This window comes from Anguilla anguilla, chromosome 3 (assembly GCF_013347855.1).
Source record: "Anguilla anguilla isolate fAngAng1 chromosome 3, fAngAng1.pri, whole genome shotgun sequence".
Taxonomy (NCBI): Eukaryota; Metazoa; Chordata; class Actinopteri; order Anguilliformes; family Anguillidae; genus Anguilla; species Anguilla anguilla.
In genome coordinates this window covers 29,321,099-29,609,456 of record NC_049203.1, presented here as the reverse complement: position 1 = coordinate 29,609,456, position 288,358 = coordinate 29,321,099, and the positions used below count along the sequence as shown (strand labels likewise).

Here is a 288,358-nt window from a genome sequence, read left to right as displayed (position 1 = left end):
TTGGTGATAACATTCGTATTTGTAAGTAAGCCCCCTCTAATATTGGGCTGGTATTAGCATAGCCGCCATTCAGATATTTATCCAGTAACTCTCGTCTTACTATAACCGTTGGCAATGTAAAACCCGTGTAAGACCCTAACGGGGAATTCGAACCCTTTTGATGATTTTTCAAAACATTTTGACTTTTTTTTCACCGTCATAAATGCTACACAAATAACATGTAATTAGCTTACTTGTCAGAAAATAACTGCTGTTTTCTTTAATATGATCTAAATAAATTGGCAGCTTCCCTCTTCCTGTGTTCTGCCTGCAATGTAATCATGGGTGTTCCACACACGAACATAAAATAAAATGGTTATCTGGGCCCATTTAACAGGTAATTTAACCTCTTAGCGCAAAGCCCCTAGTGGTCGGCACGCCGGCATGCTGAGATTACTGAACTCAGACATTCGGTGCTACTGCAACCAAAGTATGAGTTAAAAATAGAAACGCGTTTTAGTTTCATTAGTAGACGATACACGAGAACCATGCCGAATACGGAGTTTCGCAGCGCCACCATTGTCGCTCTGGTCGTTCATTTAACACGCACCCCCTCCCTGCAGTCTCATCTACAACTACACCCCCCACCCATGGCATAATGGACAATATTGTCTATCTTGGCATTCATAAAAATATTCTTTCACCACTGAAAAATCATATTCCGTCATAGCAACAAGATATGCCAATACAGCAGTGAAAACGCTGCTCACTGAATAACAAAATAAAGTTTTTAAAAATGATACCGTCATTCTACAGTCTCTGATTATTGAATAAATATACAACCTTACCATTGGTTTGCGCATCGACGTGTTCCATTTGAGACTGAGTGGTCATTGTCTTGGAAAATCCGTTTGGGAAATGCATGCGCATTTGTGATGCCTGGGTACCTTCCAAAATAGCTGTGCGTAATACCACACGTGGTGTTTACAGAGTTGTCTCCCTTTTTTGTACAGTCTGGCTTGATTGACAATTGATTTATTCAGTAGGTGAGAGTATAAGCTTTCTAACGATGTATAACAGGTCTAATTTTGCTTTTCGAATAGCATTTTATAGGTCAGCGTAACGGAAAATTTGCATTCACTCTGTCAGCAGTAAAAGACGCTGCACCTAACGAAACGTGGTCAACGCTATTTCGTAATTTCTTGGAAAATACTTATTATTGAGGACTTCTGGGCATAGCTAAGCCATATGTTTGCTGATAGACCTAGCTGACATCGTTTTCTGGAGCAAGACAGAAGTGAATAGAACAGTATCATTGATTTACGGTCTCTGTCCATCTACTGAACATAGTTAAAAATTAATCATTGCTATGCAAGTATTACTGCTCAAAATATTTCTGTTCTACTTTTTTATACTTTTATTTTTGAAATTGAGTGTCTTTAAAATGGTTTGTGGTATTATATAATGTGGATATTTCACACTAATGTAAGCGTTAGTAGTGTAATGGGTTTTGTGAAGCATGCAACAGTGATGACGTGAGAGCTGGAACATTGCCAAAACGTGGTGGACGGTTAAATTGTTTTCATGTCGTCCCATCCCCATACAAGAAAACATACGAGAGTACAGAGTATAGAAATACACACGAGTTAATTATTACACATTTAGGTACTGTACTGCATTGTGACAATATTTTTGCATTATTTTTTTAATCTGATGTTTCATCTTAAACCTTCAAGGGGCTCATTTATGCTTTATAATGGACAAAAAGCATTTTATTCAATTTAGGAGAGATTTTGGATATGTTTCTGGACCCCTAGATATTTTAGACCACTGTACTGATTGAAAGCTTGTAATTTCCACTTTAAAATGATGCAGCAGTGATTGGGCTGAGTCAAAACAGTTGATTTGTAGTGAAATACGTGAATATTTTGTGATTTACAGCAATGCATAATTTAGACATTTTGGATAGATTTGGAGATGCTGGGTACACTGCTTAGTTTTTGCTTAATACATCTATAGTAGTTCTACATATCCACCCTTATATTTTATGGTCAAGAAGTTTTTGATCCAGCACATGTATAGTTTAACCTGCTGTATATATGCAATCTCTCATATTTCATTGCAAACTAAAGTGCGAACTCATTTTTGATTTTTTTTTCGTCTAGACAATTGCATTTGTGGCACTTTATTTCTTCCAAAATTATGAATATTAACTAATCTGCGTTAGTATTGTAAATTGTACAAATGTCTTGCTTCATTTAAGGCATTTTTCAAGTCTCTGGTGTTCACATCTGGAGTTATAAAGCTTTAAATATGGTACCCCTTAATTGGACAAGGATTGGCAAGATTTGGCTTGTGCGCCAAGGGGTTAACAAGGAAATGTATAAAATTAGAGTAGATGAAGCTATTAGCACTGACAGTTCAAGGATGTAACTGTTTTACTTTAGAAGTCAGAAATTTCTGCAGATGTCATGTGGTCTCTTCAGTTATTCAAAGTCTCAATTTCAGTGGAAAAACGTCTCTGACATTCAGTTATCTTCGGAGTTCTAAACTTGTAATTTCTGTAACTACAATGTCTACTATTGTTCACCCCAGCCTAAACTTTTCAGCTTCATCACATGATTGTAATGAATGAATTTTGTGTGATTTATGTTTCAGTGAAACTGCACAAATGTCTATCGTACAGTTAAAAGCCTATTTATATAACTACAATGCCCAAAATCCCCACAACAGTTCAACATCATGGCATGATTGCAATCAATGAATTGAGTAATTATATGCACAAAATTATATTAATGTTAATGGGTGCAAGAAGGTCTTTGGTTTGAATCCCAGCCTGGGCCTTTCAGTGTGGAGTTTGCATGTCTGCGTGGGTTTCCTCCTGGGTACTCTGGTTTCCACCCACAGTTCAAAGACAATGGTAGGCTAATTGGAGACAAATTGCTTGTTGGTATGAGTGTGTGAGTGAATGGTGTTTGTGCCCTGCGATAGATTGGCGAACTGTCCAAGGTGCATTCCTGCCTCTCTCCTAGTGCATGCTGGAATAGGCTCCCGCACCCCACATGACGCTGATGCATGGTGGATGGATAGTTTTGATGGTGCTCGATCAGGCACTTCAAAGCATGCCATTCAGTTTCTAAATAGCGTGCCAGAGGGCAACACATTTGCATTGACGCCTACTGCCTATTGTCTGGCAGGTGTTTTGTAAAGAAAATGGCACAAACTACCTGTGTGTTTTACGGTCTTATTTTTATTTTTTTATTTAAGCCCGCATATTTGGGAAAACTTGTGGAAGGAGAGAGTACTGTATGTACGGTTTTGGAGTAGTCTGGTGTTGACACTTTTAATGTCTCCGGCTAACTCGCAATGAGCTATGTTTCAGAAGCTGCCTTTTTATGTCAAGGCCCCGTCCGTCGTCCATCAACAATTTGGTTTCCGCTCATTTAACAGAACGCCTTTGTCGATCAGGCTGATTTTTTGGTGGTGAATTGGACTTGACCACACGAAGGCTGGTTTCGATCGGTGATGCCACCGCTCATCCAATATGGCTGTCTTCATGTGGTTGACTATGTACAGTCGGGCATATGCCATACTTTGCGCTTTCAAGTTCAGGTTGACGTTACAAGATGCAAGTAGTTCATTGCCTCGTGATTTATCAGTGAACAATGCACTATGTTTTACAGCATATGTTTACTTTGTCATTTTGATGTGAAAATAAGATATTACACACTGATGCGTCTCCAAGAGAGGAGGAGATTCACCTCATCAACTTGCGAGCCCCGTTTCCAATGTCAGTTTGAAGTTGGGCGTCACCAAGGGACAACAACTCTCCTCTATTAGTGAAGATTTACCCCTGTGGCTACTGCGTGAACTGCAATGCCTGGTTGCAAAAAGAACTTGAAACCCCGCCCACCCAATGTTAAGTCGATGGGGAAACCCTGAAGAGTCCAATTTTCTCTGAGGAAATATAAAGTCAATACATTTTTTACACTAGAAATTATGGTTTAACTAATTAATCCCATCCCTTGTAATGTCTCCCTTGGGTCAGATTTATTTATTTTTTAAATTCTGATAAAATTCCCAAATCTGGATTAATTTCAGTGCATGCAATGTGGCTTGTCCTACTACCGTATGACCATATAAGGATTTCCCCATCCTCACAGCCAGGCAGAGTGCTTCAGCGGCAGGTGTGATGCTGTCGTTTTATTCCGATTAGCTAGCTACATTCGATCTCACCATTTTAAGTCCAAGGTCCAAAAATGTTGTGTGCTGCATTCAACTGTACTAACTGCTATTCTAAGGATTCTTCTCTCCAGTTCTTTAGGTTAATACATTTGAGACATTTTCAGATAAACAAGGTTCTATGTCAAAACGCGATTTCTGACCATTCGGGGTTTCAGTTGGTTCTCAAAGTCTCGTCTTTTATAATTTGTATATGTTGTTGGTGAAATCAGATTTGTAAGCAGACAAGCTTACAAATTCTTTAAGAAGACAAGCTAGGGGAATTTACTTAGCTGGGGGAGCAAACTTACTGTCTTGCTATCAATTTGTCTATCTAGCTAACTTGCTAGCTAGTTCTTGTGATATCTGTCTAGCTATCTTGAGTTCTGTTATCTGTCTATATAACTAGCTAGCTAGTGATCTATTATCTATTGTTCTATGTTAATATCTTAATTGTGCAAGATGCGATTAGTGTTAACTTTTTTGAAATGTTATGACCGTACGGTTCTGTGGTTGCAAGGCCACGCTTGTTGTCCAAACGTGGGCGTGTGTAATTACCATGTAAGGTAATCGGGGTGGAATTTCCTGTAGTCGTGGACTCCACTCTTTCGTTCCACTGCGCTTGCGTTGGTTGCAACCCTAGTTTGGGCTTCATGCGCCAGTGAACACTAACCATAGCAAATCAGTAGGTGATGTCATGAAGCACTTCGTCCATATTTTTGTACGGTCTATGGGCGTCTCATGGTCGAGAACAAGAGAGATAAAGATGATATTACTCCTCCAAGGTGTTGCCCATGTAATATAGGGGGGCTGGCATTAGAGGGCTTGTGATCTGATTAAAATGCATGTCATGGTTTGAGTGTGGGGTTAAAAATTTTTTGGTGATTTGTAGTGCAACAATTCAGTTTGGAACCAAAAATAAACACTAACACTGAACTTTTCTGAATGCTTAAAATAACTCTAGAGGACCCTATGGTCGGGGGCATATGCCGCGCTCTTATTGCACTGTTTATGGATGTTAATACAATGCGCATGAATGACATGTAGGTATTAATGACGTTGTTATTGGAATTTTGTCTGTTTACATTGCTGTTGCTTTGAAACTGCTATTACTCTCCAATTTGTACACACTTCAAATATCAAGGCGGGAAGGGGGAAACTTGTCTAATGCCTGCAATGTAGCTGAACCTCCACAAGGAATAGTCTAGTAAGGAGCTTGCATAGAGGTAAACACATTTTCACAACGATTTCAAGGTTTATAAATTTCAACACTGGCGTGGATCTCAGCGTTCACATAATTTACAATAATTTAATAATTTAATCAAATCTGTGCGTACGACCATTATGCATGAGGCCCCAGGTCTTGTAACTTGAAGGTTGCAGATGCAAATCCCAGGTAGGGCACTGCTGTTGCAGCCTTGAGTACAGTGCTTAACTTCCATTGCTTCAGTATATATCCCACTGTATAAATGGATATAATGTAAATGCTATGCAAAAAGATGTGCAAGTCACTCTGGTTAAGAGAATCTACTAAATGCCTGTAAGGTAATTTGTATTTTTTTTTTTTTTTTTTTTTTTTGCGCAAGATGTGTGGTGGGGTAGAGTGGGTGGTTGGTGTGATAAGGTTCAAGAAACAGCACAGTCCCAAGTGAATTTGCTTGGCCCATGATTAAAGCATTAAATTTAGTTCAATCATATGTTTCAGAAGTTTTGATTGCACAATGTTTTCTTGTAGGCCTTTTTGGTGGAGCGGGCGTGGGCAAGACTGTACTCATCATGGAGCTGATCAACAATGTAGCCAAGGCTCATGGTGGTTACTCGGTGTTTGCTGGAGTGGGAGAGCGAACCCGTGAGGGAAATGACCTGTACCATGAAATGATCGAGTCTGGTGTTATCAATTTGAAGGATACCACCTCTAAGGTGAATGTCATTATTGTGCTGGCTTTTTTGGCTTTGATTAAATTTTTAATGTCCTTTTCAATGAGTTTCCCCTAACTTTACTTTTACAATATACAGTATTGCCCTTATCGTAGTGCAAATGCAATGTTATATTTGGTTGCTTGCCCCCTCTATCCATAAAGCTCAGATGTCAAGTAATCCATCTTCCTATTCAGCTTAATTACACTGGTTTCCCATTATGCATCTATTTTTCACTTGCCCATAACACTTTACCATACTTTGTCTGGGGAAAAATGAGTGGAAGTGAAATCAAGTGGATCATTCTGCCTTGTGTAAAAATTAACAATTCTATCAAAAGTTTTTTTACAGGAGTAAAAAGGTAGCCAGCGATGTGCCGCAGTAAGGTCACAAGAACTATCCTTAGTCACTCTCTCACACACGGCCACAAGGAAGAACCAGCTCCTCAAATTGCGGTTATAAACAAATTTCTGGGTGGGGTAAATGGATAGTCTTAGTGCACAATTTCTCAAAAGTAGGCGGGCGGGCGGGCGGGCTTGAAGCTGTGGCTACAGAGTGCAGTCTGAAAATCCCAGGTGGACAGGTGTTTTTGAGATTCTGAAACCACCATGTCTCACACCAATCATAGTTGTCAATTTTGCAATATTTAAATAGTCAATTAATTTTTCTATCGAACTTTGGCTGCCATATTTATTGTGTATCAAATGTCTGCTCTGAGAAATACAGTTGAAGTATAAAAAAGAAATGTTAATATAATGGATAAGCAACGTGTAAAGGAGAAGTATTTATGCTTTGCTTTTTAAATGTTACACAGCTCTAAGTGGGAAAAATTAAGCTTACTCATCCCACATGTGAGATGCACACCTATAACAAGATTTTCACAGAAATGACCGTAGTTCTAGAAAACAAGTTGGAAAGACCCCTCTGAGAAACTGTGTTTAAACGGCAGCTTCACCAGGCATCGCGTTACAGTAACTTTACTCGTGTGTGTTTTACCCTCAATGTACGCAAATGTTTTGTGTATTTTGCAGGTTGCACTGGTGTATGGTCAAATGAATGAACCCCCAGGCGCCCGTGCCAGAGTTGCATTGACTGGTCTTACTGTTGCGGAATACTTCCGTGATCAAGAGGGACAGGATGTACTGCTCTTTATTGACAACATCTTCAGGTTCACCCAGGCAGGCTCAGAGGTAAACAGTGCAACTTTTCTGCAATTAAATTGAAGCCCCTACAGGAGTAGATTTTCTCTTGCATTTCTACCATTAGGCAGGTTTATTTAACACCTTTGAAACACCATTGCAATTAAGTGCTTTACACAAGCATAAAATACAATACAATTTCAGTGAACACAATGATTACGTTAAGAGAAAGGAATGAAAGATTGAAAATTTTGAATTGCTACATCAATTCAAATTGAGGATCATTTGTTTTGAAATGTGACCAGACAAATCTGCAATTTTTCAACAACAAATCCGCAATTTGCCTGCAATACATATTTAATTTATCGATCTATGAAGTATCCATGCAAGTGCTGTTCAGGATGCCGCTAGAGTTATATTTAGACCACCAATGAAAATTATTCTACAGGCCACAGAATCAGAATAATACAATTCTACTGACCAACAAGCTAATACCAAGCACTAGTGGGCACTGAGCTAACCAGCTGTTGTAGGTCATAATTCAGACAAACGAGAATTGCGTCGTCAGCTGTCGCACATCAAAAACGGACCCAGATTAACCATAAAATCACAGTAAAATGGAATAAAAGAACAATGAATGTCAGAAGTACAAGTAAAATAAGAGTAATAAAATAGGATAGCATAAAAAAAGAGTTCATTGCTACAGTGCAGAAGTGATTGGCCCCAAATTTGCTTATGGGTAGGGGTGTGTGGTGTGGATGTTAACCCATAGCTATCAGTGACATGTAATGTCACTAAGACAGTATGGTACATGCATTGATTATGGTCATTCCAGTATTTCAGAGCTTGCCAGAATCTTATTTCATTACCTGACATGCCTGTTTAGGTGTCTGCATTACTGGGTCGTATACCCTCTGCTGTGGGTTACCAACCCACTCTGGCCACTGACATGGGTACCATGCAGGAGCGAATTACTACCACCAAGAAAGGATCCATCACCTCTGTACAGGTGAGGTTTGAGTACAGAATATTGGGACTTGGTGCTTTTTTTGTTCTGTGTGCATGGGGATGACACACTCTTCTTTCAAAGGCCATTTATGTGCCTGCTGATGACTTGACTGACCCTGCTCCTGCCACCACCTTCGCCCACTTGGATGCCACCACTGTGCTGTCTCGTGCCATTGCTGAGCTGGGCATCTACCCTGCTGTGGACCCTCTTGATTCCACCTCCCGTATCATGGACCCTAACATTGTTGGAGCAGAGCACTATGATGTTGCCCGTGGAGTGCAGAAGATCCTGCAGGTACAAGGCATTTTTATTTTCATTTTAAAATGTTGTTGTACAGGACTTTCATCTTGAGAGAAGTCAGATAATGGCATCGCAGCATTTTAAAGCTGGGAGCAATGAGCACTGTAGACTATTTGAAATTATCCTTTTTCTTTCAGGACTACAAGTCACTCCAGGACATTATTGCTATCTTGGGTATGGATGAGTTGTCCGAGGAAGACAAGCTGACTGTGGCTCGTGCCCGCAAGATACAGCGTTTCCTCTCCCAACCGTTTCAGGTGGCTGAAGTCTTCACTGGTCATATGGGAAAACTGGTACCCCTCAAGGATACCATCAAAGGATTCCAGAGCATTTTGGCAGGTATGGATCTTGTTTAACTGCATTGCATGATTTGAAATGCTGGGAGAATCTGCACTTAGCCTTGGTATGTATATACATGTGGTTGATCTTTGTCATTTCTGAAACAAAACAATTCTGAATATTTCAGGTGAGTATGATCCCTTGCCTGAACAGGCGTTCTATATGGTGGGTCCCATTGAAGAAGTTGTCCAGAAGGCTGAGAGACTGGCTGAAGAACATTCTTAGTTGATTTGTGGCAATGTGAGATGTTCCTATGTTCTGAGAGGAGCGCTTGGTTTGAAAATGATCATCCAAAACTTGTCCTGTCATCCTAAAGTTCTATTTAATGTTCCATTCTAAAGAGGAAGGTGAAATAAAAAAATTTTAAATGTTGGTTTCTTGTCATTGTATTTTTATTCCCACTTTTTCTGAGAAATTAAACCAGACCGGTGAGTTTTGCAATTTTATGTTAATTGCATGTTATTGGCATGCTGTTTAAAGAAGTTTTTTTTTTTTGTGGTAAAGGTTCATATGTTGTAGTATCAGTTTTGGACACCGTATGCAACTAGTGATTTAGCACTTGATGCATTCAAAGGCAATTTTTTAAAATGGAAAAGGTTGATCATGTCTAAGGTTATTATTTAAAACAACTTGTATGCTTCTTTCCCTTATGGAGGAGTGGGAGACCAACATTAGCCATCAATTTTAGATTGAATGTTTTGGTACGTAATATGCTGTCCCAGCACGAATGCTTAGCATTTTATAAAACGAACACTAAAGCAAGAAAAGAACAGAAGAGCACACGTTATAATTCCAAGAAGTTGGCAGGCTATAACCAAAACTAGGCTACTGCGCCGCATAACATAAGCCGCGATTCCACCGCAGGAACTTTACCCCGGAACTAGGAACCTTTTGAGGATCTCAGTGCGTTTCCACCGCAGGAACTAGGGTCTAAATTTAGTTCCTGGGGCTTTATTTTACCCCCCAAAAAGTTCCTGCTCGGGGGGGTAGTACTTTCCAAAAGTACAGGATCCTTTTGGGTGGAGCTTGCAGCGCTGAACATTTCTGATTGGTCGAGTACTCGCAGCATTTTTTTGTGTTCATTTTCAACCGCCATGTTTGAAAATATGCAGCCGCAAACCAATTTATTTTCATAATAACTTCAAATGAAACTTGTATGTTATGCGCAGTAGCCTACTTTTGGTTATAGCCTGTCAACGTCTTGGAATTATAACGTGTGCTCTTCTGTTCTTTTCTTGCTTTAGTATTCGTTTTATAAAATGCTAAGCATTCGTGCTGGGACAGCATATTACGTAGGCTACCAAAACATTCAAACGGATTAATTAGGTTGCTGAATATTTTCTTCCGGATTTTCTTTGTTAGCCCGTTGTAATTGACTCAAAACGTTTGATACAGTTATGTGAGGTATGCGGTAGTTCTGCGTAATTCACATTGGTGATACAGTAAAAGCAAACTGGAAATCACCTTCCGAACTTTTTGTCAGGGTAAAATAACAGGTTAATTCTAGTAATCGTCCCTTTAGCTTTTTCAGACTGCCGTAATTTTACTCAATTTTACTGCCATTCTTCAATTCCACGAAAAGACCAGGAAGACTATGGACTAATTTATGGTGCATGGTTCGCATCTGGAGGGCACACTTCGCTGCTCGGCTAGCAGTAACTTCGAAGGAAAGCAAACGGTGGCTGTACCACTACTAAATTTTCACGCAAGTCCGAGTTTTCGTTCTATTCTTGTCATTTTGCGATTAGCCTATATGGAATTGACGATGAGAAAGTAATCAAACAGCAAATTGTTTACAACGTGTGCATGTTTTCTGCTGTTGTTGCCAGTTATATTGGAAATGTGAATGCATTCTGTTGCTTCGGATGTCAAGACATGAAAGCGAATGTTCGCATAAAAACATAATGAATGTGTTTGAGAGGATATATAAAATAGTTACAATCTGACTATTGGCCTGTTATATACTATTTGTTGCGTAACAACGGTCCAAGTTCAACTACCAACGACATTTTTGCTTGACAACGGTAAATTATGCCCAAACGGCTGCAGAAGAATATTTCAATTCCGGGTGATTAAATCGATAAAAATCAATAAATACAAAAGTAACCATATAGCCTACAGTCATTGTTGGTAGCCCGTTGTATTTAAGTGGAATAAACCCCTCCGGGCTGTCCCGGTTATTAGAAAATAATGTAGGCTACTTCGGTGGTAGTATGGGGTGACAGAAGAAATCATAGGACAGATGGACCAACGACAACGTCACTTTTTCATACATCAGTGGGCTAATTTGCCTAATCTTCGCGGGACTTTAGACCGCGGTGGAAACGCAGACAACCATGGGCTGAAGGAACCTTTTAGTTCCTTGAGAAGTAGTTCCTGGGACTAAAAGTTCCGGGTAATTTTGGTGGAAACGCGGCTATACAGTTTGATTTTAAGTTATTATGAAAATAAATCGGTTTGCGGCTGGAGATTTTTAAACATGGCGGCTGAAAGTAAAAAAAATAACACTGCAAGTAGTCGACCAATCAGAAATTTACAGTGCTTGCGCCCCACCCCAAAGGTTCCTGTACTTTTGGAAAGTACTACCCCCCGAGCAGGAACCTTTTTGGGGGTAAAATAAAGCCCCCGGAACCCTAGTTCCTGCGGTGGAAATGCGGCTTTAAATAGACACGACGCAGACGAGACACAGGAGGGCACAATGAACAATCAGGCCACAGAGAGGGAAGGGAACACGAGACAATAAGCAACCAATCATAGGGTGATTGAAAACAATAAAACAATTAAACAAGACACAAAGCAGAGGTGCCGCCATCTGGCGGCCCAACCAGGAATAACGGGGGGAAGACACAGAACCCTGACACCCGTCTATTTAAGTTCTTTGTCCCCTTGACTCGGGTGCTGGTTCCTTGTGTTTGTTTCTGACTTCATGTACCTGCCCGCTTTTGTCTGCTTCCGTTTTGTGTGTGTGGTTCTACCCGTGTACTCTGCCTGCCTGTGTTGTGCCCTGCCCGTGTTTTGAGTTCCTCTTGTTTTCTGTTCTTAGATATTTTGGAGTTTGTGTTTTTGCCCATCGTGGCCTTTTCTGTTCCCTGTTTGTGTTTGCCTTTTTTGTAAGTAAAGTCTTTGTTTATTTTCCCTTTTTGAGTTTGTCTTTACTCTGCGTTTGGGTCCTCCCTACCTGTTATGTGACAGAAATCTACATTTTTGGAGTAACTCACAAAAGCTGAAATTCTAAATAATTTTCACTTGATGTTGCCTATTCATAGATCGGAGCCTGCATGTCCCAGAGGAAGTTGTGACTATTCAGAAGGTTAATGTTTTGGCATAGAGCTAATTAGATCCGCCCCCAGTAACTGAATTTAATTCCAATAAGTAACCAGTATCATGTTCAATTTCTCACGTTTATAAAAAAATTTTTTTAATGAAAATCGGTTTAGAATTAAGCAAGTTACAGTCGATTTTGTAGAGAAGTCTGAATTTCTCAATACACTGGGGCTGCGTCCGAATAGTCAAAAAATAACGTCCTATGTCTTTTCCTAACCACTTTTCCTTGACCTCGATGAAAAACATCCTGAGGTCAAGGAAAGATGTGAAGGAGAATTCATAAGGACTTAGCACCGCGGTTGTCTTTTCCTAAGAGAATCCGACTGCACTTACACTAGGCTACGTAATTATGTGAGGGCGGATGTTATTGACGTGGGTCTGCCGTGGTGAAACTACAATATTTCGAAGATGGACTACTAAAAGCGCATCTTTGATGCTTCGCCCCATGCGTTCTTACCGTGTTGTTTCATGCAGGCTATATAAACGTGGACAACCCGGTGAAAAATATTACTTCATTACCAAGGTTGGAATTGAAATAAGAAAGGAATATAGGCTACCAGTCACAAAAGTTAAACAAAATGTTTGTCACATTGAGAATGGTTGCTCACGCTCACCCTCCTGTCCATTCATATTTATCGACATGAATCCCAATTAGTATGATTGTATGAAAATAGTTGTTACATTTATGCAAGATAGGCATAACACGTTAGGCCTACAAATCTACTACTGTACATATCATCATTCTTAAGTTTCAAACATGTTTAATTAAAAACATCATCTGGCTAAAAAACGTCTCATCCCTTTTTCTTGAAAGACAGACTTCTGTGTTATGGTTAATGTGCTGATTATGATCTGATGATAAGCCTATGCATATAATAGTTAAAGAACCACCACACAACTCAGTCATGTTGATCGTTTGTTTTCGTGAACGGCCGAATGGTGCGTCGCTTTAAATGTTGCTGCCGCAACAAATTGTGGTACGGCATTATCTCCTTTCCTTTCGTAAAGGACGGTCCAGTGTGCTTGACCACAAAAATTGGGCTATATTAGCTACCTGATTTTGTGTGTGGGTGTAATGAAGAGACACGATTCAAGTTAATGACAGGTTTAATATCAGGCTGGATATGCTGAATCCATCAAACTCTTAAAAGAACACCAGCACAGAAAATAGAGAACAAGGAACAGAGAAACAGAAATATATAAACATCGAGAGGGGGATTAGTAACAGTTTTAAACTGACAAAACGCCGTTAGATTTAAAAACCGGAATAGTTTCAAGGACATTTTAAGCTATTAAACAAACTACATTGTTATAGCATTACGTGGAATAGCTTAATTATAATTACATTTTTAGTAGAATTTCGTGACGTTGTCGCCTCAAATCGGTTGGTAATAGATCCCCTTATGCTAGCTAGCTAGCTAAAGTTGGCTATTGTTTAAAGTTGGTGTCGTGTCTAGGAACCGACAGACTTCAAAGGCCAATCGCCAATCTGTAGAAAACAATTCCACGAGGGAAAAGACACAACAGCAGTAAGCTCTTCAGAAAGGTTAGACTTTATTTGCACAGGTGCATAAAGCCGGATCAATTCAGCCGAATTGAACCTCGATTGTCAGTTTCACCTACATTTTATACACAAATGTACCCCACAACTCCCCTTAACACATTTCTAAAAATACCAGCCATCTGGTCTTCTTGGCACCACAATGATTTTAATTTCCTGCTCTTGGGTCAACCTGACCTTCTTGGCACCACAAAGATTTTTTGTTCTTAGGTGATAACGTCATTGTGGAAAGTTGCCCCAACTTTCCCTTAGAAAAATATCAGTCTTTACTCTGTAATTTTCCATTATGCATACAAGTCACAGCCTTCTGTAATTTTCTACTGTATTCAGGTTACACAGGGGTCACTGTAAAATATTAGTCTTCTAGTACTTCTATTTGGCAATAATTTTCTGCTGAGTAAGTATGGTTTTTTTTAAGCCTTCTGCGTTTGCTTTTTTTCTACAGTAGATACTGTGGTTTCTTGCGTTTCCATAAGCTTAGCTGCAACTACTGATATAGGTTTATTGGATTACATATTGATTATATTAGTATATAGTTATACATGTGATATATGTTTATCATGCAGCATCGAGAGTTTGGAGGAAACAGTCTGATCAACATTGATGGGAATACCTTAACTTTAACATGTGACGTCATCTCAATCATGGGGAGTCTCAAAATTTTCCTACATTGGCATTTATTACTTTCTAGCCAGCTTGCAAGGTTAAAATTAACTGTGGCAATTTCTTATGACAATTAATTATTTTCCACCACGTAAATAATTCAGTTAATGTAAACCTAACGTTGACACACACTCCTCTCTTGAGCGTCTAGCAGCGATTATAGCCTAACTATCGAGATTCTACGTAACTGGAGATAAAACTATTTTTGTACTCCACGTAGACCATAAACCCTTGAATATAAAAACGACTCATTGAAATCGGTTGAGAAATGTAAACGTTATAGTGCTTTTTATCCAGAAAAACCGCAGCTCCCTCGTTTACTTGTATGCGGCGTCTGTGGCTGCGTCCGAATAGTCTTTTTTGCTTAGGAAGGTTCCTAACTGAGTGAAATGACCCGGAAGTGTCTAAGTGGCAGCCATGATAAGAGCTGTTCGAATTCTCTAAATGCTAAGGAAAGGTGCTTCAATGCTTCCTATCTTATCTCCTTCAGCATAGGGCACACTGGACCGTCCTTTACGAAAGGAAAGGAGATAATTCCGTACCACAATTCCTTGCGGCAGCATTAAATTTAATGAATTATTTTCATACAACCATACTGATTGGGATTCATGTAGATACATATGAGTGGACAGGAGGGTGAGCGTGAGCAACCATTCTCAATGTGACAACCATTTCGTTTCACTTTTGTAACTGGTAGCCTATATTCCTTTTTTATTTCAATTCCACCCTTGGTAAAGAAATATTTTTCACCGGGTTGTCCACGTTTATATAGCCTGCATGAAACAACACGGTAAGAACGCACGGGGCGACGTATCTAAGATGCGCTTTTAGTAGTCCATCTTCGAAACATTGTAGTTTCACCACGGCAGACCCACGACAATAACATCCGCCCTCACATAATTACGTGGCCTAGTGTAAGTGCAGTCGGATTCTCTCAGCACCGCGGTTGTCTTTCCCTAAGTCCTTTTGAATTCTCCTTCACATCTTTCCTTAACCTCATGACGCTTTTCATCGAGGTCAAGGAAAAGTGGTTAGGAAAAGACATAGGACGTAATTTTTTTGACTATTCGGACACAGCCCTTGTATTTGTTTACTAGTGGATCTTGACCGCTCCAATATGGCGGACGCGCAGACGCATAGCGGCGACCTACAGCAGCGGCCAATGAGGTATCTACGTTTCTACATCTATGGGCGTGCCTATTTATCTAGGTAAAAATGCATTTCTATGGTTATACGCCGCGCGGTATAAGCACGTTGATTTGTGGGACAAGGGCTTGCTAACCCAACGTGCCGGTTTGCTGTTCAAAAAGAAGTGGAAAAATCGCTGTAGGTAAACCCTTTGTTTGTGGATGTTATAGTTGCTCTGTGTTCCCACTTAATTTTGACAACTTATGATTGTTTATGGTTTGCTTTGGTATTTATTTATCTCCTTTCAGTGTTTAGCTAGCTGTGGTGAGTGAACTATCGTCACCTACTTATGGCAATTTGCTCTCCATAATCACGTTGTTTTATAATTGCTTAAACGTGGATTATAAGTAACAACAAATACCCGTTTAGATGTCCCGATCTGCAAGTTCATAGACGTTGGTCAAATGTATAGCTAACATTATTGCTAGTAGTGTCCACTGCGAAAGTAACGAAACGGACACGTGGGTCACGTTATCCCTGCCTCATGGTACGGAGGAAATTTTCGGTGACTCGGTGTCTGGATGTAGCCGTTTGGCTGAAACGATGTAGTCTGTGTACCTTGAGATGGACACGATTACTTCGTTTTTACATAATAAACCTAGCTGTGTGTATTGCATGAGAAACTGCCCAGAATCGCACATTTTGCCATGTGAATTACGACGCTGCAGTTGGCTGCCGTTTCGAAAATTCCGGTCCACCTCAAATCGGTTACGGTATATGATTGGATGGTTTCGCTATTCTTCCCTATGTGTTTGCAAAGGTTATAATTTGCATCTAAAAGTGAGATACGACACAAGAGAGAAATTGAACAATGGTGCCAATGTGAAATTATTATTTTTTAATTATAGTGTGAAGTTCACTTCACATGTCTTCTTAAGGCTTTAATATGGAAGGATCAGATACCCAAGTGTCACATTTTGTTTTCCCCTCAAAATATAATAGTCTCAACATTGCATCACTTGGGTATGACAGAACAGGATCTAATGTACCTCTGAAATGGTGTGGATGAAATATCACTGCACTGTATATAAAAAAACTCCCAACTGTGTATATAAATGCAGTAATACATTCCTTTTGGAAAGTGAACATATTGGATGGCAATTTCACCTCAAAATTTAAAGGTATCAAGCTTTTGACACTTGGGGTCCTGGTCTACATACCACCCCATTTTCGTTAAATTTAACCGTGTCTTTTTTTAATAATCCCACTTCAAACCTATGTAATCCAATAGAGGCCAATTGAAAAAAATGAAAATTTGGATTGGAATAAATCCTGAAAATTTAAAGGCATCCTGAACTATGTCCTACCCAGTTTCTGCAAAGATTTACTGTAGCTTTTTAGAGTAAGCTCACTTCAAACCTTCAATGTAAGCCAATGCAAGCCAATTGATAAAAGTGAAAATTTGGATTGAAATATCTCCTGAAATTTGAAGGGTCTCAAACTTCTGACACTTGTTCATGATAGAAGGGGTCCTGGTCTACATCCTACCCTATTTCTGTGGAATTTTACTGTAGCGTTATTTAATAATCCCACTTCAAACTTTCTACGTAAAGACTAATCGAAAAAAGTGAAAATTTGGATTGAAAAATCTCTCCAAAATTAAAAGGTCTCAAACTTCTGACACTTGTTCATGGCAGATGGGGTCCTGTTCTGTGTCCTACCCCATTTCAGTGAAATTTTACTGTAATGTTTTGGAATAATATCGCTTCAAATGTTCTAGGTAATCCAATCCAAGATGATATAAAAAAGTAACATTTTGGAAAGGAATGTCTTAAAAGGTCTCAAACTTCTGACACTTGTTCATGATAGAAGGGGTCCTGGTCTACATCCTACCCTATTTCTGTGGAATTTTACTGTAGCGTTTTTGAATAATCCCACTTCAAACCTTCTATGTAATCAAATAGAGGCCAGTTGAAAAATATGAAAAATTGGATAGGAATTTCATCCCAAATGTAAAAGGCCTCAAAGTTTTGACACTTGTTCATGGCAAATGAGGTCCTGTTCTATGTCCTCCCCCATTTCGGTGGAATTTCACTGTAGCGTTTGTGAATAATCCCATTTAAAACCTTCCATATAATTCAATATAAACTAATATAAATAAGTGAAATTTTGGATTGCAATATCTCTCCAGAATGAAAAGGTCTTAAAGTTTTGACACTTGTTCATGATAGAAGGGGTCCTGTTCTATGTCCTACCTAGTTTCTGTGAAGATTTACTGTAGCATTTTCAAATAATCCCACTTCAAACAATGTAATCCAAAGCAGGGGCAAGAGAAGGGGTCCTGATCTACATCCTAGCCTAATTGTGTGGAGTTTTACTTTTAGCATTTTCAAATAATCCCACTACAGATTGTCTGTGCATATCAATACAGCCATATTGAAGAAAGTGATTTGGATTACAATTTCTTCTGAAAAATAGTGTCTCAATTTTGACGCTTGTTTATCCCAGATGATGTCCTGCTGTATGTCTGCCCCCAACTGTGATACTATTACTATACTGTTTTCAAATAATCCCACTCCAAACATTCTATGTAATCAATACATGCTGTTGACCCATTATTTGAAAATGCTACAGTAAAACCCCACACAGTGGGGCTAGGATGTAGATCAGGACCCCTTCTCTCATGAACAAGGATCAAAAGTTTGAGTTTAAAAGCTTATAAATTTATGGAGAAATTCCAAACCAAATTTTCACATTTCTCATTTAGCCTTTACTGAATTACATAGAAGATTTGAAGTGGGATTATTCAAAAATGCTGCTGTAAAATTCCACAGAAATGAGGTAGGATGTAGACCAGAACCCCTTCTGCCAGGAACAAGTGACAGAAGTTTGAGACCTTTTAAATTTCAGCAGATATTCCAATCCAAAATGCTACTTGTTCATATTATCTTGTATTGGATTACATAGAACATTTGAAGCGATATTATTCCAAAACATTACAGTAAAATTTCACAGAAATGGGGTAGGATGTAGACCAGGACCCCTTCTGCCAGGACCAATTGTCAGAAGTTTGAGACCTTTTAAATTTCAGGAGATATTCCAATCCATGTTGCTTTTTTCACACAGCCTGCATTGGATTACATATTTTGGGTGGGATTATTTGAAAACACTTCTGGAGTATTTCTCCCAGATCAGGTCAGTACTACTTCAGGACCCCTTCTGTCATAATTAAATGTCAAATTTTGAGACCTTTAAATTTTGAGGAGAAACGGCCATCTAATGTCAATTTTTCAATAGGATTGTATTACTGTATTTGTTTATATAGACCGTTTGGAGTTTTATTTGCATATGGTGCAGTGATATTTCATCCACACAATTTCAGATGTACATTATTTCCTGTTCTCTCATACACACGTGATGCAATGTTAAGACTATTAGATTTTGAGGAGAAACCCAAGTGTCATGCATTTTGTTATCTGATCCTTCCATATTACAGTCTTAAAAGACATGTGAAGTGAACGTAACATAATAAAAAAAAAAATAAAAGAATTTCACATTACCACCTTTGTTCAATTTCTCTCTAGGGCTGTATCTCACTTTTAGAAGCATATTATAGCCTCGGCAATCACGTCAACCATCCAATCATATAATGCAACCGATTTAAGGTGGACTGAAATTTTCGAATCGGGAGCTACGAATCAGGAGCCAACTTCAGCAAAAGCTGAAGCTTTTGTTATAACTGAACAATAAGTAGTTTACAAGAATGATCGTGATATCTATTTCCTATTTTCGTCAACTTGCTAGAAGGTTCAGTCAATATAGAAATACGCGCGAACCCTGCTAATTAGCACAAATGCTTGGTATATGTCGTTAGCTAACACATTGTGGACATTGAAGACTGCATTGTAAATTCTCTTTTTCCCCTTGAGACATCAAAATGGCAGAAATGCAGGAAGCTAGTCCCCTTGAAAAGAAGGTGGCTGAACAAATTGAGGTAAATATTATCTGTCATACGTAGCAGGAGTAGTGTTACAAAGTGGTGAATTGCAAAATCGCTGACCAGTATTCATACATTTTCTTCTTTGAATGAAATGTTTAGCGTGTTCACTAATGGAAATTATCTGGTATTGTGGAAAACAAACATTTTATTTATAAATTAAGAACAAATGTTGATTCACTTTTGGATCCTGTCTTGTGTAGTATTACTTTGGAGACCACAATCTTCCAAGAGACAAGTTCCTGAAGGAGCAGATCCAGTTGGATGATGGATGGGTGACACTTGAAACCATGATTAAATTTAACAGGTACATAAGGTGAAGGACAAGTGCTCTGTGGTCCTTGGTGGACTGCAAGAAGCTTTGTAAATGGCATGCAGCTTAGTGCAGTATCAGAAATAGGAGCATAATAAATAATCGTAACTACAGAGCTAATGAAAAGACTGTCACCTAATGGATATGAAGCAACTCGTGTGAGACTGATTCAATAACCAATAAACTTTCCACTGCCTCTGTTTTAGGCTGAAGTGCTTGACAACAGATTTTAACATCATCATCAACTCACTGAGAAAATCTAAAACTGGCCTTTTGGAAATCAATGAGGACAAGACAAAAATTCGGAGATGTCCTGAAAAGCCCCTCCCAGAACTGAATGAGGAATATAAAGATGCTGTCAAACACAAGTCGGTCTACATTGTAAGTCTCCAAAAATGTAGTCTCTGCACAATCGCTCTGTCTGCTCTGTGTCTACTCAACTTTTGTAGAGTAAAGGGTTGTTGAAGTTCTGTGTGGTGAATGTTGATGGGTTAAAAATGAAATCAGTGCCCGGTTAAAGCACCAATCAGTTATCTTAATATTCTCAAAACTTTGTCAGTAATTGGAAAAAAAACGTTGTGATTTAACAAAAAACCAACCTTCTCCACCTATAATTCAAGATGATAGAATGTGTAAGGGAGTTTATATTGATAGAAAATTGCACAGAAAAATCCAGAATTTGCTAAATTGGTGCATTATTCTTTAGTCTGTGGTGTTACCTGCAAATAACTTGAAACCAATTTGCATAATGGCTGTCTCGGGTTATGCAATGTGCATTACTCAACATATAGCTTTCCAGCTGGCAATTGCATTAAGAGCTTTCATTTGTTTTTGAAATATAAATAGCATGGATTGTAACATGAAATACACAGACCCTGGGTTTTTCCTGGCTGAGATGGGCTTAGGTGGTGTCTGTGTGACAGTGACTGTGGTTGGTCTGGCTTTACTGCCAACATCAACTTGATGTGTCATCTGCCTATATTTGGCTAGATTTAGTATATAAAATTCTGATCTTCAAAATACTACCACAATGCATTTGGATGTTGGCTATAGAAAATGAGCCGTGTGATTTAAAAAAAAAAAAAAAAAAAAAAAAAAAATTGGAACAATATTTATTGAAGAGTTGCACATTGTAATTTTACTTCAGATAATGTTGACATGGCAGTAGTCGGCTGTTTCTGTTATGTTCATAACTTAATCGCGTTGGATACAATTAAAACCAACATACACGCAGTCCAATGTTGCATTCATACCACCTGTTCGGTATGATTGTAAGAGGTGCAGAATAATTCTAACAGTAAATGAAAATTCCCCATGCTCATTTCCAATAGTGATGTGGGACCAGCGACATCCTCAGATTATGTAGCATGGGGCATAAGCATTGGCGCCCAAGCAACTTGGTAACTTTAAACGTGAAGTGAGTTGTGGTAACATCCAAACCGGTGTGGAAAGCTGTTTTTGTTTGTTTCTTAACACCCAGGAAAGCTTTTGAAAAGCGAATGGTGTGCCATGCAGACCAATCTGGTGTGTGCGTATTATAAATGCCTGCACCCAGGTGGCTGTTTGTTTTCCATTAACCACTTGGAGCATCCAGAAGATGAGGCTATGTCAACATGGCAAGCAAATTGATTGAACACGTTTAACATTAAACAGTGAACTAACTTTAGTCAAACACAATGATGAGTAAAAGTACATTTTTAATGAATTAAATTAGACACCATTTAAATGCCTAAGGTCTCCCAAAAAGGACTTTACATGTAGATGGTTTTTGAGACAATGTGTTGTCCCTAATCTCCAAATCTGAAACCCTCTCCATGACCTCCCTGGATACCAACCCTCTTGTTTTTTTTAGATGGCGTTCTGTAAACATAAAACAAAAAAGCACATTATTTGTTATAGTGACTCAGAGACAGCATAACTGTAACAGCTGTTGCATTTGTACAGATGGGGACATGTTTTTTGGTCAACTAGCATCCTGTTCCTGCTGGAATAGACTTTTAAAACCACTTTGACAGCAGATGGCTGAGTGGCATGCATCATTGGCACAGATTTTTATTCGCTACTCAATTTTGCATTCCCCAAAAGTTTGACTTGATCCTCCATTATTGGTGATGGAGAAACGACTCGAAAACTATGACATTCTTTTCCAGACTGTCCTGACTACCTTACTACCTGGAATACCTTACTACCCGTATGCAGTTTGTAAATGGGCAAACTAATCTACTCTTGATATCATAAACATAAAACCCGTTATGTGGCATTTATCAATGGATTTTCATGAAGACAACATACTTCTAGGGATGTCATAAAATATCGATATATCGATTATTGATCGGCACGTTATTTTATCGATATGTTTTTGAGGCATCGATGTATTGAAATTAGTCGACATTTAAATTAGACGCCTAATGTGTGTGCTTTCCCATTCATTCAGTTGGCCTTGTGTTTAATGTAGTCTGGAATAATAGCTTTCGGAGACCACAAGGGGGTGATATAAAATCTATAGGCCTTATATAGTTATCACTAAGTTACCTTGCTCACCTCTCTCACCCCTACTTTTGTGCTGCTGGTGTATGTTTTGGCGTAGGCTATGTAAACTAGGCTAAGCTAATGTTACGGCGGAAAAAAATATTGGAGAGTTCTGGGGAAAGGGCAAATGAAGCAACGTTTGGGCTCACTTCAGATTCTGGGTTGATGGAGCTGGCCAATACCTGGATAAAACAAAAACTGTGCAAAAGGTGCAAGGCAGAATTGCCATTCTCCGGGAACACAACCAATCTAATATCACATGAACAAATATCATAGCGAAAGGCAGTACACTAGTACAAACTACAATTGTGGAAAACTTGATCACCAGGAAGAAGTTACCAGTAGATTCGCCACAGGCCAAAAAGCTAACAAATTGTGTAGCGAAATTTATAGTCGGAGATATGCAGCCACTTAACGTGGTAGAGAGTCCCTTTTTCCTAAACCTGCTGGAGGAAATGAAACCGGAGTTTAAGGTACCCTGTCTCTCACACTTCATCAACTTTGTGTTGAGAGATATGTATGAGGATACAAAGACTATGGTGCCTACGCAGCTTAAGAAAGCAGAGGGCATCGCTCTTACTACCGACTCCTGGACCTCACGAGCTGCTGACGACTACTTAACAGTTACTGCACATGTAATTGATTCAGCATTTGAGATGAACTCTTTTGTCCTGCAAACTTCTCCCCTCGGATGCAGTCACACAGCACAAAACATGTGTGAAAGCCTTGCAAACATGGAGTGTAAGTGGGAAATTCTACTGCGTGACCCACAGCCTGTGTATGTTACTGACCATGCTCGGAATATTACAAATGCCCTGCAGCTTCTCAGGCAACAACACATTGGCTGCATGGCCCACATGCTGAACCTTGCCGTGAAAAGGGGAATAGTGGTCCGAACAGTGAGTACAGTTTTGAGAGTGCAGGTGCATTGTTGGACATTTTAAACGCAGTGTCAGCATCCATCCCTCACTGACAAACAGGTCCATCTATAGCTCCCACAGCGCTGACTGGTGCAAGACATTGAAACCAGATGGAATTCTGCTTGCGATATGATGACCTGTATTGTTGAGCAGGAACCCGCTATTTGTGCAGTTCTCATCGGTTCTGGAACGGCTGATGACCGAGATCTCATCCTCACGGAAATCGAGCTCGCTCAGATTAAAGACCTACTGCCTGTTCTCGAACCCTTCAAAGATGCCACCGAGATACTGAGCTTGGAGACAAAGGTCACCTCTTCTCTATTTCTACCAATGCTGCAGAAGTTGCGAGCAGCATCAGCACCATGTGCTGGTGATTCGCCTATCCAGAGAGACTGTAAAGCTGAAATAAACTGGGTCCTCAGCACACGCTACCAAACAGAGGCTGTCTTTCAGTTTATGGAAATTGCCGCTGCCCTTGACCCACGTTTTAAAACACTCATTTTTTCACATGGACAATAAAGAAAATGTCTTTGAGAAACTCGAGGCCAAGCTCGTGGATTTAGCGACTGAGGCGGGGGCGGAAGTGGGCGAAACAAGCTCCGACCCACCACCAGCCAAAGTGATGGCAACAGATCACCGCGATTGACTGACTGAGACTAGGTCTACAGTTTCTTTGACATTTGTGAGAATAGTAGAGCAGACTGGCCGTTACCACGAGACGTGCGATGTGAGCTGTCACTCTACAAGGAGGAAACCCATCTCTATGACCGAATGTCTGTTGGATTGGTGGAGATGTCATGCTGCCATATATCCAGCTCTGTCCAGGCTAGCGAAACGCTACCTCAATGTGCCTGCTATTAGTGTCCCCAGCGAGAGGGTGTTCTCTGCGGCTGGCAACATTGTCACTTCCCAGCGTTCACGTTTGGATCCAAACAATGTGGACATGCTCATATTCCTCAGTATAAATACTGTTCATTAGGCTAGGCTTTGCATTAGCCATTGCATTGTTTATGTTGGCCTATTTTCATAACGTAAGCATATTGTTCTATCTAGGCTACACAAAATACCTCTCTTGGGAGTGTGTACGTAATAGATTCTTATTTTCATTCAATGTGCCTGCGTTTATGATTTGCTGAAATTATTAGCCTGTGGAAGCATCTAGTGGTGCTTCCTTATGACACTGAACACCGATAAACCTTCGCAACTTAGATAAAAGGGTTTGTCTATTTATTTACGCCTATTTATTTCTGTCTGAAAAATGCCGAGATATATCGATAATCATCGGGAAAATTTTCTGATTATCAATGCATGAAAAAGGCATCGAAGCCTACATACTTCCTAGTAAACTTTCCGACTCCTCTATTCATGGCCTGTAGAGTGCATAGCTGTGTCTTTTTGCACCATGACAAACAATGCTAGTTTTGTGGCTTACCAGACTGATCACAACAACTTGCATTGAGCGGGGGAATTTCCCTTTGCTCGAAAATTGCTCAGTTCTTATCAGGGCCTTAGGGTTTTGGTGAGGATTCGAATTTATGGACAGACTGGTTAACTGAACAAGCTATTAACCTGTAATAGTAGAAGTAAAGTCGTAAATGTAATTGCATTACTTTTCTATTACTTTGCATTACTTTTTTGTGATGGTCAACAAAGCGATTTGTAATCCTACACTGCGAACAACCAATAGGTGTGTTCAGGATGGCGGGATTGCAGGACAGATTTGCTGGACAACGTCAGCAATGTACCTATTTTTATCATTGCACGTCAGTGATTTCAATGGGCAATCCACACAGGAAAAAGCCGTTCCCTTCATTACTCTCCTAAATTACTGAGGGGGCATGTCTGTCTGGCTGTTCCTGGGGGGGTAGGCCTGTTATTTATATATTTATTTTGACATTTTTTGACAGACAGAGACAGACAGAGACAACATATTAAAGGAAAAACCTGAATAAATGTATGGAGAACCATGTACCCAAAATAGTTGTAATTTGCATCAAATATTGACACATTGATCCTAACTAAAATAATTATCAGAGGACTTTGCAGAAAAATGCAGAGACTCTTGCAGGAGTTTGCAGAAAAACAGTAGGTTTTTTTCAGCTGGAATTATTTGTGTGCCTGGTAATAGTCGTTCTGGGCGTGAATTACACTGGCAAAAATGACAGCATCTGACCTCCCCTAGTGAAGCTAATCCTGTTCAGACAGGGCTTTTGTCTGACATCTGTACAAGTAGTGAGTTTCCGACGGGAAAACTCACTACTTTTTTTTTAAATCTCCAAAATAATCCTGTTGGAATCTTGTGTGAAGCTGCATGATTACCAGTATTTTCAGAATCTTAAGAGGTGACTAAAAACCCATGATTTAGGACAGTGTGAGTGTCAGGCTTTACTGTGCATGTCCACTGCAGCGTCATACATCGCGTGTCGGCGCGTTGCTTCACGTCGCCTGGCTGCTTGGGGGCGTGTAAAAAAATAAATAAAATAAATGTGGTGGGTGTTACAAAGTCGTGCTGAAAATATGTTCTCGTTCATGCAAAGTGTATAAATATAGGAGCATCACAATATACTTTGTCTAATAATCTTGCAAGGGAGTGGAATAACCAGAATGAAATTAACATTACTCTCTAAATATAACTGACTTAATTTGTTTAAATTAAGTTTTTGGGTTCGGGCTAGCGAAGTTAGTGCCAAGGGAACAAGCTAGCTATCTATCGTATATCAAACCGGATAATTCGCAGCTGATTTTAAGTCCAGATAACATCACATATCAAATCGCGCTGCTTTTGACGCTGCAGTGGACATGCACTGTTAGTTGATTAGAAGTATATAACTGCATTTATATAGCGCTTTTATCCAAAGCGCTTTACAGTTGATGCCTCTGGTGAGCGCTTTGCATAAAAGTGCTATATAAATGCAGTCCATTTACCATTCCATTTAGTTGATTAGAAGTTGTCTAATGTATTTGGAGGCAAGTTGAGCTGGGTAGTCAGAAGCCGCCACCTACTTGCTGGTATACTGCTACTCTTCTTTCAGTGTTCCCTCACTGATCCCATGTCTTATGATGTGGTTCAAAGCAGGCTAGAGATGATTCTTTCCATCTGTCCCATTTGTCCTACCTAGCATTTTGTGCAATGGCTTTTAGTCACTGAATCATCAACAAGCATACATTCTTTATGACATTTCAACTTATGCTGGTTTTACCCCTGATAATATTTTAAGCGATTTCACAGTCGTGAAACCTTGCCAGTCTCAACTTAGTCAGTGTGCGCCCCTGTCATGACTCTCGACTAAATGAGATCAGTTTTCTTTGTATAGTGCATTTTTATAGAACACTGTCAGAAAAATGCTTTCCGAAGTGATAGAGAAGGGCAAAACGGAACAAGAGCAAAAACAGAGGAAGAACCAAGCAAAAACCAGGCCTGAACCCCAAAATAGCAAGCATATGAGGTTTAAAAAATAAAAACTCTCAGTGGGGAGAAAAACATTCAAATGGAGACAAGAAAAAAAACTCCCTGTTGGGAAGAAATCTCGGGAGGAACCTGGCTATAGAGGGTGGGAGCCCATCCTTAGCTGGCCAGCCTGGTGTAAAGCGGTAGAATGGGTGTAACAAATGTAGTAATGTTTGGGAGGCATTAGTGTTTTATTTTTTACAATGTAAGACAGATGGTAGGCTTTATTTTCCCCAAATTGTTGTCAGTGATAGGCAGGGTATTCTAGTACAGTCACGTGCCTAAACTACATCACGCCTACTGGAAAAAAATATAAGCTATTGCTCAAAAAGCCAACACAGGAAAAACTGGTTTTTACTGAGATCATACTTAAGTTTTAATTATTATTGATGGTAAATTTAAAATAAGATATTGAGCCACAAAACGTAAGCAGTATGTAATATATTTTTAAAAATTTATTTATACAGCACCTTTTAAGCAAAGAGTACAAAGTGCTTTCCAAAGCAGATAAAAAAAATAATGTTTAAAATTACCACAGGGGGTACAATAAAAGCAGCATGAAAGGGAAGAACGAACAGCAAACAAAGAACAATATAGAATACAGAATAATAAAGGGCAATATTAAAACACAATGAATAAAACCAAGAACTAAGCACAGTAAAACATAAAGGAAATGATAAAATGACCCAACAACCCAAACAAATATTAAGACCCAACAATTAAAAAGGAAAAAGTACAGCAGCTAGCTCTTTCATTACAGAAGGTGGTTTTGTATAAGAAGATTTTTAGGCTTGTTTTAAAAGCAGCGACTGTATCAGCTGACCTAATATTATATGGAAGGCTGTTCCAGAGCCAAGGGGCCATTACAGCTAAGGCTCGATCACCTCTTGATTTTAATCTAGACTGTGGAACAACCAAAAGCCCAAGGCTGGCAGATCTGAGAGGCCTCTGGGGACAATAAGGAGTTAAAAGTTCACAAATATAATTGGGTGCCAAACCATGTAAGGCCTTGTAAGTAATTAATAAAACTTTAAAATAGATTTTAAAAGAAACAGGCAACCAGTGCAGAGAAGACAGAATTGGGGTACTATGGGGAAAAGGCTTACTCCTGGTCAATAGCCTAGCGGGGGAATTCTGTACACTTGAGCTATAGCATGACGGTGAAGGCATGAGAACAAAGCATGTATGATTCTTTCGGCTGTGCTAAAAGAAAGTTTTTTTAATATGTTGTTCAAAAATTCAGATTACAATCGAATATCAGACCTAAGTTCTTAGATGCAGTGTTGATGTTTGGAGCTAGGGGACCAAGGAATGGATATAACTGTTTAGATAACAAAAATAAGGACTTCTGTCTTGTCAGAGTTTAGTTGTAGTTCTGAGACATCCAGTCTTTAACCTCAGCTAAGCAGTGATGTAAAGCAGCCAACGTATTTATATCATTTGGGTTTACAGAGGCACAACTGTGTCATCTGCATAGCCGTGATCGGAGATATTATGATGATGGATAATATGACCTAGGGGTAGGATATATAGAGAACAATACTGGTCCAAGAACTGAGCCCTGAGGTACACCACACATGATCACTGAAGTTGATGACGTAAGGTCACCAGTTGACACAAAGAATTGCCTATTTGACAAATCGGAAGAGAACCAGTTTAGCGCAGTCCCAGAGATACCAACTGTCTTAGTCTACTGATTAGAATAGCATGATCAATGGTGTCAAAGGCTGCACTAAGGTAAAGGAGCACCAGAACAAAAATGCTTCCTGCATCAGCAGCCATCAATAAATCATAACCCTAAGAAGAGCGATTTCAGTACTGTGCAGCTGGCGAAAACCAGATTGACATTTTTCAAAATTATTGTTGCTATTTAGTACCTCTAAGAGTTCTAAAACAACTTTTTGCAGAATTTTATAAATAAAAGATGACTTAGAAATAGGTCTAAAATTTCCTAAAACAGATGGATCAAAGCCAGCTCTTTTCAGAGGCTGAACACAAGGCATTTTAAAATAATTTGGGACACATCCAGAAGACAGAGCTGGGAAAAAACGAGAGCAAACTGGGGCCAATCACCTCCATAACTTCTCTACAAAGTTTTGTGGGAATAACATCAAGGGGAATGGAGGAGGGTCTCATCTGACACAATCTCTATTAGAGCTTGCAGAAAGATTGGCCTAAAGTGAGTAAAGGAATTGGAACAAGTGCACGGAAGGTTTACAGCAGAGACAGGAGGAGTAATGTTAGCTCTGATGTGGTCAATCTTATAGTGGGTATGCACATGACGTCACAGTAGGTGGAAGTCACTGCGGTTACACCCACTGAGTGGCAGAAAGACTACTGAGTGATAGCGTTAGCGTTCAGCTTGAATGCCGTGAAAACACAAAAAACACATCTAAAATGGGAAAGAGCTGTTGTGCGATTGACTCCACAAATAGATTCAACCAGAAATCATACCTTAAGTTATGTAGGCTACTGTATTGACTACTCATCAATTAAATATTTAGTATCTTTCATTTATATTCTGTGTAACTAAAGATTTTGTCAGCATTTATTAAAAAACATCCATGATTATGAGCCTACAAACAAAGGGGGGATGGTTAGATAGTATTAGGTAGCCAAGCATACAAATTATTAAGGTATGATTTTACCCAAAAATCCAACATACCTGACACAAAATAACAACCGCAAATCCACGTTTCGGTGCCTGGATTCCAGTTGTTTCTGCGAATTGCAGCGATGCATTGCTTCTCTTTTCTTTAGCTTTCGGCAGTCTGTAAAAAGATGGCTCCGATTTCTTGTTGAATGTCCATGGACCACTGGTTCTTTGGTAAGTTGTAAGGATCACTGTCGAGTCCAACTTCCTTTAATTTAAACAGATAATCGTTTGTTTTACTCCCGGTTTTGCAGTTTCCTAGGCTAAAGGCAGCCATGTGGCAGCATGTTTTGCCACTCAGTCCCGACTGAGGGGGCGTATTCCGGTGGGAAAGTGACGTCAATGCATACCCTCTATTAACAAAGAAGGATAAAAACTTTTCACTTGGCTACAGATGAAGCAGAAGCAATAGGGGTAGCAGGGTTTATGAGGCGATCAGTGGTTTTAAACAAAAATCTGGGATTTTGCGGGTTAGCAGAGATTAACTGGGAAAAGTATCAGTCTCTTGTTGCTTTTACTTTATAATTGTAGGATGCAAGTAATTCCTTCATCTGTATGTAATTGACTTGGAGTTTACTGGATTTCCGTTTGTGCTCAATCTTCCTACATGCTCTTTTATTGCTATAAATATCATTAATTCAAGGGGGTGCTTTAACCTCCCTAATGGTCAGCACGCCAGCATGCCTAGATTGCTCAACTCAGAAATTCATTGCTCCTGCAACCAAAGTATGAGTTGAAAACAGAAACTGTTCTAGTTTCATTAGAATACGATACACGGCAACTATCTCAAATACGGAGTTTCGCAGCGCCACCATTGTCGCGCTGGCCATTCAGTTAACAAGCGCACCCTCCCTGCAGTCTCTATCTGGGCATACATGAAAACATTTTTACCACTGAACATTTGTATTCCATCGTAGCAACAAGATAAAACCAACAATAGCTGAAGGTATGACAGTACAACTGTGAAAAACGCTGCTCACTGATCACTGAAATAAACAAAGAGGAATTTAAAAAAAATTATACCATGTCATTCTACTGTCAATATCTGCGACTAAATATGGAATAAATATACAACCTTACCATTGGTTTTTCACGTGAAGATGTCCTTTTCAAGGAGTGGGCATATATTGTCTTGGACAATCGTTTGTGAAATATACGCTCATTTGTGACGCCTAGGTACCTTCCAAAATAGCTGTGCGTAATGTTGTTTATGGTCTTGTCGCTCTTCTTAGTACAGTCTGGCTTGATCGACAATAAATCGATCCAATAGGTGACATAGTAAGCTTTCTAACTACATATAACATGTCTAAGTTTGCTTTTGGAATAGTGTTTTATAGCTCAGCGTAACCCTGGTGCTCACATTGGGAATTATAAAACTTTAAATAGGATACCCCCTAAATGGGCAAGGATTGGCCAGATTTGGCATGTGCGCTAAGGGGTTAATAGTTGACTTAAACTGGGTTTTAAAAGGAGCAGCAGTATCTAAAAGAGAAGAGCATAGCTGATATTTAAAGGTCATTAGTGTCTGAATAACTTATGTTGTCACTGGCTTTAGTAAAGGGAGGACAATTTTTGGACAGTGTGTTCATTAAGAACGCAACAATGCATAGATAGTTTGAGGTTTTATAGCACCTTGGAACACGGCATCAAACATGACACACTAGAATGTAAGCTTGAATAATATTTAGACAATTTTGACTTCACTTTCAGTTATGACCATTTCTGAAAGGCCCACTGTTCCTGGAGTGATTTTATCTCAGGTTCTTGTACATTTTTTTTTCTGAATACTGACAGAGACTTACAGACACAGCATGGTCGAAATACTAAAGAAAACAGAATTTTAGAATTGCATATTCAGATATTGCCTTCATTGTTCCTGTCATACCAAATAATATGTATTTTCAACAGAAAGGATTTCCAACAGAAACAACCCTTGATGAAATTCAAGAATGGCTACATGGCAAAGGGAAAATTGAAAGTATTCAGATGAGAAGAAATCTACAGAAAAATTTCAAAGTGAGTCTGCGGGTCAAGGGGCTGCTTACATTTCCAGGTGTTTATAGGTGACCATTTCTTACTTGTTTTATCTTTGCAGGGTTCCATATTCCTCATTTTGGACTCTGAAGAATCTGCAAAGCAGTTTGTCGCACGACCTGATTTGCAATCATTCAAAGACAATGAAATGAGCGTCCTTTTAAAGTAGGAGTACTTAGAATGCTGATATCAATATAGTTTTGCCTACTGCTTGAAACTGGGTTAGCACATATATTTAGAAATATTAACGCTCTTTGTGTTTTCAGAGAAGCTTATGTTGCAAAGAAAATAGAAGAACGGAAACGGCTCAGAGCAGAGGCAAAGGCCAAAGCCAAACAGTGAGTATTCGGTTTCATTGGCTGGATTAACACTGCTGAGAACTGCTAATGCAAGATTGTAGGCATTGCAGTTGACTGCACAATACAATTTTCTTCCCATTAGTATGATCATTCTTGCTAAAGTGGTGTGTTTTCTCACTTAATTAAAAATGTGAAATTGTATCATGGGCATTGCCATCTTATGGCTAAATTACCTGAATGAGTGTGCACCACCAACAATATCAAACAGTTTTCTAGTGCTTCAGCCACTGACTGGACTTTTTTTGCTTTTGTTGCTGAGGTTGCAGAAACCAATATGGAATCCTGTGCACCACACCTCTCAATTTTCCTCTAGGCTATAATGGATATACTCATGCATTTTTCTGCCAAATGAATGGGTTTAGTCATTTTCAACCCAGTTATACTCATAATACATACAAGAATGGAAATCAATGCATGATTTTACTTGACACAATAACAAAGTTATAGTTGAGTTGTTTTACTTATCGAAGAGTCAACACTAGGCTCTGGTTGGTTGTATTGAACATGATGTGATGATGACTAGCTGATGGATGAACTACATGAAGAGGTTGAATGAAATATAATTACAATACCATGTGAAGTAGTTGTAGTGAGCAGTGATTCTCTTCTTGTGTGTCTGTCAGTCAATCCAACCTTTTCAGTTCAATGTTTTTTTTTTTTTTGTGAGGCTGCCAAAATTATTTATAAATATCAATTTTGATGGTAATGTATTGTTTGAAATAATGTCCACATGTGTTTCACGTGTTTGTCTGTGGGCTTTGAATGAGGTAGCTAATGAAACGGTAGTAACTCAAATTCAAAATCTGAAAAAAAAACTCATTATTAGCTAATGCTAGGTAGTTGGCTATATTTTTCATATTAGCACACGGGTTTTTCTGAAAATATAACATCAGCATCACCAGAAGGTATACTTATAGTTCTGTGAATGTTATGCCATCCGATACTGCACTAAATACTTCTTCATGGTGATCAAGCATCATGGACTCAATGTCTATAGGCTGGCAAGTTACTGTGCAAGCTCTTCGCAAAATTGGTTTATTTCAATTTTACTAAAGTCGAGTCCTGAGCTTACAAGACAGGGTAGCTACATGAAAACTCAGAATGTACTTGGTGTAACTGCATCTCTGCCTAATTAGCTAATGTTAGCAGCAATGCATGAATCCCTGTGGTTTGCGCTAACTAACTATGTAGTTATATATAAAACAAATCTGAGCTAGGAAAATATAGCTCCCAGACAGTGGCAATCAAAACTACAATGTAAAGTTTATGAATAAACATTAGTGTGGTTGCTTCTGCAGTTGTTTAGCTGTTACCTGGTTAAGAAGTTGGAGAGCTGTAGCATCTTAAAACCTTACCAGCTACAAATCTAGATAGTGTAATTGTGTTTCACCATACATGAAACAGCAATATGGTAATTTGCTGATAATAACAAGCATTAAAATAGAATTGTTAGAAGACATGTGGCCTCACATTAATTTTAAAATATACTAAATACTAATCACATGAAGGGAGGCTGCCTACAAATGGGTAGAACATGCACTGGAGACCTACACGGTGAAATAGAAAAAAATGGTTAAATATGCTGATGAAAAACGTTTTTATCCAGAAAACATCCTGGTTGCAACACGTTATATAGTGAAACATTTTTGTGGTTAGAGGTGCTATTCAGTAGTTATATAGGCTAGATTACAATGACACAATTAGCTGGCTTCAATGCCAGTCGCTAAATGCGGTTTTCATGCGACAGCATGCCAATTTGTAATTTAAAATCTGATTTTATAAATGTATGAGTATTTGGTTATGAATAGCCTTGGTGGCTTGCTTCACAGGTGCAAAATGTCATTTTCAATTTTCTCTGTGTCCTATTGGCTGAAATAGAGCCATAGCACGTGATGCTATTTGTTGCCATTTACTTTTCATTCCCCATTCATTCTCAATATGAATATTTTCCCAAAAAACTTTAAATATTCTAAGAACTATTTGGAATTTCAAAAAGCTTTGAACAAGCACACTGCTTTGAACCAAGCTGAATATTATGAAGTTGGAATGGCATGTCTAGCTTAAAAGCTATAGGGGATTAGCGTGCAGAAATTTAGGCACAAAAAAAATAAGTATACAAGAGAACAGGCAGTGGGTTGCTGAAGCAACAACACTAATTGCAAGCACAATGTCATAGCCGCTAGCTAGCTAGCCATCTGTATCTGAGAATTGATTTGCTACAAGATCTTTTTTTCAGTCAAATCGAATATATAACATTAACACACTATAATGAGCTAACCTGCTACATAAGCTATTTAATGGAACAGTAACATTTGTATAGTAGTCCACTCATTCCAGAGGGTTCATATCAGGGTCTCCACTGTCAAGGGAATTGGTTATGTTAACTAGCTGCGAGAGTGTCTGGGATGTACTCATCAACACTGACTAGTGGATGCTTGGTCCATGCAGTTCTGTGATTCATGTGTTGTTCAGTAACCATGGATGTTTAAACTACTTTCATGACTACGGTCATGCTGTAACCTTTTCATTGATCTTACACTTTCCACAAATTAGTAACATGTTGAGTCTTGTGTTGATGCATTTTGCTACTCTGTAAAGTGTCTGTGACAATTCTCTGTAAAAAGCGCTATACAAATAAAATTGAATTGAAATTGAATTGACGAACAATGACCAAAACAACTATAACTTAATCAAATCATATCAAGTAAAATAAGGCATTGATTCTTATTCATAAATGCATTTTGTCTACAACACCTCATTGAAAAGACTTGTATTTAAAAACACATTTAAAAACATGCCAAACACTTTCATAACTAGCAGTAGTTGAGTGAAAAAAGTGTGTTCATGCACAAGCTCTTAATTGCATTTGAGATGCTCTCTAAACGTCACAGGATATGATTTTGGCAGGTGCAGTCCATTTTATATATGGTTCAATGAGGAAACGCATCTCGGTCACTTTATAGAATAGTTTGTAGTCATGTCAAACCTAACCTATATGCCCGTTGTGCAGTTTGCATTTTTACACCTAGGTCAGCTGAGCTACTCATCACAAATTGAGATAAAATTGGCCCCCCCAAAATCTGTCTGCCCCCCAATCACAGCGATCTGGAACTGGCTACAAAGTATGTAGGTTTGCATGTATGTATGTGTTATGCATACCTCTCATAATCTACATTTACACTGAACAAAAATATAAATGCAACACTTATCAATTTAGAAGATTTTATTGAGTTCAAGGGTAATAAATGTAAATCAGTCAACTGAAATAGATTCATTAAGCACACTTATCTATTGATTTCATGTGATTGGGGATACAGATATGCATTTGTTAGTCACAGATTCCCCAAAAAAGAAGGTGCCATGAAATGAACAGAATACCAATCAGTATCTTGTGAGACCACCATTTGCCTCATGCAACGCAACACATCTCCTTTGCATTGAATTGATCAAATTGTTGATTGTAGCCTGTGGAATATCGTCCCACCCCTCTTCAATAGTTGTACGAAGTTGTTGGATATTGGTGGTAACTGGAACAAGCTGTCGTATGCGCCGGTCCAGAGCATCCCAAACATGCTCAATGCAATGGGTGACATGTCTGGTGAGTATGCAGGCCATAGAAGAACTGGGACATTTTCAGCTTCAAGGAATTGTGTACAGATCCTTGCAACATGTGGCCATGCATTGTCATGCTGAAACATGAGGTGATGACAGTGGATGAATGGCACAGCAATGGGCCTCAGGATCTCATCACGATATCTCTGTGCATTCAAATTGCCATGGATAAAATGCACTTGAGTTCTCTGCCCATAGGATATGCATGCCCATACCAACACCCCACCACCACCATGGGCCACTCTGTACACAACGTTGACATCACCAAACCGCTCACACACCCGACACCGTACATGCTGCCTGCCATCTGCCCTGTACAGCTGAAACCGCGATTCATCAGTGAAGAGGACCGTTCTCCAGTGTGCCAGTGGCCATCGAAGGTGAGCTCTTGCCCACTCACCTCGATTGTGAGACGGAACTGCAGACAAATCAAGACCTCGGTACGGACGTCAAGCACTGACTGTTTGTGCAGAAATTCTACGGTTGTGTAAACCAACTGTTTCATTAGCTGTCCATGTGGCTGGCCTCAGACAGGTGAAGTTGTTGAATGTGGAGGTCCTGGGCTGGCGTGTTTACACGTGGTCTACGGTTGTGAGGCCTGTTGGACGAACTTCCAAAATCTCTGAAACGACGCTGGAGGCAGCTTATGGTGGAGAAATGAACACCCATTACTCTGGCAACAGCTCTACAGGACATTCCTGCTGTCAGCATGCCAACTGAATGATCTCTTAACTCTTGAGGTATCTGTGACATGGTGTTGAACAACAAAAAACTCAACATTTTAGGGTGGCCTTTTATTAACCCCATCATAAGGATCTGCATCTTGATATGCCAGACCTGTGCAGGAGATGGATTATCTTGACAAAGGAGAAATGCTAGCTAACAGTGATAAACAAATTTGTGGGAAAAATATGAGAAAAAAACATCATTGTGCAAATAGAACAAATCTTTGAGGTATTATTTAAACGCATTAAAAATGGCTACAAAATAAAAGTTGCGTTTATATTTTTGTTCAGTGTGTATTTGTCACTATTATCAGTTTCTCATAAACGCAACGACTGCGCTACCAACGAACGCTTACGTTAGTGTGAAATATCCTCATACCACTAACCTACTCAATTTCAAAAATAACGTATATAACTGAAATATTTTGAGCGGTAATACTTGCATATCGATGATCAAATCTTACCTGTGTTCAGTAGATGGAGACAGCGACAGAATCAATGCTGTCGTTCTCCTCTTCTGACTTAGTCCAGAAAACAGTATCAGCTAGGGCTATCAGCAAACATATGCGTTAGCCATGCTCAGAAGTTGTAAAGAATATTTTCCAAAACATTATGAGCTATAAAAATGGTGATAACATCGTAAAATGCATGCGTGGCATTACGCACAGCTGTTTTGGAAGGTACCCAGGTGTCATAAACAAGCGTATATTTCACAAACTGATTGTCCAAGACAAAATATGACCACTCAGTCTTGAAAGGGACATCTTTGCACATAAAACTAATGGTAAGCTTGTAAATTTATTCCATAGTCCCAGATATTGACAGTAGAATGACATGTATAATTTTTGAAAAATCTTTTAGTTTATTTCGTTATTCAGTGAGCTGCGTTTTCACTGCTGTATTGGCATATCTTAGGGCTATGGTTGGGTTTATCTTGTTGCCGGAATACAAATTTTTTATTGGTGAATTTTTTTTTTTTTTTTTTTTGAATGTCCAAATAGACACTATTGTCCAGTGTGTCATGAGTGGGGGGTGTAGTTGCAGATGAGACTGCAGGGAGGGGGGTGCTTGGTAAATGGATGACCGGAGAGACAATGGTGGCACTTTTATAACTCCATACTTAGCATTGTTGTAGTGTATTGTGTACTGATAAAACCAAAGCAGAATTTGTTGTTTCCACTCATACTTTAAGTGCAGGTGCAATGAATGTCTGATTTGAGAAATCTGGGGACACCGGCGTGCCAGCTACTAGGGGGCTTGCGTGAAGGGGTTAATAGACATTCAAAATGCATTATACTCTAACAATTAGGCTAATCTCAGTAATTGAGCCCTTCCTGACATTTTTGATTAGATAATATTAAAGAGTATATTGTTTAGGATGGTGGGAAACTGTTATTGAACATGAGTGGAGACTGATCTGAATGCAGACATGGAGTGAACACTAATGAAATGAGTGTATAATTAATCACATTAATAAAATTAAATACTTGTATTCAAAGCCCTGTCTGCCACTATTTTTGGGAAAATATTTCAGTTAGAATACACCAGCAAAAAGAAACGCATTAGCAAAAAAAAAAAAAAACATACAATTTATTTAAAAGAATCAATCCCTGTTCTTTCATATAGTTGCTGTGAAGCTTCCACATTAGCCCCTTGCAGAAGGGCAGTCTTCTCATAAGCATGTCATCCAAACCTGAAATGGGTACATTTTGCATTAATATATTAGTAGTCTCTGTAATGTCATCGCATAAACTGTTGTTGAATACTTGTTTTTATAGATGAGACTAATTTCTTTCACTGTTCACTTTGTTCTTTTAGCAACTCAAACGTGGCCAAACTAGACACACCTATGCAACTGTATATGTGGAGACATCATCCTGTGCCACCCAGTGGAACTGGATATATCTTGCGAAACCTGGTTAGCGCAGAGTAAATAGATATGCGCTGTCTAGTTTGCGCTGGCTTTTGAACTGTTTGGCTCTCCATACATTTGCTTTTATACCCTTTTTATTTGAACAGTTTGTCTGTAACAGATGTGCTAGTATTTGTACTTTTATTTGGATTAGTTTTAAATGCAGCCTTCTTTTTTCCAGTGAAAAAGAGGAAAAACAGAAACGGGCCGAAGATGAGGAAATGGTAAGATCTTTACACTAACTTGTGTGGATTATATCTGACATTGTAGAACTCAACTCCTAGTTTCTGTTCTGCAGAAGTCTTTGGATGAGCAGATGGGCTGCCTGCTGAAATTTTCGGGTGATCTTGAACAGACTTCAAGAGAGGACTTTCATGACTTGTTTTCCGGGCATGGTCAAATTAAGTGGATTGATTTTGTTAGGGGTGCCAAGGAGGTAAGACGAAACTATTCATCTGCTGTATATGGGTTAAGTGTAATTTTAAACACCATATTTTAAAGTATATTATCTATTTTACAAATATTTTGTTGCTCAATGCTGGTCCCCAAGGGTTGATAATACATTGTATCATTCCTTTTAAAATTAAGCACCCTAATCAAATCTAATAAAATAGTTTACACAACTTCTTGGGTCTTCAATAGCAACTAAAGACTACATTGATTTTTTATTTTTTATATATGAGAATTTTACTATATTATCATTTACTACATTATTTATGATACCATAACCATTGGAGGGAGTTGCTGCAAGGCACAGTGCCAAAATGAGCTACATTACTTTGGCTTTCTAAATATCCATTAATAACTTCGGCATCAGCATCTCAATATTTTTCAGTAGCAGTTATGCTAGATCAGAGCCAAAATTTTCATAAATCTAAAACAGACAACTACATGAACCTGTATCCCATATAGGCATTCATAGTTCATAAGAAATAGCAGGCCCAGTTTTGTGGATTTTTTTCATGATGTGACAGTTCTCTTAATTAGTGGATTATATAAATTTAAGTCACCCATTTAGTGGGTTGGAGGTAGATGAAATCAATGGGAAGCAATACTTTAGCAGACTTTTTTCTTTTAAATGCTTCATTAATTCTATTTCATAAATCTACAGGGAACAATTCTTTTCAAATCAAATGCTAAGGAAGCGCTCAATAAGGCCAAAGAGGCCAGTGGAGGAGACCTGAAAATAAATGGCAAAGACGTGAAATGGGAAGTTCTGGGTGGCGATGTGGAAAAAGAGACCCTGAAGAAGATGATTGAAAACCAACAGGAGTCCCTCAACAAAAGAAAAGGCAATATTAATCACCTCTGTCAGTGGATGAACGTCCATTCGTCCATCCTTTTTATTTTTTCACACTTTGTTGTGTCCCCTCCTCTAATAAGGTGCAATAACCATAACACAAAATTTTTTTGTAGGGGGCTGGAAACATGGAGGTCGAGGAAGAGGTGGCAGAAGAGAACAAGGTGGCAGATCTCAGGGCAAAGTACAGTACCAGGGCAAGAAGACCACATTTGACAGTGATGATGATGCTGGTGAAGGTAAGACTGCTGTAAAGTGACTGCTGCTCACTAAGATGAATGCCATTTGGCTTTCCCATTGCCTAGGTCAGCACAACATATGACTATAGCCGCGTTTCCACCGCAGGAACTTTACCCCGGAACTAGGAACCTTTTGAGGAACTCAGTGCGTTTCCACCGCAGAAACTAGGGTCTAAATTTAGTTCCGGGGGCTTTATTTTACCCCCCAAAAAGTTCCTGCTCGGGGGGTAGTACTTTCCGAAAGTACAGGAACCTTTTGGGTGGAACTTGCAGCGCTGAACTTGCATTTTTTTGTGTTTATTTTCAGCCGCCATGTTTAAAAATATGCAGGCGCAAACCAATTTATTTTCATAATAACTTCAAATCAAACTTGTATGTTATGCGGCGCAGTAGCCTACTTTTGGTTATAGCCTGCCAACGTCTTGGAATTATAACGTGTGCTCTTCTGTTCTTTTCTTGCTTTAGTATTCGTTTTATAAAATGCTAAGCATTCGTGCTGGGACAGCATATTACGTACCAAAACATTCAAACGGATTAATTCGGTTGCTGAATATTTTCTTCCGGATTTTCTTTGTTAGTCCGTTGTAATTGACTCAAAACGTTTGATACAGTTATCTGAGGTATGCGGTAGTTCTGCGTAATTCACATTGGTGATACAGTAAAAGCAAACTGGAAATCACCTTCTGCACTTTTTGTCAGGGTAAAATAACAGGTTAATTCTAGTAATCGTGCCTTTAGCTTTTTCAGACTGCCGTAATTTTACTCTGCCATTCTTCAATTCCACAAAAAGACCAGGAAGACTATGGACTAATTTATGGTGCATGGTTCGCATCTGGAGGGCACACTTCGCTGCTCGGCTAGCAGTAACTTCGAAGGAAAGCAAACGGTGGCTGTACCACTACTAATTTACATTTTCACGCAAGTCCGAGTTTTCGTTCTATTCTTGTCATTTTGCGATTAGCCTATATAAAATTGACGATGAGAAAGTAATCAGTTCAACAGCAAATTGTTTACGACCTGTGCATGTTTTCTGCTGTTGTTGCCACTTATATTGGAAATGTGAATGCATTCTGTCGCTTCGGATGTCAAGACATGAAAGCGAATGTTCGCATAAAAACATAATGAATGTGTTTGTAACTGTTTTATATATCCTCTCAATCTGACTATTGGCCTGTAATATCCTATTTGTTGCATAACAACGGTCCAAGTTCAACTACCAACGACAGTTTTGCTTGACAACGGTAAAATATGCCCAAACGGCTGCAGAAGAATATTTCAATTCCAGGTGATTCAATCGATAAAAATCAATGAATACAAAAGTAACCATATATAGTCATTGTTGGTAACCCGTTGTATATAAGTGGAATAAACCCCTCCGGGCTGTCCCGGTTATTAGAAAATAATGTAGACTACTTCGGCGGTAGTATGGAGTTACAGAAGAAATCATATGACAGATGGACCGACGACAACGTCGCTTTTTCATACGTCAGTGGGCTAATTTGCCTAATCTTCGCGGGACTTTAGACCGCGGTGGAAACGCAGACAACCATGGGCTGAAGGAACCTTTTAGTTCCTTGAGAAGTAGTTCCTGGGACTAAAAGTTCCGGGTACTTTTGGTGGAAACGCGGCTTATGTTCATTGACACTAGAAAGGCCAGGTTTTTTTTTAAGTATTACCTTCAAGCCTGATGCTCAGTGGAATCAGCTTTGTCCAGCATTACAGCATTGATTTCTGCACCTACAGTGACCTAATTTCACGAAGATTACAAAACCATATGTTGCAAAACTATTTACTTGAAATAAAGGCCACAACTGAATCAATTTCTACATTTTTATTTCTAAATTATAGCGATTTTGTTATATGGGCTAAGTGAAAAATGTATCAAGGCATATTACAGGCACACAGAGAAAAGCGCTAAAATGTGCAAGACAAAACACAAAATAGAAAAAGTAGTTTAAAAAATACAATGTTCAATTTCTTACGCAGTTTTGGTTTGTGTGAGCAGGGACCACACACACACGCAAATTGAATGCGCTTCACAGTTGTCTCTAGCCTTATTCTGACTGCATCCCCACCCTAAAGTCTTATTCAAATTCATCACACAATTGCAATGCATTTTGAGTGATTGTGTGAAATTAGTTTTTATAGTGCTTGATATGTATCAAAGTGTCAGTCATTCAGTTGCTGAATAGCTTGCCAGAGTAGAGAGCAACATATTTGCACATGGGTACAAACACCTGCTGCCTATTGTCTGATGGAGGGTTTTTGTGAAGAAAATGACACACTGTCTGTGTTGCCTTACCAATTTGACTGATTTAAATAATAATAATAATAAATTAAGCCCAAATGTTAAGGAAAAGTTGTGGAAGGAGATGGATATTTAACGTTGGAGTAATTTAAGTTTTAATGTCTAAACACCCTATGGCGTGGCCTTTGGCCTTTCTAGTGTTAACCAGCTTATCCCTTTGCTTGTCTTGAATGTATGAATCAAACGTTTGAGGTTGTTTCCTCAAGCAGATTTCAGCTGTAAAGAATTGGTTTCCATTAAACAAGTAATTTTAAAGCATGAACTGTAATGCAGCATACAGCTGTCAATGGAATTAATACCATTTACTTTCTACAGCAGCAAATGTGAGCCCAAAGAAAAGGGTGCTGGAAGAAGGAAATGGGAAAGATTCTGGAGAACCAGCTGCAAAACAAGTGAAAACTGAAAATGGGTCTGAAAAATGAAGTCTCGCCATATCAATGTTTTTTAACTTTTATTTGCAGTGGGTACATTACAAAATCAGCTTGAATGCATTCCTGCTGTGGCTTCATGAAATGGAGAATCGCATGAAGTCCACTTCAATGTCGACCTAGTTTGAATGTAAAGATAGAATGGTTACTTCTCCATTTCTACTTGCTGTGCACATTTAAATCCAAAAGGGTAAATATTCAACAATAAACATGAATACATTGACGGGATCATAGGTATCTAAAAACAGCAGTACCACTACTTCTGTGATTATGAACACATCCTCTCTGGGTGTATATACTTTTTGCTGGGGAAAAAATAAATGCTTGTATAACCCTTAATTTTAGCCCATTAAATTTGTCGTACATTTTGTTATTGTGTGATCTTCCAAAAAAGCTGTAATTTCCTTGTGTACAAATGATTATGGTTTTGTTCTAAAATGCATTGTGTGTAATAAACTTTGATCTTCAAGACAGTTCTTACAAGGTCAAATATTGTATTGTGAATATTAACATGTCACAATACAATATTAACATTGTCATACAGAAAACATTCCTTACTGATTTCTTCTTATGGAACTTGTATGATGCTGGCAAGTCGTATCTCAGCTCTGCTAAAAAAATTAAAAAATTAAAATGAAAGTACACAGTGATATATATACAAGTTAAACACGTGTACGTTTTCGCACAACTACTTGCCTGCTACTACTTCCATTTTCACTTTCCAGTCACTGGCCTTCTTTTGTATGTGCTGCACAAGAATGAGATTTACTGCTATGAGAATTAATATATTTTTTTAAATATAATTGTGTACAAGGAACTGAACTCCACCAGTGACTTACCTCTCGTGTTGCTGTTTTGTGAAGAGAGTAAACTGATGTCCTTGCCATATTTAGTGCAGTCTTAAGGAACAGCATATCCATACCTTAACAGAAAAATATTTTTACGCAGCCGTTTTTTATTTAATTCCCCCAAAAGAGTACCAAGAACATGTTTTTTTTCCCCCTATTACAAACTCCAATCCAAGCCATGTTTGCATACCTTTGTTGTGTTTCGTTCCAAAGGGAGGATTCATTATGACCGTGTCAAATCTCTTTGTCAATGCAGCTGGCTCCAAGTTACACACATCACATTGTATGATGTCAGTGTTTGTAAGTTCTAATTCTTCTGTGTTCATTTTGAATGTAGCCAATGCATCGTCATCAATGTCAAACCCAACACATAATCTGCAAACATTTCAAGACAGTTTTTAGAATTAATGCTCCTGAGGACAACATTTGTACATCAAACACTTTGTTCAATTTGTCAAAGCTCTTACCCAGCATCTAGCATTGCAGCCCCAATGCTCAGAACCCCACATCCACAGCCCAGGTCTGCCACCAATTTATTCTCAATGTCATCAAATGTATTGTGAATCGTATAAATCATACATGCTATAAAAGAAAAAAAAAAAGAAGTTACCATGGTCAGCATGTAATCGAAGGTTAACATATGCAATAAAACCTTTCGTACCTGCCATGACACAAATATTTAGTATGTCGCATGAATTCACCAGTAGGAGTTCAAATTAATGCAACGTATCTCACCTGCAATATGAGGGCTGGTTGGATACTGTTCGAGGAAAAGCTTTGGTTCCTCAAAAGCGTCCACTTGTTGAAGGCAGCTTTCCAGTTCCTTTAGTTTCATGTTTAACAAGGTAATGTTTTTGCGTGTTCGCAGAGCTTATGTTTCAGTCTAGTTTGGTCTTTCAAGACACGGACTCAAAATGGCGTACAAAGGTAAAACCTGTACTTGTTAGTACCGATTTAGATTACCTCTGTATATGTCCATTCGATTCCTGTTATTGCATATAGTTTCCGATCTGAACTCCGAAGTACATACCAAATAAGAACATGCCAAAAAAATATTAAATGAACATACAGTGGCCAACTGACCAGTGCTCGTAGTCAATGTAGTTTTTCTAACACGGAAAACAGTTCTATTCACAATCTCGTGGAAGTTCACGTACTTCCTCGCAATCGGAAAAAAATGTGTTAGAAATAAAAGTACTACTATCAAATAGTAAACTACAGATAATTCTGTTAACTACCTACGTGGTTATGATCCAATTTCCGCTACCGCCGTCGACCGAACAGAGCGTACCACTCACTGAACGGGTGGTGACCGAGTAATATTCTGCCCTATGCTGTGGTGCTAACCGTGAACTAACTGCCTTAGCTAGCTAATTTATTATAAATTAGGCGCTTATTATAAAAACAACCTGGCGGTCTGCAGCAAGGTGTGGAATCATCATCATCATCATCATCTTCTTCTTCTTCTTCTTCTTCTTGTCAGTTTTCGGCAGTGTAGACGCAACTAGGCGTATTACTGCCCTCCACAGGATAGAAATTTAACAATTGCAGCTCATACTCTCATATACAGCCCTGACTCATGCAGGAACTGTAAAACTGTATTGGTGATCAGCTGGTGGTTCTCGCTTTGGCCAAAAAAAGATTTAATGGAGAATGCAACTACTCCTAGGTCTGACAATCTCTTATAGAGCGTTTCCCTCTCTGCTTTATACTTGCCACACTCCAGGAGAGCATGCTTGACTGTTTCTGGGTTTTCACACTCACATAGTCCTGTTGGATGTTTTCCTACAATGTGCAAGTAATGATTTAACCCACAGTGTCCAAGCCTCAGTCTGCTAATTTTAACTGAATCTCTTCGGGTTCCAGACCAACAACTGGGTTTTTTAATCTGAGGATGAAAATAAAAATAGTGTCTTCCTTTAGTCTCCTTTTCCCATAATCCCTGCCATTCTCTTTCAACACCCTCCTTGATTTTTCCTCTAAGTTCCACCCTTCCCAGGGATATATTTACATCTATGTCTCCTTTCTTAAGACTTGCCTTTGCTATAGCGTCAGCTATTTCATTTCCCTCAACTCCAGTATGCCCAGGAACCCAGCAGAACTTCTCTTCGCAACCAGATTTCCCAATTCTGAACAAAACAGATAAAATCTCATTAATAAGGTCAGGCCGAGCTTTTGATTTAAGTCCTCTTATAGCCATCAGAGCAGCTGCTGAGTCAGAACAAATGAGGACTTTCTTTGGTTTTACGTCCTCTGTCCACCACAAAGCCCAAAGAATTGCCAGTAGTTCTGTTGTGAAGACAGAACTTCCATCAGTGACACGCCGCTCAATCCTAAAACCAAACTGAGCCAAATACAGTCCAAATCCTGCTTTCCCACTCTCTGGGTCCCTAGAACCATCTGTAAAAACTTTCAAATAAGATTCCATCTCTCTGTTGAGGTAATGTTCTATTTTTGAAACTATCACACTACTGTCCTTTTCTTGTAAAAAAAAGTGAGGTCAACGTCCAGCTCTTGCATTACCCAAAAAGGTACAGGTAACCAGCCTGCTCCATTCTCAATTTACTGGCCCACTGATTTACACCGTCAAAAAATGGTTTCCTTTTAATCTTGCCACCCGGATCCCATGACCCTTGTAAAAGGCACCTGGCTGGGAGTGTTTGATTAGCTCCTCTTAGTTTTACCCAGTACTGCAGCCCCAACTTAATACGCCTTAAGTATAAGGGCATTTCTCCCATTTCAATAAGCAGTGCAGGAATTGGGGAAGTTTTAAAAGCCCCACAGCAGAGTCTCAATGCCTTGCTCTGTAGAATGTCTAATTTCCCGAGCACCGACTTGGCAGCTGAGCCATAAACAAAACACCCATAGTCAAGCACAGATCTTATCATTGCCTGGTATATTAAATGCATAGTCTCTCTCTCTGCCCCCCAGTCACATCCAGCCAGACTTCTCATGACATTTAACACTTTTTCCCCTTTTGCTAGTGCTCTTGCTGTATGAACAGCCCAAGTCATTCGCTCTTCAAACCAAATTCCCAGAAATTTGAAGTCTTTCACTCTCTCCAGTGAAGATCCATACATGTGCAGTCCTAGGTTAGGTAACTTTCTTCTAAAACCAAATATCACAAATTTAGACTTTGCAGCTGAGATTTTAAAGCCCCATTTGTCTGCCCATTCTTCTACAGAAACTAGAGCCTTTTGGACTTGTTTTAAAATAAACTCTGCATTTCTTCCTCTTCTCCAAATGGCACCATCATCTGCAAATAAAGACTGTCCAAACCCTCTTCCAATGTTACTAAATATATCATTTATCATTATATTAAATAGGACTGGGCTAATTACACTTCCTTGTGGGGTACCATTTCCTATTTCAACGATTTTTGAGCTTTTCCCACCCACTTGTACTTGTATTGTTCTTTTCATTAGAAAATCTTTGATCCAATTGAACGTTCTACCTCTAACTCCTAAATCATATATTTTAATCATTAGTCCCTCCTTCCACAAGGAATCATAAGCTTTCTCAATATCCAAAAATACACTTACCACTATTTCTTTACTATCAAATGCCTTTTTAATATCTTGGTCTAAAACTGTGACTGACTCCATTGTTGACCTACCATTTCTGAAGCCATTTTGGAAATTGGCAAAAAGTCCCTTACTTTCTAAAAAATAAACAAGCCTATTGGTAATCATCCTTTCCATGATTTTACAAAGCACTGATGTTAATGCTATAGGCCGATATGAACTGGGGTCAGATGCATCTTTACCTGGTTTCAAGATAGGGGCTACGACTGCATGTTTCCATTCCTTAGGTAGACAACCCTCTGCCCACACCGAATTAAACAAAGCTAGAATTTCTTCAAGAACTAACTCATCCAAATGTTTGAATAATTCATAAAACAGCCCGTCTCTCCCAGGAGTAGTGTTTGCACCAGAATAAATGGCATCCCTCACTTCTTTCATAGTAAAAAACAAATTTATTGGATTGTCATTTTCTGAACTCCTATCCAGCTTCCACTGATCAAGCTAACATCAGATTGCTCCTCTTCATACCTCTCTCAACTCCCAAATTCCCAGATTTATGCACTGCTTGAAAGACATCAACAAACATGTCAGCTTTTCCTTTGTCGGATACTGCTTCCACCTTCTGTAAAACCGGAATTGGTTTTCTTTTATACAATCCTGACATTCTGTGTACCGCTGCCCACAGGTGCCTTACAGGAGTCTCAGGGCCTAGTGTTCCACAATATCTTCTCCATCTATTTCTTTTTGCATTTTTAATTACTCTTCTTGTTACTGCCCTTAATCTCTTATATTCCACTGCATAACACAGCATTGGATGTTTCCTTAATTTCCTATATGCCCTATTTCTGTTTCTTACAGCTGTGTCACACTCTTTGTTCCACCAAGGAACCAATGCACGAGATCTGGGATTCTTCTTGATAGGAATAGTGCCACAGGCTGCCTTATGGATCATCTTACTGAGAGACGCATTCCAATTGTCTACAGAGCCCTCACTATCTATCTCTTCTACTAAACTTTGAGCTCTCTCCTGAAATTCATCCCATTTAGCCTGAGAAAAATTGTATCTGGGAACTCTCTCTTCCACTTCTATTCTCAGATTTCTACCGAAACTGCATACAATTGGATAATGATCACTGCCCAATAGATGTCCATCCATAACATCCCACTTCCCTATTCTGGCTAAGTTTGAAGAAGCAATAGTTAAGTCTATGTGACTGCAAGTATTCCTTAAAATATGATACCTGGTCGGCCTTCCATCATTTATCGCTACCAAATCATATTTATCCATGAACTCTTCTACAACTATTCCATTGATGTCCTTGCTATCACTGCCCCATAGAGGGTTATGAGCATTAAAGTCCCCAACCCATATAATAGGACATCTTACACGCTCCATAATCTCATCAAACTCTGACAATGCCAAACGCTTACAAGGGTTATAAAAATTAATAATAGTTATAGACCTATGGCTACTCCAAACTTCCACCGCCAAACACTCAAGATTAGGGCGTATTTCAAGCCTCCTATACTGGACTCCTAACTTAATAAAAGTTGCACACCCCCCGCCTGTTCTATCAGACCTATCCATTCTCAAGCATACATATCCCGGAATTACAAAATCCAGGCAGGGCTTTAACCACGTCTCTTGGATACATATCAGTTCAGGTTTCTCTTTAAATGCGTCGACAAATCTCTTTAATTCCTGGCCGTTTGCTATAAGACTCCGGGCATTCCATTGAAGAATATCAAACATTAATTCCCCAGTATCGTCGTCCACGTACAACTCCTCCATATTGTCAGTTGTCAGCTGTGAGTTACCTATATGTTGTTTCTTCGTCATGTACTCGTAATTTTTCCGGTAAAAACTGTTTCGAACCAAGAAACCTTTCAGCTGCATCAACCACAATTTTAATAATGTCCGATTTCTTGCTTGTTATTTTTGCAACACATCAACAATGAAAGCTAGCAAAGATTCTCTGCTCAATATCAACATGTCAGGGGGAAACTGTGGTAAAGTTGGACAAGCGGGCTGGCTCCCCAACACTGCACTGTTTGTCGTTAAGTTCCCAAGTCCCCTCTCTCTATCCACTCTTTTAACTGCCTCTGCATACGAAACTTTGTGCTGCTCTTTCACATTCTGGACTCGCCTGGCTTGGACAAAGTGCTCACATCCACGGAACACTGCCGCATGATCCTCTACAGTTACAACATTTGGGGGCCTCTGCCTTACATTCTTGGATTACATGATCTTCCCCACACATCGCACATCTACGCTTGCCCCGACAAGAGCTAGCATTGTGCCCAAACCTCTGACAGTTATAACATCGCAACGGTGGTCTTACGTATTCCTTTACACGATACGCCATGCTTCCAATATACACTCTTTCTGGCAGCACACTGTCTGCAAACGTTAGCAGGACTGGCGGGTTCCCTTTGCCTCCCTCCTTACTTTTGAATCTAAAGATTTCGGTCACTCGGCCACCCTTAATGTTGTCTAAGATTTCCTTCTCAGACAGGCCGGTGTACACACCATAAATTACTCCTTTGAGTCCCCGTCTCTCTCTGGGAACCACGCTCTCAACCTTCACTACCAACTTCCCCACCTCCTTAGCGCTATCATATTGTTTTTTATCTTTGCAACACACTCTCAACAGCCCATTTGACAATATCTTGGCCTGGAATCCCTTACCGATCTGAATTTCCAAAGCGGTTGTAACTCTTAAGGGATCCTCCATCTCCCTGTTTCTGGTCTTTGACTTTAAACAACATAACATATTCTTCAGAATTACTAATTTTTCTCATTTTATTTTCCCCAGATACTTCTGATACCTCAGGTCTTTCACTCGATGCTACCCTCTTCTGGCTTCCCTTACCCGCCATCTTCCACGCACCTCCCTCAACCCCAGCACCCTTTCCCGTAGCCATCGGCTACCAAAGTAGTACACCTTTCCTTATACTTTTTAATACTAGCCAAACAAAAAAAAAAAAAAAACAAAAAAAAAAAACGAACACCAACCACCAGCAAAATCACAGAACTGCGCAGGGGCTTGAACTTGGCGCTTTCCCTATTTTAAACCTTTTACAGTTTTTCTCAATTGTTTAAACACGTTTTCTGAAACTATAGCTCAATTTCTCAAAACTCTACACACAAAGCACAGCAACAGTTAAGCTTTTGCCAAAACTACAAAAATCTCTTGCAAAATGCATTCATGCATTCAAAACCATGTTCTCTCTTCTCAAAACGGACTTTTTCCATCAAAATGATTCACACAGGCCTCATATGAATAGGTCTTATTGAGCATTGATTTCACACTGGTGCGATAAATTTAAAAACACAACCATCAAAATACTGTATATATGTTTTGGCCTCATGAGGTCATGTTACATATTCAAGTTATAAAATTGTGTAAAAATTGCTGATTTGTTCTCCTTTTTTGAAGTTTTAGTTTTCTTTTCGAGGGGTCCCAAAATAGGCTGCAATTTTACAGTAAATATAAAGACTGCCATGATACAATACAGTAAATATATCATCATATAAATAGTGCATTTGCTAGGTAAACCTAATTCTAATTCAGTACAGTACAGCAAAGTGTGTGAACTGTTATCACTTTGATTGTTGTTGTTATTGTATATGATACAATGCACATTTACTGTATTGTCCTGCCAATGAGGTCCAGTTGGGCTGCACTCACAACCCAGGTTCCATCATGAGTCATACTGAACATTGTTAGAAGTGTTTTTTTCATTTTCCTTATCAGTGCAATTATGAGTTTTGCCAAAATAGATAACATTTGTGTCTTCTCAAAACTAGAACATGCTTAGACTGGTCAATGGATGTAATGATCTGTTATCATATATGAAATCAATGAACAAATTCAAAAAGGTAAAAAAGCAAATCTTTATTTGTTACTGTAAAATAAATTTGTTCAGCAGACTGCAAAATAAAAATCGTAGTTTGTAGGCCTGCTGTAAAAAAAACAAAAAACAAATACGTGATCAACCAAAGTTGCACGTATTTCATTTGAAATATTAGTCTCCCTCTTCTTCGTCCACCTCGTACATGTCCACCTCCTCCTCTACCTCTACCTCTCTGTGCTGCGTGTTGCTCCATTGTTTTCCAACACAATAGAGGTCACCTGAGGTCTCTTTTATGCTCTGACAGATAATTGAAAAGTTTAGCCAATTGAGTTTGAGCAGGTGTGGCATGAGTGAGACCAATTGGTACATAGAGTTTGGCATTTGAAGGCCAGTGTTCTCCATGTGAACAAACAAGGCTTGATTAGTAAAATTGTGCTAAATTATGAGATTTTGTGTGTAGAGTTGTGCAAAAATGTGATATAGAATTGCTATTTGAGTGAAAACAAAGGATTTGTGCTTAGGGTTTTGCAGAAATATTCTTTGTTGTTGACACATGAGCTTCAAGCTTTCACCATCGTGTGCATAGTTCCAGTTTTAGTGTGTAAACATTTGAGAAAAACTGTAAAGGTCTTTCTACACGGCTAACCCCGGCCGGAAACCCCAAGCCGGGATGCGCTCGTGCTTCTCTAAATCCTAATCCTTTCAGAAGTGTCCACACCTAACAGTCAAAAGAAAAAACAAAACAAAAGCCATAAACTGTTTGAACTTCGCTCCACCAAACACCACACCGCTCAACAGATCACGCTCGTCCGTCGAGCCTCTCCAGCTTCAACGGTCACTTCCGTACTTCCGCCAGCGTCCCACCTACATCCATCATCATCTTCTTCTTCGGTTTTTATTGGCGGTTTGCAAACTAGCTGGTGGGGAATCTCCACCATAGACATATGTACATAGACGCCGCATTGGCCTTTGGATCGTACGTCAACGTCGCCGCCATATTGGACCAGGCAAGACTGGCCTGAAAACGAATACAAGTGAACGGGGGAGCTGCGGTTTTTCTGGATAAAAAGCACTATTGGGATGGCAGGTATGCCATCCCGCCAAGTTACGCCTTGGCGGGGGCATGCCCCATACCTATACAGCACCGAGAGTTTGGCACTTTTCAGGGTTCCCCACAGAAATAACCACAACAGCCACAGACACTCAGCCCTTAAAAACATTAAACTCTGTACATTCTGACCCCATTTCAACAAACAGAACTCATAAACAACTTCACATGTCCACACAATAAAGCCCCAAACTAAGGGGATTTTGCGTTTTCTCCTTCTTCTTCTTCTTCTTCTCTTTCTTCTTCTCATTCTTATTTTTCCTGCCGCCTTTCCCACTAACAACATGTCTCCCCATTGGACATTTCACTGACACCAGCCAAATCTTCACCTACACGACCCAATCAAAAACGCGCATACACACGCAAAATACCGATACCTTTCTACTCTGAAACATTTGCAGGTTAAATAGCTAGTCCGCCTGTGGCCTAGTGGGCAAGGTTACAGTCTTGAGAACACGGGGTCGTAGGTTCAAGCCCAGCTACAGACATGTTTCTTTAACCTGCTTCGACCCTCACAAATTATTGTCTACTACTTATCAATTATTGCTTTTGCACCATATCTACCCGCCGTTCACCGTTCAGTTATTAACCGGCTACAATGTTGCTAAACCATATGGATTCAACGGGAGCTAATCTGTGCTTACTGGCCCGTGTTCTTTAAAACCACCGGCAGGTTTGCTAATGATATTTCACGCATTGCATAGCGCTGCACCAACGAAGTCACAGACTGGTAAACCTCCAGTTTAAGGCTTGAATCACGACTCGCCCTCAGGCAGACCATTTCCTCTTTTATACAAACGTTTTCTTACGGTTATATTTCCTTTACCAAAACTCACTCACGGCCACCCATATGCATTTCATGACGGCAAATGTATTCCTTTTCTAAAAAAGTTACACCAGTTCACCGCTCTGCCATTTCTACTAACTACATTTCTTCACTTGGCTACCGTACAAAACCTTCTTATCAGCAAACGCCACGTTTGTACATTCATGTTACCTCGCCCTGTTCTCTATCTAGCCACATAGGCTACAAACAATTACTACGTATGTATGTTCTGCAACTCCGCAGTCTAAACAGCTAGTCTGCCTGTGGCCTAGTGGGCAAGGTTACAGTATTGGAAACATGGGGTCGTAGATTCAAACCCAACTAGGAACACGTTTCCTTAACCTGCTTCGACCCTCACTAATTATTGTCTACTACTTATCAATTTTTGCTTTTGCACCATATCTACCCGCCGTTCACCGTTCAGTTATTAACCGGCTACAATATTGCTAAGCCATATGCATTATGACTTACCGTCTGTACGTTCAGTTAGCTACCGTACAAAACCTTCATCTCAGCAAACGCCACGTTTCTACATTCATGTTACCTCGCCCTGTTCTCTATCTAGCCACATAGGCTACAAACAATTACTACGTCTGTACGTTCAGCAACTCCGCATTAAAACATTACATTTAAAATCATGATTCACTCATATGTATAACTACTAGCACTGAACATGAGAAAAACACATTCGTGCGATAGATTGCACACGTTATTTAACCCTCCACTTCAACAACGAACGTTAAATACAGACTGTTATATGTACCGTTTGATAAGGAAACTAAGTTCACTCATGGTCACTTCATTTACTTCGCACTATAGTCTGTGATCATGTCAACCTTCACCTACATGCCCATTCTGCTAAAAAAAAAAACATGTTGTTTCAACTACGCAATTTCATCATTTCGCCTAATTTATCTCACACTTGTTATTTTCTCATATGCAAAGCCTGCTGGAACATATGCGTCTGCTCCTATTCTCCACTATCAACTTTTCCGGTTCTAGCTTAACAAAACAGCAAAGAGGATTCCTACCTGCAGATAAGCCTATCAAAATGCCTTATAAACCTTACAAACACTAAAAGTGCATCTTCACGAAATAACAGACAACGGAGCAGGACAGAAGGGTACACAAGTTGCGACCTAGGCAGCTCTAATTCTACGGGCTTGCCGATTCTTTTGTCAATCAAGGCTCGTTGGATGCCCGTCAAATCCGTGAGTAGCCTACATAGCTACACCCTGCCATATTTAACCTTTTCTGATGCGTTTACAATTACGCCACCGCACTATTTGTCACAGCCACTGTTTTACATATATAGCAAACCGAAACTGCTAAACGTACACGCTCTTCAGACTGTACAAATTCACACAATGATAGCCATAATTCACAACCGTTTCTTACAGGGTCACTTCGCATTTCTCACTCTCGTAATAAAACGCTTTGCAAAAAGAAATGATATCTCATAAAAAACACGTTTTCAACGTACAAAAATGCCAAGTTACTCAAAAGTATTGATATCAAAATGACGCCAAGTTACGGTACTACAAACAATATAGGCTATCTTGCCTCACCGAAATTTAATAACATGTATTCCAAAGTAATGCTACCCAGTATTTCCTCAATTCCTTCAAGTCACTTGGCCCTGTGTTTTGTAACCTTACCATATTACAATGTCATGCAAACGTTGTGTCAGATCAAAGTGTCAAATATTTCGTATTGCCTCATGGAACACATGGACATTCATGTAGAAAACTGCTCGTCAGTCACTACAGGAAGCATATTTCTCCAGAAAACATATGTTTATACTTGCTTCTGAACTGAATTTGACTAAATGTACAAGTGATTGTATATTTGCAACGTACAATAAATACATGTAAAATACATATTGTACATACATACATAGAGAACTTCTTTATCCCCATGGGGACATTTCCCTCGCAGCATGTTACATTCACATTTACGAACAGACATTTATACCAAGAAACATACAATCATTCATGCAACAGAAAGGCTGGCCACCAAAATACATACATACCAATACAAATTGGACATATAGATGCCTATTCAATCAATCATGACTGTGAGAAAGCCATCCACACATATGTTTGGCCTATCCATGTACTGCACACTTATATACACACAGGGCCAAGTGACTTGAAGGAATTGAGGAAATACTGGGTAGCATTACTTTGGAATACATGTTATTAAATTTCGGTGAGGCAAGATAGCCTATATTGTTTGTAGTACCGTAACTTGGCGTCATTTTGATATCAATACTTTTGAGTAACTTGGCATTTTTGTACGTTGAAAACGTGTTTTTTATGAGATAATGTTTACATTTCTTAACCGATTTCAATTAGTCGTTTTTATATTCAAGGGTTTATGATCTACGTGGAGTACAAAAAAAAAAAAAAAGTTTTATTTCCAGTTACTTAGAATCTCGATAGTTAGGCTATAATCGCTGCTAGACGTTCAAGAGAGGAGTGTGTATCAACCCAACGTTAGGTTTACATAACCACAATAATTTTAACCTGGCAAGCAGGCTAGAAAGTAAAGAATGTATTATTATATTTAGCTGAAACATTTTTCATTAGAACAAGCTTGATTTCTTGCTATTTGCTTGCTAGCTAACATGAGTAGGATTGCAAGCATCATTTATCATATGTCTATGGCCCCCGCCCCCCCGGACCATAGACTTTTATACCTGACCAGAGACTGTAAAAAATATGGACAAAGCTACTGTGACGTCACCCATTGACTCTCCGTGGGTCTCTAAAACACGTTTTGAAGCACAATGGCGGGCGCGGCCATGTTGTCGATTTGGAGCCAAAACCATAGAGTTAAGGGGTCTTGTGATTTTTACAATGTGATTGACAGTCCGGTGCGGAAAAGCCCATCAACCTGAACGAACGATTGCAGAACAAACTTGAGGCTAGCTGCCGTTATGTTTTAAAATATATTATCAAATGTTTACGGAGTTTAATTTCCATCCGTGACTGTACTGTGTTATGTAATCACGTTATATGTATGACATTAATAATACAATTATGTTCAGTTATCTTCAATTTATGTTTCTCAGCAAAACGAATATGCTTAGCTAGCATACCAGCTTGCCAGTGAGCTAGGTAGGCTATCCGTGGTTAGCTCACGCATTAGCAATATGAACCACAGGGGAAGAACATCGACTACACTGATGGTCAATCAATCAGAGATGTGTAGGCTACTGGTGATTTGACTAGGCAAATTTTCGTATAACTGTCTGGTAGACCTGCTGTTAATCGAGCAAGTTATCGTCATAGGTTTTCGCCACAGTCAGTTAATGAGCCAGTAACTGCTACTAGCTACTCCATCCCTGTTTGTGGTGTTCACTTGCTGGGTGACGCTAGTTGACCGATCGTTTGCAAGTTACTTTCTACCGAATAAAAATTAACACTGTCAGCGGTTATTAACAAATCTACCAAGTATTTTAATAACTGATCTGCAGGCGTGTAAATATGACAACGCACTTTGTACAGCAAGTTTTCCACCTGGTGCATGAAGACAAAAATAATGTACATTGAATTTCTAATTATTATTAGGCTATTTTTATTATTTTCTTGTAAATCATCAAAACCAATGGAGAAAAGCCAATATACGCAAGGAGCCCCCAGGACCGATTCTGAGAACCACTGTCTTAAATGCTCTTGTCGGTCTCTTAAATGTTAAAAACATGTTCCTTTCTAAATGCCAGTCTTACAAAGATGGTTAATTTCGTTAAATTCTGTGTGTGATTTCATCATGTGTTGTATGTTATTCAGCAAGTAAACCTTAAGACTCTTAATTCGCTTCATGAAACTGAAAAATTTGCAGTATTTATCCCAAAATCGGGATTATAGTAGCTTTGTCACATGCGTGAAGTATGGCCCAGGTAGACATTTACGGAATGTATACGACTGACAAGCCGTCAAACACGTTTGACAGATTGAATATTTGCCGATTAGGGTTAGCTAGCTAGTGAAATGGCTTGGTAGCCGAAGTTGCGAACTGTTTTAGCATAGGCTACTGGACTACCAAATATAGCAAGCTGATTACGCTTTCTGCCAACTAATTATTTGGTTACATTACATTACATTACAGGCATTTAGCAGACGCTCTTATCCAGAGCGACGTACAACAAGTGCAACAGTTCAAGGTGCAGAGGTGCAAAAGAAACACACTAGAGTGAAGTAAAGATCGTAGTGCCAGAAGTGACCACATAGATCAGGACTCCAACCCTGTAGGGTAACCTGTTCAGCAAACAAACAAACAATCCTGCCAAGGACAAACTAGCACTGAAATCACATTCGCCTAATCAGAATCAGACAAAAACAATCCTGCCAAATAAAAACTAACGTGATCGCATTAGCCTAACTAGGTACATTGAGCTAAACTATAGGCTAGGGAGGGGTGGGGAGAGGTGCAGCCTGAAGAGATGAGTCTTTAGTCTGCGTTTGAAGGTAGTCAGATTCTCTGCTGTTCTGACCGCCACGGGGAGGTCATTCCACCAGCGAGGGGCCAGGACAGACAGCAGACGCGAGCGGGAAGTACAGACACGAAGAGGGGGAGGTGCTAAGCGTCCAGAGGTGGCAGAACGGAGAGGTCTGGCTGGTGTGTAGGGTCTGATGATCCTCTGGATATATCCTGGTGCTGACCCCTTAGCTGCCTGGTATGCAAGCACCAAATCTTAAATTTGATGTAAGCTATAACAGGCAGTCAGTGGAGGTCAGTGAGCAGGGGGGTGACATGGGAATGTCTGGGGAGGTTGTAGACCAGACGCACTGCAGCATTCTGGATGAGCTGCAGGGGTCTGATGGCGGATGCTGGCAGACCAGCCAGCAGCGAGTTGCAGTAGTCCAGGTGGGACAGGACCATCGCTTGAACCAGGAGCTGGGTTGCGTAGGTGGTGAGGAAGGGGTGGATTCTCCGGATGTTGTACAGGAAAAACCTGCACGTTCAACTCACCGCCGTGATGTTCTGGGAGAGGGACAGTCTGTTGTCCATCACCACTCCAAGGTTTTTTGCGGTGGGTGATGATGACACCACGGTGTCCCCTAGGGAAATGGAAAAGTCAAGGAGGTTAGAGGATGGAGCAGGGATGAAGATCATCTCTGTCTTACCTGTGTTCAGCTTAAGATGGTGGTTATCCATCCAGCTCTGGATGTCCCTCAGGCAAGCAGAGATGCGAGCGGAGACCTGTGTGTCAGAGGGGGGGAAGGAGAGAAAGAGTTGGGTGTCATCGGCATAACAATGATAGGACAAACCATGGGCAGAGATTACAGGACCAAGAGATTGGGTGTACAGGGAGAATAGGAGGGGACCAAGGACTGAGCCCTGGGGAACTCCTGTGGCAAGGGGGCGAGGTGCCGATACTGCACCAGCCCAGGCGACTTGGAAGGAGCGACCGGAGAGGTAGGACTCGATCCAGTCTAGTGCTGTGCCACAGATTCCCATAGTTGCCAGGGAGGACAAGAGGATGGGGTGGTCGACTGTGTCGAAGGCAGCAGAAAGGTCTAGGAGGATCAGGACGGATGAATGGGAGGCTGCTTGTGCGGCATGAAGCAACTCACTGACCGAGAGGAGTGCGGTCTCTGTCGAGTGGCCAGGTCTAAAGCCGGACTGGTGGGGGTCTAGGAGGTTGTTCAGGAAGAGAAAAGAGGAGAGTTGGTTAGAAGCAGCTCGTTCAATTGTTTTGGATAAAAAAGGGAGAAGGGAAACAGGACGGTAGTTCTGGATAACGGAGGGATCCAGAGTGGGCTTTTTCAGCAGTGGGGTGATGTGGGCCAGCTTGAAGGATGAGGGGAAACATCCAGAAGACAAGGAGGAGTTCACAAGGGAGGTGACAAACGGGAGGATGTCAGGTGTGATAGTCTGGAGGAGAGAGGAAGGGATAGGGTCAAGAGCACAGGTGGTAGGGCGGTGGGAGAGTAGGAGCTGGGAAACATCAGAGTCAGTGAGGGGAGAGAAAGTGGAGAAACAAGGGGAGGGAACAGAGAGGGGAGAGTGGGGAAGGGTGGCGGTGGACGTGAAGGAGCTGCGGATGTCTGCAATCTTCTCATCAAAGAAAACCGCGAAGTCATCTGCAGCGAGGGAGGACTGAGGTGGGGGAGGAGGAGTGCTGAGGAGAGAAGAGAAAATGGAGAACAATTGATGAGGGTTAGAGGCAGATTTATGAATTTTTGTTTGATAATAATTAATTTTAGCAGAGGTTACAGCAGTAGAAATGTAGCTAGCAGAGACTGGTTGGCAGACAGGTCAGATTGAGCCATGGATTTCCTCCACTTCCTCTCCGCTGCACATAGGCTGGCCCGGTTGGTTCGGAGGGGGTCAGACATCCACGGACTGGGAGGGGACGAGCGTGCCGGCCTGGAGACTAGAGGACAGAGAGAGTCAAGTGCTGAGGAGAGCGAGGAAGACAGAGCGGAGGATGCAGAGTCAGTGGGAAGGTTGGAGAAGGATTCAAGAGGGGGGAGTGAAGCAGTGACACTAGAAGCGAGAGAGGAGGGAGAGAGGGAGCGGAGGTTACGGCGGACCATGACAGTAGGAGTGGATGGAGGGGAGGGAGGGAGGGGAGCAAGAGGGAGGGAGAAGGAAATTAAGTGGTGGTCGGACTGGTGCAGAGGAGTCACTGTGGGATCGGAGGAGGAGCAATTCCTCAGGATGACCAGGACTAGGAGGTTGCCAGCCTTGTGTGCGGGTGGGGAGGTCGAATGAGTGGAGTAGGGGCAGGAAGGCTGCGGAGTGGGAGGCATCAAGGTGGATGTTGAAGTCTCCCAGGAGGATCAGTGGGGTGCCATCCTCTGGGAAGGAGCTGAGCAGGGTGTCGAGCTCATCGAGCAAGCTTACCAGGGGCCCTGGAGGGCGATAGATAACAGCAATATACAAGTTAACAGGATAGGTGATTGAGACAGAGTGGTATTCAAAGGTAGAGATGGAGAGGTGAGAGAGGGGGAGAACAGAGAATTTCCAGGAGGGAGAGATCAGCAAACCTGTGCCCCCACCACGGCCAGACGGGCGGGGGGTGTGAGAGAAGGAGAAGGAGAGGGCTGCAGGGGTTGCAGTGTTGCCTGGTGTGATCCAGGTCTCAGTGAGGGCAAGGAAATGTAGAGAGAGGAGGGACGCGTAGGCCGAAATGAAGTCAGCCTTCCGCGTAGCAGACTGGCAGTTCCATAGCCCTCCTGCGACTGTGAAGTTGTCACAGGGGGTCAGTGAGGGTTAAGTAGGCTAAAGGAAATAGTAAAAATGACTCGGCTACCGAAAAACTTCAGAGGATGATTATTTTATGGTCGTCTACTGCAGCTGTAAATAGCACACGCCATAATGAAATCACTACGAAATGGGATGCCTGCATTTTCTGACTTCGCACAGGTGGACCGTGGTCGGAGCCGCAATGTCAAGGCCAAGAGGCACCACCTCCCACCCCAGTGACCATAGACTGTAGCCCCTACTGTAGCTTAGTCCTCTTCAGTAATCAGGAAGTGACGCAAACTGTACCTCATTGGTCCACAACAAATATTATAACAGTGCCCAAATGACACAATAAATCATGAAATCGACCCATGGACAGTCATAAGACGAATAAAATACACATATTGTGACTATTTGTTCTCATGAGAAAAAATTACTGACTTTGTATTTTTACCGCAATTGTACCGTAGACTTACATGGAAACCGGATATGAAAACACCTATACTGGAGCCAACCGTAGTGGCGCTAGTGAGGAACCAGGAACAACAAGACCAGGAAACGAGCTTCAAAAACGAAGTCTGGTTTTGGACGCTTGGTATAGACTCACTTTTCTTTATATACGCTTTCAACGGTAACAACATAAACAAACGTTACTGCGCATGTGCGTTGTTCTGGCCCTAACTTAACTTCCGGCAGACTTCCGCAAACAATCAATAACAACAGAGTCTCTCTGGGATATTTTTGATAACAAGCAAAATAATAATAATAATATTTTATATAGCGCTTTTCACAGTCTCAAAGACGCTTTACAAAACAGGGAAGAAACAATCAACAAAAGAAACCAGGATACAAGCATAATTTATAACAAGTAAATTACGTTAGCTATTTAAAATTATGTCTAGCCAGTATTATCTGGGGTCACCAGTCACAGAAAAGAACCGCTACTTGGCCAAACTCAAATGCGATAATGTAACACTCCCAGACCCTTTCAACAAAATGTTGAGACAAGAATGTTTTTCTACAGACCTGTCTGATTTACCGGAGGTCAGTCAGGTACACATCTTTGAATACCTAGTCGAGAGGGAATTGGGATGGCAGGTATGCCATCCCGCCAAGTTACGCCTTGGCGGGGGCATGCCCCATACCTATACAGCACCGAGAGTTCGGCACTTTTCAGGGTTCCCCACAGAAATAACCACAACAGCCACAGACACTCAGCCCTTAAAAACATTAAATTCTGTACATTCTGACCCCATTTCAACAGACCGATTGGGATGGCAGGTATGCCATCCTGCCAAGTTACGCCTTGGCGGGGGCATGCCCCATACCTATACAGCACCGAGAGTTTGGCACTTTGCAGGGTTCCCCACAGAAATAACCACAACAGCCACAGACACTCAGCCCTTAAAAACATTAAATTCTGTACATTCTGACCCCATTTCAACAGACAGATTTCATAAACAACTTCACATGTCCACACAATAAAGCCCCAAACTAAGGGGATTTTGTGTTTTCTCCTTCTTCTCTTTCTTCTTCTTCTTCTTCTCATTCTTATTTTTCCTGCCGCCTATCCCACTAACAACATGTCTCCCCATTGGATATTTTACAGACACCAGCCAAATCCTCACCCTCACGACCCAATTAAAAACTCGCATACACACGCAAAATACCCATACCTTTTTATTCTGAAACATTTCCAGTTTGAACAGTTAATCTGCATGTGGCCTAGTGGGTAAGGTTACAGTCTTGGGAACATGGGGTCATAGGTTCAAGCCCAGCTAAGGACATGTTTCTTTAACCTGCTTTTACCCTCGCTAATAATTGTCTACTACTTCTCAATTATTGCTTTTGCACCATATCTACCAGCCGTTCACCGAACGTATACACTGCATTATGACGTACCGTCTGCACGTTCAGTTATTAACCGGCTACAATATTGCAAAGCCATATGGATTCAACGGGAGCTCTTCTGTGCTTACTGGCCTGTGTTCTTCTTTAAAACCACAGACAGGTTTGCTAATGATATTTCGCGCATTGCATAGCTATGTCATGGTGCTGCACTAACAAAGTCACAGACTGGTAAACCTCCGGTTTAAGGATTGAATCCCGCCTCGCCCTCAGGCAGATAATTTCCTCTTTTACACTAACGTTTTCTTACGCTTTTATATTTTCTTTACCAAAACTCACTCACGGCCACTCATATACATTTCATGACGGCAAATGTATTCCTTTTATTAAAAAGTTACACCAGTTCACCACTGTGTCATTTCTACTAATTATATTTCTTCACCTGGCTACCGTACAAAACCTTCTTATCAGCAAACGCCACGTTTCTACATTCATGTTACCTCGCCCTGTTCTCTATCTAGCCACATACAAACAATTACTATGTATGTACGTTCTGCAACTCCCCATTAAAACATTACATTTAAAACCATGAGTCACTCATAAGTATAACTACTAGTACTGAACATGAAAAAAGCACATTAGTGCAATAGATTTCACACGTTACTTAACCCTCCACTTCAACAGATGATACTTTACACCGACTATTATACCATTCCATAAGGAAACTAAGCTCGCTCATGGTCACTTTATTTACTCCGCACTATAGTCTGTGATCATCTCAACCTTCACCTACATACCCATTCTGCTAAAAACGTATTGTTTCAACTACGCAATTTCATCATTTCGTCCTAATTTCTCTCACGCTGTTGTTATTTTCTCATATGCAAAGCCTGCTGGGACATATGCGTCTGCTCCTATTCTCCACTATCAAGTTTTCCGGTTCTAGCTTAGCAAAACAGCAAACAGGATTCCCACCTGCAGATAAGCCTATCAAAATGCCTCATAAACCTTACAAACACTAAAAGTGCATCACCACGAAATAACAGACAACGGAGCAGGACAGCAGAGTACACAAGTTGCGACCTAGGCAGCTCTAATTCTACGGGCTTGCTGATTCTTTTCTCAATCAAGGCTCGTTGAGTACATACATACACTGGCCATATTTCACCTGCGTTTCTGTTGCGTTTATGCTTACGCCACCGCACCCTTTGTCACAGCCACTGTTTAACATATATAGCAAACCGAAACTGCTAAACAGTACACGCTCATCATACTGTACAAATTCACACAAGGATAGCCATAATCCACAACCGTTTCTTACAGGGTCACTTCGCATTTCTCGCTCTCGTAATAAAACGCTTTGCAAAAAGAAATGATATCTCATAAAAAACACGTTTTCAACGTACAAAAATGCCAAGTTACTCAAAAGTATTGATATCAAAATGACGCCAAGTTACGGTACTACAAACAATATAGGCTATCTTGCCTCACCGAAATTACATAAGATGTATTTCAAAGCAATGCTACCCAATATTTCCTCAATTCTTTCAACGTTTTTTTTATGAGATGTGTATATACAAGGTTCAAGGCATATCGCAGCTTGGATGCCTATAACTATTTTATACTATCCTAACCCACAAGAATGGAAATACCTGTGTCGTTTACGGGGAAATCGAGGCAGGTCAGGCGCTTTCCAAGCGCTACTCCGCCTGGATCGTTGCGACGAAATCCGGTGAAGTCCAGTGTGGGCATTGCACCTGCATGGCAGGGTAAGTATGGCTAGCTAGCTAGCTGAACAATACATCTAACGTTACATTTGACAATAGCATTTGGATAAGCTCTTTCAATGCTGGTATTTGTCTGGTTGATAATGGAATGTCTATCTGGATCTATGCAGCAATGGAGAGGTGTGTAGCCATGTGGGCACGATTTTGGTTACTGTGGAGCAGTGTGTCCAGGATGGACTCCAGAGTGGCCCATCCGTCACCTCAAAACCAAGTGTTTGGTCACGGGTGACTAAGAAGGTGAGCATTTTAACGATATGACACACTATCTCCCAGTCTTTTCTAATCTCATAGTGTGAAATTGGTGATACTTTGTTTTAGCAAAATGAATGTAGCTATGATAATACAAGTCCAACGCTACAGATGTCATAATAATTCCTTTTTTCCTCAATAATTATTTTTAGATATAGGCATAATGTATATTTCAAATATCCTTTCAGGCTGATCCACAACCAGTAGCTCAATGTGATTTCTTGAAACCTGGCAAGAGGATGCGGCTACAAGCTCCCCTCTGCCTTCCCCCGCTAAATCCAGATGGGTCACCAAAAAAGCTTCTTAAGGCCCTGAAGGTAAGTTATAGGTCACATATATCCAACAAATCCACCAGTTAGCCTAATTTAAAAGATTCAGTACTATATATATGGCAGTGTAGGTGAGTAAGGTCTTTTCACATTTTCTTTTAGGAAGTTGTGCCAGACTGTGCTCTCTTTAATGTCATGTGTGACAGCAGTGAGACAGACACAGCCCCTGAGTCAGGTAGCCAGGATTTCACCAGCATTCAGGGACAGCAGGATGCGCAGGGAGAGGAACCCGACGTGTTCAGCAGCTTACCTCAGCCCCACAGTGAGCATGGTAGCGCTCTGCGCTCTCCAAAGTGCACAACATTTTATGATGCCTTCATTAAACTGAGCCCTGATCAAGTGGTAGAACTAGAGAGAAACACCAGAAAACAGAGCATAGAACCACTCTGGCATGATGCGGGCAAGCTGCGCATAACAGCTAGCACAGCCAGCAAGGTGCCTCAGCGTGAGACAACTGACCCAGCTAAGTTTCTCGCTGAACACCTCTACCCAAGGTTCCAGGGGAGTGTGGCCACAAGGTATGGGAAGGAAAGTGAGGGACTTGCTAAGGAGCAGATTAAGGAGAGGGGCTGCATAGTGATGGATAAAGGGTTGGTGGTGTGTGCAGGAGACCCATGGCTGGCAGCGAATCCTGATGGTATCATTGATGAAAAGCTGCTAGAAGTAAAATGCCCCATCACCCTCAGTACTTGCACATCCCTTAATGATGCATTCACTGCTACAAACCAAGACATCAGAGTGGAGGACGGGCAGTACATTGTGAACCCAAAAGGCCCCAGAGGTTACTACAGGCAGGTACAGTTAGGGATGCACTGTCTCGGGCTGCAAACATCCACTCTTGTTATTTGGACCCCAGTACAGCACCTGGAGCTTGATGTGCCTTATGACAATGACTTTGTCACCACATATATGCAAAGGCTACGTAGCTTCTATTTCAAACACATGCTGCCAAAAGTTGTGGATGAATTTGTGGAGGGAAGACTGCAGTTGAGCAACAACTACATGAAAATGGTCTCAAAAGCAGCTCAGTAGTGCTGATCTAGAATCAGTCCAACATGGCAGGGCAGGAAGGGCAGGTCGTGTTTTTTCTTAAAACAGCATTGGTCGCTCTGCTGCTTTTTTGATATTTTTTGCTGCCTTTTTGAGCACCAAGCTTTTCCACTTTTTTGATTAAATACATAACTAAAATGTTAGATAGTCTGCAGTACTTTATTCATCAGTCAATAAATCAGTTCATCGATTGTTGTTGGTGTTCATTACTGAATCTATATATATATATATATATATATTTAATTCTTTATTTTTGGGACAGCAGTATATATTACAAAACTTACATCAAACTTACAAAAGCAGTTTTATTTCCTCTGCCGTCTACAGATTTTTTTTAACAATTACAAAAACAGAATAATAAAAAAATAAATAAATAGTAAGAAATATAAAATAAGCAACATTTAAGAACTTTGTACATTTTGGGAAAGGTAGTGTGCACATAAGAGCAATGAAAATTATATCAGGGGGAGACTATAAATATCATAATGCCTGTTTTTGGCATGTTAAAATATTTAAAATAATTTATCAAACCTACAGTTTTTGTTCAGTCCTGCTTTATTTTGGTACCAGTGGTTTCCCCAGATTCAATAGTGCTGCACAAACAATCAATATTTTGTCTATTGTGCAAAGACTGTTATCGCTTATCCGTTTGACCATACTGACTGGCAGGGTGTTCCGCAGAATTCTGAATGACTTCAGTTTTCCTATGGCCCTTTCTACATGGATTCTCACTCGTGACATTTTTCTAGATTGTGTCACCTCTAATCCTGTCAGTTGTTTTATTCCCTTTGTAGATGCTGGTACATGAAGACGGACACATTTGGTGGCAAAGTATTCAGGAAAATTGAAGCCCTGATCAGCCATTACATGGTCTCCTTGTTCAAGAAGGTCAATCAAGCCTGAATTTTTTGTTATGACTTTGTCGCTAGCACGACCACCCCAGACTCTTGATAAAAATGTAATAGCTAATGCCAACAAGGAACTTCACAGTATTATGTGGCTTGTAGTGGGAGTAGGTGATTGCTCGTGTATGCAAACTAGTTGGCCTCTCAATGAACACTTCAGTACAGTCTATTATATATCTAACATGTTTGAAACCTGTAGCCTTGAATATTTTCTTTTGATATCTTTTCTGGATGGCCACCGGACAAGGCATTGTAACTCTTTAGCCATCACCTCGAGCCATTCATGGAAGATGTTTGAGACAGTTCCACAACTCACTCTGAAGCGAAAAGCTAGGTCTTGATGAGTTAAGCCCAGACGAAGCATTACATTACATTACATTATAGGCATTTAGCAGACGCTCTTATCCAGAGCGACGTACAACAAGTGCATAGGTTTCATGATGTAGAGGCGCAAAAGAAACACTAAGCTTCATCAGGACCACAAGAAACTGCTCGGGAAGGGTAAGTATGGTTGATGATGCATTCCATGTTGTTGTCAGGTAAGTGAGGAGGGTGAAAAACACAGAGGCAGATGGTAGACCAGTGTAAAAATGAGTGCGCTTGTCATCACTTAAAATAAAATCGGACAGACTGGAAATCATTTGATCTTGTTGGCGTTTTTCTTGAGATTCCAATTTCTTCTCCAGTAAAGCCACTCTTCTCTTCAATTCAATGTTTTCATTTTGTAGCTGGTCAATGTCTGCCATTGACAGATCTGTACCCACAGCAGTGCATCCATCTTCAGTGTCAGCATGGGTGACCTCTATGGAAGGTGATTCGATGGACTCAACCACAGATGGTCTACTCTGTCTCCTCTGGTACCTCTCCAACTTCTGGGCACCATCAATGGTGTTTTTGTGTGCAAACATTGATGGAACATAATCTGGATGGCATGGGTCCACTGATGGCGCACCTAAAATAAAAAAATAAAACAAGTGACAGAAACAGTTAGTGTTGACAGTATTGTACCTTGCTGAGCATCATACATTCCTTGCATAATCCATAACTATTCTGGTTACATGCACATTCATGTATAAAAAATGCTAACACTTCTTGTGCATGCTGACAACAGGCCAAGGACCTGAATTATCGAATATTTTGCAAATCGGTCAACGGCAAGTATTTTATTTGAATTAATTTCAATCATTGTCCATTGAAATACATTGAGTTCTAACTCCTCACTCCTCCTAACCGGCCGGTAGGGGCCGCGAGTGATGAACAACTGCTTCCGTTTGGAATGAAAGACCAGCGATGTAAATGTCAATTTCAACCTTATAAAGCCAACAAAATAATCCGCCAACTAACAAGGTATGTTAATGTTTGAATCTGTGGCACTTATTTTGTTGGTATTTTCATGTTGAAATTGACATTTTAAATCGCTGGACTTTTGAAATTGTTCCCGTCCAGATTGTTCTGTCCGGATTTGAACGAAAGTACCAGACTATAATGTCAACGTTAGCTCTGTCTAACATATCGTGGCGGATATAAATTAAATTAGCTAACATGTCACCACCTTAAGCGCTACCTCCCTGAATAGACGTTTTTGGGATTTTAAGTGGCACATGGTTAAAAACTTGTAATATTGTATTTGTCTGGTTGCATTGATTGTGTAGCGTCTATTGTTGCATCGGCAAAGCTAACACGCCTGGCGGAGACCTGCATTCTACCTCATGCACTCTTGTAGTTTATACAATGTTACGACTGCTTGATGTGTTTACATTTTGGACAGATGTGGATAGTGGGTAAATCTACCGCAGCACTTCAGTTTCGACACAAGCAATATCGGAAGCGCTATCCTAAAATTTCTTCTTAGCGCGGATTGTTTAAAAAACCACCGGTTTTAAACACTCCGCACTATGATGGCATTATAAATAGATAAAGTGGGCGACTGACGAGCGTTTTTATGCATGGTAAGTTTTATCTAAATTAATTTACAGAATATAGCGTTTTTTCCCCCAAAGTTGTATTTCTCCATGTAATTGTACCGCCGTGTTAACACATTTCTACGGTTGCGGGTCAGGCACTCTTCAGGGTAAGACGAAATTTTAGGATAGCGCTTCCGATATTGCTTGTGTCGAAAGTGCTGCGATGGAAACGGCGATAGATTTCCACATCTGTCCAAAATGTAAAGTCAGGCAGTTTTCACGGTCGGGAAAAATTTTTATGACAACGTTTAGCTAGCTAGCTACAATCAATTTACTTAGCTCATTGATAACTATTGCAGGCTTGTTACTGGTCAGCTAGCTATTAGCTATCGCTTATCATGAGTTAGTTACCTGAAACGAAGTGAGTGCTACAGATCCTTGAATTCTTGCCTGGCTGCCAAGCCTCTCTTCGCACAGCGGTCATCCATGCTCGCCGTCTCCCATCTTCTTTAGGAAACCGAAACATTTTTATTTTCGAAATGGCGTTTGTTCCTGAGGTCAGGTTACACCCCACAGCACAACAACTTGAGCCCAACGTCAGTCTGCTCATCAGCTTATCTTTCACTCCATTTGTAGTCGGTGCCATATTAGCCAGTAAACGCAAACCCAATAATAAACAAACACAGACCGGAAGTTAACTTAGGGCCAAGCGCATAACCTTGGCAACGCGCGTGCGTCCGATGAAAGCGTCTATAGCAGTCTTAATATTTAATTCTTCTCTACTTTTACCGTCTTATGTCTATGGTAGTTACCAACCAGCAGAGAACGCTTGGCAACCACGCAGGCAAGACGCTAACTTACGTATCAAGGAACGTAAACGGAAACGTAACCCCGGAAGAGAATACGGGGGATAAAATTTGTTGTGACACAGCCAGACCCTTCTCAGAATTTCGGCGGGTTTGATTAAAATGGCGTCGTTGCTCAGAGCGGAAAGCCGCAACAAGAGTAACGGTAGCAGGTAGAAGTGGACCCCGGTGCTGTGTTAAACCCGACAGTACATCGTCATGTCTAGCCTGGATCAAAAATCGCCAAATGTCCTTTTGCAGAGTCTGTGTTGCAAAATCATCGGAAAAACTGAAGGTAACTACTTGACCGCAAAATACCTAGTCTAACCAGCTAACGGCTGGATATCGTCATTACAGTTTAGCATTAGCATTACACTTACTGTCGGTGATTTCTGAGATCAGAGGCCTTAGCTAACTTTAGATCGGCTGAGATCCGTCACTGAAAAAGACCAGTCCGAAAATACCATTTTGTGTGGTTTCTAGCTAGCTACTCGAATGAATGAAGTGTTTCAATAAGCTTACTGTTTGCTGAACAAGCGACAGTCTAAAGTGGCGGCGCGAGTTCTGTCTTTCCGTGGCTACGACTTGCAGTGATTTCAGCTGATTGCTAACGTCGGTAGAAACTAGACATGCATGTTATCGTATTCCGTTAGCAAAATTTACCATGCGCAACGGATGAGCTACACGACGTTAGATGGTAAATGTAAGACTGCAGTATTTTGACATATGCTAACTGTCAGCTTGTGGGGAGCCAACTAGCCAGTTTTACAATGGGATGGCAGGTCCCGCCAACTTACGGCTTGGTGGACCGGCATGCCCCGTACCTATACAGCCGCGAAGCATGACCACAGGCTCAGTCTCAGCCGTTAAAGATGCCAAACCAGCCCAACCCATGCCCATTTCGAGGGCGCCTTATTTAAAGCTTTATAACTCCAGGTGTGAGCATCACAGATACTTGGGAAATGGCTTAAATGAAGCAATTAGATTCGTTTATATTCATAATTTCAGGAAGAAATAAAATGCTTCAAATGCAGTCATCTTGGCTAAAAAGCAATGAGCTTGTTCTTTTTTAGTTTGCAATGGAATACTACGGGATACCATATATAAATCAGGTTAAACTATAGCCTATATGTTCTGGATCAAAAACCTCTTACCACAAGTATGTAAAATCTAAGGGTGGATATGCTGAACTACTAGAGATCCATGATGCAAAAAGTAAGCAGTGTACGCATCCAAAATGTCTAAATTATGCATTGCTGTAAATCACAACATAATCATGTATTGAACGTTCTGCCCGCAGTGTAATCACAATGGGCGTTCCACACGCAAACATAAAACACAATTGGCATCTGGGCTCACTTTAACAGGTCATTTAACACAAAAATGTAAAAAATCTGAGTAGACAAAGCTATTAAATCGTTTCAAAAGTGCACTGACCCTTCAGCAATGTTATTTGTTTTACTTTAGAAGTCAGAAATGATTATGCTGATTTGACTGTTTACAAGCATTTATGCCTGGACTTAATGCTTCACCAAAATCAGTGGGGTCATTATAAAAAGATCTAACACTGAAGACATAACACACTGAAATGCTTTAGATGTTAATTGGTTATTATTTATTCATGTTTGTATATTTAAATGTCCTAAAAATGTTATAGCTTCCAGTGCCCTGAGGGACTTGGAGTTCTGCAGCCATTTCAGAAGCGAAATGGCACCAAAAAAGAAAGCAGAGCTCACTATTTAAAATTACCCCAGAAATGGTTTTGTATTGTTGAAATGAAATGTTATTCAAATTGTAACCAACCCCTGTCTTGACATCATCCTGATTGTTTAATTCCGACTTGTCCAAGTTATACTCTATAAAAAAAGAGTAAAAAGAGGCCCTATAAAATTGCTAGACAGCTAAACCTCGATTGAACAACAATATTTGTATATGTATATATTTGACAATGTCTTGTCTACAGTATGGTATAAAGCATTTAAGTTTTACAAATGGGTGTTTTTTGTAATTACGGTGGAAAGGAGACTTGCCCCACCTTGATTCGAATCCCCAGCAGCTAGAATAGTAAAGCTTTAAACAGGTTACCCCTGAAATGGGCAAGGACTGAGCAGATCTGGCATCTGTGCGAAGAGGTTAAAGAATTATATTGCTGCAGCTTGATAACTAGGGGTCGACCGATTATCGGTCTGGCTGATAATCGGCTTCGATATTCGTCATTTTTCATATTATTGGTATTGGAATATTTTTATCGGCTGGCCGATAAAAAAACAAGCGCAAATCCGCAATAGCTGCGACCGCACATGCGCATGCATCCATGTGTGCATGCATCCACGCACACACCGTCACACAAACACGTGACCTCTTCTTCTTCTCTTGGTCAATCGGCCTGAAAGTTACTCAGCTCTACCTTCGGTCATGACCAATTTCCATGCCACATTTCAGGCTCTTGGAGCGAAAACTGTGGCGCTACAGGGTGGGACACTTTTGTGGACCGACCGACAGACAGCTATAGAGCTGCGGTCGCAGCTAAAAAGTCCCCTTTTGTGATGCATGCGCTCTGCTAACGCAACATGCGGTCCTCTGACGCAACCTTCACTCTCTGTAAGGCATCTTCACGCGCCGACTGGTGAGCTTAAAATTGGTGGGGCGCAAAACTTTCCTTTAAACTAATCATTGATCTCAAACTGTTTTAATTAATTTTCAGTGATTAACAAGCATGCAAACGATCTGACTAATCAATTGTAAAGTGACTCACAGCTTCTTCACATTGTGTTAAGGAGATTAAATGATAAATGCGATTTAGAAAAATCTGTTTTAATCACTAAGCAGTGGAGGAAACTTCCCCTGATTTTCCTTGAGTATCAATACAATGAATCCACAAAATAGGCTACTCAGTACTATCATATATAGTCAGCTCTCCCCAAATAGGGAGTTTTTGCGGGTAGCCTAGCCTAGGCCTTATAGCCTACATTTATTTTCATTTGCAGTATGAAATTGTGCACATTTTTAAACAATATTTGCGGATAGCCTACATGCACTTCTTTCTCTGCACTCGTATTCATGGCAGATATCTGCAATGCGTAGATTGTAAACAATCTTGAAGTGCAGGTTTTGTTTTTGCTGGTTATTCTGAAAGCTAACACGGTAGATAACAAACAGACTGGTGTATCTTGTTTGTTAAGTGTAAACTGCTTGGTGATTAAAATGGATTTTTAACGGATAAATTGAATTTATGATTTAATCCCCCTAACACGGTTTGAAGACGCTGTGTGTTAGGCTACTTGCCATTTGATTAGTCCGATCGTTGGGACGCTTGATAATAAAGGAAAATGAATGAAAACAGGTTGAGATCAATGATTAGTTTAATGGAAACTTTTGCGCCCCACCAATTTTCAGCTCACCAGTTGCCATGTTACCCTGCGTTATCCTGTCTGTCCGACATGAACTCGACAACAGGTTGTCAATTCAAACGGAACACGATTGCCACTGCAGCTCTGAATCCTCAAATGTTAATAAATAATTAAATGCTAAAAAGAGAAAACTAATGTGTGATATATTTAGTTATACATAGTGTGTTTCGACCCTATACATCTTTCCATTTCTTCTGCTAATGCTTCACAATGTATTTCGTTCCAATTCAAATTGGTGGTGTCTGCACCAGTCATCTGGACTGGTATGAGTTATGCATTTCATTGTGTAGTCTGTCGCACGTTCCTATTCAATGCAAGGACCAATATGGGGCAAAAAATTATGCAGGGAATATTGATCTGTTTATTTAACAGTAATCACGAAGATATGATCTACACGAGAAAGTAGGATGCAAACCAAGTAAACCTATACCATAACTATATGAACCAGAGAACCACCTAGAGAATACAGTCACAATCTAAAATGTTCAGCATAGAAAAAAATGACTTGAAGGGAAAGTAGGAAGGGAAGGGTTTAAATTTTATTCATTTTCCTGGAAGAAAAAAACATTTAAACATTGTTCTGAATAAAGTCTGTAAAATTGATTTTCAGTTCCTGTCTTGCCAAGTGAAGGAAAACAGAAAAATGTATAGGAGAAGAAATGTGTGACAAAAATAAATATAAAGACAAGAGAAAGGGAAAATGATGACACTAATGAATACATGCAATTTTATTTTTTCATTCAGTTCAGTCAAAGCCTGCTGGGAACTCTATGCACTTTAACCAATTAATGTTTTAGGAGTTAATTTATTAACAAATGTTTATTTATTTTTATTATTCAGTTTGTTCAAAGTTTACTGCCTACTGTCCATGCAGTTTGTAATTCATCATTCCATTTTTCATGTTTTGGAAGTTATTTTTATTTTTAAATTCCATTCAGATTGTTTCAAAATCTAGTGCATCGAACTTCATGCACTTTAAATTTATTTTTCAAATATTTCATGTTTTACAAAATATTCTATTAAACATATGTTCATTTAAAGGCAGCCTTGTGTTGGGGTTTGTGTTGCTGTAAATTTTGGCACAAAAATTTTAACATTTACTGCAACTGAGTATCGGCTCCAAATATTGGCTATCGGCCTCCTTGACTTGCTAATAATCAGTATCGGTATCGCCCTGAAAAACCATATCGGTCGACCCCTATTGATACATATACGGTGAAGCCACACTGTACATGGCACCGCCTGGCGGCGACACTGCCTCCATTCATTTTGAATGAGAGGTGGTGGCACACCCCCGTGTTGGGATTGCAGGCGGCGTGGGGCAAGACGGCAAGGGGGAAAGATCAACTTTGACCCCCAGGCCACGTCGCAGTAACCAATCAGATTTTATCTAATGATCCGTCAAGTAAATTGTTCCAATTTTTAAAAAATTTTAGTGTCACGTTCTATAACTCCACAACGGAGGACTCACTCGTAATTTCCCTATCTGGTTTCCCATCTTTATACAATCTCCTACTGAGACACCGATAGAGACGAAGAGGAATGCAGAGTGGAGAAAAGTCTCTGAAATTGTCCGTGGCTCCTCTAAGTGGATATAGCCATTACTATTAGTTATCATTGTCCAGTCTGAATAAAAGTCATTTTTGCAGTAACTTAGCTCTGAAATATGTTAGTCAGCTGCCTAGCTAAGATGTCTAATGTCTAGCTAGTAAGTAACAACCAACAATAACAACTAAAACATGTTCTTGCTAATGTTTTAGTTGCTAGTTGTTTGTGATTGTTTCTACCAGCCACCTAGCTAGCTAACCAGATATAACTTTGAAGGCATTAACTGGCTAATTAGCAAGACAGTGTGTTTGTTATTGGTTGTTACGGGGTCTATGCGTGGTCGGAGTTACATAATTATTTTCTTTTCTCGTGCCTTTCTCAAATGTTTGTTTGCATTATGCCTCTGATGCGTGACAAGTTTTATTGGCTGCGCTAGCTGTTGTATCAACCAGTGTATTCGCTGAAATATGACCTCCCGCTGTTTATAAGACTGGTGTTTATTTGAGACGGGTATTAGGCCTAACTGTAAGCTTTACTGTATGCAACTTTGGCATGCTTTTCTTACTTTATATTGCAGACGGAAAATTCTTCTTGCAGCTTCTCTGGATTTCCCGCATCTCTCCCACATACTAATTTTTTTACTCCTCACTGTCCATGTTTCATCCAATTTGATAATGCTGTGGGTGGGACATTGAACCACACTACAAAACTAACTTTCAGAGAGTGGGCACATGCATCACATAAATCGGAAAGTTTGTCAGTCAGTATGCGGATTCCAATATCTGGGAGGACAAATAAAGGACCTGATCATCGGCCGGATTGGTAAACGGTCAATCCCTAATTTGTTCACTTAGCTGACACTTGGCTCATCTAACGGATTTAAAAATTAGAAAGTAGTGTAGTGGTCAAGAATTTTCACGTGCCAAAAAAAATTCACCATGGTGTTTAAAATTATGTGTTTGCTACTGTGTTTGTGAGTGGTCACATGCTGTGCTACTTTGGTTGTCTTTGTGGTTGCATGACACTTGCTGTGGTATGTATGGTCACATGTAACCTGTGTATCTATACCTGCTTATACTGAGCAGAGTCATGGGGGGTGCTGGAGCCCATCCCAGCGTGCATTGGGCAAGAATACACTGGACATGCCGCCAATCTATCGCAGGGCACACACTCTTACCTATGGGCAATTTAGAGTCTCCAATTAGCCTACCTGCAAGTCTTTGGACCGTGGGAGGAAACCGGAATACCCGGAGGAAACCCACGTGGACACAGGGAGAACATGCAAACTCTACACAGAAAGACCCCAAGCCGAGATTCAAACCCACAACCTTCTTGCTATGAGGCGACAGTGCTACGCACTGCACCACTGTGCCGCTAGTGGGAAATGTGACATTTTTAATATTACATTACTGTTTTTTGTGGCCTGTTCATTTGTCGCATTAACAAAATACTCTGTTTCAGCTGAAGTGGCTCATCAGTTCCAGTATGCAGTGCGGGTGATTGGGAGCAATTATGCCCCCACCATTGAACGGGATGAGTTTCTGGTGTCTGAGAAGATCAAGAAAGAGCGTGAGTATGAGTAGGAGTGCTTTTTTTTCTTTTCTTTTTTAAAATTGATGTACGGCCTGTGTTTACTGTCTGGGATCTAAGTTTCTGAGAACTTTAGTCCTTATGTTTTCTAGGGCAAACCCCATCCCATGCCTTTTAGCTTTGATACATGCTGTCAGGTTCACACACATGCTCTTGTGTTCATAACAGCCATAGTACACACCTTTATATTGTTGGGTAATAGCCTGAATAAAAAACAATCTGTGTGTGAAGGGCAGCCATAATAAGTTAGAAGGAATTGGATCGTTTTGTTTTCAGTGGAGAGAACTTCATTTTAGAGGTCTGCACGGGCATGAAATTGAAGCCCGACCTGGCCCTTACCCAAGACTTTCAGATCCGACCCGATCAAGCCTGACTGGTCCAGCCAAATTTGTGAACTGAACTCGACCCAAAAATGAAATCACTCACAGTTTTACAATGCTTTGCCTAGCTGCTATGCGCTTGACTTAAGCACAGATTGTCACACTGCAATTGCCTACCAGGGTTTCCCCCAGAAAAGTTGTTAGGCCAGGTGGCAAGTATCGTTTGACGGGGGCTGGCGGCCAAGTGTCTTTTTAAAAATTTATAAATAAGTAATTTATTCAACACACATTTAAAAAAATCAACGACTATTACAGCATAGCAGAGTCTTACAAAGAATCTGACAACAATGTACAGTCTTAGAATGCTGTTTTTTCAACAACAACAAAAGAAATTAAATTAAAATAAATATCAAAGTTTTTGCTCGAAAAACTTGTATTCAAATTTCAAGTCCTGATTGGCTACTGAATCTTACAACAAGCCTTGGAATGCTGAGCACATTTAAACATTTAAAAAACTGTCTTGACATTATCCCTAAATGTCACAAAAGAAGTATCTGTGTTACTGACTGTTTGGCTAGCTAGCTAAGTTAGCTAAATGACCACGTTGTCATAAAATTTTATATCATCATCTTATATCTTTCCTCATCTGCTGCTGTCTGTAAACCGAGAGCTGGAAGACTTGGTCTTGCAAATAGAAATGTGTTAACACAGCGGCAAAATTAGGCTACGTCTAAAAATTCCATCCTCGGGATAAAACGCTACGGTTGAGGATCAGGCACTCTTCACGGTAAGAAGAAACTTCAGAATTTTTTCGATATTGCTTGTGTTGAAACTGCTGCGACGGAAACCGATAGATTTACTCTGGAGCCACATCTGTCCAAAATGTAAACAAGTCAGGCAGTTTTCACGGTCGGGAAAAATTTCATGACAAAGTTGTCGTGCACATCAATGTCATCATGTAATGTTACAATGTATTGAATGTTACATTCATGCTACTAGTTTAACGTTACCTACACACTGCTTAAGTTCATATAAAAAGAATGTACTTACCGATGAGATGAAGTGATAACGCATTTTTATAACAAGGTTAGTTAGCCTACTAAATAAGAAATGGTGGCTTGCTAGGTAACGTTAGCTTGTGATAGTTGGAAGCGTCAAGTGTTGAACGTCACTCTATGCACAATGAGGGTAAAGAACACTGATCTCAGACCTGCTGTTTTCCCATAGTGCGTTCATGTTTTAATCAACAGATATCGCTGGTGAGCGTTCCAACCGAGCTGCCCCACTGTAACTGTAGTTTAAAAAACATCTTAAAAATACATTTAAAAAAATAAACGAAAAAAAGTTCCCCGATGCTTAGCCCCGGCGGGGGGGGGGGGGGTGAACTTAGGCCCGGCGGACCGCTGGGCTTGCAATACATTGGCGGAAACCCTGCCTACTTTTTATTTCGATATGGGATTGTAAACGTTAGCTACACCGCTTACCAAGGCACGGCAGCCCATCAGCAGAGCAGTGTCAAGGCTCCAGAGTGCGACCATTTTGGTCACACATGCAACCAAAAATTTGTCAAGTGCGACTAAACATTTTCATTGGTCGCACCGGTGCGCCTGACATTTAGCAGGTCTGTCTCTGTGTGTGTATGTGTATAGCATTATTTTTTTCCCACCCGCGTTCTGCGAAGACCCACCCCTACTCTGCCTCTGATTGGCTCTGACCGTGATATTCGTCTTCGCTGAATGCGGGTGGGGAAAAAAAATAAGGAATGTGTGTAGTGATCCGCGGATCGGAGTTATATCCACGGGCACCGCGGTTAATCGGGCGGGCCAAGTCATAAAAATGTACATTCTTGATTAAAAGCGGATGGGTTGTGGGTAGGTGAAATAATACATCATTAATGAGGAAAATATTAATTACATTCTCTAAAATGTGAACATATTTTAAGCTCCATTTTTCGTCAGGCACGAATTAGCAGACTAGACTCTCATTGTGCCAATTGCGGTGTCCATTTGTCTTTAGCAGCAATGGAGGCAAAAAAGATCAGAGAGAAAATTAAAAAAAAAGGAAATGCAGAAAAGTTCCGCTTGGCATTCAATGAAATACTTAACCGTTACGAGTCAAGTGCTGGGTATGTCATATGCAACAGCTGTGAAATAATAAGAAATAAAGATAAAGTGTGATCGGGTATTGGGGCCACATTGAGGGGAAAAACATCTGAGATTTCGAGAATAAAGTCGTAATTTTAGGCTACGTGGGGAAATATCAGAAGAGCAGCCTGTCGCCTGCGTTAAAATGAGGAACGTGGAGCATCTTGTGAAGTTATACTTTAGTATAGGTTTCACAAATAACGAGATACTTAATCTTTTAGCACATCAGCACCCCATTATCATAAGTAACAGGACTTTGAAAAGCGCCCTGTACTCCTCCGGGAGCAGCGCACACTTTTGTTTGAGTTATTTGAGTTTGATTTATTTATTTGAGTTTGTCAAGCACTTTAAACATCAGAACTTTTTAAGTTTATTTTTTAAACAATTGAGGTTATTGCGATTTATTTTTTGTGCAGTGATTTAAATAAAGAAAAAACATTTATCTGCACCTTTATTCCTGTTTACAATCATTTATGTAATGTGTTAAGAAATTATCAATGTGTATGGGAACTGACAAAAAAGGTAACGCTTAAAATGTATTATTGCGGCGCCAAAAGGCGCGGTGAAAAATTTTGGGTGCACCTAAATTATGTGCTGGTGCACCTAAATGAAAAAGTTAGGCGCACCAGTGCAACCAATGTAAAAAGGTTAGTCTGGAGGCCTGAGTGTGATAAACCAGGCTAATAAATTATTTGTGCGGTTGCATCAACAACTCACTGCCTGTTCTAGAGCCTGACTGGGCCGATATTTGCATTTTTGGACCATATCTGTATCTGTAGTCAAGGACAACGTGGCCGATATGTAGGACCGATAATAATTTTTTTTTTTTTAACACTGACCCATGGGCGCTCCTAGCACTCCATCTAGTGTTTCTCGCTGCCCACAACATCAACAAGGTTCATGTGACCTGGAACTATTTTCTCAGTGTTCATTTCTAAAATTGGTTGACAATGTTAATAATGTTAATATTATAATAATAATATAATAATGTTAAATATTCTTTAATAAAGTTATTTGTTTAACCCTCTGGGGTCTGAGGGTTAAATGAGGCACACTGGTGATTGTGCCTGCTCTGACATTTGTGTAAATTTCATCAACCTTATATGCAGTGATTCCAAAGTGTTTCATACCTCTGTTTTCAGCACAAACTCAGCTACAATAATATGGCAGCAGTAAGTAGGTCATAATCATGTGTGGATTGTAAATTGCTCTAAAATCACACAAACTGTAAACAGTAGTTTTGAACATGCACAGGAATGTTGTAATAAAACACACTAAACAATTGTGACTAAGACGTTTAGTCACTGAAATGTGTTCATCAAGGTCTTGGGTATCAAATGATGACAAAATATTTTAGCAAATCCAATGAGAAATATAAAATAAATTGCTAAATGTTAGTGTTGTGCCTAATATTTTTCAACACCAGGTGAGAATGGGAGGGCAAATGGCCTTTCTGTAATGAATATGCATTGGGTAGGAGGACCTGCCAGCTAAGTAGGCTATTCACACCTGGCCACATGCCTCCCCACCACTAATACAAAGACTCAGTGAGCCATTTAGAAGACAGAAACAAAGACATCTTTTGATATTAGAACATTTATTGAAGTAAACTATATGCATGGAGGATGAGATGAGACTGGTGGCCTCTTAGCTACTGGTGAACTAGGCCGTGTTTCCTGATCAGCATCTCTGTAAATATGATGAAAACAAAATTGTTAGGAAATGTGACATCAAATCAAAATTTATTTATATAGCACATTTCCTTCAACAGGTGAAAATTAAATGTGCTTTACAAAATAGGGACAAACCACTAACTAATGAAAACAAAATGTAGGGAATGTGACATGGTTACATCATATACAAACGAAGAACCAAACAAACACAACCAGACGCAGAGACAGAAGCAATGGTTAGAATTGTTCGTAGTGTGGGAATTTACAAGCGCGCATATTAGTGAATATTCCTACAAACACACAGAGAATGTAATACAGCACACATTTACAAATAATGCAAGCTATCAACGAAACAACATAAGCTAAACTAAATAAACATTGATATTCTTCTACTCTACACGCAACTCATCAATAACAATGCCTCAATCTGAAGTAGGCTAGGTCTGTTTAGCTAAGAGGTTATTTTATTGCTATTTCCCAAGCTTACTTACAGTATGCTAATATTGATTGTGCGAGGATACTAAGTTTTCGAATCTTAGCCACGCCACTACACGCCAGGCATGGGCTATATTACCAATATGATCGAAAAAAGTACAGTCTACCTGCGACTTCTAACTCAAGCAGACGCAGAGAGCCTAGCCTATAGAGATGCAATAGTTCGTAGTATGGGAATTTACAAACGTGCATATTGCTGGATATTCCTACAAACACAGATACGTTGCAATACAGTACACATATATATGATCATAAGAAATATACTTACGCATGAAGTTGATCCTCAGCTGGATCAGTTCGCTGTTCGAAATGACACCGCACTTCATCAGTGTCGGCTTCCGGACGGACCATTTTCCAAAATTAAACAAAATGTTTACCTCAAAAGAAGTGAATTAGGCTACACTTTCTATCCCGACATTCTATCCCGCTTTCGCAGGCTTGGTATTTCTCTCATGGATCTTGCATCGCCCCTCCCCTATACTCCTTCTATGGAGAGTAATTGTAATGACGTTTACCTTTTGAATGCGATATGGGCGGACTTCCTACTGAGCGAAATTCACATAGTAATGAGTAAGGATTAACGAAGCATACATGGTCTAATTAATCAAATGTAAAACTTTTAAAACAATTCCTATTATTTGCCAATGGGCGCATTGGAAAGTCGCGATTCTAAGGTTTCTGTCAATGCTTTTGTTGCGTCTGTATGATAACAGCTTGTGAAGTTAATCATCCAAATAGAAACAAAAGTTCATTTCATCTTGTCGAGCTCCCGACCCCAGAGGGTTAACCACTTAGTGCAAAGCCCCTAGTGGTTGGCACGCCGGCGTGCCAAGATTACTGAACTCAGACATTCAGTGCTACTGCAACCAAAGTATGAGTTAAAAACAGAAAGGCTTTGTTTTAGTTTAATTAGTTTTCATTAGTAGATGATACACGACAACTCTGCCGAATATGGAGTTTCGCAGTGCCACCATTGTTGCTCTGGTATTCATTTAACTTGCACCCCCTCCCTGCAGTCTCATCTGCAACTATACCCCCCACCTATGCCATAATGGACAATATTGTCTATCTGGGCATTCATAAAAATATTCTTTCACCACTCAAAAATTGTATTCCGTCATAGCAACAAGATAAACCCGACAATACCCCTAAGCTATGCCAATACAGCAGTGAAAACGCTGCTCAATAACGAAACAAAGTTTTAAAAAATGATACCATGTCATTCTACAGTCAATATCTGGGACTAAATATTGAATAAATATACAACCTTACTATTGGTTTTACATGTTGAGATGTCCTTTTTGAGACTGAGTCCTCATATATTGTCTTGGACAATCCGTTTGTGAAATATACATGCATTTGTGATTCCTGGGTACCTTCCAAAATAGCTGTGCGTAATACCACACGTGTTGTTTACGGTGTTGTCGCCCTTTTTAGTACAGTCTGGCTTGATTGACAATTCATTTATTCAGTAGGTGAGAGTATAAGCTTTCTAATGATGTATAACATGTCTAATTTTGCTTTTGGAATAGCGTTTTTTAGGTCAGCGTGACCAAAATTTTTCTTATCGCGTTCACTTACGCATTCACTCTGTGTTAGCAGCAAAAGATGCTGCACCTAACGAAACGTGGTCAACAATTTTTCATAATTTCTAGGAACATACTGTTATTATTGAGGCATAGCTAAGCCATATGTTTGCTGATTGACCTATCTGACATTGTTTTCTGGAGCAAAACAGAAGCAGTTAGACTGTATCATTGATTTACTGTCTCTCTCTATCTACTGAACACAGATAGAATTTCATCATTGCTATGTAAGTATTAATGCTCAATATTTCGGTTATATACGTTATTTTTTTAATTGAGTGTCTTTAAATAGGTTAGTGATATTATATAACGTGGATATTTCACACTGTAATGTAAGCGTTAGCTAGTAGTGTAATGGTTTTTGTGATGCATGCAACAGTGATGACGAGAGTGTTGGAACATTGCCAAAACGTGGTGGAAAATTGTTTTCATATCGTCCCATCCCCATACAAGAAAACATACGAGAGTACAGAGTAGGGATAAAACGGTTACCGGTTTTAATGATAACCATGGTAAAATTCCCGACGGTTAGTATTACCGTTTCAAAATTAAATTATCGTTAAAACCGTGTTTGATTACCACGCTTTGAAAAACTCACGGCCTACTGTCCAGATTCAACCAAAGTTAGCAACAGTCTCCCAGACGCAGGCACAGCATGCAGCGTTGGATTTATTTATTTATTTATTTATTTATTTATTTATTTTTGTCAGTGACATTCCATTTTGCATTTTTGTATAATATCGCATTTATAATTGTTATTTTCTGTTAAAAACATTTCATCCATATTTAGGGAGATAGTGAACTACTTGCAAGTTAAATGACACGTGTAGCCGTTTACTAACACCCATCGCACCATTTCAGGCTGAAAAATAACCCGTTAAACCAGAGAAATTGCCAAATTGTAGAATCTTTATTGCTGCAGAATGCAGCAAGGCTGACAGCATCGGCGTAGGAACGGACGCCACAACGAAACTTCCAGCACGTCACAACGGATACAACAGCTGTTTTAGAATGTCATTGCATCGTTTTTGCAGCTCGGATCAAAATCGGTGTGACAGTACCAAATGAGACATTTGTTTAGTTTATGCTTGCAGTGCCACATCCAAGACATTTAAACTGCAAAGCTACACCTCCAACCTAAAGGTTAAGTTAGGTACATGTAACAGCTAAGTTAGGTAGCCTACATGTAACGGAGCGAGTCCTCCGTTCCTTAATATCACGCAAATGCTACGTGTAACTTTGTTTACCATTTAAAAAAATGCAAGGATGTAATTTTTGGAAATGGTTTTATTTTTTTTTCATTGTTGTAATTGAATTGGTGAAATGTTTTTAACTGATTCCAGGAACTTGATTGAAGTGTAGTTCTGCCATTCTGTAAACCCGACCTGTAAAAGGTTAAAGTTAGCATTCAAAGCCATAGCTGGGGCGCCATGGTCTATGTGCTGCACTGGTTGTTAACTGTGCACGTAACTAGGCACGTAACTATAAATAGTACTGCCGTAGGATTTAACACTAATAACCGGAACATTTGTGTTTGTAATTTGTTTGGAAATGCGCACGAGAAAATTAACTTCGTAAAAGGTGAAATGTAGTAGTACAACTTACCGCATTGTTTGGTTTGGTGTGGTGTTGGCAGTATCCAGGGATGCAAAAGAGGCGGCGCTGTCTTCTGCAAAACTTTATTGATTCAGGAGAATGTAACAATTAGGGCTGCCCCCTAATAGTCGACCAAACCATTAGTCGATGAGAACAGTCTTAGTCGACCAAGTTTTCATTGGTCGGTTAGTCACAGGAAAGAAAAAAAAAAAAAAAAAACCCTCGAACTCCATTCGGGAGCTGTCGTTAAAAAATGATTAGACTGTCGGGCAGGAAATCATCCAAAGTGTGGGATCATTTTGAGTGTGTAAAGGACGACCCCAAGAAGGTGACATGCAAACTCTGCATGCAAATATGTTTGCGTAGGTGTTTTTTTACTCTGTCTCGTACTTTAGTTTGGTCCCTGGGGTCCGGTTTGCTGTCGGACTTCCACTCACCATGTACGAAGCATGCATGCGCTTAATGTGGTAGTAGAACGAATTGAAAACGCTGTAATGTTCTGCAAGGCCGTCTATTCCACAAATGACATGGAAGTTAGGGCTACGACCATGTACTCTATTTATCTGACTCGATAGCCATTTCAAAGTCAGGACCATAAACATGAAACAAGTCATACACTGCCAACTCATTGCTGCCGTTAAATGTGTTAATGTTACATTTTTGTTTGCATTCTGACCTCAGAAAAAATTTAGTTTTCATTCCATATTGAGGCTACTTCTCCGTAGGACTGTTTATTTTTGCACTGATATTTCAGTTTGCTGTGTATTTATTTGTTTGTTTATGTAATTTGTATGTATTTACATTTTAAAAAGAAACGAAAATATTTTTTTCAATTTAGTTTTTTAACAAAAAGCTATTTTTTTTATTTATCATTTGTTTTATAAGTTATTGTGTTGGTGTTACAAGTTCATAGGTTGTGTGATGTCATACTGTGTTGAAATAAATTAACATGTTCAGTCTCCTTGCTGGTTGTTCCGACACATTCAGAATCATTACCGCTTTTTCCGTTAGCATTGTCGTTATCAGGTGGCTCGCTTTGTGCGTGCACTTGTAAAATTTATATTTTAAAGTCTCATTATTACGGTTTTGTAATTCTCTGTAATGTAGCACAGTTTTAACAATGTTACTTATAACATTCTTTCTCAGTCCTGGAACTCAAACCATTTTCTGATGCCCCAAAAATATATATATTTAAATAATTAATTTTATATCATAAACTTGCGATGACTAGTCGACTAATGGCTTGAACTAACGACTACTAGTCGACTAGGAAAATCTTTGGTCGGGGGCAGCCCTAGTAACAATACTCTACCAGATGTGGGGGGAGATTGTAACCACAGTTCTTCTTCTGTTAAAATTGTTAGTGTGTTGTGTGGAAATATTTTTACATTAAGATGTGCATTATTGTTACAATTGATATCTTTTAGGTCAGTAAATTGTATAATTGTAAACTTTAATTGATTTCCCTTAGTTGGAATGTTCCAGGGGAGGAGCTTAGGAGAGGAATCTATATAAGCCAGTCCCAATCATTTAGTGGGAGGAGAACTGAGGAGATGGAGTTGCGCGATTCAATAATTGAGTATCTACAAAATGTTTATACTGCTTCATTATATTTTTTGTTCTTTGTTTCCAAGTGCTTTTGTATGTTTGTTTGTTAGTTTGTAAATAGTTCTGCCAGCCATAATTTCTTCCTGCACCTGTGGAAAAATAAATCCCTCACTGGAGGTGTGCACTTGACTTGTGTGATTCCATTACTGCTGTAGTTGCTCTACCTTCCCGTCACAGTACACATTAAAGTAACAGGTCAATATAGCTTGCTTTATATTAACTTACCTTTTATTGTATTGAATAAAATATCACTCTGGAACTCTGTTGTAATGTGTTTTAATTATGGCCGTCGACCGGTTAAGAAAATGAGTTGGTTAATTTTTTTCCATTAGTTGGATTAATCGATCGATTAATCTGTAAATTTTAAACCTGTTCATTCCAGTGAATTTTTATGTTCCAATGACATCTTGTTTCAGAAATCTCCTTTCTTTGAAATGAAAACGTAGCTTAACCTTTTATTGAAGCTATTTGACAAAATATATATTTTATCCCTTAGTAACATTCCAACAGGAATATATTTTTCTCCACAGTGCACTCTCCCTCAATCCTCTGAGTCCGACATAAATGTCCATTTGAATCTCTCGGAATCTGACGTAAGCTTATCTCTCCGTCTATAGATTCATCTCGCTCTCTCTCTCTCTTCCAGACCCTGAAAGTAGATAAGAGAATAGTCCGTTTGACTATTCAAACTGACTATAGTTAATTTGTCTAACAACATCACCGCGGCCACTAATGTTTCCAATCACATATAGCTACTGTAGCACTAGAACAACCATCGCATAGTTGTGTGCTGCCCTGTTTTTCAAAAGCTTCTTAATCACTTTAGCACTGCCACCTAATGATCAATAATGAGCAAAAAATAATTGGCCTGTAGTTTATCCCACAATTAAGCCAAATAAATGAAATAGAAAATTCTTACCTGGAATTATGCTTTCATGTCCCTCTAAAGCCAGTTCTGTAAGCAAAGGAGGATGTTGACATTCTCCGGGTTTAGCGAAGACCGCAGTTTATTCACAACCAGTCCTGCCGTGCTGAGTACCCTCTCACACGGTACAGAGGTGGCTGGGACGCAAAGCAGTCGCATGGCAAGCTTTGCAAGCTGTGGCAGTTGCAACTGGTGGATCTTTCACCATTTGAGGGAGTTTGCAAAATCATCATCCAGCTCAGCCAACGATTTGTAGACTACCAATTCCCCTGCAAGTGTTGGCTTCGGCTGCTCTGAATCCACCAAGGTGTTATCAGCATGGAAACAAAGTTTTCTGAAAGACTGGAGCTATCCGGGGGGCTTGCTCCAAGTTCAGTTCTCGTCCCATCTTGAGAATTTCATCCCAGACAGCTTCACGTCTCTCTGTTGCGTTGCATTGAAGTGTCTTAAAGCGAGGGTCGAGAGCAGTGGCCACCTCGTATTTCTTGATCCATGACCAGTAAGGCTGTCAAAAGTGCCATGAAATTGAGTTTGAATATTAGCTTTTGTAATTAGTTAGACTTCGAATATATTCGAATATCATTTGCCTATAATTCAATTAAGCTGCTTTTTGTCAGGCGCGTGATGCACGTATGCATGTGACGCTCCCTCTAAACTAGCCTGCACGTTATTTTCCACAAGCGGGCAGTAGAATAGAGGACATCGGTGAACTTTAATACTAGGTTAGTACATCTGGGGCCTCATTTATAAAACGTATTTTAGATCAACTGTGTGGCGCGTACGTAGAAAATCACGTCAAAGGAGTGATTTATAAAATTTCAACATGACTCGATTTGACTGTGGAAATGGCTGTGGGTCTACGTCAGGTCTTCACTTGACGGATGCACGCAAGTTCATTTTACAAATGAGCCCCCTGCAGTTTCTATAGCCTAATGCGCAAATGAATAAAGCACATTCCCATGGATGTAATTTGCCACAACTCGGCATTTATTAATCACAATAATAGGGAATTGATTGTTTATAGGAAATCCCTGTTTATTTCTTAACACAAAAACGATTAAAACGGCTAATCCCTGTAGCCTAAAACAACATAATTTACTTACTCGGTTTAGTTTGTTTAACTTTTTATCATCCAGTTTTATCAAAATCTTCAGAACAGAAAGCAAACATAGCCTGCCAAGGGGACATTATTTAGCCTAAATTGTTAGCTGACTAGATCTGTTGAACGAAGTGAAAAAAGAGACTGGCTCGCCAGGCTAGCTGACCAGTAACGTTAGGTGTCCATGGAGCTGAAAGTATCACCGGAGGTTATTGACAAGGAAAACCAGACGATACACTTGCTCTGGGTCCAGGGCCGAACGTTTTTTGTTGACAGAGGAAGTAACGCTAGCATAGGAAATGAACTTTGCGTGCTTGAATATGATTCGCCGCATGAAATTAAAGCCTGTATATTCACGTTCATTACAAAACGCGGGATCCAAAACTAATATTTGAATGCTCAAATTTAGGTTCGAACTTACAAAAAGAAAAGATTTTCGAATAGTTCAAACTTTTTGACAGCCCTAATGACCAGTTGTCCATTCTGAAGGTTAGATCCTCCATCAGGGTAGTTTTGAATCGTTCAATGAATGCTGGGTTGTTTTCGGAAATTGTCATCTGCGCCCGCACGTGAGATACAGCTGGAATGACAACACTGCCAGTGACATACTCGCTTCCACCGAACAATTCTGTAACATCCAAGCATGGTTTCAGTGCAATTTTCAGTTTGGCTAGCTGCTCCCACTCGACCGCAGAGAGAGCCCTCAGTGTCGGTTTTGTTTCAACGATGCTGTCGACAGCGTCTTTTACTTCAAGTAGACTGCTGATCATGTTGCGGGTCCTATTCCATCGCGTAGGGATGTTTTGTTCCAAACATTTGTCAGGGAGTCCAAGTTCCTCTACTTTTGAACATAGCTCGTTCTTGCTAACAGAGCTGTGCTTAAAATTGCAAACAATTTTACGACAGCGATTCAGCAACCTGTCAATTGACGCAGTCTCCAAACCTTTCTTAATGCTCAACTGGAGCGTGTGTGCTGCACAAAACACGCTGTCAAAGTCTGTTCTGTTCATGCCCAAAGCGATATTCCTTGCGTTGTCTGTGCATACGGCCTCAATTTTTCCATTCATATTCCATTCTTCAACGACATCTCGGAATTCAGTTGCGCACTGGTCCGCTGTGTGGCGTTCGGTGACATGTTTTACTTGCAGAGTGGCACTGTGAAAAATCCATCCATCATCAATCCAATGCGCTGTGACTCCCAGATAACTGTCATTTGATATTGAGGTCCAAAAGTCCCGTCAGACTGACAAAGTTAGCTTTACTTAGCACTTGTTCCAGCTTAGTTTTCCCCTCCTCAAACAGCTGCTTTATGTTCGTTGTCACCGTCGATCATGCTGGAAGTCGATATTCCTTTGAATCCAATGCGAGCTGTGGAACTGCTTCTAACCCCCTGTCCTTGACCATGTTAATTGGCTGGCCACTTGATGCAATCCAGACTGAAATTGCGTTGGTAAGTGCTTTTCTTTTTGATGCACTTAGTGTTGACTTGAAATCTAGAGTAGTTTGCTTAACGTTATGTGCTGCCGAGTTAGCTGAGTCAGTTGTGACAGGGTGTGTGGAGTAGGGATGTATCCGAATACTGTATTCGGGAAAGCACGAATAATGCGATGGAAAGAGATATTTCTTCTATCCAAAGTTGCTCGTTATTATTCGGATTTGGGAAAGAAAAAAATAAGTCAGCTCAATGTCGCGTTCTCATAGCCTCTATCTAACACACACACACACACACACACACACAGAGAGAGAGAGAGAGAGGCCGTTACACACACCAATAAACTTTGAGCCACTGCGCTGCAAAACGTTTAATAAATAAGTTCCATGTGTCAGCCACTATATAAAAATGCCCATTCTGTTTGCAACATAGGACTTTGATTTCACTAACTAGTCATTTAATTTACTACACATTATTGAAAAACATACCAATCGGTATATTCTGTAGTCGCCCCCACCGAGTCAGGGCACAGCAGGCAGCGGGCTGAGAGCTGACCGTTCCCGGCTATCACTCAGGGAAACTCTCGCATCGAGGAGGAGGTGCGGGAGCTAGCGAGACACAAGTCTGGTGTGGCAGCTGGATTTCTTTCAAACCCCTGCAACCTATGCATCAAAATCAAGCTTAGAAACCTGTAGTTTTTAGCTGCGTTTGTTAATTTCCTCCTTTAAAAAAGCCCAGTAGAAATATTGAAAAAAATGACGTTTTACCTTGTATTTCAGTCGGTATTCATCCGTTTAAGATGTAACATGCTGTATGTATCGTCATAGGTCCTGGCTATAACGAACACAAAATCCATTCATGGTAACAGACTTTGCCACCAAGGGAAAATATGAGGTCATCAAATGGTTTGCAGTCTATTCAAACTTAGTTCTGTAGGGGGAAATAAATAAATAAATAAAGATAAAACAGGCAAAAAAAAGTTCATGTAGGCTATTACTGTTATATACTGTTGTAAAGTAGTAATTCACGTTTCCCTAGCGAACAGCAGTAACGTTAACACATCAAGAAATGCGAACGCAGCATCAAATTATATGTTTCTATATATCTTTACTGTAAATAGTGGGGGGTGGGGGGTGGGGGGTGGGGGGTTGCTGGGGTTCAGACAATTAATAAAACTTAGTTTAGTTAAAAAAAAAAAAAAAAAAAAAAAAAAAAAGATGAAAAGTACAGTATGAGGATGTGGAAATATATTTCATAATGAATTATCTGCTATTGCATTGCCAGTGAATATTAGGTTAGAAAATACAACATTTGCCTGATTTAACGTGACTTCTGGTATAAACCACGCCCACTTCCTGTGTTCTATCTGAATACAGATAACTTTGTTGGTTGAACAGATACAGATAATGACGTCTCTGCACACCCCTAGCGTCTTGCGACCTCGCGACCCGGATGTTAGTGACCTTTGCGCAACCTGCTGTTTTCGAAAAACAGCAACTGCTCTGCGCATTTAAAATGTAAAAAATCACATTTAAAAAACGATTTATTCATTTAAAATTAGTTGGCGATTAAAGCATTAGTTGATTAATCGGGCCAATTAATATGTTAATTGGTACAGACCTAGTTTTAATGGAGGAATATTTATTTATTTATTAGGGGTCCAAGCAGCGAAGCTGGTGGAACCCTATTGTATCTGATAGGATTATTATTATTAGGGGTCCAAGCAGCGAAGCTGGTGGAACCCTATTGTATCTGTTAGGATTATTAGGGGTCCAAGCAGCGAAGCTGGTGGAACCCTATTGTATCTGTTAGGATTATTAGGGGTCCAAGCAGTGAAGCTGGTGGAACCCTATTGTATTTGTTAGGATTATTATTCTTATTTTTCTCTGCTAAAAGTGTCTGAGGCTCAGCAACCATAAGTCCCAGAGCAACCAAACCATACTAGGCTATTAAAGGTTTGTTAGTAAAAGCGTTTTAGGATGAGAGGATGAATACTTTTCTTTGGCATGGATCCATATGAAGACAGTATCGGGTGAGTTTGTTTAGTCTTTAAATCTGTCATTATGCTGAGAAATAGCTAAACCATTTTATTGGTAGGTTTTGAGTTTCTGTGCACACGCACGAAAACACGCTGGTATAATAAAACAATGATGGCAATACATATATAGTCCGCTTTGTTCCGTTGCTACCATAACATAACAAACTATCTTGTGTCTACAGCTGCAGTTTCTCGCTGCAATTTCTAATATTGAATATAAACAAAAGACGCAATTTATGCTGTACTCTGCCAATGTCTAAATAAATAATACGGTACTCCGAGTGCAGGTAGCAGGGGTGGCGAGTTGATATTTCGTTTTTTGCTACTAAAAGTTTGTTAGTAAAAGCTTTGAGAGGATGAATCATTACTTTTCTTTGGCATGGATCCATTTGAAGACAATATCGGGTGAGTTCGTTTAGTCTTTAAATTCGTCATTATGCTGAGAGAAATCGTATTCTCAATTTAATCTGTAAATTGACTGTAAGCTTAGGGTTGTAACTAGGTAGTTGTTTCGTAGGTGACTTAACTAGTCTGAACTATTGCTTGTATTTTTGCATAGACTGCTGTGTTGCTGTTCTTGTTTGTGTTACTGTTAATCAGTTTAACCTACAGGGTCCAAGTTGAACTATGCGGTTGTCCCTGCACTTGGAACGGTACTTCTCTCTAGGGTTTTCGACACACTTGTTCCACACGGCTGGCTCTTATTATTTTGCTTCTTGCCAAACTGAACCCTGGCCATCCTGTTTTTGCTGCAGAGTAGTGGTTTCCATCTTGCAGTGTAGCCTTTTTAGTTCTGTTCTGGAGTCTTCTGTAGTAGTCACTGACACATCCATGCCTACCTCCTGAAGAGTGTTTCTGCTCCGTCTGACAGGTTTTTTTTTTCTTCTTTATTATGGTGAGAATTATTTGGCCATCAACTGGAGAGGTCTTGCTTAGCCTACCAGGTGATTACTGAGCTCATCAGTGCTCTCCTTCTTATGAATGATGTTCCAAACAGTTAATTCGATAAGCAATAAGGTTTGGCCTATGTCTCTGTTTTTGTCTTATTTCTCAGCCTCCTTCTGAATGATAATGAAGCCTTCCTTCATTATCATTATCACAACACTGGTCTTTATGTTTACAAATGCCTATAATAGACTCCAAAGGCAATCAAAAGCCTAGAATCAAGGCTAGATACTGAAAGCTCTCTTATACCTGCATTAAGGAAACAATTGAACACACCTGACTAATCAGAAACACCCGTGAAGCCATTTGTCCCAAACATTATGGTGCCATGAAATGGGGAGACTGTAAAAAGTGCTGTTATTTCTCTATTGTGAAACCAAAATGTGTAAAAAATACCCTTTAATAAAAGGTTAGAATTTGCACTTTAACCACATTTCACCCCACAGATTTTGACACATTTTCCTCCTGAAACAGCACAAAAAACCTGAAAAAAGGTCTGCAGATTCCATCTGTACTGGCTTGGAGGAAAAAAATGTCTAAAAAGCCAAAACAATGAAGCAGCTGTGTAACATACTATCAGAACTAATAAGGTTGATCAAAAACACCTTTGTTGTCCTCTTCGCGTACTTTGTATTGTATCCAGACGGCTGACGTTCTGGGAAAGATATAGGCTAGCGGCAGCCAGTCGGCAGTCGTTGTAATCTAGCCTAAATAACTACCCAACGTTAATATTTCCAAACGATAAATATTGCACCCCTAACCCCAAAAATGCTTTGCTATATGTAACGTGGTGTAACTAAGATATTTGCATGGCTAGACTATCTAGACATGTTGCAGCTATGAAACAAATACATCTTCCAATCTATTTCAGTCAACGTTTGGAAATGTGTTGTCTTGGCTGAATTTTATAGCTAGACTGTATTCCACAAAGTGAATTTATTGTTGTTATTATTATTATTATTACAGAAGAGTACGATGAAAAAGAATACATCAGTAATTATGTAATAATAACAGCACGTCAATAATACAATAAATACTACTACTACTGCTAATAATAGTAATACTGATATTATTACAAACCTTTGCCTGATTTATCCTGCTTATAGCTTGTCAACTCAATTAATCCTTACAATAATGGTCATAAGGTTTGTAATGTTTTAAGATGCTACAGCTCTTACTTCTTCATCAGGTAACAGCTAAACAACAGCTTAAATAACCCACCCTAATGTTCATTCATTAACTTTACGTTCTAGTTTGTCTTACTGTTGTAGTAATGATCGAGCACTGTACACCCAGTTTTTGTCAGCTGGCTTACCAGACTCGTTTGATTTACATATCTCACAAGTTCCTTTGTTTCCAACAAAGTTTCTTTAAGTTTGGTGGGATGGGTCTTGCTTTCATAGGTAAAAACAGCATTGCAAGCCCTACACTGTACATGACCAGTGAGCTTTTTGTCTCTTGTCGCAACAACGTCATATATCCACAACGAAGCCGTTTCCATTTCATTTGGGATTTGCAGAAGTTCTCCCTTTACAAATTTTTCATTTCGTCCACTGCGTAGTTAGAGGCTCACACACATGTAGTACAAAGAGTGTGTGTGCACAAAATGAGTGGAAAAGTTTATTTCTTCAAATAAAAACACATTTAAAACATAAATTGTAATTCCTTTTCATTTATAAAGATACAAACCCGAACCCTGGACTGAGCCTGAAGGTGTATGTGAGGGGAAAAAATGTCCCAAACTCGGCCCGTAACCAGATACTTTGTTGGGTCCTGTTGGGCTTGGGTCGGGTTGCAGACCTCTGCTTTATTTATGAATCTACTTTAATGACACCTTTTTCGATCCAAGCTGAAATAATGGACATACAAGCAGCTGGTTTATGTGTTTAGCAAAGGTGGGGTGAAGGTGGGTTTGAGGCTCTACTTTACTGTCATGCTTACGCTTTTCTCCATGGCTTTTCAGTTCTGAAGCAGAGGAGGGAGGCAGATGCTGCCTTGTTCTCTGAGCTGCACAGGAAGCTCCAGACACAGGTCAGGGCATTGCCTCAGCACAGCTGACATGTTATAATGAGGGTTTGTTGGAATTGCTACTAAGGTCTGTTTTTTTTAAATCTGGAACATAACCCATTATGACAAGAACTGGCACACTTTGTCATTTACCAAAAAATTTGAGTATCTCGCACTGCCCCAAGCCTGGATTTCAACATACCAAAGGTCTCTGCCTCCACTGTGACCTTGCAAGCTATGATGCAAAATGACAATCTGTGATAAAATACTACCTGATATTTGCATGGAATTCTATCTCACAAATCACTAACCACTGGAACCACTATAGCCTGTGTTTTAATGTGCTCTACCACATTTACACAAATAGTGCCTTCGTAGTACATTCCCCAAGCTTTGTATCATAAAGTTACGATTAAATTAGCAGATGCTTACATTAGATAATTTTTTCAAGTCAGAATATGAGTCTGATGGCAATCTATTAAAATGATAGGAATCAAGTCTTGGATTGAATTTTAGAGTCTGGAGTTCATTTTGAGTCATAACTATAATAGTGGCTTTGTGTGCTCATTGAATGGCACTTGTGTGGACAGTTTAGAAACCGGTGACAAAACCATGCTGTTATGTTTTGGGCCTAATTTTTCTGTGTTTGCTGTGCAGGGTGTACTGAAGCACAGATGGTCAATCCTATACCTGCTGCTCAGTCTGTGTGAAGACCCCCGAAAACCATCCAGGGTACCTGACCCAGTCGCACCTCTCATACTCTTTCAATGAGATCTTCATTATACAGCAATTAAACATTGCTATATCAACCAGCCTTGAATCTGTAATAGAAAATTCATATCCTGTATATTACTTCAATACTTAACACTCAAGTATTGGGGTAAATTGCATTTCAGGTAATGCAGTAAAAATTGATGTTCAGTAAAGTTGAAGTGCTCCTGTTATTTTTAACCAATTGAATTTTAATTCATTTCCTGAAATGAATTCAACTCAATTCAACACCACTTATAAATGCCCTGCTCTGCTGCTTTGGTGAATACGTACAGTACATTACCAGTAATGTAATTACACCAATCAAATTTGTTGATGGAATGATGTTGTTTTTTTAAATGACTTCATATTATGTATTCACAGATGCCTTTAATGGGGATGATTTCTGTAACGCACATTTAAAAATATTGTATGTCTGTTTGGCTGAATATATATTGGAACAGTGCAGGTGGTGCAGCTTTCTCACAGGTACAGTGGCATTGATGCCCCCAGTTTTGTCCTCTGCAGGGTGCCAGCTTTGGAGCACTGATTGCTCAGGCCCTGCCCCGAGATGCTCACTCCACCCCCTTCTACTGTGCCCGCCCCCAGAGCCTGTCGCTCAGCCACCCTGAACGATTTAGCCTTGCCCAGAACCCCAATAGCATGGGCACCAGTGGGGTCAGCAGCCTGGGGGTGTACAGTCTTAATGGGCCCCAGATTCTGTTGGCAGGGTGAGTTGTTTATCTTCCACGCCCCATCACTAACCAGCTCCTAATTAACACCCTTTTAGAATAATGGTAGTAAAACTGATAATTGTTGTAAACAGAATGAATATAATCATATTAATAAGTGCTTCCTAAAATCATACACTTTAATATACACAATTTCAAAACAAACACTAATACGGTTGGTATAACTAAAAATAGAGAACTGTGAAATGCATTGTAATGTTGCCTGTTTGTTGGCTTCTGTTAATGCATTTAAATATAGTGGTTCTCAGACTCTAACGTGCGTTTCCCATCACCAGGCACCAGACTGCAGCGGAGTCGCTCCGCCAGCCGCTGGGTTCTCACCTTGCCTGGAACCTACTCCCCACTGCCTCCCCCTCTTTTGCACCTACCTCACGGGGCCCGCTACTACCTGTCATCACATCTGCAAGGTCTGCTCTGCGGCAACAGAGAGATGGGGACAGCAATGGTATGTACCTGATTTTAGAAACTGTTCATTAGTCTGCAGGGATGGGATTGTACTGGATGTTGCCAGATTAATCAGGTAATTCCAGACCCTAAATATTTCAGCCAAAGAGGGGTAGGTCATAAACACATGCACACCCGCATGCACATCAGGAGCTTTTTCTGATTGAATGTTCATCAGTGAACCAATACTAGGGGCCTAGAGATATTTAGGGCTGAAAACTCCTAGTTTTCCCTAATAACATGATGTAATCTGTTGTGATTGGTCTCCTGAGCCACAGCGTGACTGAGTGCTGTCACCCTGGAGTGCTGCTACATTCTCCAAATTCTGCCTGAAGCGTGGCAAGATTTTGAGAAGTTGGAGGATGATAAGTATGTCTTGCAACGAATGTAAAAAGAAACTGCTGTTTCCAGGTAACACTACCAATTTAGAAGATCGCTTTAATAGATAGCACCCTTCCTTGCTCCTATCCTCAAGTAACAAATCTACACAGCATTAAGTGTAATTTTATTTTGGTAGAGGCATCACAAACAAAATTGGGGATGTTGTGCTGGCTGGGTTAACATAGTCAATAGAGAGCCATTTAATAAATTGATCAAAACCATTACCCCAGGTTACCAGCCGCCTTGTAGAGAGACTGTTTTTCAAATGCATACGGCCTGAAAGCAAGAGCTTGCACACAAATTAACAGAATGCGGTTCTATCTAACTATCACCACACATGCATGGATGCTAGCCTATGCCAAAAGCATATCTGTGAACAGAACCAGTGTTCCATTAGCTGCTACAAGCAGCTAATGGAACATCACACTGTTAATGATTTTTCAGAGAAAATAAACAGTACAGTTGGTGAATATGATTTTCCAAGGTAGTATCATGCGTCTGCGACGATGCAGCTAACATGTATCAGGTCTGTTGGGGTTTAACCCTATATAGCTAGCTGGATAATGTGTATTGGCCGCTACAGGGCTCCTATTAGAGAGCACTGAGTCACCAGGTGGAGTTCAACTTCTTTAATCCGTTGTAAAACGGTAAAATAATTACAGACAGCTATAAACTGTACATATCAATAATAGTTTCTGAAATAAAGCACAAAGAAATGGTACACGAATATCACAGCTCTTAAATATCTTCTCTCATCAAAGAATAAGCTGTTAATCACAAATTATCAATTACTGAAATAAAATGTACAATTCTTATGCTGTGTAAATGAAATAAGCATCCTCCTCAATTCAGTGATAAAACAGAAGCAGTTATTCTTCCTTTAAATATAATGTTTAGCCCCAAAAATCGTACCACACATTCGCTACAAACATGCATGGACATGTACAATAGGAAGTTAACTAACTAGCCAAATACTGATAGCAGCTTTGCTCTAAGTTGAGTAATAACGTCCATCTTAACCAAATTAACCCCAGATAAGTATACTTAACATGCGGTACTCATTATTACGAACTGAAAACAACTTAAGAAGAGCTTAATCTGCCGCAATAATAGGTATATATAGAGTCCAAAACTAACATTGTCTCTGACTTCTGTACAGGCAACCGCCGTAATGAAAGGAAGGCACGAAAATTCTTCGCGAATGTCTCTGAGGATAATGATGCATAACTTACGTAATTGTCGTACGTAATTGGCGTAGCCGATAACAATATACGATATAAGCCACACAGTCTCTGTAACGTGAAGAATTCACAACAAGGTCATTTCATTACTGAAAGTTGCTGCACATGCATGTCAGAGAGGCATGTTTTCTGTGAGATGTGCAGGGCATACACTGAATCTTTGCATTCAACACTGTTCTGAGGGTGTGCAAAACTTAGCAGTGGCTGTACTCAGCAGTGGCTGGAGCGAGACTGCTGGTGGGGCATTTCATAAAAGAAAACTGGCGACCACTGCTTTAAAGCAAAAGCAATGCAAAATGCTGACTGCAAAAATCCCACTGAAATTGATTCAGGATTCACCCACTAGATGGAACGCTTACATGGCGGGGTGACTCATTGCGATGGCCAGTTTTTGCAGTGATGTCAAACCCAGATGTGATATGGCATGTCTGATTGGAGATTTTACAGGCTGATTGACATGCTTGCATAACACAGGATTTGGTTGCACTACACCAAATGTCATTTTGTCCTCGCTTCTTTCTTAATTACGTAGCACGCACTGTAATCTGATGTTGCTTCTTGCAGATACTTAAAAAATTTTTTTGACCTCAAACGTATTTCATCTACACTATGGCAAAGAATTACATGTCCCTCACAGAGGTAATGGTAGGGAGGGCAAAACAGAGCTTTAGAATGTCGCCAGCAGTGCATGCGCGTGAGCTTAACAATACATTTCTCACGGAAAAGGTTTGTCGCCTTATTTTAGGTCATTACAGTGGTGATAGAAGTGACAAGAATTAAGTGGTATTGTGCTGTTAGACTTTATTGATCACCGTACAAGGTTAATGTAAAGTAACTAGCACATTCTGACAGCACTAACCCATAAAAATGTACTTTGAATGGTACTTGCTCAATCGAACGGTAAATGTGAAAAACATTTGATTATAGACAGCGGCACCAAACTTGTCCATCACACCCTCAATAAAGGGCAAAAGTCACGGTAGAAGATTGAATTAAATCTTTAAAAGTTATGTATTTTCTGAATCGTTATCGATTCTGCTTGGCCATAGTGAGTGAAACTAGGCTATCTGAGCATATAGTTGCTATGTAAATTACATCAGAAGAATTCAGTCTTGTTGTTTGCTACCTAAACTTCACAGCACACTCATCGCCGTTATCATGATTGTAGCATGAAGTGTCTATTTTCTAAATCCATTTAAACCATTCACCAATGAGCTGGGACTGAAGTTATAAGGCGGGATTTATCTAGTGTCCAGCGAAAATATTTACCTGGCTATCAGTCAGAATTCTGAGAGAACCAACTGCCATAAATGAGCACGTAAAATCTACCAGTAAGGGCTATTATGTCGTCAATGGATCAGAACCCCATAAATGTATCTATTGGTTTTCAGTGCTGTCAGAGTCCCAATCTTATCATTGATGGAATTTTGGGAAGGTGCAAGCTAAAACCTTCCATTTTTATTTGCAATATAGTGCATTATGTTGCTCATATCATTTATTGTGACTGAATGATTGGTCAAGTCATATCATGTATTGTAGAATTAGTGTTGGAGTTTACTGCAGTGGACGCGAGGGTTGCCTCGATGCGACTGCATGTGGCAGAGGAAAACTTTGACTGTTATTTGCGCTTATGCACTATATGCAGTATATCGGCCATTATTTGACTTTTTTGACAACATCGGGATCGGCAGTTATGCCGCCGATGTGTCCCGATGTTTTATAAGTATAATAAACAAAAAAAACAATGATTATTTATCTGTACTTGTCTGTTCGAACGTCGTAATTGCTATTTACTAGAATTATCCAGTAGAGGGGGCTCTAATACAAGTGTGAACTGCAGCAGCTGACGCGCTACTTCTCTAATAAGACGTGTCACTCGTGCCTCATCCAGTATTCTCCACTGCAAGACTTGTCTGCACAGATTCGATTGCCGCAATAAAGGTATGTATATTTAGTGAAAGTTTTTTTAATTAAATGCGTTTATACGACCACTATGTTTATCAATCCTAATTATCAAGCGAGCGAGCTAGCTAACATATTTGGTTCACTTTAGCAAGCTAGCTGGCTAGCAAGCCTTTATGAAGTGGCAGTGAGCACATAAGCAGCGTAGGATCTACATTTCCAGAGGACATCGCTGTATCTCAAATAAATAACCAGCCAAAATAAAATGGTGATTGAATGCATCACTCATTTGTTTTTTTATCTGAGATAATGATATTAGCTACTGTATGATGCTGTGTCAATGGCCAACGCGTTATTGCAAGCGAGTGTGTCATCTAGTCACGCGTCATCGTAGCAAGCTAACCAGACAGTAAAAACGCAGATAAAACACTTCTAACTGGATCTTTTTAAGCCATGTTATCTCGCTTTGTCGTGATAACATGAGAGAAGGATTGCTGTTGGAGAAGTGAATCAACCAACAGTTAGCGCGGGTAACCTGCACGAAAGCGCATTGTAGTTTTTTTCACGTATTTCATCTAACGTTACACTTGATTCACTCGTTAGCTCCGCTAGATAATGTCTTACTCTTTGAGATCATGTAGTAGAAATAAAATTAAAAAAATATAATTCATTTAACTTACTGAGAATATATAATAAGAAATAATGAGGCTGTGTCAGTAGCTAATGCGTTATTGCGAGCGAGTGTGTCATCTAGTCACGCGTCAGAGCGCATTGTAGTTATTTTCACCACCAAATTCTTATGGACAGGGACGCTCGCTAGATAGTCTTACTCTTTGAGATCATGTAGTAGGAATAAAATAAGAAAATATAATTAATGTACTGAGAATAGATGCTAAGAAATAATAACAAATTAATAATAATAACAACAACAACAATAATAATATTCATAAAAATACATGTTTGAAACTGGAAAACAGATTTTTTTAAATTAATTTTTTATAGATGGCTGGAAAAGAAAGGAGTAAAAGCAAGGTGTGGGGTTATTTTGATTTCACACACTTAAAGATGGTGTTAATATATATATTTAATTTAATAGCATCTTTTACTTTTTATCTAAAAAGTTCTTTGTGTGTTTATTTTTATTTTTATTTGTTTGCTTATAAGTTAAATGTTCTTAAATATAGAAACTTTAATAAAATATAATAAAAAAAGTTTTTCAAATTGATTTAAAAATGTTGACAAAATATCGGTCAAAACATCTGTAATCGGTGGGCTAGGACTTTCCAAAATCGGGATCGGCATCGGACCCAAAAATCTGGCATCGGTCGGGCTCTAGTTCAGAGTATTCAACCTTCTTGGAGAAGGTGGGACGGGTGCTGGAAAAGGTCCCGCTTACAGACTCCATTGTCGTACTGGGAGACTTCAATGCTCACGCTGGCAATGGCTGGGAAACTTGGAGGGACGTGATTGGGAGGAACGGCTTCTCTGATCTGAACCCGAGCAGTGTTATGTTATTGGACTTCTGTGCTAGTGCATGGTTTGTCCATAACGAAAACAAGGATGTTCATAAGTGTACACGGTACCAGAACACCTTGGACCAATGGTCGATGATCGACTTTATAGTTGTTTTATCAGACCTGCGACCATTTGTTTTGGACACTCGGGGGAAGAGAGGAGCAGAGCTGTCAACTGATCACCATCTGGTGGTAAGTTTGATCAGATGGTGGGGGAAGCTGCCAGACAGACCAGGTAGGCCTAAACGTGTAGTGAGGGTCTGCTGGGAATGCCTGGCGGAAGACTCAGTCCGGAATGATTTCAACTTTCACCTCCGAGAGAGCTTTTCCCGTATCCTGGAGGAGGTTGGGGACATGGAGTTTGAATGGACCCTGTTCAAAACCTCTATTGTGGAAGCTGCTTCTAGAGGTTGTGGTCAAAATCTGGTGGCAACCCAAGGACCTGCTGGTGGACTCCTGCGGTGAGGGAGGCTGTCAAGCTGAAGAAAGAGGCATTCCAGGCCTGGTTGGCTCTGGGAACCTCTGATTCAGCAGATAGGTACCGACCGGCAGGCGAAAAAGGCTGCAGCTGCGGCAGTGGCAGAAGCAAAATCGGGAGGAGTTTGGAGAAGCCTTGGAGAAGGACTTTCAGTCGGCCCCAATGTGGTTCTGGAAAATCTCAGGAGGGGAAAGCGGTACACCGTTCAGGCTGTTGTCAGCAGGAATGGTGAAACTCTGACCTCAACTGGGGATATTGTCGAAAGGTGGAAGGAACACTTTGAGGACCTCCTGAATCCGATAGACACGCCCTCCTTTTTGGAGCCGGAGCTGGAGCAATCCGGGGGATCAAAGTCCATCTCTGTGGCAGAAGTCACTGGGGTAGTTGAAGAGCTCCTCAGTGGCAGAGCACCAGGGATGGATGAGATTCGTCTGGAAATGTTAAAGGCTCTGGATGTTGGTGGTGTGTCTTGGCTAACACAAATCCTCAATGTCGTGTGGAAGTCGGGAACAGTGCTTTAGGAGTGGCAGACCGGGGTGGTGGTCCCCATTTTTAAGAAGGGGGACCGGGGGGTGTGTTCCATTTATCGGGGAATCGCACTCCTCAGCCTCCCTGGAAAAGTCTATGACAAGGTGTTAGAAAGGAGGCTTCGGCCGAGAGTTTAACATCAGATTCAGGAGGAACAATGCGGGTTTCGTCTAGGCTGTGGAACAACAGACCAGCTTTTTACCCTCTCACAGATATTTGAGGGGGCATGGGAGTTTGCTTATCCAGTCTACATGTGTTTTGTGGATTTGGCGAAGGTATATGACCGTGTGCCCCAGGGTATCTTGTGGGAGGTGCTGCGGGAGTATAGGGTGCCGGGGTCGCTGTTGCGTGCCATTCAGTCCCTGTATACTCTGAGCGAAAGCTGTGTTTGCATTCTCAGCATTAAGTCAAGCTTGTTCACAGTGGGTGTTGGACTCCGCTAGGGGTACGCTTTGTCTTCTCTCTTCGTTGTCAACTATTTTTATAATCAAATTTGATCAATTTAATCGATTCGTTGTTGCAGCCCTAAACTACAGACCTGCCAGTTTAACTTGCATCACATGTAAATTACTGGAATCTATCATGAGAGACGTTGGAAGTATTTCTTGAAAATCGCAACATCCTAAGGGATAGCCAGCATGGTTTTCGAAAGGGAAGGTCACGTCTGACAAACCTTCTGGTATTATTTGAAGAAGCTACCAAGTGTTTTGATTATAACAAGGCTTATGATATTATCTACTTAAGTCAACCGCATGTTATGGGCTCGACTCGACTCTACTTGACTTTTTTGGTTTTCCATTGGGCAAAAGTTGTGGATAGTACCTGGTACCTGGTACTTTTTTTGGAATCATTTCCGTCGAGGTTCCAAGCGAGCTGAGGCGATACCAAAAGGTGACGTGAAAACACTGCAGACCACTGATTGGTCAGAGCAACGCGTTTCATGCGGCGTCACTATATGACGACCAGCTACATTGATGGGGTGTACTATCTGCAGTGGAAAACGAAGTACCTGGCACCAAAAGCGAGTAGAGTCGAGTCGAGTTGAGCCGGTACCGTGCGGTGGAAAAGCAGCTTTAGATTTCCATGCCATTTCATAAGGTACCTGTAAGGGATTGACTGGTGGCTGGACGATGGTAAGTAGCGGAGGAGACAGTGTTTTCCAAATCCAGTGATTTTTTTTTGTGATCAACTTTTAATTTATGATTCAAAAATACAAGATTTGAAATTACAATCCAGTTTCCATTCCATTTTTTTCCCGATAATATCTGAGAGCATTTCTGTGATACCTTCCCAGAAAGACTGGACTTCTGGACACTCCCACACCATATGCATAAAAGTACCAACTGTGTTCCCAGAGCATAGTGTACAGTTTGGGCTTGTGGTAATTTTAACAGCGTATCTTCTGTATGGTGTCCAGTAAGTTCTATGACAAATTTTAAAATGGATCAGTTGATGATTACAGTTCTTTGATGAAAGGAATATATTCTTCCATACAGTATCCCAGTTTATAACTGAATTTGGAGTGAGGTCTCGTTCTGTATGCTAAATTCTTGTGTGTACAATTAATAAGTTTTGAATATATAAGTGACACAAGGCCTCTTGAAGGGCTATTCCGCAACCATCCAATAATGGAATGGTTTTCCAGCTTAACCCCCCAGGGTACCCCATAGGCCTTCAAGACTGTACGGAGTCTAAGGTAAAGGAGGACCCTGGTAGGTCAAAATATCTTTGCATATTCTCAAAACTAAGAAGTCCCTCATCATTAAAAATATCTGCAAAGTTATTGATACCCTTTTGTGTCCATTGTTCTGAAATAAATGGTCTACTACCTGATTTAATGTTATAATTGCGCCAGATTGGGGTATGTATGTGCCATTTGTTAGAATTTTTTTTTTTCAGTGCCTCTAAAATTGCAAATAGTACTAGTGATAATATTCCCAAAGTTCAATGCATATTTTTGTAAAAAAAAGGCCCAAGAACAAAATGTCTTGAAGCCTATATGGTTTTACTAATTCTGCTTCTATATCTCTCCACGGAGCTAACGAATGCGGATTAAGCCATGTTTGAATTGCTCGTAATTGGTAGGACATGAAATAAAGTTTAAAATCTGGAACAGACAAGCCACCATTTTCTTTAAATATTTGCAATTTACTAAGCTTAATCTTTGGATGACCGCCGTTCCAGAGGTATTTTTGTATCATGACATCCACTTTGTGCCAATAACCTATTTGTGGAGGTAGAGGTATCATTGCACAAAGAAAACTTAGGCTAATCGAGGTAAGACATTCATTTTCAAAGTTGCTATCCATGACATAAGGGAAGCTGGTAGTACTGTCCATCTCTCTAAATCCCTTTCAATATCCCTGAAGAGCTTCTCACAGTTGCTTTTTACAATGTTATTTACATCTGGCTGGATATCAATACCAAGATAAGTAAATTGTTTTTTGATTGGAATATTAACTGATAAATTAGAAACGGTTGATTGTGCGTTAAGTTGCACCATAGCTGATTTTCCCCAATTTATCTTGTGTCCGGACAGGTCACTAAATTCATCGAATAGGTCTAGAACTACTGGGATAGATTTTTCTGGCTCAGAGATATACAAGAGTATATCGTCCGCGTATAATGATATTTTGTGTTTAGATTATTTTATTTGGACTGGGGATATAGGTGTACTTTGTCTTATCTTTTGTGCTAATGGCTTTAAGGAGAGTGTAAATAACATGGCAGACAGCGGACATCCTTGCCTTGTCCCCTTGAATATTTGAAACGGTTTGGAGTGTAGACCATTAGTTGAAATAATGGCAGATGGATTACTATACATAACCTGAATCATTTTAATGAATCTCTGTCCTAATACAAATTGTTCCAGTACCCTCCACAGATATTGGTGTTTGAGCCTATCAAAGGCCTTTTCTGCATTTAATGACAATATTGCACAAGGAGTGTCCGAGTCTTTGGATTCAGCAAGAATATGGAACAGGCGACGCATATTATCTGCTGCAAATCTCCCTTTTATAAAACCAGCCTGGTCTGGATGGATAAGCTTGTCAATATATTTCTCTAGGCGCAGAGCTAAAACTTTTGAATACAACTTAATGTCACAATCAATCAAAGAAATTGGGCGGAAATTGGCACATTCAGAGAAGTCTTTTCCTTTCTTGGGTATTAATGAGATTAGCGCTGTTGTCTTTAAGGAAAGAGCCTTTCTTGATTGCTGAGTTAATTGAGTTTAATAAAAATTGTCCTAGTATATCCCAAAAGTGGAGTAAAAATTCAGAGGGGATACCATCTGGCCCAGGAGTTTTTCCTTTATTAATGCACTTCAGTGCTGATTCAAGCTCACAGAGAGATATAGGTTCATCTAGACTTTGTGAGTCCATTTCGTTTAGCTTTGGTAGGTGTATATTTTTAATACATTTATTGTACTTACTTGTGTCTAATTCAAACGTAGGATCATATCATTTTTGGAAAAAAGCATGAAAAGTTGAAACCAGACCTTTAGTAGGATCATTTATATGATCAATATGGGCATGAGATTCAGTGTGCTAAAGCTCTAGGGCAAGTAATCTGCTAGGTCTGCTTCCATTAAAGTAATATTTTTGTCTAACCCTATGCATTATGAATTCAGTTCTCCTTTGTAGCAAATCATTCAACTCAATCCTAACTAGCTGTAAATTATGTTTCAGTTTATCAGAGTAGTTATGCTTCAACTGTTCTTCAAGCAATGCACACTGTTTCTCCAGTTCACAAATTTTAGCATTTCAATTTTTTCATAGGTGAACCGAAAAAGATGTAGTGCGATCTCTAATAAATCCTTTTATTACTTGCCAAATTATAGCAGGGTCATGAACTGATCCATTATTGAAACTGATAAATTATTCTAGGCCTGTTTTCATTTGAGAAATATAATCTGCGTTCTGTAAAAGTGAGGTGTTAAATTGCCATCTGGGAGATTTTTAAATTCTAGGTAAGATCTCTAAATTAACCTGTAAGAAGTTGTGAGCAGTAAGTAAAGCTGGTAGAATTTGTATTTGTGTAAAAGCACTAGTTATTTTATGTGAGCACAATATGTGGTCAATTCTGGAGAAGGTCTTATGATAACTTGAAAAACATGTATAACCCTTGCTAGTGTTCTGGAGACGCCATACATCAGATAAACCAAAGTCGTTAGTAAAGTTGTTTAAAGCAATAGAAGCTTGTTGTGGTATAGAGAATGTTTGCGTGGACCTATCTTTTTGTAAATGAAACACAGCGTTATTATCTGCTTCAATTACCAATGCATAGTCGGACAAGGCTAACAGTTTGTTTTGTAACCATGGAAAAAAAGTCAGATTATATACGGAGGGAGCATACACTGATACCTATTTTTTCTCCTTGTAGTTTAGTGCATATGTAACTGAGTCGTCCTGATTTGTCCTGACTGACGTGATCAATCTTTATATTGAGTGCTCTTTTCATAAGTATCACAGTTTTTGTTCCGTCACTTGAGGATGCTACAACTCTATAAAATTTGTTCTGTAGCTGATTGACATCGTTTGTACGGAGGTGTGATTCGTGAATAAGTGCGATGTCAATATCTCTCCGACGCAGCATATCTAAGCTTCTAATACAATTGTACGAACAATTTAAACCTCGCATATTAGCAGAAATAATAGATAACTTAACCATTATCCAACAAAAATAGATGTACCACTCGTGAAATAAAACATTCTTTTGTAACATGTCATCCCTTTCCCCGTCTTTGTTTCACGTGCAATTTAGGTTGTATGGACCTAAACCCTCCCCTCTCCCTCCCTGACTGCCATAGCCCCCTCTTTCTTTTAAACTCCGTGACATCATCGTAATGCGGTTCGTAGATACCAAAGCCGAACCATCCCTCTTAATAACAGATAGCTATATATTCTTGGTTACCCCAAACATTATAAACACCTTACAACTTTAAACAATATTAAGATTGTGAGCTTGAATGAATACGCCCTCCTCCTACATTGTAAATTGGTAGCTAACTGGTTAGTAAGCAGTAGCACAATGGAGTTTAGGTCAATTTATCCCCCTAGTTATAACTCATTCATTGTAAATTCAACTCTGTAACGTTAATATTTTAAACTTAACGTTACATATTGCTAGCTAGTTATGACTTAGTTCAAGATAGTTGGCGGATAAAGAAGTAGCTAGCTAGCCAGCTAATTATTTAACCAGTAGTCAGCTAGTCTAGCATCAGATTATAGTAGAGAAATCTAACCTACGTTGTTTAAAGTAACACCAGGTTTAAAACTGTAATACACCGCCATTTGTTTAGTTCAACATAAATCAGCCCATAAAGTTACTGTAAAGTAAATAAATTTAAACAACCGTTAAATTTTACTTAGCTATATAGTTTGCTGGTGAGTCCTATGGTTGATATTTCTATTGGCCACTGTCCTCGCAGGTGCTAATCAATCAGTTAGTTTCTAAGTTAGCTAATGATGTTAGCTTGTCAGTCTCTAAAGTGCAGGGCCACCTCCATGAAAAGTGTAGAATCCACATCAATCGGGGAAACTTCAAAGTCAGCAGCTTTTGGCGCATCTGGGAAGAGCTGTCGTCTTAGCTGTGTTTTAGGGTTAGAATTTTTTGTAGAAAATCCTCAGCCTGTTCAACAGTTCCAAAGGACTCTGGACGTGACACGAAGTGTAGCTGGGTAGATGAGAAAAGAAGGGAGGTCCAAGTTTAGCCGCGTTTCCACCAAAATTACCCGGAACTTTCAGTCCCAGGAACTACTTTACCAGGAACTAAAAGGTTCCTTCAGCCAATGGTTGTCTGCGTTTCCACCGGGGTCTAAAGTACCGCGAAGATTAGGCAAATTAGCCCACTGACGTTGTCGTCGGTCCATCTGTCATATGATTTCTTCTGTAACCCCATACTACCACCGAAGTAGCCTACATTATTTTCTAATAACCGGGACAGCCCGGAGGGGTTTATTCCACTTATATACAACGGGTTACCAACAATGACTATATATGGTTACTTTTGTATTTATTGATTTTCATATATCCTCTCAAACACATTAATTAACAGCAGAAAACATGCACACGTTGTAAACAATTTGCTGTTTTATTACTTTCTCGTCGTCAATTCCATATAGGCTAATCGCAAAATGACAAGAATAGAACGAAAACTCGGACTTGCGTGAAAATGTAAATTAGTAGTGGTACAGCCACCGTTTGCTTTCCTTCGAAGTTACTGCTAGCCGAGCAGCGAAGTGTGCCCTCCAGATGCGAACCATGCACCATAAATGAGTCCATAGTCTTCCTGGTCTTTTCGTGGAATTGAAAAATGGCAGTAAAATTGAGTAAAATTACAGCAGTCTGAAAAAGCTAAAGGGAAGATTACTATAATTAACCTGTTATTTTACCCGGATAAAAAGTGCGGTGATTTCCAGTTTGCTTGTACTGTATCACCAATGTTAATTATGCAGAACTACCGCATACCTCACATAACTGTATCAAACGTTTTGAGTCAATTACAACGGGCTAACAAAGAAAATCCGGAAGAAAATATTCAGCAACCGAATTAATCCGTTTGAATGTTTTGGTAGCCTACGTAATATGCTGTCCCAGCACGAATGCTTAGCATTTTATAAAACGAATACTAAAGCAAGAAAAGAACAGAAGAGCACACGTTATAATTCCAAGACGTTGACAGGCTATAACCAAAAGTAGGCTACTGCGCCGCATAACATACAAGTTTGATTTGAAGTTATTATGAAAATAAATTGGTTTGCCGCTGCATATTTTCAAACATGGCAGGTAATGGCGGAAAATAAATACAACACAAATGCTACGAGTACTCGACCAATCAGAAATGTTCAGCGCTGCAAGCTCCACCCAAAAGGTTCCTGTACTTTCGGAAAGTACTACCCCCTGAGCAGGAACGTTTTGGGGGGTAAAACAAAGCCCCCAGAACTAAATTTAGACCCTAGTTCCTGCGGTGGAAACGCACTGAGTTCCTCAAAAGGTTCCTAGTTCCGGGGTATAGTTCCTGCGGTGGAAACGCGGCTTTATATAGTTCTTTTTGGATTCCAGAGAAAGCCTTCCGTCGTTGTGCCGTTGCATTGCTGTAGTTGACGAAAAACGAGTTTCCTGTCGGCATCCTCGATGTTGCCTGCTTTTCTAGCTTCTTAAGATTGCTTAGCGATCCGTATAGCGGAGTACCTTGAAAATGAGAGTTTGCGGGTTGTCTGATGGCTTCTGACTGTAAATTCGGTGTGCTCTTTCTATCTCTATTGGACCTTTTAGCGCTGGCAACCACTTTGGAAGCATTTCTTGTAAGAACTCGACCGCATTGTTTCCTTCTCTGTTATTTGCTAAACCAACTAGCCTTAGATTATTTCTTCGCGATCGATCCTCCATCTCAACTACCTTAAGCTCCAGTTTAGTCATCCCGACTGTGCAGCTTGTGATGTCACTTTTCAACGCTCTTGTTTCAGCCTGAATTCGATCCACTTTCCCCATCAGCCCTGACACTATTTTCATGTGAGAGTTTTAAGCTCGCTCAGAGAGTTTTTCACATCCACCATAGCATTGTTAATAGCGGATGCAATGATTGCCTGAAGTTGCTGTTGTTTCGACAGTGCTTGGAAGATTGTGTCCGCCATGTTGCTAACATCGTTAGCCACTGTCGCCGATTTTATTTTCTTACCAGAAGAAGCTGCAGATGGCGAGTTAAGATTTCTTTTGTGGTCTCCCATGTTAGTCGCGCGTTTTCACAAAATATATAGTAGTTAAAATGGGGGTTTGCCACAATTTAAAGTAAAAATATGAGGGATTGGCGAGGAGCCTTAGTTTTCTCCGACCATGGTGTTCGGTCGGTGTTTGGTGGTCACGTGATCCCCCCAAAACGAGTGATTTTTTATTTATTTTTCAGCAGGTGGATAGTCAGTGTCAAACTATATACAGATTATGGTACATCACAAAACTGTACAAAAAACAAAAACTGTACAAAAATGAAATTAAATGGGCATATGTTGCCAGGTTATGTCTTCCTCAGACCCTGCACACATAACTACCCGTAATGTCTTTACTGCACTGGTGACCCAATTCCCCCGAGGAATTTAATGCAGGCCCTTTAAAGCAGCAGCTCCTACCATTGCAGTAATAAGCACCAATTAAAACAACAAACACTACCAATTGCTTATTTTAAATCAGTAAGCAATCACAGTAATTACAGACAAGTTAACGAACATAGGAATTCACCTTTCCATAATCTACCGGGTTCTGAACAGCATTAATATGCCTTTTAGTATGCTGCTCACTAAATCACCCCTCCTACAATGGCACAGTCTGATAACACCCCCAGAAAATCCTCTACAAAAATACCACTTGGTACAGCCACGTCTGTTTTGCGGGAGATACAACACGGAAGAACGCTGAATGAATGCAAGTTGAATATAGATTGTTGTTTCTTGTTTTGGCAGAATACTAACAATAAACGCTAACAAATGTATTTGTACTACGTGTTTTTCTTCCAATGTTATTTAAGAATACCGGTAGGTCTTTCTAAATGCATATGGACACGCTGTTAATAGTGGGTACGGACAAACCAGATCATATGACTTGTAACTGCTACCATTCAGTGTAAACTAAAAGATGTTAAAATTGCCGGCATTTAGACACCCAGTGATTGCAGCATGGAAAGTCTTCCATGAAACGGCTTACTCCGTGACAGTACCACACGAGAGACTTGTTAATAAAATGAAGACAGTAGGAATTAGAGGATTTATTTCAGAGTGTATTCGGAACTGGCTACAGGGTAGAACACAAGGAGTAGTTGTAGGAGGGATATCATCGGAGCAGGGAACTGTGGGAAGTGGAGTCCCACAATGATTAGTGCTGGGACCACTGCCCTTCCTCATTTATATCAATGACCTCGACAGGGACATAGAAAGTGAAATTAGTCAAATTAGTCAAATTAGTCAAATTTGCAGATGATACAAAACTGGGAGGCCCCGCTAACAGTTTGGAATCTACTAAAGTAATCCAAGAAGATTTAATTGGAAAAATGGCAAAGCGAAGAAAAGTTGATGCTGAAGGTCTTGTTTTTAAAGCGAATGGATGGAGGATTATTTTTTGTGGAAGTGAAAGGCAAGTCCGTTTGCTTAATTTGTGGAGAAGCTCTTGCCGTTCTCAAAAATAGCAATCTTGAGAGATATCACACCTGCAGACTTGCAAGTTATGCTACTCTTGAAGGAATGGTACGAGCAGAGAAAATCAAGGCGTTGAGCAATAATCTCGCTGCACAACAAGCGTCTTTCCTGCGGCCTAGAAACGAGCTGGACAGTGTCACAGAGGCAAGTTATGTTGCGATTGATTGAGGCCGTAAAAGACTGAGGCCGTATTCTGAAGGGGAATTTTATAAAGGGGTGAATTGTTGCTGCAGCACAAATACTTGCTCCAGAAAAACTGAAATTCAGAACCTTAGCTTGTCTCGCCGGACTGTGCCTGATTGTATGAGTGATATGAGACGAGATATTGAGAAGTATTTGCAAGATTCTGCTGCCAAATGGACTGCATTTATAAAGCGCTTTTATCCAAAGCGCTTTACAATTGATGCCTCTCATTCACCCATTCACACACACACTCACACACCAACGGTGAAAGGCTGACATGCAAGGTACCAATCAGCTCGTCAGGGACACTTTGACACGCCAGGGCTGGGGAATCGAACCGGCAACCCTCCGACTGCCAGACAACCACTCTTACCTCCTGAGCTATGTCCCCCCTGTTGGCTATACACGACACTACCAGAGGTGCCAGAGTGCATGCAGCTAGAGATAATTGAACTGCAGGACAACTGTCAGCTGAAGGCCAGGCACAGCAACATGGATCTGCTTGATTTCTACAAGCAAAACATAAGCATTGGCGAATTTCCAAGTTTGTGGAAACATGCGTTTAAGATGGCATCACTGTTCAGAATACTGTGCAAGTCATGGAAAAACGCCATATGGTGGATAGTACAGATCACACAACTTCAAATGCATTGAGAGGATACAAAAGTAATAATGTGTTTTACTGAATCTTAAAAAACTGGCAAAATATTTAATGGATGTTTGAAGCAACAACAAAGAAAAAGTCAAACTCTCCTTTAACAAGAATTGGAACACAGCTGATGACATTTTCTTGCCTATTTTTGTCGCACCTTTTCAAAGTGAAAGCTCTCATTGACGTTTACAGAGAATTAGATATATATATATGCTTTAGAAGTTTTATGATGAAACTAATCCTGTCATTATTTTCAAATACCTCTGTATCAGGTATTGCCATCATAAAGCAAAACCTCCTATACCTTAAGAATTACAACTATGTTTAACATTTTTTGCAAGGGTTTCGTGCATTTACAGCCCTTAATGTATATAAAATGAAAAATAATTCTAAGTTGTGAAATTAAATCTTATAGGGGTTTTCTTTAAGTTAAGGCATTATACATGTGTGTATGTGTGTATGATGTGCATATCTGGAGTTGTATAGCCTTATACTACAGTGTAAAACTGCCTCTTTTTTTTGCCTCTGCACAAAGAGGGTAATGGCTGAATTGGCTACTGCTGTTCCTGCCCCAGAAAAGGGTTTCACATCACACTGTGTGTTGCCTGTTTAAACTGGGATGAGAGAGCGCCTGGTAAATATTTGCAATGAGGGTGACACTGCACTGAGCAATACAGCTGAAAATGTGTGACAGGGTCGTCTTGACAATCTCATCCGTCATTTCAAGCTAGATGAGGTAGACACTTCCAATGAAATGCTAGCGCCACTGTTTATCGTATCATACATTGACCCAAGATTCAGATACTTTGACTTCCTCACAGCTGAGGCCAAAGCCAGCGTAGCACTGGCTGTGAAGAGAGCCTGTCTGCAGCACCCAGCGAAGGAGCTGCTAAGAGAACACCATTGAGTGTGAAATGGCTACTTTCTTCGCAGAGCCTGCCATCAATGTAAAGGATGATCCTCTAATGTGGTGGAAAAGAAACACGGAACGCTTTTGGAATCCCTCCTTCCCAGCACTAATGTTTATAGGCATTCCAGCCGTGCCTGTCCCTTCTGAGTGGGTGTTCAGTCAGGCAGGTCAGATTGTGTACAAAGAATGTGGGTACTTAAGCCAAAGAATGTGGGTACTTTTCTCTTTCTGAACACCATCAAAGATGCTTTGTCGTGGGTATGATGGTGCCTTAAAAAAAAAAAAAAAAGAAGTATTTTTTAAACTATTTTTTTGCTTGTTTTTTTGAGAAATGCCAAGAAAACTGTTGTCATGTCCACTGAGGTTGTTTGATTGTAATCATAATTCCTTTTGTTTCTATGATAGCCATGAAACTCCTTCAGCAAAAACAAAAGTGGTTTGTTTGTTCTTGAGTCAGTAACCAGTTATATTCATATTTGTTCAAATAACTGTTTTACTTGGCAGTAGTTTTTGCCACAGTTAATTACTGTAACTGAACATGATATTGTTTTAAGGAAATTTCTTCTAGTTTTACTGGTGTTTAGTTGTGACTTTTGATTTGTCGCTTCACTCTGCCACCAACAGAAACTACAGACTGTGAACCTAGATTTATTTGAATATTGAATACACATACTGTTTCCAGTTAAGTCCATATTATTATTTTCAATAATTTTGTCCAGTTTTATCGATTCCTATCGATTATCATCTCAGCTCTAGTTTTAACATTACATCTGTTTGTGACAGTGGAACAATTAGAAACATGGGTTTAAAGCACAGGAGATTCTTAGGTCTTGTCTGAAATAATTTGTCCATTAGTCAATGTGGGAAAGATTTATTTGTGAAAGCACACATCTTAATGAATGCTCTTTTGGCATTTTGTGAATGCTGAAACTGGTGGTTGTTCAAATATAAATTGAATTTTGCCTTGTTTTGTTTATCTCCATTCTTTGTTGTGTAGTTTCCCTGGTTTGGCAACTGTCTCAATTGACCCCATTTCCCAGTCAGTAAGCAGTTTGTCTCTGTTTTTGCACGTCATACTGAATATTAATTCGATATTATGCATGGAGGGAAAAGCGGCATGTACCACCAGGCTGCTGGATGCCCCTTAATATTTTCAACTACAACTCTCCTGTGTGCAGTTTATCTTGGTGTGAGGATTCCAGCCAGTTTTTCAATAATGGCACTTCTCCACTACCGTGTCGTACCGTAATCCGTGCTCCCGCTTTGGTTTGCTTTCTCCACTGCCAACTGACCCGTGCCAGGTGCAAGTACCCTTGCCGATTTTAGTTCCTGCTCTGGGGTAGGTACCAAAGGTACTATCTGTGCTACAGTTCGATACTGCAGACCGTTGATTAGTCAATGGAAATCGTCACAAATACGTCATCCCATGTTGATGTTTGTTCACCGGCAGCAACCGCCATTTTTAAATACCACAACAGCAAATACCACAACAGCAAGAGAGAGTAATGTTAACTAGCAAATTTTTCAATCAATATCTGGGACCAAATAAATATACAACCTTACCATTGGTTTTACGCATAGAGATGTCCCTTTTGAGACTGAGCGGTCATATTGTCTTGGACAATCCGTTTGTGAAATATACGTGCATTTGTGATGCCTGGGTAACTTCCAAAATAGCTGTGCTTAATACCACACCTGTTGTTTACGGTGTTGTCGCCCTTTTTAGTACAGTTTGGCTTGATTGACAATTCATTTATTCAGTAGGTGAGAGTATAAGCTTTCTAACGATGTATAACATGTATCTCATATAAAACACGTTTTCAACGTACAAAAATGCCAAGTTACTCACACATACAAGACATACACCGTCTATAACTCATTCATTCAGACTGCCAAAATCCAGGCCTGCCATTAAAAGTATTGATATCAAAATGACGTCAAGTTACGGTACTACAAACAATATAGGCTATCTTGCCTCACCGAAATTAAATAAGATGTATTCCAAAGCAATGCTAAGAAGGAGAAAACGCAAAATCCCCTTAGTTTGGGGCTTTATTGTGTGGACATGTGAAGTTGTTTATGAATTCTGTCTGTTGAAAAGGGGTGAGAATGTACAGAATTTAATGTTTTTAAGGGCTGAGTGTCTGTGGCTGTTGTGGTTATTTCTGTGGGGAACCCTGAAAAGTGCCAAACTCTCGGTGCTGTATAGGTATGGGACATGCCCCATCCCAATGATTTTGATTTTGGAATAGCGTTTTATAGGTCAGCGTAACCGAAAATTTTCTTATCGCATTCACTTACGCATTCACTCTGTGTTAGCAGAAAAGACGCTGCACGTAACGAAATGTTGTCAACTATTTCTCGTAATTTCTTGGAAAATACTATTATTATTGAGGACTTCTGGGCATAGCTAAGCCAAATGTTTGCTGATAGACCTATCTGACATTGTTTTCTGGAGCAAAACATAAGTGGATAGAACTTGATTTACTGTCTCTGTCTCTATCTACTGAACACAGATATAATGTCATCATTGCTATGTAAGTACTACTGCTCAAATATTTTGGTTATGTACGTTATTTTTGAAATTGAGTGTCTTTAAATAAGTTAGTGGTATTATATAATGTGGATATTTCACACTGTAATGTTAGCGTTAGTAGTATAATAGTTTTTGTGATACATGCAACAGTGATGACGAGAGTGTTGGAACATTGCCAAAACGTGGTGGACGGTGAAAATTGTTTTCATATTGTCCCATCCCCATACAAGAAAACATACGAGTGTACGGAGTATAGAAATACATACAAAAGTTAATTATTACACATTTAGGACGTTTTACTCCGCTTTACTCCTCCCATGACTCCTCCTACCTTCATGGGTCTGTTGTGTAATGGAGAAGCGCAACAGGCAACATGGCACGGGTAGAATACGAATGCTTGCTGTCCTGTACCATGCCGTGCTGGTCAAATAAGTAACCTTTTAGTTGTCATGATCAAGGTTTGTCATCTCACTGCTATTCTCCTTCCGCACAGCTGAAATCGGCGAAGCAACCCTCGTCAGAGACATTCTGTATGTCTTCCAGGGAATCGATGGCAAGTTCATTAAAATGTGCAGCCAGGCTAACTGCTATAAAATTGATGAAAAGGTATGTATGGTTATTTATTCATTCATGTGAAGGTTCTGTCCTCTCTTTGCATTTTTTTTTTGCTGACTGAGATCGGTGAATGTCTATTTTTTATGAAATTGATAGAATAATGTTTTCTGTGGATTGTAGTGTAGGGTCTGGGAAACAGAAGGCGAGTCCTGGTTCTCCAGCACTGGTTGGTATGAAAGTCCCAGAAGGATAGCAGCAAGCAGAATCTATGATGTGTGATTGATTATCTAATGTGTGAATTGGTGAATGTGGAGGTAGTGTAGAATGTCATGCTGAATGCAAGTTGATGTTGTTGCTATACCGGTTTCCTTATAGCCGCCAATAATTAAGCCCCTGGTAAAGGCCATTCAACACTCATTTGTGACGCCTGGGTACCCTCCAAAATAGCTGTGCGTAATACCACACGTTTACAGTTTTGTTCTTTGTAGGACAATCTGGCTTAATCGAAAATTAATCGATCCATATTTCACAAACGGATTGTCCAAGACGATATATGACCACTCCTTGAAATCTTTACGCATAAAACCAATGGTAAGGTTGCATATTTATTCCATATTTAGTCGCAGATATTGACAGTTGAATGACATGGTATGATTCTTAAACAATTCCTCTTTGTTTATTTCAGTGTTCAGTGAGCAGCGTTTTTCACAGATGTGTCATTCTTTCGGCTGTTGTGGTAAAAGAATGTTTTCATGTATGCCCAAATAGACACTATTGTCCAGTGTGTCATGCGTGGGGGGTGTAGTCACAGATGAGACTGCAGGGAGAGGGTGCTTGGTAAATGCATGACCAGCGTGACAGTGGTGGCGCAGCGGAACTCCATATTCGGCATAGTTGTCCTGATTCCTCTACTAATAAATCTAGAACAACAAGTTTGTGTTTTCAACTCATAATTTGGTTGGAGGAACACAGAATGTCTGAATTGAGTTATCTAGGCACCCCGGCGTGCCGACTACTAGCGGCATTGCGCAAAGTGGTTAATCCCTTTTATGAATTTAAAAGCCTCAATCAAATGGCCCCGAAGTCTCCTTTTACTAAGCTTGAAGAGATTTAGTATCTTAAGTCTGTGTATTCCACAGCAATGCTGCCCAAAGTTTTCTAAATTCTATCAAGTAATTTGGCCCTTTAAACTGGCTGGTACGTGGGCCATACTCATACTCTTCTTACATTAAATTTGCGGACGATATAAAACTGGGAGCATTTAGCTTTGGTCGCTGATATTTTTATTCTTCCTCGTGGAATCTAGTAAGTAATCCAAGTAGATTTAAAAAGAATCCAGAGGTGCGTTCAAGTTCAGCGAACAGAGGCGAATGTTCGTGGCGAACATGTTTTCTTTGAACAGTTCAATTTGAACGGCTTTTTCCGAACATTCCAAATTGTTTGCATTAAACATAAACAGACATGGCGACGAGAGCGTTTGTACTCACAGCCACTCCTGTGATCATCGATGATAACAAAAAACAATAGCTAGCTAGCGAACAATAATAACATTGGCTAGCGTTAGCAATAACATTGTTGGAAAAACTAATCACACTTAACGGAATATTCAATTGAAATACCCATCTGGGAACATTTCCCTCAGTCTCAGCCTCCATTTTTGTTCGCCGCAAACTATCTTTTCAGACCTTTCGCTTGGAAATGTTCGCGGCGAACACAAAGCTAACGGAAAAAAGTTTGAAATAGTTTTCAAACGTTTGTCTTGTTCGCTGAATTTGAACGCACCTCAGACGTGGGCAGAAATCTGGCAAATTAAATTCAATACAGCTAAATGTAAAGTTCTATATGGGAGAAACCAAAACCTACAGCAGGGGACTACTCTATGGGAGGAACAAAATTGGAATGTGCAAAATTTGAAAAAGACTTGGGAGTAATGGTTTATCAAAGCCTTTCAGGTTCTAGGGACTGTGCTGTAGCAGTAAAAAAGTCAAGCAGGATGCAAGGATATATAGCTAATAGTATTGAGTATAAATCTAAGGGTGTTTTACTTATCTTATACAATATCTTTGTCCGACAACATTAAGTATTGGATGCAGTTCTGGGGACTGTACCACAAAAAAGATATAGAGGCACATAAAAAGGTTCAAATAAGGGCAACCAAATTTGTTCCAGGTACGAAAGATAAAAGCTTTAATACAGCTTGTTTAATGTGTGTGAGCTAAGATAGATGATATTGTTTCATGTAACTTGGCACAATTTTGATATCAGTACTTTTAATGGCAGGCGTAGATTTGAAGTAATGACCTCTAGATAGTGGTTTGTAAATGTTAGTAACTTGGAATTTCTGTATGTTGAAAATATTTTTTTGGTAAGTTATCATATCTTTGTACTGTGTTTGTCATGAGTTATAATAGTATAATAGTGATAATAAGAATTAATATATTTGAATGTAGGGTACGAGAGACATGCATACACATACATGCATGGTAACACAAATTGTAGATGAAAGAAACTTTTTTTCCTTGACCATCCTCTAGCTTTTCCCCAAACAGTTTACTGCAACAAAAGTAAACAAGCAAATGGTGGCACAGGAGGTCTCAGGAGTGCATTTGTTTAATTCTTGCTAATATTCTGACCAATGATTTGTTGTTAAGACCATTAAAAGCTTAATATTTTGCCAGACTAAACAAACTGACCCGATATTGTCTTCAAATGGATCCATGCCAAACAAAAGTAATTATTCTTCCTTTCAAAAAGCTTTTACCAACGAACTTTTGGTAGCATGCACTCTGGCACTGTCTTCCATTGCTTCCCCGACCCTGCCCTAAAACCTAGTATATGGCTGGACCTAACACACGTGATCCGGCCGGCCAATGGTGTAATTTCATCACTCAGTCAGATCACTCAGTCACTCAGTCACAGACATTCGCGTTTGTAGGGCTGGCCCCGCTGTTGCAGTCCAGCCAAAAACAGAAACGCTTTGTTTTAGATTCATTAGTAGATGATACACGACAACTATGCCGAATATGGAGTTTTGCAGCACCACCATTGTCTCTCTGGCCGTTCATTTAACAGGCACCCCCTCCCTGCAGTCTGATCTGAAACTACACCCCCCACCCATGACATAATGGACAATATAGTCTATCTGGGCATTCATAAAAATATTCATTCGCCACTCAGAAATTGTATTCCGTCATAGCAACAGGATAAACCTGACAATAACCCTAAGATATGCCAATACAACAGTGAAAACGCTGCTCACTGAATAACGAAATAAACAAGACAAAGTTTTCAAAAATTATACCATGTCATTCTACAGTCAATATCTGAGACTAAATATTGAATAGATATACAACATTAGCATTGGTTTTACGCGTAGAGATGTAGAGACTGAGTGGTCATATATTGTCTTGGACAATCCGTTCGTGAAATACGTGCATTCGTGACGCCTGGGTACCTTCCAAAATAGCTGTGCGTAATACTACAGGTGTTGTTTACGGCGTTTCTGCCCTTTTTAGTACAGTCTGTCTTGATTGACAGTTCATTTAATCAGTAGGTGAGAGTATAAGCTTTGTAACGATGTATAACATGTCTAATTTTGCTTTTGGAATAGCGTTTTCTATATCAGCGTAAGCAAAAGTTTTCTCCTCATCGCATTCACTCTCTGGTAGCAGTAAAAGACAATGCACCTGACGAAACATTGTGAACGATTTTTCGTAATTTCTCAGAAAATACTATTATTATTGAGGACTTCTGAGCATAGCTAAGCCATTTGTTTGCTGATAGACCTAGCTGACATCGTTTTCTGGAGTAAGACAGAAAATCATTAATTTACTGTCTCTGTCTCTATGTACTGAACACAGATATGATTTCATCATTGCTATGCAAGTATTACTGCTAAAAATATTTCGTTTATATACGTTATTCTTGAAATTGAGTGTCTTCAAATAGATTTGTGGTATTTTATAATCTCATAAAAAACATGTTTTCAACATACAAAAATGCCAAGTTACTCACACATACAAGACATACACTGTCTCTAACTCATTCATTCAAACTGGCAAAATCTAGGCCTGCCATTAAAAGTATTGATATCTGTTACGGCCACAACAACAAAACAGTTGGTTCAACCTTGTGACCAGCAACATATAAAGAGGATGCCACACCCGAGGATTAGTTTCAAAGCAAAAGGATTTTATTTACAGAAGTTGCCATAAATTTACCAAAACTATGGGAGTCTGGAGACCTGGCCAAACAGAACAAAAAGATGGGGAAGTCTGGGGCAACCACAAAATGGGCCGTCGAACCCAGAACTCCCCCCCCCAAACTATCAAAACAGTGTATAACTGAACTAACAAATAACGCTCTGAAAACTGACCTACCAGACCTCCATCCTCAAAAGGAAATAAACACAAAATAAGGAGCAACAACGCTAAGGCGGTCAGGAAGGCTGTTTCCTCCGGGAGAGAGAGCTCCTTCTCCTCCAGCCTCCCTTATATAAGGGGCAGGGACACCTGCTAATTTGCCAGATCAGGAGCACCTGGGAGAAGAAAATAGAGAGGAGAGAGAGAAGAACACAAAAGGGGGTGGAGCGCGTAACAATATCAAAATGATGCCAATTTACTGTACTACAAACAATATAGGCTATCTTGCCTCACCGAAATTAAATAAGCTGTATTCCAAAGCAACGCTAAGAAGGAGAAAAGGCAAAAACCCCTTAGTTTGGGGCTTTATTGTGTGGACATGTGAAGTTGTTTATGAATTCTGTCTGTTGAAATGGGGTGAGAATGTATAGAATTTAATGTTTTTAAGGGCTGAGTGTCTGTGGCTGTTGTGGTTATTTCTGTGGGGAACCCTGAAAAGTGCCAAACTCTCGGTGCTGTATAGGTATGGGGCATGCCACCCCGCCAAGGCGTAACTTGGCGGGATGGCATATCTTCTTCTTCTTCCTGTCGCCTATCCCACAAACAAAATGTCTCCCCCATTTTACATTTTACCGACACCAGCCAATCCTTCACCTGCACAAGCCAATCAAAATCTCGCATACACACGCAAAATACCCATATCTTTTTAGTCTGAAATATTTCCAGTCTTAACAGCTAGTGGCCTAGTGGTCAATGTTACAATCTATAGACCAAGGGGCATTGTGCAATAGCTGGAACACGCTGTCATATGAGCCGGTCGAGAGCATCCCTAACATGCTCAATGGGTGACATGTCTGGTGAGTATGCAGGCCATGGAAGAACTGGGAGAACATGGAAGAAGTGGCTATCGAAGTTGAGCTCTTGCCTTCTCACGTCAATTGTGATGCCGAACTGCAGACAAATCAAGACCCCGGTGAGGACGTTGAGCATGCAGATGAGCTTCCCTGAGGCAATTTTGGACAGTTTGTGCAGAAATTCTGCGGTTGTGTAAACCAACCTTTTCATCAGCTGCCCGTGTGGCTGGCCTCAGACAATCCCGCAGGTGAAGAAGTCGGACGTGGCGGTCCTGGGCTGGTCTGCGGTTGTGAGACCTGTTGGACGAACTTCCAAAATCTCTGAAACGACGCTGGAGGTGGCTTATGGTGAAGAAATGAACACCCATTACTCTGGCAACAGCGCTGCAGAACATTCCTGCAGTCAGCATGCCAGTTGCATGATCTCTTAACTCTTGAGGCATCTGTGACATGGTGTTGAACAACAAAGAACTCAACATTTTAGGGTGGCCTTTTATTAATTCCATCATAAGGAACACCTGTGTAGTGATCATGGCTTTTAATCAGCATCTTGATATGCCAAACTTGTGCAGGAGGTGGATTATCTTGACAAAGGTGAAATGCTAGCTAACAGTGATATAGACAAATTTGTGGGAAAAATTTGAGAGAAATAAGATCTTTGTGCACATACAACAAATCTTTGAGGTTTTATTTAAATGCATTGAAAATGGCTGCAAAAAAAAAGTATAGCGTTTATATTTTTGTACAGTATGATAAGTAAATTTAAGTAAATTTGGCAAAAACTACACTGGCCACGGTTTTCATAATTGCATTTTCTGAAAATTAAAATGTCTTTCTTAGCTGTATTCAGTAGTGCCCAGTTAAATTTTGTTTTGGTATTTTCATAGGATATATTGACAATACTGGGAACTGCGATCCTATCCCAAAGAATGATATTGCCTCCCTAGTTGCTCTCGAACGAAACTGCCCCTGCGAGTGGCAACCAGGTTCTCTCACAACCTGCGTCTTTGTGCACCACGGTGGTACAGTATAGCGCTCATTGTATTGTGATGGGAAGCTGACTGTTGTAGCATCCAAAATGCCAAGTTGTGAATCTTACATCAGACAAGTAATGAATAATATATATTTATATAGTAGCTTTGTGGTATATTATAGCAGTGCATAAGCTACCTAGATTGCTAGCGATGTGATTTGTCTTATGTGGGCTAGCTGTGTGTGGTGTTGTTCGATTTAACTAACTGTAAACTAACGTTAGCTTAGCTGGCTCTGTGGTAGAGCCATGCGCATACCAACAATTTCAGCCATTTCTTCACTGTAACACTGACTTGGAACCGGTTGCGCATTTTATTTGGGAGAAAAAGATGGTCGTGCTAGTGGCTCAGGAGCATTGTCACATTGAGCCTTTTATCCCCCCGTATCTGATGTTTGAGACAGACATAAACACAACACTGCTTACAGACCGTAAAATGTATTTGAAATGACATTCATAGTCAGTGTAATTTTTGGATAAAAAGCAATACTTTTGCTCTACATCTTTCTGTAAGCTCTGTGGATGTCTTATTTAAAAAAGAAATTATAATAAGGTTAGATATAGCACCTCTAATTGCACACAAAAACTGTATTGTGCAATTTGGGGGAAAAGTGGCACTTGATAAGAGATCTCCTGACTGGTGTGTGTGCCTGATGGCATTTTGAAGGGGTAGCTCCCCATCTATTTCATTAAAATATTTTATTTATTTATTTATTTATTTATTTTTGTCTTGATACTGTCAGTTTCTGGGATGGACTCTTCGGGAAACATCTGCCCACTCACTTCTCCATCAGTGAGCTGCCTTGCCCTTGCGTGCATTTTGTTCTTTTTTTCTTTTTTGTTCTCGTTGGCTATTTGTTTGTGTGCGTTTCGATTCCACGAAAACCACTGAATGGAAAGTAGAAGCAAGGCGCAACACTGGGCCAAGAGGCCTGTAGGCAGTGCTGGTCCAGTCCTACATGAACATTGTGATCTCAGCCGGTATGGGGTGGGGGGACTGCCTTGGTAGACCGCATTTTGTTTCCGTTTTTCTTTTTTTTGCTTGGTTTATACCTTTATGCCACACAACATGCAGTAGGTTAGGGTGCTTTAGCCATTAGAGTTTAGCTTTAGTCATAGGTCTAGCTTTTAGGTTATAGCTGGGCAGCTAGGTGGCTGGCCAGGTTTACTTGGCACCTGTAGATTTATTGCTCATAACAATAGTCAGAATGTAACATACAGTTGGATCTTGAAATAATTTATTTCCATGATAAACATCAAGCTATTTAGTACCAAGTAAATCCAAGAAATCTTGAAATAGCAATATTGAAGTGTCTGGAATTTTTAAATGGAGAATGTGTAGGAACCCTGATGTGTGCTTATGTGTGTGTTTCAGGTTCTTCTCTCCAGGTCTCTTAGAGACACCAGCAGCAGGCTGGCTGAACTTGGCTGGCTCCATAACAAAGTGAGGAAGTACACAGACGCTCGTAGTTTGGACCGAGCCTTTGGCCTTGTGGGCCAGGTGAGACCCTCCTCTTTGCAGCCTGAGTCTCTTGGGATTTGAGATGATTGAAAGGCTCACATTGAGTCATGCAGTGTTTGTGTTCAGTGTGTAAGAATTGCTTCTCTCCGCAGAGTTTCTGTGCTTCACTTCACCAGGAGCTGAAGGAGTACTACAGACTGCTATCAGTGCTGCACTCACAGGTATGGTCTGTCAAGCCATAACACTGTTCTCTCTTTCTCCCTTTGTGTGTTCTCATTAAAAATGCACAATGAGGACAACCTTGTATGCACATTTTCCTAATAGTTCAATTAGACTTACAAATAGCACATGGGAACCCATCTGGGATTTGACATAATGTTCCTCAGGTGCTGTGTGTGTGTGTTTTTGCCTCAGCTGCAGGTTGAAGATGATCAAGGGCTGAATCTAGGAGCAGAGAGCAACCTGACCCTACGCCGCCTCCTGGTCTGGACCTATGACCCCAAAGTCAGACTCAAAACCCTGGCGGCCCTTGTGGACTTCTGCCAAGGTTAGTACAGACCACCGAACAATGTGAATCCGGGAGGAGTTGCTATACCAACAGGCCTTAATAATTATAATAATTACAATTTATTACATATATATGTTTTTCAAAGCGCTTTACAGTGGCTGGCTGTGGCTTGGGTTTGTCTAGATAAGTTAGGGTGAGCTATCCTACTAGAAGGTGCAACGGCACCGGTCTTTCACTGAAATTTTAACCCTGGTCGCAGTTACTGCAGTGAGGCCGCCAGTATGAGACCCTTCTTTCTGTTCAAGTGGAAAGATGTTTTGGGATGTCTCAGTGTGTGGCTGCTTGTCTCTCTCACAGGGCGGAAAGGAGGTGAGCTGGCCTCAGCCGTGCATGCTTATGGGAAAACGGGGGACCCCTATATGCGGGCGCTGGTGCAGCACATCCTGGGCCTGGTGTCCCACCCCATCCTCAACTTCCTGTATCGCTGGATCTATGATGGTGAGCTGGAGGACACTTACCATGAGGTGAGTGCCCAGTCAGGAACAGGTCCTCTGAAATGAACACTGATTAGTCCAATTGCAGATAAACAGACAGTCCTCCAGTCATAAATGAACACATCTGCTCTGTCCAATCAAAGATAAATGTGCTCTGTTCCATCCAGTCAGAACTGGAGGAGAAATTTGATCAGAAATAAACATAATCTGTTCTGGCCAATCGGGACATGCTATTTCCCGTGTTTGCCTTTATTGTTACGCACTAACATTAGCTGTTTATTATAATCTGATTCTGGGTACATTTTGGTTGTATTTTGTTCGGAGATATGAGTAAAATATTTCCTAGTGCAAGGGTTCCTTCAGTCATTGATATTTAATAAAAGGTAGTTAAGTCCGTTGGTTGTAACCTGAGTGATCCACACCAGGTAGTTATTTTACGTGTTATTTATTCAACGATTAACATTAGATAGTTAAAAGTGCCTTTTTATTTATTTATTTTCCTTTCTGGTTTCTGCTGCTAGCTGTCCGGAGGCACCTGCGCATTTTTAAGTTGTGGTCTCTGTGTTTCCATCTCGGCAGTAAGTTATTCTAGACATAGGTTTTAGACAGTTTTAGACAGTTTTTAGAAACTGTAGAAATACTTGAGGCCTGGGAAGCAAGGTAATACAATACCAATATATAAGAAAGGGAACCACACTGATCCAGGAAACTACAGGCCTGTCAATTTAACTTGCATCACATGTGAAATACTGGATGCTATCATTAGAGACAAGTTAGAAGTGTTTCTTGAAAATAACAACATCCTAAGGGATAGTCTGCATGGTTTTTGCAAGGGAAGGTCATGCCTGACAAACCTGCTGGTATTCTTTGAAGAAGCTAACAAGTCTTTTGGTTATAATGAGGCTCATGATATTTTGTAGATTTCCAAAAGGCATTTGATAACGTACCACATGGGAGGCTTGTTAGCAAAATGAAGACAATAGGAATTAGAGGAGGTGTTTCAGAGTGGATTTGGAACTGGCTACAGGGTAGAACCATAGACTCTTTAAGAATATGGACAAAGCCACTGTGACGTCACCGATTGACTCTCTGTGGGTCTGGAAAAAACGTATTGAAGCCTAGGAAGTGATTGACAGTCCGGAGTGGAAAAGCCATTAACCTGCAAGCTTACTTCACTTATCCATCACCCTAAAGTGATTGCTGAACGAACTTGAGGTAATCTGGCTGTCTGCCGTTATGTTTTATAATATATTATCAAATGTTTATGGAGTTTAATTTCCATCCATGACTCTACTGTTATTTCATTGCGTCATATGTATGAAATTAACAATTTAATTATGTTCAGTTATCTTCAATTTATGTTTCTTAGCTAAACATCAGCGAGTATGCTTAGCTAGCATACCAGCTTGACAGAGCTAGGTAGGCTAGCCATGGTTAGCTCATGCATTAGCGATAAATGTCCCATAGAACTGCTGTTCACCTAGCAAGTTCTCACCGAAGGTTTTCGCCCCAGTCAGTTAGTCTAATGAGCCAATAACTGTTACACCACCACCGTTTGTGGTGTTCACTCGCTGGGAGACACTAGCTAACCTTTCGCAAGTCACGTTAACCAAGTAGAAATTAACATCGTCAGCGGTGATTAACAAATCTACCAAGTATTTTAATCATGATTTTGCAGGCTTGAATTTCAAATTATTTGCATTTTCTTGTAGACCATTAAGAGCAAAGGAGAAGAGCCAACATCCTAATTGTGAATTTGTCTGTACGCACAGTTTACAGCAAAGTATTAGTTTTTTTTATGTGAAAGAAAACCGACGTGTGCCCCAGTAACGGATGCTGAGCTGAAAAATGAGCAGGCAGAAAATCCCTTAAACGTATCAACGTTATTATTGGTAATCTCTGAAAATGTTCATGGCAAAGATCTGGAATACGCAGATTTTGTTATTTGAACAAGCGCAGGTTAGATAGCCTTTTTGAGTTTATAATTACTGTAATAAATACACCTGTATTTACAATAATATCAGCATGATAATTATTGTTTGTTAATTAACTTTTAGATTCAGTGTGACTCTTGTAAAAGATGGCTCCATCAATTATGCCTAGGCATGAGTACACCACTCCTCAACAAGGTGAAGATGAAAGTGTTGTCTCTGTTGCTGATGTCCATTTGTAACTAAGTCAATAAAAAACATATTTAAACAAATAAAATCCTATATTTTCCTTTGGACAACTGTCACACAGACCAGAAAATTGTCAGACTTTGAAAATCAAAAATGTTGATACACTTTTTTTTTTTACATAAAACATTTTTATCTATTTTTCAGAAAACCAAAGGATTTCCACAACCAGTGTGATGTGCTGGTTCCTCTGTTGATGTTGTGTCTATCTGCTGTTTGTCTGCTGTGTGTTTTTAAAAAATTCCCAAACCTTTTTACAAGAGGTGTTTTGTCTGTTGACGAACTTTATAGTTCAGAAATGTATATACATTTTAGTCAAGTGTGTTATTCCCGTTTTTCATAAAACCAAGGGCTGTGCAACGTGTCAGTATTCTGTGAGCAATCCAGTAGTAATTTGGGGTGTCTAGGTCATGTGACCAAAAAGCTATTGAAATTCCTAACTTTGAAATATTCATATAAAATTGCATGAGATGAAAATGGACAAAGCAAAGGCTGTGCAACCTGTGTACATTGTTTGTGAACAATTAAAAAGTGGTTTGAAGTTTCTAGATCCTTTTGTCTAGGAGCTATTGAAATTGTAAGTTAAAATCTCAAACTAAATTTGTTTAAAATATTCAAACACTGATATGAATAAACCAATGGCTGTGCAACATTCCTGCACACGTTGCAGTTTAAAATTGTTTTGACGTTTATAGTTCATGTGGTTGAAGAGGTATTGACTTTTGACATTTGTAATCTGTAATTTGCTGACGGTCCCTAAACCATTTGCATTGACTGAGCGGCCGGTTATGAAGATCGTTGCATTGCGGCTCTAAACCCTGGGTTGAAGTAGGGTAGAGTCAGGGAAATTGGCTGTCAGAGTCAGCGAAATTGAATATCTTACTGGAATATCCAACTTGAAACCAACTTCACCACGGTCTCCGTGTCCATACATCTGTATCGGTGGTTGTAGCTGTGTGTCCTTAGCTCCTACTGATGCGTGCAAGATAGCATCCATACATGCTAACTAGGTTAACTAAAGTGTGTGATCCGTGCGCACTAACTAGGTTAGCTAAAGTAGGTGAAACCCGAACATGTTAGGGTGAGGTAAAGTAACGTTAGGCGATGAAGCTGTGCTTAAAAATGTCATGCCGTACCACCTGTGGAACTCGCAGTGATCAGGAAGTGACGCAAACTGTACCTCATTGGTCCACAGAAACATTACCCAAATGACACAATAATTCATGAATTTCGCCCATGGACGGACATAAGATGAAGAAAATGCGCACATTGTGTTTATATGTTCTTGTGGGAAAATTTATTTGAATTTGTATTTTGACCACATTTGTACCATAGACTTGCATGGAAACAGGATATGGAAATGGAATACTGGAGCCAACCGCAGTTGCGGTATTGGGCAATGTCTCTCGACAAGACCCGGAAGCGAGCTTCAAAAACGAAGCCTGGTTTTGGCCGCTTGTGTAGAACACAGAGTAGTTGTAGGAGGGATATCATCAGAGCAGGGAACTGTGGGCAGTGGAGTCCCACAAGGATCGGTGCTGGGACCACTGCTCTTCCTCATTTATATCAATGACCTTGACAGGGACATAGAAAGTACATTAGTCAAATTTGCATAGTGAAATCTGTATATCTGCAAATCTGTATAGTGAAATTCAGTATAGACAAATTCAGTATAGACATGTAAAGTTCTGCATGGGGGAAATGAAAACATTATCAGGATTACTTTATGGGAGTGCTAACAAAATTGGAATGTGCTCAATTTGAAAAAGAATTGGGAGTAATGCTTGATCAAAGCCTTTCAGATTCTATGCACTGTGCTGTAGTAGCAAAAGATGCCAACAGGATCCTGGGATATATAGCCAAAAGTATTGATTATAAATCCAAGGAAGTTATACTTACACATTTGTTAGACAGACCACACTTGGAGGATTGTGTATAGTTCTGGGGACTGTACTACAAGAAAAATATTGAGGATCTGGAAAAGGTTCGAAGAGCAACCAAATTGATTCCTGGTATGAAAGATTAAAGCTATGAGGAAAGACATAAGATGGTTAATCACTTCCAACTTAGTAAAAGGAGACTCGGGTGATTGATTGAGGCTTTTAAATTCATAAAGGGGATCAACAAATTGAACTCGAAAAGATTGTTCAAATTGAGTGTTGTTAGTGGAAACGAGGGGACGTAAATGGAAATTAGGAAAAGGGATTTTAACTCTAAATTGTGTGTGTGTGCGTGCGCATGCACATGTGCCCTTCGTCTCTGGACAAAGGAGAGGCAAATGAGCTATAGGCCTACGTGTAACTAGGCGTTTAGCTCATGAGTTTCTGGAAGAAAAGAGATCTTGCATGTGGTTGCACTATGTGGCTGTAGGTGAATCAATGCACATCATAGTGTTACAGTTTCTAGTCCTAAAACCCAGAAGTTTTCATTTTTGAGCCATGGGTTCCCTCGTCAGATTCAAATGCTTTTTTCCCCATAGGGATTCATCCATCCAAGTTTCTATACGAGCCCGCTTGCTCATGACAACCATTGTAGTTTCAATATAGCAATTTGTTAGCAACTTACTTTTATATAAGTAAGGGCTTCGAAATTCACCATTGAGAATGGGTGTAATTTATCTCATAGAACAAACAGTGAAACTCTCTTTGGCTTTCGCTAGACCTTATTTTTATAGCAGAAAACGAAATTGAAATCTCTCTGGGGAAAAAAGCATTGGAAATCTGCTGAGGAAACCCGTGGCAGACGGAACTTTCGGGTTGGCTTTTAAAAACACGTAATCACTGTAACACTCTTACACAACGAAAAACTCATTCAAATGATCAGAAAAACAGAAAAGATGAATGGAAACATATTGAACATTAAACTCAGTTAAGACTGAGATAGCTGTATAGCTATTGCCTGGGATGTTAGTCAACTTGGGTAGCAGCCTTCAGTAGTCACTGTGAGGCCTTTGGGAGAACGCATTTGGGGAGTGGTAGCTGTCGAGGTTTCCAGTGCAGAGGGAAGCTGGAGTTCTTTGCCATATGCAGGGCAATGTCTCATCCAGTCAGTCAACTGAACATGTCCCTTTTTCTGGTTGGAGAAGTTTGTTCCTTGGAAACGAAGGCTCACGCCGTGTTGGCAGCGTGGAACAAAGGGACCAGGAGGTGATGCATTGTACAGGTTCTCCACTGGGTCGCTTGTGTCTGTTCTTTGTCCTGGGATGGTTAACTTGAGTTCATGAAGTGATTTCTGGTCGTCTTTACACTCCACTTAAAGAAAGTGTTTGTGTTTAAGCAGCTTCTAACTTTAAATGTTGGGTCTCGTTTAGTGGCACCGTGCCATGAGCGGCTGTGATAAGAGAAGTGAGGTGGGAGCTGCGTTCTTGTGGAATGTAGGGAAATGCAGTACCGTTGTCCCTACAGTATCATCAGCATAACCATGAAAAGAAATGTCAAGTCGAGGAATGACGTTTCCAAAATGTAACGTAAATAGAGAACAAAATTGGCCCCAGAATAGAGCCTTGAGGCAGTCCACAAGTCTAACAGCTTTTGAAGAAAGATTTCCAGTTGACACTGAAAAGTTGGATGTGAGCCACTCAAGTGCAGTCCCTGAGATCCATTGTTTTAGTCTATTTATTAACGTGGATTGATCAATGATGTTGAAAGCAGAACTGAGGTAACTTTACACTGGGCAGTGTCAGCGGCTCATAGTGACCTGCTTTGTTGGAATTCATATCACTCACAATGAAATTTGGTGTTTTTCAAGAGGTTTGCGCTATTCTCTAGTGTGGCGATTTTACATACCATAGTGTAAGCGTTCATAAGTGGCTAAGTCTTGTATTGTTCAATGCATGGATTTACCCTTAAGCCTGAACATAGCCAAAAATAAATGTTTCGTCTTAAAACATCGTAAGGGACAAATTCATATGCTTTATAATGGACAATTTTTTTTACAGAGGTTTTGGATAGGTTTTTGGACAACTAGATGTCTTAGATCCCTATACTGATGAAAGATAGTAATTCCCACGTGAAAATTATGCAAAAGTTTCACGTGCCAAAACTGCATATGTGTAGTTAAGTGTATGATTGTTATTATTTACAGCAAAGCTCAATTTAGACATTTTGTTTAGATTTGGAGATACATGGGGACACCAGGGTATACTTCTTACTTTTTCCTTCATTGATCTTTAGTAATTCTGAATATCACCCTCACATTTTGCACTCTCGTGGTCAACAAGTTTATGATCCAGGACATGTATAGTTTTACCCGTTACATATGCGTTAGCTCTGTGTTTTATTTCACACTGAAGAACAACTTCATTCTTAAATTTTCAACAAGATAATTGCATTTGTAGCTCTTTTTTTCCTACCTAAGTTAAGAATATAATCTAAGTTGATATTGTAAATTGTCCTGTGGAAATGGGGCTGGACATAGAACAATGGCGATTCCCTCTAATTTGACTCAATTGACTAAATGTAAAGGTATTAAAATATGTCATCTTAACATTTGTAATCTGTTTCTAAACTCGATCCAATTAAATGGCGAAAATGGCGAGCATTGTTGGGCTGAATGGCCTGTTCTCGTCATTATGTTATGTTAAAAAGTTTTTAACACAGACCAGTATTGATGTCCTCACCTTATCCAAGACTTGGTTATGACCTATTCTGGATAGTTTTTAATTTTTAATTTTATTTTATTTTTTTACAAATTTATCATTATGATATTATCCCTCCTGATAAAATTGGCAATGGAGGTGATGTAGCCTTATGTACGGTGGCTCTGAAGTGCAAAACGCAAAAACAAAAACTTTCGGCCCTGAAGTGCACATGCAACATACAAAAACAAAAAAGGAGTGGTCCTGAGGTGCAGATGCAACATACAAAAACAAAAACGTGCAGCCCTGAAGTGCAAAACACAAAAACAAAAAAAAAACGCAAAAACAAAAACTATTGGCCCTGAGGTGCAGAAGCAACATACAAAAACAAAAAGGAGTGGTCCTGAGGTGCAGATGCAACATACAAAAACAAAAACGTGCAGCCCTGAAGTGCAAAACACAAATACAAAAAGAAAATGCAAAAACAAAACTTTCAGCCCTGGAGTGCAAATGCAACATACAAAAACGAACGGCCCTGAGGTGCAAAACACAAACATACAAAAACAAAAACTAGTAGCCCCGAAGTGCAACAGTGCACTTTGGGGCTACTAGTTTTTGTTTTTGCATGTTGCATCTGCACCTCAGGGCTGCTAGTTTTTGTATGTTTGTGTTTTGCACCTCAGGGCCGTTCCTTTTTGTTTTTGTATGTTGCATTTGCACTCCAGGGCTGAAAGTTTTGTTTTTGCGTTTTTTTTGTTTTTGTGTTTTGCACTTCAGAGCCACCGTATGTGTTACTCAGAAATATTTGACTACAAGGATGTCTATTAAATCAACCACCGAGACTGTTGTAGCTGCACTGTATTTAATGTCTGCGCGCACGTTTAGTATCATTGTAAGTTATAAACCGTCCAATGAACAATCCGCTGGCTATATTACCTTGCTAACAAAAATACTAAAGAGCTCATCTGTGTTTTCAATAATTTTAATTACCTCTTATTTTTGCTTTTATCAGTCACTTATTCAAGATGCACTGCTGTAACACCTACACCGATGTTAGACTTTTTGCACTTTGATGCATAACCCTGTCTTGATCGGTAAAACCACTAGAGATAAAAAAAGACATAACAAGGCAGTCCCTTTCCCCAAAGGAGGGCTGAAATTGACACCCCAGGTTGATGATTATGGTATTTTATAAACCAATAACTGTCCACAACAAGTCAAACAACAAGGACAGGGATGGTATTGATATCGCTAAAATCTCCTTTTGATCTTAAAGCAATCGATCTGGTTTTGTATACAGGCTAGCGAAAGTCATTATTCATTATGAATTGAAAGCATTTTCAGGAGCATTTGAAAACGAGCATTTCTTTGTATGCAAATTGAATTTCAAACGAAAAGTTTTTTTTGGAAAAGAGCAACTTATTACCTTACAAACACTGAAAAAATTATCTCATTTTGACATTCCAGTTCTGAGTAATGGACCTAAAAGCAATCTACTACCTGAAAAAAAAAAAAGGACCCTCTCTATGATCTACCTATCGTAATTCTCCCTTTACGCATGTCTTATCAATTGTTGATCAAAGCTTTGTTTATCGACAAATACTTAATAATGATAAAGAGCACCATATTATTACGAATCATTTATGTAGTAATTTAGCAAACTATTATTGGACTTTTGTAGAAGTATTTCTGTGATACAGTAGTTCAGAGTTTCGGTTGATGCATTTGCTGCCGGCCAGAGGGAAATGCTTGCGGGGCTCTGACAGTAGGGGGCAGCAGAGTGTAACTTTTCCTCATAAGGACAGCTTCCATCATTCTACATTACATTACATTTATTTGGCAGACACTTTTATCCAAAGCAATGAACAATAAGTGTATAGCAAAGGTCATTGGAAAAACTACAAAACGCAGATCCGATAAGGGACAATGCTCATTTTGTTATTCAGAGCCATGAACACATTAAGTCCAGTTCACAGAGTGAACATTACTTTGACCTAACCTAACCTAGGAGTCATTACCAGCTACAACATCAAGACAACGATACAAGGCACAATAAGTCCTGGATGGAGGTATGAGTGGCACAGGAGGTACATGTGTAGCATGAGAGAGGGGAATTAAAGTGATAGAAATGATCCGCAGAGTGGTGATAGTTAGTTAGTCCAGGTATATAAATTTGTGTACTTTTTCACATTCCCAGACCATGTGTAGAAAAGTTCCTATCTGCTGTGGGAGACAGAAACTACAATATGGATTAGGAATAATTTTAGTAAGACATTTTTTTCTGAGGTGTCCAGTATGTCCTGTGACATATATTAAAATGGATCAATTGATGATTCGGGTTTTTTGAGGAGTTAAATATATTGTCCCACACTCAGAGGTGGGTAACCCGGCTTCAAAGAGTAGAAGTACTAACCATGTATTTGCTCCACCAGCATGCACTAAACCAGCTGATTACACTAATTAGTTCTCCTACCTGGCTGAAGAGTTGTGCTAATTAGAATCAGTTGGTTTAGTGCATGTCGGTGGAGAAATACATGGTTGGTACTTCTACTCTTTGAAGCCGGGTTACCCACCTCTGCCCACACTGCATCCCAATCAATTGTAGTTTCCCCTGAAGTCAAATCTCTTTCCCATTGTTTTACTATCGGCAGTTCTCCAGTAGACGCATCTGTTAGATAAGAATAAATTGCAGATACTAGGCCTCTCGGGGGGGTTAGAGATCCAATCAATGAATGGGCATGCCTCAAGACCTTTACCCCATGGAACTCCATAGCTTTTAAGGGCAGAACATAAACGTAAATACAAAAAAAAAGTATCTTGACACATCAAATTGAGAACGCAAGTCCTGGAATCTTAACATACCATTTACATTATATATATGATCAAGAGTATACCATTGTCCATCCATTCCACACCTACAAACGGTTTGTTTCCAGATAGTATGTGCCTATTGTTCCAGAGTGGAATGTGTGTATGCCACTTATTATTATAGTGTAAGTGTTTTTCCACACATCTAAAGTTAGACGGCGTATTGGTTATGATGGGGCCAAAGATTAGCATGCACTTATTTAGATTTAGACCTGAGAATACAATATCTTGTAATCTTTGTGCTCCAATTAATTTCTGTTCTGTTTCTCTCCATGGAACTGTAGATGCAGGGTCCATCCACACTTTAATGCAGCATAATTGGAAGGCCATATGGTACATTTTAAAATTAGGTAATGCAAGACCTCCATTACATTTAGTGCATTGCAGAGTACTATATTTCAACCTTGGCTGCTTACTATTCCAGATATATTTATGAATAATAGAGTCAAGTCTAGTCCAAAAAGTCATTGGTGGAGGCAGGGGTATCATTGTGCTAAGGAAGATAATTTGGGGCAGAACATTCATTTTAATGGCAGCAATCCTGGATTGCAATGATGCTGGGAGAGAAGACCATCTTTCAAGATCTTGTTGGACATTTTTTAGTGTTCTTTCATAGTTGTCTTTAACAACATTGTGTAATGAGGTGTGTATGTTAATCCCCAGATACGTAATTTGTGTTTGAACTGATATTGTACTTCACACTGATAGATTTTTTTTTTATTGTTTAGTAAAAGCAAATTAGATTTGTTCCAGTTTATTTTATAACCAGACAAACTGCCAAATTCGCTGAAGACTTTCTGAATAGCTGGCATGGATTTTTCAAGGGCAGAAATGTAAAGCAGGATGTCATCTGCAAACAGCGAGATTGAGTGATCACATGACTTAATTTTAATCGCACATATTTCATTTTGCCTTATTGTTTGGGCCAGTGGCTCAAGTGAGATGGCAAAAAGCATGGGTGATAGCGGGCATCCCTGCCTCGAACCTCGCTCAATGGTGAACGGCTTAGAGTGTAGTCCATTGGTTGAAACCATTGCAGTGGGATTTGCATATAAAACACGAACCATATTAATAAAATAACTATCAAGGCCAAAAATTACTATCCAATACCTGCCAAAGGTAGTCCCACTCTAACCTATCAAACGCCTTTTCCGCGTCGACTGATAGGACAGCAGCACGTGTTTGCGAGGTTTAGGTCTCATGTATGACATGCAACAGCCTGCGTACATTATCTGCTGCTAATCGTTTTGGAATAAAACCTGATTGATCAGGATGAACTAGTTTCCCAATGAAGCGCTCCAAACGCATAGCTAGGACTTTGGCGTGCAGTTTTATGTCATTGCCAAGAAGACTAATTGGACAATAATTAGAGCAATCAGAGTGGTCCTTTCCCTTTTTAGGCACTAGAGAAATTAAGGCAGTGTTGAGTTGATGATGAAAACTCCCCTTCTCCACTGCTGAGAGTATAGTTTGTAGAAGTATGGGCCCTAGAATATCGAAGTACTGTAGCAGGAGTTCCACAAGGATTCCATCCACCCTGGGTGTTTTGCCCTTTTTGACCCCTTTTAATGCTAATTTAAGTTCCTCAAGCGAGATTGGTTGACCGATTTCTTACGCTTCGCTGTTATCAAGGTTGGGCAGGTTCAGATTCTGTAAAAAGTTGTTACATTTGGTTATATCTAAATTGGAGTTCGATTTGTATAGCTCAGAAAAGAAAGATTGAACTCGATGCATTATAAATTCAGCTCTTCTTCTCAACAGGTCATTCAATTCGATTCTATTTGTCATTAAAAGGTTTTGAGTAGATTTAGAAAAAGAGGTTTTAAGCGCTTGCTCTAAAGATAAACATTGTTTTTCTAGATCATTAATTCTTCCCTCCCTAGATTTCTTCAAATGAGAGGCAAATGAGGATGTGAAGTCCCTGATAAAGCCTTTGGTTTCTTGCCAAACAAAAGAGGGGTCAGTAACTGAACCAGTATTGATAGATACAAAGTCTGTGAGTTTAGCTCTAAAATCTGAATTCTAATTCTAAATTCTACATTCTGAAGAATAGATGTGTTAAATTTCCATCATTTAGATTTTTCACCCATTGGACTACACTCGAGAACAGTTATAAGCAAATTATGATCTGATAGAGTAGCTGGTTCCAATGTAATTGATTTGAACAGAGTACTGACCTCACTAGAGCACAAAAAGTAGTCAATTCTGGAGTGTGTATGATGACGTGTTGAGAAGTCGTAATCCCTATTTGTGGGATTATGCAAATGCCAGATATCGGTAAAATTGAATGTTTCCACAAAAGTTCTGAACATGTCTGATGCCTGTTTTTGCACATTAGTGTAACTACCCCTGCATCTATCTAGGTTCAGGTCAAAAACTGAATTCATATCCCCACCAATGACAAAGGAGTATTGTGTAAGTGTTAAGAGTTCACTGGTTAGATGAGGGAAAAATTTTGGATCACATACAGCTGGTGCATAAACAGAGACAAAGGCAATTTTCCTGCTTCCAGTAGTGACACATATAGGATGGTCTCCCTGTTTGATCTTTACTGATTTTATCAATTGTGTAAGAGCATTTACGGGATATTAAAATAATAGAACCTTTCGTTTTAGTGTTATCACTTGAGGAAGAAGCAATCCTATAATATTTATTCTGCAAGTGTTGGACATCTATTTGCATCTAAGTGTGATTCTTGTATGAGAGCAATATCAATTTTTTTTAATGTAAATAGTCCAGGAATTTGGTTCTCTTGTTTGGTCCATTAAGCCCTCTAATGTTAACAGATAGAACAGAGAGCTTAACCATTATCAAACTGTAGATGTATACTTAAGCTGGAACCATTACCACATTTACTAGAACAACCATTATGTTACAAGAGTGTTGTGAATAAAGTAAGGTGTGATAAAAATATAAAACAAATAAACCCCCCCCTCCATAATTTTGAGACCGCAGAACCCATCCCTTGTTTTCAGGATACGTGACAACACCATACGCAGCTCGCGCTGATACTACAACTCTTCCCCCCCTCCCTTTTCAAAATTTTTGAGACGTTCCAGACAAGGTACACCGCAATTGGGAATGACATTCTATGAAAGTGTCTGAAGGCTGACACCCACATCCATGTATTAATGTAGTAAAGTCTATGGTACTACCACAAAGTTTAGCACCAGTGATAATCAGAAAGATTGTAACAGCGAGTCGATTTCGAGAAGGATTTTCTTCAAATTATACAATCCAGTGTCTCCAATGCAGCTGTAGTGAAAGTTGGAACGCCCCCCCCAACATAAAACAGGTTTCCTAAATATGACTCAGGCTCACCATCTATATGCGTTAGTTTAGCCTACTACAAACCGGCAGAGTCAAATAAACACACAAAACAAAAAATGACTATATCCTCAAAGTATTACAGAGACATAAATAAATAACTTCAATAATCACGTTATAGTAACAACAGTTATCTGATTAAACAGAGGCAAAAGTCTTTAACCAGGTTCTATACATTTCACGTTATGTGAAGTCTCATCAGACTGGATGGCAGCTCAAACGTTGCAATCAAATTAAATAAAACTCACCTGGTTCCATGAAAGGGAAAATAAGCAAAAGATATTACGTTACCAGTACAGGCTGTATAGATATCCATGGGCCCTGCAAAACAAAATTGTCAGCTGAACAGAAACAGTCACTGAGCACGAGTCCAACTATAGGAACTTAGAGTCTGCCATTTGTGTAGTGATGAGACGTGGGTACATCTTAGTTAGGTGTCCATGGGCTGTTGCTGCGGTGCAGGCTCCGTGTGAGGAAAGTCAAGTCTGCGTCTGGGGGCCTTGATGCTTGAGTTACCCAGCTGATGGCAAAAATCCTCGGCTTTCCGTTGTGGTGCACTCATAGAATGGCAGGATAGATGAGCAAATTTTGGATTCCCTTGGCATAAAGCTCTCTCTGTGCGTCTATGAAAGCCTGGCGTCGCTGGATGGTGAATGAACTGTAGTCTGCTTTGAAGCGTAGCTGTCTACCAGTGTCCTGGATAGTCCCGTCTCTGTGTTTCTCAGGCTCCCTTAAGGATTGCTTGGCGATCTTCGTACCTCAAGCATCTGAAAATCATGGTGCGCGTGTTACCTGCCATATATTCTGTAAGCTCTATCGATCTCGATTGATACGATACATACATTGTTGCATCGGGACCTATCCTCCATCTCAGCGACTTTTTCTTGAAGTTTGAGTTGGTCATAGATGCAGGAGTTAACTGATTTTTTCATTTCTTGAGTTTCTCCCTGGGTCACGTACAGTGTTGCCTTGAGTTTCAAGTTCTGCCCGAATGTGCCGTAGTGCGTCGTTGATTTCAGCCAGGGCCCTTCTTACCGCGTTGTGGACGACAGATTCTAGAACGTTCTGTTGCCTCTGCAAAACTTGTCATGACGTCCTCCATGTTATTTTCGGAGCTAGTGTTAGCTAGCTTCGGTTTCTTTCCTGATGGTGAAGGAGACGGCGAGTTTTGAGTTTTCCTGCTCCCAAGAATTTTACCAGACGATTAATGTAATCTTTTCAACTGTTTTTAGTAAAATAAAATAAACCTGGTTTTAATGTGAAAATTGGAGGGGAATGGCAGAGCTCTAGTTTCCCGCAACCATTGCGCTTGTGGGCCACGTGATCTCCAATTATTATTAAAGACTTGGATGGCAGGTATGCCATCCTGCCAAGTCACGCCTTGGTGGGGCAGCATGCCCCATACCTATACAACACTGAGTGAGAGTTTGGCACTTTTCAGGGTTTCCTGCAGAAATAACCACAATGACCATAGACTCTCAGCCCTTAAAAACATAATTTAAACATAATTTTTGTACCTTCTGACCTCATATCAACAGACAGAATTCACAAACAATGATTTGGACACTGCTTGTTTAATTTGTGTGATAGCCACTGTTTTTGCTTGTAACTTGGCCTAATTTTGATATCGATACTTTTACCAGCAGGCCTAGATTTAGTCATTACATTGCATTACATTTATTTAGCAGACGCTTTTATCCAAAGCGATGTACAAAAGTGCATATCATGGTCATTGGACAACTACAAAACACAGGTTCCATAAGGTACAATACTCATTTCATACAGCTATTTCTAGCCAAGAATACAGTTCAGTTCACACAGTGAACACTATTCTGACCTAACTTATGCCAAGCCAAACTAGGGAGAAGAACAAGCTACAACATAAGGACAAATACAAATTACAAAAAGTGCTGGAATGGGGGTACATGTAACATGAGTAGGGCTGCAACTAACGAATATTTTAATAGTCGAATAATCTATCGATTATTGAAACGAATAATCGACTATTCGGATTATGAATCGCACAGTTACTCAATGGCTCTTATTTAGCTATCAGCTTTTAAATTTAGCTTGAGATTGTTTTAGGCATGTGCTAACTAACAGTGCTAACTAAAGACAATAAAGGTGAATACTTCATTCAAAAATACGTCTTTTAATGAACTTTCCTGCTGATACAAAAGATAAATAAAAATTCCAATATCCATTTTTTCTGTCAAAATTTAAAACCAAAGATAAGCAAAGTAGCAGCAATAAAATAACAAAACTACAGCAGTTTTCCCTTAATCAAATAAATCAAACAATCCATATAAATTTAAAAGAAATCAACAAGAGGGCGAGGAAAGAAAAGTGCATTCTGTGCTTTGTGCATTCTGTGGCCTACATTAGGCTACATCTCAGTCACAATTTTGTATTGAAATGGAGGAAAGTCAGCATCTCCACGTGGTCTCGTGAGAGACTTGCTGTCTTCTGAGAGCAGATATTCCCTGCTGCAGAGAAGATATTCCCTGCTGCAGAGAAGATGCGTTCTGACGGGGTGGAAGTTGCAGAAATGCACAGAAAAGATCTTGCCGGCTTTGATAGTGTGGGAAAACGTCTCTCATTTTCCCTCCACCATCTGAAAGGGTCTTCCTTTTTGGGTATTGCTGGCACATTTGGAATGTGAACAGGATTGTTGTAAATAATAGGTTATTATTTGCTACTCTGTATGTTCAATGCCATTAACAATTCATTTATAAAGAGAAAATGTATTTCAAAATAGAAAACGTTACAGCTCAACGTGAAGCAACATAGCTTTTAACATTAACATTAGCAGCTAGCTGGCTAGCTAATTAGAGTGAGAGCACCTATTATCGACCACCCGAGGGGGGGACGTGTATCGACCACCTTAACCGTTAGTGTATTTACTTCGTATTTATCAGAGAGAACTGCACATGGTTACCTATTAAAATGTAAGTCCTGTAAAATACACATAATAAACTGTCTAAATGTCAAAAACTAACTTCATACATATACATTTAGTTATATTAATACAGCCTTTCAACTTTAAGACAAGCAACACGCTCGGAATTATCTCATCGCAACCCGTTAAATCCAGTGGCACAGACGTTGCTTCATAATTTCAAGCTGCTTTCCTAACGGCTATTTTGCGTCCTGCGACTTGGGTTACAACAGTGAATATGTACGGATTCTTAGACATGCTGATAGTGACCACCCTTTCTCATATTAACCTCAAATACGCAAGACAGGACTCTTATACAGTATGCTAGCAACCAAAAGCTAGTGCTGGACCACCTCTGACTTATTTGCCGGCACATAAGTCAGGTGGAGAAGGGGTGGAGAAGCTCTGTGATCCCTGGGAGGGGGTGCAAGGCGCCCTGCTGCTGCAGAGCGGAGTGGTCGAGCAGGCGTATAGAATCAAATCATGTCCTGCAAGTAGATAGGGGCCGTCCTGTTGGCTGTAGTGTAGGCGTGGGTCAGGACTTGAACCTGATCCTGGCAGCGACCAGTAGCCACAGCAGAGGAGTGACGTGGGAGAATTTGGGATGGTTGAAGATGAGTCGGGCAGCGGTATTTTGAATCATCTGTAGTGCTTGTATAGCACAAGCTGGCAGGCTTGCAAGAAGAGAGTTGCAGTAATCAAGGCAGGAGGTCACCATAGCCTGGACAAGCAGCTGGGTGGAGTGCATAGTTAGGTATGGTCGAATCCTCCTGATGTTGTACAGAAGGAATCTGCAGGACTGTGATGTTGCCAGTTTGAATTATTGACGTATAGACAGTGCTTTGTGTGAGTAACTTCACATTTTTTCTTCAGGTATTCTCAATTAAATCTCAGAGTTTGTTCATAGGCAGAGCAACCTGTTAAATCAAACTTTATGAAAACGTACTACTTACAGATTAAAATTAAGAAATGTATTTAATTACAATCAAAACAAAAAATTTGATGTCTAATCTAAAGAAGAAAGTCGGTTGCCTTAAATAATGAATGCTACACACATGGACAGGTTACAGTCACAAAAGGAATGGATGAAGGAAAATGCCAAAACACAGCTCATTTTTCCCAGGAGTACCAAAATCAGAGTTCAAAAACCGAAAGATGGCTGAATAGTCAGGGATGAAAATGTGAAAATGTTGGATGAGCTGTAAGACAAAGATGTCAGATTCTCCCCGCACCAAACACCAAAAAGCAGGTCCAGATAAAAGGTTCAGATCCCTCTGATGGCACCAACAGATACCAGGCCCCAAAACTCCATTACACAGATGTTAACTGGCTCAATTTAAGTACCCAAGACTCTCAACTGAGTAAAGAAAAGTGCACATTTTAAGTTGTTTTATGAAGGGGGAGAAGCATCAGACTGTCTTATCTGAAAGCTGACAAATTCATGTATTAAAGTTGCCTTTTGTGGTTGAAAGCAGGGATAAGCATATGTTAGTATTATGATATTATCCAAAAATTCCTGGTTTTAAGCTCACCATAAGGACACCAAACATGAATGTTAGGAGGCAATCCAGCCAGCTGGTGCATATCTTTTTTTTTTTAAAAAGAGGTCTACGGCTATTTCTGAATTTGTTGACAAAATTGTCAAAGACAGCCAGTTCATCTCCAGGTAAAATAATTTCCATGTGACATGTTTCCATAAATCCACTGTACCACGTTATTTTCTGCTTTTAACTAGAAAACTTTAAAAATGTAGATTCCAATAACCAGGCCTCAACAATCTATACAGGCAATACAGAATTAAGATTTTCACTCTGTGATTTGAATTAAATATTACAGATTGCATTCAAATTTCTGATCCCAAGGAACATTCTTGTGCAGCATTCTTTAGTAGATCTCTGGCCCCTACTGGCAATAAAGTAATAAAAATTACAAGGGAGAACATTCCAAGACATTGTATACATTTGAGATGCCTCTGGTGTGTGGCCCTAATTGCCCTGGAGGCATTCCTTTGGTGTTTGGAACTGGGAGAGGGGACAGATAGACAGCGAGGAAACGGATAACATTATTGTAGTCACGGAGAGTAAGCTTGCCAGATAAATTTACATTGCCTGTTTCTTAAAGATGGTAACCTAAAAACTAGATATCGAGTAGTATTTGTAAGTACTACTGCTTCATTTGCGCCGTGTGCTGTGCATTTCTTCTGTACTTCTGAAGATCAGTATTCCTTAAACTCCTCCGGATACTACTCATTATACTTATTTTAAAACAATGCCATAGTATTCACACCTAACAAATAAATAAAAATGCCTCTAATCCTCACTCATTTGATCATTCAAGTTGAAACTTTGCATGCTGTCAGTTTCCCATTGATAAAGTCATATCTTTAAAAATAAATGTCTGACATTACATTACAGGCATTTAGAAGACACTCTTATCCAGAGCGATTTACACAACTTTGTACATAGCATTTACATTGCATCCATTTATAGAGCTGGGTAAATACTGAGGCAATGCAGGTGAAGTACCTTGCTCAAGGTTACGACAGCACCGCCCTAGCGGGGACTTGAACCTGTGACCTTGAGGTTACAAGACCAACTCCTTACCCATTGTACTTCCCTGCCACCCACTGTGACATCCAGCCAATGAGTGGGCATGTGACAGGCTTGGCAATGATGGATTCTCATTCATTTGTTTGTTTGTTGACCTCTAAGCTAGCTTAAGAATTCGTAATTGGCACCCGCTGCTTGTACCCTGTTAATTACCACTGTGGTATATGTGATATTCACATTTTCCCCATTGCGATTCAAGTCTTTTTGTTGTTCCATTCAATTGAGTACAATTGAGTTTGTATGTGTTTACCTGCAGGCATATGTGTCCCTATGTGTGAGCTGGCAGACATACCTATGTATGTGTATGCTGTCAACACATGGCTCTCCTCTCCCTGTAGTTCTTTGTGGCCTCTGACCCCACAGTGAAGACGGACCGTTTGTGGCATGATAAATACACACTGAGGAAATCCATGATCCCGTCCTTCATCACTATGGACCAGGCCAACAAGGTAATCACTGGCGATGACCAATCCCAATCATATATTATCACCAGTAGCATTCCGTGCAGCTCATATGCTCATCTGTTTTATCATTCTCATGTAGACAGATGGATTCTTCTCTTTAGGGGGAGGGTTGCAAACCCTCAATGTTACATTCCTTGTTTCTAAACATTGTGGGTGGAAAACAATAAAATTGCAGCTCTGTGGTCTTTTTGTATGTATTGAGAACATTCTCAGTCGATAAGCAGTGTGTGTCCTCTATTGTCCTCTATACAGTTGACAGCATCCCCTTTCTCTTCAAAACAGGTTCTGCTTATTGGCAAGTCAATCAACTTCTTGCATCAGGTGTGCCATGACCGAACTTCGCCTGGGAAAATTGTACCTGCATCCAAGTCCATGGACTCACCTAGAGATGGTATATTTTCTCTGATAAATATGAATAGTTTATCTCGGGCACACTACCAAACTTGCATTACCATATAAATCCACATGGGACACTGCAGGTACTGGATTGTAACAATCACTTGTCTAATTATACAAGTCAGAAATTTTGACCCTCATAAAAACAAATTGTTCACATGAAAATTGAGAGAGGAATGTGACATGGATATCAAACACAAAAATGTATTTGAGCAACAGTTACCCTCCTGGTATATTGTACTTTGAGTCAATTTATATTGCTTAGTTTAGACCAAAAGCAAACAGGCACCAAAGCAATAGTAGAGAGCACTACAGCCAGAAAAACTGTGTTTAATCATGGTCTGATTTTTTAAAATGTATTTTTATTTATCCTTTATTTAAGCACTGAGTCCGAGATCTCTTTTTCGGGGGGGCACTGCAAACACACAGCATTGACAGCATATACAGTTCATAAAGTAAAAGTGAATAGAATGAGTTATAAACAATGGAGACACTTATGATAGAACAGGAATAATAAAGAACAGGTACAAAAAACTTGGTGAGTTGTTGTGTATCCATGGCAGGACAGTAGGGCTGTCAAAAATATTCGAAGTTCGAAAACTATTCGAAAATCTTTTTTTTTAATTTTTATTTTTTTTAAGTTCGAACCTAAATTTGAGCATTTGAATATTAGTTTTGGATCCTGCGTTTTTGATTCCGCGTTTTGTAATTAACATAAATATACAGGCTTTAATTTCATGCGGAGAATCATGTTCATGCACGTGAAGTTCGTTTCCTGTGCTAACGTTACTGGTCAGCTAACAATTTAGGCTAAATAATGTTCCCATGGCAGGCTATGCTTTCTTTCTGTTCTGAAGATTTTGATAAAATTTGATGATGAAAGAAGTTAAACTAAACCGAGTTAAGTAATTTATGTAGTTTTAGGCTACAGGTATTAGCCGTTTGAATAGTTTTTGTGTTAAGAAATAAACAGGGATTTCCTATAAACAATCATTTCCCTATTATTGTGATTAATACATGCTGAGTTGTGACAAATTACATCCACGAGAAAGTGCTTTATTCATTTGCAAATTAGGCTATAGAAACTGCAGGGGGCTCATTTATAAAATGAACTTGCGTGCATAAATGAAGTGAAGACCAGACGTACAACCACAGCCGTTTCCATGGTCAAATCGTGCATATTGCGCCTGACAATAAGCAGTAAGGGTGTCAAAAGTGCCATGAAATTGAGTTTGAATATTAGCTTTTGTAATTAGTTAGAGTTTGAATATATTCGAATATCATTTGCCTATAATTCACAAAAATAAGCTGCTTATTGTCGGGCGCAATATGCACGTGACGTTCCCTCTAAACTGGCCGGCGCGTTATTTTCCACAAGACTTGGATAAGCAAGACTTATTCCTATAAAGGAAGCCAAGCTTTGGTTTGAGCTTTGATGTTAAATGAGTTATGTGAGATTTAAAAGAGAGGTGCACTCATGCACTCAGACTGCCACGTCAGGAAGCTCTGCTCTCCCTCGCTAAACCCCCGGCTTATCTCTCCCTCCCGGCTGACGCGTCAGGTGAGTCTGGGAACGTGGGCGTGTTGGCGTGGGCGTGTTGCCACAGGGGATTCTGCCTCTCTCTGCCCCCAGTGCTCACTACACAAGCCCCCCCAGAATTTACTGTGGCAGCAAAACCGCCTAGGGGTCTGGATGACACGGCCAAACCTCCCCAGTTTCTTGCCCGCCGCCTCGGACGGATTAGGACCCATACCAGAGTCAGGTTTAGGGCTGTCACCAGGGTCAGGATTTAAGTCAGGGGTAGGATTTCTCGACCTGAGAGCGGGAGGTCGACCTCTGCGCGGAGGACAAGCGACTTCTACCGGCGAATCTAAATCTACGTGCGCCGGCTTTAAGCGGTCTACGGTAATGCGGTCAGACCTACCACCGATATCCAAAACAAAAAATTTTTCCCCGGACTTTAATACCCGAAACGGTCCCTCGTAAGGAGGCTGCAACGGGCCACAATACTTATCTTGTCGCACAAACACAAAGCGCGCCTCACCCAAACCTGGATGAACGTGGGAGCGTGGCAAACCGTGATGCGTCGTAGGCACCGGGGCAAACGATTTCAGACCGTCCCTCAGAACCGGGAGTTGGCGCGTAGCTGACCAAGGCACCGAACAGCTAGGTAAAAACTCCCCTGGTACGTGCAACGGTTGCCCGTAAACTAGCTCCGCAGATGATGCTCCTAAATCAGCCTTAGGGGCCGTCCTAAGACCCAGTAAGACCCACGGGAGCATATCAACCCAAGCGTCCCCCTGCAGCGCAGCGCGGAGGGACACCTTTAACGAACGGTGGAAGCGCTCGCACATCCCGTTAGCCTGAGGGTGATACGCCGTAGTCCAATGCAGCGTCACCCCCAACTGCCGAGCTATCGCCGCCCACAACTCGGACGTGAACTGAGCCCCACGGTCAGAGGATAAATCGGCCGGAACCCCGAAACGCGAGACCCACGCATTAATAAACGCCCGAGCCACCTCAGCAGTGGTGGTGGACGTCAGCGGTATCACCTCCGGCCAACGCGTGGTCCTATCTACAACTGTTAAAAGGTGTGTGTAACCCCGCGACGGAGGCAACGGCCCCACTAGATCCACGTTAACGTGGTCAAACCGCCTTTCAGGGACGGCGAACGGCGCTAAAGGAGCCTTGGTGTGCTTGTGGACTTTAGCCCGTTGACACGCCAAGCAAGCATTCACCCAGTCACGGACATCCTTTTTCAGGCCATGCCACACAAACCTTTCAGACACTAGCTTCTGCGACGCCTTGCGGCCCGGATGGGATAGGTTGTGTAAAACCTGGAAAATACGCCGCTGCCAAACCACGGGCACCACTGGTCTGGCGACCCCGGTGGACACATCACAAAGGAGTGGGGTGCCTGAAGGACCAAAACTTACCTCCTGCAGCTGCAGACCTGTAGTCGCTGTGCGTAACGCCTGCACCTGCAACATGTTACCTGCAACATGCTGGATGTCCGTGGTGAACTCTGAGACGAATGCCAACTGCCTTTGCTGACGGGCGGACCACGGCTCCGAAACCTTAGCCATAGCTAGAGCTAAAGGTTTGTGGTCTACGAAGGCCGTGAACGTGCGGCCCTCGAGCAGGAACCGGAAATGACGCACAGCTAAATAAAGAGCAAGGAGCTCGCGATCGAACGCGCTGTAATTGCGCTCAGCAGGACGGAGCTGGCGGCTAAAAAAAGCAAGCGGCTGCCAAACCCCATTTATTAGCTGTTCATGCACCCCGCCAACCGCAACATCTGATGCATCCGTAGTTACAGAAACCGGCGCGTCCGGCCAAGGGTGCGTAAGGAGAGTAGCATTCGCTAATGCCTCTTTAGTTTTAAAAAAAGCATGCGACATTTCGACCGACCAACTTACCAGTTGCTTCGCTGTGGCCCCTCTAAGGGCCGCGTACAAGGGCAGCATTAGCTGAGCGGCTCTGGGAAGGAAGCGATGGTAAAAATTTACCATGCCCAAAAACTCCTGCAAAGCCCGAACTGTAACCGGTCGCGGAAAATTTTGAATAGCCTCGACCTTGGAAGGGAGGGGCACCGCACCTTCCCTGGTGACGCGGTGGCCGAGGAAATCCACCACGGGAACCCCAAATTGACATTTGGCCAGGTTAATAATTAACCCGTGTTCGCTGAGGCGCGCAAAAAGGGCCCGGAGATGGGCCTGGTGCTCATCGCTGGAGGCACTGGCTACCAGGATGTCGTCTAAATAAACGAAAAGAAAAGGCATATCCCGCAAAACCCTATCCATTAAGCGCTGAAAAGTTTGGGCCGCGTTTTTTAAACCAAAAGGCATGCGTAAAAACTCAAATAGCCCAAACGGGGTTATTACCGCGGTTTTAGCGATATCCTGCGGCTGAACCGGAACCTGGTGATAACCCCTGACTAAATCAATTTTCGAAAACAAAACCTTCCCAGCTAATCGAGCCGAGAAATCCTGTATGTACGGTATAGGGTAGCGGTCAGGGGTCGTGGCGTCATTCAGTCGTCGATAGTCCCCGCACGGTCGCCACCCCCCCCCTGTCTTCGGAACCAAGTGGAGGGGTGAGGCCCAAGGACTGCTGGACCTCCGCACAATCCCCAAGAGTCAAACTCCGTTTTAGCCACAGTCAGCTTCTGCGGGTCCAACCGCCTTGCCCGGGCGTGGACAGGCGGACCCGTAGTGGCGATATAATGCTCCACTCCATGCTTGACGGCTGCCGAAGAGAACGTGGGCGTGGTGAGGTCCGGGAATTCCCTCAGGAGGCGCTGAAACACATCCGCAGATGACAGAGCGCTAGACAGCTTGGACGTCCCGGTGCTGCTGGAAGAACCCGGAAGCGTTGCGAACGTCTCCGCATTCACCAGCCGTCTGTTCCTGACATCGACCAGCAGGCTGTTAGCACACAGAAAATCTGCGCCCAACAGCGGAGTAGACACAGACGCTAGCACAAACACCCACTGGAAATGTTGTCCGTCAAAACACAGGTCCACTGCTCGTTTGCCAAAAGTGGGGATAGTGCTGCCGTTGGCTGCCTCCAGAGGTGGTCCACGACCCCCAGTCTGTACGTCCAAAGCAGACGCAGGGAGGACGCTAACCTGCGCGCCTGTGTCGCATAGAAATCGCCGATCAGAAACAGAGTCCGTAACAAAAAGCAAACTGCTAGCCTGGCCGACACTCAACGCAGCTAATGAGCGTCGGCTCTGCCGTTTCCCGACACGAAAGAGCAAGGTGGACGGCACTTCTTAGCGCGTGGGCCAAACCTGGCATGATAGTAGCAGAGGCCCGCTGTAAGTCGTTGCTGTTGGGCAGCGGCGATGACATCCTCCCGGATAGCCTGCCCATCCGCAGCGCCAACCACCCTTACTGCAGGACCGGGCAGCCGGCTGGAGTTTAAAACTTTGTCAGCTTCCTTGGCCAGAGCCCTGTGGTCTTTCAACGGGGAACCTGCAAGAGCTGCACGCACTTGACTGGGCATCTGCTGCATAAATAATTCCCGGAATATGAAGCAAGGTTGGTGGTTACCCAAAAGTGTAAGCATATGGTCCATTAATTCCGAAGGTTTAGAATCACCCAAACCAGGCAGTGTAAGGAGCTTGCGAGCACGCTCAGGTTCTGACAGCTCGAAAGTCTCCAAAAGGAGCTGTTTAAGAGACAAGTACTTATCCTCTTCCGGAGGATCCTGGAGTAGGCTTAATACCCGCGATGCTGTCGAACTATTCAAAGCCGCAACCACGTAATAGTATTTCGTGTCCTCCTGCGTTATGCCTCTCAACGCGAACTGAGCCTCCGCTTGAGCGAACCACACGGCGGCATGTTCCTGCCAGAACTCCGGGAGCTTGAGAGCGACGGCGTGCATCTTTCGTGCAGAGAAAAGCACAACTTCGGAATCGTCCGAAGAAGCGTCAGGGTCACCAATGTGGAGTTTTGCAGAGAAAAACGACTGGCTTGGGTTTCAAGTATGCAAAAATCACTTTATTCGAGCAGATCGCTCTGGCAAACATGCACTCAGACTGCCACGTCAGGAAGCTCTGCTCTCCCTCGCTAAACCCCCGGCTTATCTCTCCCTCCCGGCTGACACGTCACCTGTCAGGTGAGTCTGGGAACGTGGGCGTGTTGCCACAGGGGATTCTGCCTCTCTCTGCCCCCAGTGCTCACTACAGAGGTCACTATCCAGCCATATACCTAGATACAGTGGGGTGCAAAAATTTGGCCACCCCTGGTTTAAATTTCTGTTACAATTAAACTCTAATTGATCAAAAGCTGTACTCTAACAACATTAATCATGAGACCTTTCTGCAAAATATAAAGCAAGATAGATTTTTATTTCCATTTTTACTGTTTTTAAATGATAAAAAAAGGAAAAGGACGCTGTGCATAAGTTTGGGAACCCTTTGGATTATTCTTTGTTACTTTTAAAAAAGATAATTACTAAGGCCCAGACCCAGGTGATTTACTCATTAGGGCTTCAATGAGTCAGGTGAATATAATTCCAGGGCTGAACTATTTATTCTGAAGTAACTCCATGCCTTCTAAAGTATCCGACTGTGGTGGCTGTTCTGTCTGGTGTTAACAGCCATGGGTTCCTCTAAACAGTTGTCCAAGGATTGCAGAATCAAGATCAAGTTCACTTCCACCAACAAGGAGAAGGCTATAAAAAAAACTCTCAACATTTCAAACTACCTATTTCTACTGTTAGAAACATTATCAGAAAATGGAACATAAATGGAACAGTTGAAGTCAAGGCAAGGTCTGGAAGACCAAGAAAAATTTCCGATAGAATGGCTCGAAACCTGGTGAGAAATGCTCAGCGCAGCCAACACATCACTGCAAAAGAGCTGCAAACAGAAGTAGCACACGCAGGTCTAGTTGTTCACAGGACAACAATACAACGTACATTAACCCCTTAGCGCACATGCCAAATCTGCCCAATCCTTGCCCATTTAGGGGGTACCCTATTTAATATGGAGGAATATTTTGAACTAAATTAAATAAAATAAATACATCTATAAATAATTAAATATATTACACACTGTATCTAGGTGTATGGCTGGATAGTGACCTCTCTTTTAAATCTCACATAACTCATTTAACATCAGAGCTTAAACCAAAGCTTGGCTTCCTTAGGAATAAGTCTTGCTTATCGATGGATAGCAGGAAAAAGATTGTAAAGGCCACTCTTAGCGATAAGTTTCATGGGATCTTTAATGACCACAGTGAGTCAGGACCTCGGTTTAACATCTCATCCGAAAGACGGCATCTCCTACAGCACAGTGCACTGCACTGGGGCATAGAGCTTGTAAGTGAAAACGTCACCAAGCCACTCCCCTCGTTTTCCCGCAAATTTGTCAATGGGAAAATGAATGGGGCAATTTTCAATAAGCAATATTTTTAGTTACAAGTCGGGAACCAGTTAGCTATTGGTATGCGGTACTCATGACATATATGACTCATGAAATATAATATCAGCAGCACGATTGACCCATGAGAAGTACAAGGTACAACGTTGTGTACGTTTAGTACGCTTAGGAACTACACATACCGGTACTGTGCTCACGACGCACGCTTATTTCGTCACGGCTCAGCTGGAACACGCTTGTGCCCTTCTACTTCTAGTGTCACTTTGATATCGTATTTCAATTTAAAATTACTGAAAATAACAGATTTGTTACTATTAAGTTATATTGTTTATTTCACATCGTAATTGTACGGTCGTGATGACAACAGGATTTCCTTTCAGGGATCTATAAAGTACAACCATAGACCGTATAAAAGAGTACAACCTAACCTAACTAACTTAAGACGTGATTTAAAATGGAGTCATATTTTTATCGCAACACAACAACAATATAGCTAGCCAGCATGGTTTTCGATAAATTACCGACAATATGTTTACTACTTACTATGTTTTAATAAAACTGTTTATTAGAAATTGTCTATCTCTTGCCTACCGCAACTGCTGCACCTGTCTTGTCTAAGTGCAACTGCAGTCATTCTAATTTTCACAATGTGTGTATTCTTTCAGTGCTGTGAGCAGACTGAAAGTCTGTGTTACACTTCTATACGGTCTATGGTTACACTGAAGCATACATCGTGTACTGTACAGCAAATACGGTTTGTAATGACAAATAAACCTGACTTTGACAGCTAGCTAGCTACCTGCTGATCCAGCCCTTCCTAACGTTAACGTTAGCTAACCGAAACTTTATAAACCATATCGTTCATGCTGGCGCCGACAGACCCGCTAATCTACCCTGGCTGTATATGACCAACTCTACATGGTTGGATTTGGAATGATTTTCTCCCTTCTTAACATTATTGTCCTGACCATTGAAAAAATTCCTTAAGCTAACCAGTGACACCGCGTTTGTCGTAGGTATAGCTAGCTAGCCACCGGTGTTGGGTGAAGTTGACCCTAACTGCTGGTCCAGCGTAAGTTATTTTCTTCCCCTACTAATGGTTAAAGTTAGGACCTGGGAAGGGAAATCTGATCCCAGACCAGCAGTTAGGGGCAGCCTAGGCACCGCACTTGGCGGGTAGACTTACAAGCACACGTGGTTGTGACGTGTTTTCGCGCGACTTTGATTTAGTGTATGGGGCGACATAGCTCAGGAGGTAAGACCGATTGTCTGGCAGTCGGAGGGTTGCCGGTTCAAACCCCGCCCTGGGCGTGTCGAAGTGTCCTTGAGCAAGACACCTAACCCCTAACTGCTCTGGCGAATGAGAGGCATCAATTGTAAAGCGCTTTGGATAAAAGCGCTATATAAATGCAGTCCATTTACCATTTACCATTTAATGTAGTTCAGGACCACCAACAGATCGTAAATTGACATAAATCCGTTTTTTTTCCCTCCAGAGATTGAAATAAATATAACCAAGCACATGCTTCAGCCATTCGGCAGGAGCAGAGTGCATGGAGGTATGGCTGCTGGCATAAACCTTCATAAGGGGCACATTTATATGATTTTTAATGGACAAAAAGCATTTTATTCATTTTTGGATAGATTTTGGATATGTTTCTGGACCCCTAGATATTCTGTACTGACAGAGAGTCTATCAATTCCCACTTTAAAATGATGCAAAAAAGTGAATTTCTTGAGTCAAAACAGTTGATTTGCAGTGAAATATGTGATTATGGTGTGATTTACAGCAGTGAATAATTTAGACATTTTGGATGTATTTGGAGACACTGGGAGCACTGCTTATTTGCTTCATAGATCTTTAGTAGTTACATTACATTACATTCATTTAGCAGACGCTTTTATCCAAAGCGACGTACAAAAAGTGCATTTTCATGATCGTAGACAACTGCTGAACACGGGTTTAGTAAGGTACAATTACTTATTTTGTAAGGCTATTTCTAGCCGAGAACAAAGAACACTATCCTGGTCTAACATCTGCAAAGCCAAACTAGGCAGAAGAATAAGCTAGAGTATTAGGACAAATACAATTTACCAAGAAGTGCAGGGATGGGGCAACATGTAACAAGTGACAAGAAAAAGGTTTTTTTTTTTTTTTTTTTTTTTTTTTTTTAATATATATATACACAGCGTGGTGGTGGTTATTCTAGGTATAGTCTGAAGAGATGAGTCTTCAGGCCACGGCGGAAGATGGATAGTGAGGGGGAGGTTCGGAGAGGGACGGGGAGTTCGTTCCACCACTGGGGAGCTAGGGTGGAGAAGCTCTGTGATCCCTTTGGGCGGGTGGGAGGGGTTGCAAGACGCCCTGCTGCCGCAGAGCGGAGTGGTCGAGCAGGCACATAGAATTGAGTCATGTCCTGCAAGTAGATGGGGGCTGTCCTGTTGGCGGCAGTGTAGGCAAGGGTCAGGGCTTTGAATCGGATCCTGGCAGCGACCGGTAGCCAGTGAAGTGATCGCAGCAGAGGAGTGACGTGGGAGAATTTGGGGAAGTTGTAGATGAGTCGGGCAGCGGCATTCTGAATCATCTGAAGTGGCTGTATGGCACAAGCTGGCAGGTTTGCAAGGAGAGAGTTGCAGTAATCAAGGCGAGAGGTCACCGTAGCCTGGACGAGCAGCTGGGTGGAGTGCGTCGTCAGGTATGGTCGAATCCTCCTGATGTTGTATAGGAGGAATCTGCAGGACCGTGATGTTGCCTTGATGTGCTCCTTGAGGTCCAGCTGGTCATCCAGGACCACCCCCAGGCTCTTTGCAGAGTGAGAGGCAGTCACTGTGGTGCCATCAACCGTGATTGAGAGTTCACAAAGCAAGGAGGTCTTGTACGGGAAGAAGAGCAGCTCAGTTTTGTTGAGGTTGAGCTTCAGATGGTGGCTGGCCATCCAAGTGGAGATGTCAGCCAGGTAGGAAGAGATCTTATCATTGATCTGTGTGGCCGAGGGGGGGAAAGAAAAGAAGAGTTGTGTGTCATCTGCATAACAATGATAGGAAAAACCATGTGAATTAATGACTGAACCAAGAGATCTGGTGTATAAGGAGAACAGCAGAGGACCCAGTACAGATCCCTGCAGCACTCCCGTAACAAGTGGATGAGAGGCAGAGGCAGACCCCTTCCAGGTGACCTGGTAGGTCCTATCTACAAGATAGGAAGAGAACCAAGACAGGGCAGTCCCGGTAATTCCCATCCCAGCCAAGGTGGAGAGGAGTATTTTATGGTTGACCGTGTCAAAAGCTGCAGACAGGTCAAGAAGGATCAGGACAGAGGAGAGGCGTGAGGCTCTTGCAGTGGCAAGTGCCTCCGTCACAGCTAGTAGTGCAGTCTCTGTTGAGTGCCCGGATCGGAAGCCAGACTGGTGAGGGTCTAGCAGGTTGTTCTGATGGAGAAAAGAGATTAATTGTTTAAGAACTGCTCGTTCGAGGGTTTTGGACAGAAAGGGTAGAAGGGATACGGGTCGATAATTTGTTACATCGGAGGGGTCTAAGGTGGGTTTTTTGAGTAGTGGGGTAACACGAGCCGTCTTAAAAACAGAGGGAACATGACCAGAGGAGAGAGAGGAATTAACAATGGAAGACAGATAGGGAAGGAGCTCGCTGGAGATAGATTGGAGAACTTTAGATGGGATGGGGTCAAGTGGACAGGTGGTTGCGCGATGAGAGGTGATGAGTTGTAATACATCGGAGTCCTCCAGCATTTCAAAGGAGGTCAGTGTGGCTGTGGGGTTGTCCTGGGGGGTTGGGGGGCTCACTGGATGGGTGAAGGAGTTCCGGATTGTAGCCACCTTTCCTTCAAAGGCGGCCAGAAAGTCATCTGCGGAGAGGGAAGAGGGAGGTGGGGGTGGAGGAGGAATGAGGAGGGAAGAGAAGGTGGAGAATAGTTTACGTGGATTAGAGACACATGCGCTGATCTTGGATTGGAAAAAAGAGGCTTTTGCAGACGTGAGGGCAGATGTAAAAGTCGCCAGCAGGGTATGGTATGCGGTCAGGTCATCAGAGGATCGGGATTTTCTCCACTTTCTCTCTGCAGCCCGCAGTGATGTTCTGCTGGAGCGTAGTGACTCGGTCAGCCATGGGCAGGGTGGTGAGGAGCGTGCTGGTTTGGAGACAAGAGGACAAAGTGAGTCGAGGGACTGAGAGAGGCAGGAGTTGAGGGTGGAGGTGGCAAGGTCAACTGGCAGGTTAGAGAAAGACGCAGGAGGGGGAAGTGTAGACAGAGCAGTGGAGACGAGGGAGGATTGTGACAGAGTAGGGAGATTTCTCCTGAAAGTTACTGTGGGTGAGCTATTGGGTGAATTGAGGGGGAGTGAATAGGAGAGGGAGAAAGAAAGAAAGAAGTGGTCCGAGACATGGAGGGGAGTCACTGCAAGTTGGGGAATGGAGCAGCCTCTGGTGAATACAAGGTCTAGTTGGTTACCAGCCTTGTGTGTGGGGGGGGAGGAGGACAGGGATAGGGCGAAAGACTGGAGGAGTGAGGCAACCCTGGACAGTTGGGAGGTTTCTGGTGGGAGGTTGAAGTCTCCCAGTAGAATAGCAGGAGTGCCATCCTCAGGGAGAGAGCTCAGGAGAGTGTCCAGCTCGTCCAGAAATGAGCCGAGTGGACCTGGAGGGCGGTACAGAACAATAACGTGAAATGTAGAGGGATGAGTTACAGTAATCGCGTGAAATTCAAAGGAGGAGAAAGTAGGGTTAGGACTGGGGAGGACACAGAACTTCCAGGACAAGGAAATGAGTAGACCGGTACCCCCGCCTCGGCCAGAGGCCCTGGGGGTGTGCGAGAAGGAGAATCCCGCAGACAGTGCAGCTGGGGTGGCGGTGTTATCGGGAGTGATCCAGGTTTCCGTGAGAGCCAGGAAGTCAAGAGACTTCGTCTTGGCAAAGGCAGTAATGAAGTCAGCTTTCTGGACGGCTGACTGGCAGTTCCATAATCCACCTGTGACAGTGAATTCCTGAGGTGTGGATAAGGGTGGGTAGATCAAGTTAGTTAAATTACGCCTGCGGTGAACAGACCATTTGGGGCGAGGCAGCGCGCACAAGGGAATGGGGTTTAAAAACATGATAAACTGACGACGAGGCTGCCTATGGCAGCTTCTGCTGGAACTATAAATACCGGGTGACAATTACGTGTTTGAATTAGCTTCATTAGGGCAGATAAGCACCAGGTGAAGCTACTCGAAATTAGCTCAACAATACGGGGCAGTTAAACACCAATCCCCACACAGTTTCACTAACGCCTTTAACTAACTAACAACAGCAAGTCAACTACAGATATTCTCAGCTAACGCCCAACTAAGCTTGCTGACTAGCAACAGTTGAGACAAGTTTTAAAAAAGATTAGGCTACCTAAATTACACACAACTATGTTCTCTAACTAGCAACAGCAGAAACAAATTAAGTTATGATACGCTTATCTGAATCGCGGGGGACGGCAGAAGCGACGACACAATCAGATGCACACATATACACCCTTTTTTATGCTCTTGTGGTCAAGGAGTTTTTTTGAGCAAATTCATTTTAGATTTTTTTCCTAGACAATTGCATTTCTGGCACTTTATTTCTTCCTAAATTATTAATTCACATGTAAAATACTTGAATCTATCATTAGAGACAAACTTGAATTATTTCTTGAAAATAATAACATCCTAAGGGATAGCCAACATGGTTTTTGCAAGGGAAGGTCACGCTTGACAAACCTTTTGACATTCTTTGAGGAAGCTACCAAGTGTCTGAATGGGAGCAGGGCTTATTATTACATTACATTACATTACAGGCATTTAGCAGGCGCTCTTATCCAGAGCGACGTACAACAAGTGCATCAGTTTAAGGTGCAGAGGTGCAGAAAAACACACTAGAGTGAAGTAAAGATCGTAGTGCCAGAAGTGGCCACATAGATCAGGACTCCAACCCTGTAGGGTAACCTGTTCAGCAAACAAACAAACAATCCTGCCAAGTACAAACTAGCACTGAAATCACATTTGCCTAATCAGAATCAGAATCAGACTAAAACAACCCTGCCAAATAAAAACTAACATGATCGCATTAGCCTAACTAGGTACATTGAGCTAAACTAGAGGCTAGGGAGGGGTGGGGAGAGGTGCAGCCTGAAGAGATGAGTCTTTAGTCTGCGCTTGAAGGTAGTCAGATTCTCTGCTGTTCTGACCGCCATGGGAAGGTTATTCCACCAGCGAGGGGCCAGGACAGACAACAGACGTGAGCGGGAAGTACAGACACAAAGAGGGGGAGGTGCCAAGCGTCCAGATGTGGCAGAACGGAGAGGTCTGGCTGGTGTGTAGGGTCTGATGATCCTCTGGATGTATCCTGGTGCTGACCCCTTAGCTGCCTGGTATGCAAGCACCAAAGTCTTAAATTTGATGCGAGCCATAACAGGCAGCCAGTGGAGGTCAGTGAGCAGGGGGGTGACATGGGAATGTCTGGGGAGGTTGTAGACCAGACACGCTGCAGTATTCTGGATGAGCTGCAGGGGTCTGATGGTGGATGCTGGCAGACCAGCCAGCAGCGAGTTGCAGTAGTCCAGGCGGGACAGGACCATCGCTTGAACCAGGAGCTGGGTTGCGTAGGTGGTGAGGAAGGGGCGGATTCTCCGGATGTAGTACAGGAAGAACCTGCACGTTCTGGGAGAGGGACAGTCTGTTGTCCATCACCACTCCAAGGTTTTTTGCGGTGGGTGATGATGTCACCACAGTGTCCCCTAGGGAGATAGAAAGGTCAAGGAGGTTAGAGGATGGAGCAGGGATGAAGATCATCTCTGTCTTACCTGGGTTCAGCTTAAGATGGTGGTTATCCATCCAGCTCTGGATGTCCCTCAGGCAAGCAGAGATGCGAGCGGAGACCTGTGTGTCACAGGGGGGGAAGGAGAGAAAGAGTTGGGTGTCATCGGCATAATGATAAGACAAACCATGGGCAGAGATTACAGGACCAAGAGATTGGGTGTACAGGGAGAATAGGAGGGGACCAAGGACTGAGCCCTGGGGAACTCCTGTGGCAAGGGGGCGAGGTGCCGATACTGCACCAGCCCAGGCGACTCGGAAGGAGCGACCGGAGAGGTAGGACTCGATCCAGTCTAGTGCTGTGCCACAGATCCCCATAGCTGCCAGGGAGGACAGAAGGATGGGGTGGTCGACTGTGTCGAAGGTAGCAGAAAGGTCTAGGAGGATCAGGACGGACGAATGGGAGGCTGCTTGTGCGGCGTGAAGCGACTCTCTGACCGAGAGGAGTGCGGTCTCTGTCGAGTAGCCAGGTCTGAAGCCGGACTGGTGGGGGTCTAGGAGGTTGTTCAGCAAGAGGAAAGAGGAGAGTTGGTTAGAAGCAGCTTGTTCAATTGTTTTGGATAAAAAAGGGAGAAGGGAAACAGGACGGTAGTTCTGGATGACAGAGGGATCCAGAGTGGGCTTTTTCAGCAGTGGGGTGATGTGAGCCAGCTTGAAGGAAGAGAGGAAACATCCAGAAGACAAGGAGGAGTTCACAAGGGAGGTGACAAACGGGAGGATGTCAGGTGTGATAGTCTGGAGGAGAGAGGAAGGGATAGGGTCAAGAGCACAGGTGGTAGGGTGGTGGGAGAGTAGGAGCTGGGAAACATCAGAATCAGTGAGGGGAGAAAAAGTGGAGAAACAAGGCGAGGGAACAGAGAGGGGGGAGGGTGGCGGTGGACGTGAAGGAGCTGCGGATGTCTGCAATCTTCTCATCGAAGAAAACCGCGAAGTCATCTGCAGCGAGGGAGGACTGAGGTGGGAGAGGAGTGCTGAGGAGAGAAGAGAAAATGGAGAACAGTTGATGAGGGTTAGAGGCAGATTTATGAATTTTTGTTTGATAATTAATTTTAGCAGAGGTTACAGCAGTAGAAAATGCTGCTAGCCGAGACTGGTAGGCAGACAGGTCAGATTGAGCCATGGATTTCCTCCACTTCCTCCCCGCTGCACGTAGGCTGGCCCGGTTGGTTCGGAGGGGGTCAGACATCCATGGACTGGGAGGGGATGAGCGTGCCGGCCTGGAGACTAGAGGACAGAGAGAGTCAAGTGCTGAGGAGAGCGAGGAAGACAGAGCGGAGGATGCAGAGTCAGTGGGAAGGTTGGAGAAGGATTCAAGAGGGGGGAGTGAAGCAGTGACACTAGAAGCGAGAGAGGAGGGAGAGAGGGAGCGGAGGTTACGGCGGACCATGACAGTAGGAGTGGATGGATGGGAGGGAGGGAGGGAGAAGGAAATGAAGTGGTGGTCGGACTGGTGCAGAGGGGTCACTGTGGGATCGGAGGAGGAGCAATTCCTCAGGATGACCAGGTCTAAGAGGTTGCCAGCCTTGTGTGTTGGTGGGGAGTGCATCAGGGAGAGGTCGAATGAGTGGAGTAGGGGCAGGAAGGCTGCGGAGTGGGAGGCATCAAGGTGGATGTTGAAGTCTCCCAGGAGGATCAGTGGGGTGCTATCCTCTGGGAAGGAGCTGAGCAGGGTGTCGAGTTCATCGAGGAAGCTTCCCAGGGGCCCTGGAGGGCGATAGATAACAGCAATATACAAGTTAACAGGATAGGGACAGAGTGGTATTCAAAGGTAGAAATTGAGAGGTGAGAGAGGGGGAGAGCAGTGAGGACAGGGAGTAGTGAGAGGAAGGGTGATAGCAGAAGGATAGAGATGCACTAACACTGGGAGGGAGCGACTCTAGCGTCGCTCCAAGCCAGACAACAAGCGCTGCCAATTACCAAATGAATAGCAGCTGATGACTGAGCAATTACCCACAAGCCAAGCAGCTATCTAGCTCCACACAATACCTGCCTAATGCAGTTAGAGCAAATGAGACTAATAAAATACTACACAACATACTAACACCAAAACTTTAATGCTGGGCAAACTACAAAACAGGTAGAAGTCTAATCTAGCTACACTACTGGCAAAAAACAGATACTTAGCCAGCTCTAGGAGAACTTCTGTGGGTCCTGCACAGCTGAGTCCAATTGCACTTATTATATACTTAGATTTCCAAAAAGCACATGACAAGGTACCACATGACAAACTCATCAAAATGAGGACAGTAGGAATTACAGGAGGCATTTCAGAGTGGGTTCCGAACTGGTTACGGGATAGAACACAAAGGGTAGTAATAGGAGGGATCTTATCTGAGCAGGGTATTGTGGGAAGTGGAGTTCCACAGGGATTGGTTCTGGGTCCAGTGCTCTTCCTCATTTACATAAATGACCTTGACACAGACATTGAAATTACAGTAGTTAAATTTGCAGATGATACAAATCTAGGAGGTTTAGCCAACAGTTTGGAATCTACTAAAGTAATAACAGGAAGATTTAAACAGAATCCAGAAGTGGGCAGAAACCTGGCAAATGAAATGTAAATGTAAAGTTCTACATGTGAGGAATAAAAACATAGGGCAGGATTACTTTATGGGTGGTACAAAATTAGAATGTGCACATGTAGAAAAAGTCTTGGGAGTAATAATTGATCAAAGCCTATCAGGGTCTGGTCAATGTGCTGTAGCAGTAAAAAAAAAAAGCCAACAGGATGCTGGGATATATAGCCAGGAGTATTGAGTATAAATCTAAGGAGATCATACTCCCTATACAATACCCTTGTCAGACCACACTTTGGGTATTGTTTGCAGTTCTGGGGACCGTACTACAAGAAAGATATAGAGGTGCTGGAAAACGTCCGAAGACGGGCAACCAGATTGATTCCGGGTATGAAAGATAAGTGTTATGAGGAAAGGCTTGAGATGCTTGGACTATGCAAGCTTAGTAAAAGGAGACAGGGGAGATTTGATTGAGGCTTTTAAATTTCTTAAAGGGATTAACAAAGTGAACTACAGGAAATTATTCAAGTTGAGTTTGGTTAGCAGAACGAGGGGGCATAAATGGAAACTGGCAAAGGGTAAATTTCACACAGACATTAGGAAATATTTTTTCACCCAGAGAGTGGTCAATGTGTGGAATAGCTTGCCTGGACATGTAGTGGCGGCAGAAACACTGGGGGTATTCAAGGCCCGGCTTGATACAGTGTTGGATACTATCTAGCTTTTAGGTAAACTAAGCATTAAGTACAGTTTAGTGGTAGGAATAGACAAGCAGTGTTGGGCTGAATGGCCTGTTCTCGTCTTAAGGTATGTTATGTTAATAAACTAATCTAAGTTAGTATTGTAAATGGTACAAATGTCCTGCTTTTAACCCATTTTTCAAGTCTCTGTGATGCTCACATCTGGAGTTCTAAAGCTTTAAATAGGGTACCCCATAAATGGGCTCAGATTGGGCAGATTTGGCTTGTGGGCGAAGGGGTTAGAGTAGTTTGCGGTGATGGTGGACAGGTTGGGAGTTTAAATCCAATACCTGGGCTCCTGGAAGGACGTGAACTTTTGTACTTCCACAGATGTGTGCCGGGAGACCCCTGTCTATAGAATTTTCAATGATGATGGTTGAAGTGGTAGAATCCAGAGGAAACACAAAGGTTTGTCCTGGGTGTTTATGACGGTCAGAGCGTGTGGGAGAGGCAAGAGCGGTGTACTAGTTCTCCAGTCGAAGCTCCAGCCGGGAGTAAATTCGCAGCAGTGGGGCTCGACTGGTGTACGGGGAGTAGACTCCATGCGATTCACCGGCTCAGAGACTGGCAGAGGTGCCGATGGAGTAGCAGCGGCAATCAACAGAGGATAGTTTTCCTCCGTGAGAGGGATGACCTCTGGCTCTGCCGGTGCTACCACAGGAACCCCTAGCCCAGCGAGGGCAAGGGGTCTGGGCTGGATTGAAGAGTCGAATGTGTCGCATACCCTCGACTCATCCCGGAGCAGCGCGACACAATCCTCCAATTCTGCAGTTCTGGTGTAGAGTTTTATCATCCGATCCATCAGCTCCGAATTCTCCAGAGAGGGGTATACTGTAGCCCCTTCGCGGAAGCCCCCTAGTGGCCAGGACACCGGCGACCTGCGATTGCTCAACTTTGATAGTCAATGCCCCTGCAACCAAACTATGAGGGAACAACAAACTGGTGTTCTAGATAGATATATCGATAAATGATACACAACAATTTTGCCCCATACAAATTTCCAAGTGCCACCATTGTTGCATCGTCCATTTAACAATCACCCCTGGCCAGTCTCTTCTGCAACTAGTGTGACACATTGGACAATAGCATCTATCTGGGAGTTCATAAAAATATTTTCTCCACCAAAAATTTGTATTCCATAATGGCAACAAAATAAAGCCAACAATAGCCCAAAGGTATGCCAATACAAACGGTGAAAAACACTGCTCAATGAATAGTGAAATAGGAATTTTTGTGTAATTGTGTTGTGTTCTGTTGCGAGCTTCATTTGTCTTCCACCATGATAAAGGGCTCTCTTTCATGGGGATGGAGTGTTCCTCAAAACACATTAGCACCTCATTCTTAACAAGTTGCTCATATGACTGCTCCTCATTCTGTTTTCTGTCATCACTGGTGCTGGAGTCTGAGCCAAGTATTCTGTTGAGAAGGGATGTCTGATTTTTCTCTGGAGGTGGTGATTTATCTTGAGGTGTGGGTCCTACAGCAGCATGTGTGTTTTGCTCATATTCTGCTCTTATGGCTTCAAGTGTAAGTTTTTGCACTGTAATCTGGATCTTCAATGTTTGCTCAGCAGATAAGACCTCGAGTTTTCAAAATATGGGATACAGAGCAGCAGCAATGAGGATCGTGTTTGTTGCCAGTTCATGACAGAAATCTCTCACTCCCTCCCATCTCTGGGTGATCCGTTCCATAGAGTCAGCTTGGAATGTCTTGACTGGGTAGTTTCAAAAGTTGCATTTTGTGTTGACCTCAGAAGTCTATGTACCAGTGCAGGTACAGCAGAGATGGTAACCTAGTTTCTCTACTCATGCAGACTGCAGCACATTCATAAGGCTCAAGTGCTTAGTTCAATTCTTCAATGATGATCCATTGTTCAGGCTTGAATTCCAAGTAGTGCTCGCCCCTCTGAGTCACAGTAGGATCGGATATCACAGCAATTACTGGCCATCTCTGCTCCAGCATTCTGCTTAGCATGTGATAAGCACTGTTCCAGCGGGTACTTACATTCTACATCAGCACATGCTGGTGTGTGCCGGCATCTGTAGCTCATTGGCTTTGAGCTTAGTACATGCCAGTTCACTTCTCTTAGGGTGCTTTACAAGGGTCCTAACTGCCCCCATGCACCTGCTGATGGCCTGCTTCTTTAGTGTATGCTTGATTACCAGCTGTAAGGTTTGGCCTACACAGTGGACTCATGCCCAACTATGTTTCTTTCCTAGAATTCTAACTGCTGCAACAACGTTGGACCTTTTGTCGTGGATGACTGCTTTTATTATGCCTCTGTGATGGCACAGCTGTGGCCGGAGGCATTGTGTTTTCAGGTTGTCCGTCCTTCCGTCCGTCTGTCCGTCCCGATTTTCGTGAACGCTATATCTCAGGAACGCCTTGAGGGAATTTCTTCAAATTTGGCACAAACGTCCACTTGGACTCTAAGATGAACTGATTAGATTTTGGTGGTCAAAGGTCAAGGTCACTGTGACCTCACAAAACGCGTTTTTGGCCATAACTCAAGAATTCATACGCTAATTATGACAAAGTTTCACACAAATGTCTAACAGGATAAAATGATGAAGTGATGACATTTTGTATCCAAACTGGCTACTGGTTGGTGGAGGCATACAACTGCGAGGCGGTATTTCCAGTTTTCTGTGGAGGACTGTCAAAGTTAAAAATTGCCTCCTCCAGCGGCCAATCTGCAATATTCTTTGCAGTGTGTTTGTGCATCAGGGGCATTGTTATGAGGCAATAGGGCCTCATCTCCCAATCAACTCCAATAAAATGACAGGTCTCTGAGATAAGCCTCTGTGGCGATGCTTGTCCAAAAATCTGTACTAAGTGCAATGCTGTCAGCTTCTTTAAGGGCCTCTTAACTTTTCTTTTGTTTCATAATAATTTTTTGGTAGGAAAAGAAAATCAGAAAAGAAATTGTGGCACTCCACAAGTCCGGTTCCTCCTTAGGAGCAATTTCCAAACAACTGAAGGTACCACAAGCATCTGTACAAACAATTGTATGCAAATATAAAAATCTTGGGACCACACTGACACTGCATCGTTCAGGAAGGAGGCACAGGTTCTCCCAGGGTTGAACGAACTTTGGTCCGAAAGGTTCAACTGAATCCCAAGACAACAACAAAGGAACTGGTGAAAAAGTTGGAGGCATCAGGTACCAAATTATCTACATCCACCATTAAGATAATCCTATATTGCCATGGCCTGAAAGGCTGTCGCGCAAGGAAGAAGCCCCTACTTCCGGCATAAAAAAGGCCAGAATGAATTTGCAAGTGATCGTCAGGATGAAGACCTAGCCTTTTGGAGGAGTGTTCTCTGGTCAGATGAAACTAAAATTGAACTGGCTATAATGATCAGCGCTATATATGGAGGAAAAAGGGTGACGCTTTTAATCCGAAGCACACCATCCCAGCTGTGAAGCATGGGGGTGGCAGCATCATGTTGTGAGAGTGCTTTGCTTGAAAAGGGACTGGTGCGCTTCAGAAAATAGATGGCATCATGAGGAAGGAGGATTATCTAGAAATACTGAAGCAACACCTCAAGACATCAGCTAGAAAGTTAAAACCTGGTCACAACTGCGTCTTCCAGCAAGACAATGATCCTAAGCATACCTCCAAAGTTGTAACAAAATGGCTTAAAGACAGCAAAGTGAAAGTATTGGAGTGGCCATCACAAAGCCCTAACCTGAATCCCACAGAAAATTTGTGGACTGAACTGAAAAAGCATGTCTAAGCAAGGAGGCCCACAAACCTGACTGAGTTACACCAGTTCTGTCAGCAGGAATGGGCAAAAATTCAGGCGAAGTATTGTTAGAAGCTTGTGGAAGGCTACCCCAAGCATTTGATTTAAGTTAAGCAATTAAAAGGCGGTGCCACCAAATACAAAGTGGTGTTTGTAAACTTTTGACCTTCTGAAAATCTGATATAGTACATAAAAGATGACAAATCTCTTAGCTATTTTTTTTTAATGACCTCTTATGGAAATAAAATACATACCCTAATTGACTTAACACTGGAAATGTATGGTAACATGAAATGTGTGGAGTTGTGAAAAATGGAGTTTGAATGTCATTAGCCTAGGTGTCTGTAAACTTTTGGCCTCAACTGTATTCCTTAGCCACATTTAGCCAGTAGTTTGCCAATGCTAGTGGGCTAATGTGAAAATTCACCTCTCAAAATCCAAGTCTATGCCTTGGATGCTTTCTCTTTAGAGGTAACAGCATTGATGTTGTGCTGTTGTAGAAAGAAAGCTCAGCTTTACAGTAGCAGCACACAACTATATTTTCTACCGCTTTGAGTGGGAAATGTTCCCAGAATTTAGAAATTCTTTGACTTTTCCCCCCGAGATTGATCTCAGAACTCTGCCGTCATGATAAATGAACTTCCAGCATATTAATGAAACTGAAATGGAAGCTTCGATGCAAAAAATTCCAATCAAGAATTTGTGTTATCGAGTAATTCGAGTTAATCAATGGATTGTGACAGCCCTATTTTCTATGCTAGATAATTTTGCTTCTGTTATTTATTCTTAACTCGCCGTTGTCTGAATGATTAGACTAATGAAAACTGCATAGTCTAATGCCTAATTCATGCATATGCGACCATTCTCTTCTGTCACCGCTGCTTCTTGTTCAAACTCACAACTGATGTCAGAACGGTATCCCACTCAATATTTGAATAAGTACAGGACGGTTCCTACATTTTATATAGATGTTTTCGCCTATTTTGCAACCTTTGGCAGTGAATAATTTGTGTAGGTTTGAGGTTGACATGCCTAGATATGCTACCACTTTAGCTATCATTCAGAATAATGTTTGCGTTGATTTTTGCAATGTGTTGGTTGTAGGCTAAGATAAATGCGTTTATTTTGATTTCAGGGAATGTCAGTTTTACGTCTCTCGTTGGTTGCACTCAGTTTCTGTGTCTGACCACTGGCCGTCAACGATTCTTTGTACTTCAGAACAGCGTGGACAGCACATCTTGAAACTCCTTTTTGCCGTAAAATTTCTACTTGTTAGAGACCTTGCTGATGCACGATGACCTCCTTGTGTCTTGTTACTATGCTCAGTATAGAGGGCATGCACATGACGTCACAGTAAGTGGAAGTCACTGCGGTTACACCCACTGAGCGGCAGAAAGACTACTGAGTGGCAGCGTTAGCGTTCCACTTGAATGCCGCGAAAACACAAAAAACACATTGAAAATGGGAAAGAGCTGTTGTGCGATTGACTCTACATATAGATTTATGTACTGTATTGACTACTCATCAATTAAATATTTAGCATCTTTCATTTATATTCTGTGTAACTGTAAATTTTTTGTGAGCATTTATTTAAAAAACATCCATGATGATGAGCCTTGTGTTCTACAAATAAAGGGGGTGTTAGCTAGCCAAGCATATAAATGAAGGTATGATTTTACCCAAAATTGCAACATACCTGACACAAAATAACAACCGCAAATCCATGTTTTGGTGCCTGGATTCCAGTTGTTTCTGTGAATTGCAGCGATCCATTTGCTTCTCTTTTCTTTAGATTTCGGCAGTCTGTAAAAAGATATCTCCAATTTCTTGTTGAATGTCCATGGACCACTGGTTCTTTGGTTGTAAGTTGTAAGGATCACTGTCAAGTCCAACTGCCTTTTAGTTTAAGCAGACAATCATTTGTTTTACTCCCGGTTTTGCAGTTTCCTCTACTAAAGACAGCCATGTCGCAGCATGTTTTGCCTCTCAGTCCGACTGAGGGGGGCGTATTCCGGTGGGAAAGTGACGTCAATGCATACCCTCTATTGCCATGGCCTAAGGATTTGCAATTTTAAGGCTAAACCTCTGCCTGTACCTTTTACTTTGGTTGTCCTTTGCCCAGTTTGATTCCTTCTACACCTGTTTCTGTTTCACTTCATCATTTTGGTTCAGTCAACTCATGATGCCATCGATCATTAGCACCTGTTCATTATCTGTGTTTAATTATGCACTAGGCTACATACATAAAAAGTAATCAAGTTTTTATCTGAAAAGTGGTCTATTACTTAATGTTCCTTTATTTAAAGGCAAAGGGTGATCACACTAAATATTGATTTGATTTATTTTTTACCTGTTTACTGCTTTTTATAGTAATTTTTTTAGAACCATATTTCATTATTTTTTAAAGGATCTTTGCTTTTTATGGATTTTTAATTTTTTTTTTTAACACGTGCCACATGCGGTAGTTTTAACACGAACTACCGCATACCTCACATAACTGTGTCAAACGTTTTGAGTCAATTTATAACGGCCTAACAAAGAAAATCCGGAAGAAAATATTCAGCAACCGAATTAAACCGTTTGAATGTGTTGTATGTAATATGCTGTCCCAGCACGAATGCTTAACATTTTATAAAACGAATACTAAAGCAAGAAAAGAACAGAAGAGCCCACGTTATAATCCTCAATCTTAAGCCGCGTTTCCACCGCAGGAACTATACCCCGGAACTAGGAACCTTTTGAGGAACTCAGTGCGTTTCCACCGCAGGAACTAGGGTCTAAATTTAGTTCTGGGGGCTTTGTTTTACCCCCCAAAACGTTCCTGCTCGGGGGGTAGTACTTTCCGAAAGTACAGGAACCTTTTGGGTGGAGCTTGCAGCGCTGAACATTTCTGATTGGTCGAGTACTCGTAGCATTTGTGTTGTATTTATTTTCCGCCATTACCCGCCATGTTTGAAAATATGCAGCGGCAAACCAATTTATTTTCATAATAACTTCAAATCAAACTTGTATGTTATGCGGCGCAGTAGCCTACTTTTGGTTATAGCCTATCAACGTCTTTGAATTATAACGTGTGCTCTTCTGTTCTTTTCTTGCTTTAGTATTCGTTTTATAAAATGCTAAGCATTCGTGCTGGGACAGCATATTAGGCTACGTAGGCTACCAAAACATTCAAACGGATTAATTCGGTTGCTGAATATTTTCTTCCGGATTTTCTTTGTTAGCCCGTTGTAATTGACTCGAAACGTTTGATACAGTTATGTGAGGTATGCGGTAGTTCTGCATAATTAACATTGGTGATACAATACAAGCAAACTGGAAATCACCTTCCGCACTTTTTATCCGGGTAAAATAACAGGTTAATTCTAGTAATCTTCCCTTTAGCTTTTTCAGACTGCCGTAATTTTACTGCCATTTTTCAATTCCACGAAAAGACCAGGAAGACTATGGACTCATTTATGGTGCATGGTTCGCATCTGGAGGGCACACTTCGCTGCTCGGCTAGCAGTAACTTCGAAGGAAAGCAAACGGTGGCTGTACCACTACTAATTTACATTTTCACGCAAGTCCGAGTTTTCGTTCTATTCTTGTCATTTTGCGATTAGCCTATATGGAATTGACGACGAGAAAGTAATAAAACAGCTAATTGTTTACAACGTGTGCATGTTTTCTGCTGTTAATAAATGTGTTTGAGACGATATATGAAAATCAATAAATACAAAAGTAACCATATATAGTCATTGTTGGTAACCCGTTGTATATAAGTGGAATAAACCCCTCCGGGCTGTCCCGGTTATTAGAAAATAATGTAGGCTACTTCGGTGGTAGTATGGGGTTACAGAAGAAATATGACAGATGGACCGACGACAACGTCAGTGGGCTAATTTGCCTAATCTTCGCGGTACTTTAGACCCCGGTGGAAACGCAGACAACCATTGGCTGAAGGAACCTTTTAGTTCCTGGTAAAGTAGTTCCTGGGACTGAAAGTTCCGGGTAATTTTGGTGGAAACGCGGCTTTAATTTCTCATCTGTTCCAAAACGTTGGCAGGCTATAATCAGAAGTAGGCTACTGCGCCGCATAACACACAAGTTTGAATTTAAGTTATCATTGTGAAAATAAATCGGTTTGCGGCTGCACATTTTTAAAAATGGCGGTTGAAATAAAATACTGCGAGTAGTCAACCAATCAGAAATATTCAGCACTTGCGCCCCACCCCAAAAGTTCCTGTACTTTTGGAAAGTACTACCCCCCTAGCAGGGACTTTTTTGGGGGTAAAATAAAGTCCCCGGAACTTAATTTAGATCCTGGTCCCTGCTGTGGAAACGCACTGAGTTCCTCAAAAGGTTCCTAGTTCCTGGGGAAAGTTCCTGCGGTGGAAACGCGGCTCTAGTGTGAACATTCCGAGGAAGGAATATACATTGCACCAGACTTCCCGGTAACACCAAAATGGTCTGCCAGTGACACCCATTTGATCTGCGGCTATTGTATATCCTTACAAACAGTGATTGAATTATATTTGTGGCCATTTGTCTCTAACAATGGGAAGCAGGTACAGAGTAAGAGTGTGAGAATGTGTATTCAGAATGGTAAATGGACTGCATTTATATAGCGCTTTTGTCCAAAGCATTTTACAATTGATGCCTCTTATTCACCCATTCACATAACAATGGTCCAAGTCGAACTACCAACGAGAGTTTTGCTTGACAACGGTAAAATAATATGCCCAAACCGCCACAGAAAATTATTTCAATTTCAGGTAATTAAGTCGATAAAAATCAATAAATACTAAAGTAACCATTACATTACATTACATTACAGGCATTTAGCAGACGCTCTTATCCAGAGCGACTTACACAACTTTTACATAGCATTTTACATTGTATCCATTTATACAGCTGGATATATACTGAAGCAATTTCGGTTAAGTACCTTGCTCAAGGGTACAACAGCAGTGTCCTACCCGGGAATCGAACCTGCGACCTTTCGGTTACAAGTCTAGTTCCCTACCCACTGTGCTACACTCCGTCCTTATATAGTCATTGTTGATAACCCGTTGTATAAGTGGAATGAACCCCTCCGGGCTGTCCTGTTATTGGAAAATAATGTACTTTGGTGGTAGTATGGAGTTACAGAAAAAATCATATGACAGATAGACCGACGACGTCGCTTTTTCATACGTCAACAGACTAATTTGCCTAATCTTTGTGGGTTTTTAGACCACGGTGGAAACGCAGACCACAGTGGGCTGAAGGAACCTTTGGGACTAAAAGTTCCGGGTACTTTGGGTAGAAACATGGCTCTAGATACAAGACTCCAATGCCCGCTTCCAACTAACTGTTAAAATGTATTAGCTAAAAAACTGAATGAAAGGTGTACATTTTATCTACTGAAAGAGTTGGTGGGAAACACGCTTCCTCTTCTGGTCTGCGTATATTCAGGGAGGATCCAAGGAGTGCTAATTTCTTCCATTTGAATGTATTATTATTGGTTCAGGTCCGTCTACAATACAGCATGTGTTTTTAAGGCTATAGCCAGGTAAATTTAAGTGTCTCTCCTAGTGAGCATTAGGGTGACATTAAATGTTAAGGATTTTCAGATGTTTTTGGGAGGGACAGCTTTGGTTGTGAGCTATTGAATGTTTGTGCGAAATTGTATGGAGACACTAGATCAAGAAATATTTAAACCAAGTTTAAGAAGACACTCAGGCTTTTGCTTTTTCTGTTTTGGCCTGCCCAGAATATCAAACATAGTGCCTGTAGGTGTATTAACCCCTTTGCACAGATGCCAGATCTGCCCAGTCAATTGCCCATTTAGGGGGTACCCTGGCTTAAAATGGCTTAAATGAAGCAAGACATTTGTACCATTTACAATACTAACCTAAAATTAGTTTATATTCATAATTTATAAAGAAATGAAGTGCCACAGATGCAATTATCTTGGCAAAAAAAAGCAAAAATGAAATTTTTCTTTTTTAGTTACACTGCTTACTTTTAGCTTCATAGATCTTTAGTAGTTCAGAATATCACCCACAGATTTTGCAGTCTTGTGGTCAAGTAGTTTATGGACCAGGGCATTTTGTTCCAGGACACGATATAGTTTTACCTCCTGTATATATATATATATATATATATATATATATATATATACACACACAACCTCTCAGTATTTCATTTCAAACTGAAGAACAACTTTTTTTTTTTTTTTTTGCATTTTCGCTGAGATGATTGTATTTGTGGCACACTTTCTACCTAAATTATGAATACAATCATCTATTTTAGTACTATTGTAAAAGGTACAACTGTCTTGCTTCATTTTAGCTATTTTCCGAGCTTTATAAAGCTTTAAATAGGGCACCCCCTTAATGTATAAGGATTGGCCAGATTTGGCATGTGTGCAACAGGGTTAAGCATTTCCATTTGAGAAGTTGATCTACATGTTTTTTCTAAGGAGCAATATAGAGCAAGGTTCAGACTTCACTGTAAAACCATGCAAGATGGGGCAGTTTTTTTTATTCTCCTGTACTGTATAATTTCCAGTACTTCAATTTATATGTACAATAAGGTCAAACAACTGAAAAAGTAATGACAGATGCACTGAGCTGTCAATTTAATACATATCTGTTGGGACATTAGAACACACAAAGTTGCTGAGAAACTGACAATGTGAGAATACTTCCCAAGATAAACTGAGGTCCCTGTCTTAAACATATAAGGAATACCACCCTATGGCCCACCCCTGCTCTGGACTGTATGATTTGGTGAACATCCTGGTCAACAACGCACCATTTACTTGGCAATTTAGTTTTGTTTATTGAAATGTGTGTGACACACCTACCCATAAACCCACCATACTAAATCAGCAAATAAAATGGAGAAGAGAAGGGTAAGGAGAAAATAGAATGAAATCTACTAACTCGTCTTCAACAATGACTACGTTTACATGCACACTAGTTTTCCACTATTATTCCGAATATGATAATATTCTGAATTTGATACGGGTCATGTAAACAGCATATTCTGTTTGGATATTCCGAATTAGGCCTTATTCCGAATGTAGCATTTTCCGATTAAGACGTGGGATATGCCGATATTATTAGGGTTTAGGAGCATTCTTTGGGCATGTATACAGCACATTTGGAATATGCGTCTCAATTGGGGTTTTTACTGCAGTTTGCGACACACGGCCTCTTGCCTGTTTACGGTCAGCTCTGCGTTGTAAACAAACCAACTAGCCAACAGTTTGCAAGGCTGGGGTAGGGATGCATGCATAAAAGAAAAGCCCACATTTCCGGTCGGAAGGAGAAACACACCTACTTTTAAACATTATGGAAGACTTGGATATCAACAGGTTTTTGGATATGCGCAAATATCGCAACGCTGACTTTTTCAAGAAGGTGGTTGAACGAATGAAAGAGGGAGGCTGTGTTCGCACAGTCGAACAAGTCCGCCACTGGTGGAAAACTTTGAAAAAATCCTATTTTGACGCAAAGAAGCAAAATGGCTCAAGTGGCTCCAGCTGTTCCACTTTTACATATTTTGATGTGATAAACAACATGTTAGGGCATCGACCCCTGTCAAACACATTTTGTCGATGACACGTCATTACGTTAATCGGAGTATGCACGGCTGCATGTAGACGGGAATATTAGTGGAATATTCATTTTCATTAGCCATGTAAACAGCTTAGTAGGAATATTGTCTTTTTCGGAATAAGGGCAAAAACTGGAACATTTTGTGCATGTAAACGTAGTCAACGTCATGTAAATCCTCTTTTTTAGTTTGCTACATTAGAGGGGTTTAATAATAGTCCACCAGTGTATACTCAACACTAGCTGCGGTTACATGCACACTTTTTTTCATTCTGATTGAAATCATTCCGATTGAAGATTTCGGGTCAACTGTTTACATGGGATCTGATCTAATACGGTCTGGTGTTTACATGCGCCAACGTATTTAGTCGGAACAGCTGAGTGACATGTGCAAAAGTGATGAATACATCACGTGTTTAATCAGTGGAGAGAAACGTACGTCACCACGCATTTACGTCAAGGCGGTGGGCATGCGCAGAAAGAAAGAAGTTTCATCGTTTACATGGTACAATTTTTCTTTTGATCGGTTTATGAAAAGGTTTAAACTAACCCTCTGCAACCGATTGAAATTTCAATCGGTTTAGGCCTGTTTATTCTGATTAAGGTGTTTATATGGAGCATCTTCATTCTGCTTGGGCATTTAAACCGATTTTAATCGGAATATTAGGCTCCATGTAAATCCAGCTACTGAGCCTCCTGTAATGCTCAAATACAAGCCTAATAGAAATAGGAGGACTTAAATGAAGTGAAGCCAAAGATATTGGGACTGTAGAGATGTAGCAGCCTGAGGCCAATCCAGAGGAGAATTTAATTGAGGGAGAGCAGCCGCATTGATCTGTATGGGTAACTGCACTGCATGCGGGTGAGGGTTGCATTTGCTGTATCCGCATCACCCAGTGCCAGTCAATGCATCGAGTGGAGTTGTGGTTTTTACAGCTCACTGCCTTTATTTTCACCCTCTACTTCTATGCTCCTCAGCTGCTGAGCTATTTGCTGACCAGGAGGGGGCGTTTCAGGGCAAGATAGATGCTGCATATTTCGACACGAGCAAATACCTGCTAGATGTCCTGAATCGGAACTACCTGCTGCTGGAGCACCTGCAAGCCATGAGGCGATACCTGCTCCTGGGACAGGGGGACTTCATTAGACACTTGATGGACCTGCTCAAGTGAGTAGCCAGTGGGAGTTTGCAAGCCCAGTCAACTGTTGGGAATCCGTCCAGGACTCTGACAGTTTGTAGAAATATTTTCATCCTAGGACAAATCGTACCATTCTCAAGAAATCTGGAAAAAATTGGTCAAATAATAAAAATAAGACCTTAGGGATGTCTTTACTGCTGACCAGTGTTGTGGATTCAAGTTGCATTATTTAAACTCAAGTCTGACTCAAACAGACCTGCCAACCTGCATGCATTTTGTGTACCAACCACGCAATTCTTGGTCAAAATACGCAGGTACGAAATGCCAGCTGAAACTACGCAAAAAAAAAATATTATTGTAATTTAATTACGGAAAACAATCAGTTAATACAAAACAAAACCGTACATTTATTTGGTATTTAAACTACATCCATCTGATTGAACCAGATGCTACGACCTTGTGCTTGTGGTTCTTTAACCCTCCCTGACCCACTCAACATCCTCTGATACGCAGCGGTACTTTATTATCCACCGAGGCGTAACGCTGCATTGCTGGGGTAAAATGGGAAGTGGGGAGTAATAATCAAGCACAAAAATGTGACCGTAATGTTAACCCTCTGTGGTCGAGAGCTCCGCCGGCGGAGCTCGGCAAGATTAAATGAACTTTCGTTTCTATTTGGATGATTAACTTGATTAATTAAACCATGTATGCTTCGTTAATCCTTACTCATTATTATGTGAATTTCGCTCATCAGGAAGTCCACCCAAATCACATTCACATGTTAACGACATTATAACTACTTTCCATAGAAGGAGAGTAGGGGAGGGGCGATGCGAGATCCATGTGAGAAATGCCAAGCCTGCGAAAGCAGGATAGAATGTCAAAGTGTAGCCTAATTCACTTCTTTTGAGGTAAACATTTCGTTTAATTTTGGAAAATGGTCCGTCCAGAAGCCGACATTGATGAAGAGCGGTGTCATTTCGAACAGCGAACTGATCCAGCTGAGGATCAACTTCATGAGTAAGTATATTGCTTATGATCATATTGGTAAATATGTGTACTGGATTGCAATCTCTGTGTTTGTACGAATATCCACCAATATGCGCGTTTGTAAATTCCCACACTACGAACGATTCAAACTATTGCATCTCAGAATAATAGGCTAGGCTCTCTGCGTCTGGTTGTGTTAGAAGTAGCAGGTAGACTGTATTTTTTTCGATCATATTGGTAATAAATAGCCCGTGGCGTGGCTAGGATTCTAAAACTGATGTCCTCGCACAATCGATATTAGCATACTGTAAGTAAATTCGGGAAATAGCAATATAATAACCACTTAGCTAAACAGACCTAGCCTACTTCAGATTGAGGCATTGTTATTGATGAGTTGCGTGTAGTTGAGCTGGAATATCAATGTTTATTTAGTTTAGCTAATGTTGTTGTAAATGTAAATGTGTGCTGTATTACATTCTCTGTGTGTTTGTAGGAATATTCACTAATATGCACGCTTGTAAATTCCCACACTACAAACGATTCTAACCATTGCTTCTCAAAATTATAGGCTACCTCTCTGCGTCTGGTTGTGTTTGTTTGGTTCTTTGTTTGTATATGATGTAACCATGTCACATTTCCTAAGTTTTTTTTTCATTAGTTAGTTGTTTGCCCCTTTTTTGTAAAGCACATTTAATTTTCACCTGTTGAAGGAAATGTGCTATATAAATAAAGTTTGATTTGATGTCACATTTCCTAACAATTTTGTTTTCATCATATTTACAGAGATGCTGATCAGGAAACACGTCCTAGTTCACCACTAGCTAAGAGGCCACGCAAGCGTTGCAAGAGTACACCAGTCTCATCTCATCTTCCATGCATATAGTTTGCTTCAATAAATGTTCTGAAAATCAAAAGATGTCTTTGTTTCTGTCTTCTAAATGGCTCACTGAGTCTTTGTCTTAGTGGTGGGGAGGCATGTGGCCAGGTGTGAATAGCCAACTTAGCTGGCAGGTCGTCCTACCCAATGCATATTCATTACAGAAAGGCCATTTGCCCTCCCATTCTCACCTGGTGTTGAAAAATAGTAGTCACAACACGAACCTTTAGCAATTTATTTTATATTTCTCATTGGATTTGCTAAAATATTTTGTCATCTTTTGATACCCAGGACCCTGATGAACACATTTCAGTGATCCAAAAGTCTTATTCACAATTGTTTAGTGTGTTTTATTACAACATTCCTGTGCATGTTCAAAACTACTGTTTACAGTTTGTGTGTTTTTAGAGCAATTTGCAATCCACATATGATTATGACCTACTTACTGTGTAGTTATCCGTAGTAGCTCGCATGCGATTTAGCCTCGTTACGAGACTTGTGAATAACTGATGGAGTAATTTAGCTGCAGTAACTCAAACGCTACGTAGACTCCCTGTTCAAACTTTGAATCGTGCACGCTCTGTTGGAGCAAAGTGACCGTTGCAAAGGTGTTTGACTATAGACTGCTAACGTAGCAAATAATTCCTATTATTGCAGCCAGTCACCCGACCAGCCTTGCAGTTAGAAAATAATCCTGACGTCAGATGACGAGGATACTAACGAGAGAGAGAGAGAGAGAGCAGCAGACCTACTAAAAAGAAGCAAGTCCATGCCCCCAGAAGTTCCTCGCAAAATATCAGGAACAATGGCCGTGCCTCTGCCCCTCAAAACTTCCGCACCATGCATGTTGCACATTTTGCAATTATGATTTTGACATTAGCCACCAAGGAGCTTCAGGTAATAATTTAGCTAAACCTCTAGTTACAAAAGCCTACATTCCTAGATAATTTTTCAATTGAATACTATTTTTTTCATTAGGCCTGTATGATGTGTGCCTATATAAGCTGATTTAATTATTTAATTATTAAATAAAAATGGAAATCATGAACAGAAACTTGGTTTTATTCATAATTGACAGTGTTTTACATCGCAACATAAGCTTTTTTTTACATTACAACATAAGTTTCTGTAAATACTTGAAAATGAAAACATATGTCACAATATATTCAATAAAAATGGAAATAATTTATTTTGTAAGTGAATGCAATTCACTTATGATTATCAGTTTGTATAAGCACACACATCATATAAAGAAATATTAATCATTAAAAATTTGTTTTAAGCAGGTGTACTCAAACATTTGACTTGAAAGTATTATCATAATTTAGCCCAGTGCAGTGCAAGTGATATTTTAGAATCAGGGCAAATTATACAATTTTGCCTGATCACTTAACAGTCAAAACTAGAATTATGAAGAAAGGCTTGTGTGTGCGTGTGTGCGTGAAAAGCGAAGTGGTGCGAAAGCATGTGAACTAAGACTATTGTGGTACTCAAAATATTTTCCTAAGGTTGGCAGGTCTGCTCAAATTACAATTTGTTTACATTGACTAGTTGCATGATGATGTGTTTTGTGCTACAACATGAAGAAATACTGCATTTTGCATTTGCATTTTGTGGACAAAATATTAGATGTGCTGTGCATTTTGTCCACAAAATTTAGCACATTCAACATTTTGTGCATGGAATGCAACATGCATTTTTAATTATTATAATACTTATAATTACCATATTAATTATACAATACAAGAATGCGTTTTGTGGTAATTAAATGCACTTTTGTGACCCTTGGCCAGAATTTTGTGCATGAAATGGACTTTCATGACCAAAAGAAAATGCAATGTATTGTATTTAGCAGGTGTAGTCAAGTGATATTGAAGCTAAGGTTTGTTTTCAAGTTGTTGAGCTGCTACTATGGATCTTGAAAAAATTTGTCATCTTTCTTGTTTTTAGACTTACTCCTGGCACATGGATTATTGGCAGTTAAAAGCAGGTTGTGTGAAAATAATAAACAACATGCAACTGTTTTCTGGTTATGTTAATATGATAAGCCTACATACAATAGCTTCAGCTAACATGGCTGCCTATATAGCCAACAGAAATAGGGCTTGATACAGTTAACCTTTGTTGGCTGGCTAACATTTTGGGAAGAGAACAATAAGTAACGTTAGCCCATCGAACGTTGGCCATTGAAAGCTGGAACTACAATTATATTTTTTTACATTACATTACATTACATTACAGGCATTTGGCAGACGCTCTTATCCAGAGCGACGTACATCAAAGTGTATAACCATAACCAGGAACAAGTATGACGAAACCCCTAGAGAGAAGTACCGGTCCAAGTGCAGGGAACAACCGCATAGTTCAACTTGGACCCTGAAGGTTAAACTGATTAACACTAACACAGCGAGAACGGCAACAACGCAATCTATGGAAAAAATACAAGCAGTAGTTAAGACAGTTAATGCACCTAAGTCACCTACGAAACAGCTGCCTAGTTACAACCCTAAGCTTACAGTCATTTACAGGGGGGTAGGGAGGGATGGGGAGAGGTGCAGCCTGAAGAGGTGAGTCTTCAGTCGTTGTTTGAAATGGGTCAGTGTCTCAGCTGTTCTGACCTCCACAGGGAGGTCATTCCACCATCGTGGGGCCAGAACAGACAGGAGACGTGTTCTGGAAGTGCAGGTGCGAAGAGGGGGAAGTGCTAGGCGTCCTGAGGTAGCAGAACGGAGGGATCTGGCTGGCATGTAGGGTTTGAATATCTTGTGGAGGTATGCTGGGGCTGATCCCCTGACTGCCTTTTTCATTGTAGTTCCAGCTTTTAATGGCTAACATTATGGCCAGCAGTACCCTCCATAATCTTTGGGGCAAAGACATATTTTTTTTAAATTTATGCGCTCATCTTTGCCAGTCTCTCTCAAAAATACCTCAAAAAAAACATCAGACAAAACAAATCACGGGCCGAGGTAGAGTCAGCGGTAATGAACCGACATTATCTGCGCTCGCTTCCTTCATTTCCCCTTTAACCATGAGCAAATACTCAAACGTTAAACAATAATGGTTTATTTAAATAATTCAGTAATTTCAATAATTGTCGATTCCCCTATTCAGTAACGAGGAACTAGACGCTGACAGGAGAGAAACTACTATGGGAAATTTGCCTTGAATACATTTGTAGGTTAATCAAGATATTACCTAAAACAGGTAAAATGACCGTTATCCCAGGAAGAAGCAGATCAAAAGTTTGTAATAAAAACAGGAAGATTTATTACGCAGCCGGCTACGGGAACAACTCAGAGAGAAAGTTCAAAATAGTACTGGTGGGTGATTAGATTTATACAGTTTAGAGTGGGTACATTTTGCATAATGTCAGAACTGGAGCGCTGCCTCTGATTGGTGATAAGAGGCTGTGCTTCCTTCCGATTGGAACATTCAAATTCAAACCCATCCTATCTATTCAAACAGGTTCCATTCACATTGAAATTGAAATACAACAGGGGGGCTCGCCCCCTTCCCCCCCGGGGCCCAGCGGAAACTTCCCAAACGCAGAATACACAAAACTGTCTGTTTCCCAACACATTCTAATTTAAAACAATTCACACAAAACCAAGTAGTCATAGCCTACTATACAGACCAATCTGGTGTGTTCTTATAATAAATGCGTGTGATAAATGGTTTCTTTTCCATTAATCATTTGGTATAGGACTGAATTATGCATATACAATCCTCAAATGACGACTAGCAGCAGTGAACAAAAAGTTATTTACCGTGTTACATATATGATGCGTTACATTTATACAAAATCCTAAGTGAAATTAACATGGATGACTTTAGACTGTGCTCAAAATTATCTGACTATTAGGTTTCTCAGTCTAACCACGAAGTTCGTTGAATAACCGTTAATAGACATAAATGTTACTCAAATTCACACAAAAATGTTATGGGTAACAAGCATGTCCCTTTTTTCTTTAAAATTTATTTTCCTCTCCTTTCCCGTTAAAATAAGAGCAGCGGTTACACTGTTCTACTTGCTACACTGTTCTACTCTGCTTGTGAGTCCCACAGCTGAATTGTTAACTGCCAGATATGGTTTTGAGTGCTCATATTTGCCACCTGGGGGTGGTTTTGCGAGCAGAAGTAGTTCCTGTAGAAATACAAAAAAAATATATGCAAATTTGCCTCTGCCGGGAAGATCTCTCACGGCAGAAGCGCAAAATGAAACCATTGACCATTGTAGCTTGCGGTTCACAACTTCAACACCGGGATGGCTGCCCCAAATAAAGCAACATGCTTATTGTTTGCCCCCTCAAAACCATGCTTTGGTACAGCAGGAGCTGTGGGCGCACACACCATTCATTCACACACTCATACCTATGGGCAATTTGGAGTCCCAATTGGCCTACCTGCATGTCTTTCGACTGTGGGAGTACATGGAGAAAACCCACGCGGACACGGGGACATGCCCCAAGAAAGGCCCCATGCCGAGATTCGAACCAACAACCTTCTTGCTGTGAGGCGACAGTGCTACCCACTGCACCACCATGCTGCCCTGATCAGCGCTATGTATGGAGGAAAAAGGGTGAGGCTTTTAATCCGAAGAACACCATCCCAACTGTGAAGCATGGGGGTGGCAGCATCAGGTTGTGGGGGTGTTTTGCTTTAAAAGGGACTGGTGCACTTCAGAAAATAGATGGCATCATGAGGAAGGAAGATTATCTAGAAATACTGAAGCAACACCTCAAGATATCAGCTAGAAAGTTAAAACCTGGTCACTACTGGGTCTTCCAGCAAGACAATGGCCCTCATTTACGAAACGAACGTACGACAAAAAATTGGGCGTACGGTCATTTCCATGCAAAGCTCGACATTTATCAATTTGGACGTGAGCGGAGGCTACGATCAAATCTCAGGTCAAGTCTCAACTCGTGTACGCAAGTTTTCATGTCAGCGTGGATTTGTGGTGCAGCATAGTAAAACTGGCTGAGTCAGAGAATTGTTATTAGACCATATTCTGACTGGCATCTAAGCATATGCAGCCACATATTCATCACTTAAAAATATGTAGCCTATGGCAAAATATTCTATTTTGTAAAGGACTACATCGACTGTGTCATATCCCTAACATAAATAGGTATTTTCAAATTGTTTGCAATTAACGGGGTTAACAGTTTTTTGGTGTAGGCAATGAGATTAATTTCTTTTTCATTTTGAGATAGCCTACTTGTTAGGCTACGCTACTGGTGACAATTACAAGCAATTAGGTTAGATGCTTATTCAGTCACCTATTTAAACAAGAGCTTTGACAGTCATCAAATCTCGGCAGTGGCAGATCTGGCTCTGTTAGAAGACATGTACGCGCATGTAAGATGAAAACGAAACGAAGGCATGTTTATAACATCATAAAAACATCATTAAAATGAAGAAATAAATTAACCCTGCAACCGTGTAATTATTTAAATACTAGTAGCCTAGGCTATTAAATTTTTACCATTATCCAGCTCGGACACAGTCTGTGTCTCCTCCGGACACTTGCTCCTCGGTCTGCGTCAATGCAAGGCTGGAATCCAGCTGGCCTCCTCCAGTCAGCTGGGTGCTGCGCCTATGGGCTGCAACACGCTTTTTGGTGGCGAGTTTGAGGTCTGACCATTTGTTCTTCACCTAAATATAAAGAATTACGATATATATATATATATATATATCACGGATGTATAAATTAAATATTCCAACCTCAGCTGGAGTTCGATTGTCCACGGCAACGCTGTTGACCGCAGCAGTGACTTCCTTCAACACTGCATTTTTCTGACTTCCTTCTATGCCACTTTTCAGGCTGCCAAATAGAACTAATTGGTTCAAATTCTATTTCTAGGTCGGAGAAATTTCTCTTCTTGGCCGTATTACGCTTCTCCATGTCATAAACTCTAGGGGCGAGGCCTCTAAACCGAGAATATATAGGGGCGTGATAATTAAATGACAATTGTTTTAAGCTGCCACATTTATCAACGCGCGATCATTCTTACGCTGTGATTAGCGAGCTACGAACGTTTCATGAATCACACGTGAACCCTGTCGTAAGATGATTTCTGCGCTTGGATCTGCGCTGGCTTCTATGTTAGTATTGTGAGAAGCTTGTGGAAGGCTACCCCAAGTGTTTGATTCAAGTTAAGCAATCTAAAGGCAATGCCACCAAATACTAACAAAATGTATGTAAACTTTTGACCCACTGAAAATCTAATATAGTACATAAAAGCTGAAATAAATCTGTCTGTTAGCTATTATTTTGAAATTACCTCTTATGGAAATAAAGTAGATACCCTAATTGACTTAACATAGGAAATGTATGGTGACGTGAAATGTGTGGAGTTGTGAAAAATTGAGTTTGAATGTCTTTAGCCTAGGTGTATGTAAACTTTTGGCCTCAACTGTGTATATATATATATATATATATATATATATATATATATATATATATATATATATGTATATGTATTTAAATATGTATATATTGTGTATGTGTATATTTATGTGTGTTTCTTTATTTTTCTTTCTTGTATGTTCTGGCATATGGGGGGTACTGTTATGGATGGGCCATTTCTCTGTAAGAGTATTTCTCTTTTGCAGTATTAGCCCTTTAAGAGTGCCAGTAGATCTCATAGGTCCCAGATAAGCCTATTATTATTTACATTACTTCTGATTAAAGGGCAACCTGCAGGTTGGCATAACCATGATTTAATATGTGGGGAAATGATGTAGCAATGGGATTTTAAAGTTAAAAATAAAAAAATACGCTTACATCTGTGCTTACTTTTGGCCATGCCCACCGCAAATACAGGGAAATCGAACGTGACATCACATAGGGGAGTCAGAACAGAGCTAGAGCTAAGATCAGTGGCAAAGTACGGAATATTAACAGTCCGCTTGCCAAACTTGTGATGGGCCACAGCCATATAAATTTGAGCCTGCAAGTCGCCCAGCGACAGGGAACAGGGTGACAAAAACAACAGGGAATGCCAGTAGATTAAGTCATGGTGTGAGGAGAACCTGTTGTGAACTGGACAGATGTCTTGTGAGTGACTTGTGAGAGCTACTGTACTGTGGCAAAGGTTTCTGCTGCTTAACATTGTTTGCTAAGTTAATGCATATCAGGCAGTACCTAAAACGAACAGTTATCAGGTAGCTTATGTATAGCTAGCAACATCCCAGTTAATTAATTGTACTGGAGCACTAATACTATAATGCAAAATAAAGCATGTTTATTTAAATAAATTACGGGAAATATGTAGACTACGCAGAAGTATAAAACAGTATAAAAACTGTCTTACTGTTTAGCAAGATGATTTTATACCTCATCAAGTCTCCACGATGTCAAGATTGTCATTCATATTTCTGTTAATATTCTGTACTTTGCCATTGATCTTAGCTCTAGCTCTGTTCTGACTCCCCTATGTGATGTCACGTTCGATTTCCCTAAATAAACAAGACAAAGTTTTCAAAAATGATACCATGTCATTCTACAGTCAATATCTGGGACTAAATATTGAATAAATATACAACCGTACCATTGGTTTTACATGTAGAAATGTCCCTTTTGAGACTGAGTGGTCATATATTGTCTTGGACAATCCGTTTGGGAAATATACGCGCATTTGTGACACCTGCGTACCTTGCGTTGTCGCCCTTTTTATTACAGTCTGGCTTGATTGACAATTCATTTAGTCAGTTGGTGTGAGTATAAGTTTCTAACGATGTATAACACGTCTAATTTTGCTTTTGGAATAGCGTTTTATAGGTCAGCATAACCTAAAGTTTTTTCATCATGGCATTCACTTACGCATTCACTCAGTGGTAGTAGTAAAAGACGCTGCACCTGAGGAAACTTGAACGATTTTTTGTAATTTCTTGGAAAATACTATTATTATTGAGAACCTCTGAGCATAGCTAAGCCATATGTTTGCTGATAGACCTAGCTGACATCGTTTTCTGGAGCAAGACAGAAGTGGATAGAACTGTATCATTGATTTACTGTCTCTGTCTATAAATTGAGTGTCTTTAAATAGGTTAGTGGTATTTCATAATGAGGATATTTCACACTGTAATGTAAGCGTTCATTGGTAGTTTAGTAATTTTTGTGATGCAACAGTGATGGCGTGAGAGTTGGAACATTGCCAAAACATGGTGGACGGTTGAAAATTGTTTTAATGTCGTCCCATCCCCATACAAGAAAACATACCAGAGTACAGAATATAGAAATACATACAGGAGTTAATTATTACACATTTAGATACTGTACTGCATTGTGTTACCATATTTTTGCATTATTTTTAAATTTTATATCAATGTTTCATCTTAAACCTTCATAAGGGGCTCATTTATATGATTTGTAATGGGAAAAAAAAACATACATTTTATTCATTTTTGGAGAGATTTTGGATAGGTTTTTGGACCCCTAGCTATTTTAGACCACTGTACTGATGGAAAGCTTGTAATTCCCACTTGAAAATGATGCAACAGTGAGTTTCTTCAGTCGAACAGTTGATTTGTAGTGAAATACATGATTGTGTTGTGATTTACAGCAATGCATAATTTAGACATTTTGGATAGATTTAGAGACACTGGGTACACTGCTTACTTATTGATTCATAGATCTTTAGTAGTTCTGTGTATCCACCCTTCGGTATGATGCACTTGTGGTAAAGGAGTTTTTCATCCAGGGCATGTATACTTTAACTTTATTTGCAATCTCTCAGTATTTCATTGCAAACTAAAAAAGTTCAAATTGATTTTAGATTTTTTGCCTAGACATTTGCATTTGTGGCACTTTAGTTTATATTAGGGCTGTCAAATTAACACATTCATTTTGATTAATTAATAAATAAATAAATAATAAAATAACGTGTTAAAGAAAATAACGCAAATCGATGCATATAATATTATTTAATGTTTACGTTAATTGATGTACCGATGTTACTGTAAGTTGCTGCGTGTTGAATAACACTACCTATGTTGCCAAATAACGTAACTGTTGCATTTTGCCACACTGTCAGCCATTATGGGGTTCAGACACTGACAAACCGGCCCTTCAGCTGGAGCGGCCGGTGTGGCTCTGAGCCTCTGAGAGCAGCACTAATTTCTAAACGACAAAAGAGCACTCAGGGTGCCACTGACACCACCGGAGTGAATTTACGAACGCACCCTCACCGTGCGTCGCACAATTCCAACCGGTGGTGCGTTAGTTGCACATGTAAATAGTATGTTAATTAGTTAAACAAGCACGAAACCATGCAGACCCACGGCGCACCTGTACAAAGTGTCATGAGTAATACTTGGCTAACTATATTGCTAGCTAGCTATGGCATGTCCTCACCTCTGTAACGGTATTTGTTGTCCTCCGTGTGTCCCTACATCTGTGTCGGTGGTACGCGCTAAGTAGGTTAACTAAAGTAGGCAAAACGCTAACATGTTAGGGTTAGCTAAAGTAACGTTAGGCGATAAAGCTGAGCTTAAAAATCTTGTGCCGCTCAGTGGTGATTTTGGGAGAAGCACTTGCTCTTGCGTCCTACAAAACAAAGCACCACCTGCGCATACATCCCACCAAACATCCCTCTCAGGTCATCCGTGAATGAGTGACCACAATTTTCCATGCATAGCAAAAGACTGTTATGGCCACATTGGTGCTTAAGTGATAAGCTTATGTTAAATAATAAATAAAAAAAACTGTTATGGCCACATTTTAGGGTAATAGGCTTATGTTCAATGATAAAAAGACATGTATTTGGAAAAATGATTGGAAATAATTTTTGATTTCTAATGCCCACTTTTGATATTTAGATTCAATGCTTTACTCGTGCCACAATAATGTAATGTTTTTGAGTTGACAATCTTCATTTGGGGGCTTTTCCAATAAGATACATGAGATATCTGTGAATAGGATGGACATTTAACCCATTAGCACACATGCCAAATCTGACCAATCCTTGCTCATTGAGGGGGGACCCTATATAAAGCTTTATAACTCCAGATGTGAGCATCACAGAGACTTGAAAAATTGCTTAAATGAAGCAAGACATTTGTAACATTTACAATACTAACTTAGAATTATAAATTAGGAATATAAACTAGTGCTGTCAATCGATTAAAATTTTATATCGAATTAATTTACATGATATGCTGATTAATTAATCAAATTAATCACAATTAATCGCATATATCAATATTTGCTTGGAAAAGCCCCCAAATTAAGATATTTAAATTCAAAAACATTACATTATTGTGGCACATGAGTAAAGCATTGAATAGAAATATCAAAGGGGGGCATTAGAAATCAATAAATTGTTTTATTTCCAGTCATTTTTCCAAATACGTCTTTTTATCATTCAACATAAACCCATCACTTAGCCAAAAATGTGGCCATAACCGTTAAAAAAAATAATAATAATTTAACATAAGCTTATCACTTAAACACCAGTGTGACCATAACAGTCTTTTTTCCCACGGCGCGCAGGAATTGGTGCCATGGGCTATGCGTGGCAAATTGTGGTCACTCAGTCACTCACGGACAACCTTTGAGGGAGGTTTGGTGGGACGCATGCGCAGGTGGTGCTTCGTTTAGTAAGACGCATGTGCAGATGGTACGGCACAACATTTTTAAGCACAGCTTTATCGCCTAACGTTACTTTAGCTAACCCTAACATGTTCGTGTTTCACCTACTTCAGCTAACCTAGTTATTACGTACGGATCACCGACTTTAGTTAACCTAGTTAGCGCGTACGGATGCTATCCTGCACGCATGAGTAGGAGCTAAGGACTCACAGCCACAACCACCGATACAGATGTATGGACACACGGAGGGAAACAAATAACGTTACAGAAGTGAGGACGTGCCATAGCTAGCTAGCTATATAGTACGGAGGGCAAAACGGAGCTTTAGAATGTCGCTAGCAGTGTATGTGCGTGAGCTCGACAACACATTTCTCATAGAAAAGGTAGTATGTACCCTTTTTTTAGTTCATTACAGTGGTGGTACAAGTGACAAGTAGTAAGTGGTACTGTGCTGTTGGCCTCTATTGATCCCCATACAAGGTTCATGTAAAGTAGCTAGCACAATCTGACATCACTAACCCATAAAAATGTACTGTGAATGGTACTTGCTCAATCGAACGGAAATTGTGAAAAACATTTGATTACAGTCAGCGACACCAAAATTTTCTGTCACACCCTCAATAAACGGCAGAACTCCCAGTAGAAGATTGAATTAAATCTTTTAACGTTATATATTTTCTGAAACGTTATCGATTCCGCTTGGGCCGCAGTGAGTGAAACTAGGCGATCTGAGCGTATAGTTTCTATGTAAATTACGTTTAAAGGATTCAGTTGTTTTCTACCTAAACTTCACAGTCATTACCGTTATCCTGATTGTAGCATGAAGTGTCTATTTTCAACCAACTGCCATATATGAGCTAGTGTTGCGCTGTCGACCTGGACGGTTTCGTGTTTGTTAACTATTTAACATGCTATTTACATGCACAACTAACTGGTTGGAATTGTGCGACGCACGGTGTCAGAGGGGTGCGTTCGTAAATTCACTCTGGTGGTGTCAGTGGCACCCTAGTCTGGACGAAAGCATGTACTTTCCGGGGCAAAAGGGAGGGGCCTCTGCCGCGTGGAGCCAGCGGCGGCTTCCCTATTGGTTAATCTAACTGCCTGTCTCAGTGTGCTGGTTCTCTCCCCCCCCCCCCCACACTCCCTCTGTTTCATGTGTGCTGAAATCAAAAGCCGATCACCAACTGCACGCGTAGCGTAAGCGACGCAAAGTGGCACGGCGGAATGGCACGGCGAAGCAGCGCGTCGTGTCTACACGGGTTCCGTTTGTGTCGCGCAATGGCTTGGTTAAAGCTCTGTATTCCTAGTAGCTCTCGCAGTCTGCAGTGGAATTACATCGTATATTTCACGTTTGTTCAGGACTATTGATTATGGGTAAGTGAATAGGCTACTTGGTGAGAGACCTTTTTCAGTTTGGTAATATTTTGTTAACTCATGTAAATACGTGAGAAAGTTTGTGCTGAAGCTACCGAGGTGATTTGCTACCAATGCTGCGTGTAGATTGAATGAAAGGAGCCACACTTGCTCGTTGGAAAATACATGTCTGTTTTAGGCCTACTATTAAAAACATGACGTTATGTTCTTAATAATAAAGTTTTGTTGTGTACTCGTGTGTTATCAATATAGCCCCCTGTACCCAAACCTGATGAAACTGGATAGGGAAAAAGATTGCTTACTTCAAATCAAATCAAAAATATGTAAACACTTTAAAGAATTACCATAAACTTAAATCGCAACGTAGCCTACATAATAATCAATCTCAAACTGTATTAATTTATTTGCTTGGTTAACAAGCGTGCCAACTTTATGAAGAATATGTAATGATCATAATAATAATAATAATAATAATCAACCGTTGGGATTCCCGTGTCGTCTTGTTATTCACGTCAAAACATTTAAATGATCAGATTTAGTAAAATCAGCTAATCATGAAAAAGATAGCGTAACAGTTTAAACTTGAAGAGATATGAACACCACAACACCGTGAACACCGGAAGCTTTGAAGTGCAAGTGCAATGAAGGCTTGCTTACAACTTCATTTATAAAATAGGTGCATTTTCATCGGCAAGACCACTAAATAATCTGCTCTTTTAAGGCTCTGTGGATTATCTTATTTTTATTAACAAGCCCTTTTTGAAAGCACGGCGAACAAAGACATTGGAGAAGTCAAATAGGCTGAGCAATGGGTTGGTTAAAAACTACCTTCCAACACTTCAAACTAACAAACCGGTGCTCAGTGCATTCACTTCTACATCATTCAGTACGTCTTTCTGTGGTGTATTTTCAAATTTACCCCCCCCCCCCCTTTCGCAAAATAAGATAGCGAAACTAAGTTTCCCTTTTTCCCAGGTTCCAGTTTTAATTTTTTTTTTCTGCCAGGACAATACAAAAACGAAAAGGCTTGTATTTTTTAGCTGCTTATAAAATATCTGGTGTTTATCTGATTTTATCTTGATCTCCACTACTGCAAGAGGGAACTAGGGACACACCTCCAGTAATATAAGGGTGAAATATAAATCAGAGCATGTATACCTAGCATTTTAGAGCATATTTCTGTGTATAAACAGGTCATCATGCTGCACGGCAAGCCAAAAAATAGAACAGAAGCGAAAAACTACGCTTCAGTGCGCTTGTGTCACACAAGTTTTGCACCCGGTTTGCGCTGCGTTCGCGGCTGGTGTAGAGGACGTTGCCTACTGCCGTTGTAATAACAGTACTTCAACTACGCTTCACTTACGCACGTAGCACGCGCGTCGTGCGCTCGCGGCCACTACGCGTGCAGTGGGTGACCGGCTTAAGTCCCGACTGAAAACGAAACGGACAAAGGTATCGAGCTAACCCAAATTATCTGCTAAAAACAGAATTATGCACATTATAACCAACATTGTATGATTTGGTTTTGTTGCATGAAAAATATTTTTCATGCAACAAATAAGGTGGAAATCGCAGCTGGTGAGTATCAAAAGATGACAAAATATTTTAGCAAATCCAATGAGAAATATAAAATAAATTGCTAAAAGTTAGTGTTGTGACTACTATTTTTCAACGTCAGGTGAGAATGGGAGGGCAAATGGCCTTTCTGTAATGAATATGCATTGGGTAGGAGGACCTGCCAGCTAAGTAGGCTATTCACACCTGGCCGCACTGGCCTCCCCACCACTAAGACAAAGACTCAGTGAGCCATCAGAAGACAGAAACAAAGACATATTTTGATTTTGGAACATTTATTGAAGTAAACTATATGCATGGAAGATGAGATGAGACTGGTGTACTCTTGCAACGCCTGCATGGCCTCTTAGCTAGTGGTGAACTAGGCAGTGTTTCCTGATCAGCATCTCTGTAAATATAATAAAAACAAAATTTTTAGGAAATGTGACATCAAATCAAACTTTATTTATATAGCACATTTCCTTCAACGAAAATTGAAAATTAAATGTGCTTTACAAAATAGGGACAAACCACTAACTAATAAAAACAAAACTTAGGACATGTGACAGTTGCATCATATACAAACGAAGAACCAAACAAACACAACCAGACGCAGAGAGGTAGCCTATAATTTTGAGATGCAATGGTTAGAATCGTTCGTAGTGTGGGAATTTACAAGCGCGCATATTAGTGAATATTCCTACAAACACACAGAGAATGTAATACAGCACACATTTACAAATAATGTAAGCTATCAACGAAACAACATTAGCTAAACTGAATGAACATTGATATTCCAACTCAACTACACGCAACTCATCAATAACAATGCCTCAATCTGAAGTAGGCTAGGTCTGTTTAGCAAAGTGGTTATTTTATTGCTATTTCCCAAACTTACATACAGTATGCTAATATCGATTGTGCGAGGATACTTAAGTTTTTGAATCTTAGCCACGCCACTACACGCCAGGCATGGGCTATTTATTACCAATATGATCGAAAAAAATAACTTCTAACACAACCAGACGCAAAGAGCCTAGCGTATAATTTTGAGATGCAATAGTTTGAATAGTTCGTAGTGTGGGAATTTACAAACGCGCATATTGCTGGATATTCCTACAAACACAGAGATACCTTGCAATACAGTACAGATATTTACCAATATGATCATAAGAATTATACTTACTCATGAAGTTGATTCTCAGCTGGATCAGTTTGCTGTTCGAAATGACACCGTCCAGTCATACGTGCCATTTTCCAAAATTAAACGAAATGTTTACCTCGAAAGAAGTGAATTAGGCGATATGCTTTGACATTCTATCCCGCTTTCGCAGGCTTGGCATTTCTCACATGGATCTCGTATCGCCCCTCCCCTAGTCCCCTTCTATGGAGAGTATTTATAATGTCATTAACATGTGAATGCGATTTGGGCGAACTTCCTGCTGAGCGAAATTCACATAGTAATGAGTAAGGACTAAACGAAGCATACATCTAATTAATCAAATTTAAAACTTTTAAAACAATTCATATTATTTGCCAATGGGCACATTGGAAAGACGCGATTGTAAGGTTTCTGTAAATGTTTTTGTTGCGTCTGTATGATAACAGCTCGTGAAGTTAATCATCCAAATAGAAACGAAAGTTCATTTCATCTTGTCGAGCTTCGCCGGCGGAGCTCCCGACCCCAGATGTTAAGGGGCTTAAAATTAGAAATGTTTTGATAATATCACTAATATTAAATTTGCTAGTTTTCAGATGAGACAGACCTGCTCTGAACATGCTTATCCAACCCCACACTTCGCACCTCACCAAATCAGTGCAGCCATGTGGCCCCCCCCTTTTCTCTCAAACATTCCGCCCTCCCTCGTAGAACCACTTAAAAATGCAGATTTTTCCTTAGCTAGGCATTCTGAATCAGGACGGAGAAAGTACACTCCTGAGCAAAAAAAAATGGACCAAGCCCAAAATGGCAAAATATTAAGCTTTTAATGGTCTTAACAACAAATCATTGGTCAGAAAATTAGCAAGAATTAAACAAATGCACTCCTGAGACCTCCTGTGCCACCATTTGCTCGTTTAGTTTTGCTGCAGTGAACTGTTTGGGGAAAAGCTAGAAACAGGGAAATTCACTTATACAGTAGACAAATTAACATAATGTCAAATAAAAGAGTCATGTTTTGTATTTGGTTGCATTTCATTTGCATACCATGACTTCCTGATGTCTGTGACCTATCAACATCATCGGAGTCTGGATATCTTATTTTCAGGTTGTCCTACAAGCAATCCAAAAACTCTTTGCATTTGAATGGATCTCTGTGGGAATTGGGGAGTGGGGACTAGATTAAGCTGTAAATTATGCTGAACACAGTATGGAACACATTTGTTGGCTAAATGGCTTTAAGTCATCAAGGGTCCAAGGTATCAAATGAGCCTCAAACTACCGTGCTGCTGCCAGATATGCAGTAGATACTACAAGCATTGTTTCTCCTGATTAATTTTCCTGTTGAACTCAATGGAAAAAATATTCAGGAGAAACAATGATTTGTTAAGACCATTGAAAGCTAAATTTTTTGCCATTTTGGGCTTGGCCCATTTTTTTTCCCAGGAGTGTAGTTCTTGGGGGGGGCTTAACATCAGTCTGTAACATCTGTTGCGGTCGACATTCCGGGGTGGATACTTGCTGTTGCCATAAGAATCTGAACCTTGCATCAGTGTTGAGTTGTTTGGCGCGGACGGGATCTGACGTTCCTGTCTTACATCTCACCTGGCATTTTTACATTTTCATCACTGGCTTTTTGGAATTTGGCAGTTTAATTTATATCTTTGATGATAACTAAGAAATTAAATCGACTAAATTTATTTAACATGTTGCATAAGTAAGGATCTTTACCTGTTGATGCACTTGTGTTCTGTATTCAGAGTGCCGGCTGTCAAATGAGGGTGTTGGCGGTTAAAACTGCTGGATTCAGAAAATTATATAAATATATTTCACTTAATCCTCACTTCGTCGACACTTGTAACCAGAGGTGGGGTACTCGAGTCATAGGCTATGACTTGACTCGAGTCAGACTCGAGTTGCAAATTTGAGGACTTGCGACTTGCTTGACCAATGTTGATAAACGACTTGAATTTGACTTGGTATTCATGACTTGAAACTTGACTTTGACTTGAGGCAGATAACTTGAAAGTTTTTATTAAGCTGAATAGTCTATTTGCATTTTTTCTAGATATTGAGCATGAACAGTTACCATTTTGAAACATGATTGGGTGACTTTTCATGCAGTGAGCGCAACCCAGGCTTAAAAAGACTGTCTAGCAGGACCTAGAAAACAATGCAAGACAGGATCGAGCTGAAAGCATGTTGAAAGGATTCTCCCATACCTGGGTTGATTTTCTCTCAAGCCTTATATTACCAGACCGTTTCTGATTCACCCAAGACAGCTTATGAATTGACAGCTTTTCAAGACAGAGCTTCATCATTCTGTTTGCGGTCCCTTACTAGTTCAAAGTCAATGTAACTCAACCACAGCAGAATGGTCTCTTCCTCTCTCTAATCAACTGTGACGCAAATGCAATTCTGCGAGATCAGGCAAACAAGATGGTATTTTTCCTTGATGAGGATTAAAATTTCAGTGTTCTAAATTAATGGATGTATTGGTCTACACAATCCACAGCAGAAAGAATACTATGTTTTGTTTTCTCGCAATTTGAACAATTGCCTATACAGTAGGTACTTGCGTGTGCTGCATAATAAATACAAAGTGGGAAACTGTTGCGGTTATAATAATCTATTTCGGGTCTTAGATAAAGATTTAAAAACTGCCATGATCATCCAGACATGCTAGTCACCCTCCACACCATAATATCAGTCATTTCAACTCTCTATTTTAACGTCACTCGCTATCCTCTATGCTGAAAACTGTCAATGGAAGGCCTAAGGAAAAATGACAGAATGCTTAGAGATGAAATAGTATACCAGTATTATATGCTATCATATATGTCTGTTTTAATGTAATGTGATTTTAAAATGTCAGTAGTGTAACGTAATGTAACCAGAACAGCCTATATTTTTAGGAAGGTTGAAAAGAAAAACATACCTGCTGCTCACAAAGGTAGCAATAACTAGTGATTGGTGGACACACACTATATTAGTCATATTCCCATTAAGTTAGTGAAGACCAACAGAAACAGAAGTTTCTCAAGTATCAGCAACTACCAGACCTTTACAGTATCTATGCCAATTGGTCCCATCATCATGTTTTGTCTGAGAAAACAATCTATTTTATTTTATCAACAAAACTATTTTGTTAAATATTTTTTGCCCAAACTAATATAAAAGTAGTACTGATAATACTTTTAACAACATGTATTTTGCACTCAAAATGAGGAAGTATCGATAAGAGTATTGATAAGTATTGGTACCGATAAGCAGTATCAATAGTGGTATTGGTATTGACAAAATCCTAACCATATCCATCCCCAGTTGTAGAGACTAACTAACTAACTAATTAAGAGGTGCAGTTTTCTCATGACATGGCTTGCCAGTGTACCCCTTTCTCTCTTGTTTTAAGCGCTTCTTTTATGGTGACTTGACTTGTGACTTGCTTGACCTGAGCAATGACTTGATTGTCTTGCTTGACGTTTAGCGGTGACTCGACTTGACTTGCTTGAGTCTAAACACGGTGACTTGGGACTTGCTTGAGACTTGAAGGTTAAGACTTTAGACTTGCTTGTGACTTGCACATGTGACTTACTCCCACCTCTGCTTGTAACTGAGGTTGCTCTTTGAGATCACCTCTGTGTTTTCTTCAAGATGACCATCTCTGCGAACATCCACATTATGTGGGTACAATCAAAATCGGTATATCAATGGGAATACCAGCACATTATGTATTCAGACCTTTTCTACCTCACCTGTACTCACTTCACTGTTCATTTAATTGATGCCATTGTACTTGCTAAGCTTAAAACAACCCTTGGTCAGAAAAAAACACCATGAGAAATTCCACATCAGTCAGACTTCAGAAAACAGTGTGTCAAAGTGCTGAAAGCTGGTGGTGAAAAACAAAACTCCATGTTTATCATGACTTTACAAAGATAAATAAATAGAGAGACTTTATATCTACAATTTAAAATTGAGGCATAGCAGGTTGATCCTTTTTTTCGGACACCATTAAAAACAAAAAATGCTCCAGCTTTATTCACCTGCTATCAGGCTAACAAACCCATTACTGTCAGTAGCCTTTTTCTGCTGAGGTGTGCAGTGACACTGCCACCTCCTTTACTGACAAGATTTAGAAAATAAGACAGGCCATTAGCACCTTCAACCCAGACAATAAATGGGTGCTGCCTTTGAACCTGCATAAAACAAACTTAAGCCGCGTTTCCACCGCAGGAACTTTACCCCGGAACTAGGAACCTTTTGAGGAACTCAGTGCGTTTCCACCGCAGGAACTAGGGTCTAAATTTAGTTCCGGGGGCTTTATTTTACCCCCAAAAAAGTTCGGGGGGTAGTACTTTCCGAAAGTACAGGAACCTTTTGGGTGGAGCTTGCAGCGCTGAACATTTCTGATTGGTCGAGTACTCGCAGCATTTTTTTGTTTATTTTCAACCGCCATGTTTAAAAATATGCAGGCGCAAACCGATTTATTTTCATAATAACTTCAAATCAAACTTGTATGTTATGCGGCGCAGTAGCCTAGTTTTGCTTATAGCCTGCCAACGTCTTGGAATTATAACGTGTGCTCTTCTGTTCTTTTCTTCCTTTAGTATTCGTTTTATAAAATGCTAAGCATTCGTGCTGGGACAGCATATTACGTACCAAAACATTCAAACGGATTAATTCGGTTGCTGAATATTTTCTTCCGAATTTTCTTTGTTAGCCCGTTGTAATTGACTCAAAACGTTTGATACAGTTATGTGAGGTATGCGGTAGTTCTGCGTAATTCACATTGGTGCATGGTTCGCATCTGGAGGGCACACTTCGCTGCTCGGCTAGCAGTAACTTCGAAGGAAAGCAAACGGTGGCTGTACCACTACTAATTTAAATTTTCACGCAAGTCCGAGTTTTCGTTCTATTCTTGTCATTTTGCGATTAGCCTATATGGAATTGACGATGAGAAAGTAATCAAACAGCAAATTGTTTACAACGTGTGCATGTTTTCTGCTGTTGTTGCCAGTTATATTGGAAATGTGAATGCATTCTGTCGCTTCGGATGTCAAGACATGAAAGCGAATGTTCGCATAAAAACGTAATGAATGTGTTTGAGAGGATATATAAAACAGTTACAATCTGACTATTGGCCTGTTATATCCTATTTGTTGCATAACAACGGTCCAAGTTCAACTACCAACGACAGTTTTGCTTGACAGCGGTAAAATATGCCCAAAAGGCTGCAGAACAATATTTCAATTCCAGGTGATTAAATCGATAAAAATCAATATACAAAAGTAACCATATATAGTCATTGTTGGTAACCCGTTGTATATAAGTGGAATAAACCCCTCCGGGCTGTCCCGGTAATTAGAAAATAATGTAGGCTACTTCGGTGGTAGTATGGGGTTACAGAAGAAATCATATGACCGATGGACCGACGACAACGTCGCTTTTTCATACGTCAGTGGGCTAATTTGCCTAATCTTCACGGGACTTTAGACCGCGGTGGAAACGCAGACAACCATGGGCTGAAGGAACCTTTTAGTTCCTTGAAAAGTAGTTCCTGGGACTAAAAGTTCCCGGGTACTTTTGGTGGAAACGCGGCTTTAGTTGCCCTGACAGAATCTAATCCCATTGACTATGAAAACCCTGGAAGAAATTGTTATGCATCTGAAATCTACTTGTTGCCTCTACTTTTCCAATAAGCTTCTTTAAGACTATTTTTAACTGCATTGCATCAGACTTATTGCATATTGTTAACATTTCTCATCTGATTATTTCTCATCTAACAGGCAATTTTCCGGAGGGCTAGAAAATCACAGATATTCTCTTCTAAAAAAGAATGATCTGATGCCTCAGTCTTCAGTCATTACAGGCTAATATCAAACCTAAAGTAAAGTAATTGAGAGGGCTGTTTTCCTGCAACTCAACACTTTCTTTGACCTCAAGTTGTACTTTTGATGTTTTCCAGTCTGGGTTTTGGCCCTACCATAGTACTGAGACTGCTCTCATTAAGGTTTTAAATGACATTCGTTTAAAGACTGATTGGAAAAACTCTCAGTTCTCGTTTTATTGGAGTTCAGTGGTTCAGACCATAGTATATTGACAGACGGACTGGAAAAATGGTGTGGGCTTTCTGGCTGAATTCTAAATCGTACTTACAAGATAAAAACTACTTTGTCTATTAGCAACTACAGATTTAAGTAAACTGTGATGACGTGGGGTCCCTCAAGGTTCTGTTGTTTGGCCGCTCCCATTTAACCTTTACATGTTACCTCTAGCACAAATTATGCAAAACGACAGAATCGCCTACCATAATTATGCTGACGACACTCAGATCTACATAGCTGTCAACTTCAGTTCTATTATATAGCACTTTTTACAGAGAACTGTCACAAAGACACTTTACAGAGTAGCAAGGCAAGAAGCCAAGAACAAAGCAAACGGCAAACACCAGGCCTGAACCCCAAAATAGCAAGTACATGAGTTAAAAAAAACTCCCAGTGGGGGGAGAGCCCTCAATGGGAAGAATTCTCAAGAGGACCCCAGCTATTGAGGGGGAGTCCATCCTCCACTGGCCAGCCTAGTGTAAAGTAGAATTTGAATGGAATGTAGCAGAAATGCAACAAGGGATCAATAACAGCAAATAAGGTTAAGCAGGTTACAGTTGAGGTGATCGCTAACAGGAATAATAGAAGACCAAATGGTATAGTTCAGTATAGTGCAGTGTAGAGGGGCCGGGTGATGGAACTGGATTTCCAGGCTGTGTCAATGGCATAGGCAAGGGATGAACATGGTTGAGTCAGTCCATGACCATGGAGTGAGGGACAGGGCTGCAGCTATCCCATGGGCTCAGGGCGAGGAAACTGGCTGGAGTGGTGTTTGAACTGAGGGTGAGGTAAGGGGTGGGAGCCCCATGGGGGGAGAAACAGAGGAGATAATATTAGGCACTGTAAGGGTTGTCAACACAGAGTAAATGTATGTGTATGTAATGCCACTATTACACTAAGCTAAGCTACTTAATGTGTCAGCTTCATAAAAGAGAGGTTGTCACTTGACGCTAAGCTACTTAATGTGTCAGCTCTATGGCAGCCAGCTTGACACTTGACACTAAACTCTCTACCCAGCCCAGTCTTCTGCATTTAATTTCATAAACTGTGATTATACTTGACCATTTAACAGGATATAGGACTATATCAATGTTTAACTATCCTTTAGGTTGTCCGTCGTGTCTGACGATGGCAATCCTGCCTTTGCAACTTGTGAGTCTTCTTGTGGCTGTGGAGCCCAATCCGCGATCCACGCTGTCTACCACAAACAGAACAGGTGAAAGCACTGACTGGGGGTGTGGATGCGGTACTGGCTTCGTGTCTCTTTAGACGTTTCCTGGTCCATCGATCACCTCGGTCCTCCGCAAGCTTATGCACTCCTTGTTGGCAGAGCTGCCACCAGATGGAACGTTGAGTGGCAGTGTCCTCCAGCTGGGTCGGGTTCAGGCCGCACTTTTTCACGACAGTCTTCGGTTGGTCTTTATATCGCTTTTTCTGGCCCCCTGCCGAGCGGTGGCCAGGATGTAACTGGCCATACAGCACTTTACGTGGTAAGCGTTCTTTTGGCATCCTGATGACGTGACAGAGCCAGCGAAGTTGGTGCTGGGTGACGGCAGCCTCCATACTGACGCAGTTGGTCTTGCAGAGTATTTCATTATGGGGCATTCGATCATGCCAGGTTATCCTCAGGATGCATTGTAGACATCTGATATGGAAGGCCTCAAGCATCCTGAGGTGGCGACTGTACAGGCTCCACGCCTCACAGCTGTAGAGGAGAGTTGTGATGACAACTGCCAAGTAAACAGATATTTTGGTGTGGTTGAGGTCTTTATTTTGAATGACCCTCCTGAGTCTGCCAAATGAAGATGATGTCTGTTTGATCCGGTTTTGTATCTCCCTTTCGATGCTGCAGTCGTCAGAGAGGAAACTGCCCAGGTATTTGAAAGATTCCTCTATTGCAAGTGGTTTGTCGGAGATGGTGAAGGTTGGTAAATGAGATGGGGGAGTAGATGCCCACTGGCATACTACTTCGGTCTTTGCCACATTTACAGAGAGACCCAGCCTACCATACACCCTTGCAGCAGCTGCAAGGGTAGCTTGCAGTGCCTCTGGTGTGTGGGCCACAACTGCGCAGTCATCTGTAATACTGTAGCTCGATGACATGCTCAGATGTTATTTTTGTGACTGCTTGAAGCCTTCGGATGTTAAACAGATTTCTATCAAGTCTAAAGTCGACAGTAACCCCACTGTCATTCTTGATCTTCTCGTGGAGCAGGAATGTCACACACAGGAGGAAGATGTTAAAAAGAACTGGAGCACCCCTGACGTACACCAGTACACACCCTGAAGGGCTCGGATTCCTGGACTCCAATAGTCACACGTGCCACCATCCCCACATGGAATTGTTGAAGGATGTTGACAATTGAATGCAGGCACTCTACTCTTAAATACCTTACCCAGCATGGCTTGAGGATGTTTGCCCTGAGTGGGTGATGCTGGGTTAAGGTTTAGGAGAGAAGGGAAGTGGGGTCAGACTGATTTATGGCAAGGACTGGCCTACCTAAAGATTGCATTGAAACTAAAAGTAATGGGAAATGTTAGGCATGCAGGGTCTCCAACCCCCGATATGGTGTCCTGGAGCTGAGACCCATAGATTGTCAGCCTAGATTAGGGTATCAGTGGAATTTCAAACTGGCCCAATCAGATTTGCTTTGATGTGTGTAATGGGGAGGCCAGGCCACATTCTTATTTACTGTTTCCCTCTCTAAGGCCAAAATCTAAACACTGCATATCCTACAATATCCTCTTTGAGGGAAAGTCATTTATATTTCTGTATTTATATAACTACACAGTTCTGCTTTCGCCATTTTGACAGAGTTTAACGTTAGCTACCTTGCTAACAAGACGAAAGACCGAGTGTGTAATGTTAGTAGCTCACCTGGCAGTACATCTGCCTGCAACACTTTTGGATGAGCGACAGGCCGGTTTCAAATCCCCCCTCGGACTCAGGAAAACCTCTCACTCATTACACTGCCTTGCTGGGTAACTAAAAATAAAACATTTAAACTATTGCTTTTGCATCTGAATCTTTGTGGGAAGCTCATTTATATTTCTATATTTTTATAACTACAAATAAAATACACCCACACTTTACACAGTTCCACTTTCAGCATTTTGACTGAGTTTAACGTTAACATTAGCAAGCTACCTTGCTAACAAGATGACAGACAGAGTGTATAATGTTAGTACAGACTGCTGTTAAATTAAACTCTGAAATCAGTGTTGCACTTCGCTCTGGTAGGTGACGTTACAGGTGCAAGATATTGACTTCTTCACGGCATGAATATCGATGTTTGGAAACATTGGGTAGCATTGCTTTGGAATACAGCTTGTTTCATTTGTCTGAGCTAAGATAGCCAATATTGTTTCATGTAACTTGGTGCAATTTTGACATCAGTACTTTTAATGGCAGGCCTAGATTTCAATGAATGACTTATAGACAGTACTTCACGTGTCGGTAACTTGGCATGTTGAAAACGTATTTTTCATCAGATAAACAGTGAGATCCAAATGTTTGGGACATGTGCATCTTGCATATTTAAAAAAAATATGATTTGCATCTTTAACCAAAAAATTGCCATTGTAATGGGTCATAGCTTGTTTAGTCTATGTGTTGTGCTTAGGAGATAACAAAAAGAGATATAAATATTTATAGCAGCAAATTACCCAGCATTCTCTCCAGAATTATGTTTAAGGCCAGAACAAACTGACATTAAAATTGTTGGTCTGCCAGGTCTCGCCCCAGGCCTCTGCAGAACTTTGCAGGGAAGGGCATATCACGCCTGGTATCAAAGCCCATCCCCATATCTCAACCTTTTGCATGAAACTATCCTGTGATGTCAATTACAAATTCAGATTCCATATAGCAGCTGCTCCAAATCTGAGTTCAGTCCTCCTCTTTGGATGGTTTGCAATGTTTTCTTATTTCCAGGAAGCAACACAGTGCAGTTTTGAATGTATTTGACCTATTGTTATTTGTTATTTATTTGATTCAAACATTGTCATTCAGTCTTGCTTAGGGTATTGTATAATAGGTGGGCTAACCCTAGTTGTGGAGTGGCACAGGGATCTGCTGTTTTTTAACTGAGTTACCTGCACAAACAACCGCTTTATTTGTTCAATTAATAGGTCAGTAACAGTAAAAACCACCAGACCCTGCGGCTCTCCATTGCTCATAAACTATTGTGACTTATCTTATTTTCGGTGTGGTCTCTTTTCAGGCCCGAACTGGTGCGCCCAGCCACCACGCTGTACCAACACAACCTAACCGGGATCCTGGAGACAGCCATCAGGGCCACCAATGCCCAGTTCGACAGCCCTGAGATCCTCAAGAGACTGGATGTGCGACTGCTAGAAGTACGATCCTCACCCATCTCCAACCCGGGCTCCCTCACTTGGGGCAGTGCTGCTACCTGCAGAGCATGCTGGGTTAAAACACCCTGGTATACTGTGTCTTTAGCATTTATATTGAAAACAAAAACAAACACCATGTACACTCCTGGGCAAAAAAAATGGGCCACGCCCAAAATGGCAAAAAATTAAGCTTTTAATGGTCTTAATAACAAATCATTGGTCAGAAAATTAGCAACAATTAAACAAATGCACTCCTGAGACCTCCTGTGCCACCATTTGCTCGTTTACTTTTGCTGCAGTGAACTGTTTGGGGAAAGCTAGAAACAGGGAAATTCACTTATACAGCACACAAATTAACAATGTCAAATAAAAGAGTCATGTTTTGTATTTGGTGGCATTCAGCTGTAAATTATGCTGATACAGTATGGAACACATTTGTTGGCTAAATGGCTTTAAGTCATCAAGGGTCCAAGGTATCAAATGAGCCTCAAACCACCATGCTGCTGCCAGATATGCAGTAGATACTACAAGCATTGTTTTTCCTGAATATTTTTTCCATTGAGTTCAACAGGAAAATTAATCAGGAGAAACAATGCTTGTAGTATCTACTGCATATCTGGCAGCAGCACAGTGGTTTGAGGCTCATTTGATACCTTGGACCCTTGATGACTTAAAGCCATTTAGCCAACAAATGTGTTCCATACTGTATCAGCATAATTTACGGCTGAAACTAGTCCCACTCCCCAATACCCATAGAGATCCATTCAAATCAAAGAGTTTTTGGATTGCTTGTAGGACAACCTGAAAATAAGATATCAGACTCTGATGATGTTGATAGGTCACAGACATCAGGAAGTCATGGCATGCAAATGATATACAACCAAATACAAAACATGACTCTTTTATTTGACATTGTTAATTTGTCTACTGTATAAGTGAATTTCCCTGTTTCTAGCTTTTCCCCAAACAGTTAATTGCAGCAAAAGTAAACAAGCAAATGGTAGCACAGGGGGTCTCAGGAGTGCATTTGTTTAATTCTTTCTAATTTTCTGACCAATGATTTGTTGTTAAGACCATTAAAAGCTTAATATTTGCCATTTTGGGCTTGGGCCATTTTTTTGCCCAGGAGTGTACTTGTATCTTTCTGGTGTTTGTGTATTTTCTGATATTTCCATTTTCAGCACTGGGGGTTATTGTGATGCTCATAGGATGCAACATGCAGTGCAATATGTTCTCATCGACTGCCATCTTGCCTATCCCTTTCAGGTGTCCCCTGGTGATACGGGCTGGGACGTCTTCAGTTTGGACTACCACGTGGATGGACCCATTGCCACGGTAACAGCACTTGTACCGACTACAGTGTGCATGTGGTCTGCTGTAATGCAAAAAAACCACAATATGGAGTGTACTCTTTAGTTTGTTTTTTTATTATGGGTCCAAGCAGTGAAGCAGCTTAGGACCCTATTGTTTTTGTTTGGTTTTTTATTGTTCATTTTTAGGGGTCCTAGCAGGGAAGCTACTGTAATCCTACTTCATTTGTTGGTATTATTAGGAGTCCAAGCTGAAAGTGCTGGAATCCTACATGGGAGATATTATTATTCTGTTGTTTTTGTTGTGATTTTTTTTATTGTTATTATTTATTTACTTTCTCCTGGGTTTTGGCTTAAAGGTTTATAGCGTCTGTTTAGACTAGTGAAAATTGGTAGGACTATTATGGTTGCGGACCCGTGCGATCTGTATTAGAATTACACTGAATTAGCCATTTGGTGGTGCTATATAGAAAGAGGGGACCAATGTTAACATAGCATGACATAAAAAAATGACGAGAACAGGCCATTTTGCCCATCAATGCTCGCCATTTTCCTAACTGAATTAGTGCTCTGATTTCCTACAGACTAGATAGTATCTAACACTGTATCAAACCTAGTCTTGAAAATCCCCAGAGTTTCTGCCTCTACTACGTGACCTAGCAGACTATTCCACACATTGACTACTCTCTACGTGAAAAAATTCTTCCTAATGTCTGTATGGAATCTATCTTTTGTTAATGTCCATTTATGTCCCCTTGTTCTACTAACAGAACTCAACCTGAAGAATCTCTTGTAGTTCACTTTGTTGATCCCCTTTATGAATGTAAAAGCCTCAATCAAATCACCCCTGAGTCTCCTTTTAGTAAGCTTGAAGAGGTTAAGTATCCTAAGTCTTTCCTCATAGCTTTTATCTTTCATACCATGAATCAATTTTATTGCTCTTCTTTAAACTTTTTCCAGAGCCTCTATATCTTTCTTGTAGTACGGTCCCCAGAACTGCACACAATACTCCAAGTGTGGTCGAACAAATGTATTGTATAAGATAAGTATAACTTCCTTGGATTTATACTCCTCTAAATCCTACTGTCTTCATATCAAGTCTCTCGTGTGGTACCTTATCAAATGCCTTTTGGAAATCTAAGTAGATAATATCATACGCCTTGCTAAAATCAAAACACTTGGTAGCTTCTTCAAAGAATATCAGAAGGTTTGTCAGACATGACCTTCTCTTACGAAAACCATGCTTGCCATCTCTTAGGATGTTGTTATTTTCAAGAAACACTTCTAACTTGTCTCTAATGATAGTATCCAGTATTTTGCTTGTGATGCAAGTTAAACTGATAGGCCTGTAATTTCCTGGACCAGTACGGTCCCCTTTTTTATATATTGGTATTATATTACCACAGTATTTCTCCAGTTTCTAAGGACTGTATAAAAATACCTGCCAGTGGTTTAAAAATGATCTCAGGTAACTGTTTGAGTACTCTTGGGTATATGCCATCAGGACCTCCTGCCTCGTTTGTCTTTAGTTTAAGTAATTCATGCAGTACTTCTTTATCCTCTATTTCAATATCTGATAAGACTTTCTGAGTACTGAATATGCCTTCCAGTCTATTAGTAACCTCTTCTCTAGTAAAACTCTCAACAAAATAACTATTTAAGTCATCAACAATATCTTTATTCTTAGAAAGCTATGCTCCTTCTTCATTTCTGATGCACCTGATATCCTCTTTGACTTTCCTTTTCCTACTACAGTATTGAAAGAAACGTTTAGGATTACTTTTTGCATCTACGGCAATTTGCCTTTCAAAGACCCTCTTGGCTTCCTGTAGTTCTTTTTTAACCTTATCACGCATATTCGAATATTCAGCCCATTACTCTCAGTGCTGTCATTTTTACATATCTCATACAGCTTTTTTTTCTCTCTCGTATGGATTTGTTCATCCACTGGGGGGAGCGCTTCTTCAACGTACTTTTCCTTACCTTTGGAATAAATTTACTTTGCCCCTCAAGAGTAACTCTTTTGAACCTACCCCACTTTTCATTCACAGTCTTGCAGTTAAGAAGTTTCACCCAGTCAATATTACTTAAATTTTATTGCATCTTGGTGAATTTGGCTCGTCTAAAATTAAAAATTCTGGCCTTAGAGGAGGTCTTGTATTTGATGTATTATGGCAAATTAACAACTGCAGAATGATCGCTAGTTCCAAGTGGCTCACTTACCTCTATGCTACAAATTCGGTCCAGGTCATTACATGGCACCAGATCCAGAATTGATTTCTCCCTTGTGGGCTGATTGACATACTGTGCCAAAAAAGGTCATTTATAACATCTAAAATTTCTTCCTAACTTTTTCCATGTCCTGTCATCATTTCCCAAATAATTGCAGGGTAATTTAAGTCACCCATAATAATAGGCTCACAAACAGTGTTATGTATGCATGCCTTCTAAATCTGCCTGCCAGTATGCCACTGCAGAAGATTTAAGTTCAGAAATGTTTAAGTGTCCTTACTATATTATTCTTACATTACCAGCAGAACACATGTGATTCAATTCTAAATAAATATCAGGCCATGATATCTGGATTTAACTATAATATCAGTTGGGGTAACCGTCACGGTCATGTAGGGTAACCAATGTTTTTAGTTTTATATTTATTCATTCACAATGCTATTGCAATGCTATATTAAAACATTAAATACTGAGCTTGTTTACAAGGGATATAAATAGCTTTTGCAAGTTTTCTGACAAGTTTGTCTCTCCCCACAGGAAATTATTGTTGACGATCATTCAAAATAGCATTTACTCAGTGAATGGCTAAAAATGTACCATACCTAAAACAATTATAATAAATAAAATTTAAGTTGCGTGTATTTAAGCCTCTCCAAACTCAGATAGTTTGCTGATTCCAGTGGCTGGAAATGCATAGAAAATGTATTAATTTATAAATAGGCATGGTTACACCAACTGACCTTTTTAGGGGAGTAAAAACATCCATGTAGCATAAAAATGCATTTCAGCTATTTTGTATATAATGAGACAATTGTGATTACATAAAGAACATTCATGTGGACTTACAAATAGGTTTTAAATGCGTTTTATTGAACGTTTATGTTTTTTCATGCTGGAAACCTTATTTGTCATTGACCCCCATATGCCTTATTATGGACAAAAAGCATTTTATTCATATTTGGAGAGATTTTGGATATGTTTCTGGACCCCTAGATATTTTAGACCACTGTACTGATGGAAAGCTTGTAATTCTCACTTGAAAATGATGCAACAGTGAGTTTCTTGAGTCAAAACAGTTGATTTGTCGTGAATATGTTATGATTTTGAGCAATGCATAATTTAGACATTTTGGATGGATACGCTGGGTACACTGTTTAGTTTTTGCTTCATAGAGCTATAATAGTTGTACATATCCACCCTTATATTTTATGAACTTGTGGTCAATAAGTTTTCTAAAAAAGCAAATTAATTTTTCATTTTTTGCCTTGACAATTGCATTTGTGGCACTTTATTTCTTCCAAAATTATGAATATAAACTAATCTAAGTTAGTATTGTAAATGTTACAAAGTCTTGCTTCATTTAAGCCATTTTTCACACACACATTTGGAGTTATAAAGCTTTAAATAGGGTACCCCCTAAATGGGCAAGGATTGGCCAGATTTGGCATGTGCGCTAAGGGGTTAATGATGTAATTTGCTTGTGCTTATAAATAAGGTAGCCCAGTAAGCACACACCAGAAATATGGATGGAATGTAGATGTCTGAGGGGAGGTGGAAATCTAGGTTGACATGTTTTGACATAACGGACTAGGTTAGCTGAATTCAACCCTAATTCATCTCAGGTTTTACTTCCATATGATCTGGTTGTATCCTAGCCACCTTGAAAACTTTCACATCATAATAATAATATCATAATACAGTCTATGTGTTCGGTGAAAGATTTCCATCCCTTCAGACATTTAGATGCCGTCTGTATTTGGTCTTGTGCTCACTGGGAGACGAACAATACTCACCCATAATTTGCATGTGAAATGATAGAGATTGAATTTCAGGAATATAAATGAGTTACCACAAGTATTATACAGTTGCAAAAGCTAGTTAGCAAATAAATGTGCATAATGAATTCAAGATTTTCCTGAGCCTTAGGGTGGGAGCCACAAGCGAAGTACTCGCAGCGGCTGCAAATATTTTTGGTTAAAAATATATATGTCCAATTTGCGTCTGTAATGTGATGTTTTGATTGGCTGGTGTAGCTAAATGTTCAATGAGGAGACGTATTGTTTGTGGGCCTGGAGCATTTGTCATAATGTAATCAGGCAGGAAAAAGAAGGAAAAAACGCAAAATCCCCTAAATTTGGGGCTTTATTGTGCAGACGTGAAGTTGTTTATGAATTCTGTCTGTTGACATGAGGTTAGAAGGTACAGAAATTAGTGGTTTTAAGGGCTGAGTCTGTGGTCATTGTGATTATGTTTGTAGGAAACCCTGAAAAGTGCCACACTCTCTGCGCTGTACAGGTATGGGGCATGCCGCCCTACCTAGCTTTGACTGAGCGGGATCAATCAATCAATCAATCAAATTTTATTTGTATAACATATTTTACAGCAGTTGTCACAATACGCTTTACAGACAACCCTGGCCTAAACCCCCACAGGAGCAAGCCTAAGGCAACAGTGGCAAGGAAAAACTCCCTGTGGCAGATGGGAAGAAACCTTGGAAGGAACCAGGCTCAAAGGGGAAACCCATCCTCCTCTGGTTGGCTCCGGGTGCTGACTGATGACCAACATGTCAGTTAGTTTTATAAGGTTTATGATGTGGCTCAGATGATGGGTGGGGCCGGGTGGCAGTGATGGGGAACAGCAGGTGGCGACAGACGTGGGCAGGGTGGAGGCAATGACGAAAGAGGGGCTGGACCGTAGAGGTGGGGGAGACCAGACGACTCTCAAAGCACTCTCGAGGGTTGGGGCCCCGCCGACAGCGTGGGGAAGAGGGTAGAAACGGCAATTTGGGAATTTGCAATATAGCAGACAGTGGGTAAAGTGGCAGTAGTATGTATTGGGGGGACCCCGCCAGGAGTAGTATATGGCTGTATAGCTACTAGGACAGGGATGGAGAGCCCATGCAGTCATGAGGGGAAGACAACCATACCCGCCTATGAAGAGCCAGCCCATGTAAAGTCGGGTCACAGCTGATTGACAAGTGACAGTAAGGAAAGGATTGCCACCTACAAAGCTTTATGACTACAGGCTTCTCGCACCCTGTCTCCAGACTACAACTGATTATAAGCCTGAGCATAGAGGTACGTTTTTAATTTAAATATTTAGACTGAGTCTGACTCCTTTATAAATTTTGGAAGCTGGTTCCACAGTAGTGGGGCCCTGTAGGAGAAAGCCCTACCACCTTTTAGGTTTTTGGAAATTAGCCTGCGTCTTGGGATCGGAGTGACCTTGTGGGCTTATAAGGTAGGAGCAGGTTAGATATGTAGGATATTGTTTCCTGTCACATAGGTATGATCCAAACCATGTGAGTGCCTGTCCATGAAGTCCAACACAGGCCTGGAGTCTGTCCAGTAGAATTCCATGATCAATTGTGTCAAAAGCTGCACTCAGGTCGAGGAGCACAAGAACCGACACGGTCGGCTGACAGTAGTAAATCATTTGTAACCTTGATAAGTGCGGTTTCTGTGCTGTGGTGGGGTCTAAACCCTGATTGGAATACTTCAAGGATACCGTTGGAGCTAAGGTATGCACTTAGTTGCTTAGCAACAGTTTTCTCCAATAATTTTGATAGAAATGGAAGGTTTGAAATAGGTCTATAATTTTCCAATTTATCAGGTTCTGGTTTGGTTTCTTCAATAATGGCTTAATAACTGCCACTTTTAGTGACTCAGGTACACGTATCCTGTGACTAGGGATGTGTTAATGATTTTTAGTATATGCTGGCCTAGTACCGGAAATAGGTCTTTAATCCAATTTGAAGGAATATGATCGAGTAGACAGGTCGTTGGTTTTGAGGACATAACTAATTTGGATAACTCGACCATGCTAATGGGCGTAAAACAGTTTAGTACCGCTGTCTGTAAATCTTCCTGTTGTAACCAGGTGTGGGGCTGTTTATTAACATGAACAGGAATAGTGCATGATGGAGACAGTTTGGAAATCTGGTCTCTAATAGTCTCATTTTTCTGATCGAAAAAGTTCATGAAGTCAGTGCTGCTAAGATTGGAGGGATAAGTTGAAAACTCTGATGATTGTTTTTTAGTTAATTTATCCACAGTACTAAATAGAAATTTTGGGTTATGTCTGTTTTGTTCAATTAGTTTTGAGAAAAAGGCAGGTCTAGCAGAAGCAAGAGCTTGTTTATACTGAAGAAAGCTGTTTTCCCATGCAAGATGAAATACTTCTAGCTTTGTTGACCGCCATTTTCGCTCTAATTTTCTAGTAGACTGCTTCAGGGCCCGGGTGGTATCGTTGTACCATGGAGTGTGCTTTTTCCGACTAGGGTTTCTTTTTTAAGGGGGGCAACAACATCAAGAGTGTTCCTGAGGGTAAGGGTTAGCTGGTTAGTCAATTGGTCCAGTGCAGCTTCATCGGCATTTTCTTCTGTGGAGAGGAATGACTCCGGAAGCATATTTATAAACTTTGGAATAACCTCAGGGTTTACTGATCGGCTGTAGTAATGTCTAGGCTCTGATACAGGAGGATGCCATGATGCGCTCCTACCATATTTTCTTTAGTTGTTTGCTTCGTTCGATTTACAATTTACTTTGGCGAGTAATCCGGAGAAAGTAGTATATGATGCTTACTTAGGTTTTGTTTAAACACAAAAGCCCAAGATAGTGTCGTTACACACTTGAAAGCACGATATTAGCCTGTAACCAAGTGTTTCGAACTCCTCGTGCTTTCAACTACAAACAGGAAGCAGCAAAGCCAAACAGCCCAGCGGGATGGTATACCTGCCATCCCAATATAGTTTCCTTGTGAAAAATTATGGCTGCAGTGTTAAATTCATGATAAATTAAGCAAATTTCATTGTTTCTAGTCTTGATTAATAGGATTGCAACTTTTATTAATTTGTAGGGCCCATCAGACCAAATAAAACAAAATTTGAATTGTCAATGGGTTGAAAAATGTAAAGGTCAGCGCTACAGTGGTTACAGGTTTCATTTGGCGCTGCTGCCTCGAAAGATCTTCCCGGCAGAGGCAAATTTGCATGTATTTTCTTTGCCTTTCCACAGGAACTATTTTTGTTTGCAAACCACCAGTCAGATAGGTTTGAGCACAGTCTAACATCATCCATGTTAATTTCACGTAGCTTATAGGGGCGAGTCGGTATAAATGTAACGCATCATAACTGTAACACGGTAAATAACTTTGTTAGAAACAGCATTTATCACCTGCATTTATTATAAGCACATACCAGATTGGTCTGTATGTAGTAGGCTTTTGGTTTTGTGTTTGTTTCTAATGCGAAATGATTTGTTTTAAATTAGAATTTATTCAAGGCAAATTGCCCGTAGTTGTGTCTCTCCTGTCAGCGTCTACTTCCTCTTTTACCGAATGGGGGAATGGACAGTTATTGAAATTACTGAATTATTGAAATAAACAATTATTGTTTAACATTTTGATGTTTGATCAATGATTTTTTTAGAGGAATCTTTGAAAGAGACCGGCAAAGATGTGCACAGACAAGAAACGCCAGCAACAAGCAAGTGCAGGGAACCTGAACCCTGACACCATAGCCGCGTTTCCACCAAAAGTACCCGGAACTTTTAGTCCCAGGAACTACTTTTAAAGGAACTAAAAGGTTCCTTCAGCCCATTGTTGTCTGCGTTTCCAACCGCGGTCTAAAGTCCCACGAAGATTAGGCAAATTAGCCCACTGACATATGAAAAAGCAACGTTGTCCTCGGTCCATCTGTCCTATGATTTCTTCTGTAACCCCATACTACCACCGAAGTAGCCTACATTATTTTCTAATAACGGGACAGCCCGGAGGGGTTTATTCCACTGATATACAACGGGTTACCAACAATGACTATATATGGTTACTTTTGTATTTATTGATTTTTATCGATTTAATCACCTGGAATTGAAATATTCTTCTGCAGCCGTTTGGGCATATTTTACCGTTGTCAAGCAAAACTGTCGTTGGTAGTTGAACTTGGACCATTGTTATGCAACAAATAGGATATAACAGGCCAATAGTCAAATTGTAACTGTTTTATATATCCTCTCAAACACATTCATTATGTTTTTATGCGAACATTCACTTTCATGTCTTGACATCCGAGGCGACAGAATGCATTCACATTTCCAATATAGCCTAACTGGCAACAACAGCAGAAAACATGCACACGTTGTAAACAATTTGCTGTTTGATTACTTTCTCATCGTCAATTCCATATAGGCTAATCGCAAAATGACAAGAATAGAACGAAAACTCGGACTTGCGTGAAAATTTAAATTAGCAGTGGTACAGCCGCCGTTTGCTTTCCTTCGAAGTTACTGCTAGCCGAGCAGCGAAGTGTGCCCTCCAGATGCGAACCATGCACCATAAATTAGTCCATAGTCTTCCTGGTCTTTTTGTGGAATTGAAGAATGGCAGAGTAAAATTACGGCAGTCTGAAAAAGCTAAAGGGACGATTACTAGAATTAACCTGTTATTTTACCCTGACAAAAAGTGCAGAAGGTGATTTCCAGTTTGCTTTTACTGTATCACCAATGTGAATTACACAGAACTACCGCATACCTCACATAACTGTATCAAACGTTTTGAGTCAATTACAACGGGCTAACAAAGAAAATCCAGAAGAAAATATTCAGCAACCAAATTAATCCGTTTGAATGTTTTGGTACGTAATATGCTGTCCCAGCACTAATGCTTAGCATTTTATAAAACGAATACTAAAGCAAGAAAAGAACAGAAGAGCACACGTTATAATTCCAAGACGTTGGCAGGCTATAACCAAAACTAGCCTACTGCGCCGCATAACATACAAGTTTGATTTGAAGTTATTATGAAAATAAATCGGTTTGCGGCTGCAGATTTTTAAACATGGCGGTTGAAATAAAACACTGCAAGTAGTCGACCAATCAGAAATTTCCAGCACTTGTGCCCACCCCAAAGGTTCCGGTACTTTTGGAAAGTACTACCCCCGAGCAGGAACTTTTTTGGGGGTAAAATAAAGCCCCTGGAACTAAATTTAGACCCTAGTTCCTGCGGTCGAAATGCACTGAGTTCCTCAAAAGGTTCCTAGTTCCTGCGGTGGAAACGCAGCTCATGATATGTTGAATAAGAATAGTTATTAATTATTCAGTGGTTTTTACTGTCAGAGATCAAAGTGTGCAATGATTTTAAAATGATAATAAATCACTTAGTGTGCAGGTTTTGATAATGGCCAAGTGTGAATGTCTCGCCCTCTCCTCTGACATGCGTTTGAGCTACTGTATGTATGCCTTTCTAATTTCATTGTAGTCTGTTGTTGCTGCTGTTTCAATGTCATTAAAATCCTTTTTCCTCAAATATATTGGCTTGTGGGGGGCGGCACGGTGGTGCAGTGGGTAGCACTGTCGCCTCGCAGCAAGAAGGTTGTGGGTTTGAATCTCGGCTTGGGCCTTTCTGTGTGGAGTTTGCATGTTCTCCCCGTGTCCACATGGGTTTCCTCCGGGTACTCCAGTTTCCTCCCACAGGTAGGCCGATTTGAGATTGCCCATAGGTGTGAGTGAATGGTGTGTGTGTCCTGTGATAGATTGGCGGCCTGTCCAGGGTGTATTCCTGCCTCTCGCCCAATGCACGCTGGGATAGGCTCCAGCATCCCCCATGACCCTGCTCAGGATAAGTGGGTATCGATGATGGATGGATGGATATTGGCTTGTTCAAATTTATCGTCAATTTATCCTCGGTAGCACTGTATCCTACAGTAGCCTACAGTGTAGTTTATTCCACTGATAATGTTCAATGTTTTATTGTTCAGTTGCTAAATTACCTGCCAGAGGAGAGACAGACACATTCGCACATCCGCATTCTGCATCAACACCTGGCTATTGTCAGGCGGTGGGGGGTGTGAAGACAAGCCAAACTCCAGTGAACTTTCAAGTCAGACTTGGCCTGTATTATTGAGTTTGTTTGTTTAACATCCATACGTTCACCCAACTCCCACTCCACGGTGATAAGACGTTGCTGGCTATGGCATACTATAGCTAGGGAGACCCTCCTTGTGGCATAACTTTGACATTTCCGTTGGTTGATGGCTGGGTCAGACCAACGTTACCAGTTACAAATAATTTTTATTAGGCCTGTACAGTTCAATTGACAGACCCCACATTGGCAGATCAGTTAAACAACATTGCAGCGTAGAGATGGATCCATTTTCACGCCTGTGCTTAAAATGTTGGATATGAGACGCTTTACACCTGTTGTTCCCTAACCTAAATGTAGGTTTAGCATCTAAAAATGCAGCTAAAAGCACAAACAGCACAATTCCTTTAGCATGTCAATCACCCTGTCTGTTTTGAGTATGAACATGGTAACTAGGGTGATTAAACAAACAAAAAACTCCTTTACACTTCTCTCACAAAAGAGTTGACTGGGCTATTATCACTAGCCGTGTTTTGGTCTGTGGCCGTCTTGGCAGGTTCTGCATCTTCAACCATTAAAGGACTATGAGTGATGCCTATAATTTGATGCGTCAGAAACTTATTAGGCTAACCGTGTTTGTGCTATAGCCTTGTTGCGTGATTGCTGTGGTCATAGCCTGTGAGCTAGATTTCTGTAATAGTGTGATATGCCTATACAGGTGAGCATCGTTCAGTCACAGCAATATTTCTGAAAATAATCAGGTCATAGGTGCCCCCTAAATTGGCTCTGCACCCCCTGTCCTAAAACTCAAGCTCCGCCACTGGGCATTGGTCAAAGAAAATGTTTTTTCCCGTATGCAATGATTTCAAAATGGTAATAAATCCCTTATTGCCTATATACTGAAACAAAAACACTATAATTTAGAAATACAGCTGTTGGAATTCATCAAGCTGAGTATATTATTTCCAGAAAATAGTTTTGCAACATAGCCTCAGCCTATTGTTTCATAATATGTAACTTAGGTTGTTGTGGGAAGTAACAAAAGTAATAAAAACATGGCCTTTTAAATGTTACACGAAGACATATTCCTGTAAAAACCCATAGAAACATTTTTTATGTTCTATTTGCTCAAAGATTTGCAAGCAAGTGAAATTATCTGAAATAAATTTCATTTGGAGATCTTTGTTCACCCTGCAGGTTCCATTTGTTTTGCAAATGAGTAATTAGTGAGTCATCAAAGAAATTGATAAAGAGTGTTACATTAGGCCATCTATTGCTTGAAGAAATATAGATAATCAGGTATGTAGTATAGTGTTCATTATATGTACTGCTATGGACCTATGTGTCTGAAATAAAGTTAATTGAAATTGAATTGAAATTATCTAGGTTTCACCAAGATCATATCTACAGTGTGGTATAAAGCATTTTAGTTTTACAAATTGGTGTTTTTATTTTATTTTATTTTTTTAATTACAGTGAATTAAAAAGTGAATTGTCTTTTCGATTCCTAGCTCCCAACCTGCTGCCAGTGTGCGATGGTGCATATCCCTTGGTAGGTCAAACCTGTTTTGGTGATTTTTCAGAAAACAGAGTTTGACAGTTTATTTTTTAATCCATAATGGCATAAGTGCCACAGTATAATCAAATAACAATATATAAATCTTATATATATATATATATATATATATATATATATATAAAAAGACTTTCCAGAAAATAACGCTTTCCTTTAATACGATGTTAAAAATTAGCTGCTTCCCTCGGCATGTAATAACTATCATTGGGGGGAAAGGACCCGTGTAACTTTTGGTCAATCGTTTTCCGTTTCAGGAACAGAAATTAAAAAGCAAGAAATTAATGGGTGTTCGATATTCATTTTAAAAACAGAAATCGAAAAACGAGAATCAATTGGTTATTCGTGTTGCTGACTGATATTAAACATACAATTACATAAACTGAACTTGCTCTCAATTTTAAAGTTGATGGTGTTATGTTTGGATTTCTGTTTTCTCAAGGGAGAAGGATCCAGTGGCTACAGCACCCCTGGGGTCAAATGTAGAAAAATATTAATGTGGAAATCTGAGGGCACTTTATTCTCCAATAAAAAAATCCCTTCTGAGGTTATTTTGAAGATGGCGAGCGCCATTTTTTATTTTCTTTTTTTAGTGGCATTTTGCTTCTGAAATTTCTGTAGAATCCTCAGGACACAGGCAGCTTAACATTTTAGGACACCTATATATATGAAAGCATGAATACATAACAGAATAACATGTAAAACATTTCACGATTTTTTATTATAACAAAAATGTGTATTAATGAGGTTAGATTTTTTATAATGACTGAACTGACTTTGGTGTAGCGTTAGGTGCAGCCACAAATACTCGCAAACAAAGTCAAATGACCTGTTGGTGAGTCCAGATGCCAATTTTGTTTTAATGTTTGTGCGTGGAACATCCATGAATACATTGCTAGCAGAAAGTGTCACCTTTACACAGGAAGAGGGAAGCAGATCATTCTGTTAAAGAAAACAGCCATTATTTTCTGAGTTAGGTATTAAGTTATGTACTTACAATGAGCACCATACTTCATTGGACAGTGACACATTTTTTGCTATTTTGGTTCTGTATTCTAGCACTTTGAGTTTGAAAGGATACAATGACAGTGAGTTGAAGTGCAGACTCAGCTTTAATTTGAGGGTATTTTTATACATATCGGATGAACCGTTTAGAAATTATAGAACCTTTTGTACATAGTCCCCCCCATTTTTGGGCATCAAAAATATTGGACAGTTTAACAATGTAGAATAAAGTCATCATTTTTAATATTTGGTCGCATATCCTTTGCATGCAATGACTGCTTGAAGTCTGCGACGCATAGACTTCACCAGACGCTGGGTATCTTCCCTGGTGATGCTTTGCCAGGCCTGTACTGCAGCCATCTTCAGTTCCTGCTTGATTCGGGGGCTTTTTGCCTTCAGTCTCCTCTTCAGCATGTAAAATGCATGTTCAGTTGGATTCAGATCCGGTGATTGACTCGGCCAGTCAAGGATTTTCCCCTTTTTGGTCGTCAAAAACCCCTTCGTTGCTCTAGCAGTATGTTTTGGGCCATTGTCTTGTTGCATGATGAAGTGTTTGGAGGCATTTGGTTTTATCTGAGCAGATAAAATATTTCTGTGAACTTCAGAATTCATTGTTCTACTTCAGTCTGCAGTCACATCATTGATGAAGACAAGTGAGCCCGTTCCACTGGCAGCCATACAGGCCCTCCACCATGTTTCATGGATGAGGTAGTATGCTTTGGATCATGGGCATTTCCTTTTTTTCTCCACACTTTCCTCTTTCCATCACTCTGGTACATGTTAGTCTTTGTCTCATCTGTCCACAAGACTTTGTTCTTGGGGCTCTTTTAGGTGCTTTATAGTAAACTGTAATCTCGCCTTTTTGTTCATCAGGCTTATCAGTGGTTTGCATCTTGTAGTGTACCTTCTGTAGTCCTGCTGGTGTAGTCTTCTACGTATGGTAGACTTTGACACATCTACACCAGCATCCAGCAGAGTGTTTTTGATCTGTTGGGCTGTTGTCAGGGGGATTTTCTTCACCATGGAGAGTATTCTCCGGTCATCCACTACTGTGGTCTTCCTCGGTCTACCGGGTCTTAATTGAGTTCACCAGTTGTTTTTTTCTTGTTAATAATGAACCAAACTGTTGACTTGGTAATGCCCAGGGTTTTTGCAATGTTCCTGATTGATTGATTTTCATTTCTGAGCCTTATGACGGCCAGCTTAATTTGCATCGACACTGCTGTCTTCCTCATGTTGTCACACCCCAACAACAATCTCCAAAGGCAATTGCAAAGTCTAGAATCAAGACTAGACATCAACAGCTCTTTTATGCATTCACTAACGACACAAATGGATACACCTGCCTAACGAAACACATCTGTGAAGCTAATTCAACAAATACTTGTAGTACCTTGGTGTACATGTACAGACCATGTACAAAAGGTGCGGTCATTTCTAAATGGTTCATCCGATATGGATGAAAATACCCTCAAATTAAAGCTGACAGTCTGTACTTCAACCTCATTGTCGTTGTATCCTTTCAAACTCAAAGGGCTAGAGTACAGAACCAAAATCACAGAAAATGTGTCACTGTCCAATGAACTATGGTGCTCACTGTATGGAAAAACACTTCTGTGTGTGACGAATAGGCCTACACCCAGAAACAGCCAAAGACATGCCTCCTCAGTCATTTTGGGGAGTAAGGGAAAGGGTTTTTCCATGTGAATGTCCCACTAAAATCACTGATGTGCAATGATAATAATAGGTACGTTTCTGACGTTGTCCTGCAATAGGCTACTAATCCCATCCGGACAGGGCTAAAGTGCACGTACTGGCTGTTGGCAGTGTATGATTATAAATTGCGGCGTTGAATATCACAAACCTTTTGAACCAAGACTAAAGGCTTACGATTAAATTTAAAATGTTTGATTTTGTGTCGGAATGGGAAAGGCGACAAAAAGAGTCACAAACTCAGTCATAGTCGTTATAATACAATCTCAGTCAGGAGGTACATACCGACTGAGGTATGACTGGAGAGACTGAAATCACTAAAAATATCATCTGCCAACATTACGAGTTGTCACCTGAATGGTAGCCTCGCGAGCCAGTCTCTTTTTTCACTTTGTTCCACAGAGCCTGTTGCCTTGACGTTCTAGGCATAAACGAAGGAGGCAACCTTCCCGGGATAGTTGTATTTTCTCAACCAATCAGAGTGCAGAGGGGCAGCGCTCCAAATGTGGTGACGATTTTGGCCAGGCAAGGTCTGAAACGTGCACCGGAAAAACATAACCGGAGGCAGACTTCTCCACAAACACGAATCAATTTGCCACTATTTGGGGAAAATGGCTAACGTTAACCTCAGAGCACCGACCACACCATCAAAGTTTATCACCGAGATATGCTGAATCTGCGGTTCGAGGTTCCATAATAAAAGAAACAAACACAATTTATTTATCAGTGATAAATTTATTTATTTAATTCCTTTTTGGTTCAACAATTCCACTTGCTCCTCTATTATTGATTGTAATGGGCAAACAATCAAAACCATTGCTTCTTCTGGCCATTTTTCTGGGTATTTATTTGATAGCAGACTGCATACCCTAGGCCACACTTGAAAAATTTAACTTTTGCCAAATCCTGTAGGTAAGCAAGCGAGTACATCTCCGTTCGATAACAGCGTATCCAAACATACGCGCTGAAGGTCCTTCAATGAAGTCACACCAAGTATTTGGCAAGTCTCTGACATCATTGTAAATGAGAATTGGTTCTCAACTGATTTTACCTGGTTAAATAAAGGTCAAATAAAATAAATAAAAATAACAGAATTAATATTGTCTTTGAATTTGTCCATAATTCTGTTTTTATCAGATAATTTGGGTTAGCTCGATAGCTTCGTCCATTTCACTGGTGTGTTTCAGTCGGAACTTGGATTGCAGCGCACACGGAACAAAGGGAGTGTCGGGGGGGAGGGAGAACTGGCACACTGAGACAGACAGTTCAATTAACCAATAGGGAAGCTGCCGCTGGCTTCCAGTAAAATCGCATAATTAAGAGCTAAGTATACTTTCTGGTTAATGTAAATTTGCATACAAATTTGTAATAAAAATTTTGTGGAAACATGCAAAATATAGCCTAACTAACATTAGCAAATAGAAATGAGTTAGGTCAATTTTGAGGTTTACTTACAACCGTTTTATTAGGTATGTATTTGGTACATTGTTCTAAACCCATGGGCAAGCATACAAAATGCATAATGTGTAATATGAACATATTTTGAACAATAAATTGATGCAGTCTCAGACACAGCTGAATAGATTGGATTGACTCATGTATGAGAAAAGAATCTCTGCACGTGCCAGTACTTCACGTGATGTCGTAATTACATTTTCTTTAACCTCTTAATGATGGTCTTTGTAGTCCATCCATCAGCTAGCCATCATCTTGTGTTCAATACAACCAACCAATTTACTTGTTACTCTGTAAAGTGTCTTTTGACTGTTCTATGTAAAAAGCACTATACAAATAAAATTGAACCAGAGTCTAGTGTTAAACTCTCCACTGAGTGAATAGAGCAACTCAGCAATAACTTAATTACTGAATAGTGTCAAGTAAAATCATGATTCCTGTTCTTATATGTATTATGGGTATAAATGTGCACACCCTGACAAGCGTCTCGTTTGATCATCGAGACACAGTTGGCCAGCCACTGTCCGCAAAATAAACCATTTGGTTTATTTCCCATCAACAGCTGTATGGGGGAACAAGTATCTACAGATTTCTCCTGTGTATCTCCCTTGTGGCCAGACCCAAGTGGAAGATCAGTGCACATCCAAAGTTCTGACTGTAACCCATCGCGACTCCAACTTCAAAGTTTCTTAAGAGTCCCTATTCACCTGTCATGGCCCTTGAACCAGCTGACGAGCTAACGGAATTAAGGACTGACCTCCCCTTTTATTGCCGTTAAGTATTGAAATGCATTTTTTTAAACACTGACATCAAACCATAGGATAGCGTAGAACTTGTAATAGGTCATTTAACTTGTGTTTATTATGCTTTGTTGGTCTGGAATTGCAAATTCTCTGACCTTGGTGTTTTACATTGCTAAAACTTCATTTTATGAGACTGATTAAACAAACTAACCACGTAATATAGAGTAGGGTGTGTTACGGCCGGCACGACTGGCCGCAACAAACAAAGTCCAGATGCACCAAAAACAGACAGAAACTGATCTAAAAACAAACCGCGTCCTCACATTAAAAAATGTTTAGAGCAAAACTACCTGTTGCAATGGAGGCATTTTAATGAAGGAACCTCATCAGTGTGACCATGTGGTATGTCACAGAAAGAGTGTTTCTTAGGAATCCTGTCTCTCTCTGTTTTCACAAAGGAGTACTGGTTCTGTCCTTTCCTGTTTTTAGATTTCATGACTGAAGTGTTATGTATGTACAAGAGTGGAATTATTATGTTGTGTATGTGAAGAGTTGACAGCAGGACTGTTATGTCTGCCTGTGTCAGGTGTTCACACGGGAGTGCATGAGCCACTACCTGAGGGTGTTTAACTTCCTGTGGCGGGCAAAGCGCATGGAGTACACGCTGACGGACATCTGGAAAGGCCAGATGTGCAACGCTAAGCTGCTGAAGAACATGCCCGGTGAGTCCACAGTTCATCCCACCCCAACTAGAGGAACAAGTCCTCTGCACAGTGTTCCTAAGGCCAGAGTCTTCCCCTGTGTGAAGTCACTTTCTGTTAATGGCACTTTCTGTTAACTGGTTCTCTCATTGCAGAGCTGTCTGGAGTTCTGCATCAATGTCACATCCTGGCTTCTGAGATGGTCCATTTCATACACCAGATGCAATATTACATCACCTTTGAGGTAGGCCGGGCATTTTTGTGGTAACCCCAGCAGGTGTGTGTGTGTGTACGCGCTAGAGCTGTCAACATTGGCATGAATTGAAGTTTGAATTGAACCGTCTAAAATAGGTAAAAGTTTAATGTACAGTGAGCACCATAATTCATTGGACAGTGACACATTTTTTGTTATTTTGGTTCTGTACTCTAGCACTTTGAGTTTGAAAGGATACAATGACAATGAGGTTGAAGTGCTGACTGTCAGCTTTAATTTGAGGGTATTTTCATCCATATCGGATGAACCATTTAGAAATGACCGCACCTTTTGTACATGGTCCCCCCACTTTAAGGTACTACAAGTATTTGTTGAATTGGCTTCACAGATGTGTTTCGTTAGGCAGGTGTATCCATTTGTGTCGTTAGTGAATGCAGAAAAGAGCTGTTGATGTCTAGTCTTGATTCTAGACTTTGCAATTGCCTTTGGAGATTGTTGTTGGGGTGTGACAACATGAGGAAGAGACAGCAGTGTCGATGCAAATTAAGCTGGCCGTCATAAGGCTCAGAAATGAAAATCAATCAATCAGGAACATTGCAAAAACCCTGGGCATTACCAAGTCAACAGTTTGGTTCATCATTAACAAGAAAAAAACAACTGGTGAACTCAATTAAGACCCGGTAGACCGAGGAAGACCACTGTAGTGGATGAATACTCTCCATGGTGAAGAAAATCCCCCTGACAACAGCCCAACAGATCAAAAACACTCTGCTGGATGCTGGTGTAGATGTGTCAAAGTCTACCATACGTAGAAGACTACACCAGCAGGACTACAGAGGGTACACTACAAGATGCAAGCCACTGATAAGCCTGACGAACAGAAAGGCGAGATTACAGTTTACTATAAAGCACCTAAAAGAGCCCCAAGAACAAAGTCTTGTGGACAGATGAGACAAATATTAACATGTAACAGAGTGATGGAAAGAGGAAAGTGTGGAGAAAAAAAGGAAATGCCCATGATCCAAAGCATACCACCTCATACGTGAAACATGGTGGAGGGGGTGTTATGGTTTGGGCCTGTATGGCTGCCAGTGGAACGGGCCCACTTGTCTTCATCGATGATGTGTCTGCAGACAGAAGTAGAACAATGAATTCTGAAGTCTACAGAAATATTTTATCTGCTCAGATAAAACCAAATGCCTCCAAACTCATTGGACGACACTTCATCATGCAACAAGACAATGACCCGAAACATACTGCTAGAGCAACGAAGAGGTTTTTGATGGCCAAAAAGTGGAAAATCCTTAACTGGCCGAGTCAATCACCGGATCTGAATCCAATTGAACATGCATTTTACATGCTGAAAGGGAGACTGAAGGCAAAAAGTCCCCGAAAGTAGGATGGCTGCAGTACAGGCCTGGAAAAGCATCACCAGGAAAGATACCCAGCGTCTGGTGAAGTCTATGCGTCGCAGACTTCAAGCAGTCATTGCATGCAAAGGATATGCGACCAAATATTAAAAATGATGACTTTATTCTACATTATGTTAAACTGTCCAATATTGTTTGATGCCCGAAAATGGGGGGGACTATGTACAAAAGGTTCTATAATTTCTAAACAGTTCATCCGATATATATGAAAATACCCTCAAATTAAAGCTGACAGTCTGCACTTCAACTCATTGTCATTGTATCCCTTCAAACTCAAAGTGCTAGAGTACAGAGCCAAAATAACAAAGATGGTGTCACTGTCCAATGAATTATGGTGCTCACTGTATTTGAATATCATTTACAAAAGTGTGTATATTGTTAGGCGCAATATGTATAATAATTTGCAGTGACGTTTCCTCTAATCTGTTATGGGGCTAAGCGTTATCGTCCACAAGAGTGTAGTATAACACTAGAAAGGCCACATTTTTTGTTACCATAAACTGCCAGGCATTTTCTCATCCAGCATTACAGCATCACTTTCAGAACCCACAGCGACCCAATTTCATAAAGATTATGAAACATGATGTTGTAAAACTATTTTCTTGAAATAAAGGACATGACTATCAATTTGAACATTTTTATTTTTAATTATATCAGTTTTGTTATATAGGTAAGGGAAAATGCGCCAAGGCATATTAGAGGTTTTAATCAGCAGTAGCCTATATTTTCAATTTCATTCAATTAATAACTAATAGCTGTTGGCAGCTTATGGGGGAACCAATAGACGTTATCAGTGCTATAAACCAGAACATTTATTTGTTGGGTAGGAATGTTGGACCTCCTGTGCAGAAAAATGGTTGTGCCTGGGCTGGGGAACAATTGTCTTGGTCAGGCCATAAGTAAAAATGGAGGGAAAAAGGGAAAAGAGGAAAAATGAAGAAGAAAAAGTGAAAGAGTTTGGGATTCTTCTGCATGTGTTTTGATGTAGCAATTTTCTAAAAAAAAAAAAATTAAAAAAAAATATGGATGAATTATTGAAAATCACTACATTTTTAATTTTAGGGGAACACGTAGGGATTCAGAGGTCATGAGTACAATGTCCTCCTGAGACACATTGAAATCTGATTTGATGGATCATACAAAATCTTTCTTTTTTTGTTATTTTATACTTTATTATTTTTATCTATGGTAAACATTACATTTATTTGGCAGACGCTTTTATCCAAAGCGACATACAAAAGTGCATTTCATGGTCATGGACATCTACAAATAAGATACAAGACTATTTTATTGTGTATTGTGTAATAAAGTAGCTCTAATGTGTTCCCTTTGATTAAAAGTGAAGGCTCTTTCAATAAACTATCTATCAATATATGATAATTTAAACACTTTTATTTAAATAACTTTATTATTTAGACAAAAATATAACATGGGCAGATGTTATTAAGTTTTGCAACGTATCAACAAAGGATTCATTTTAAATTATTCACAAGATTGACTTGTGAATAGTGAAAAAATGTGATATCTAAAAGATTTAATACAAAATAATATAAAATAACCATACAAATATTATTTACATAATGGTACAAACAAGGTCTATTTTTTTTACATTTCTTTTTAATGTCCTCCAGCCACTTTGCCATGGTCTCTGTGTTTGTGACTTTGTACTGGCTGTGCCCTTTTGCATCAGTTCTGAATTGCTCACATTTTCTCCATGAATTTACAGTCATGGTCTTACTGAATGACAGGTGGGTTACTCTGTAGCCAGTGAACCTGAGAGTAATCATAAGGTAGTATCAGCCGATGTCCAGGACCTGCCACACCCTCTTATGAATACTACACCCAGCTCGCTGCTGGCCACACACTGGACTGAGTAACCTGACATTCCACTGGTGGTAGGGCATTCACACCAGGAGCCTATGGTTGAAAAAGTGCTCAGACAGAAAAGCACAATTCCAAATACAACATAAAACATTCTAGTTAACCCCTTGCCCATTTAGGGGGTACCTTATTTAAAGCTTTATAACTCCAGATGTGAGCATCACAGAGACTTGTAAAATGGCTTAAATGAAGCAAGAAATTTGTACCATTTGCAATACTAATATAGATTAGTTAATATTCATAATTTAGGAAGAAATAAAGTGCCACAATTGTAATTGCAATTGCCTAGGCAAAAAAATATAAAATGAATTTGCTCTTTTTTAGTTTGCAATGAAATACTTGAGAGATTGCTTATATACAGCAGGTTGAACTATACATGTCCAGGATAAAAAATTCCTTGACCACAAGTACATAAAATATGGGTGGATATGCAGAACTACTAAATATCTTTGAAAGAAGTAAACAGTGTACCCAGAGTCTCCAAATCTATCCAAAATTTCTAAATTATGCATTGCTGTAAATCACTACATAATCATGCATTTCACTACAAATCAACTGTTTTGACTCAAGAAACTCACCTTTGCATCATTTTCAAGTGGGAATTACAAGCTTTCTGTCAGTACAGTGGCCTAAAATATCTAGGGGTCCTGAAGCATATCCAAAGTCTCTCCAAAAAAGAATAAAATGCTTTTTGTCCATTATAAAGCATATGCACGTGCCCCTTATGAAAGTTTAGGATGAAACATTGATATCAGATTTAAAAGATAATGCAAAAAACTTTTGGATGATGAAATCTTACCTGTGTTCAGTGGATAAAGACAGAAAGTAAATCAATGCTGTAGTTCCCCTGTTCTGACTCAGTCCAGACAACAGTATATCGGCTAGGTCTATCAGCAGACATATGCCTTAGCCATGCTCAGAATTTTTCAGGAATAATAAAATTTTCCCAGGTCCAGTGTCATTTACTGCTACCACAGACTGAATGCTTAATGCAGCTATAATGAGACAAAACTTTCGGTTATACTTTGCTATAAATTGCTATTCCAAAAGTAAAATTAGATCTACATCGTTAGAAAGCTTATTTTGTCACCTATTGGATCAATTAACTGTCGTACTACAACCGGTGACAACACCGTAAACAACATGCGTGGTATTGCGCACAGCTATTTTGGAAGGTACCCAGGCGTCACAAATTAGCATATATTTCACAAACGGATTGTCGAAGATAATATATGACCACTCAGTCTCGAAAGGGACGTCTCTACGTGTAAAACCAATGGTAAGGTTGTATATTTATTCCATATTTAGTCGTAGGTATTGACAGTAGAATGACATGGTATAATTTTTATTCCTCTTTATTTCAGTGTTCAGTGAGTGGCGTTTTTCACAGCTGCACTGGCATACCTTTGACTATTATCGGCTTTATCTTGTTGCTATGACGGAATACAATTTTTTAGTGGTAAAAGAATGCTTTAATGATTGCCCAGATAGACATTATTGTCCAGTATGTCATGCGTGGGGGGTGTAGTTACAGATGAGACTGCAAGGAGGGGGAGCTTGGTAAACCGATGACCAGTGTGACAATGGTGGCGCTGCGAAACTCCGTCTTTGGCATAGTTTTCCTGAATCGTCTACTAACAAAGCTAGAACACAGAGTTTGTGTTTTAAACTCATAATTTGGTTGCAGGATCACAGAATGTCTGAATTGAGAAATCTAGGCACGCCGGCGTGTCGACCACTTGGGGCTTTGTGCGAAGTGGTTACATGTGTTGTCATAGTAAAAAAAAGTAAAGAGATTCAGTGTTGGCAGTGGGAAGGATATGTGTGAGGTCACTGCTGAGGGGACGGAAGGAGCTGCAGCAGGCGATCTGATTTGATTTATATTCAACTCATGTCAACTTATCAGGGAATCACTGTCAGTCCAAGGAACTTAATTTTATCTATTTTTACAACTACAGTTTCTATGACTATGTGATTTCTATGTCATTGCTCCACAGATAATAATAATAGCTAATAATAGCTAATAGCATTGATAGCTAATGACCTAATTACATCATGTGGCTAAATTACCCATCTTTCAGGTACGTTTACGTTAGCTGGCTAGACATTAATATAATGTTACCTCCCTAGTTCAGCTGAATTACTATCAGAGACAGCAGAAGAAAAATATATCTTCTCTGCTACTATCAAACGACTGTTGGGTCCTCTTGACCATTTAACGATTTAATTTAATTTTTTACCTTGAGAATCATGCAATATTCCACTGCATTCTTGAATGCTGTCACTGTCATTGGATTCTACCGCGATGCGTTTAAAAGCTCCGTTGCTGCAGAGAAGGGGAGATTTGATTGGTAAGACATGGATGGGGCAAAGCACGCGATTGGAAAGAAATAGAAGCGAAACACCATGTTAAATGCCATGTTTAGTGCTTTAAACTCTCAATAATGTCCTGGCTGTATTTGACTCAGGCTAAGAGTTTCACAGGCACTATGAAGTAGGGTTATGGGCAATACTACTGTGCCATATTGTGGTCAGTTGCACTGAAATTCCATAATTTCTGTAAATTAACAAATTGAAATGCTAACTCCCAAAATGTGAATATACAACAAAAGGGTAATTTACAGTCAAACAAAAAAATAACAAAGAAAAAAACGATATTCAAAATTTACCTTTAGACAATAGCATTTTCCACTGTAGGGCCGAACGGTTACCAGGGCCAGTCTGTGCGGTTCCGCGCTACTCAGGACTCGTGGGAAAAGTTACCGTTTCTGTTTCCATCTGTCGGGCTGCTAAAACCAGGACTAGGAAGTATCTAAGAAAAACTAGTGATGACAGCAAGTGACGCAGTGGATCAGCGACGGCGTCCCGTTGTGTATGTAATAAATTTGCGCCAGTTGTTGTCGTCACTCCCCATTCTGTTTTGTTTTTGTTATGTTCTGTTCACAATAGATGGCAGCGTTGAATCATGGTTATAGTTACTGGCTTCATTTAGGGATGCCAACCATCCCATAAAATACGGAATCGTCCCTTCCCTTATTTTGACAGTATAATAGGCATTCCGTATTTAACTCATGGCATCTTTGTGAACAATTCCGTTTGTAGTAACCGCTGTCTTGAATACAATTCAGTAGTTAGCTAGCTAGCTGGGATAACAAGCATGCTGTGAGACCATTCTGACCTAAAACCCAGAATTTTAATATTGGCTTAGTGACAAGTGACGGCGAACCTATCATAAAGCTGGCATCACTGGATTATTTTCCAATAACGGGACAGCCCGTCGTGGTTTATTCCTTACGTGTCCTCCACTGACCATGACACAGTTTCGGACATTTTTATTTATATTAGCTTCTCTACCGACCTAGCTTACGGAAGAGGACTTGAAGAGACCGGATGCGGAGTCACAAAACTGACGTAATGTTAAACCAATCAGTGAATACCTACGTCATTAAGCTCGCCCACCCGGTTCTGCTGCACTAAGCACGGTTGTCTAACCGTGCTGATAATATCGTGCTGGGCACAGTTTGTAAGCGTTCTGCGCCAAACTGTTTCCAGGTGGAAACATCATTGGAACCGTTCCTCTCCGTGCTCAGAACCGGTCAGGCCCTACAGTGGTAAAGGGGCTAATGCTTCATTTCTAGAGCTATCTTCTCTAGTTTCCAACACGAACCACCTCTTCCTGAGGACTGAGGATCCCTTTTTTTAAACAGAAACCCCACCCTCTTGGTTCCTTACCATGACCGGGATGGCTCATTATTGAACAATGAATTCCCAAATCGCTATAAGTGCCTACACAAAGTCACTGGGCAATTATATAACCACTGCTGATTTAAAAAGTAGGCTGAAGTATGTTACAATCAGCAGTTAAAATAATGTATAGCTTCTCCACTAAAGGTGTGGTGGTTTGTTCCAATGCCCACCATTTTCCAATACGTGGCAGAAAAAGCGATATAAATTCACCCGGAGCTGTGCGCTCGGTTTGGTCCCACTCGCCACCCATAACACGGAAGTTCCCGTAATGCCGAAGTTCTAATAAAAACAACACCCATTCGTAAAACTAAAATCCTTTATACCATACTGTAGACACAATCTTAGAGAAAAAGTATATGTAAAAATATTGTTGTTCAAATGAATTTTCCCAGGGACCTAGCCACCAGAAAACATGGCACCTGGTACACTGGCAGCAGGTCATAGCTAGCTGTGGAATACTATTTGAGTTTCTGGGGATTGGGATTTCAGAGGGTTGTGCATGTCTCCTTTTCACCGTAATTACAAAAAAACACCCATTCGTAAAACTCAAATTCTTTATACCACAGTGTAGATAAGGTATTGACGGGGAAATACATATAAAACATAATTGTTCAATGGAGGTTTAGCTGTCTAGACAGATTATATGGCGTCTTCCCTGGCATAACATGGACGAATCGGAATTGAACAATCGGGATAATGTCAAGACAGGGATTGGCTACTAATAACATTTTATTTCAGCAAAACAAAATCCCTTCTGGGGTTTTTTTGAATAATTCAGCGAGCGCCGTTTTTTTTTTTTTGGTGCCATATCGCTTCTGAAATGGTCCTCACGATGCTGGCAGCTGTAACATTTTTAGGACACCTAAATATACGAATGTATCAATAACTAATTACCAATTAACCTTTTTCACAGTGAGTTTTTAGTTTTTTTGGTGAACTGAGTAATTATGCCTTCAATGTGGTTAGATTTTTATTAATGGCCCCACTCATTTTGGTGAAGCGTTAAGTGCAGGCACAAACGCTCGTAAACAGTCAAGTTTGCATAGTAATTCCTGATTTCTTAAGTAAAAACGTAACATCACTGAACTATCAGTGCACTTTTGAAACAATTTAATTGCTCTATCTACTGCGATTTTGTATATTTCCTTGTTAAATGATCTGTTCAAGTGAGCCCAGTTGCCAATTTTTATGTTTGTGCGTGGAACTCTCATTGTGATTACATTGCAGGCAGAACATTCAACCTCCCTATTAATAGCATATTTAGTAAACACATATAGATTCTTCTTACACACCTATATATATATGTGTGTGCGTGTGATTTATATTCTGTCATGTACTTTAACATAATGATCTTGTTGGTATTTGAGATATATGATTACATTCTGATAGAGGTCATGCCACTTTTTCTGTCATGGGGCTGGTCAAACCCCAGATCTGGCAAATGTCCTCAGGCACCCCACCCGTTCCCCTTCAGTCATGGCCTTGTGCGACTTGCTTCAAGACATTGCTTTGGATAACAGGATTGTAACATTAGGCTCAGATCAATAATTTCAAACACTATATACACAGCCATATCATCCTATAATCAGTCTGAGTATATAGAAATGAGTTTGAGTGATAAAGTACGTCTACAACAATCATAAACAGAATAAACGTAAGGTTATATCTCCCTGTATAAGATTTATTTATTTAATTGATTTAAAAAAAAGATTCCATAAAGAGGACCTGAACTAAATGTTAGAAGTACATGAGACATTCGCGCACGCACATATAATCGCACATATAATCTTTCCATTTCTTTTTATAATTGTTTGCTGGTGTCAAGTGATGTGAACCAGGTGGTCCTGGGGGTGGGGTTACACCCATGTAATTTCTTTATAGAGCAGAAGTGTCTGGTTCCGGAAGTAGAAATACCATTCATATTTGCCATACAGAATTTGATTCGTCAGTCATTATACATTTAACTTTATAACTTTAGCTACGAGAGCGTACAGGTATGTAGCCTATTTCTGGTCTGGTCTGCGGCTTATCAACACTGACCAGTGCTAGCTTGCTCCACACAGTTCTGTGATCCATATGCAGTTCAGCAACCATGGAAGTTCAACCATGGTCATGTTCCTTGTAGGCTATTCATCAGTTGTATGCGTTCCACAAATCAAAGTAATCTGGTGAGTCGTATGCTGACCAACCAGATTCTAGTGTTGAATAAAACAACTTGGCTATAACATTATTACCGACTCGTGTCAAGAAAAATCACGCATGGATTCTTATTCTTATATGCATTTTGGATATAACTTTTTTGAAAATGTGACTGTGAACCCCTTAGTTTGACAGAAAAAGGCAGGAGTTTCTCCATTATAGTCTGTGGGGAAATCGAGAGCTGCGGTGCACTGGACGCCATATTGGTTCCTGCAACTTCTGCCTCGCCAGTTCCTATAGACGCTCTATGGGATGGATGGATGGTTGAAACCGATTTAAAGTGAGGGGAGAGGGATACGAATACAAAAAAGTAAGTTGCTAACAAGTTGCTATGTTGAAACTAAGGTGGAGGTAGCTCAGTCGTCAGGCCGCTGTTTGTGAGAGCGTAGAACACAACCGGGTCATATTTGGCTCATTCAAAGGGTATGCTTTTATATAACACAGTGCCTACGTATATTAGTTTGCATGCGTGTTTTAAGCTCTCGTTAAACAAGTGCTGGTACGGGTTGGACTTGGCTTCTAAGTTAGGCTTTTGATTTCTGGGTCAGTCATTTAATAATTCTGGCAATTTGCAAGCAATTTGGCACCCATTTCTCACATATTGTGTGTTTATCCCTAGACATCGACAGGTTTGTATTTTGTTACAACAGTAAAGCGTGCTGAGTGTGAGTGAGTTTGTAGCTAGCTAGCTAAATTACTTTTTGTGTATGGTGTTCTCCATAATACTGGTGGTGGTTGTTTTTTAAATTAATATTAGCCTCAGATTTGTCCACTGAGTCTCTTGCTTTTAACGGAGGAGTTTAAACCAGATTAATTCTTAGCTTTGTAACCAGTAGGACGCACCTGCTTCTACTAATCAACCACTAGAGTCTTTTCTGAGAACCTCAATTAGTAGAATCAGGTGTGTTACTGCTTGGTTGAGACAAAAATCTGCACCCGCACCAGCCCTTTCTGGATAAGATTGAGGACCCCTGCTGGTAGGACATTAGGACCCTGCTTACCAAAGTAGCAATTTCAGTACGTCGCTCCGTCTCCTTAAATCATGACTCCTCCTTCATTCATTTTGTGTGCGTTCGCATTTGGACAGGAAGTAACGCCCAGTTAGAGACCGCGGTATGTTTGAAACCTTTCTTTGGATTTTAAGATTGTTTTAACATTGGTAACATGTAGCTTCTCCTTGCAACTCAACTAGCATAATATTGTGTAATTGCCATCGTTGGGTGGCTTAGTGATCATCTGCTTCCTGAAGTTGCCTATACTGCAGGGAGCCATTTTTTATCTGGGTACAGTGAACGTATAAATAATTGCTTTGTACTGTTACCTCAAATGTTTGCGTGAACTAGCACTTTAAACTAATTTTGCGTTCTTTTAACCGCTTAGCGGCCAAGCCAAATCTCGCCAATCCTTGTCCATTTAGGGGGTACCTATTTAAAGCTTTATAACTCCAGATGTGAACACCACAGAGACTTGAAAAATGGCTTAAATAAAACAAGACATTTGTACAATTTACAATACTAACACAGATTAGTTTATATTCATAATTTTGGAAGAAATAAAGTGCCACAAATGCAATTGTCTAGACAAAAAATCAAAAATGAATTTGCACTTTTTTAGTTTGCAATGAAATACTGAGAGATTGCACATATACAGCAGGTTAAACTGTACATGTGCTGGATCAAAAACTTCATAAAATCTAAGGGTGGATATGTAGAACTATGTATGAAGCAAAAACTAAGCAGTGTACCCAGCGTCTCCAAATCTATCCAAAATGTCTAAATTATGCATTTCTGTAAATCACAACATATTCACGTATTTCACTACAAATCAACTGTTTTGACTCAAGAAACTCACTGTTGCATAATTTTCAAATGGGAATTACAAGCTTTCAGTCAATACAGTGGTCTAAAATAGCTAGGTGTCCAGAAACATATCCAAAATCTCTCCAAAATTGAATAAAATGCTTTTTGTTCATTATAAAGCATATAAATGAGCCCCTTATGAGGGTTTAAGATGAAACATTGCTATCAGATTAAAAAAATAATGCAAAAATATTGTCACACAATGCGGTACAGTACCTAAATGTGTAATAATTAACTCGTGTGTATTTCTATACTCTGTACTCTGGTATGTTTTCTTGTATGGGGATGAGACAACATGAAAACAATTTTCACCCGTCCACCACGTTTTGGCAATGTTCCAGCTCTGACGTCATCACTGTTGCATGCTTCACAAAAACTATTACACTTCCGTCTAACGCTTACATTACAGTGTGAAATATTTACATTATATAACACCACTAACCTATTTAAAGATACTCAATTTCAAAAATAACGTATATAACCGAAATATTGTGAGCGGTAATACTTACATAGCAATGATGAAATCTCCTCTATGTTCAGTAGGTGGAGACAGAGACAGTATCAATGATATTGTTCTATTCGCTTCTGTTTTGCTCCAGAAAACGATGTCAGCTAGGTCTATCAGCAAACATATGGCTTAGCTATGTTCAGAAGTCCTCAATAATAATAGTATTTTCCAAGAAATTACGAAATATCCTTGAACACGTTTCGTTAGGTGCATCGTATTCGTCTGCTAACAGAGTGAATGCGTAAGTGAATGCGATGCTAAGAATATTTTCTGTTACGCTGACCTATAAAACGCTATTCCAAAAGCAAAATTAGACATGTTATACATCGTTAGAAAGCTTATACTCTCGCCTACTGAATAAATGAATTGTCAATCAAGTCAGACTGTACTAAAAAGGGCGACGACGCCGTAAACAACAGGTGTGGTGTTACGCACAGCTATTTTGGAAGATACCCAGGCGTCACAGATGCGCGTATATTTCCCAAATGGATTGTCCAAGACAATATATGACCACGCAGTCTCAAAAGGGACATCTCTACACGTAAAACCAACAGTAAGGTTTTATATTTATTCAATATTTAGTCCCAGATATTGACTGTAGAATGACATGGTATCATTTTTAAAAACTTTTTCTCGTTTATTTCGTTATTCAGTGAGCAGCGTTTTCACTGCTGTATAGGCATATCTTAGGGCTGTTGTCGGGTTTATCTTGTTGCTATGACGGAATACGATTTGTTAGTGGTGAAAGAATATTTTTATGAATGCCAAGATAGACAATATTGTCCATTATGTCAAGGGTGGGGGGTGTTTTTTAGATGAGACTGCAGGGAGGGGGTGCGTGTTAAATGAACGACCGGAGCGACAATGGTGGGGCTGCGAAACTCCGTTTTCGGCATAGTTGTCATGTATCGTCTACTAATGAAACTGAAGTCGTCAGAATTGACTTTAGTAATCTAGGCACGCGGGCGTGCCCACCACTAGGGGCTGTGCGCTAAGAGGTTAAAATGTTCAGCACACAAGTGATATTACGTGCTAGAACCCCTCACTTAACATAACCTACATATCAAATATCTTTTATTTCATTTAATAATTATGTTTAAAATTAGAATGATCAATTAAATCGCCAAATTCATTGATAGCTCAGTCTACAGAAAACTGGTGGAATCTACCAACATGTCAAAACAAGCTCAATATCAGGTTTTAAGATTAAATAATTGAATTTAATACAAAGCAGTCAATTAGATTAATGCATTGAAATCATACATTCTTTATTGAATGCAGGCTCACTACTTCTAAATTACAGGCATTACACAAAATATTTTTTTAAATTAATTTAGAAATACCAGAAAAGAGAGAGAGAGATGGATAAGCTATAGGCTACCTTTCCAGAGTATCACCCGCTTTCAGTTTAAGCACCACAGAATGAAAGGAAACCGGCTAAAAACACACAATCGAGGAACCACCACCTAAATAAAAAGAGAAAAACTCTTCTTATCCAAGGCTCCAAAACCAACGCAACACAACTTTTTCCTGTGACCATCTTAAATACGTCATTTTTTTCGCAAACCAAAAAAATACTCAAAATATGCCCCATAGTTGCAACATTAGTCAACAAGATTTGGCGCAAACTACGCCCCGTAGTTGCATTGGTCAACACGAGAGCGCCGATTGATTAAATTTGGCTCGTCTACCAGCGCCAAGTATGGTATTTTCAATTTACTGCACTATGTATAGTTTAACACGTGCTGGCTGGCTGCAATTCATTAGATCTCTACCGTGATTTGCTATTTGAAAATGTTTGAGCAAGATGCCAACTACATTCTTGTTTGTGCTTAGATTTTGGTCTTCAATTTACTACACTATGTATAGTTTAACTTGTGCTAGCTAGCTAGAATTCCTTGGATCTCTGCCGTGGTTTGACTCGACTGTCAACTCTACGTATGGTTTTCATTTGTAATTTTTTTCTCCCCCCCCCTCCCCCATACACCTCATTGTTACACCAATTGTTAAAGTGAAATGAATATTAGAACCAGTTATCATGCCTATATCTGACCAGGTATTAATCGTAAATGTTTTTTTTAATCGATTCTAATCGTTTGTTGCAAATACAGGGCGTGGTTTGCGCTAAAGTGATTTTGGGGGAAAAATGATGCATTTTAAATGCCTTACCCAGCATGGCTTGAGGATGTTTTCCCTGATTGGGTGATGGCGAGTTTTGGTGAAGGAGAGATGGGAAGGGGGTTCAGACTAATTTATGACAAGGACTGGCCTACCTAAAGATTGCATTCAAACTTGAAGAGGGAAAGGGAATGTAGCCATGTAGCCATGCAGGGTCTCTGACCCCCGATATGGTGTCCTGTGTCTTCTGGTTTGTCTCTTCTGAGACAAACTCTGCCAGAGGTGAGACCCATAGATCATCTACCTAGATTAGGGTATCAGGGGATTTTGAATTTCCCCACTCACATTTGCTTTGATGCTCGTGAAGGGAAGGGAAGGCCACATTCTTAGAAACAATATAACATGATATCACATTTACTGTTTCCCTCTCTAAGACCATAATCTAAGCACTACAAATCTGATTGCATTCAAACTTAAAGGGGAAATGTTAGGAATATAGCCATACAGGGTCTCCGACCCGTGTTTTTTGGTATCACATTTGCTTTGATGATTGTGGCAGGGAGGGCAGGCCACATTCTTAGAAACAATATAATATTGAATCAAATTCACTGTTTCCCCCTTCCAAGGCCATATCTGATAGTTTTTTTACGAATTCACTGTTCTTGGAAATTTGGGACCGGTTCCAATTTGGAACCAGCTATTGATACCCAATCATATATATAACATTTAAGAATTTAAAATACAAGTGAAAGAATAATGGAAAGGCTATTCAGGCAAGTACTTTTTCAAACATTTTGATAAATAAAATAATAAAAAACCTGTTTAAAAATGTAAACAGCACTTACGTGCATTTATGCAAAATAGTAACAAAAGTCCAATGACCGTTATCATCCAAAACCACAAAATCACAGAAAACACAAAAAGGATATCATGGAAATGGAGGGGGGGAAGAAATGTGGAAAGTCAAGACCTGCAACTTCCGTGACCCTGCCTTACACCCAGCCTTGATCAGTTTATTCCAATCACGGATCATGGAATTGGCATCTATGTTATATTACATAATTTTTTTTTATTATCACGCAATATTGTTGGGGGGGGGGGGGGGGTGTTATTTGGCCTGTTTTTTTAATATTGGGTGGCTCTAACCACCTACTGCCCCGCACCATTGCAGTGATTTTAATAAATAAGCCAGTTTCAGCAAGACCAGGTAAAAACCTAGTATATGGCTGGACCTAAGTGTTTCCTTTAGGATTTTTTTCAGCAGCGGGGGGAAAGGGTTTTGTTGTACCTGGGTGGTGCGCGCCTGCCGCTGGCGTCGCAGTGAATATCATTAGGTCATTTAAAAATATGAAATAAAGTGACACTTGACTGCAAAACAAACTGTATAACATATTTATTGACATCTATTTATTCATACATAATGGCTCTTTGACCCACTACTCTCTTTGACGGCACTGTATATTAGTCTAAGTTACATTACATTACATTACATTCATTTGGCAGACGCTTTTATCCAAAGCGACGCACAAAAAAAGTGACAAAGTTTGCAGCCTGGTTGAGAGCCATGGGTGGAACCTTGTCTTGTCTACCCATTTAGGGTCCCAGCCTGATAGTATGTGCTTAGTCTTCATTTTCTCTCCTCTCTCCTGTCCTCCTCCACTCTCCTCTCCACTCATCTCTTTCTGCCCTCTCTCCTGCTTCACTCTGCGCTCCTGCTCCACTCTGCTCTTCTGCTCCACGTGCCTCCACTACTCCTGCCTGTGTACTTGTCTAATAAGGTTACATTTGAGAATGAGAAACGTTAGATAATTCTCTCACATCACAAATATTTGATCACGCAACCAGTAAGAACATTAAAATATTGTAGTAGCCACCACTATCGTAACATATTTTATAAGTAGAAGGCATTTTTTCCCCTTCAAAACTTTGGGCGGGGGCATATAGCTAATAATAATAATAATAATAGCATATAACGTTGCTGAGCCTACACCTGACCAATTGACGGAACCCCAGATCATAATACTGCCTCCAAAGGCTTGTACAGTGGGCACTATGCATGACGGGTGCATCGCTTCATGCGCTTCCCTTCTTACCCTGACATGCCCATCGCTCTGGAATAGGGTAAATCTGGACTCATCAGACCACATGACCTTTTTCCATTGCTCCACAGTCCAATCTTTATGCTCCCTAGCAAATTGAAGTCATTTTTTCCGATTAGCCTCACTAACAAGTGGTTTTCTTGTGGCCACACAGTTAAGTCCCAATCCTGTAAGTCCTTGTCGCATTGTGCATGTGGAAATGCTCTTACTTTCACTATTAAACATAGCCGTGAGTTCTACTGTCGATTTTTTACGATGTGACTTCACCAAGAGTTTTAGTGATCTCTGATCACGACCATTCAAGATTTTTTTCCGACCACATTTCTTCCACGAAATTGACGGTTCACCACTATCCTTCCAGGTTTTAATAATGCGTCGGACAGTTCTTAACCCAATTCCAGTGATTTCAGCAATCTCCTTAGTTGCTTGATGCAGGCCAATAATTTGCCCCTTCTGATACAGAGTAACATCTTTTCCACGACCACGGGATACGTCTTTTGACATGGTTGTTTAATAAATGAGAAGCTACACACTGCATCAGTTAGGGTTAAAAGAATTGTTGCCAGCTGAAACATATTAATCACTGCAATAATGATCCAATCATAGGCTTTTAAGTATTTGCTTATTTAAGTCCGAACAGCAACTTTTTTTTTGGCCAGGCAGGGTATATGTCCATGGACGTAGGTCTTGAGGGGGGGGGCGGCACAGGGCACAGTGGGGACACATCTCTTACAACTGTTTGCAAAACATCAAATGGTCATGTTGTATTGGGTGGGACAGTTGGTCTCCCTCCCCCAACGTTGAAATGATGTACCTCCTTGTGTGCTTGCGCGTGTGTATGGACTATATGCATGCTTGTGTTTATACATACTGTGTGTATGTATGTCTATTTGTGTGTCTAATATCTGTGTGTGTGTGTGTGTGCGTGTAGGTCCTGGAGTGCTCCTGGGATGAGCTATGGAATAAGGTGCAGCATGCACAGGATCTGGATCACATCATCGCCGCCCACGAGGTCTTCCTCAATACCATCATCACCCGTTGCCTGCTGGACACTAACAACAGGGTAAAACACAAGAGTCTTACACACGCACGGACACACAAGCACGCACAAACACAAACATTCATCCCTTAACCTGCTTATTCCTGGTCAGGATATTGAGGGGGCTGGAGTCTCTCTGTGCATTGTGGCGCGAGGCAGGAATGCACCCTGAACAGGGGGCTTTTATCACAGAAGCACATTGTAGTTTAGCCAAGTCCAAGTTAGCCGGCTCAGAAAATCCTAACCATGGCAATCACAGATACAGTAATTGGTGTCATGACGCTGGTTGTGCACTCTCTCTGTCTAATCAGGATTTCTGGCTCAAGCTATCTGCACGTTCACATGAAAGGGGTGGTGTTTGTTACTACAAGCCAATATCACAGAATCATGGAGACAGTAAGAGCTACGTATTGCCTTATGTAGGTGACATTTTTTGAATAACATGCTCCTAATTAATTCATGTCATGTGTTAAGGGATGGGAGTTGGGATTAACAATTGAGAATGATCCAACAAGTTTTTGTATTTTTGAGTAAGTTTCTTACAAGAAATCCTGACTAAAGGCACCACAAAGATTGGCGGTAGTGTTTTACGCCCAGATGGTGTATTTTTATTATCACTCTCGATAAGGTAAGGTTGCTGTAAATTATGAACCTTCAAAACTCATTCTATGAAAAAATACAATGTCAACTCCTGCAGGGGTAGCCCTAGGTGTTCCCAGACCAGTTGGGAGATGTAATCCGTCCAGCGAATCCATATCTTGGATCTGCCTCAGGGACTCCTCCCAGTTGGACCTGCTCGGTACAGATCTAGATTTAAATATTCCGACTGTGTCCGACTCCCTTATAAATTTTGGAAGTGTGTTTCACAGTATTTGAGCTCTGTAGGAGAAAGCTCTACCTCTACTTTTAGGTTTTTAGATATTCTTGGGACTACCAAGTAGCCTGCACCTTGAGAACGGAGTGACCTTGTGGGCTTATAAGGTAGGAGCAGGTTAGTTATGTACACATTTTCTCCCCCCTCACCAGAAGGAGACCAGACTCGAGGTGAAAGACCTGTGAGTTTGGCCTCTGGTCATCCTTAGGAGACTGGTATTATTAGGATATTATCGATACTGCTACTCTTATCAGTACTGCTTATCAGTCTGGTTCTTTATTAATACTCTTGTTGGTTCTTTTTGATTATTTTGGAAGAAAAAAGACAGTAAAGAATAAATTATAATTATAATAAAGAATAGCCTATACCTATACAGCACCGAGAGTTTGGCACTTTTCAGCATTCCCTACATATTCTTTACAGCAGAAGGCTGAAAGGACTTCAAATAAACAGAATGCAGAACCAAGCTAATTAGCTATCATGTCATCCTCCCACTCCCAGTAGCTGCAAGCACGAAGGGACTTTGAATTTGGCAGGGGCTGGTGGTAGAGGGTGGAGGGGTGGGCTGGGTCATGGTGGCTGCAGCCTTTTAACCTGACAATCTACAATAAGTTGCCAAATCTTTAAGATATATTTATAGCAGAACAATTAGCTTTCATTGATTAGCCAATTTAAATAATTTATTATCAGTTTAGCAAACTCTGTGTTTACGGTACTATGTATAGCATACCTGCAGTGGACGAGGATGGAACTGTGAGAGAGGACTGCGAGCAAAGCAGTCAAAAACTGCGCTTTTCACCAAATTTATATTATAATTGGTCTGCAGATGCTTGTAGAAATTGCTTGTATTGGTTCCCTTACTGGCAATTGTTTGATTAAATTTCTGGCTACGAGCACTGTAATCGACTGGAGTAAAATTAACCACACGCAAGAGTTTGTGTGTCTCATGCAGTGGGGTTCTTCCGTGAACATGTGTTCATTTGGGCATTCCAAACTGCATGTGAGCATTTCACCAGGATAACAAAAATGCATGTTAAAGAGAGAAAGTGGCAAGATTATGTTTGCGACATTTTTATAAATTCCTCATAACTTGGCATTATGGAAATCTCACTCCCTAATTCCTCCAGTACCGATCACATAACCGATAACGTCGGACCAGGTTTTGGGGGCATCCCTAGTCATCCTTGCTGAAAAATTTAGTGTTTCAAGCTCTATTATGCATTCCGTGTGCTATTGCTATTCATGTTTGCGAGTTGCCTCAGAAATCACCTTGCAACCAAGTCAGGCACCATATTGGAAGTCCGAAGTTTCTCATAGGGGGAGAATGCCACAGCCTATTTTTAGGCCAGAAGAACTGCAATAGCTTTAACAAAATGAAAATAAAACATAGAAAATGGTATTGATCCATACATCATATCTAAACCTTGAATTTACTCTATTTTGTTGGGGCCAGTTTTGACTTGTTTTGAAGTTAAGATATGCCAGAAATACAATTTAGTTTGTTTAATTGGAACCAGGCTTCATGATATCTGCAGGAATAATATAAACAATACAAAATCAGCATTCACAATTTTTAATTTATACACAATCATTTCTAAGAGAATACATACATTCAGTACATTTACCTATTGTGAATGACTGGGGGGAAAAGGGTCTCCATCAAGATTTAAACAAAATACATTTTTTGCTGCCATCATGGCCAGTCCAAAGAAATCCACTGAGCCTGTTGATTTGAACTGAAGCCTTGAGTAATTTCCAAGGAGTACTATGGATGGTGACAAATTAGTTTCCTTTTTTTTTTTGTTCTAGTTTTTGTTTTTTTGCTAAACTGGACTAGCTTAGGTATATGAAGCTTAGGTAGTTAACCCCTTTGTGCAGATGCCACGTCTGCCCAATCCTTTCCCATTTCGGGGGCACCTTATTTAAAGCTTTATAACTCTAGTTGGGAGTTAAATGAAGCAGGACATTTGTACCATTTACAATAGTAACTTAGATGAGTATATATTTGTGGCAAACACGCCTGCCACAGGCCACCGAAGTGGCTTTCCTAGGGGCCCTCCAGCACAGAGACACAGGGAGATGATGTTCCAACAGTCCAGATTTATTTGCAAGGGTTTGGCAAGATGTTACCGCCAAGGAGCAGATGTTAAAACACTGTCATGACAGAGAGGCTCCCCCGTGTGAGTGGGGATGGCAGATTTAACCTGTGCGCACTGATTACCTCACTACGCACAGGTGCAGCCACTCCTGCTCCCGGGTCCAATTAGCCTGCCCAATTATCTAATTCTTAACCAATTATCCAATTGGCCAGGTCTAATTAGCTTGACCCAGGGCAGGTGTGGCTGCTTAAACCAGCCATCCCCACACCACAATATTATATTACATTTTGGAAGAAATAAAGTTCCACAAATGCAATTGTCTAGGCAAAAAATGAATTAGCTCTTTTTTTAGTTTGCAATGAAATACTGAGAGATTGCATATATACAGCATGTTAAACTGTACATGTCCTGGATCAAAAACTCCTTGACGCAAGATCATAAAATCTAAGGGTGGATATATAGATCTACTAAAGATCTATGAAGCAAAAACTAAGCAGTGTACCCAGTGTCTCAAAATCTATCCAAAATGTCTAAATTATGCATTGCTGTAAATCACAACATATTCACGTACTTAAATACAAATCAACTGTTTTGGCTCAAGAAACTCACTTCCATCATTTTCAAGTGGGAATTACTAGCTTTCCGTCATTACAGTGGTCTAAAATATCTAGGGGTCCAAAACTATATCCAAATCTCTCCAAAAATGGATAAAATTATTTTTGTCCATTATTATGCATATAAATTTTCCTCTTTGTGATGGTTTAAGATTTAACATTGATATCTCTTTGAAAAATAATGCAAAACCATTGTGACGCAATGCGGTGCAGTATGCTTAACTACCGTACACATACAGTTGAGGCCAAAAGTTTACATACACCTAGGCTAATGATATTCAAACTCAGTTTTTCCACAACTCTGCACATTTCATTTATTTTGGCAAGTCAATTAGAGCATCTACTTTGTTCACATCAGAGGTCATTTTAAAACAATCAATTAGTGACAGATTTATTTCAGGTTTAATTCACTATATCAGAATTCCAGTGGGTCAAAAGTTAACATACACCAAGTTGAGTGTCTCTTTTAACAGTCTGGAAGATTCCATAAATTGATGTAATGACTTACAGGCTTCTGATTGGCCAATTGTCATAATTAGGAGTAAACTGGGAGTTAATTGGCACCTGTGAATGTATTTAAGGGCCTACCTTTAGAGCCACTGCCTTTTTGCCCTTGATACCATCTCAGAAAAACAATTGTGGACCTCCACAAGTCTTAGGAGCAATTTCCAAACAACTGAAGGTACCATGAGCATCTGTACTAACAATTGTATGCAAATATAAAAATCTTGGAACCACACGGACACTGAGCTTCAGGAAGGACTTTCGTCCGAAAGGTTCAGATGATCCCCAAGACAACAACAAAGTCCGATGTTGTCTTGCCATGGCATGGCAATGTAGGATTCTCTTAATGGTGGATGTAGATACTTTGGTACCTGATGCCTCCAACTGGTGAAGGAGTTGGAGGCATCAGGTACCAAAGTATCTACATCCACCATTAAGAGAATCTTACATCGCCATGGCCTGAAAGGCTGTCACGCAAGGAAGAAGTCCCCTACTCCAAGACCGGCTTAAAAAAGCCAGAATGAAGTTTGCAGTTGATCACCAGGATGAAGACCTAGCCTTTTGGAGGAGGTTCTCTGGTCAGATGAAACAAGAATTTAACTGTTTGGCCATAATGATCAGCGCTATGTATGGAGGGAAAAGGGTGAGGTTTTTCATCTGAAGATCCCAGCTGTGAAGCATGGAGGTGGCAGCATCATGTTGTGGGAGTGTTTTGCTGGAAAAGGGACTGGTACACTCTAGAAAATAGATGGCATCATGAGGAAGGAGGATTATCTAGAAATACTGAAGCAACACCTCAAGACATCAGATAGAAAGTAAAAACTTGGTCACAACTGGGTCTTCCAGCAGGACAATGATTCTAAGCATACCTCCAAAGTTGTAACAAAAAAGACAATAAATGAAAGTGTTGGAGTTGTCATTACAAAGCCCTGACCTGAATCCCATAGAAAATGTGTGGACTTAACTGAAAAAGCATGTCCGAGCAAGGAAGCCCACAAACCTGACTGAATTACACCAGTTCTGTAAGCAGGAATGGGCAAAAATTCCAGCAAAGTATTGTGAGAAGCTTGTGGATAGCTACCCCGAGCATTTGATTTGAGTTAAGCAATTAAACGGCAGGTCCATCAAATACTAACAAAGTGTATGCAAACTTTTGACCCACTGATAATCTGATATAATCTGTAAAAGTTATAATAAATCTCTCAGCTTTTATTTAGAAATTACCTCTTATGGAAATAAAGTAGATACCCTAATTTACTTAACACAGGAAATGTACGGTAACATGAAAGGTGTGGAGTCATGAAAAATTGAGTTTGAATGTCTTTAGCCAAGGTGTATGTAAACCTTTGGCCTCAACTGTACCTAAATATGTAATAATTCACACGTGTATTTTTTGAGTACTCTGCAGTATGTAATCTTTTGTTGGATGTGAATGGGACAACATATTGCAATTACGATCACTCCACTGGAAATTTTTACCGTAATTTAGCACCTATCAGAACACTATTCATTTGAATTTTCCATTCCATTTCCATTCCATACAACAACAGCGCTGTTGGTTGGCGCCCATTACAAATGTGCTGAGCATTATTAGAAAAGGCTAACAGATGTCTCTTACGAACAGTGTGACTATATAGTGTCAGATTTGTAGTGCTTAGATTATGGTCTTAGAGAGGGAAACAGTAAATGTGATATCATGTTATATTGTTTCTAAGAATGTGGCCTTCCCTTCCCTTCACGAGCATCAAAGCAAATGTGAGTGGGGAAATTCAAAATCCCCTGATACCCTAATCTAGGTAGATGATCTATGGGTCTCACCTCTGGCAGAGTTTGTCTCAGAAGAGACAAACCAGAAGACACAGGACACCATATCGGGGGTCAGAGACCCTGCATGGCTACATGGCTACATTCCCTTTCCCTCTTCAAGTTTGAATGCAATCTTTAGGTAGGCCAGTCCTTGTCATAAATTAATCTGACCCCCCCTTCCCTTCTCTCCTACACCTTAACCTGGCATCACCCAAACAGGGCAAACATACTCAAGCCATGCTGGGTAAGGTATTTAAGACTGCCACAGGAAAAGGGTTGTTGTGTTGTGGTTGGGTTCGGAGCCTTGGAGAAGAAGAGTTTTTCTCTTATTTTGATGGTGGTTCCTTGGTTGTATGTTTTTAGCTGGTTTCCTTTTATCCTGTGGCACTTAAACTGGAAGTGGGTGATACTTTGGCAAGGTCTGGCTTATCTGTCTCTCTATCTTTTTTTTTGGTATTTATAAATCAATGGTTTAATGTTTTGTATTATGTCTTCTGTTTTGTAATTTAAAAGTAGTGAGTCTGCAGTAAGAATGTATGATTTCAATGCATTAATCTAATTGACTGCTTTTAAATTCAATTATTTAATCTTAAAACCTTATATAGAGGTTGTTTGGACTTCTTGGTTGATTCCACCAGTTTTGTTGACTGACTTATCAATGAATTTGGTGATTTAATTTATAATTCTCATTTTCAATAATAATAAATTTAATCAAATAAAATATATTTTACATGTAGGTTAATTGTAGGGTTCTAGCACGCAATATCGCTTGTGTTCAGTATTCGGAGTGCTGGACATTTTAACAAGGGCATTGACTGTTGGAACTGCTGGATTCAGAAAATAAAAAAGAAAATAGAAGAAAAAATAGAAAATATTTCTCAAACGGATTGACAGAGACAATAAATGACCACTGAATCTTGAAAGGGACACCTTTACATATAAAACCAATGGTAAGATTTTCCATATTTAGTCACAGATATTGATAATAGAAAGGCATGGTGTAATTCCGCAGAAATTCCTGTTTATTTCACTGCTGGGTTAGCAGCATTTTATACCCACTGTATTGCCATATCTGCAGCTACTGTTGGCTTAATTTTGTTGCTATGAAATATTTGGTTCTGAAGGAATATTTTTATTAACTACCAGGTGGACACTATTGCCCTGTGTGTGGTGCTTGGGGTGTATAGTTTCAGATGACTCTGCAGAGGGGGGTTCTTGTTAATTGGACCTGCGTGACAATGGTGGCACTTAGAAACTCCATATTTATCATTGTTGTGGTGTATTTGTATACTAAAAAAGCTAGAACTCGGAGTTTGTTTTTTCGAATCTTTCAATCAGTCGTTTTTGCAGGAGCGCTTAATGTCTGATTTGGGCAATCGCAGGATGCCGATGTCATGGCCACTGGAGGGTTTGTGTGAAGGGATTAAGAATCTTGCATTGATGGGGGCATGCTTCTCAGGACTGTTGAAGGGAAAGTTCCAGTCAAATTTAGTACATTTTGGCCTTATGGAGCATATGCAAGTGAGTATTTAGCTAAATGTGCCCCCTACAGGCCATACTGCACTATAAATCAAATCAAAATTTGTTTATATAACGCATTTCACAAACAATTGTCACAATACACTTCACAGACAACCCTGGTCTAAACCCCCACAGGAGCAAGCCTGAAGCAACGGTGGCAAGGAAAAACTCCCTGTAACAGATAGGAAGAAGCCTGCCAGTTAAATGTGTGTCATGCATAATAAATTGGCAGCAATACCGAACATGCCTGCCAGATTTTGTGAGTTTTTGATCATGGAAAAGGGGTGAAAATGTAGAGAGAAATGGAAGAAAATTAATAAGAAGAATAAATACAGCTGCAAATAGCGATGTGGGGGGCAGTTGAGTGCAAACATTACTTTTAGCTAGTTACCTTATGCAACTAGATGTCTGAGGTTGGGTAGCTTTTGTATCAAACTCTGTTCTACTAGCAAGATGTTCCTATGGGAACTGCTGTTACTGTTTACAATTGCAACTTGGCTCGCTCAGTTATTCACCTGTATTTATTTAAATCAGGGAAAGTGAATACAATGCAGCGTGCATGCTCTCTAGCTCACATTACTAGAGCCCGACCGATGCCAGATTTTTGGGTCCGATGCCGATCCCGATTTTGGAGAGTCCTAGCCCACCGATTACCTATGTTTTGACCGATATTTTGTCAAAAAGTGCAACATTTTCAAATCAATTTGAAAAACTTATATTTTATTAAAGTTTCTATATTTAAGAACATTTAACTTTTAAGCAAACAAATAAAAATAGAAATAAACACACAAAGAACTTTTTAGATAAAAAAGTATTAAATTAAATTAAATATATATATTAACACCATCTTTAAGTGTGTGAAATCAAAATAACTCCACACCTTGCTTTTACTCCTTTCTTTTCCAGCCATCTATAAAAAATGAATTTAAAAAAGTCAGTTTTCCAGTTTCAAACATGTATTAATATTATTGTTATTGTTGTTGGTGTTATTAATTTGTTATTATTTCTTAGTATCTATTCTCAGTACATTAATTATATTTTCTTATTTTATTCCTACTACGTGATCTCAAAGAGTAAGACTATCTACCGAGCTTCCCTGTCCGTAAGAATTCGGTGGTGAAAATAACTACAATGCGCTCTGACACGTGACTAGATGACACACTCGCTTGCAATAACGCATTAGCTATTGACACAGCCTCATTATTTCTTATTATATATTCTCAGTAAGTTAAATAAATTATATTTTCTTATTTTATTTCTACTGCATGATCTCAAAGAGTAAGACATTATCTAGCGAAGCCAAAGAGTGAATTACGGAAGAGGATTAGGGCCACGTGCAATTTTTTTTTGAGTTCTGACTTAAATCTCAGAATTCTGACTTTAAAGTCAGAACTCAAAAAAAAAAATTTTCACATGTGACCCTAATCCTCTTTCATAGTGAATCAAGTGTAACGTTAGATGAAATACGTGAAAAAAACTACAATGCGCTTTCGTGCAGGTTACCCGCGCTAACTGTTGGTTGATTCACTTCTCCAACAGCAATCCTTCTCTCATGTTATCAAGACAAAACTAGATAACGTGGCCACGTTAGAAGTGTTTTATCGGCGTTTTTACTGTCTGGTTAGCTTGCTACGATGACGCGTGACTAGATGACACACTCGCTTGCAATAACGCGTTGGCTATTGACACAGCATCATATAGTAGCTAATATCATTATCTCAGATAAATAAACAAATGTGTGATGCATTCAATCACCATTTTATTTTGGCTGGTTATTTATTTGAGAATACAGCGATGTCCTCTGGAAATGTAGATATTACGCTGCTTATGTGCTCACTGCCACTTCATAAAGGCTTGCTAGCCAGCTAGCTTGCTAAAGTGAACCAAATATGTTAGCTAGCTCGCTCGCTTGATAATGAGGATTGATAAACATAGTGGTCGTATAAACGCATTTAATTAAAAAAACTTTCACTAAATATACATACCTTTTATTGCGGCAATCGAATCTGTGCAGACAAGTCTTGCAGTGGAGAATATTGGATGAGGCGCGAGTGACAAACGTCTTATTAGAGAAGTAGCGCGTCAGCTGCTGCAGTTCACACTTGTATCAGAGCTCCCTCTATTGGATAATTCTAGTAAATAGCAACTACAACGTTCGAACAGACAAGTACAGATAAATAATCATTGTTTTTTTGTTTATTATACTTATTAAAATATCGGGACACATCGGCGGCATAACTGCCGATCCCGATGTCGTCAAAAAAGTCAAATAATGGCCATATATCGGTCGGGCTGTAAACATTACGTGTGGCCAACTTCACTAAAAAAACTAACAAAGTTGCTAAGAACTTTGAAGTCTACGGTTTAAAAATCCCTATTCTAACTAAATGTCTAGGGGGATATTTCACAAAGCAGAATTACTGAGTTAGCTGGATAACTGATTGGAGTAAAATCCAGAACAACTTTTTTCCAGTCCATGTTCCAGATTTGAGAGTTCAATCAATCAAATTTTATTTATATAGCGTATTTTACAACAGTTGTCACAATACGCTTTACAGACAACCCTAGCCTAAACCCCCACAGGAGCAAGCCTAAGGCAACAGTGGCAAGGAAAAACTCCCTGTGGCAGATGGGGAGAAACCTTGGAAGGAACCAGGCTCAAGGGGGATACCCATCCTCCTCTGGTCGGCTCAGGGTGCCGACTGGTGACCAGCATGTCAGCCAGTTTATGCACAAGATATGATATGTGATGTGGCTCAGATGATGGGTGGGGCCGGGTGGCGGTGATGGGGAACAGCAGGTGGCGGCAGATGTGGGCAGGATGGAGGCAATGCGAAGGAGGGGCTGGACCGCAGAGGTGGGGGAGACCAGACGACTCTCGAAGCACTCTCGAGGGTTGGGGCAAGAGCCCCGCCGGCAGCGTGGGGAAGAGGGTGGAAACGGCAATTAGGGAATTTGCAATATAGCAGACAGTGAGTAAAGTGCCAGTGTTATGTATTGGGGGGACCCCGCCAGGAGTAGAATATGGCTGCATATCTACTAGGACAGGGATGGAGAGCCCATGCAGTCATGAGGGGTAGACAACCATACCCGCCTATCAAGAGCCAGCCCATGTAAAGCTTGATTGATTGACAGGTGACAGTAAGGAAAGGATTGCCACCTACAAAGCTCTATGACTACAGGCTTCTCGCACCCTGTCTTCAGACTACAACTGATTGTAAGCCTGAGCATAGAGGTGCGTTTTTAATCTAGATTTAAATATTGAGACTGTGTCTGACTCCTTTATAAATTTTGGAAGCTGGTTCCACAGTAGTGGGGCCCTGTAGGAGAAAGCCCTACCACCTTTTAGGTTCTTGGAAATTCTTGGGACTACCAAGTAGCCTGCGTCTTGAGATCGGAGTGACCTTGTGGGCTAAGGTAGGAGCAGGTTCGATATGTACACAGGTGCATGTCCATGCAGAGCTTTAAAAGTCAGGAGCAAAACCTTGAAGTCTATCCTATGCTTAATGGGTAGCCAGTGAAGTGACGCTAGTACTGGTGTAATGTGCTCATACTTCTTAGTTGTGGTCAAGATACGAGCAGCTGCATTCTGCACAAGCTGGAGACTCTTTAACGAGTTATTAGGGCAGCCAGAAAGCAGGGCGTTACAGTAGTCTAACCTAGATGTAACAAACGCATGGATCAATTTTTCAGCATCCCCGACTGACAGGAAATGTCTAATTTTAGCTAAGTTGCGCAGCTGAAAGAAGGCAATTCTGGATATGAATGAGTCTGGATAGTTCTGAGTTTTACTCAGTGCAGTTATCCAGCTGACTCTGTGAAGCAGGGCCTAGAATAGCCAAATACCAAACAAGGAAAAATACAAAATAGCTGCACGGGCACTACGGAGTAGTTACTGTATGTTCCCACGCACTGGGAAGGGATGCACTCAGCGTAAAAGTCGTTATAAACATTGCCTAATTAATGTTACCATCTCTATGGAATCATTCATGTTGCTAAAAATGCTATTTTCATGTCTGACCACTTCATCTCTTTGCTTGACATTTTGCTTGTAGCGCTCGAGGGTGCGTCCTCAACAGAGGTGTGGGTGGGGTTGAGGATGAAAAAGGTGTGAGTGGGGTTTTCAAACCTGGGTCTACAAGGGCCAAACATTTTCACATAGTATACCTTTAACCTGTTGAATCCGAGGGATGCAAATTGTATCAAAAAGCACTCCCTTTAATCTCTGTCGAGTAACTCTTATTTCTGAAGGTAGGATCATTTTCTTTTCTTTTTTGTTATGCAGGGGAGACGTGCCACACTCAAATATGTTGAATCTACCGACATTAAAGCCAGGGCTGCATTTGAAAACTACGCCTACCTTTTGATATGTTTACATGGTTTCTTCACCATGAGCAGTAGCTGCTGAAAACAAGCTAACAACGAAAAAGTCATGAAAAACCTGGAAAAGTCATTGAAATTTAAAATGCAATTTCCAGGTCCTGGAAAAGTTATGGAAAATAATATTTTTTGAAAAGTTTTGTAAAAGTAATGGAAATATAGATAAAGTTGCATCAAATATAATTACTAATTAATCCAATCATAAAAATAGTATGTATAGCGTAGTAATAAAACGTAAATTGGCACGTAACCTTCGCGGTATTTTGGTGGTGTGAGAAGTTAATTCGGTCCGGCTCAGTCTGTTTACAGGCAGGCTTCTACTGATGTAGCAGTTAGTAAACGTAGGCCCTACTGTGCCGACAATATGCCAGGGAAGTGCAGCTTCAATAATATATCAGGGCTCGAAATTAACTTTTTTACTTGGTAGCACTGGTGCTCCCAATTTCAAAAAGTTAGGAGCACTCACCAAAATGTAAGGAGCACCAACAATATGCAATAGATTTTTTATTGATAAAAAACGACAATATAATAGAACGGTTTACAACAGTTAAACTGTCACGCCTAAAATGTGTCGACTCTTCGAGGAATTGCGTGTTATGCATTCATTGTTATGCATTTCTTGTTACATTAATCCCGCTAATTAAATCAACCGCCAGTAAACTGCATCGGAGAAATTAGCTGTTTCAACCGGGTCGCTACACCAAACATTACATTAACGTTTAAAAAAAATGCCGTAATCGTTCGCTTCAACTTTTCAGCTTTCGATAACGCTAATAAATTGAACATAAACTTTTGTCTTCAGGTAACATTAGTCAACGCGTTAGCTCTCTGTGTCGCGTGACAGTGGAGTGCAGTGAAAGGAAGTGATTGAAGGCTAATAATATTAACCAATTTAAAATCAGCATTAAAGGTAAGAATGTCAAGCTCACGATTGGTTAGAAGGGTCACCGTCAGCTTACAAGGCACATATACTGAGTGTACTAGCTAGCGAATGTACAGCGAAAGAGACGTTCGACTGGATAAAGGAAAAAAAAAAAAAAAAAAAAAGGTTGCACCAGGCCAATTATTTGCACTCGCACAAATGCTCCCAATTATATTTCGAGGTCGAACAGATTAAATTTCGGGAGCATATGCGACCAAAATGGTCGCAATTTCGAGCCCTGTTTGAGACATTGACAAAAATGTTAAACTATTCGAATTAAAATATGAGAGAATGTATCTAAGTGTTTCAGTCTGGTGTTTATTTGATTTAGAGAGGCACCATATGTTTCAGATGCAGACCTAATTTTACTTAGTGTTACAATAAATAATTTTAAATCGTCCCGCTGAGATAAAGTCATTTGTTTTGGTCATGGAAATTCAGTTCAAGGTTGTGGAGAAGTCATGGAAAAGTCATTGAAAATCATTGGTGAAAAAGTGTATGAACCCTGATTATAATTAGCAAAGGCAGTATTTCATTCTATTAGTTCTGGAGGTGACAGTGCACTTTCTGGGGATGTGGATTTTTATTTCCATGCAATGTTTCAATTCAATGGACCCAGTCAAGGACAACATAAATCCAACACGAATACTATTTAAGATACTAATAAGTTATGTGTATTTAATGCTTGTGTAATAAAATACGAACATTACTAGCTACTTATACTCTACTGCTATTTACTATTAGAGCTATTGAACCATTGTTTGACATGCAATACAAAACCTGCAGTTCTCACATTGTTTTTGGTACATTGAGTTTACGTGTAACTTTCACTTTTGAAGCAGACTGACAACTGCTTCAATAGCCTGTAAACTAATCATTCAGTTTATGGCAAGAAAAATAAGGATAAGTACTATTTTATCTTTGCCTGCAGTCTTTCAGGGTGATGCACTTGTGGATGGGTGGCTGCTACATGACAATGGCTAACCATTTAAAACATGCCTTCTGATGCCGTATCATGCCCACAACGGAAAGGCAACGTGTCCTTAATCGTGTATTTAATAGGGCCTGACCAGTCAGAGTAAAAGTTTGGAATGCTAAAAATGCATTTTAGATGTTTAGACCGGTCAGGTCTAAATTATAATATAGCCCTTAGATAGTCAGCGCATTCTTTGTGTCGTGTTATGTTGTACACAATATTGCCATGCGTCACAGATGTTATGTTGATCTCAGAGACATTAGAGAGCTTTAGACTGAGAGAGGCCGAACTGCACGAGCCGTTTGAAGGCGAAAAGGCAGTGAGCGCACGGTAGCAAAGGAGTGCGGCTAGCTCCCTGAGCGAGTATGCTCAACGTACATCTGCTTATTAGACAGTTGCACATTGCAAATTTAGCCTTAATTTTTGCTGTGTCTGATGTTGGTTTATTATAATTTCAATATTTGATAAATAAACACAACATATGCTATGTATGTAAATTAAAGAGGAACCTGTATAAATATTTCTCAACTTAAATAAATACAACATTAACCGGTATTGAAATTTCCCCCACGTGTTTCAGCTGTATGTAAAACTAAACGCATTTGAATATTATTCTAATAATAAAGTAGGCTAGGTCGATGCTGTAAACTGAACATCATATGGCAGTGGGTTTCCAGAACTTCTTCATCTAACAAATGTTAAATGTATTATGGTGTTTCACCAAAAAATTTCAGCTGTTTACAATTTTGTACCTTCACTATTTGACAAATTCTTAGCATAAAATTCAGGGGCATTTTTACAGCGCGTGTAATTTCATTACCACTCGGTAAGGTCTTGTCTGAAAGGACTATTGTGACAAATACTATCATTTCCACTCGATCTGATATATGTGTTTACGGTGGTGTCCTTAAGTCTAGAATAAGATTAGTTTAAATATGATTAATGACCCATGAAATGGTGTGGTTAGCTTTAACTTCAAGTAATTATCCTTTCCTTGAAAACAAAATGCTATGCTTGAGATGTGCGTCGGTTCCATTAAGACAGTGTGATTACCTCACGGACGAGGGCAGCGAGATTTAATTAGGATGGTGATAAAGATAGTCTGTAATGGCTGCCTCAGTAGAAGAGAAGAGGAGGAAAATGACGACAGATTGGGATGGCCGGTATGCCATCCAGCCAAGTTATGCCTTGGGGAGGCAGCATGCCCCCATACTTACACAGCATCGAGAGTTTGGCACTTTTCAGGGTTCTCCGCAATGACCACTCAGCCCTTAAAAACAATAATTTCCATACATTCTGACCTCATTTCAACAGACAGAATTCACAAACAACTTCACACATCCACACAATAAAGCTGTCCACCTCCTTCTTCTTTTTTCTGCCTGATTACACCATCACAAATGCTCCATGTCCACAAATAGGGTCTCCCCTTTGGACATTTAAGGTACATCAGCCAATAAAAACATCGGGTGCACATGCAAAATGACACATATAGAAGTGCACTAGTTTAAAAGAGAAAAACTTTAACATTCATACGTCTTCTTCACTAGTCCCTCTCCGGATAGCGTGTCTGTCTGCAACACTTTTAGATGAGCGACAGGTTAGGTTCGATCCCCCCCCGGACTCAGGAAAACCTCTCACTCATTACACTGCCTTCCTGGGTAATTAAAAATAAAACATTGAACTATTGCTTTTGCATCTGTATAAGCAGGAAACTAATTTATATTTCTGAAATACAAATAGAAATTCACCCACACTACACAGTTCCACTGAGTTTAACGTTGGCTACCTTGCTAACGACAAAAGAAAAATGCTTGAATCCATATGTGTTTCTTTCAGCTAGAATATGCATGTTTGCATGCATGTATGTGTATGCATGTCTCTCAGCCTACATTTATATGAATTACTATTATCACTAACTCATAACAGAGTACCACAAGAAATCATACCTGATGAAAAACACATTTTCAGCGTACAAAAATGCGGAAGTTACTCTCACAAACAAAGCACAGTCTATAAGTTATTCATTCAAATCTAGGCCTGCCTTTAAAACATTGATAAAAAATTACGCCAAGTTACATGAAATAATATTGCCTGCCTTAGCTCAGACAAATTAAACAAGCTGTATTCCAAAACAATACTACCTGATGTTATCTAAATTCTTTCAAGTAACTTGACCCTGTGTGTACAAGCAATACTGTGCATTAATGGGGCAAACATGTGTGAACTGGTTTGTAAGATTCTATATTTATTTAAGAGGTCTCAATATGTGTAATTTTTTATCTGTATTTATGTATTTACGCTGTCCCCCTTCTGTAGTATGAATGATTGTATGTTTCTTGGTATAAATGTCTGTTAATAAATGTGAATGTTACATGCTGCTAGGGAAATGTTGCCATGGGGATAATGAAGTATTGTGTGTATTTATTTATTTATTTATTGTAACCCAACGATAGGAGGCGCCACCGGGGAGGGGTGATGGGTGCAATAATTTAACACAAACACAAGAACGGATATGGTTATCTCGATCAACATAACCGGGACTTTTATTTTGAAAACAGGAAAACAAGCAACAAAATAATACAAACAAAACGCTAGCTCCAAGTGAGCCTAACTATACGGGTCTTTTGGGCCCTGTCTAAAGTCGGGCAGCTAAGCTGCTTACCGACAAGACAAATTGTAGACAAAAGAGTGGTCAAAAAACAAGCACAGTTCGGTACACGGTTCAGTTCCTCACACAGAAAATGGGTCAAAAGGTAATCGGGCACTCAGACAGAAAACAGATTATTCACAGGTTCCAACACAATATCTGTAACACTCGCACAGTCTTTTCACAAAGAAAACTCCAAACTCCCCCACCTTCACAGCTGTATGGGCTCCTACTTACACTGAGCTTGATTAGGTAGAATGGTTTTCAGGTGGGTTTAACAAGGGGGCGGAGCTGGCAATTGGAAGGGGGTGGAGCCACTGGAATGGAAAATACTGGCCTTCCACTACAGCTCCCTTCATGGCCTTACAGTATGTACAGTATTATTTTACAATCAGTATGTATTTGAAGTTGCAAATATACAAGGACTTTTAAAATGAGCTTAACTTGAGAACAAAGTACACTGAACAAAAATATAAATGCAAGACTTTATCGAGTTCAAAGGTAATAAACGTAAATCAGTCAACTGAAATATATTCATTAAGCACTTAGATATTGATTTCATGTGATTGGGGATACAGATATGCATTTGTTAGTCACAGATTCCCCAAAAAAGAAGATACCATGAAATGATCAGAATACCGATCTGTATCTTGTGTGACCACCATTTGCCTCATGCAACGCAACACATCTCCTTCGCATTGAATTGATCAAATTGTTGATTGTAGCCTGTGGAATATTGTCCTACTCCTCTTCAATAGCTGTACGAAGTTGTTGGATATTGGAGGGAACTGGAACACGCTGTCATATGAGCCGGTCCAGAGCATCCCACACATGCTCAATGTCTGGTGAGTATGCAGGCTATGGAAGAACTGGGACATTTTCAGCCTCGAGGAATTGTGTATCGATCCTTGCAACATGGGGCCATGCATTGTCATGCTGAAACATGAGGTGATGGCAGTGGATGAATGGCACAGTAATGGGTCTCAGGATCTCATCAAGATATCTCTGTGCATTCAAATTGCCACTTGAGTTCTCTGCCCATAGGATATGCCTGCCCATACCAACACCCCACCACCACCATGGGCCACTGTGTTCAAAACCTTGACATCAGCAAACCGCTCACCTACCCGATGCCATACACGCTGCCTGCCATCTGCCCTGTACAGCTGAAACCGTGATTCATCAGTGAAGACCATTCTCCGGTGTGCCAGTGGCCATCGAAGGTGAGCTCTTGCCCACTCACGTCCATTATGACGCCGAACTGCAGAAAAATCAAGACCCCAGTGAGGACGTCGAGCACGCAGATGAGCTTCCCTGAGGCGATTTCTGGCAGTTTGTGCAGAAATTCTACGGTTGTGTCAATCAACTGTTGTGTCATCAGCTGTCCGTGTGGCTGGCCTCAGACGATCCCGCAGGCGAAGATGTCGGATGTGGTGGTCCTGGGCTTGCATGGTTACACGTGGTCTGCGGTTGTGAGGCCTGTTGGACGAACTTCCAAAATCTCTGAAACGACGCTGGAGAAATGAACACCCATTACTCTGGCAACAGCTCTACAGGTCATTCCTGCAGTCAGCATGCCAATTGCATGATCTCTTAACTCTTGAGGCATCTGTGTCATGGTGTTGAACAACAAAAAACTCTCTTTAGGGTGGCCTTTTATTGACCCCATCATAAGGAACACCTGTGTAGTGATCATGGCTTTTAATCAGCATATTGATATGCCACAGTTGTGCAGGAGATTACATTACATTACAGGCATTTTGCATGATCTATTGTCGCTACATCGTAGCTGACAAACATTCCGACAATAACTAAAGCTGGCCCTCCCAAAAAAGATCTGTCACCATAATGCTCACTAGGAGAGAGGGTAAATATACCTATAACCTTAAATATGTGTGTTATATTTTAGATTGACCTGAACCAATTTTAATATATAAATCTAATAATTTATATTGAAGTAGTCAGCACTCCTTGGATCCTTCCTGATCATTAATTAACCCCTTTGGGCACATGCCAAATCTTGCCAATCCTTGCCCATTTAGGGGGTACCCTATTTAAAGCTTTATAACTCCAGATGTGAGCATCACAGACTTGAAAAATGGCTTAAATGTAGCAAGCCAGTGGTACCATTTACAATACTAGATTTGTTTATATTCATAATTTAGGAAGAAATAAAGTGCCACAAAGGCAATTGTTCAGACAAAAAAACTAAAAAGAATTTGCTTTTTTTTTTTTGCTTGCACTGAAATACTGAGAGATCCCATATATGCAGCAGGTTGAACTATACATGTCCTGGATCAAAAACTTCTTGACCACATGTTCATAAAATCTTAGGGTGGATATGTAGAACTACTACAGATGTATGGAGCAAAAACTAAGCTGTGTACCCAGCGTCTCCAAATCTATCCAAAATGTCTAAATTATGCATTGCTGTAAATCACAACATATTCACGTATTTCACTACAAATCAACTGTTTTGACCCAAGAAACTCACTGTTGCATCATTTTCAAGTGAGAATTACAAGCTTTCCGTAAGTACAGTGGTCTAAAATATCTAGGGGTCCAGAAACATATCCATAATCTCTCCAAAAATGAATAAGATGTTTTTTGCCCATTATGAAGCATATAAATGAGCCCCTTATGAAGGTTTAAGATGAAACATCAGATTAAAAAATAATGCAAAAATATTGTCACACAATGCGGTACAGTACCTAAATGTGTAATAATTAACTCTTGTATGTATTTCTATACTCTGTACTCTCGTATGTTTTCTTGTATGGGGATAGGACCACATGAGAACAATTTTCAACCGTCCACCACGTTTTGGCAATGTTCCAACTCTCACGTCATCGCTGTTGAATGCTTCACAAAAACTATTACACTACTAACTGACGCATACATTACAGTGCGAAATATCCACATTATATAATACCACTAACCTATTTAAAGACACTCAATTTCAAAAATAACGTATATAACCAAAATATTTAGAGCAGTAATACTTACATAGCAATGATGAAATCTTATCTATGTTCAGTAGATGGAGACAGAGACAGTAAATCAATGATACTGTTTTATTCGCTTCTGTTTTGCTCCAGAAAATGATGTCAGCTAGGTCTATCAGCAAACATATGGCTCAGCTATGCCCAAAAGTCCTCAATAATAATAGTATTTCCCAAGACATTACTAAAAATCGTTGACCACGTTTCGTTTGGTGCAGCGTCGTTTACTGCTACCACAGAGTGAATGCGTAAGTTAATGCGATGATAAGAAAAAATTTGGTCACGCTGACCTAAAAAACGCTATTCCAAAAGCAAAATTAGACATGTTATACATCGTTAGAAAGCTTATACTCTCACCTACTGAATAAATGAATTGTCAATCAAACCAGACTGTACTAAAAAGGGCGACAACGCCGTAAACAACACGTGTAGTATTACACACAGCTATTTTGGAAGGTACCCAGGCATCACAAATGCGCGTATATTTCACAAACGGATTGTCCAAGACAATATGTGACCACTCAGTCTCAAAAGGGACATCTCTACACGTAAAACCAATGGCAAGGCTGTATATTTATTCAATATTTAGTCCCAGATATTGACTGTAGAATGACATGGTATCATTTTTTAAAACTTTTTCTCATTTATTTATTTATTCAGTGAGCAGCATTTTCACTGCTGTATAGACATATCTTAGGGCTATTGTCGGGTTTATCTTGTTGCTATGACGGAATACGATTTTTTAGTGGTGAAACAATATTTTTCTGAATGACAAGATAGACAATATTGTCCATTATGTCATGGGTGGGGGGTGTAGTTGTAGATGAGACTGCAGGGAGGGGGTGCATGTTAAATGAACGACCAGAATGACAATGGTGGCGCTGCGAAACTCTGTATTCGGCATAGTTGTCGTGTATCGCCTACTAATGAAACTAAAACAACGCGTTTCTGTTTTTAACTCATACTTTGGTTGCAGTAGCACTGCATGTCTGAGTTCAGTAATCTCGACACACCGGCGTGCCAACCACTAGGGGCTTTGCGCTAAGAGGTTAAGATATATAAAAATGACAGCACTGAGAGTAATAAGGCTGGATATTGTAGTATGCTACGGTTAAAAAAAGTACTAAGGGTAGCCAAAAAGCTCTATAAAAGGCAAATTGCAGAAGATGCTAAAAGTAATCCTAAGCGTTTCTTTCAATACTATAGTAGGAAAAGGAAAGTTAAAGAGGAGGTTAAGGGCATTAAAAATAATGACAGAGCACTGCTTTATAAGAATAAGGATATTGCTGATGCCCTAAATGGCTACTTTGTTGAGAGTTTTACCAGAGAAGAGGTTACTAATAGGCCGGAAGGCATATTCAATACTCAGAATGTCTTGACAGATATTGATATAGTGGATATAGAAGTATTAGATAAATTACATAAACTAAAGACAAATAGAGCAGCAGGCCCTGACGGCATATACCCAAGGGTACTAAAGGAGTTAAGTGAGATCATTTTTAAACCACTGGTAAGTATTTTTAGACAGTCTTTAGAAACTGGAGAAATACCAAATAACTGGAAACAGGGTATTGTAATACCAAGTAGGAATTACAGGAGACATTTCAGAGTGGGTTCGGAGCTGGTTACGGGATAGAACACAAAGGGTAGTAGTAGGAGGGATCTTATCTGAGCAGGGTATTGTGGGAAGTGGAGTTCCACAGGGATCCACTGCTCTTCCTCATTTACATAAATGACCTTGACATGGAACATTGAAAGTACACTAGTTAAATTTGCGGATTGATATTATGTGTGAGTAACTTGCCATTTTTGTACTTTGAAAACGTGTTTTCTTCAGATATTATAACATAACTGTAAGAGAATTCACTCACTAGCAAACATGCTAAGCTACTACTGGATGCTAGGTAAACTACTGACAAAATGTGGAAACAAGTTTTTATGACATTTCAGCAGTTATTGGGTTGTTTCCATTGTTTTTTTTCCAGAGAAGTGATCAGCATGCTGAACCTTAATTTGAAATGAAGCACAGCAGGTACAATTAGCAGGATGTAACATTAGCTGATGCTTCTTTTTTTAATAAGAATAGTATTGCTTTGGTATCGGTATCAAAACCCATATTTTGCCATCATGAAAACCTTAATGCAGAATAAGGTGCACTGAGTTGCATGCACAAATTCGCAATCAATCACCCACACTTTCCCTTTCCCTTACACACATACACACACACAGTGCCTTCAGAAAGTATACAGACCCCTTCAGTTTTTCCACATTTTGTTACGTTACAGCCTTGTTATAAAATTGATTCAATTAATTTTTATTCTCATCAATCTACAGACAATACCCTATAATGGCAAAGCGAAAACAGTTTTTTTTTTGCATATTTATTATATATAAAAAACTGAAATGAATGTAATTATTTTAGAATAAGGCTGTAACGTAACAAAATGTGGAAAAAGTGAGAGTCTGAATACTTTCCAAAGGCACTATACATTACAGGATCAAGTCACTATACCTAACCCTGACACACACGCATATATATATCAAGGTGCATGCACAAGAACTGTAATAGTAGTGTAATTTTCATGAAATTGATCATCTCTCTTCCCCTCTCTCCTCCAGTCCTTGTTGAACCAGCTGAGGGCAATCTTTGACCAGATCATAGAGTTCCAGAACGCACAGGACACTCTGTACCGCTCTGGCCTGGAAGAGCTACAGCACAGACTGCAGTTTGAGGAGAAGAAGAGACAACGCCAGGAGGAGGTATCAGGCTTGGACTGCCTCCAGGAGGGAGTGGCGAGGGCTGCAGTGAGGAGGGAGTGAGGGATGGCTCAGGACTAGGGATTTGGGGAAGTGCATTTTTGTGCCTGGAGTTTCAGTATGCTGAAGCATGAGACTACCAAAAGTTTATTTTATAAAATCCATGGCAAAATGGTAGGTTTGGTTCCAGTCCACTAGTCACTCACGGAATGACGCATTTTGGGGTTAGTTCAGTGTTATATGAACAAACACTGGGCATGATCTCTACTAAGTCCTTTATGGGTGAATTTCCTATTGTAAAGAGCTATTAGGTTATTTTAAGGGGCGACTGTGATGAAATGGCATTGTATTAAAGGATGCGTGTGTGTCTGTGGGGGGTTGGCAGTGTTAGTTTGTGTTTGAGTGAATGGAGGGTGACAGTCTGTGTGTGCATGTGTTTTTTGGGGTGAATAGAGTATGATAGTTTCTTTGTGCCTGTTTTTAGGGTGAATGGGGGGTGACGACTGTACAGGAGGCAAAGGAGAGCAGACATGTTCAGGAGTTTCAGGAAACCATACCAAAAATGCGCTCCCAGCTGAGAATACTCACACACTTCTACCAGGTACTTGTCCAACAAGACTGCAACACTCTCCAACTCATTACACTGGCTTCCTTGCTTACTAATGACTTCTTGAAATATTGAAACTATTGATTTTGCAACTGTATGCAACTGTATTTTTGCAGGAAACTTTTATATTTCTGAAATCCAAATAAAATACACTTTAGTTTCACTTTGGCCATTTTGACCAAGTTTAACGTTACCGTTTAACGTATACCTAACCCTGACACACGCATATACATACCAAGTTGCATGCAACTTAAAATGTTCCTTTGTTCATTCACTGTAATTTAATTTTTAAAAATATTTTCATATCGATATCATTTGTGGCAAATATAACAATGCAAATAGAAATTCAGTGCCGTGATGATTTGTCTTACCAATTACTGCATTCAGTTTCTTAGATTGTTTCTCCTTTTGGGTTTTACCTTTGATTCACATGCGTTGTTTCATTTTTTTCCTATAGTCTTCACATGATTATTGTCTCCTGTAATATAGACTGTCTTTGTTTGTTGTCAGTGCACTGTATGCTCAGAGATTAGTTCATTCTCAAAGAACATGTTGGACTGTGTTCGTTTGCAAGCTATCTCTGGTTTTGTGATTAGGCTTTACTGCTGAACAGCCATGATGAAAATGACTCTTCCCGAGCTCCAGATTAATTCTGTGTAGATGAGTAGTGCTGTTACTCGAAGTGTCTGTGGTGTATTTAGTGAACAGAGGGAAGCTTTCCCTCTGTTCACTAAATACACCACATGGTCAGATGCTGTGTGAAGGGTCAGGGGCCACAGAAATAGCAGTATACTAAACTTTTTGGAGTAGCTGTGATCTATGTTGCAAAAAAGTTGCTAAGTTGGAAGCATGCTGAATATCAAATATTGAAAAAAACAAGGTTGACAGATCTCTCTTGCTCTTCTCTCTCACAAACACACACAGGTGTAATAATAAACTGAAGAGAGTAACGATCTCTGTATATCTCTCTCCCTTTCTCCTTCTCTCAGGGAATGGTACAGCAGTTTCTAGTGTTGCTGATGACCAGTTCAGATGAAAGCTTGCAGTTCCTCAGCTTCCGACTGGACTTTAATGAGCACTACAAGGCCAGAGACCCACGTCTGCGTGCCTCCCTTGGAGCCAGCAGGGGGCGACGCAGCTCTAACATGTAACCCTCCTCACTTTTACACATTGATGGTCCATAAGGCTCCCACAGAAACTCAACACATCGCATCCAATACAGAAGGTAAAATAAACAAAAACAAGAAAAAAAACAGCCTTTTCCCATGTCATTGCCAAACAGTACAGACACTCAGTCCCAAAATGTTCCGGAGACGTCAATTGGTTTTCAACAAAAAAATGTTTTTCTTTTTAGAGGGCGAGGTCACAGTGCTTTTCTGTTAAGTGATGTGTGGTCAGTGCTTTATCTCTGATCTGATGTATGATTTTTTATTTTTATTTTACTTAGTTTGTTGAACATTTTACATTCTCACTCAATTTAAAGTTAATGTGTCATGAACATGTGTAAATCCTTAACAATATTTGCGCTTAACAAAGGTTTTTTACCCCAGTATCTTAAATGTTCCTTTGTTCATTCACTGTAATTTCATTTAAAAAAATATTCTCGTATCATTATCATTTGTGGCAAATACAGCAATGCAAACAAAAATTCAGTGATGATTTGTCTTACCAATTCCTGCATTCAGAGTTTCTCCTCTCTGTAACGTTTACAGAGTGCTACAAGGTGCTACATTGAATGAAGAGGACTCATTTCTTTCTCCTTTTGGGTTTTACCTCTGATTCACATGCCTTGTTTTGTTTTTTTGCGAGTGTGTGTGTGTTTTGTTTGTATGTTGTGTATTATTTTTTTCCTATAGTTTTCACATAATTATTGAAGTCTCCTGAAATATAGACTAGATTTGTTTGTTTGTCAGTTGCACTGTATGCTCAGAGATTAGGTAATTCTCAAAGACCATGTTGGACTGTGTTCATTTGCAAGCTATATGAGGTTTGTTATAAAAAGGTTGTGCAAGTCTGTTTGGATCGTATCTCTGATATTGTGATTAGGCTTTACTGCTGAACAGCCATGATAAAAATGACTCTTCCTGAGCTCCAGATTAATCCTGTGTAGATGAGTAGTGCTGTTACTCGGAGTGTTATAACCTTATGTTTTGCCACAGTCCTCAATGATGGCAAAAAGATCGACATGTTTAAAATTTCCTTCCTCTAGAAGAAAGCAAGTTAAGAAAGAAAGTTGTCAACCTGCCCTTGCATCTTTAGAACTGCCCTTGATATCATCCTTGATTTGTATAGCAGATGTTTATAACTTGCATTAAAAGCCATCTTGCCATTTCCTCTTTAATAAACAATCTTTTTTGTAAAGGAAAGACTGGTGGGCTGTTATTTTTACCTGGTAATGTGCAATTTCTTTAAACATTGTCTTCATTGGGGTGCAAGGTGGTGGGGCTGGGGGGAGGGGGGTGCGAGGAGGCAGGGCAAGGAGGGGGAGGGGGGTGCGGAGGGTGGGGCTGGGCAAGGAGGATGCGGGCGGGAGGGTGGGGCGGGGCAAGAGGGTGCCGGGGGAGGGGGGTGCAAGAGGGTGGGGCGGGGCAAGGAGGGTGCAGGGGGAGGGGGGTGCAAGAGGGTGGGGCGGGTCAGGAGGGGACAAGGGGGGAGGGGGTGCGAGGGTGGGGCAAGGAGGGTAGGAGGGGGTGGGGCTAGAGGGAGGGAGGCAGGGGGAGGAGGGGACGGGGCAAGGAGGGTACAAGGGGGTGGGGCTGGAGGGGAGGGGGGTGCGGAGGGTGGGGCTGGGAAAGGAGGGTGCGGGGGGAGGGTGGGGGGTACAAGAGGGTGGGGCGGGGCAAGCGGGGTGCGAGAGGGTGGGGTGGGGCAGGAGGGGACAAGGGGGTAGGGGGTGCGAGGGTGGGGCAAGGAGGGTAGGAGGGGGTGGGGCTAGAGGGAGGCAAGGAGGGTAGGAGGGGGTGGGGCTAGATGGAGGCAGGGGGAGGAGGGGGCAGGGCAAGGAGGGTACAAGGGGATGGGGCTGGTGTGGAGGGGGGTGCGAGGGGGTGGGGCAAGGAGGGTACAAGGGGGTGGGGCTGGAGTGGAGGGGGGTGCAGGGGGGTGCAAGGGGGTGGGGCAAGGAGGGTACGGGGGGAGGGGGGTGCGAGGAGGCGGGATGAGGGGGAGGGGGGTGCAAGGGGGCGGGATAAGGTGGTGGGCCTGGGGGGAGGGGGAGCAAGGGGGGGAAATGGGGGGAGCGGGACCAAATATCTTCTGAAAGCAGTCAGTAAAAAGCCCCATCAGCATATTTTTGTCATGTCTTAATATCTTTCTGGAAAATCTAGCTGACATGGTGAGAACCAGGCTTCATAGAAACTTCATATCATATCTGGGGATTTTAGAAATCCCAGTTGGCGAGATCCTTAACTGACGTCATCTGTTGGAAAAGTCTATGATCATCCTTGACTATAACTTTTTAGTTAAAACTCACCTCTTTGGAAAGTCAGCACCAAATTTCGCTAACAAATGCTTTTTAAAAAAACATACTATGTGTGGATTAGTGGAGTTCTGTTACGCCCCAATTGATGAGGAAAACAGCTTTTTTTTCCAAATGACCAGGTTAGCTTTTACATAAAAATCATGCAGACCATCCTGGTGTGATCTTACTCCTGTTCAATCCAGAAGATGAGGCTATGTGAATACAGTATGCAATACATTGTAAAGATAACACAGAGCTTGTGTCCAAGTACCATATTTTGCCCACGGATCTCCCCTTTACAGCCATAATTACGCCCTCTCTGCTGGCTTTTTTTTGCTGTGCTGTCCTAACTAGAAGGGGGAGTACAGACACTACAGACACAGGTACAGACACTACTGAAACCACTAGCACACTGCTTTTCAGTGTGGTCGACTCCACTTTTTTTCCAGTTCTCACAACAATGCCAGCTGTGGAGACTGGTATCAGTGGAGTCTCGACTGCTGGATGTCTCAAGCACGACCATGAAAGCCTCAGTGAGGCTACTGAATGGCAGCTTGTACAAAGAAATTAGTTAACCGTCTTTTCTTAAGCACTTGACAGTTGTCAATGGGACAGTGGGACATAGACTAGCAAGAGCCATAAGAGATGTGAATTCCGTGCTGGTAATCCATAGCCCCTTTCACACAGCTAATACCGCATCTGAGCCGCCTCTGTTGCGGTAACAGGTTCCCTTTCCCACAGAATTTGTCATGCGGTATTTGAGCCGTCTTTACCTTCCATACACAATAGAACTCAACCCGTGAATGAATTGTTTACGTTCCGTTACCATAGTAACACACTTGATGTAGGCGCAAAGCTATAACGTTACTTGTTATTTATTTTCGTTGCAATTTCCAGCAAAACAGTCAAACAAACAAACAGGCATGTTACATTTTGAAGTGCAAGTGGTCGCATTTTAATGTTGTTAGTTTTTGCGTTCTCAATGCATTTACAATGTAACTATCTGCTACATCTGTGTGCGCTACAAAGCCATATGAGTCGGACCGTAGGTATAGGCGAAGAGACTATGAAATCAAAAAAAGAAGATTCAATGTCTTCAAAAGAAATCAAAGGAGAGAAATGAAATACTTAAACTGGTATTTGGGTGCAGCAGTACACAATCTGTGTGGGTCAAAGACCGCACTCATGGTAACATGTTCTGGTCGTGCGTACAGAACACCTACACCGGTGCCGACTGGATAGCTAATTTTAGAATAAGCCGGGGTACCTTTGAATATGTAGCTGCACAATTACGCAGCCAGATGTAATGTTGTAAAATACATTAACTTCTTATGTGAAAGAGCTCAAGCCGAATATACAAAATGTAATAAAGTTATATACCTTCCAGTTGAGAAGCAATTTCTTCCTCGCTTCTCAACTGTAATAATATTTCCACTTCTTTGTGGGTCCAGGTATTTCCTCTGTATGCCATTTTTTCGGTTGAGAGATAGGTGCGCGTGAACGCGGATCTGAAACGTAATTCGAACGCCGCCCAGAAAGCAGTCGTCGATGCTGCTTTCCGTTCCCACAGGAGAAATGCGGTAGTCGAGGCGCCTCGAAAACACCGAGAGGGGTTTTCGATACGGTATTTTAAAAGCCGTTGCAACGTGTTCACACAGACATAAGTACGGTATCGAAGCCATCTCGAAAACTTATTTTTTCTTCTGTGTGAAAGGGGTACATGTCTTGAACTTCAATTTCTGATTTGTCCACTTCCGTCAGCCAACTCCATCCAGGTTGTCTAGTGATGCAGTGACTTTTAAGGAGCAGCAAAACACCTTGCTTAGGGTCTTGACTGGCTTCTTAGTAACAGATAGAATCCACGGGAGAAGCGGAACTTGTCTGTAACCTTAACCTTAACCGTAATCATTGACTTAGACTTTGCTGGCTTGAAGCACATGCAAGCACAAAAATTTGTCTTGTTTTCGTTATTCAGTGAGCAGCGTTTTCACTGCTGTATTGGCATAATTTAGCACTGTTGGGTTTATCTTCTTTCTTAGCAGAATACAAATTTTCAGTGGTGAACAAATATTTTTTTGAATACCTACAGACAGTATTGTCCAAAGTAGCATGCGTGAAGGCTGTAGTTGCAGATGTAACTGGGGGTGCTTCGTAAATGGACGACCAATGCAACAATTGTGGTGCTTAAAAAACCGTCTTCGGGAAGAAGCCCTGGGATAGAACAGGCCCTGATCAATACCCCTCCTAAATATTACACCAGAGGAACGGTGAAAACACCACAGTCACTATGTCTACTGATTTTGACAATGTATTCAGGTGTCTTTTTGTCTGAAAGAACCATTAAAAAATTAAATTGATCATGAGAATTGGTACAAATCTATTGCTCATGAAGTTTAAAAAAGTAAATATTTGGGTAGCAGAATTAACATCTTTTGCGACATTTGTATGATCAAAGCTCTTAACTCCCACTCCTCACAAGGCATCACATCCTGCAAAGTCTAAATCTTTGCACTTGTCATGGCATGTTTAAAAAACTGCCCCCTATTACAGTAAATGCAGTTCTTCTCCAGTTTCTTATCAAAGGTTTTTTACCCCCACCCCCTTCCTCCCCTCCCGCTGTTAAGACGAGACGAAAATATGCTAAAGCTGATGATGGGGCTTTTTACTGACTGCTTTGAGACGATATTTGGTCCCGCTGCCCCTTCCCCCCCTTCCTCCCCCTCCTCCCCCTCGCCCCCCTCCCCCAATCCCCACCCCCATTGCCCTGCCTGATCTTTCAGGTAAATTTCCGTGAGCTGCCTAGACATTAATATGTTACCTACCTAGTTCAGCTAAATTACTATCAGAGACAACATAAGAAAAATATATAATCTCTGCTACTATCAAATGACTGTTGCTGTAGAGAAGTGGAGATTTGATTGGTAAGACATGGATAGGGCAGAGCACGCGATTGGAAAGAAATGTAAGTGAAGCACCATGTTAATGCTGCGTTCAAGACAACTCAGAACTCGGATATTTCAAGTGGGAAATCTGACGTCACTGCGTTCACGCTGGTTTACTCAGAAAAAACATGGATTCCCACATGGAAACGCTGCTTTATTTTTTTTTTGTCAAGGAGTATATTAATATGCAGCATCATATGCTTCTTGCTGCCGAACTTTTTGAAAAACAGGAGATGCATATCAAATATATGTTGAAATATATTTATTTTAATTATTTTTCTTATAAAGCAATGACTTTCTAGAAGTAGGATGTTTATCTAGAAAACATCCGGTAGCTTACTAGCTTTGTTCCTTTGAACCTACAAATAGCCTACTTTTAAACTGAGCGCTGAAAACATCATTAAAACTGCCCTTAATTTTCTATAGGAATGCAATAGCCTTTTTCCAACCGAGGCTTAGAACTTCATGTGTGTTAAAAACTGGAACAGCATGGGAGGTCTTACTGAAAATGGATGACCTTTCTGAAGACATCTCCGAGTCAGCCATGCCCAATGACAACCTTATCATTCAGCTGAAGCAGCAAGGGCTCAACGAAGACCATCAGTCTGGAGGTCGTCTTGAAGTTCCTTTCCACAAGAAGGTGCTCACGTTTGTCTGGCACCTCGCAAATAAAAACTCCTTCCGTGAAATATCAGACAAATTTGATGTCTCAAATTTCAGGAGCAGCCCACAGCACGATCCTGGAGGTCTTGAGTTTTGCGTGTAAACTTGCAGCATTTTACATCACCTGGCCTTCAGATTGCCAGAAGTGGGCAATAAGTTATGCCTTTGAAAGGGTCTGCACCATAGGCAACATTATCGGAGCGATCGATGGCTGCCATATTAAAACACAGAAACCAAAGTCCCGGGGTGATGACTACATGAACCACAAGTCATTCTACTCCATCCTGATCCAGGGCATTGTACATGAAAAGGGCAGATTCACTGTTATATTTACTGGCCCACCAGGGAGGGTGCACGATGCACAGATGCTTAGGACCTCCACCTTCTACGCCTCCTGGCAAGAGAAGATGGGAGATTTCAAGCTATTGGGGGACAGAGCATACATAGGCCAGGCCTTCCCTTTCATTGTCACTCTGAAAAGAGACAATGCTGTCCTGACAGATGCAGACGTACAGTATAATGCCCTTGTGAGCCGTGGGAGGGTCATCATTGAGAACTCCTTTGACTGGCTTAAATGCAAATGGAGGCGCATGTGGGACCTCCAGAACACCAGGATTAACGTCTTGGTGAAGACGATTCTGGCAGCATGCACGCTAGATAATATGTGTATAAGTTCTGCTTATAGGTGTGAGGAACATCCTCTGGGTTGTCCAAGACAGGAGGATGATAATGTGTAATAAGAGGATTACAGTCGAGTGGTTTTGAGTGTGGTGCACTTTCAGATTTCCTTTTTTTCAATTTTTGGGGGACAAGCTTTTAGGTACTTTTCTGCAATAACTCTACTAACAAAAAAGTACTTTTTTATGTATGTTGCTTCAGATATTGCTATTGATAATATTTTTATTAAATACATTTACTGAATCATTGGTGCCTTGTTTTTTTAAAATCACATTTACACACCATAGTATCAATGACTTTGGTCTGACCAAAGCATTGTCATGATTATGACCACCGGTCTAAAAAGAACTCATTGTAGATCAGCAGTACAGAGTTCCTTTTGAGACAGCTCCATAGTGCTGATCTAGAGTCAGTTCTTTAAAACAGGTAGACACAAAGTTATGATGAACTCTATTAGTTAGCAAACACATCAAACGTATTATTTAAAATCTAAGATATAAGATGCACACAAAACTGTTTTTTTAGACATTTATTCAAGGTACTTCAGATAATATTCAGGTCAACTTCGGTTTCAAAGCAGGACCATTTCAAGATATGCAGGGCAAAAAACTAAGCCTGTCTGGAACATCACCTCTATTAGAATTTTTTAATTCAAGTAGATTCAATTGTAAAAGTCGAAACACTAAATTATAACATTTCAATCAGCTTTAACACAAAGGGTCGTTTTTTATTAACTTAGCCCAGGCAGGAGAGACTCATCATAAAAAAAATTAAGCAAGGAGCCACGACTGGTTAAGGGTCCATTCTAGTTGCTTCTAACAGTGTCTCCCTCATTAGCACTAAACTAAGAATGCTAGAGTTACAAACTCAGAGGCATTACATCAGTATTTAAGGGAAAAAATAAATAAAATGTAATGGAAAAAGGGTGCATTAGTCCTTTTAACATGAAATGTGCATACATGCACTGAACTAGCCCACAATCGAGATTGGTAAAAGTGCTTACATAGTAAAGAGTGCTTTTTTTCCCTAAAGCTTCTCGAGGAAGGTGGACATCATGTTCTGGAAAGACTCCTGTGAGGATCTCATTTGGTTGAGTAGCACCTCATGTCTGGCCTGGCTGGCTGCCTCGGACTACCTCAGGAACTCCAGGAGACAGCTATGCGATGGTCTTGCTCTCCGCCTGTGTTGGGGTTGGTACCATTGATGCTGCCTCATTAGTGGGCAACTCTTCGACTCCCAGAGCATCTGGCCGTCTTATTTCCACACCCTCTGCTGTGCCAACAACAGGATATTCAATATCATGGTTCCTCCCCAAGTGAAGTTCCATCTCATTAAAAAACTGAAAACGCATTGTTCCTTGTACGGTTGTTGTCCTTAATTTTTTATATGCTTCCTCTAGTGTGGACCATTTCCTGGCAACTTTGTCAGGCTCATAGGTCTCCTGAAATTGGGTGGATAGCTAGGTAGCTAGGTCCATCCAAAGTAATGTATTTTTTCCTTTCACTGACTTAACCCTAGCATTCAATTCTGCAAGTGTTTTGGGCAGACCATCTGCCTCCAAATGCTGTCACATGAATTCAATAAAAAAGGGTATGCTCTCTACTGAACCCACTGTTGGGCCAAGGTAGTGGAAGCCAGGTCTATTTCTATTGGTTGCACTTGCTACTCTTCCTGTCCCTCACAGCAACCCTACAGTAAAACATTTGTCATAAATTATTTTTAGTGACAGGTAATAACTGTTCAACAAGTAAAACTGCATTATATGACCTCTATTACAGGAATCACAGATTGGAATAACTTTCCTAGCACTCTTTAAATTCTGAATGGCACTGGTTTCCACACAAGCTCAAGAAATTCAGTTCAATACTTAAGGGATAAATAACATTACTATAGTAGTAAACCTTTCGGTTACGGCATTGTGCCACCATCAGTAAAAGTATACTCCACATGTATTTCAACAGCAGTGGTCAAAACCTCATCAAGGAAGTAGCCCCCAAACTCCCCAGCAGCTTGAAACAACGTTCCACTGAACGAATTATTTCTAGCCTCATCGATGAGCAAATTGTTGTCCTTGTCTGCATACACTGAAAAGAGACAACAAAATCATGTACGCCTCGGGTAGCTAACGTTAGGTAGGATGGAAAATGAGTGAAGAGAGTGAAACCGCGAAGCAATGTAGGCCGTAGTAGTACTGAAATGTAAATATTATATTATATATCTGTAAATATATATATATATCTGTCAGGTGTCTTGTTTAATCTGAAGCAGCAAAATAACGTTTTCTAGCTAAACTGGCTAGCAAAGAAAGTGGCTGATAGATATTTGTACTTTGTTTAAATTTCATATATTGGCATAATGAATTCGGAACATAAATGATACAAACACATAATCACACACCCGAAAGTGCATTAAAAACGTAAATATACTATTTTCCTTTCTTACCATGAACTACGAATGCCACCATTTTTGTATAACTTTTCTGAGTTCGGAAAAGTCGGAGCTCAGAAATGATGCCCGAATTTCCAACCTATAATTCCAAGTTCGACCGTTCAGTTGTTTTTTTCCACAAATCGGACGTTTTTTTTTTTTTTTTTTTTTACTAGTTCTGAGTTGTCTTGAACCAATGGGCAACAGTCTCTGGCAACAACTCGCCTCTATGAGTGAAGCCTTTTACCCCAATGGCTACTGCGTGAACTGCAACGCCTGGTTGCAAAAAGAACTTGAAACCCCGCCCACCCAATGTTAAGTCAATGGGGAAAGCCAGAAAAGAGGTCAATTTTTTACACAAGAAATGGTGGTTTAACTAGTTAATCCCATCCCTTGTAATGTCTCCCTGGGTCTGATTTTTAAAAATAATTCCACCAAAATTCCCAAATCTGGGTTAATTTCAGTGCGTGCAATGTGGCTTGTCTTACTACCGTATGACCATATACGGATTTCCCCATCCTCGCAGCCAGGCAGAGTGCTTCAGTGGCAGGTGTGATGCTGTGTCGTTTTATTCCGATTAGCTAGCTACATACGATCTCACCATTTAAAAGTCCAAGGTCCAGAAATGTTGTGTGCTGTGTTCAGCTGTAATAACCGCTATTCTAAGGATTCTTCTCTCCAGTTCTTTTGGTTAATACATTTGAGACATTTTCAGATAAACAGGGTTCTATGTAAAAACGCGATTTATGACCAGGTTGGGGTTTCAGTTGATTCTCATAAAGTTTCGTCTTTTATAATTTGTATATGTTGTAGGTGAAATCAGATTTGTAAGCAGTTTTGAAGCTTCTTTAAAAAGACAAGCTAGTGGGATTTGCTTAGCTAGGGGGAGCAAGCTTTTACTGTCTTGCTATCGATCTATCTGTCTATCTAGCTAACTTGCTTACTAGTAATCTCGTGATACATCTGTCTAGCTATTTAGAGTTCTGTTATCTATCTGTCTATATAACTAGCTAGCTATGATCTATTTAATCTATTTTTAATGTGAATATCGTAACACTAAACGTATCTTGTACAATTAACTTTTTTGAAATGTTATGACAGTACAGTTCTGTGGTTGCAAGGTCACGCTTGTTGTCCAGACGTGGGCGTGTCTTACTATGTGAGGTAGTCGGGGTGGATTTTCCTGTAGTCGTGGACCAGAGACTGTAAAAAATACAATACGACTACACTGATGGTCAATCAATCAAGAGATGTGTAGGCTACTGGTGATTTGACTAGGCTCATTTTCGTATAACTGTCTGGTAGACCTGCTGTTAACCGAGCAAGTTATCGTCGTAGGTTTTCGCCACAGTCAGTTAATGAGCCAGTAACTGCTACTAGCTACTCCATCGTCGTTTGTGGTGTTCACTTGCTGGGTGACGCTAGCTGACCGATTGTTCGCAAGTCACTTTCTACCGAATAAAAATTGACACTGTCAGCGGTGATTAACAACTCTACCAAGTATATTAATAACTGATCTGCAGGCGTGTAAATATGACAACGCACTTTGTACAGCAAGTTTTCCACCTGGTGCATGAAGACAAAAATAATGTAGCCTACATTGAATTTCTAATTATTACTAAACTTTTATTTTTATTATCAAAACCAATGGAGAAAAGCCAATATACGCAAGGAGCCCCCAGGACAGATTCTGAGAACCACTGTCTTAAATGCTCTTGTCGGTCTCTTAAATGCTAAAAACATGTTCCTTTCTAAATGCCAGTCTTAAAAAGATGGTTAATTTCGTTAAATGCTGTGTGTGTGATTTCATCGTGTGTTGTATGCTATTCAGCAAATAAACCTTAAGACTCTTAATTCGCTTCGTGAAACTGAAAATTTAGCAGTGTTTATCCCAAAATCGGGATTATAGTAGCTTTGTCACATGCGTGAAGCATGGCCCAGGTAGACATTTACGGAATGTACACGACTGACAAGCCGTCAAACACGTTTGATTGAATATTTGCAGTTTAGGGTTAGCTAGCTAGTCAAATGGCTTGGTAGCCGAAGTTGCGAACTGTTAGCATAGGCTACTGGACTACCAAATATAGCAAGCTGATTACGCTTTCTGCCAACTAATTATTTGGTTAAGTAGGCTAAAGGAAATAGTAAAAATGACTCGGCTACCGAAAAACCTAAGAGGAGAATTATTTTATGGTCGTCTAGTGCAGCTGTAAATAGCACACGCCATGATGAAATCACTACGAAATGGGATGCCTGCATTTTCTGACTTCGCACAGGTGGACCGTGGTCGGAGCAGAGACTGTAAAAAATATGGACAAAGCTACTGTGACGTCACTCATTGCCTCTCCGTGGGTCTGTAAAACACGTTTTGAACCTCAATGGCGGGCGCGGCCATGTTTTCGATTTGGAGCCAAACCATAGTTAAGCGGTCTTGTGATTTTTACATTGTGATTGACAGTCCGGTGCGGAAAAGCCCATCAACTTGAACGAACGATTGCAGAACGAACTTGAGGCTAGCTGACTGTCTGCCGTTATGTTTTAAAATATATGATCAAATGTTTACAGAGTTTAATTTCCATCCGTGACTGTACTGTGTCATGTAATCACGTTATATGTATGACATTAATAATACAATTATGTTCAGTTATCTTCAATTTATGTTTCTCGTCAAAACGAATATGCTTAGCTAGCATATCAGCTTGCCAGTGAGCTAGGAAAGCTATCCGTGGTTAGCTCACGCATTAGCAATATGAACTACAGGGGAAGAACATCGACTGCACTGATGGTCAGTCAATCAGAGATGTGTAGACTACTGGTGATTTGACTAGGCTAATTTTCATATAACTGTCTGGTAGACCTGCTGTTAAGCAAACAAGTTATCGTCGTAGGTTTTCGCCACAGTCAGTTAATGAGCCATTAACTGCTACTACTCCATCGCCGTTTGTGGTGTTCACTTGCTGGGTGACGCTAGCTGACCGATCGTTCGCAAGTCACTTTTTACCGAATAAAAATGAACACTGTCAGCGGTGATTAACAAATCTACCAAGTATTTTAATAACTGATTTACAGGCGTGTAAATATGACAACGCACTTTGAAGAGCAAGTTTTCCACCTGTTGCATAAAGACAAAAATAATGTACATTGAATTTCTAATTATTATAAATTTCTTGCTAGCTTCTAGCTTTGTCACATTCGTGCAGCATAGCCCAGGTAGACACTTACGGAATGTAGCCTACACTACTGACAAGCCGTCAAACACGTTTGACAGATGGAATATTTGCCGGTTAGGGTTAGCTAGCTAGTCAAATGCCTTGGTAGCCGAAGTTGCGAACTGTTTTAGCATAGGCTACTGGACTACCACATATAGCAAATAAGCGTTAGCTGATTACGCTTTCTGCCAACTAATTATTTGGTTAAGTGGGGTAAAGGAAATCTCATAAAAAACACGTTTTCAACGTACAAAAATGCCAAGTTACTCAAAAGTATTGATATCAAAATTACGCCAAGTTACGGTACTACAAACAATATAGGCTATCTTGCCTCACCGAAATGACATAAGATGTATTTCAAAGCAATGCTACCCAATATTTCCTCAATTCTTTCAAGTCACTTGGCCCTGTATTTTATAACCTCACCATTTAACAATATCTTGCAAACTTTGTGTCAGATGGAAGAGTCAAATATTTCGAATTGCCTCATGGAACACATTGAAATTAATGGACAAAACTGCTGCTGAGTAACTACAGGAAGCATATTTCTCCAGAAAACATGTTTGTACTTGCTTCTAAACTGAATTTGAGTACGTGTGCAAGTATATTTGCTACGTACAATAAATACTGCATGTAAAACACATATTTGTACATACATACATAGAGAACTTCTTTATCCCCATGGGGACATTTCCCTCGCTGCATGTTACATTCACATTTACGAACACACACTTATACCAAGAAACATACTATCATTCACGCAACAGAAAGGCTGGGCAGCGAAATACATACATACCAATACAAATTGTACATATACATGCCTATTCAATCAATCTTGACTGTGAGAGAGCCATCCACACACATGTTTGGCCTGTCCATGTAGTGCATGCTTATACACACAGGGCCAAGTGACTTGAAAGAATTGAGGAAATATTGGGTAGCATTGCTTTGAAATACATCTTATGTCATTTCGGTGAGGCAAGATAGCCTATATTGTTTGTAGTACCGTAACTTGGCGTAATTTTGATATCAATACTTTTGAGTAACTTGGCATTTTTGTACGTTGAAAACGTGTTTATGAGATATCATTTCTTTTTGCAAAGCGTTTTATTATGAGAGTGAGAAATGCGAAGTGACCCTTTAAGAAACGGTTGTGGATTATGGCAATCCTTGTGTGAATTTGTAGTCTGGTGAGCGTGTACTGTTTAGCAGTTTCGGTTTGCTATATATGTAAAACAGTGGCTGTGACAAAGGGTGCGGTGGCGTATAAGCGTAAAATGAAAGAACGCATATGAAAAGCATCAGAAACGCATATTAAATATGGCCAGTGTATGTACTCACGGATTTGACGTCCATCGAACGAGCCTTGACTGACAAAAGAATCAGCAAGCCCGTAGAATTATAACTCCCTAGGTCGCAACTTGTGTAGCCTTCTGTCCTGCTCCGTTGTCTGTTATTTCGTGGAGATGCACTTTTAGTGTCTGTAAGGTTTGTAAGGCATTTTGATAGGCTTATCTGCAGGTAGGAATCTTCTTTGCTGTTTTGCTAAAGTAGAACCGGAAAACATGAACCGGAAAACATGATAGTGGAGAATAGGAGCAAGCGCATATGTCCCAGCAGGCTTTGCATATGAGAAAATAACAACAGTGTGAGAGAAATTAGGATGAAATTATGAAATTGCGTAGTTGAAACAATATGTTTTTAGCAGAATGGGCATGTAGGTGAAGGTTGACATGATCACGGAGTATAGTGCGAAGTAAATAGAGTGACCATGAGCGAGCTTATATTCCTTATCGAACGGTATATATAACAGTCGCCATAAAGCACTAGCTGTCGAGGTGGAGGGTTAAGTAACGTGTGAAATCTATTGCATTGCTGTGTTTTTTCATGTTCAGTACTAGTAGTTATAATTATGAGTGAATCATGTTTTTAAATGTAATGTTTTAATGGGGAGTTGCAGAACGTACGTACGTAGTAATTGTTTGTATGTGGCTAGATAGAGAACAGGGCGAGGTAACATGAATGTAGAAACGTGGCGTTTGCTGATAAGAAGGTTTTGTACAGTAGCCAAGTGAAGAAATGTAGTTAGTAGAAATGGCGCAGCTGTGAACTGGTGTAACTTTTTAATAAAAGGAATACATTTGCCGTCATGAAATGCATATGGGTGGCCATGAGTGAGTTTTGGTAAAGCAAATGTAAGCGTAAGAGAACGTTAGTGTAAAAGAGGAAATTATCTGCCTGAGGACGAGGCGGGATTCAATCCTTCAACCGGAGGTTTACCAGTCTGTGACTTTGTTAGTGCAGCACCATGACATAGCTATGCAATGCGTGAAATGTCATTAGCAAGCCTGTCCGTGGTTTTAAAGAAGAACACAGGCCAGTAAGCACAGAAGAGCTCCCGTTGAATCCATATGATTTTGCAATATTGTAGCCGGTTAATAACTGAACGTGCAGACGGTATGTAATAATTCAGTGTATACGTTCGGTGAACGGCGGGTAGATATGGTGCAAAAGCAATAATTGAGAAGTAGTAGACAATTATTAGTGAGGGTAAAAGCAGGTTAAAGAAACGTGTCGCTAGCTGGGCTTGAACCTATAACCCCGTGTCCCCAAGACTGTAACCTTACCCACTAGGCCACAAGCAGATTAGCAATTTAAACCGGAAATGTTGAAGAGTGAGAAGGTATGGGCATTTTGCCTGTGTATGCGAGTTTTTGACTGGGTGGTGAAGTGGTGTAACTTTTTAATAAAAGGAATACATTTGCTGTGATGAAATGCATATGGGTGGCCGTGAGTGAGTTTTGGTAGAGAAAATATAAAAGCGTAAGAAAACGTTAGTGTAAACGAGGGAATTATCTGCCTGAGGGCGAGGCGGTATTCAATCCTTCAACCGGAGGTTTACCAGTCTGTGACTTTGTTAGTGCAGCACCATGACATAGCTATGCAATGGGTGAAACAGAATTAGCAAACCTGTCCGTGGTTTTAAAGGACACAGGCCAGTAAGCACAGAAGAGCTCCCGTTGAATCCATATGGCTTTGCAATATTGTAGCCGGTTAATAACTGAACGTACAGACGGTATGTAATAATTCAGTGTATACGTTCGGTGAACGGCGGGTAGATATGGTGCAAAAGCAATAATTGAGAAGTAGTAGACAATTATTAGTGAGGGTAAAAGCAGGTTAAAGAAACGTGTCGCTAGCTGGGCTTGAACCTATAACCCCGTGTCCCCAAGACTGTAACCTTACCCACTAGGCCACAAGCAGATTAGCAATTTAAACTGGAAATGTTGAAGAGTGAGAAGGTATGGGCATTTTGCCTGTGTATGCGAGTTTTTGACTGGGTGGTGAAGTGGTGTAACTTTTTAATAAAAGGAATACATTTGCTGTGATGAAATGCATATGGGTGGCCGTGAGTGAGTTTTGGTAGAGAAAATATAAAAGCGTAAGAAAACGTTAGTGTAAACGAGGGAATTATCTGCCTGAGGGCGAGGCGGTATTCAATCCTTCAACCGGAGGTTTACCAGTCTGTGACTTTGTTAGTGCAGCACCATGACATAGCTATGCAATGGGTGAAATAGAATTAGCAAACCTGTCCGTGGTTTTAAAGGACACAGGCCAGTAAGCACAGAAGAGCTCCCGTTGAATCCATATGGCTTTGCAATATTGTAGCCGGTTAATAACTGAACGTACAGACGGTACGTAATAATGCATATGGCTTAGCAATATTGTAGCCGGTTAATAGCTAGCTAGCTAAATGAATATAACCAGAAATAATCTAATAGTCCTTAAAAGGCACTCTAATTTAAGTGAACCTAACGTTAGTGAAATATTTGCATTGTCTTGCCCGTAAGCCAGCGGCGCAAACTATGGGTCTCGAGTTATCCATGGGTTTACGGGGCGTGGGAAGGGGAGTGGTTACTGTGTTCGTGAGGCACCAAGTTTTGAGAACTTTCTCAACCGGTTGAAAATAGGACGGTAAATTTAAAACGCATATTTCTCAAGAAATACAGAACGGACATACTTAATACTTAACTTATTGTGTTTGTTCAATGCCTCTTGTGCAAATAGCACATAAAAGCGAGAAAGTGTGAAAATCATCATAGTACTCCTTGTTCCTAGCTGGGCTTGAACTACCCCGTGTCCCCAAGACTGTAACCTTGCCCACTAAGCCACAGGCGGACTAGCTGTTTAAACTGGAAATGTTTCAGACTAAAAAGGTATGGGTATTTTGCGTGTGTATGCACGTTTTTGATTGGGTCGTGTAGATGAAGATTTGGCTGGTGTCAGTGAAATGTCCAATGGGGAGAAATAAGAATGAGAAGAAGAAGAAGAAAGAGAAGAAGAAGAAGAAGGAGAAAACGCAAAATCCCCTTAGTTTGGGGCTTTATTGTGTGGACATGTGAAGTTGTTTATGAAATGTGTCTGTTGAAATGGGGTCAGAATGTACAGAATTTAATGTTTTTAAGGGCTGAGTGTCTGTGGCTGTTGTGGTTATTTCTGTGGGGAACCCTGAAAAGTGCCAAACTCTCGGTGCTGTATAGGTATGGGGCATGCCCCCGCCAAGGCGTAACTTGGCGGGATGGCATACCTGCCATCCCAATAGTAAAAATGACTCGGCTACCGCAAAACTTCAGAGGAGGGTTATTTTATGGTCGTCTAGTGCAGCTGTAAATAGCACACGCTATAATGAAACCACTACAAAATGGGATGCCTGCATTTTCTGACTTCGCACAGGTGGACCGTGGTCGGAGCCGCAATGTCAAGGCCAAGAGACGCCACCTCCCACCCCAGTGACCACAGATTGTAGCCCCTACTGTAGCTCAGTCCGCCGCAGTAATCCGGAAGTGACGCAAGTTGTACCTCATTGGTCCAGAACAAATATTGGCACTGTGCCCAAATGACGCAATAAATCATAAAATCGCCCCATGGACAGTCATAAGACGAATAAAATACACCTATTATGACTATTTGTTCTTGTGAGAAAAAATTATTGACTTTGTATTTTGATCGCATTTGTACTGTAGACTTACATGGAAACCGGATATGAAAACACCTATACTGGAGCCATCCGTAGTGGCGCTAGTGAGCAACCAGGAACTACAACACCAGGAAATGAGCTTCAAAAACGAAGTCTGGGTTTGGCCGCTTGTCGTGGACTCGTCTTTCGCTCCACTACGCTTGCGTTGGTTGCAACGGGCAATGTGGCTGTGCCCTAGTTTGGGCTTCATGCGCCAGTGAGCACTAACCATAGCAAATCAGTGCGTGACGTCATGAAGCACTTCGTCCATATTTTTATACGGTATATGTCTTGAATGCAGCATAGGTGCTGTCACGCCAAATTTCATCCCCCCTTCTTCTCTTCCGGGTTTAGTCACAGAGATTTGATACCGATATTCAAATCTCTTTGGTTAAGCTGTAGCCTTAGGTGTTACATTGTGCCATTAAATTGTGATTGGTCAGATTTCTCTGTCTGAAGATTCAAATAAGCTTTATTGGCATTGCATATATATATATATATATATATATATACATATTGCAAAAACATGAGTATAACAAACAATAAACATATGAACAGAATGCAATTTATGAGTGTGTGTGGTATTTGTGTATGTTAGCTTCTGTAATGTCTTGTGTAAATTAGGTAAAACAGTGAGTACAATAATTATCTAGCTAACTAACAAGCTAGCTAACAAGAGAAATAAATAGATAGCCAGTGAGACAGCCAAATATAAAGATCACTAGCTAGCTAGCTGGAAGAGCTTCTCTTGGACTTATATAATAGCTTCTCTTCCTAGCTAGCCAGCTAGATAGCGATCACTCACTGTTGTTAGCAACCAGCAGAGAACGCTTGGAAACCACGCAGGCAAGGTAGTCAAATGGACGCTAACTTACGCATTAAGGGAACGTAACTGGAAACATAACCCCGGGAGAGAATAGGGGGGATGAAATTTGGCGTGACAGTGCCATGTCTAGTGCTTTAAACTCTAAATAATGTCCTGGCTATATTTGACCCAGGCTAAGAGTTTCACAGACGCTACTAAGTAAACAGAAGGGTTAATACTACAGTGCCATTTTGTGGTCAGTTGCACTGAAATTTTATCATTTCTGTAAATTAACAAACTGAATTTTACCCAGGGAAATAACATTTTAAATGATTTATATAATGACAAATAACTCTAATGGGTAATCCTACCTTCTGAAGGTGAAATCCAAGGAGACACCTCTGCAAGCCTCCAAGCAGACTTGTCTGCCCACGAGCTTGCATTGGACATTTCTCAATCTGAAACAGTTCACAGAAATGTTGACTGAATTACATATAATGTTCATGAGTTTAGGATTCAACTGCATTGGCCAATTAACACCTTTACAAGGAATTATCACCTATAATCTTATGACCTATGAAATAAATAGTAGGGAGATCAAACCTGTTTTGGCGATCTTTCAGAAAACATACTTTGACCGTTTATTCTTCATGCACAATATCATAAATGCTACAGTATAATCAAATAACATATAAATCGCAAATTTGGCAGAATATAACTGTTGTTTCCTATAATACGATTTTAAAAAGGAGCCGCTGTTATGTCCGGCACTGTTGCGACAGTGCCGTGTTATTGTTATTGTATTCTGGTTTACGTGCGGCTGTACTTTACAGGAGTTACCAATTACTAGGGATGTCGCTTCTTGTTACTAGGGAAGCCGCTATGGTTACTAGGGACGCTGCCTGCGTGCGGGACTGAGTTCTAACGTTGAATTAAATGGAGTAAGCTCCGACTGTACCTCTGGTTGTCCTCTCCTTTACTTAACACAACATTGGCAACGAGTATGGCTGATTGTTCTCTGCCCCCACCCTCTCCATTACTGGCTCTGCTGGGCGAGCCTAGCTGCCGGTGTTACACACTTCTGGATTTGAGGTGGAAATCAGAATATGCGTGATTCCTGGGGTTCACACAGAAGGACTTTCAGACTTCTGCTTCTGTTAAAAGCTCTTCATCAGGAATGAAATTTATTATAATAAATAATTTAAAAGTAAACAGATACAGTATTCTTCAAGATATTGCCTATTAAAATATTTAAAATACACCTTATGGCATTACATGAATTTGGGCCTATGGATAATACATAGGAAACAACTACAATAACCTTATAAAGTTCAAATATTAAGACTACACAACTCAATACACTTTTGCAATACACTTTAATAATGAACTCATATTATGTGTGCTTTTTCTCTTGTGATGCTGAGTTATTTCCCATACTGTATTAGATGTGCAGCTGCCTAGTTATATGGTTACCTGTCCATATATGGAATACTGATATACCAGCATTTATAACAGTGTAGCTATAAATTCTACAATGATCATTAAATAACAGGACTTCTATGAAGGTGGTGATTTAATAAATAAGTTGACAACATTAAGTGACCTCACTAAGACAGAAGCATTACTTTTAAAGTGTTTTGAAATATATAGGACTGACATTGCTAAAACGAGTTAGCATACATAGCATACACGCTACAGCAAACCGGAGCAAAGCACAGGCTGGGTACATGCAGCGACAGAGCAAGCACGTCAGTAGCCAAGAGCTATGTGAGCTTTTAGTCACATAGAAGACAGGACAACATTCAGTATGTGCTAGCCAGCTCTGTTGTCTTTAGGCTAATACATAAAAACAGGGGGACATCAAATGGGGCAGCTGGCTAGCAAATTAAAAGTTTGTATCAGAATCAAACAAAAGCAACTAAAAAAAGAACAGCGATTGACACAAACGCTCTAACAGGTGAATCAATCATTGGTTAGAGTGACCATCTACCAGTCTCGTCTCTCTTGCTGCTGCTCACACAACCTACAAACACTGCCAATGCAGCAACTAAACACCAGCACCAGGACCCCAAAGACAGTCTTGTGATTTGCCTGTTACCATTCACTTTTATACACTTGGGGACCAATGAATTCGTTACCTTCATTTGCCATCCACCCCCATCTGGGCGGCTACATTCTTCCCCCCTCAAATTGAATCGGCGGGCTGACGATGAACTAAAAAACGAAAGGCTCAAAGAGAAGTTAGGGTAAGTATATGAGACATACCCACTAATCCCACTGAAACTATTCAAGACAGAGGCAACATCACTTTCATCCTCGATCAGTAAGAATAAAGATTGCTGATCTTCCGATTCCTCATTAGTAGACTCAGGGGTGCCATCTACCTTCCTGATCACAGATGTGATTTATTCTGGCTCCTGAGCAAAGTCCTCAATAGCTGCCCGCAACTCTGACCGGTGCACTTGTCTAACGGGGCCTTCCTGATGGACCGGTATAATGGAATATACAGCACCCTGACCTTGAGGTGAACGGACAACTTTATACAGGCAGGAATCCTAAAAGTCCTGGATTTTGTTTCTTCCCCGTACTAGATGATTTTTGAGGTATACAGACTGCCCTTCTCGGAAGCTACAGTCTTTGATTTGAGAGTTGTATTTCAGGTTTCGCCGTTCAACCTTATCTTTCAAACATGCACGCACTTGACTGTAGGCTTCTTGCAGGGACTCTTGATGTCCCTGGATCCAATCATCAAACGTTCCTGAACCTGGATCTTCACAATTTCTGCAGAGCAAAAAATCAACAGGTTGTTGTGGCTCACCCCCAAACATAACGAAAAATGGACTCACCCTCGTAGACTGATGAACCGTGGTGTTGTACGCATATGTCAGCAGTGATAGGTACTTCGGCCATTTCATCTTCTTCTCTGGGGGTAGGGTACGGAGCAGATCATGCAGAGTTCGATTGAAACGCTCGCACCGCCCATTCCCCTGAGTGTGGTAAGGAGTAGTGCTGCTTTTTTTGATCCCGTACATCTCACACAGTTGCTTGATGATGTGGCTTTCAAAATTTCTACCTTGGTCCGAATGCAGGCGGGCTGGAGCACCAAACAGGTGAAACCAACTTCGCACCAACACATCAGCCACTGTGCTTGCACGTTGATCCTTCGTAGGGATGGCTTGAGTGTATTTGGTAAAAACATCTGTCAAAACCAGGATGTTCTCTCTTCCATCACTTGCTGGCTCTAGTACTGTAAAATCAATGGCTAGAATTTTGTTAGGCCGTGAGGCCTGTAATGTGCCCATGAAAGAGCAAACCTTTGGTTGTGCTGCCTTGGCCAGAATGCATCGCTTACTTTGTCGACACCATTCCTCCACATCCTTCAGCATTCCTGGCCAAAAACAATGGCTTCTGATAAGGTCTGCAGTGAGGTACCCCTGGTGGCCATGGGCATCGTGAAGACTGGTGAAGACCTCCCTTTGGAGACTCTGAGGAAGGAGCAACTGATGTACTTCTTTGTTACCATCTGTAGAGTAAGTGAGGCGATACAGTCAACAATCCTTTTCAAACAAATGATCCCAACACCTCGCCAGTTCCTTTCCACCCTTGCTCCATCCCTCTCGCTCCGTCAGGCTGGGGGCTCTGCCTTCACGCCAACATTTCAGGATAGGCCCAATGACTGGGTCCAGTTCCTGTAGGGAAGAGAGATCTGCTGGGGTACAACCAGGGAGAGCAGTTATTTCATTACAAAGGACTGCCGAGGCCAGGGGATTTTGGATGATATGCTGCTTCAAGTCCTGAGGAATTTCAGTGCCAGGAAATATTTCCTCCAAGTGTTGTCTGGACAATGCATCACATTCAAATTACTGTGTCCAGGGCGATACCTGGGTGTAAAATTGAATTAAGCCAACTGTGAAGCCCATCGCTGCTCAACTGCATCCAACTTCACAGTCTGGAGGTGACAAAGGGGGTTATTATCAGTATATACAACAAAATGATTCCCTAGAAGGTATTCCCCGAACTTGTCGCAAACAGCGCATTTCAATGCAAAGAACTCCAGTTTCATGGAGCTATAATTATCCATGTTCCTTTCAGTTCTCCTTAGGCCGCGACTAGCATATGAAATGGGCTGGAGCTTCCTCCTCTGTTACAAGATAGCCCCCAATCCACGATGGCTTGCATTCCACTTCAAGCACGAAGAGCTTCTGAAAGTCAGCAAAAGCCAACACAGGTGCCAAACAGAGTCTCTCCTTCAAAGACTGGAATGCCTCTTCACACTTTGCGTCCCATCTGGAGGACAAAGGTATTCAGGGGGTCTTAGCCTTCCGAGGAGTGCCTAGCTGTGCCACCAGTTGATGAAGGGGAGCAGCCAGTTTAGCAAAGCCTTCCACAAGCCTTCGGTAGTAGCTTGCAAATCCCAAAAATGAACGAAGCTCAGAAAGATGGACGGTGCGCTTCCACTCCCTCACTGCAGCAACTTTTTCCGGGTATGTGGCAACACTGTCTTCTGAAACTAAATGATCAAGATATTTAACCTCCTTCTGAAAAAAATGACATTTTGACAATTTGAGCTTTAAATGCTGCTGTTGGAGGTGTGAGAACACTTCTTCCAATCGCTCCAGATGCTGCTGCACAGTGGAAGAAGATAATAACATTGTCCAGATACAGCAAGACAGACTGATGACGTTTATCCCCAAACATTCGCTCCATCAGCCTCTGAAACGTCCCAGGGGCATTGCATAGCCCAAAAGGCATCCGGTTAAATTCAAAGAGGCCAAATGGGGTGCAGAATGCAGTTTTGGCGCGATCCTTTTCCGCAACTTCTACCTGATTGTACCCGCTGGCGAGGTCCAGTGTGGAGAACCATCGTGCTCCCATCAGGGCATCCAAGGACTCGTTGATTCTTGGTAGCGGGTATGCATCCTTTCGAGTCTTGGCATTAAGTTGCCTGTAATCCACACACATACTTATGCTGCCATCCTTCTTCTGCACCGGCACAATCGGAGACGAATAGGGGCTGTGTGGAGGAAAACCCCTTCTTAGGTTCGGTGGGTGAGTCGGTGATGAAAGAATAAAGACTAGAACTTATGATTTCTTCTAATAACCTTTTTATTCTCTTTAATCAATAATCCTTTTCATGTACGTAGGCCTACGGGAGGTCTCTAGTACCATAAAGATACATAGAGAGCTTCTTCGCATTATGTTTTTACATCCTTTTTATACAACCAGATCTCCTCCTACCCTGATGTATCTTCCCTTTAAAATAACCAATCCCAGCCTAGGTCAAACATATGTTTCATAAGTTAGTTTAACAATAACTATTATATAATCTTCCATTTTAATCAATGACAGATATTTCACTACACACACTTACAGAGAAATGTATATGCATGACTTGAATAACAAGTATTTGTCCTCATGGTTAACAATTGTTCCATCTTCCAGTTTCAAAGTACATGCACTTTACATGCATTCACTACATGCTGTAATCCAACTGAAATATTGACTCATATACACACCACCATGTTCTAACAAACTATGTTTATATCATTACTGTTGCTGTGATTACTTTGATTTTCATTCATTCATTTTAATAGAATATAATCTATACATTTTCTAGATCAGTATCCTTTCTCTTCTCTTACAACTCAAAGGTCTTCTGCACAAGACTGTTTCCCAACAGAAGTTACTTACAAAATTCCACTAAGTAAATGTTTACAATTTTCCCTCCTGCAACTGGGGTTCAAAGATTCTCTAGGCAGTATGCATCAGTGTACAAGGAGACCACTGTCTTTCCTTAGTTACAAATAGACTGAAAAATAGTTTACTGTGCTGGTGAATGGATGGTTCAAAACACTGTGGAGAGTCGGTCAGAACTCTGGCTTTGCTTATTGGTGGGGTTCCAATGACCAGGCCGTAGTTGCAATGAAGGGTTTTATTGGCATTGATCAAGGTGAAATAGCTTTGTATTTGGGTGTGTGTGGGTGTTTATGTGTGTGTGGTCTCTACAAATATAAACAAAATATAAAATACAGAATTAGTTGTACATAATAGACTCTTTCCAATATACATGGTGCCAATAATATCTACCTAAACATAACATGTATATTCACTATTAATCTACTTAACCTACAGTCTGTAAGATAACCTATAAAATACACTCCCCAGAACCCTCTCTGCCTAGGAAGCGATATTCGCATACGGTACACGAGACTAAAGTATGCACCTCCGCGTGCAAGGCACATGGGCACTAAATGCGCATGCGCAAGTGACCGAAAGTAGGTCAACTCCCCAGATTAACGTACCTTACTTAATTGCACTAGCGATAAACTAACTAATAATACTAATTTTGCTTCCATTATGCATCCACAAACATAAATACCTCACAAAAAGGCGATCCATTTACTATATAAAATCCTAAGCATTATTAATACTCTTTACGCCATCTAGCATTAGTCAATGCACACGGTAAACAGGCTCAAACCGATTACAACGGCACAATGCTTAGTTACAGAACAGTAAATGCAACGGTCGGGAAACCCGGAAGGCAACTTACGGTTTCATGAACGCACAAAACACCTTAACTAGCCTTATTACAAAAAACAGAACAGAGAACGTTAAGCTAAAAGTTCTTGTGAACTTGCGTTCGGCTATGCTGTACCGGAGCTCCCGTTTTTTCTCCTCTAATTTTCTTCTCGCGCGATTCAGGAGGCACTCCCGCTTCCGGCCAGTGGTTGGCTAATCAGTCCCCACCTCTTAAAGGAACAGGACAGCCTTTTTAACAGCCGCCCCCAAATTCACAAGGTGAATTTGAACATCTAAAAAGGCCATGGGGTCCCGACGAGCAGGCAATGATCAATCCTCTTCTGGAAGGGCAGGCAGACTGATGAGCCTCGCCACAGGCCGCATGTATGTCCTGTCCTTCACCAACACCTCAGCAGACCGCACCCGGTTGTCGGCCCCGGGGAAGACTTGAGTGACCTTACCTACAGGCCAGAGGGCACGGGGCAGCTGGTTGTCGATAATCATTACAATGTCCCCCACCTGCAGGTCAGCTGCGGTATCAGTCCTCCATTTCTGGCGAGCCTGGAGTCCCGGTAGATAATGCGTTATAAAGTGTTTCCAAAAGTGGTCAGCCAGTATCTGGCTATGTCGCCATCTTCGTCGGCCCAAAATCTCAGGGCCCTCATAGACAACTTGAGGTAGGGACGCGTCCCGCCGCCCCATGAGGAGACAGTTGGGGGTGACGGGATCCAGGTCCGCAACATCTGATGAGGTGTATCCGAGAGGTTTTGAATTAAGGATCCCCTCAATCTCAATGAGGACAGTACGCAACACCTCTTCTGTGACTGTTTGGGCTCCTATGGTGACCTGAAGCGCAGCTTTCAGGGAGCGGATCTCTCTCTCCCAACAACCTCCAAAATGTGGTGAGCCTGGTGGGTTGAAGGTGAACCTGATCTGCTGGCTCGCGAGTTGATCTTGGAGCTCGGGATGGAGGGCTGTGAATGCTTGCTGAAGCTCTCTTTCTCCTCCTCTGAAATTTGTACCTTGATCACATAGGAGCTCGTGGGGCCTTCCCCGCCGGGCTATAAAGCGTCTCAGGGCCATCAGGAACGCATCAGTATCTATGCTGCTAAGGAGGTCTACATGGACTGCTCTAGTGGTCATACATTTAAATAGTATCCCCCACCTCTTCTCATTCCTGCGTCCAATCTTAACGACGTATGGCCCGAAACAGTCAACACCCGTGGAGTAAAAGGCGGGTTTAAAGATACGCTGCCTTGCTGGGGGGAGGTCGGCCATCTTGGGTGGATCTGGACGCCCTCTCCACTTCCTGCACCCAGCACACTTTCTCTGGTGGTGGCGCACTGCCTCGCGCCCACGCAGCACCCAATAACGTCTCCTGATTTCTGCGAACACCCTCTCTTGACCAGGGTGATGGAGCTTGTCATCATAATCTTGTATGATCAGCCTGGTGAGGGGGTGCTGAGGGTCAAGGACGATGGGATGAATCACGTCTAATGTGAGGTCGCTGCTGCGGCGAAGACGGCCACCCACTCGGATGAGTCCCGTTGCCTCGTCGAGCTCTGGGGCGAGTGGTAGGAGACGACTAGATTTTGTCACTGGTTTACCTGCCTTCAGCTGGGCTACCTCATCAGGAAAGGAGTCTCCCTGTGCGTGCCGCAGGGCTTCCAGTTCAGCAACGGCATAGGCATCAGCTGGGATGGGGGCTGCAGCGTCTGCCGCCCCATGAAGTTGGCGGGCAGTAACTTCCAAATACTCACTCAGGGTCTGGTGTTGCTGTGGATCTGGCAGGGAATGGACTGAGGTTGCCAGGACAGTAACAGCAGGTCGTCTCATCTCACTCTCCGGCTCGTTCGGGGTTGAACAAGGCTGTCCAGGCCACTCCTCCGATGGCCGCTTTAGGAAGGCTGGGCCACGGGTCCACCTGTGGCCCTCACTCAGGTCCCGGAGAGCAAGTCCGCGTGTGATGTCATCTGCTGGGTTGTCCCCTGATGGCACATATTGCCATGTAGCAGATTCGGTCAGCTCTTGGACCTCCGCCACTCGGGTGCCCACAAAAACTTTGTAGCGACACGAGTCCGACGACAACCAGGTGAGTACAGTCATTGAGTCAGACCATAGGGTGAGGCTACAGATGGAGAGAGTCAACTCAGTGGCAATGACCTTGGAGAGCTGTGCGCCAGAGAGGGCCGCACACAGCTCTAGGCGAGGGATGGATTGCTGCTTCTTTGGAGCGACGCGGGACCGCGCCGCAAGAAATGAGACATCCACTTCGCCCTCTGGGCTCTCAGTCCTGATATAAGCCACAGATCCATACGCCTGTTCTGAAGCATCGCAGAACACGTGGATGTCTCTCACACTGCTGGGGTGGTCCATCTCAGGTCTGGAGTAGCACCTGGGTAGTGTTATCTTCGGCAGGTGTTCCAGCTCTGTCTCCCATGAACGCCATGCAAACAGCAGGTCATCTGGTAGCTGCGGGTCATCCCACTCCCTCTTCTTGTCCCACAAGCGCTGCACAAGGACCTTCGCTCTAGTTGTGTATGGCACTATGTAGCCGAGGGGATCATACTGACTCGCTAAGACTTTATATATGTTCCTCATTGTGGCTATAGGGCAATGAACTAGGCGATGCTTGTAGGACAAGGTGTCTGACTGGCAGTGCCAGTGCAGACCGAGGGCCGACTCTTGGACATCTGGCTGACCGTGGCTGAGCCATAGCTCGCAGCTGTCCGACCTGGCTTCGGAAGGGAGGTGGCTGATAATGGATGGATCATTACTTGCCCACTGCCTCAGCTCGAACCCTCCTTTTGCCAGGAGATGGCGCAGTTTGTCCACCAGGGCCCTTGCAGCTTCTCTTGATGTGAGGCTCTGTAGACAGTTATCTACATAGAATGACCTCTCAACGGCAGCTCGGACATCCTCCTCTGGCTGGCTGTGGTCCAGCACATGCTTCTGCAAAGCGAACGTCGCACAGCAGGGACTGCAGGTCGTTCCAAAGGGAAGTACTTGCCACTCGTATACACGTGGTGGGCTATCTTGCTTCAGATCTCTCCACAGGAACCGCAGCAGTGGCTTATCTGTCGGGAGGAGCCGCACCTGGTGAAACATCCCACGGATGTCACTGCTGAAGGCAAGGGAGTGCTCTCGGAAGCGCAACAACACTGCCAGCAGCGAGGGGCCTAAGGGCGGGCCTGGAAGGAGGAGTTCGTTAAGATTGTGTCCTTGATACTGGAAGGAGCAGTTATACACCACTCTGTTCTTTCCATTGTGCTGGACTATGTGGTGTGGTATATACCATGCCTCCTCGGTGTTCTCCACTTGATGTGGCTCCAACTTCACAGCATAGCCTGCCTCTTCTAACTTGTGAATCTCTACCCGGTAGGCAGCAGCTTGTTCAGGGGCCTTCGTCAACCTCTTCTCTATGCCTCTAAGTTGCGGCAGCACAGCTTCGGGTGTGGCTCGTAGCTGAGGCATGTTCTTGACCCGTAGGAGAGGTGTCGCGTAGCGCTCAATGCCGTCGATGTTCACTCTCACGGTCTGCTCTTGAAGGATGCGCACAGCTTCCTGATCTTGTCGTGATCTCACAGCTGACTTCTCGCTGCGATAAGGAAGCACATCCATCTGCCACAACCTCTCCACATGAGAGAACAGGTCAGTCAGGGACGATGTGGAAGTGAAGAGGCACTGTGTCACATCGCGGCTGTGCTTCATATCTTCAGCTGGGCCTTGCAGAGTCCACCCCAGGCGTGTCTTCACAGCGGCTGGCCCCCCACATGGTCCCAATCGAACAGGCTCTACGGGTGTAATGAGGTGTGTGCAGTCAGAGCCAATCAGCAGCACTGGATGTACTCCGTTCAGCGACTGGAGAGGCAACCCGGCTAGGTGTCTGTACTTCTGCTGGAGTGTACTGATAGGATAGGTGTGCTCTGCCAGCCCCAGCTGCTCCGCAGTGAATGCACTTTGAATCCTAAACCTCCTCTTAGGCTCAGCAGCAGGGGATATGGTGAAAGATACGGCCGCCCCATGGAGTACCTGCAGCTCCTGTCTGACTGTGCGGAGCTCCAAATCCTCCGGCTTCCCTTTAAGGCCTAACTTCTTTGCTGCTGTATGTAGAAGAATGGTCCGCTGTGATCCATCATCAAGCACAGCATATGCCTCCAGTGACCTGTCGCCGTTTCTTATGATGACCTTGCTGATCTTCAGGAACACTTTACAGTTGTATGAAGGGCGGTCGATGTACCTGACTTCGCTGGCAGTGTTCACGAGACAGTTCTCTGTGGTGGCTGTCGCTGGCGCTTTCCCTTCTGCTCTCTCATTCACGTCATGTAGCACAAGCAGGTGTTTTCTGTTGCACGTCTTGCAGGGGGCCTTCAGTGTGCACTTCGCCGCTTGATGGCCGCGGCCGCAACGCCAGCACCTGTTATTGCTTCTGATCCACGACTCCTTCTGCTCTCTATTCAGCTGCTTGAAGTTGGCACAGCTGTTCAGATAGTGGTTGGTGTTGTCGCAGTATGGACAGTAGGCGTTCCTTTTCTCCATTACACCGTGGCTGTTGGCGGGAGGCTCCGGTGCGGGCGGGGGTGCTAGGGCACGCGTCTCAGCTGCCTTCTCTGTGCCCAGGAGGATGGTGGTGGTCTT

General features: G+C 40.7%; 5 protein-coding genes and 2 long non-coding RNA genes across 13 annotated transcripts in view; 4 read left to right on the top strand and 3 right to left on the bottom strand.

Annotated features, from left to right (window-relative positions):
- Window positions 1-9,277, top strand: part of atp5f1b (ATP synthase F1 subunit beta) — a 13,651-nt gene extending 4,374 nt beyond the window's left edge. Inside the window, exons 5-10 of the mRNA XM_035410036.1 lie at window positions 5,936-6,120; window positions 7,149-7,307; window positions 8,143-8,265; window positions 8,347-8,559; window positions 8,703-8,904; window positions 9,032-9,277. Coding sequence (XP_035265927.1) covers window positions 5,936-6,120; window positions 7,149-7,307; window positions 8,143-8,265; window positions 8,347-8,559; window positions 8,703-8,904; window positions 9,032-9,129 — 980 coding nt within the window. The 3' untranslated portion in view covers window positions 9,130-9,277. The remainder of the gene's footprint in view (window positions 1-5,935; window positions 6,121-7,148; window positions 7,308-8,142; window positions 8,266-8,346; window positions 8,560-8,702; window positions 8,905-9,031) is intronic.
- Window positions 9,278-15,481: 6,204 nt separating this feature from the next.
- ssb (small RNA binding exonuclease protection factor La) lies at window positions 15,482-42,903 on the top strand. 4 transcript variants are annotated; one of them, XM_035408668.1, is made up of 13 exons: window positions 15,720-15,778; window positions 18,707-18,775; window positions 19,510-19,574; window positions 19,781-19,884; window positions 20,097-20,271; window positions 31,349-31,456; window positions 31,536-31,639; window positions 31,741-31,812; window positions 38,264-38,306; window positions 38,381-38,518; window positions 39,194-39,374; window positions 39,499-39,621; window positions 42,245-42,903. In XM_035408668.1, the coding sequence occupies exons 3-13, from the start codon at window positions 19,518-19,520 to the stop codon at window positions 42,349-42,351; spliced, it is 1,212 nt and encodes a 403-aa protein (XP_035264559.1). In that variant the 5' UTR covers window positions 15,720-15,778; window positions 18,707-18,775; window positions 19,510-19,517; the 3' UTR covers window positions 42,352-42,903. The 4 variants fall into 4 exon arrangements, with proteins under 4 accessions (XP_035264560.1, XP_035264556.1, XP_035264557.1 ...); XM_035408669.1 differs by lacking the exons at window positions 15,720-15,778; window positions 18,707-18,775 and adding an exon at window positions 15,482-15,619; XM_035408665.1 differs by lacking the exon at window positions 18,707-18,775 and having other exon boundaries at window positions 15,628-15,778.
- On the bottom strand, window positions 42,364-44,658 carry mettl5 (methyltransferase like 5). Of its 2 annotated transcripts, none has more exons than XM_035408670.1 (7): window positions 43,941-44,658; window positions 43,673-43,787; window positions 43,396-43,580; window positions 43,197-43,279; window positions 43,054-43,105; window positions 42,916-42,968; window positions 42,364-42,476 (listed from the first exon to the last, which is right to left on the bottom strand). In XM_035408670.1, exons 1-7 carry the CDS (start codon window positions 44,038-44,040, stop codon window positions 42,435-42,437), a joined length of 630 nt encoding a protein of 209 aa, XP_035264561.1. In that variant the 5' UTR covers window positions 44,041-44,658; the 3' UTR covers window positions 42,364-42,434. The 2 variants fall into 2 exon arrangements, with proteins under 2 accessions (XP_035264561.1, XP_035264562.1); XM_035408671.1 differs by having other exon boundaries at window positions 42,916-42,965; window positions 43,941-44,655.
- A 20,466-nt stretch (window positions 44,659-65,124) lies between these two features.
- Window positions 65,125-68,617, bottom strand: LOC118223968 (peroxynitrite isomerase THAP4-like). The gene is made up of 2 exons (XM_035411094.1): window positions 68,205-68,617; window positions 65,125-66,841 (listed from the first exon to the last, which is right to left on the bottom strand). Exons 1-2 carry the CDS (start codon window positions 68,437-68,439, stop codon window positions 66,291-66,293), a joined length of 786 nt encoding a protein of 261 aa, XP_035266985.1. The 5' UTR covers window positions 68,440-68,617; the 3' UTR covers window positions 65,125-66,290.
- A 101-nt stretch (window positions 68,618-68,718) lies between these two features.
- On the top strand, window positions 68,719-260,363 carry tubgcp3 (tubulin, gamma complex associated protein 3). 3 transcript variants are annotated; one of them, XR_004764538.1, is made up of 23 exons: window positions 68,719-68,933; window positions 75,058-75,165; window positions 93,011-93,078; window positions 93,712-93,786; window positions 94,333-94,535; window positions 94,832-95,001; window positions 115,003-115,115; window positions 122,685-122,810; window positions 122,924-122,992; window positions 123,186-123,318; window positions 123,637-123,803; window positions 142,607-142,717; window positions 143,015-143,123; window positions 172,431-172,620; window positions 199,470-199,605; window positions 200,869-200,937; window positions 218,077-218,212; window positions 218,347-218,435; window positions 235,178-235,309; window positions 257,253-257,393; window positions 257,875-257,991; window positions 258,987-259,222; window positions 259,710-260,363. XR_004764538.1 is itself a non-coding variant. In XM_035411093.1 (22 exons), the coding sequence occupies exons 1-22, from the start codon at window positions 68,858-68,860 to the stop codon at window positions 259,146-259,148; spliced, it is 2,694 nt and encodes an 897-aa protein (XP_035266984.1). In that variant the 5' UTR covers window positions 68,719-68,857; the 3' UTR covers window positions 259,149-260,363. The 3 variants fall into 3 exon arrangements, 2 of the variants coding, with proteins under 2 accessions (XP_035266984.1, XP_035266983.1); XM_035411093.1 differs by having other exon boundaries at window positions 123,192-123,318; window positions 258,987-260,363; XM_035411092.1 differs by having other exon boundaries at window positions 258,987-260,363.
- LOC118223969 lies at window positions 124,593-126,630 on the top strand. Its single transcript, XR_004764539.1, has 2 exons — window positions 124,593-125,902; window positions 126,098-126,630. It is a non-coding gene; the product is annotated as an uncharacterized LOC118223969 (long non-coding RNA).
- Window positions 260,364-283,004: 22,641 nt separating the features above from the next.
- Window positions 283,005-284,054, bottom strand: LOC118222439. The gene is made up of 2 exons (XR_004764284.1): window positions 283,752-284,054; window positions 283,005-283,200 (listed from the first exon to the last, which is right to left on the bottom strand). It is a non-coding gene; the product is annotated as an uncharacterized LOC118222439 (long non-coding RNA).
- Between the last annotated feature and the right edge of the window lie 4,304 nt (window positions 284,055-288,358).

Bases quoted from the DNA above. Each gene is read 5' to 3' on its own strand.
- ssb (XM_035408665.1), top strand. From the start codon at position 15,640: ATGGGCGTGCCTATTTATCTAGGTAAAAATGCATTTCTATGGTTATAC. The intron at 38,307-38,380 runs GTAAGATCTTTA...TCTGTTCTGCAG, and splicing joins GGGCCGAAGATGAGGAAATG to AAGTCTTTGGATGAGCAGAT. The intron at 39,375-39,498 runs GCAATATTAATC...ATTTTTTTGTAG, and splicing joins GTCCCTCAACAAAAGAAAAG to GGGGCTGGAAACATGGAGGT.
- mettl5 (XM_035408670.1), bottom strand. From the start codon at position 44,040: ATGAAACTAAAGGAACTGGAAAGCTGCCTTCAACAAGTGGACGCTTTT. The intron at 43,280-43,395 runs GTATGCAAACAT...TTTTCTGTTAAG, and splicing joins TGGAACGAAACACAACAAAG to GTATGGATATGCTGTTCCTT. The intron at 42,969-43,053 runs GCAAGTAGTTGT...TAATTTTTTTAG, and splicing joins GAAAATGGAAGTAGTAGCAG to CAGAGCTGAGATACGACTTG.
- LOC118223968 (XM_035411094.1), bottom strand. From the start codon at position 68,439: ATGGCACCGACTACAAATGGAGTGAAAGATAAGCTGATGAGCAGACTG. The intron at 66,842-68,204 runs GTAACTAACTCA...TTTTTATTTTAG, and splicing joins TAGCACTCACTTCGTTTCAG to GTGCGCCATCAGTGGACCCA.
- tubgcp3 (XM_035411092.1), top strand. From the start codon at position 68,858: ATGTCTAGCCTGGATCAAAAATCGCCAAATGTCCTTTTGCAGAGTCTG. The intron at 218,213-218,346 runs GTGAGTCCACAG...CTCTCATTGCAG, and splicing joins GCTGCTGAAGAACATGCCCG to AGCTGTCTGGAGTTCTGCAT. The intron at 235,310-257,252 runs GTAAAACACAAG...TCTCTCCTCCAG, and splicing joins TGCTGGACACTAACAACAGG to TCCTTGTTGAACCAGCTGAG.